Below are 288358 nucleotides of genomic sequence, written 5' to 3' on the forward strand. Positions count from 1 at the left end.
CTAGTATTTTGTTGAGGATTTTTCCATCTATATTCATCAGTGATATTGGTCTGTAATTTTCTTTTTTTGAAGTATCTTTCTCTGGTTTTGATATCAGGCTGATGGTGGCCTCATAGAATGAGTTTGGGAGTGTTCCTTCCTCTGCAATTTTTTGGAAGAGTTTGTGAAGGATGTGTGTTAGCTCTTCTCTAAATGTTTGATAGAATTCACCTGTGAAGCCATCTGGTCCTGGACTTTTGTTTGTTGGAAGATTTTTAATCACAGTTTCAACTTCATTACTTGTGATTGGTCTCTTCATATTTTCTGTTTCTTCCTGGTTCAGTCTTGGAAGGTTATACCTTTCTACGAATTTGTCCATTTCTTCCAGGTTGTCCATTTCATTGGCATAGAGTTGCTTGTAGTAGTCTCTTAGGTTGCTTTGTATTTCTGTGGTGTCTGTTGTAACTTCTCCTTTTGCATTTCTAATTTTATTGATTTGACTCCTCTCCCTCTTTTTCTTGATGAGAGGGGCTAATTGTTTATCAACTTTGTTTATCTTCTCAAAGAACCAGCTTTTAGTTTTATTGATCTTTGCTATTGTTTTCTTTGTTTCTGTTTCATTTATTTCTGCTCTGATCTTTATGACTTCTTTCCTTCTGCTAACTTTGGGTTTTGTTTGTTCTTCTTTCTCTAGTTCCTTTAGGTGTAAGGTTAGATTGTTTATTTGAGATTTTTCTTGTTTCTTGAGGTAGGCTTGTATAGCTATAAACTTCCCTCTTAGAACTGCCTTTGCTGCATCCCATAGGCTTTGGATCGTCGTGTTTTCATTGTCATTTGTCTCTAGGTATTTTTTGATTTCCTCTTTGATTTCTTCAGTGATCGCTTCGTTATTTAGTAACGTGTTGTTTAGCCTCCATGTGTTTGTGTTTTTTACGTTTTTTTCTCTATAGTTGATTTCTAATCTCATAGCATTGTGGTCAGAAAAGATGCTTGATATGATTTCAGTTTTCTTAAATTTACTGAGGCTTGATTTGTGACCCAAGATGTGATCTACCCTGGAGAATGTTCCGTGCACACTTGAGAAGAAAGTGTAATCTGCTGTTTTTGGATGGAATGTCCTATAAATATCAATTAAATCTATCTGTTGTATTGTGTCATTTAAAGCTTGTGTTTCCTTATTAATTTTCTGCTTGGATGATCTGTCCATTGGTGTAAGTGAGGTGTTAAAGTCCCCCACTATTATTGTGTTACTCTCGATTTCCTCTTTTAGAGCTGTTAGCAGTTGCCTTATGTATTGAGGTCCTCCTATGTTGGGTGCATATATATTTATAATTGTTATATCTTCTTCTTGGATTGATCCCTTGATCATTATGTAGTGTCCTTCCTTGTCTCTTGTAACATTCTTTAGTTTAAAGTCTATTTTATCTGATATGAGTATTGCTACTCTAGCTTTCTTTTGATTTCCATTTGCATGGAATATCTTTTTCCATCCCTTCACTTTCAGTCTGCATGTGTCCCTAGGTCTGAAGTGGGTCTCTTGTAGACAGCATATATATGGGTCTTGTTTTTGTATGCATTCAGCAAGCCTGTGTCTTTTGCTTGGAGCATTTAATCCATTCACATTTAAGGTAATGATCGATATGTATGTTCCCATTACCATTTTCTTAATTGTTTTTGGTTTGTTTTTGTAGATCCTTCTCTTCTCGTGTTTCCCACTTAGAGAAGTTCCTTTAGCATTTGTTGTAGAGCTGGTTTGGTGGTGCTGAATTCTCTTAGCTTTTGCTTGTCTGTAAAGCTTTTGATTTCTCCATCGAATCTGAATGAGATACTTGCCAGGTAGAGTAATCTTGGTTGTAGGTTCTTCCTTTTCATCACTTTAAGTATATCATGCCACTCCCTTCTGGTTTGTACAGTTTCTGCTGAGAAATCAGTTGTTAACCTTATGGGAGTTCCCTTGTATGTTATTTGTTGTTTTTCCCTTGTTGCTTTCAATAATTTTTCTTTGTCTTTAATTTTTGCCAATTTGACTACTATGTGTCTCAGTGTGTTTCTCCTTGGGTTTATCTTGTATGGGACTCTCTGCACTTCCTGGACTTGGGTGGCTATTTCCTTTCCCATGTTAGGGAAGTTTACTACTATAATCTCTTCAAATATTTTCTCGGGTTCTTTCTCTCTCTCTTCTCCTTCTGGGACCCCTGTAATGTGAATGTTGTTGCATTTAATGTTGTCCCAGAGGTCTCTTAGGTTGTCTTCATTTCTTTTCATTCTTTTTTTCTTTATTCTGTTCTGCAGCAGTGAATTCTACCATTCTGTCTTCCAGGTCAGTTATCCGTTCTTCTGCCTCAGTTATGCTGCTATTGATTCCTCCTAGTGTATTTTCCATTTCAGTTATTGTATTGTTCATCTCTTGTTTGTTTCTTCTTTAATTTTTCTAGGTCTTCGTTAAACATTTTTGCATCTTCTCGATCTTTGCCTCCATTCTTTTTCCGAGGTCCTGGATCATCTTCACTATCAGTATTCTGAATTCTTTTTCTGGAAGGTTGCCTAGCTCCACTTCATTTAGTTCTTTTTCTGGTGTTTCATCTTGTTCCTTCATCTGATACATAGCCCTCTGCCTTTTCATCTTGTCTATCTTTCTGTGAATGTGGTTTTTGTTCCACAGGCTGCAGGATTGTAGTTCTTCTTGCTTCTGCTGTCTGCCCTCTGGTGGATGAGGCTATCTAAGAGGCTTGTGCAAGTTTCCTGATGGGAGGGACTGGTGGTGGGTAGAGCTGGCTGTTGCTCTGGTGGGCAGAGCTCAGTAAAACTTTAATCCGCTTGACTGTTGATGGGTGGGGCTGGGTTCCCTCCCTGTTGGTTGTTTGGCCTGAGGCGACCCAACACTGGAGCCTACCCGGGCTCTTTGGTGCAGCTAACGGCAGACTCCAGGAGGGCTCACGCCATGGAGTACCTCCCAGAACTTCTGCTGCCAGTGTCCCTGTCCTCACGGTGAGACAGAGCCACCCCCTGCCTCTGCAGGAGACCCTCCAACACCAGCAGGTAGGTTTGGTTCAGTCTCCTATGGGGTCACTGCTCCTTCCCCTGGGTCCCAATGCACACACCACTCTGTGTGTCTCTTTTTTCTTTTTTAATGTAAGCATTTACAGCTATAAATTTTCCTCTTAGCACTACTTTCATTGCATTCCATAAATGTTGCTGTATTTTGTTTTTACATGTGTTCGTCTCAAGATAATTTCTAACTTCCCATGTGATTTCTTCTTTGAACCACTGGTTATTTAATATCCACATATTTGTGGATTTTTCAGTTTTCCTTCTGCTATTAATTTCTTGTTTCATTCCATTGTGATTGGAAAAGATACCCTGTATGATTTCAGTATTTTACAATTTATTAAGACTTGTTTTGTGGCCTAACATATGGTCTATCCTGGAAATTGTTCCATTTGCACTTGAAAAAATTATGTATTCTGCTATTTTTGGCTAGAGTGTACTTTACATGTCTGTTATGTCCAATTGGTCTATAAGTTTGTTTAAGTCCTCTATTTCTATATTGATCTTCGGTCTGGTTGTTCTACCCATTAGTGATAGTGAGATATTTGAGTTTCCTAGTATTACTCTAGGTCTACATATCTCTTCCTTCGTCTGTCAATGTTTTCTTCATATATTTAGGAGTTCTGATGTTTGATGAATATATGTTTATAATTGTAATGTCTTGGTGAATTGACCCTTTTATCATTATATAAAGTCTTTCTTTTTCTCTTGTAATAGACTTAAAGTCTATTTTGTCTGATATTAGTATTGTGAAGTATCCTTTACTTCTGACCTCTCTTGGTTACCACTTGCATGCAACGTTTTTTCCCATCATTTCACTTTCCAACTATGTGTGTCCTGAAATGTAAAGTGAATTTCTTGTAGACAACATATAGTTGAATCCTTTTTAAAAAACTGATTTAGCCAATCTATGTCTTTTCATTGGGGAGTTTATTCCATTTACATTTAAGGCAATTACTTATTTGGAAGGACTTACTATTGCCATTTTCTTAATTGTTTTCTGTATGTCTTGTACCTTTTTGTCCCTCCTTTCGTCTCTTACTACTTTCCTTTGTGTTCCATTGATTTTGTGTGTGTGTGTGGTGACATACTTCTGACTTCCTTTTGTGTATATTCTATAGATATTTTCTTTGTAGATACCATTTCAATTTGATAAAACATATTAAAGTTATATTATTCTAATCTGATCACAACTTAATTTCAATAGCATACAAAAACTCTATTCTTGTAAAGTCCTTCCTTCACTTTATATTATTGATGTCACAAATTACATCTTTATATATTGTTGGGAAAGGCAGTGTCATGCATGCCATCTTTCAATTCCCACTGAGGTTCATAAGAATGGAACACTTCTTCACCAAGAGATAAAGAGCCAATGCTGTCTGCGCTGAACTTCCCATCTTGTGTGGGTCTTCGTGTGGGCCTCTTTGGATCTATCCTGGTTGGAGACTTTGAGTTTCTTGCATAATGTATATGTTGGGCTTCTTGGTAGTGTCCCATAAGTTGCTTAGGTTCTGTTAACTTTTCTTCATTCTTTTTTCTTTTTGCTCCTCTGACTCAATGACTTTAAATGGCTTGTCTTCAATTTCTTTCTTCTGCCTCATCAAGTCAATTGTTGAATCCCTCTAATGAATTCTTTTTAGCTGTTATTTTATTTTTCAGTTCCAGAATCTGTTTGGTTCTTTTTAATAGTGTCTCTATTTTTGTTGGTATTCTCATTTTGTTCATGTATTGTTTACCTGATTTTATTTAATTGTCTGTGTTCTCTTTTGGTTCATTGAGCATCTTTAGCACAGTTATTTTAAGTTGTTAGGTAGCTCATAGATCTGTGTTTCTTTAGGGTCAGTTTCTGGAGTTTTGTTTCTTTGATTTGGCCGTGTTTCCTTTTATCTTTGTGTGCCTTATTTTCTGTTGTTGTTGTTGTTGAGGCTTAGGCATTTGAAGAAACAACCTCCGCTTCCAAACTTCATGGATTGGCTTCATGCAGGGGAAGACTTTCACCAATCAGCTCAGCTAGAGAGTCTAGGATCTCTCAAACCTTTTCTGAGGATGTATCTTCTCTGGGCATGGGCAGAGTCCTCTCAGACTCCCTAGACAGCTTGTCCCTGGTTCTTCTCAGAAGGCTGTAATCTCTTGCTCCCCCTGGCACCTGCCTGCAGAACTGCAGCACTAATGTGTTGCTGTGATTCGATTTGTTTTCCACAGCTTCCAAACGAGGGTGCTGGCGCCATCAGCACTCTGACTCAGGAGAGACGGATACCAGTCCCTCAGACAGCCCCCAGACTAGTCAAAATTTGGCTGCACATTCCCCTGTTTCTGTCCCAAGGAATGATCCCTGGTACGTGAGACACCACACCAGGCCAGATAGAGGGAGGGGCATGAACAAGTTTGTAAAACGCAGGGAACTTTCCTAACTCTTTCACTGGGATCCCTTCTTGGTTTTATGGTGGTCTAGGTGTTGAAACTTCTCAACTGGTCTTTAGAGTTCTGGCAAACATATTCTGGTCTGTATATCATTGTTAACTATGTGTCTCTGTGGAAGAACACGGCTCTGATGCTTCCTTATCAGCCCTCTTGCTGACATCACTCTAAACGTGTGTTATTTTTATAGGAAGAATAAAATACATTTTCTAAAAGAAGCCTTTCCCCATTAAATCTCTCCACCTTTACATGCACTGGGCTTTGATCTTTCCCACAATGTTTATCACATTTTACTTTATAATTATCTTTGATTCAACATATGTTGAATCTCTCCTCTAGGCTAAGGGGTATCCTGAACTCTGTGTGTGTGTGTGTGTGTGTGTGTGTGTTGAAAGTATGTTTTAACTGAGGGGGCAAAAAAAAAAAAAAGAATTGAAATTAACAATGTGAAAGGTCTTCAAATAATAAAAGTCAAGGACAGCAGTGGATTGGGGAAAAGTAGGTACTCCAGGCACACAAAGACCATAAACAAAAGAATAAAGGAGATGGTGATCAGGAATGGGTAAGTCAGAGGGAGCTAGGTGAAGGTGACTGAAGACCCAGAGAAATCTGACAGAGACCCATAAAGGAGCAGGAAAAGAATACCACCTTAATTTGCAACTAACAGAGGCCCATGAGTATTGGAATGCTCATAAATGTTCTCTACACATTTTTATTTTAATTGACATAGAAATATGAGGCCTGCAGTTTTAGAATATCTTAAAAATCAAGTTTATAGCATGCAAATGGTTTGCTTTAAAAAAAAATTCTCACACAGGAAATGTTAAGACACATTGACATAAAAAAATAAACATATTGGATTTGCCCAGATTTACATAAACAATTGCATGCTGACCACCAGTCTGCTGAACGGGAGCCCTGTTTTAGCTCCTGTTTCCTGGTGTTGAGTACTGGGACTCATTTAAAAAATAGGGCAAGTAAGGAGGGAAGGCAAGGAGAAAATACCCAGTGTGACCCTTGCTTGGCTGTCAGGCCTCAGCTGAGGGCTTGTGTCCCGGGATTCGGGATGACAGACAGCACCTGCTGAGCCCCCAGATCCAGTGAAGTTAGGAGGGAACAGAGTCATTCTCTTATTCATCAAAGAACTAGAGATGGAGAAACAATAGTTACTAAGCATCACTGCTGTTTGAGACACATGCAACACGCACACTAACATGTGCTACATGTAAGTCTTCATTCACTTACAGTGAACAAAGCTAACTGATAGGTCAATTCTTTGACTGTTTCCCATAACTACCCCGATGTAGTTATTACCCCAATGTATTACTTAGCCTCACATGGCTGACTTGTAAATCGACGGAGAGGAGTGCGTGTCGGGGGTGTGGTTTCAGTGGCAGTATTAATTTGGTTTGTTTTAACAGTGACCCGTTTTAACATCGATGGTCAGCCCCACCCAGAGGGAAACGGATCATGACACTCCTCTTAAAAGGACCAGAGTTATCAGCCTAATGTATTGAAAAGTGTGATGCACTAGACATGACACATCACAACAATCTCATGAATGCTGACAACACAGGCAGGGAACAAAGAACAGTGCTGTAACATGGACCATATGGCTTAATAACGAATAACACTTCCAAGTGTCTTTATTGTTGTTATTGTTTTAAATCTGGCTAACATTTGGCCTCTCTTATTATAACTGAAATGTTATCTATAGTTGCTATCTCCCCTGTATTTCAAAATGTTGTTTTTAAAGCAAGATAGGAATACATGAGAGACTCTTTCATATCTTACAGAGGGAAAGTTCAAATGTGAGAGTCTCCATAATAAAACCTACCCAGATATAATAAATGGGGCTGTCAGACTGATTCTCACTTGAGACACCAACTGTAGCTAATATTACTCGATATGCAGATGCTTTCTGTCTCTTTCTCTTGGACGAAAAAAAAGAACATTTAAATGGAATAATGATAAATTGGTATTAATATGAAGAGGCTCTGCTACAGTGTGGCAAAGGGCTACACAGGTCAAGAGTCGGAGACACGTGTGAGAGATGGGGCCCTCACCTCTGTGCTGAAGGGTCTCAGGAATTTATTAGCTGAACTATTCACTCCGTCTCAAGACCACACAACACTATTTTTAAAAGCGAAAATAAAACCCTGAACTCTATTAAAGCTTCTGTGGGGTAGAACCAAGGTGCCCCCCACAGGGCCCAGAACACTGCCCTGTGATGTACACAGTAGGTGTTTAGAAATTAAGGGCTTACTGGAGAATAAAAGTACGAACACAATTCTGGCAGAGGGGTAAAAAATAGAAGATCACATCCTGACAATTCTTTATCCCGACATCCGAGCTGATGCTCTTTCTCAGCGGATTCCACTGTCCCTGGACGGGCTGCCTGCCTGCCTGCCTCCTGGGAATTTCATTCCATGGAACCGGCAAACAGTCACCTTCACATTTGTTTCCACTTAACCCACCCCCTTACCCTTGCTCCACTCGCATGCAGGTACCCAACACTGGGGAGGAATGTGAAAAACTTCACTTAGCTTCTTTTCAGAAAAGAGAGAAAGAAAAACTAATGAAAGGAGCAAAGGGCAAAGGGTCTAATGGGGCATCTCCCTGAATGATGAGGCATCTCTTCCTAGAGGACACTTGGGGGACTCTTAGTAGGCGTCTCCCGGCAGTAATCAAACGCTCTCTGAAGTCCTTAGGACCTAGAGTCTGTAAACCTGGAACACAGCCTTTTATTATGCTTCTGAGAGTTTACTTTGGACAAGTTAACTCCATGGGGGGAGGGGGGTTGAATTCACCTGAAAAACACAGTGCTGTAGTATCCAGTCTACACATGACTAAACTGAGCAGAGGTCAGGCATTCCTTCACTCACATATCCGTTATTAACAGAAGTCGGAAACCGGAAGATAGCCATAGAAAGCGAACCAAATATTTATCCATCAGGATTCTCTAAAGGGCTACACACCCAACTGTCAATCTTCCATGGAAATGGTCTGGATGATTCATGACAGTAGCTAGCCTCCAAATTATACCTGGCATATTATAGAATTTATCCCAAAACAGCTTCTCCTTCTCTTTCTCAAGGTTTATCTCCTTAATAAAATTTAGGTCGGCTAATATTAAACACTGTCAAATCTAACCCGCCACCAAATGCTCAGGCTAGGAGGCTAGGAAGGGTAACTGAGAGCTTTACTCTAACAGGGAGGCTGTGTCTGGATTGTGAATTAACAGGGAGACTTCACTGGGTGGTGGTGGGGGGGTCCCCTGCAACTGACCTACCAGATCTGCAGGTTACAGCCCTGCCAAGCTCAGGAAGAGAGTCACTCAGGTGTGCTCGTGGACTCCAGTGTTCCAGAATCCAGCTCCTTTCTAACTCAACGTTCTACCACGATCTTTCCCTCGTCAACTGATCCACCAAGGGGAGGAAAGGGAGCTATGTCCGTCCAAACTAAACCCAAGCTATGGAGTGAAACCACTGATTAAACAGCCTGCCTCGGCACTTTTCCTCAAGTTCATCGTCCCCCATCCCAGGGCACCTCCCCTCCGCTATGCAGCTGTGGACCAGCCTCACTTTGCCCACCCTCTCTTGGGTGGATGGTGTCCTGACTACAAATGCAAGAGCTGTTCTGTCCCCTCCCCACTTCCTCTTCTAATGAACTTTGGATTGATTTCCCCTACACAAGGCAGCTGGCTGCTTGATATAAAACAAAATGCACATGTCATCCTGCACAAAAGGCTGGGGCCCAGGGGTGGGGGGGTGGGGGGAATCAGAGTTCCCTTTTAATATAAGGGCCTCTGAGTTTCCTGAGGTCTGGCCTCTCTATAACACCAGGGTTTCCACAGGACCCAAGTACCCTGAGCCTCAGATCCCTTTGCTGTAAGATGGGAGTGGCAACAACACCATCCCCGCACTGGAGCTGCTTCCAGCACCACTGTGACTGGATTCAACTCCTGGCTGCAACACGGACTAGGTGTCTGACCTTGGACAAGTTGCTCAAGCTTTCCAGTCTTTTCTTTGTCATATGTAAAATGCACGATTATAATACCTGCCTCGCTGGGTTATTGTGAGGATTAAATGACAAGGTTCAATGAAAGCACTTAGGATAGAACTTGTCACAGAGGATGTGCTAAACACATGTTGGTTATTGTGATTTTTCCTTGAAATTTTGTAGAGCTCTAAGAAGATAATATGTGTGAAAGTGCCTTGTGAGCACTGCACAGACGTAGGCCCTTAACATGTGACTGGTCCTCAGGTTCTTGAAAATGCAGGAAGACCCTTATTGTCACTGTTTCACCTGTGACTTGCTTCTCACAAGTGGATACCAAGACAACTTTGAGAGAGAGTTCCCTGGAATAGAGAACAGAAAATGAAGGTCCTTGCTGCCATATGCCATCAACCAAAAGTACCACAGGCCCACCATCTTTGTGATTTCTTACCTGAACAAGAATTACTGCTATTCCCATTTCTTAGATAAAAGTCAAGACACAGAGAATATAGGCCTAAGGTAACCTAGTCACAGGTAAACTAATGATGCAGGTCAAGCATGTCTTCATCAAGCCCCTATTTTTTTTCTCTGGGTGTTAAAAACTTCTTCTTCCACGTTCCCATTCCCTTCCAGGTATCACCGTCACTTCCCTGGCCACAGACTAACTGGGAAAGAATTTAGAATTGAAATACGCCAATTTATACTAAACGGTGAGTGGCTAACTGCATTGCCGTTTTCCAGAAGTATCTGCATCCTAATAAAGGAATGCAGACCAGGACAGTGCTGAACAAACAACCTTCGGCACTCAGAAGCTTTGCTAGTTTGAGGCAGAGGGTACCTTCAGGGCGACCAGCCATCTGAGTTTACAGGGGACTGAGGAGATTCCCAGCACACGGGGCTGTCAACACTGAAACCGGGACGAGTTGGTCCCCCCACTTTCCTGACCGACACTCTGTCCACTGACGAAGCCAGTCGTGCCTGGGTGACCAGCAGAGGTAAAAAAGACCTGCTTCTTTGTGGTCTGGCACTCACACCTGCTGCTGGACCTGCCAGGGACATCTCCACACCCTCCTTCCCACACTACCTTCACCTACTAGTTCCTCCACATTCTCTGGAATACAATTCAGTGATAACTTCCTTGAAGTAACTTTTCCAGCCCACTCCACCCCCAGCGGAATGATTTTCCTTACGATATGTTTTCAGGACTTCCCTGTACTTTTCCTCCCTAACACCTAAACTGTAATAACAGCTTAGAGAAATCAATTTATTTGTTTGTGATTGTTTCGTGTATGGCTTCCCCTCCAGACAATAAGCTCTCAAGAACAGGGACAAAAAGAGTAAGCCCTCGGTCGACTATGGTGTAGGCAGTTGGAGGAATCCGATTCTCTTGCTGACCCACGTCTGCCCAAGCCAAAGTAACGAAAGCAATCACGCTGGGCTTCTTTATGGGGAAGAGTTCCCAAGGTCAGATATGTACAATCTCCAAATCAGTAAATGAGACCATGAACCCCAGGGCTGCCCATGTGCCTCTCATCCCATCTGGGCTCCTGGGTGGCTCTCACCAGGGTGAGCAGAGATTCCAGGTGAACTGACTGCAATCCAGCTCTGCAAGCCTGGGGCTCCTCTGGTCCGAGTCAACCCTGCTCCCCACAGTCGCTCCAGGCTACACACCCAGGCTTTCCATAGGAGTTCATTGCATGGTGGTTGCCCACACCACAAAGGAATGAATGAATGGATAAACTAATATGGAGGGTAGGTGGGTACAAAGAAAAATCTTCCCCTCCACACCCCAGCTTAAATTTCCATCTCCTTTAAAACATACCCTTTGACCTCCTCGCTTCCTTCCTAGGAATCTATTCCAAGAGAGGCAGAGAGAGCAAAGACTTTATTTTGTTTGGGGCTCTATCTCCAGATGCAGGCATCTATTAGCAATTAACTAAATTATTTACACAGTATGATAACAACCTTGGATGAAACCCTTCAATATCTATGCCTAGGGGGAAAAATGAGAACAAAAAGTGTTTACAGATGGTTGTTTGGGGTGGTGAGGCTGGCATAGATGTTTTCTTCTTTATGCTTTTCTCAAATTATCGATAATATGCATGATAGATTCTATTTTTAAAGAATACATGAAGGAATATGAAAACTGTAGAGTCCCTGTTGATGCTTGGTTTTAGGCTATAGCAGTAGATGGATGTCCAGGGCAGCTATAAAAGGGTACAGCTAATGAGAGTCTCAACAGTGACAGCCTTGCAATGTCCCTCAACTGTTGTTCCCCCAAAACCAGCCTCCTGGTGTCTTGCAGCTCAGACACAGCTTATCTCATCCACTGGCACAAGCTCCTTCCTCACCAAATCCCCCCTTCCCCACCCCCTTCCCCACAAACACTTAAAGAAAAAATATACATCTATCCCACAAAAAAAACTGTCCGCTTCACAATTATTGAGGGGATGGGTCTTATCTACATCCAACTTGGCAAAGACGAAAAAGTGGTCATATGGGCGAGAGTGAAAATACAGGAGAAAGTGTTCTTCAAGGTAAGGTCAACACTCCTGCAACTCATTTGTCAAAGGACACATGGTAACTGACTTCAGGAAATACATGAACTGGTTGAAAAGAAGAAAAGACTATTCATTTCCAGATTTTGCTAGGAAAGGTCATTTGAAAACCCATGAGCCAGAAGGAACAGGCGTATGTAAACAAGAGACTGAATTGTATTCTAGATTCATTCATTATTGCTGTTTATCTTAAGAGTAACCCTCAGCCTCCTTGTAGCTCTCAGTATTTGTTTCTGAATATCCCAGGGAACAAAATGAACTAATAGTCTCTTTCTTCATTGCCAGATTAAGAAATCGAAGGGTTTTCTTTTTTTTTTTTTTAATAAAAATCTGTGAGGGCACAGAAAGCTTTGGAAATCTAATTTAAAGCCATTTAGACTTCAGGCTTTATAGCACTTATTTAATTAACATTTATTGGACACCTATTAGGCAGAGGGCACTGTGGAAGGATCAAAAGATGGTTAAGACACAATCCCCACCCTCCAGGAATTTTGCGGTCCAGTAGGGCAACAGTCTGGTAGGGCCACTGGGGCGTAGAGGGAAGAGTGTGGCCCCGTGAGCTTGCAGAGACCCCCATCTCCACATCTGCCCCCCCTCCCACTCACACTGGTCCAGTTCTGTTACCACTCAAGGCCTTGGTTTTGTCAGCTGTAAAACAGAACTGAGAATCTATACCCTACCTCCTTTCATGGGACTGTGATGGGGGGTGGGGGGGCAAATGAGATTCTGAGTCGCCTGAAAAAAGCTTACAGAGCTATACAAATAGAAGACGGTAACATTATCACTGTGAGATTCTTGATACCTCCCACTCTTAAAAAATGTTGTAAAAGGGCTCTTATTTTTATTCTTGTGGACGTCATCTTCCTCTCAGGATGCTTTTGAATGTAAGACTGTGTCGCACCGTGAAGAAGAGAATAAATGACATTTTACCTGTGACTATTTTACCTCCTGAGTAGGTGTTGGTGTGTCCATCACCTTCTCTTTTATGAAAATGCCTTTTATTTTAAGAGTAAAGGAATTTACAAATCATCGACTTTGGTCCCTGGAGAAACTTCAACAAGGTGATTTAAGGAAGAAATTTTTGTGTCAGTTTCTTCTAAATGTCTCTTTCTGAAACTGAAAGGACTCAGTTCAAGGACATAACAGTGAAGTATTGACTGTTTACACAATTCAAAAATTGTTTGAAGATGGAGAAAAGTAGACTTATTAATTCAGTGGCTTATTGAAATTCCTCAAACATTCTATTTCACCTTACCGAAATCTACAAGTTTAACTTTTTTCTTTGGGAACTTTGTGGTTGTTTTTAATAAAAATGTAGGATTGGGCTACATCAAGACAACCCAATTTCAACTTTTGTTTTTGGCTGTTCTGGTTTCCTTGTTTATGACTTGATTAGCATGTGACTTGAGCTGATCAAGAAGAGACATGGCAATGTGAAAGGAAAATAGGGCTTTGGCCAGGTCTTTTTAAGGTTTGTATTCCTTAGCAGGACATTCTAAGCCCCAAACATCAATCGTCAATCCCCCGTATCTCTCCGTCATGGCCCCCATACAAACCCCATCACCAGCACCAACCCACCACTGGTCAGCAAATATGGCAGACGTTTTCTCTACCCCTGTGCATTGGCTTATTCTACCCTCTCTGCTTGTAACACCATTCTCCACCACATTCACCTGTCAAAATCCTGTTGCACGTCAAGGGCCAGCACAAATATCACCTCCCCCATCTGGTCTTCCCAGATTACTCCAGATTATATGCCCTAATCTGTGTTCCCATCGTGCTTTCTCTGTAATTCTCTTATCAGTTATTGCATTCTGCCTAGTCTTAATTATTTTTTAATGTGTATAGCAGAGCGTCCTGCTGAAGATATAACCTATGTTTTGCTTTTCACTACTTTAGCAAGAAGGGACCTAGAGATTATTCCTGCTCATTCTCTGGGGAGTGACTCATCCTGGGATAGGGAAGGCATTTCCCTCAAGTGAAGGGGAGCAGTGGCTTTGTGGTTCTGAGGTCTAGGAACATCTGAGAGGCAAGTCATCGATTAAAGGGCAATGGGGAGTGGATGGAGAGATTAAGAACCTCTCGTGTTTTGGGGGTTGAAAAGAAAAGCAAGTGGCGTGAGCCCCCAGGAGTGGAAAAAGGAAGGGTCTATGAGGCCAGCAGTATCTGAGTCCTGAACTTTCCTGGCAAAGGTCCTCTCAGGTGGGGAGGAGGACCGTGTAAGAAACCCAAAGGCCTGGGCAGTGAGGCCTGTCAGCTAGAAACCCGATGAGGAGAAGAGGCCACAAGACATAACGCTTGAGAAGTGGAATCATCTGGGAATGACCCTCCTGAAAAAAGCCGCTCTGGCCTCTGCCAGCATTCAACAGTGGCACTGTGTGGCAGCGAGGGGCCATGGCAGGGGCAGGAACAGTGGCAGACCACGAACAGACCCGGGGGTCTTAGCTACTACGTGCAGCAGGTGTCAGGAGGGCCTCCTTCGTTGGAGTAGTTTTCGATGCTTTCAGGGGACAGTGGGACCCTTCAGAGGATGATACTGGAGAATGTCAGTGGGGAATGGAGGGAAAGGGCAAGAGACAATTTTAATATAATTGGAGAAATTAACAGATGATGGGAGAGTCTTAAGTCCCCTACTAAACTGCAAGCTCCTTGAGGACAGACACCATTTTCATCTCAGTGCTTTGGGTACCACAAGGCACTGAGTTGAGTACATTAAATAAAAATATGTTTACTTTGCATATATTGGAAGACCAAATAAATGAGACCGTGAACCCCAGAGAGATGAAACAACTGACTTACTTAACCATTTTTAGCATGGGCTCTCCCAAAACTCGTCCACTTGCTTGAAAGTGACTGTTGGGCATCTCCTTGGATGAGCACCAAAAGAAAAAGTGTTTCATCAAAATATTAGCTAGTTGGTCTACACTGATATCTTCCATGATCCTCTAGGATTTAACCTTCATAGAATTCTCTGGTGCTTACCCAGGACATAATTTTCATTTTTTTAAAACCTCCCCTGCAAAGTCATCCCTGACCTAGTAAAGGTATCAAAGCAGAACCCACTCAGACTGCCTCAGGTCACAGGCAAGACAAGTCCCTGGACTTCTGGCACCTGCCATCCCTCACATATACTGTGTCAGACTCAACAGCACTCCCTTCTTCTTTATAAGCTACATCGATACTTACATTGGTACACACGTCCACATTCTTTCAGTTACTTTTCACCCAGGATGGCATCCTTTTAGGTCATAATCCCCTCCCTCACTCTGCACTGCATACCCTCTTCCTCCTTAAATCATGGTCTCAAAACTATTTTCAGGTAGACGAGAGAAGTGGGGCTTGAAATATAGAATAGATCGTCATCTCCTCTCTCATGATAAATAGCTGTTATGATCATTTATTGTTCCCATGTTCCAAAATCTAAAACTGCTTTACAGATGTTCTTTGCCTAGCTTCCCAACATCTGTGTAAGGAAGGCAGGGCGCAGAGTTACCAGCTCCATTTTGCAGATGAGAATAGTTACGGGAGGCCCGAGGGACAACAGCTTGACATTTTTAGGACGCTGTGATTATAGTTTATTAGCTTTCCTCATAACAGGCTGAAACAGCCGGCGAACAGCATGTGTCAATGTCCAGCCCGAGGTCCTTCTATAAAGTCAAAAAGAGCTGGAAACAGAACCCAAGATGTGGGGACTTCCTAGCTCAAGTTGCAGTCGCTATTTTCCTATGTTAAAGAGATATGTATAAATACACACACACAGACCCAGAAACAAGAACACATGTCATTCAGTGCAACAGAGTGATTCACTTTACTTTCAAGAAGCAAAGCAGCCCACTCTACCTCCCTGGCCCCCTTCACGACAGCTGACCTCAATCCAATGGGCCACCCGAAAGACGTGGTCCCTAAGTAGGGACTATTTGTCTTTTGAGCTCCTAACGTCTCTAATGAGTATCAAGTAGGACTGCACTCCTGCTGCCTGTCATTGGAGTCTCTCCAAATAAGAATCAAGAGGAAAAAAAAAAAGGTAATAGAGCATTACGCTGGGATTTCCATATCAACACTTCAGAGATAGTTAGACGTTCTCTCAATTTTTTCCTAAATGAGGTCTATTACCTCGAGGTATTTCCCGAGGTGCCAATATCTATTGCCTATGTGAGTACTGAGTACTTAAAAAAAGCCGGGGTTTGGGTTGCACTGAGCAGCTGGTTGGAAACTGCATTAACCTGTGTCCCAAGGTGAAAACAGCAAAGCTTCCTGGAAGCATTTGGGAAAAAGCCGCATATCCAATGATTTCACCCTTCCTTCCTTGGTGGCGATACTCATACCACACACCGACTTATGAAGCATTTCCAGCGAGGTGTGGCTACTTCTACCCACCCCACGTCCTAAACCTACCCAGGCTGGGACAGTTCTACAGAGCAGGCCCCGACACCCTCGTCTCCACAGGTTAGAGGCAGGGTCCCAGCTGCAGCCTTGAGAAAATGCCCAAGTACTTTATTCCCACCTTATTACTCTAATTTTAGATGTCGTGTTGCTGGTCTTCAGCACGGCAATAAGCTTAAGTTCTGGGTCTATGACATTGCTTCCGAATCATCACTTTGGATTTGGAATTAAAGAAGCTATGTATTTCCTCCTTGATGTATTGCCTGCAGTTAGGGTGTATGCCACCAAGTGAGTGGGGATTCCTTTTGTTACCCCGTAATCTGAATAGCAGACTTACTTTAAGCATGTTACACCCGACATGAAAATATGAACATACAGGTCCACTCAAGGGTCCCACTTTCCAGCTGTTACTAGAGCTCTCCAGTGTAGCCACGCTGAGGAATAATTTGCTTTAAAAAGACTTAAACGCATAAAGTGATAACCACCCAGGTATAATTTGGCTCCTTTTCACACTTCCTTAAGCACTCTTGGTGATTTAATCTAACCTTAATTTATCTTCCGTTTCCATTAAAACGCTTATTTCCTGTCTTACCATAAAATGTTCTCTTCTAATGAAATCATTTCTAGGAAAGGAATGTATCAAGCTATTTGGCATCAAAGCCCTACGTGTTGCATGATGGCTACCGTCCGAGGTGTTCTCTGCCTCACCCACGGTCCCCCCACTACCCGCTCAGCTGTTGGAGAAAGTCAGTTTTGCCTGAGAGTCAGGATGGGCCCTGCCCTTTGTGCCAGGGGAGCTGCCACCTCCTGCAGGTGAGGAAGTAGAAGGACATGACCTTGCCTACATGTGACATTATGAAAGTCTTCCTTTTTTTTTTTTTTTTAATAATCTAAAGGAGGTATTTTTCTGCTCTCAGGTTGAACAGATTTTCTAAGAGAACCCAAAAGCGGTCCCCTGAAGCAAACATTTCAGAAAAGTTCCCTCTGGTTCTTTGTTAGTTGCAAAGCAAACGCCAGAGGTCAACTGCTTCTTCCTCTGGCGACCTCAGCACACAGACGCTCTTGGCCGGCACTTACCCGCAAGGCTTTGGATGCGCGGGAGACTTCTGCGGTGGATCCTGTGAGCAGCCATCTTTGACTTTGCACAGAGGGGTGGTTTAAGAAGATTTCTCTGTTACCTAAAATAAAATTAAAAAAAAAAAAACAGCTTCATAAATCTATTTATCCTTCTGTCGGGGAGAAAAACCTTCTGCTCCACAGCAGTCAGAGAGAAGCCCTATTTCAAGCGTACAGTGGGGACCCAGGAATGTGATGCTGGGTCGGCCCCAGGGACTCCCACGTTCCCACGGTGCCCACACATCATACTCATTCACCCCAATCGTGCACGGCCCGTGGAGCACAGAGGGACGTGTAAGAAATGCTCTCGGTCATGAGGAAAAAATCTGGCACAGGAGAACCCAGTTTTCATACGATACAAATAACTGAGACACAAAATTATGGTGCCGAAATGTCCTTAATCCATTAAGATATTCGGCATCTTGGCAAAATGGCAGGGAGGGAAGGTCTCTAAGTGTCCTTGCTGTGCTGTCTGGTATTCCATTAGAAAGTAAAGATTGATTATAGAGTCCTTTGTGTGAAAGAGATTAACATGGGGGAAAAAATAAAACAAAATAAAAGGGACTTCCCAGGGCCCTGTGATAAAAATGCTGTTGATTCTGTCTGAAAAACTGTTAAACTTAAGAGCTGAAAATGTTTCCCTGTGATTAGAAAAGATAATGTTTCCAGCTCCCTCTTCTGCCTCACCCTATAGCCTCCAGGCAGGGTGGGGATCTGGGGACAACGCGGGGGCCAGGCAGAGCTGGACCTGGGGCTTCAGGAGTCTGTGGAAGGAGATCTGACTTTGTCTTAAAGGGAAAAACTGTCCCACAGAACAAGGTCAAATTCTCCCTGTCGTCCTTAGACATCTGTCCCCTGGACGGATAATGTTCTACCCTCAGGTGTGACCCTAAAGCATCGCTCTGGCCAGAAATGACATGAGAGAAGAGGGAGGGAACGAGACACATGGAAAGCACCAGGGTCTAATCTGAGGACTCACAGATTTCCAAAAATAAATCCACTGTCCACCCCAGATAGTGGAAGGGCTCTCAGTTAGAAAACTGATGCAATTTAGCTACCTCTCACCAAACAGCAGTAATGCACGCACAGAGGTTTGCAAAATAAGCGTGAACAGGCTCCTGGCTTCTTCTCTTGGCAACTTCTCTTTATCCAAGGCAATGCCAAGCACTCCTGAAGGCAGCCTGCTGCTTACCTCCTCTCTTCACGATTCTTTTTCTTTTTCCCTCTCCTTTTTCAGTTTTTCTTCTACTCTTCTCCCAATTCCCCTCTAAGATTTGAGCCTCAGAGCCAGGAGAGAAGTCTGATAAGGTTTGGGAAGAAAACCTTTCCAATCTCTGGTCCTGGCCATGGAGCCTGAAGAATTTTTGAGGCATTAAATCATTAACCTCTCAGCACCTTTGAGTGTTTAGAGACACGTGCTACCGTTATCTCCCATTTTATAGCAGGCACAACAGAGGCAAACCACAGTTTAAAGACTTGCCCAAAATATCGGAGTCAATAAACAAGCGAGAGACGCACACACCCTTCTGCACTCACTACTCCCTTCCAATCGACTCATTTATTGTCAAACGCTCACTGGCTTTTAGTTTTAATCCCCACGCCATTAACATGGGAGCCTGGAACATGCTGACTTTGTAACGGCTTGCAGAACCACGATCATTTAAGATGGAAAGTAAACAGCATCTTATCCTCAGAAGGGGAGACGGGAGGTCAGCGGAGAGGGAAACCGCAGTCGTGAACCGGCCAGCGTGAGGCGGGCTGAATGCAGGGGCTCTCGCCGATGGGGCTGCAGGACACAGTTTAGGGCTCTGGTCTGAGATGCTCTGACTGATCTTTACATTATCTCCATTCTCCAGGTCATCTCCTGGTACCAACGAGGGAGGTGTTGCTCAGATCCCAAGTCTTTAACTGTTCCTCATTTTTGCCATTGGGCAAACTCCCCTATGCCTCCTCTTAAATACCTATCTCCTATATTCCAAATTCTGGCCAAAGCTAACGCTTAATTAGGGGGGGAAAAAAAAAAGAATGCAACCAAGAAAAGATAGGATTTGGAGTCAGGCGGACCTGTCTGCAAATTCTGATTCCACCACTCACTGTAGCTATACAACTAGAGGGCAAGTCACGGGGACTCTCAAAGACTCCCCTCCCTGTCTGCCATGTGGGGATAACGATGCCTAGCACAGAAAACCGCCCTGTAGGAGAAAGGCTGAACGGCGTGTGTATAGGGGCTACCACACACCCGGCACAGTCCAGGGACTCAGAGCTCCTTTTTATTTTCTAGCTTGCATTGAAAAATCAAACATGATTAATTTTATCCAATGTCCCTGGTACTTTATCTTGTTAACAGCTAAGAAACAGTATTCTACAAAAACAAAATTACAGAAAAGGACGGAAGGATGGAAGGAAGGAAAGAAGGAAGGAAGGGAGGAAGAATGGAAGGAAGGAAGGAGGGAAGGAGGGGAGGGAGGGAGGGAAGGAGGGAGGAAAGGGTAAGGAAAGAAGGGAGGGAAGGAGTGAGGAAGGGAAGAAGGAAAGAATGGAGGGAGGGAAGGAGGGAGAAAGCTGCCAACCAGTACAGCCTGGAGCAGCAAAGCATGCTAGGATTGGGTGTGGAGTATGAAAACAGAGCTGGAAATCTTGTTTCCTAACACACAATACCTTGGTGACCTTGGGCAAGGTACTTACCTTCTCTTTGTCTTTCTTCTCTTTAAAATAGGTTTATAATAATAATGCCTACCTCATAAGATTATTTTGAGCATTCAATGTAATAATGAACACGAAGGCATCTAGCACAGTGTCTGGCACTTGACAAATGCATAAAAAAAAAAAAAGTGCTGATTGAATTTAAATGTCAATTCTAAGATTATTCGCATAAGCCCTCCTAGGGAAGATAACTCAGTTTCCTCACCCGAAATAATCAGAAGAGCCGTGCTAGCTCAGAGTGTGTAGTGCAGAATATCCTAGAGGGACATGAAAGCCTCACTGTATAGTTACAATGTTAAGTTGTTCTTATTAAAATAAGCTCACCAGACTGCATGGGGACAGAATCAAATCCAATCCACCTACAGCAGGGCAAGAAGCAATGAGTCTGCTCCCCAGCAAGAAACGATAAATAATTCAACAAGATGGAGATGCTAGGAGTCTTCCAATTTTTCTTCTGCTGGTGACGAATTCTGCTCATATTTCCCCAAACAGTAAATAGAATATAATCCCACAAACTGAGGGGGAAATAAAGCATGCTGGAAATGCAAGGACGTATGACACTTCTTTTCCTAACATCAGTCTTTGGTGATCTTTTCCTTGATTTGAATTCCTTTAGCGTTGGGTTTACAATCTGCACAACATCATTACTGAATGAATTATCAAACGCCTTGGAACGATTCTCTTTCTACCTTGAAATCGTTCTCTTAACAATTATAATGGTTACCATTTATTGAGCACTTACTCTGTGCCAGGCATCATTGTATCATTTCATTGTCACAGCAATCCTCTAAATCAGTGCTATCATTATGCTCATTTCAAGGGTAAGGACCGAGACCCAGAAAGGTTAAGCAGCTTATCCAGCGTCACACGGCTAACAGTGGCACAGTGAAGATTTGAATCCAGACAGTCTGATTCCAGGGCACAGACTCTTCATCCTTGTCTGGTGCATATTCCCAGGGTACAAGCATCTCGAGGACCAAGGGTGCACCTTCCACCAAATTTGCTTCCCCATACTTCCTACAATAGCTCTGAGAATTAAAAGGTGCTGAGTAGGTGACTGGAAAATCGAATTCCAAAAGCACATTCGGAGGCCTCCACCAAAAGACTTCGCATGCGCAAATCACCATCTAGGACCACTGCATACAACTACACTGGCCGTGCCCTGCACAACCCCAGGGGGCACCCTTCACAAAGACTGCAATACAAAGGAGCCTGCAAGAACCAGGAGCCATTTGTCTCTCACCATTTCAAGCCGGAACCATTTCCCAAGCCCTCTTCAGTGCACTCTGGCCCAGACTCATCCCCGCTACCAAACAGGAACATTTAGATTTCTGGAAGTAAGCAGTGGTGTTGTGTATATCTTTTATATCTCAATGCTTTGCACGCAGAAGACACTTGATGAAGATGTACTGCAGAAAACAAAAAACGCGACTTCCCTGGTGGCGCAGTGGTTGGGAATCCGCCTGCCAATGCAGGGGACACGGGTTCGAGCCCCGGTCTGGGAGGATCCCACATGCCACGGAGCAACTGGGCCCGTGAGCCACAATTACTGAGCCTGCGCGTCTGGAGCCTGTGCTCCGCAACAAGAGAGGCTGCGATAGTGAGAGGCCCGCGCACCGCGATGAAGAGTGGCCCCCGCTTGGTGCAGCTAGAGAAAGCCCTCGCACAGAAACGAAGACCCAACACAGCCAAAAATAAATATAAAAATAAATAAATAAAAAGATTACTATTAAAAAAAACCAAAAAAACCCACTGCTCCGTTTTCCTTTTAAAAAATAAAAAATAAAAAAAATAAAAACACAGATGCACATGATAGGAAAATTCTCATCTCCTTGGTTGCCTTTTAATAATTCTGATTAAATCAAGTGGGAAATCTGCTTTTACAACTTCTCCACCACTTGTTAATCAACTTTTTTTAACAAAAAATAAATAAAATAAAAAAACAGCAGGGCTCAACTTTAGAGCTTTCAGCACTCGAGTGAATCTGGCGAGAATGTAATAACATTGTTCTTTTTGTTAACAGTTACCTTCTATGTTGGCCAATGATACTGGTTACCAATATATGGCAGTGCTATACAGCTTTTAAATAAATGTACTTAAGTTTAAAAAATTAGTTGATTTAAAGAAAATATAGCTGTATATAGCTATGGGGAAAAAATGTGAAAGTGGCAAATTAATGAATGAAGATGGGGAATCACAGCCAACAGCTTGTGAAGACAGAAGATGTTAATTCAGGCGACCCAAGGAGCTATGGAGCGTGGAGGAAGAGATAGGGAAGCCAGCGCCCAAGCTTGGAGGATTAGTGACATAAACAATTGCCCTAACCTCCTGCAGGTGAAATCTGGGCTCCTGGGTCAAGTGATTACAAGGAGGGACAACTACAGAGTGTGAGCATTACCTGCAATCCTCGGGGGAGACAAGAGCTTCAGGTGCCCCAAGAGGTGGCAGGGAAGTGGGGGAGAGATCAAATGTCTCGAGAAGTATAAAAACCCGGGGGGCTCAGTTTCAGACAAGCGCGGTGTGAAGGTAATAAACACACAGAGGAAAAGCCCCAGGGCACCATCGCAAGACCACTAAACTGGGAACCAAGAGGACTCGCTTTAGTTCCAACCATGCTGTCTCTAACTGTGTGGCCAAGGCAGACCCCCTTTCTGGGCCTCAGTATCTTCACCTGTGAAACATTCCCACCCCCGCCAGTGTCTCCATCCTCTGGCTCTGTGTCCTTCCATAAGTACATGACCAACATTTCCAATCTGGTATCAGGGGACACCATTTGAGAGAGACAATATATTGGCTTTGAGAATACTCTCTCTTCCCCAACCAACCTCCCCCTGATGCGTGTACACACACACACACACACACACACACACACACACACACAATCACATTTAGAGGTATAATCATTTGACTGTTAATATAATCACTGGCAAATGTCGGTCATAAATACTCAGCGCTAACGGTGTCGGATCCCCTGGTGGGTGGCGGAGGGGAACCACTTTTCCAGGGAAGTTCAGGAGGATTCCCCACCCACCTATACCTCCGTGGCCTTTCAAACAATACCAACACTCTCTTCTGGCCGGACTGGACAAGTCCCACTTTCCTTCAACTGGAATTTACCACTTACTATAGCCTCTTGGCAAAAGTACTCCGACTTGTAATGTTGGGAGGTGCACAAGGCACAAAAAAAATCATAACGCTTCTCTCTTGGGAATTGAGAAAGCAGGAAGGCAAAGGATGGACTTTCGTCTTGGTAAACTGAGGTTTCGATATTGCTCTCATGAGACCCAACCAGAAAAATTCTCCCTCTGTTTATTGCCCACCGCAGGGCTATTGCACTGCCGTAAGGTGTTGAAATGGCAAACTAAAAAGGAAGCAGCATAAAAATAAAATCAAACGACCACAAGCATTTATTACTGGGCATCTACTATCAACTGTGCACAGAGGGAAAAAATACAGTTCCTGGAATCAAGATGCTTGTAACTGGGCCGAAGAGTAAAGGCTAATGAATACAGAACAATGAAAGAGAGAAACGGTTCACAATTGAGCACAAAATCAGGTGACTTCCATTGAAGACAACCTTCGCTTTCACCGCCTGCCCCCTCATCTATTCTCCACATCTCGGGCACAGTCACTGTTCCAAATCCTAAGTCTAACCGTGTTACTTCCTGTTTAAAGCATTTCAACAGCACCTCCTCCAGATGAAGTCCATATTCCTCACCTTGGTTTTAGAGGCCATTCAGGATTGGGCCTCTGCCTACCCTTGAGGTCTCGTTTCTCACCACTCTCCTTCCTCCCTGGTCCTCCATCTGTGCCTGGAAGTTTGCACGGCTCCCAGAACGTTCGGGGATTAGACGTCCCTCCCCATCCTTTGTTCCTTTCCCAGCACGCCTCTCCGCTCACGCTGCTCCCTCTGCCTGGAATATGTACACACACCCCCATCTTGCTGACCACTGCCCGTCCTGCAAGTCTTAGCTCCAACGTCACTTACCCACTGGGGTCCCTCCCACTGTTCCCACAGCCTCCGATCTTCCTACAGCGCGGGATTTAGTGTGCCACGTTGTATTTGTTAAACTGGCTATTGCCACCATTCTGCTTTAAGATCTACAAGGCCAGGAACCGTGATTGTCTTAATCAACACGGTAATCCCTCCTCTTAGCACAACGCACATTTTAGGACTTCCCTGGCGGTCCACTGGTTAAGACTCCGCGCTTCTACTGCAGGGGGTGCGGGTTCAATCGCTGGTCGGGGAACTAAGATCCCACATGCCGCGTGGCACGGCCAAAAAAAAAATAAAAAAGAAAGAATGCACATTTTAAGTGTTCATTCAGTATGTTTGAATGAATGAACGTGTGCCACTGATAGTTAGAGAAAATGAAGATTAATAAGGACCAGAATGCAAAGAAAGGAAGATGGCACGGAAACGGTACTGCTTAACTTGGACCTTATGGGTGCACAGGATTTTGGACAGGGAGAAAGGAGATTAAATTATGGTCAATAGTATAGGTGAACTACTTTGAACTATATCCAACACATGGAGGGTGTTCAACTAATTGTCAACTAATGAGTTAAAAAAATGAGTAAACAAATGGCTGTCTCGATGAAAGGAACAAAAAATAACATGAATTAAAGTGTTTTTCTGAAAACATGAAACTAGTGCCCCTTATCAACATCCCCAAACATACGGTAACAGAGTATGTGAATGGAGGTGGAAGAGTTATCAAGAGGTCACAAATAACCAGCACTTGCCATGTCCCAAGTCATTTTTGACATCCTCCAACCCTACTCCACCTGGATGTTTTGTTATTATTTGTAAGAGGTCCAGGAATCTAGAAAAATGTCTTCCAGTTGCCTTTGGACTTTAACTGCATACGTTCGATGAGTTTTTTTCCACAGTTCTCGCCTTAAAACAAAAAGAAATGCAGTCTTTCTAGCAAAAGTATATCCAGCACAGACTACACTGACAGTTACTTCAAAGCCAATCTCAAGAACATTTGTCAGATGTGATAGGTTCTGAGCTCTACCCTCTTCTCAAATGCTGTGGATTATCCTGGAATTTTTTTATTTGGTTTGCAGTTCTCCTGACTGCAAGTCCTGATTAATAGGGAACATGAAGCCCTGTTTAGAAAAATTCAATACATTATGCTCTAGTCTAATACCTCCTGAGCAACTCTTTTGCAAACCCACATTGTAGTGTTCACGTTGACTCTCTCCTCTGAGGGTTTGAGGGGCCAGGAGGCGGGGGACGTGAAGAGAAAGAAACCAGTTTCTTGGCAGTTTCTCAACAATAGCTCCAGCTCCCCATCCCTTCCAAAAAAAAATCTTTTACATAGTTGCTCTAACCAAGAAAATATGCACAGCTTCCTGACAGATTGGATAATGTGGAGATTTGAGAAAATTGTGCAATTCCCCTTATTTTCATTTCACCCCTAAATGCTTTGGGTGCAAGTACAACTTCCATCCACACATAATAGTAGTTTCATTTTCTTAAACTGACAAGTGGGGTCAGGGAGCAGTAGTCGACCAGGGGCACTTTCTTTAAGGCAGGGGACATCACAGTGACGCCCAATCTTTTTTGGGGCTGCCTCTCTTGGTCACTGCTCAACTGCAGTCCGATCTCGCTCAGCAGGAACACCAGCTGACCCAGCTTCATTGAGATTAGATATTTCTGGACAACACAAGGAAACCTTCCAACTTGCACGTTGGAGAATCAGAAGGAACCAGAATCCTAGCTCATGGTTGCCAAGAAACTCTATATGATGCAGGTGCAAATCATTTTTCCCCCTCTTTTAAATTCAGACTCATTAAAATATGTATTTTGCAAGGGGATTAAATTCAAACATCTGGGAAAGGGGGAAAAGAATATCCACAACTCTTGAAATACTTTTTTAACTTTTTTTTTTTAGATTTTGATTGTCTCGTTTCTTTTAGGTTGTGGCTAAGAGGCTGCTTGCTGGTGGGATGGCAGAAAAGAGCAAGGAGAGAGTTAGAAAATGACTTCGAAGGGCCCCCGACTTCATCAGCAGCCATGATTGTGGGAAAGTAACCCGAAGATGCCAAACAACAGGAAATTACCAGAAGAATCTGTCAGCACAATCAGCTGCTATTTTCATTGTTCTTTGGCAAATTTATACACAGTCGGGAACACCTGGGCTGGCCTGAAGCCCAGGTTTGACTAATTGCCAGGGGAGAGGAGTCGTCATTTGTCTTCAGAGGGATTTCCTCCGTTCGCTCCTCAAAACATGTGGTTTCACTTTTCCCCTCTCTCTGCAGGAAATGGCAGGACAGTGAGACGCAAAATAAATGAGTTCACTTCCAAGAGGTTGCCTCCTAAGAGGCCACTCCAAAAATAACTGTCTTGTGAGAGGTTGTTAATAACCAAGATTCTATATACTGTCCTCAGAAAACAACATTTCAAAGGCACAATGATTTCCACCCCCAGCCCCTTTCCTTCCAAACGCAGTGCACATTAAAAATAAAAGCCATGGGAGACTAGAGAAGTAATCAAGCGCTCCGTCTTCTGGAGTTTGCAAAGCCCCTCTCCTTGGAGTGTAACTGCACCCAAAGCCTCTTCCCTGACAAGTGAAAGGTGAAACTGGAATAGGAAGGGATGTCAGCCTCCCTTGGTCTTCCCTGCTGCTCATGACCCACTTCCCTCTGACACCTGGCATCTCAACCTCCCAGTGGGGACCCAGGGAGATTCCTATAAGGCGTGGACTGAGCCCTGCTCACCTTGGCTGCCCTGTGCCTGGCAAGGGGTTGGTGCTAGGTCGGTATTTGTTGAATGAAGAATACTCAGGGGGTTGCACGAATCACCTGCTTTGTGGCAAGCTTCCTAGGAGTGGGTGTAGCTATTTTTAAATTTCTTGAACTTCCAGAGATCACCTTTTTACGAGAACCACCTGCCAGAGAGACAGCCTTCTCCCCTAACCTCTCTCCATATTTTTATAGGTTAACATACCACTACACACACACACACACACACGCAACTTCTACCTCATACCCCTCACTTTATTACAAGCTCTGGCCAAGATATCCTACTTGGGTAGCAAAGTCATCTTTTATATTCCTTCTTGAAGCCAAGAGAGCTTTCTAACTTAATTGCCTAGTATTTTAAATGTGCTGATTGGGAAATGTCACAGTGACAGTATGTTTCGCATTGAAATGTACATCCGCCTTTGGTATAGTTTCACCTGCGTTGTGTTCAACCTCTCCAGTGATTTAGGGGTTCTGGCATCACGTCAGCAAAGAATCAACTGCTTTTCCTTTCTTCCCTTCTTTCTTTTTTAAGGCATTTAGAGCATGCGGCAGATCATTACTACCCTCAGTGAAGCCAGCAACATTTGGGTTTGATTTGGTTTCAGCCGCAGACCCCTTTCTCAAAGTCGAGCGGCACTGTAATTCTAAACTGACCCACCTTCCCCCTAGCAAAGGTGAAAAAATGTTATGGAGCGTTTTACAACCCACAGCCCATCATTTATGCCGAAACGCTGGGAGAGTTCAGACTTGGCTTATTTTCGCTAACTCAGAGCTGTTTTGACATGTTTATTTGTTTAATTTGTTTATTTTGACTAGCTCTGATTATAATTGGCAGCAGTGTGTAGCATTAACATTAGACAGTGTCTTAGACTTGTCTATTACAATAATGGAGAAAGAATGTGAAGGAAAATCTACCCACTGCATAACAATGGCAGGCATGCAGGAAAACTACAAGAGATTTCTTCCACAAAAAGAAACGCAACCTCAGTTTTCAACGTTGTTTAAAAATTTACACGACTGTGCAAATGATACTTGAACACTAATTATTTCCTTTATTCAATGAATCTGCCCCTCTGCTAAGATACTTGTACAACAGTTACTAAACGTGGAATTTAAAATAATCTAACCTTTGGAATTTATTTTTTGAGATTTTTTAATTCTTCTCTGGGCTCTTTACAAATCAAGGCACAATAATTACTCGGTAACATTGCAGTGATGTTGGGATGTTCACATGGTATCCAATGCAGTTTGTGGTTGAAAACGTACTTTCTGAATTCTTTGACTCAAAATCCCTGAACAGTGAGATCTGCACCGCAAACAGACAAGTTTATCTGAATTAGGTAACTTCCCCTGGATTTCTGTCATGTTTGCCGAAACAATGGTCTATCACCTTAGCTTTCTTCTTGGTGCTTGCAAGGGTCTACGTAAAGTCTGTTTCACAGGGTTGATCCACACTCCATATATATAAAAAATATATAATCCATTTTTAAAGGAAAAAAAAAAATCTGTGTTCATTGTTCAGCCAGACCACACATGCAAGTCCCGGTGTCCTTTACAAGCATTAGTCCTAAGCCAGTTAATGCTGTCCTGTTCCCCCAGCCTCATCCCTTGCCCCGGAGCTGAAAACTGTTTGTGCTCCTAGGTGTGTCTCAAGGGGCATCTGGCCACAGCTCCTTAAACGGGAAAATAAGAAATCAGTTCATCTACATATTCTACTGGCAATTATGCACCGAGCACAAACGTGGTTTGCTCACATTTATTATCCCATAAATATTTTCCCCATGTGCAGTATGGTACATTGCTGTGTGTGATCCTGACGTGGAACGCCACATGTGCTCTGAGATGGGGGCCAAGTTCAGGTTGCCGAGTCTGCACCAAGCAGCCCAGAGGTCTCTGCTATGGAAAATTTGCTCTAAGAAGCCTGGAGTCTCTGGACAATTGATGCCTCAGCTTCTATTTCCCTTTAGCTTAAATCAGACTTCTTTGGAGCAAGGAAACCTACCCTAAGAGCACAGGAACGGCCAGTTACGCCGTGCTTTCCCTGAGGAGTTCCCTGTTGGGCTGTGTTTGAGGAACCAGCTCATGCTGTTGAAGGGAACTGGGAAGTCAGATTTCTCTTAGGAGGCACCAGTGTTCTTTTTAGGAGACTGAAAATGTTATTATTTTTCCCCCCAACTTCAATGACAAATAAAGGAATAGTGCAGGGCACAGGCTATGAGATCAGGCATCAGAATCAGTTTAAAAAATAAAATATGGATATAAACATCCAACTTGCTAAGAGACTAGATCTTAATTCTTCCCACCACAAAAAAGAACTGATAATTATGTGATGTGATAGAGGTGTTAGCTAACGCTCCAACGGCAATCATGCTGCAATACGTGAATGTGTCAAATCAACATGTTGTATGCCCTAAACTTACGCAATGTTGTATGTCAAATATATTTCAATTAGAAAAGAAATGGAGAAAGAGCAAGGCAAAGTTCTGCCTTTCCCGAACTGCATTCTGAGTTTTCGCAAGAGGAGAACAGAGGGGGATACAGGAAGGACAGAAATCCCAGATTTCTGCAGCACCCACCACACTCTCAGACACAGTCCCCAACCCCCATGTGCCTCTTCACTATGCTGAACCCTTGTGGGATGAGGAGTCACCCAGCCAAGCCTCTGGAAGAACTGGATTCAGGGGAAGAGAGAAGAGGGGTCAAGGGACAGGTAAATATCAAACGCACAACGGTTCTCCAACATTTGGTGATGATACAGCCCAGGGGTACATGATGGAGATCAGAACATGGTCGTTCCTGCTTCTCAGGTTTGATGTATTAGCAAGTCTGACAATGAAGAGCCACCGTCTGGACGGAGAACCCTGAGAGCCTGCGTCGTCAAGGGGAGACTCAACCAGGGGCTCCCGGCTTTAGAAGAAGGGATAACAAGCATTGAAAAGGGAAGGGTTTACAACGTAACGTTCACTTAGCTACTTGATTCAAAGAACTAAAACGCCTCACTCCCCACCACTGCCGCCGCCCCAAGTACTGCGTTAACTGGGACTTCACCACATATCATGTTTTGCCCTGTCTGCCAACATCTTAGGAGAAGCAGCCAGGACATAAAGATTTCAACCTCACACCCAGAGGCAGAGGCAAGAGTGGGAGATTCTTCCACATAGATACGGATTTTTAGTCAAGAAAAAAACGAAACGGCCCAAGATTTGTAACAAGGAATAACAAAAGAAAGTCCCCTTCCACTTTTTAAAAATTTACCGTCACCATACTTGTCACCATCGTTAACGGAAGGGTAACAGGCGAGTCAGATATTCTATCTCTGATTTCCACTCTGCCCCCATTTTACTGGGTTATTTAAGACCAAGCACTTGCCTTCCCTGTTCTTTATTTTCTCTGGTAGTTCAGTTGCTCAAATTACTTCAAGCTTCTTGGAACAGAAATGTGTCATGCAGACAAAGTGCTATTCTTATTACCTATCTCAAAGGGAGCACTTAAATTTGTTAATATGAAGTGGGTTGACTTTCTTTTTGGTTAAACTAAGTAATGAAGCATGGGCCATAAGTGTTTTTAAGCTCCTCAGATATAGACGTTATATAAATACAAAGCCAATATTGAAATGAAACTTCCTTAGGGTGTTTGCCAAGGGACCCAGTGTTAGGAATATCTTACAGGAGAAGATTAAATGACGGATAGTGTAATGAAGTCTTACTGCTGGAGGTTCCATTAGGGCCAGTTCCAAATCCCGCTGGATGTCTGGGTGATTTAGAATACAGAGAGCAACCAAAAGTGGCGAACTTGAAGAAGAGTTTTAAAACCATTTCACTGTCTGCCAGTGTAGCTCTATGGCTTGGGAGATTTCCCAAACTCATTACACTGAAAATTATCAAGACGTAATCAAAGAATCCTTCAGAATGATAATACCTTATATGTTTTCCCCTTAAAAAAGTATTCCCTCTTCTAACCATCAGGTAAAAACCTCTTACTAGGAGAAATCAGATTCCTTCGCTTGAGCAGAAGTTCTTTGAGTTCTTGAGTCATTTTAAGATACACAAAAGCTGTATCCAAGAGAAATAAACAATTGTCCTAGTAGAAGGAAAATAGCAAATACACACTGGCAAGGACTGTGAATGTTAAAGGGCTTGTTCCAGAACTGAGAGGATGGAGTCACCCTACAGTTTCCCTTTGCCAAACTCCAGCCCTAAAATCTCTCCCACTCTCTACCTATCCCCTGCCACGCACACAGCCAAGGAAGGTAATGAGACATTATGATGCTTTTTCTTCTCTACTCTCTACCTATCCCCTGCCATGCACACAGCCAAGGAAGGTAATGAGACATTATGATGCTTTTTCTTCTCTACTCTCTACCTATCCCCTGCCACGCACACAGCCAAGGAAGGTAATGAGACATTATGATGCTTTTTCTTCTCTACTCTCTACCTATCCCCTGCCACGCACACAGCCAAGGAAGGTAATGAGACATTATGATGCTTCTTCTGATGTCATATGTTCTGTTGTCGCTTTATAAAGAAAGTTGAGAATAACGATGAAGCTAACAAAGAAACTAAAAATAAAGATATACTTAATAGAGCATCCTATAAATGTAACTATGATATCTTGTAAAATATTTTAAAAGAAAAATAACTGTCAAGCTAAAAAGTAAAACAAACACTAGATTGGGAGACCAGAAACCTGACTTGCACCCCATGCTTTTAGCACCTTACAGGTGGCCATAGATAAGTCACTTAATTCTTTCTGGGCTAAAATATCTGCACCTGGTAGGTTAGGACTACTAATCATGCCCTCCCTACCTCACAATTGCTACGTGGAGCAAAGCAGGTAGTGGACATGACCGTGCTTTGAAATATGTGAAGTCTTGTATGTATATATAGTTTTATTTTTCCCAGGGGTTGAAGCCAACAAAAATAATTCAACAATCAAGTCAGAACTTTCAATTGGTCTGAGAAACTCAGTGTACATCCATACCCTGACCTCAATGTTGCTAGACATGAAATGAAGATGTTTGGCAGCTAAACATTCAGGAAATCTAAAATGCTGCAAACATGATAGATGGGCGTACACAGGCTCTGAAGTAGAAAAATGGTTTCTTGGTTTAGCCAAGAGCAGAACCAAATGCTGTCACCTCTCAAGAGAAGGTCCCTCTCCCCTCTCTCCAATGTCCTGTTAGCCAAGAACCATCCTCTTTTGTATATTATATAAGGCTGTATCAGTGCAACGTAGTGTTATTTGATTCAGTAGGAGATTATATTCAATGTGATTCAACAGATGTCACAGACAAGTCCCAGCCTTGAAGAATCTGGGCATCCCCGCCTAAGGGTCTCCTGAATATTCACACTCCGGTGGTCAGGCAGCCTCCCTTAGCGTCTTCTTTCTCCTTTTCTCTGTCCTTCACACAGGCCTCTTCGGCCACGCTGCCTTCTCCTGCTGGCCCAGCCCCTTGGGAACTTGCACAATCCTGCTCAAGTTCTCCGCTAAACAGACTCTGCCCTGGGGCGTGCTTTCTCTGACTCCCACTCTGAGCCACAGCCCAGGGGATTTGCCAGCTGTGCATCCATCAGCCAGCCAGCCTGTGGCCACCTTGACTTCCCAGGGGTCAGAATCTGGCTCCTGGTGTGGCCCCTACACACGACCTGGGCAGAGAGCCGGGTGAGTGGCTGCTGACCCCAAAGCAGCAAGGCTCTGGGGGTTCCAGCCGGGGTTGTCTTAAACGGCGACCTACATCATGAGAATGTTCCATCATTCTTCCACTCAGTCTTTCTCCCTCTTCTTTCCTGTCTTCTTCTAACTTAATTCTCTTTTCCCTTCTTTCCTTTCCCTAAGTGACAGGCAAGCCAGTGGCACCTACACATAGCCATTGCACTCACAGCCAAAGAGCTTTCTGACTATTTCAAACTTGCTATATGGCTACAGCAAGAAGCTGCTGTTTTCTCTCTTCCCCACACCCCGTTACAACTCCTCCTCGGCAATTTTTTTGTTCTTACAACACCGCCATCGATTAAGTCCCAGGAGCACATCAACCCCCGCAGGCCTTGGTGCTGGCCCTGTATAACCGAGGCTCCGTCTCCCGTGAGCAGGAAGCCCCTTGACCTTCCTCACTCTTCTCTCACACCTCCCACAAAACCTCACACGGCCCCCTTGCTGGTCAAACCAAGCCAGGAGGCAGTGACTTTGCCAAGGCTAGGGGACCAGGTCAAACTGTTGTTTGCAAGTAGGTGGTGAACAATTTCATACCCAGCAAGGCTGGCTACTTAGTTCTTCTCAATTTGAAGCAAACCAACAAAAAAAGACTTTCAAAGAGCAGCAAACCCTCTCACATAAAAGAGGAAGGGGAAAATGTTGCTTGGCAGTCTTCCCCAGAGGCTAAAACATGAGTGACAGTATATACCCAAATCTCTGCTCCTTATAAGGAAAAATACAGTTGGACTTGAAGATATAGGATAAGGGCAAAGGGTGAGAAGGTAGGGTCTAAACAGCCAACAATCAGACAGCTCTTAAGCAAAGTTCTTGGTGTTGTTCCATGCAATAAAGAGAGGGGATTTTAAACTTCAGCAGCATGGAGGTGAAGTTCAGCCAGGAGCCGGGACAAAGGCATAGACGGCTCTCTGTTGCCATCCAGTGGATAAGCCCTGTGTGATCTGGAGACTCCGCTGAACCAGTACAGAAACTTCAGCCTGCGTGAGATCATGTTATCTCCTCCAAAAAATTACTAAAGCTTCCAGAATGTCGCTCTCCTTCCTCCAGTCCTCCCACCTCCCTCATTAGCTGCTTTTGTTTATCTTTGAGATAAAGGGATCTTGGCTGGCCTCTCCTTGTTGACTGAAAAACTCAATACTCAAAAAAAAAAAAAAAAAAAAAAACAGCTTTTGTGGCACTTGAACCAAATCTGCAGTTCCCCTAATTGGTTTAAAAGATGGGAAAGAGGAGTGTGGAGAGAGAATAAATGAGAACCAGGGAGAAAGTGTGAGACTGGCTTCAGCTGAGCGCCAAATGGTACTTAAGCCCTTTTATGGACTCATTTGGTCTCAGCCCTACAAAGGCTTCTAATTGAGGGAGGAAGCAGACAAAAAGGCAGTTTTAAGTGACATTCGATTCTTCCTGAGGAATGCTAAGGTTTGTCATTGATCTGGAGAGAAGATAATAGGGATTCTCAAGTCACCCTTTAAACCCGGAATGAAGTGTTTAGTTCAAATTGTGCTGGAATTTTTGTTTCAAACACATACCTGGTTTTTCCCTCAGTGGGTCTCCCATCCTCCAGTTTATGCTCTGATACAGCTGGTACAAGCCCAGGGGGCAGGGGTGTGTCTTTCTAAACCGACGGGTCCCCTGGAGGCGTGAGAGCCTCAGTATATATTTCAGGTAGTTTCAAACTGCATACCTGAACGCTAGGTTTCACTGGGGTCCCACAAATGTTTGATTCAAGTATCTTTAAAAATTACTTTTACCTAAAAAAAACAGTAAAATACACTGTCAAATGCCTCAATATTAAATGTTAACACATCAGGACACCAATAAGTTAACTTGTGTGTCTGGACTTTTTACAAAACCTAGGCCCATGCGCATCTCCTCATGTACGATTGTGCACAAATGTTCCTTTTGCATGCGTTGGCCGGCTCAGGCCAAGTCGGGCCGGGCTCACGCACATCTGCTGGGAGGATGAGCTTTCCCAGTGTGTGGTCAGTTGTATAGTAACCAGTAAAGAGATGACAAGACGTGATAACAGCACATTACAAACAGTTTCAGCATTTATCCTACATTTTGGATGCTTTTTACTTAACATCTCTTTGTGATAAATGATATTAACAGATGTTAAATATTGGTAGTCATTCAACCTTTTTTTTTTTTTTTTTTTAAAGAATCCAACTATTCCTCTTTTGGGCTTTGAATCAATTTGTTTGAAGAGTATCTAGAGACTGCAGTATGAGCTCATTTTAAACTGTTACCATTTGCAAATACTTATCTGTATGAATTAGAATTTTCCCATTACTGTTCTACCCGAATAAAACAAATATTATATTAATAAAGCCAGGATAACATTTATCAGCAGATTTCATTAACAAATACAACAGTAGACTTCTATTGTCTAAAAAGTGTATACAAAAGAACATAAGCTTTGGAGTCTGTTATGGGCTGAATTATATTCCCCAAAATTTACATGTTGAAGTCATAATACCCAGTAGCTTAGGCTATAACCATATTTGGAGATAAAGTCTCTAAAGGAGTGATTAAATTAAAATGAGATGATTAAGGTGGGTCTTAATCCAATCGGACCTGTGACTCTCTAAGAAGAGGGGATTTGGACACACAAGGAGACACCAGGGATGCGTATGGACAGAGGAGAGTCGGTGTTAAAACAGCCACAGGAGAAAGCAGCCATCTACATGCCAAGGAGAGAGGCCTCAGAAGAAACCAAACCTGCCAACACCTTGATCTCAGACTTCTAACCTCCACATCCGTGAGAAGATAAACACCTATTGTTTAATACCCAGTCTGTGGTATTTTGTTATGGCAGCCCCAGCAAACTAATACAGAGTCTAAAACAATTAGGTCTGAAATTTCCCATTCTACCACATACTACCTGTGTGGTCTTTTAAAAAAAAAAAAAAAACCTTATAGAAATATAATTTACACATCCTAGAATGTGTCTAAGTATACAATTCAATGACCGTTTAGTATATTTACAGAGTTGTGCAACCATCACCACAATACGTGTGTAATCATGAGAAAGAGAGCTAACCTCTCTGGGCCTTAATTTCTTCATCTGTAAAATGGGGCTAATACCTTTTGCATGGCTGTGTTTCAAGAATTTAATGACACAACAAAAACATTGGGCACGTGTGTTTGTTTTCTTCCTTCTTTGATCATTCTTAAGACTTGGTGCCCTTCCACCCTAACCCAACTGAGTCTCAAATCTTTGTTGCCTGCCGGCCCCAACTTTCTTGTCAAGGCTCCAGGACTTGCAAAACTTGGCACATAATACCCCTCACACTTACTTACTTACTACCTCCTACCCTATGGGTATAACAGTTAACTTTGGGTCCCTAAATATAGTCTTCCCCTGTGTGGTAGGCAGGCACTAAGATGGCCACCAATGATCCCCGCCTCCTGGTATTCACGTCCTTGTGCAGTTTCCTCCCCTTGAGTTTTAATGGCCCTAGTGACTCACTCCTAATGAACGGAATACAGCAGAAATGATGGGATGTCACTTCTGAGATGACATGACAAAAAGCCTGTGGCATCCGCTCTGGCTCTCTCGTTTACCCACTCATTCTGAGGGAGGTGAGCTGCCATGTTGAGAACTGCCGAATAGAGACCATGTGACAAGGAACTTGTGCCTCTGGCAGCAGACAGTGGGGACCCGAGCCCTGCCAACAGCCATGGACACGAGCTTGGACGCAGACCCTTCCCCAGGCAAGCCTTGATGACCACAGCCATGACCAACAGATTCACTGCAGCCTTCTGAGAGACCCCGAGTCAGAGGTCCCCAGCTAAGCTGCACCAGGATTCCTGACTCACAGAAACTTCGAGATGATAAATGTTTGATGTTTTAAGCTGCTTACAGGGATAATGTGTTATGCAGCAATAGATAACCAATACACCCATCTTCCAGTACTCCAGAAGAAAGAGAGCCAAGATCAGGCTGACCACTTCGGAAAAGCCCCTCCTCTGCTCAGTGCCCAACACACTGTCAATGGCCAAGTAACTAACAATTAACATCAGCCCACACTTGACCTCTAAAGATTTGCTAAAATGGCAGTTGCTTCTGGCCGTTACCTCTTCTTCCCATGCTCTGCAAAAAGCACAGCAGTTCCTCTGTGCCCTTCCTTCCTGGAAGGGCCTTACTACCCTTCCTACCCTGGAATTCCATTTGGGTTGCCTTGTGACCTTAGCTCTCTCATGGGCTGAAAAAAAAAGTTATGATTTTAGAGGTTACCCAGCTTTTTCCCATTGTTAGGGCAGAAGCAGTGTTCTCTTGTGGTTTTCTACGTCTTGAGTAGAAGTGGAATCCCAGACCGGGTTTGAATTTTGATCTCTCTCTTCCTTTCCTTCTCATCAGATACTGTGACACAGGCTCCAGAAAGCCCACACGACCAAGACAAGGAGGCCTGGATTTATTCTTTGAGTCCCAGGTCTGCAGCTGACTGGACCCACCTATTCCATTAACCCCTAAGAGCAGATATGCCTACTGACCTGGAGGCAAGAGAAGAGGCTGCCCTAGCAATGGGATTTGAAGACCATCAGGGAGGACCTTCATTCATTGCTTGAACTTCCCACCATCAAAACCAGTGATGAGTTTGATAACAAATCTGTTGAAGGTAGGCTAACACAGGAAAAACCAGTAAACCTGGGTGTTCGAGATTTGAGCTTTTTGTCCAGTTATTCACCAACTGGGCAATCTGTCTTGGGCAATTCACTTCAGTTATCTGTGAATCCGTTTTCTTATCTATTAAAGAAGAACCTAAATGATATTCTTACAACAATATAAAAATGAAATTCCAAATGATCAGAAAGAGACTTCTTTTCTCTGATGTGCATTTGTATTACTCTGGGCTTCGTCAGAAGAGCCCACTGTTATGTTGGGCTCTAAGCAAACCAATTAAGCTTTAGGGAAGGTTAAGGAGAACTGCAGTAACTATTATTCTTAGCACGTTTCCCATTCCTTTTTTTTTTTTTTTTTTTTTAATCTTTAATCACATCCCCTAGAGTGGAGACTTCCCGATGAGGGTCAGGATGGTCTTCAGACCACAAGTGACGCCCAGGAGGATGTGTGTGTCCAGGCGACCACCTACCATGACGGTGCGCTCCCGGTGGATGCCGTACTCCTGGGACCCGTAGTGGCGGAAGAAGCGGCCGGGCTTGGTGCTGGGCGGCGTCTCCACGGCTCGGACGAGGCAGCACAGCCGGTACCCGCGAGGAAGCGGCCGTTCTCAAGTGGGAGCCGGTCGTCCATGTCGGTGCTCACGAGCAGGCGGCCGGGCTGCTGCAGGAAGCGTACGACCTTGGGGAGCTTCATGGAGCTGAAGGGCTGGTCGAAGCCCATCTCGACGGCACACACCTTGGGCTCGGGCGGCGCGTACAGCCAGGCAGCGGGGCGGTTCACCCTGCAGCGGCTCGGGCCCCACGCCCTCGGCCTCCAGCTCCGAGCCCAGGGCCGCGCTGCCCAGCATGCAGGCCTTCGTCCCGGCGCGCCGGCCCGGCGCCGGAGCGGGTGGAGCGCGGTGCAGTAGGCCGGGCCGGGGACCTCGCGGCTGGTGCCAGGCCCGCAAGGCGGCCGAAGCCCACGCGCCGCAGCTTCGCGGCGCAGGCCTCGCGGGTCTCGCTGCTGTTGCTGGTGATGAAGCCGAGACGCACGCTCGCCCGCCTGCAGCGCCGTCAGGAGGCTCGGCGGCGCAGGACACCGCAGTCTCGCTGCGCCCGAGCGCGCCGTCGCCGTCGACCAGCAGCGTGTCCACGTCGGCCAGCGGCGCCTCAGCCAGCTCGGCGCTCAGCACCACGCAGCGGGCGTCGCGGCCGCCGGCCTCTGCCTCCTGCTTCCCTGACACACCAGCTGCAGGCGTGGACACGTGACCTAGACCTGGCCGATCTCAGTGCTTTAATCCTCCGAAAACAATCTTTGAGACACAGGAGAGCCCTTCTCTTCGATTATCGTAAAGGTTCTGGAGAAGGTAGTGGTCCTCGGGTTTTGCTCAGCTAGGAGGATGTGCGTTGGGGAATTCTGGCCACCACGTGGAGAAAAGCTTTCTGCAGGATGAAGGCAAGACAAGGAGAGGGGGAAGGGAGAGAGGGCGAGGTCTCTGGGAGGGCCATGTTCCCGTTCCAGTTTCTCAGACTCTGATCCCTGCAGCTGTTCTTTACATTCTGTGAGCAAACCTAGTACCCTTCCCTGGTATGTGAATGCACGAAAAGAGCGGCTTTGAGTTGAGTTTCAATTACCTGCAACTCGAACAATCCTGATAAATACAGGGACGGTGTGGAGGTAATGAAAACAAACCCTACACGACGGGGCACAGAACAAAGGGCTTTGGGCTAAGGTGATGGGACTCTTCAAGGCAGAGAATCCAGGGGACGCAGGTAGAACATCCAACTCGATTCCTTTCCAAGTGTACATGCTGGAGGTTGCCAACTACTCCTTAGAAAGTGGAGAAAGAACGGAGGCTTGTTTTTTGCAAGATCCTAGTCAGACTCTTAGGCAACAGGGTATCCTGGGCATGCTTTCTTTCAAGCTGTATTTGTCTGTGAAAGTCAATTGGTGGCACAACCTGTACCCATTGAAAGGACTAACAGAGCAGCCTATGCTGTCTCTAATGCAGGCAGCCTCTACTTTTTAAGTGCAGTGAGGCTCTGGAGACAATGTCATTGATTAGATTGTCATCTTACAAAATTCCAACTGCCAGTGCCCTCAGAGCAGAGGCATTGTGTTAGAGGGGAAAGCAGGGGCGTTGGAAAAGCATTGAAAGTGGAGTCAGACATCATACTCTCTCACCCAATCCCACTGTGTGCAAGGGTGAAGGGTGTCACCTCGGTTTTGGAGCCATGAGATGCTAACAGCTCCTTTGGGGATAGAGCCAATAGCCTTGGCCTTGGTCTCATTAGTACCAAGCTCTAGCCAGCTGAATTAATCATAGAAACGAACACTTGTCTGTGTAGCACATGTATTCCCAGGGCAATTAAGCTCTGGGTTTAAAGGGAAGTTACATTTATGGTAGCAATACATATTTTGGTGAGTTTTTCCACCCTGCTTGCTGTCATGGAATAGCCAACCCTCCTAACAAGTTCCCCCAAATTACGTCTTGCAACCTCGGGGTTAGGTGGGGAGTCTACAATGCACACACACAAAAAGCCCTGACAATCACAGTATGGTCTCCACTTCCATAATCTTTTTACCATCCTCTCTTTACCATCCTCTCTTTCTCTGCCCCTTTACTGTCACCGAAAAAGGACTGCCATTGTGTCCTTCAGATACCAGCAATGCACCAACACCATATTGCACTGACATAAGGAAAAATTCTCTTCTAATTCTTAATGCCCACCTATAAGAACCACCAGCCACAAGCATTGCACCCTGTGAGCGCACACACACACACACACACACACACACACAACCCTTAGTGACAAGGTCTACCACAATGATCCCAAAGAAATGGTGTGTTATACCCCAAATCTTAAAAGGATGTGTTGTACAAAGCACCCTTTTCCATTCCCATTCTTTTCTTTTCATTTCCCATGGCCCCAGATGTGAATCCAGGATGTCGACAGGGAACCAGCCTCCAAGGCAACTCCCAAGCTATCCTCCAGCCAGAGCCTCCCAGTGCCCAAGCACTTATTCCTGTCATCCAAAGCATCCTGGGGTTCCATAACCAATCCTTGTGCTTCACTTGGATGTTTTGGTTGCATGTGCATAATTTCTACTTCTGTGTCACATAATAGATCATACAGCAGTTGCTGTTGAATCCAGGAATCCTGAGAAGGAAGGCTCGCCCCCCAGCTTCGCCTCAAAGAAGGGGCGTCTCGCTGTAGTGTGCTTCACGGTATAGTGAAGAAGACGAATGTGACCAGGATCATCTGAAAATGACAGGCCGGGATTTATTTTTCTCTCTGTTCCTTGCCTGACATCTTTTTTTTTTTTTTTTAATTTATTTTATATAGCAGGTTCTTATTAGTTATCTATTTTATACATATTAGCGTATATTTGTCAATCCCAATCTCCCAATTCATCTCACCATCCCCCCACCCCCGCTTTCCCCCCTTGGTGTCCATACGTTTGTTCTTTACATCTGTGACTCTATTTCTGCCTTGCAAACCGGTTCATCTGTACCATTTTTCTAGATTCCACATATATGCGTTAATATACGATATGTGTTTTTCTCTTTCTGACTTACTTCACTCTGTATGACAGTCTCTAGGTCCATCCACGTCTCTACAAATGACCCAATTTTGTTCCCTTTTATGGCTGAGTAATATTCCATTGTATATATGTACCACAACTTCTTTATCCATTCGTCTGTCAATGGGCATTTAGGTTGCTTCCATGACCTAGCTATGTAAATAGTGCTGCAGTGAACATTGGGGTACATGTGTCTTCTTGAATTATGGTTTTCTCTGGGTATATGCCCAGTAGTGGGATTGCTGGGTCCTATGGTAATTCTATTTTTAGTTTTTTAAGGAACTTCCATACTGTTCTCCATAGTGTCTGTATCAGTTTACATTCCACCAACAGTGCAAGAGGGTTCCCTTTTCTCCACACCCTCTCCAGCATTTGCCGTTCGTAGATTTTCTGATGATGCCCATTCTAACTGGTGTGAGGTGATACCTCATTGTAGTTTTGATTTGCATTTCTCTAATAATTAGTGATGTTGAGCAGCTTTTCATGTGCCTCTTGGCCATCTGTATGTCTTGGAAAAATGTCTATTTAGGTCTTCTGCCCATTTTTTGATTGGGTTGTTTGTTTTTTTAATATTGAGCTGCATGAGCGGTTTGTATATTTTGGAGATTAATCCTTTGTCCGATGATTCATTTGCAAATATTTTCTCCCATTCTGAGGGTTGTCTTTTCGTCTTGTTTATAGTTTCCTTTGCTGTGCAAAAGCTTTCAAGTTTCATTAGGGCCCATTTGTTTATTTTTGTTTTTATTTCCATTACTCTAGGAGGTAGGTCAAAAAAGATCTTGCTGTGATTTATGTCAAAGAGTGTTCTTCCTATGTTTTCCTCTAAGAGTTTTATAGTGTCCGGTCTTACATTTAGGTCTTTAATCCATTTTGAGTTTATTTTTGTGTATGGTGTTAGGGAGTGTTCTAATTTCATTCTTTTACATGTAGCTGTCCAGTTTTTCCAGCACCACTTTTGAAGAGACTGTCTTTTCTCCATTGTATACCCTTGCCTCCTTTGTCATAGATTAGTTGACCATACCTTGCCTGACATCTTATGGAGAGATGTATGAGCCATTAAAATCGAAAGTCAAACTACAAAACAAAAGAAAGAGAGAGTGAGTTGGGACTCAGACAATCCACCAACTAGGTGAGTCGATCTTCTTTAATCCAGAGTGCTACAAGTTTCCAGACCACGTGGTAACTTTTTAGATTCAAATTCAAATCCTAGGTACCAAGGCCCCCTCGTCTTTCTAATCCTGTGTTAGGGACTTTCTTATGTATTATCCCACTTAATCTCCACGATGAAACTGTGCTAGCTATGATATTTGAAAAAATATATGTACTTTATCTTTTGTTCTCCAAGTAACACATGTTCACTCTAAAAGAAAAAAATCTGATAAAAAGGGACATTTTCAAATCATCCGTAATTCCCATGCCTAAAGAAAAGTATTTTAACATTTTGACATGTATGATATATATTATTCTACCATCTTTCCCTGTGCATATATAACATAATTTATAATATTACAATTTTTACATTTTTTCTGAACAAGATAATAGTGAATTTTATTCCATGACATGAAATGTAATTTTTTTCTACAACATGTTAAAGTTACATAAATTTCCATCATACACCACACACCATGATATATTTAATGGATTCCCTGTTGTTGGAGATTTAAGCTGTTTCCAATTTTTAGTTATCATAAAAATGCTTTGATCAACATTCTAGTAGCAAAATCTTTGCACGTAACCATGATTATTTCTTTTGGATTGGTTCTTACAAGTAGAATTTTGGGGTCATAGCGCATGTCAAATTTTAAAGGTTTGCTTCTGTTGTACCAAATGTCCCTCTAAGTAAGTTAGAGCACTTTAACGGCCACAAGTAGTATAAAAAAGTACTAATTCCCCTGCAGCACTGCCAGCATTTTTACTTTTATCTTTGCTGATTTTTTGGAAGAAAAATTAACTTTCATTTGTTTAAAATGTGCAATTCTTGACATTTACCAGGGAGGCTAAATATATTTTTCATGGGTTTACTGGCCATTTACACTTCTTCTTATGTAAAGTGATGTTCATTTCTTCTGTGTCTTTGAATTTATTTCTCTTTTTTGTGTCGATTTCTAAATGCTTTATTATTAAGTATTCCATAAGCACCATAAATATCTTGTGATTAACTCTTCCATAAGGACCAAAAATAATGTCTCCCAGTTTGCCTTTTAATATATTTAGTATTTGGTATACCTCAGTTTTCATGATAAATTTTTATGGAGTCAAATTATTTCATCTTTTTCTTTATAGTTTTTATATTTTCATGCATTGTTAGAAAGGCTTTCCAAGATTGTTATTTTTTAATTACTTCATTATCTTTTAGAACTATAAAGTTTTGTTTTCACAGGAAAGTCTTTACTTTGGGTGTGGTCTGAAGGAGAAATCTACCTTTATTAAATGGCTAGCCATTAGTAGGTAATCCTTTCTCTTCTGAGTTGAAATGCCAGTCTTATCACATTAAAAAAAAAATCTGTTATTTTGAGTCGATTTCCGTTCCATTTCATTGATTTAGCACAGAGTGACTCTCCTCATTCTGTATCCTGCCTTTTCCATGTATCCTGCTCTACCACTGAGAAACTGATTCCTTTTCTACACAGAATGAACACTAGGCATCTGTTTTTAGACTTCCTTGAAAAGCAAAGAGTGAAAATAATGATTAGCCATGGATAGCTTTAAATCAAAGAGTGTCATTCCAAGGAAATCATTCCTAAAGTAATGGGCTTTACTCCTAGTGTTTTTGTTACTATTAGCCATTAGCAAGTGAAAGAGAAAAAAAAAAAAAAAGTCCTGTTAAAACACTTGTTGCTCCCTTTATTAACCCTTGAATTACATGGGGATCCAGTTAAAGTCAGTTAGGAGTTGGCCAGAGTAGCCGTGCTTTACAGTCCACATATATGAAGTAGAGAGCTGTGGCCCATCCACATGGCCGTTCTCCTCAGCCGCTGCTCCTTTAACATGCTACAGTAAGAAGCCACTTATGATACTGGCTAGTGTAAATAGGCCTTTGACCCCGCGCCAAAGACCTCTATCACTCACTGTTTTGAATCTGTTTCTGGTCAATTCAGTTGGCCCGAACGCAGCTCTAATGAGGCTGAGGTCACGGGTTCAATACCAGTGTGGTCTAATTACCGATAAGTCAACTGTTTCAGCGTCTCAGCTTGTACTTCTAAACCAAGCCAGCCACTTTTGCAGAGTCCCAGGTTTGGACACACAGGGGACAAGGTGAGAGAGCAGAGATAAATCAGAACAAATCTCCCATCATACTGGGACGTGCACTCGATGCCCTGCTGTTGGCAGGTCAGTAGCAGGGTTTTGGAGACAAGCAATTGGAGCGCATTTTTCTATTGGCACCACGGCCGTCAGTAATTGGCATCTAATCCACCCCGCCCCATCCTGCAGAAAGGCTGCCAAACTCCCCTCTCCAAGGACTTACTATTCTAATTTAGAGAATAGAGTTTGGGGAGGTGGCGGTGTGTCCGGCGCTTTAGTGGGATTGTTTGCAGTAACCATGGATGCCTAGGGGAAACTCAGTCGAAAACTAAATGAAGATATAACCTTTCTTTTTAATTTCATTAGGAAGTAAGTAAAACATGTTAAAGATAATTTGGAAAACAAGCAAGGAAGGAAAACATCCAGTCTCGCCAACATAGCACATATACAATTAGAAACTTTAGACCCATTGTTTTACTTTTTCATCACCATTTTAAGGCATTACACAAATAACATTTTATAGGAGGAACAAACATTTTTCGAGAAAATGGAAATTACCTACTATCTGTTAACAAGGTGACTGTTGAAAATTTTCCCGTAGATGCTCAGTCCTCACCCACAGAAGCACTGTGTTTGGAGTGACTTCTCATAAATGCTGAGTCCTCAAAGATGCCGACCCACCAACCCCACAAAAGGCCCATCATTTAAATTTCCCAGGAAATAGAAGATGCCTCAGTAATCTTGATACCACTTATGCTTCAAACACTAAAGAAGTTTCTAATCACAAGTATTCAGCACAGTATCATTTGGAAAACATCAAGAGAGGAGGAAAAAGTCCTCCTACCTAATGTGAATGCAGCAGAATTGGCACTCTCCTTTAGAACGTACTGTAATTTCTCATGGAGACACTTTGTGAAAAGCCAGTCATATATCGTAGCCCCTAAGTATGAAACCACGGGTCCCTCTAACCACACAAAACAGCTGTGCCCTCGGAGGAAAGGTCATCTGCTGCAGTCATGTTTCTTTCTACTTTTAAAGAAATGTCAGACCATGTTTTATGCGGTCCTTATGACAGGGTGCTGTTTATTGTATCACCAAGCTGCCATAACTTCAGGACGAGGAAACTGCCATTATTTGGAGAGTATATATCTTTCTGACTTGCAGGAAAGATGAAAATTAAGAACGGCCCTCTTTTGGAGTGGGTCTAAGTATTCTTTGACAGTCTCCTACAATATTTCAAACGTCTTCGTCAGACCCATAAAACCCAACGCTCACCTCACTTGGCCCAGCTCAAGCTGTGGGGGAGTTAGGACATTTATCGCCAAGTGTGGTGTGAATGCTGCCACTTGGCAGATGTTTCTGACTGAGAACTTGCAACCAGCTTGCTTGGTGCCCCCAAGGACAATGAAATGTACATAAAGAGATTGTACGACAGTAGGAAATAATAATGATAGCTAATGTTGATCAAGTGCCAGGTTTCTGTGCTAAGCCTTCTACACACATGACCTCAATTTGTCCTCATTTCTCTGGGGACACAATGAGAACCCTATGACACAGATAAGAAAACTAAGATAGAAAGAAATCAAGGGACTTGCCTCAAGGTCATACTACTGCAAAGCAAGGGTGCTAGGGTTCAAACCTGGGTCTTGTCACCCAGAGCCACACATGTAATCAACATGCGTTGACCATGTGATGTTTCCCAGGCAGTGTGGTCCCACAGAATAATAAGGACCTTCTTCCCAGTGCTCATACACTCTTATTATGATCTAAGTTGGAACAGAGAGAATAAGTTCCCTCCGCGCGGTAACAACTGTGTGACAGCTTTCACTTGAAATCAGATCTGTATGACCTCCAACTCTATACTCAAGATGCCAAAGTTCTTGACCTGGAGAGTTTTCTAGAGATGAGAAGTAAAGGGGATGTGAAACATTTTCAAAAACCTGCTCCAGGTCTTAATTATCTAGGATCAATAGGGGAGGTGCTTTGATAAAGTTACTCGAATATTCTATTTAAAATCCTCATCAAATTCTGTTTCAAAGTGTGTTTCTGCTCTAGTGTAGGTGAAATTTTAGGAACGCCAAGCTGCTTCAGAAATCAGTTTGGATCTGGACCAAGATTATGAGGGACAAGCGATTAACTAAACTAAGTGCAACCTGAGTAAGTTAGTCAACCAGTACCTCGCTCGGGGTCACCAGCTAGTTGTGGCATTGTACAGTCTAGGCAAGGTCCCTGCTGATTAGAGCTTGCCCTGGGGATGGGGAAACCACGAGGTTCAGACTGAGTAGGTGATGCGGCCAGGAAACTTTTTCTGCTTAAAGAAAGAAAATCACAAGGGAGGCTGACAGCTGATACACAAATTTACTTTCTCTCCTTCCCCCTGGCTTGCTTCCCACCCCGCATTCCCCTCCTTGCTCTTCTCCCTGGGGCTGGGGGAGGGGTGGTCCGAGCCTGCGGTGGGAAATCACGGGATAGGTGGGCTGGCTTCTAGCCCCTGCTCCGACACTCACTAGCTTTGTAACTCTAGACACTTCGCTTAACCTATGTCTTTTGACCTCAATTGCTTCATTTTTTTTTGCAGCAGATTTGTATTAAATGCCAAATGAAATGTCCATATTTCATTGGTGACATGAGGAGCTAGGCTAAATGGACCCTAGATCCTTTTGCATTTTAAAATGCTGTGACTCTCTCCCTCTTACGTGATGCTCCTTTTTTTTACTTACTTCCTTCCCTCCCTACTTCCTTCCTCTGGCACCTGCATTCCAGCCCACCTCTAAGTCTCTCTCTGACCCGGAAGCAGAGAAATAAATATGGAGGAGAGAGATTCGGTAGGTACGTGTGGAATCTTTCTTCCTTTCTTTTTCTTTCTTTCCTCTCTTCTTTCTTTCTCTCACGCTCTCTTTCTTTTCTTTCTTTCCTCCTGACGCCATGGTACCTTTCTTTGACTTTCCAAGAAAATGTTTCAGGGACTAAAGAGACCACTCTTTGTTCATTTCCTCATTCAAGCAAACATTTTGAGTGTCTGCAAGTGCCAGCATTTTGTGGGGCATGATATTACAATGACCCTCAATGGGATCTGGGAAATATTCACTCACATTCATTTGCAAACTGTGGTTCCTTGAAGAGCAAAGGAACTGATGTGCATTGTAATCACTTGCCTTTACAGGAGTGTCTAAACCAAGCACCTAGACTACGTTAAAGGGGCAGCCTCAGGAGTCCACTGCCATAAAGCCCTCTGGACAAGGACAGTCAGTAAGTGCCAACTCTGTCGAATGCATCCAGCCTTGTTGCTTGAGAAGAACTTCAAAGGGCTTGAGGAATAGCTAGACCAGCATTGTCCAAGAGAGCTTTTATGATCAGGGAAATATTCTGTATCTGCACTGTCTGATATGGAAGCCACTAGCCACATGGTTATTGAGCACTGGAAATGTCACTAGTGTGACTGAGGAACTAGATTTTAAATTTTGTTCAATTTTAAGTATTTAAATTTAGATAGCCACATGTGCCTAGTGGTGACCACACGGGGCAGCTCAGATATAGAACATTAGACACATATGAAAGGACATAGGTCTCCTAGACAGGATACAGCAAACTATGTAAAATGGAAGTCAGATAATATTGTATAAGATGATGAGATTAAGGGTAATCAAATCCTGAATCATGGGATTGTTAGGAGGAAAAATGCCAAAACAAGGAGAAGAGAGGGCTCTTACTCTTGGGCAGTTTCAGGTGTCCCTGGTACATAGTAGCTCTCCAAAACTTCATTGGATGGATGAATGGTTCTGGTTAGGCTTGTTTGGTTATTATAAAGAAAAGAGACTCACCCACATTAGCTCAAGCAAATGATGGCAATAACTGTAGAAAAACTGTACTTGTTCTACACAGGGGTTAGGATCTTTCAGACCTCCAAAATCAGGAGCTAAATAGAGCTAGGTCTCATGATGATTGGGTGGCTCTGGAATTTCAACCATTATGAAAAAAAAAAAATAGCATGATGTCAGACACCTATAAATACTGTATAAGCACATTTCTGGGTTTTAGCTCTGTTAAGTGCCAATGATAACAACAACAAAAAAGCCTTTTAAAGAGTATATCAAGAACAAGAAAGATAAGTAAGTCTTCATGCTTGGGACAGAGGTTGCTATTAATTGATCATGGATAGAAATAGAACTACTTGGGTCCAGTTTATTTTTTCCTCCTAGCTTATCTCAAGAAGATTGATCTTCATATTAGAAGAGGTAATGCAAACATTTCAAGAGGGAAACCAGAGTTGGTTATAGTACACCCCATTGCTCTCAGCAAGTTCAGGTCTCCAGATCTGCACAAATTATACCACCAGGGTCTTGTAGAAATAGTGAAAGCTGAAATGCTATGGATACTTTCTGAACAACTACGAAGAATGAGAGAAGTCTCGGTAGGCTGGAGAGGATTGAATGTTTTCCCAGTTTTCAAGAAAGGGAAGAAAAAACGTTCTATAAACTCAAGACCAAATAGACTTGATGATCATCTCGAGAGCAATTTCAAAGTGGGTTTTAACAGAAATGCTTTGTGGACATACTTTGAAAGGATGGCAGTGACCACCAAGAGTCAGTACAGGTTCGCTCAGAATAAATCATGCCAGTCTAACGTTCATTCTGCTTTTGCCACAGAGAACTGCAAGACATATAAATCACACTTCAAGGCATTTGACAGTGTCTCTCATTAGAACCTTATGGAGAAGATGGAGCAATGTCAGCTAAATATTGGAATTGTTAGATAGATTAATAAGCACTTGGATGGTTAGCCTCACAGAGTTGTGGTTACTAGATGGTTGTCACCTGAAGGGAGGTCTTTATACTGTGCCATAGGACTATTTGTCCTTGGCCTGCTCTGCTAAACATTTGCATGACTTAGACGAGGACAGTGATGGTATGTTTATTAAATCAGCAGATGACAGGAAACTAGGAGGGAGAGAGAACAGATTTCAGGCCCCAAATCTTCTCGGTCTGAGACAGACAATGGGCCAACTTTAATAAATTTCCAGTGTGAGGACCTGCCCTAGTTCATTCACACTGACAAACACCCCCTCTGGCTTCCTGAAAGACCAGAAGGGGTGAAGCCATGAAAACCTTGCCTGAGTGATTAAGAACTCAGCTTCCACCATCTTCCATGATCAGACCACCGGAAACAATTTGCCTTCCAGTCTTTTGGTCTGTTTTATTTTGTGGTCAGTATAACAGGCACAACATCTCTTATCTCATCCCTTGGCTCTTGTTAGGACTGATCCCTGGAATGACTCCTCAGTCCCTTGTCTTGGCGCCTTGCTCTCCAGGAAGAAATTTCCAAGTTTCAACCAACAGTTATGGCCCCCAGTGCTTGGTTTCTCTTCCTGGTGAGGAACTTGCAAAGCCAAGTCTTGCAATTTGCCTTGTGATGGGGCTTCTGTCCAGAGAGTGACCATCCTGGGCTTGTTGTGCAAAGCTGCACTATTCTCTGTTTAGAAGGTTCTGCTTGATCTCTGATGTCATCTAAAAGCTCCAGCCAACCCTGCTTTGCCCCCTAACACTTTGGGACTACAGCCACTGTGACATATGATGGACAATTGAAGTTGGTTGTGTTCAAAAACCAGTTTTACAAGGGGCACAGTAGCTTGTGCTCAGTTGATGATGAACCCAAAAGCCAGTGTGATTCCAAGCTCTGCTATCAGAGATAATGAGTCCATCATAAGAGAAGTGAACATCTTTCTCCCCCTTGTGCTAATTAGACCATGATGGGTACCACATGGAGAAACATTAACAAATGGAAACTTCCTTGGAGAAGAATATCTAGCAGAGTTAAGAGGCTTGAAACTGACTAAATAAGACAAAAGTTGAAAACTTTGGATGTTAACTTTGAAAAGACCATAATAGAAGCCAAGTTTTGGGTCTGGCAAGTGAAGAAGGATTGGAGTTATTCTACCAGACAAAGCAAGCATGATAGGTAAAAACTACAGAAAATCAGATTTCTTACAACAATCTCTAACAACTAGAACTGTCCAAGACTGGCCCAGGCTATTTTAGGAAGTTTTGAGTTCCCTGTTGCTAGAAGTGCTCAAAAAGAGACGGTATTGTTGCAGTCAAAATGCATGATCTCGTATGTAGTTAACTAGAAAATATTCAAAGCCCTTTACACCCTAGGTCTATGATTTTATAACTATATATCTGATTTTAACTTGGGCTATTTTTTCCTAATTTTCCTTGTCTACTATTCCAAGAATATATTATAGAGAAGATATATGGCCTCTTTTTTTAAGTTTGCAAGGCCAGGCAGAGGGAAATTGGGGAAGACCAAGATTAATCCTTCTTTGAAGATACAGCTGGTAAATATCTGGTCTCCAAAATTCTCCTCACCATTTGTGACAATCCTTGCCCCCACCCTAGCTCCCTTGGGTCCTTTGAAATATGACTTCAATCCCATCCTGTTATCAGACTCTGGACAGCAGGTCAGTTTCCCTCCCAAGCTTTCCTTGTCACAGATGGGAACCATTCCAGGACACTGTGGCCAAGCTTGGTGGAGGGGGCCTTGCTTACTCAGTCATTGAAACCCACACAATGACCTGATTGGCTCCTTCTCATCCCATGATAAGAAAGGGAACAGAGAAAGGAGGGAGTGATCATGTAGAAGAAGCTGACTAGGCTCATCCATTTTCCTGTGTCAGCCCACGGCCATTCCATTTCTGGGACTCTTTCCATCCTGGACCTGTTTCTCCAGCTAAACAGCCTCAAGGTGACTCCCCAACTCTCTCCCATGCCTCTGGACCACCCTTCCCAGATGAGTGTCCTGTCTGCATCACTACCAGTCTCTGTCCAAACCCACACATCTTTCACATGGAAGAGGAAGGTCTGGCTCAGTTGCCTTCAGACAGGGAAGGTGTAATTATTTTAAGTGTTATTGTTATCATCTCTATTTCCTGAAAACTTACGATGTCAATGCTGGAAGGTACTTCCTTTAACAGATAATGAAACAAGCCAAGATAAAGAATGTTGAATAATTGACTAGTCTCAGAGCATGCTGTAGATGGAACCTAAAACATGTGGATGGGAAGTGAAACGAGGTGACAATAAGATATCTTTTCAAATCTAATTGGAGAGAAAGAAAGAATGAACGAAAGAAAGAAAGAAAGAGGAAGGAGCAAGGGAGGAGGAGGGAGGAAGGAGAAGGGAGGGATGAAGAAGAATGGTAGTGATTGCCAGGGGGTACGGAGTCATGGGGAGTTATTGTTTAATGGGTATAGAGTTTCAGATTGAGAAAATGAAGAGTTCTGCAGATGGATGGGGATGACAGCTGTACAAGAATGTGAGTGTATTTAATAACACTGAACTGTACACTTTAAAATGGTTACCATAGTAAATTTTATGTTAAGTGTATTTTTGCACAAGAAAAAAAATGGGAAAAGATTTTTTTCAAATAGATATGACTGTGATTTTCAATGAGAATGTCTAAGAATCAGCACATAGATAATATGGTAACAGGCTACAGGAATCTGAGGCATGATGCCAAAGTAGGTGAGAAATACATCTAAGCTAGAAAGTCATAGTTCTCATGGACAAGAGAATGTCCTCACTCAGAAATTTACCAACACTGAAGCCTTGGTGTTCTGGATTCTCAGCCAACAATAGATTCTGAGTAGCACATCTGAAGAGAGGAAGATGTGGCAGGGAAGAGATATTAGGGAAAGACACTGAGTCTAGAAAAGATATTGAATAATGATTAAGAGCATATACAAAACTAATAAAAGTCAACAGACTGAGGCCATTTAGTGTTGGAGCAAACAGCTCTTCACAGCTCAGTAGACCCTGAGGGCCTAGAACAGTGACTGATGCACATAGTAAAGACATCAAGGCATCATTATAACAGTTAAATAACATTCAGTGTACTTAGTTAATGAAAGAAGAAAAGTATCAAATACCCTTTAGAAATACAGTCGGCCCTCCATATCTGCGTGTTCTACATCATGCATTCAACCAACTGCAGATGGAAAATATTCAGAAAAAAAATTCCAGAAAGTTCCAAAAAGCAAAACTTGAGTTTGCTGCATACCCAGCAACTATTTACATAGCATTTACATTGTATGAGGTATTAAAAGTAATCTAGAGATGACTTAAAGTATACAGGCGGATACATGCACCCCAGTGTTTATTGCAGCACTGTTTACAATTGCCAAGACATGGAAGCAACCTAAATATCCATCGACAGATGAATGGATAAAGACGATGTGGTACATATATACAATGGAATACTACTCACCCATAAATATCATGCGATAATGCCATTTGCAGCAACATGGATGGACCTAGAGATTATCATAGTAAGTGAAGTAAGTCAGACAGAGAAAGACAAATATCATATGATATCACTTATATGTGGAATCTAAATTATGACACAAATGAACCTATCTATGAGGCAGAAACAGACTCAGAGACATAGAGAACAGATTTGTGGTTGCCAAGGGGGAGGGGGGGTTGGGGAGGAATAGATTGGGAGTTTGGGATTAGCAGATGCAAACTATTATATAGAGAATGGATAAACAACAAGGTCCTACTGTATAGCACAGGGACTATATTCAATATCCTGTGATAAACCATAATGGAAAAGAATATGAAAAAGAATGTATATATATATGTATAACTGAATCATTTTGCTATATAGCAGAAATTAACACAACACAGTAAATCAACTATACTTCAGTAAAATAAATTTTTTTAAAATTAAGTATACAGGAGGATGTGGTAGGCTATATGCAAATACTGTGCCATTTTATATAAGGGACTTGAGCATCTGAAGACTGGGGGGCTGGGGGCCCACTGGAACCAAAACCCCCAGATACTGAAGTATGACTATATTCTCATAAGATGCTTTAAATTTTCCCCCTAAGTTTACATTTAAAATAGAATACATTTAGCTGTCTGGAAGATTCACTGATGCAGAATCCCCATTTTCTAATGATGCCGGATAAATAAGTGTACCAGAGAGCTCCAGAATTTTAAGAATTCTGCCATTTATACTAACTCCTTTTGAGTGGGGAGAAGTAAGCCCCAAGAGGGTTTTTCCTCCTACATATGTTGCCTTACTCTTGCATGTGTGTTCTCAGTTAACCCACATGGGCCACATGGAACCAGAGATCAATGCAAACAACAGGCAACCAACCCATCCTCTAGGCTTGAGGAGAGTCAAGGACCTCTGGGAAGGATTGATAGGTAAACACTGCTCAGTGGGAGTGCTCTCACTTGAGTGGTAGCAACCTGATCCAACCAACACTCTCTCTGGGGAAGAGTAAATGCTATGAAATAAATAAAAAGTGTGCTAATCCAGCTAAGCTCCTTGTTCCAAAGCTGCTATTTCTACTCGATATGTCATTCAGAATGCTTAACAAGACCAACAGCAATTTTTAAGGAGACTATCCATAGTCCTCAAATGATGGAATATGTTCCTTGAGCAAGGGATAGCCTTTAATTGAACCAGAAATAGGCACCTGGTCCAAGGCTGGCCAATCTATTGGCTGATTCCTAATCAGTGAGGTGGTCTGGCATAAAACAATCTACCCAGTAGATAATTAGCTAGATCATCCTTTCTCTTCCATTTGAAAAGGAAAATATGGCAAAATTCAGTCAGTGTGCTTGGGATACATCCCAAGTAAGGAATACTCTCTGCCCACATAGAGCTTACAGAGGACAACCACTGTTCTGCAGGAAAGTAAATGCTATTACCGTAATTGCTATGAAATTGTGTGACACAAACTGAGATAAAGAGAGGGTGCTAGGAAGCCACAAAGCTGGGTTTGAGTTGGGAAAGGCTTTCAAGGGGACAATATCTAAGCTGAAACCTAGAATATGAGTTGAAGGAGGAGAAAAGAGGAAAGAAGGCAGAGCAAATCATATGAGGGTAGCATCAGTGTCAGGAGAGACCTGGTGAGTCAAATAATGTAAAATTAGAATAGCGGAGTACTGAATGCCCAGGGAAAATTAGAAGAAATGAGGCTAGAGAGATAGGAAAGTTTTGTCCACACTGTCAAGCAGTCCAGTCTTTATTATACTGAAGGGAAAAGGAACCATTGAAGAATTTTCAGCAAAGAAGAGATGCGAAATGCTGCATCTCTTATATAGGGGGCATATATCTTTTTGAGTTAGCGTTTTTGTTTCCTTCAGATAAATGCCCAGAAGGGGAACTGCTGGATCATATGGTAGTTCTATTCTTAATTTGTTTGCTATTTTTAGAAAAGCCAGTTAAGTTGCAGAATGGAGAACAGATAGAAGAGAAGCAAACACAGAGGGAGGAAGCATAATTAGAAGATTTGTGCAGCAATATGGGATAGAGATTGGTGGTGACCTGAACAAGAGAGTTGGCACTGGGGCTGGGAAAAGGGAAGCCTAGCTGGCCTGAATTAGGAGCTGGTTTCAAAAGAAGTTAATCATTGACTGGCTGTGAAGCCAGTGAGGAATCGTCAAGGATCAGATTTCTAGATTCAGCAATTAGGTGGATAGTGATACCATTCAATGAGATAAAGAAGATCAACATACATGAAAAGGTACCCAGCATCACTAATCTGTAGGGCAGGCTGTCAGGAAGGGCAGGCTGGAACCTTCAGGTACAAGCTGCAGAGTACAATACCCAAGGAAGACTTGGTTCTGCTCTTAAGGCCTTTTGACTGATTCAATCAGTATCTAAGTATCTAAGGTAATCTCCCTTACTTAAAGTCAGCTGATTATGGGCTTTAATCACATCTACAAAATACCTCCAACACCTAGGTTGGTGTTTGATTGGATAACTGGGAATGATAGCTTAGTCAAGTTGACACATAAACTGACCATCACAGACGGGTTTGAGATTCAGCAAGCAGGCAGATGTGGCTGGACGGACATGAACAAGCAAGAGAGTAGTAGGAGGTGAGTTCAGAGGAATAACGGAGGGCCTGAAATGTAGGGGGCTGAAGGCCATTGAGAAGAATAAAAAGTTTTGAAATCCTTAATTCAGAGAATCAGAGGGCCTACTTAAGGCTGAAGAACATCAGTTCAGAGTACACCAACCTCTAGGATAATGTTATTTTCTGTAGCAATGAAGCAGTTCAGGTTCAGGCAAGTTGAAGTCGGATGCTCAAAATGATCCAGGGTTTTCCAGTGGACATAACAGAAGAAGGAAATGGGGGCAAGAAAGTTAAATGGCGAGAGAAATGTAGAAACCACGAACCATGAAGCCTAAACTGGGTAGGAAAGAAAATGAACACTGGACTGGTTGAGAATCTGCCTGCCAATGCAGGGGACACGGGTTCGAGCCCTGGTCTGGGAAGATCCCACGTGCCGCGGAGCAACTGGGCCCGTGAGCCACAACTACTGAGCCTGCGCGTCTGGAGCCTGTGCTCCGCAACAAGAGAGGCCGCAATAGTGAGAGGCCTGCGCACCGCGATGAAGAGTGGCCCCCACTTGCTGCAACTAGAGAAAGCCCTCGCACAGAAACGAAGACCCAACACAGCCATAAATAAAATAAATAAAATGAAACTTTAAAAAAAAAAAAAAAAAACAAGGCCATGATCCAGCAATCCCACTCCCGCATATTCCCAGAAAAAAACGCTAATTCGAAAAGATACAAGCACCCCTATGTTCACAGCAGCACTATTTACAATAACCAAGACATGGAAACAACCTAAATGTCCATTGACAGATGAAAGGATAAAGAAGATGTGGTATTAGCAGATGCAAACTATTATGTAAAGAATGGATAAACAAGGTCCTACTGTGTAGCACAGGGAACTATATTCAATATCCTATGATAAACCATAATGGAAAAGAATATATATACACATAACTGAGTCACTTTGCTGTACAGCAGAAATTAACACATTATAAATCAACTATACTTCAATAAAATTTTTAAAAACAAAACCAAGACCACATGACCAAGGGACATGTATACTGGGAGTAAGTGCATGAGGGGGCTGTAGAATTATGAGGTCCTGGTCAGCAGTGGAATGTCTACAGTTATCCTTTCAGGGTTATGATAGGGAGCATGGTGTATCTGTGGAAAGGGTGGCTGATGAGGGATAAGGTAAAGGTCACGGGGATGAGTAGGACTTAGAGTGGAGATCAGGAGCGTGAGCCCCACGCAGTGTCTTCACTGAATGAAGGGGATTTGTCAGGAGGACGGCTAGTGCTGTGACCAGAGGTGAGAGCCCTACGGGAAAGTTGGAAGATAACAGGGCTTTTCTTCCACCTTGATGCACCTGCTGAGTCAGAGATGAGAGTTACCCACTTGAGATGCTGCCAAGGGAGGCAATGTCCCGAGGAGACAGCCTGCTTTCAGTCAAGGCATGGGATTAGGGGGAGTCTTTAGTGAGAAGGCGGAGGATGCAGAAAATTTGCTTACTATGTGGCTGTGGAAGGCTCGGAATGGAGAGCAGTGCGAAGGTGAGTGGGGGAGAGGGAGCAGAGAGCTATAAAGACGAGAGAAAGTTAGAGGGTCTTGGATGGTAACCAAGAACAACAGGAGGGGAGGCAGGATGGTGAGTTTTCTAAGAGTTTAGTCACAGCACTCTCCTGGTGGATGAGGAGAGGGACTTTCAGGCCCAGAGTCGTTCAGGGCTTGGATGGATTCCCCTTGCAAGGGAGGCCTAGTCTGCTGGATGAGTAGATTCTGGCCTCCCTGGAAAAGGACAGCAATAGTCAAGACTGACAACATGGGCTCTCGGGAGACACCATATTACTGTCCGGCAGTGGTAGAGTTTGAGAAGATGTGGAACCCTATACACATGGCGGACCACTTGGAAATGATACTGTGAGTCCCTCAGGGATGAAGGTCAATGGAAAGAAAAGGTCAGCAGACAGGTAAACCATAGGACAAAGAGCCACAGTGATAGATACATACATACATTTAAATTTTTCTCATTGAGTACTATCAGTATTAGCATATAAATGAAAATTGAAGCTATGGATATAGAGGAGGAAAAGTGCCATCTAGGGATGCGGTTAACCATCACAGTGACAATAATGATAGCAAACATTTATTGAGCACTTCCTCCATGCCAGCCACTACCCTAGCACATGTCATGTATCAGCTCAGTTAATCGTCTAAACCACCCTATGAGTACGTATTAATATTTTCCCATTCTAAGAGATGATGCCACAAAATTTATAATGATAACACTAGGATTCAAACCTGGAGCCCATACTCTTACTCCCAATCTTATACTATCAGAAAAAGAGAAAAGAACTGAAAGCATCTCCCTGGAGAACATCAATAATTAAGAATATACCATATATAATATAAGCTATTATATATAGAATGGAGAAACAAGGTCCTACTGTAGAGCCCAGGGAACTATATTCAATATCCTGTGATAAACCATCATGGGAAAGAATATACAGAAAAAGAATGTAGAGATATGTATAACTGAATCACTTTGCTGTACAGCAGAAGTTAACACAACATTGTAAAACAACTATATTTCGATTTTAAAAAAAGAATATACTGCAGAGAACATGTAGAAAGTGTATGTGGTTGAGATATGTAAGGGACCCTACATTTGGTATTGAAAGGTGATTTTAGGATAAGTTCCTGACATGACAGCATCATGTTTTCTTTGACTCTTTTTTTCTCGAAAGGGGAATGCGGTGGGGGGGGGGGGGGGGGGAGGGGGAGGGAGGGAAGTGAGTTCAATTTAGTTGAGTTTCAATTAATGAAAGTTTTGTTGTATCTGCTTAGTAGCTTAATAAAAGCAACTTTAGCACTGGGAAAATTTCCTCCGGCCTTCCCGCATTCCCACAAGAAATTTTTATTTAAAAAATAATAATCACCATAATAATAATACTTTTTTCTTGTTTTCTAAAGGGGACTCCTTGGACTCCACGAGCTACAGCAGTTACTGAGGAAGGATCAGGGGTTAATTTTAGTTCTCCTGGGTTATGAACACTGGCATGGGACTTAAGAAAAACCTTCATCCAATTTTTTTCCAAATTAAATCAAGAGCATTGATAATTAGTTTCTATCAAAGACATCTAGTGGGAAATGAAAGAACTGAAAAAGCCATAAGCTGCCTTTACTTCTTCATTAATATTTGCTCCCCAATGCAGGTCAAATAAACCACACTCACAGTTTTAAATGAATTGCTTTAAAGTTGATGAATTATTTTTCTCTTTGGATTTCTACCACCCATCGCGGCTAATTATTCCCACTACATTCCCTTCTCTGACTAGAGGTTTCAGTCGAACAAAGAAAACAAAGCAAGGCTCCCTAGAAATTGAACTCCGTTTTGCTTTAAAAATTTCTTTCACCACACATGCAATCCCACTTATGAATACTGAGAGGATTGTTCTCACAATCAAAACTCCTCCTGGCTCTCACTGAGAGTTTGTGAGGTCAGCTGATTTTATGGCTTTCAGAATCCCCTAAACAGAAACATGATTTAGGAGACTGAAGCCTGCAGGAGGGGCAAGTGTAAATCCCACCAGGACCACCACCACGCCAGTTTTCCTTGGTTGAAGCTTTCTTTCACTCTCCTGTGTCTTCGTTTGCTCATCTCCAAGATAAGGATAAGAACACTGTGGTAGAGACACCAAAATGCATGCTTCCCCTCTCCTTCTGCAGAACTGTTGCCGGGAAGTAATCATTCAGCGGGAGACTGCATCTCCCCAACCCCACTGTATCCAGATGGAGCTGTAGGACCAGTTTTCACCAAGAGAAAGTCTGTGGAGGTGTGTGGGCCTAGGCTTTTAGAGAATGGCACTCTCCCACTTCTGGTAAAGATAGAGTAACGGTGATGAGATTTACCCTCATGCCTGAAACCATGTACAAGCCCCTGTGTCCTTGTCTTTTGAAGTAAAATGCTGACTCGAGTAATGATTGGGAAATGTCAAGATGGAGAAACAGAGAATAGCTGTTGGGTTGGGGAACCGGTAACAATTTAGACTATAATTCTGCCACATCGCAGAATCACCGAACTCCCAGTTCCCTGAAAGATACAGAAAAAGGCCTGACTCACATTCCTAACTTGTTTGTACAGGAAGCCGATCCCACCAGATGAAGACTGCTGACCACAGGAGCATAGACCCCTAGACTGGTTGAAACCAGAAGGTTGATGATGCTTGAAACTTCACCTTGATGCCAACCAGTCCGAGAATGGTCCACGAGCTGACCACACCCTGCTCCTTGAACACTATAAAACTCCTCACTACCCCCTCCAGGTGAGGGGGGGCACAGTTTTTGAAACGCTAGCCTGCTGTGTTCCCTCTTTGCCTGGCAAAGAAATAAATCTAATCTTTCTCTTTCCTCCAAAACTCTGTCTCCATATTTCTATTCAGCACTGGTGTATAGAGGACAAGATTTTGGCAACATGCCTGAAACAATCTATATGAAGCAATGATTCTCAAGACGTAAGACATCAGAAAATAAAGGGCAGAGAACCCTGAGTGATGAGGAACAAATGAGGTGAGCCCACACTTATTGCCTGGAGAGAGCTTCCTGTCTGCAGGACAGGGAGGGGGAATCCAGGCAGAGCCCTGCAGTCTCCCAGAACTGAGGATATGTTGCTGGGTGTCTGGGGAAGCCGAGGTAGCTAGAGTTCACAGGCCAGAGTAGGGGGAACAGAGAGAGGGGACTGCACAGCGAGAGAACCCTGGAGCTCTGCAGAGGGTCTCCACTGATTACCCAGTTCAATATTACTCAGTACCTGTGTGAGTAAACTACCTGAGGCCAGGAAAAGAACCAGTCAAAAAGGATCAGAGGGAACAAGGCCCAGAGCACACACAGGGCTGGAATAGTGCCTGTTCAGCCAGAGTGGAGCCTCTCACAGTACATGAGGCACCAGAGTACCTCACTACTGGAGACCGTTTAATCTTAGAATAAACACTGCTCTGGTCTCACCTAAAAAGGCTTGAAAGCAAGATCCAAAAGGATTGAACCATTTTTTTTTAAAATTTATTTATTTATTTATTTATTTTTGGCTGTGTTGGGTCTTCGTTTCTGTGCGAGGGCTTTCTCTAGTTGTGGCAAGTGGGGGCCACTCCTCATCGCGGTGTGCGGGCCTCTCACTATCGCGGCCTCTCTTGTTGCGGAGCACAGGCTCCAGACGCGCAGGCTCAGTAGTTGTGGCTCACGGGCCTAGTTGCTCCGCGGCACGTGGGATCTTCCCAGACCAGGGCTCGAACCCGTGTCCCCTGCATTGGCAGGCAGATTCTCAACCACTGCGCCACCAGGGAAGCCCTGAACCATTTTTAAGCAATTTAACTGCATCCCAGAACAAAGCTCAAGGCTATCTGTTAGCATACAAAAATATCCAGCTGACCACAAGAACATGTAAAATTCACAATGTCTGGAATAGAACAAAAATTGCCAGGCATACAAAGAAGGAGAAATATACAGCCCATAATGAGAAGAAAAAATCCACTGAAACTGACCCAGAAGTGACACAGATCATAGCATCAGTAGAAAAGGACATGAAAAGTTTTTATAACTGTATTCTACACATTCAAGATGCTAGAGGAAAAACAGAACAAGCTAAACAGACATAGAAGATATTTTAAAAGAACCAAAGTGAGACAGTTATTAGAACAAATGCAAGAAAACTACTAGAACTGATAAGTGATTTGGGCAAGGTTTCAGGATGAAAAATTAATATATAAAAATCAATTGTGTATCTATACAGTAGCATGGGAACAATCAAAAATTGAAATTAAAAACAATACCATTTATAATAGCAACAAGAGATACGCAATACTTAGGGATAAATCTAACAAAATATATGCAAGAATTGTACTATGAAAAGAACTCTCAGAACATACCCATTGGGAATTCCCAGGCGGTCCAGTGGTTAGGACTCCATGCTTCCATTACAGGGGGCATGGGTTTGATCCCTAGTCAGGGAACTAAGATCCCACAAGCTAAAAAAAAAAATACCCAATGACCAACTCAGTCAGCAGAAACATCTCCCCTGGACAATCTCTTTCTCTTTCAATTCCCCCACTACTCCCTAATCTCATTGGGTCTTTGCTCTCCCGCAACCCCCACCTCCTGTCTCCCAGCCTGAAGCCTCAAGGTCCCACCTCCTTTTGAGTCCTCTCCCACCACTGGAGCTAGAGGGGGCCTCTAGCATCCCTCTCTCCCTGAAAACTCATGTCTTCAAAACCCCATCTCCTTTACACCCCAATGCCACCCCCTCTTCCTTTTCCACCCCCGGATCTGTCCACTTGCTGCGTGATTGAAGATAGGAATTTTCACTTTCGGGGGAAACTCAGCCCCCTGGTCTCAAGGTAGCTTACCCTAAATCTCTCCCATCCGTCAGAGCCCAGTAATCCACTGTCAACACGGTGTGCGGGGCTGGATTACTTAGCTTGGAATGACATTCCCGTGGGCCTTCACATGTTGAGTTTTAAGCACCCGGTCTGGTCTCATTTCAGGGTCCCTCTATCAGCTCACCTGGAGCTTGCCCCTGATCTCCTGTGTGAGGAATGGCTTTATCAAGAACCAACAATCATTTTTACCTGAGGACTATCAAAATCCATATAGTGGGGGAAATGTTTCCTAAAAAAGAAAATAATCTGAGGAGGTACAACTTTGCCCACAAAGACATCCTTTTACATTACTCTGCAGAACAGTTTGTTCTCTTTAGAGACTCTAATTTATTTGTAAACGCTCCTTTCCAAGAAGGAAAGGATCTTTTATGTTTGCAAAAGCAAGGTTCCACTGAGCCGGTCTTCCTGCAACCAAGAAGTATTTGTCCTAAAGTTCTTCAGGACCCAATCTTTTAAATATATTTTTTTCCCAAAGTTTCCAAAATCCCAGGACTAATTCTGGCAGGGCTCAAGTTCATAGTATCTGTACTTGTCCTTTCCCAACTGACACCCCAGCAGCTCATGCAAGAAGGAAATATTTCTAAAACAGCAGCCTAAGATGGGAAGCTGGCCACCCACAGCAAACCCCAGGGATCGCAGTCTGTATCTTCTTATAGGACACACACACACACACACACACATAATATAGCAAATATATATATATTACAGATAATATAGGACATAACACCTATGTATTATATTTGTTGACCTACAGCAGCCTATGCCTATGAATGGCTGCTCTTGCCTGTCTCTCTGTACACTCAAGACTTCCCTCCAGAGACTCTGTTCCTAACAGTGAGACAAGGGCCCCTCTCCCCTACATTCATATTAGCAGATAAAATAGGATTTAAACAGTTAGAGGGAAGAGTGAACCTACACCATTTGAATTAAAAGCATCTGTACATCTATCAGCATTGTAACGCAGAAGAATAAGTCATTACCTGCATCCCACGTTGCAAAATATTTTCTGCAGGAAAATTCGTTTTGCATTCTAAACAAGTAAGTTTGAACACAATCCTCTGTACCTTTTCACATGCTTATAATATACTACATCCTGTAACGTTCCAAAAAATATGTTTTCTCTCTATACTTTCCTGTGAAATAAATATTAATAACTAGCAGGCAACTTGCTAGCCCCATTTTACAGAAGGAAAGTTCAGAGGCTAGAGAGCTGATAAAACAAAACAAATCTGCCTGAGTTCCAGAGCATATTTCCCTTCTACTAAGCAAGATTGCTTTGCCACCACAAACCGATCACCCAGATACATAAGTGAAGAACCGGAAAAGATAGAAAGAGGAGAGGAAGAGGGAACCTTGCCCAAAAGACAGCATTTTGTCACCAGAGTTGAGCCCTGCAGGCCTAGGCATCTAAACTTTTTGAAATCTTCTGCTTTGGCCAATTGGAAAACTCAGTTATTATATTACGGCAGAGGAATAAAAACAAACGCAAAACCCAAAGGGATGTTTTGACTGTGCTTTGCTTCTATCCATCAACCAAGAACTCGCTAGCTGGAAACACAGTATCCCAAACCCTAAATTTTCCTTCCTGCCTCCCCACCCTGCCAGCTCTACGGAGAGGCCACCATGTTCCCTGGACGTGTTCCCTCCAGTGTTCTCTCACTGGGTAACATTTAGTTAGAACTCCAAAGAAACTGTTACTTCCACCCAATGGATTCCATTCCATTCTTTCATCATAATGCATCCCAGGCGGTGCATTTCAGGCTAGTATTTACGTGGCTATGCGGGCTATTTCCAGGCTCAGCTATTACCAGTGAATGCGGTGACATTAATATGAGTAAATGCAGGAAAAGGGATGAAATAAAACATATCCTATTGAAGGAAATGAGAGCTCCTTAAGCAAGGAAAACACACATAGGAAAAGACGTGGGCATATCAGAATACAAATAGAGCCCTTGGGACCAGTGGATTCCACAGGCATGATGTTATTGAAGTATTTGATACTGGAGTAAAGCACCTGCAGATATGAATTACATCCTTGTTCAGACCACTAACGTTAGAGTACTGACATCTCCGGAAGCGCTTATGTTATATTTCAAATCCCCCTGCCCGCTGCACAAATATCCAATAAATCAATCACTGATAAAGGACACCAGCTAAAAGGCTTAAAATACTGAACAAGCCACCTCTCCCTCCTCAGAGAGGCTGCCACCTTTAATTTATTGGGGGTTTCCCTAGTCACTCACACCTCAGCCTTGGGACACACGGAGGTGAGATGGGCTATTAACACCTTCAGTGCTGGGACTGGGGAAAAAGCAATGGGCTGGACATCTGGGGATGTTTCCCCGAGGTGGGCATCGTCTGGGAGAGGGCGGCTGGAATTCCCTGATGTCCTTCAGGAATTGCTAACACCTCCCCCTACCCCAGCCCCGCCCCCTTAACTTAGTCTCCAACTTCTCCCACCTTGGGGTGAGACCTAGGGTGGTAGGCCATGCTCATTTTATTTGGTTATCATAACAGTGTCTTTTATATATTCAAGGCAGTTTTTTCTGATAATAACCATTATATAAGTGCAAAACCAGAGGTATGATGGAAATTTTAGATAATTCCCTAAGGAAATTAGAAAAGAGACAACATGAAATCTCTAGTCCAATAGAACAGATGATTAAAAAATTGATCTTTGGTTCATTTACAAAAAAGATTGGAAAGAAACAGGTCAAAACTCTAATAATTGTTATCTTTGGGTGGCAGAATTTGGAGAGGTTTTTTTTTTTTCCTTCTTTCCTGCATTTCCCAAATATTCTATAATACTAATGCAATGGTTGATTTTATGTGTCAACTTGACCAGGTGTTTGGTCAAATATTATTCTGGGTGTGTCTGTGAGGGTGTTTCTGGATGAGATTGATATTTGAATTGGTTGACTGCGTAAAGGAGATTGCCCACCTCAATGTGGGTGGGCCTTGTCCTATCAGGTGAAGGCCTGAATAGGATAACAAGGCTGGTGAGAGAGAGCCTCTCTGTCTTCAAGGTGGGACATTGGTTTTCTCCTGTCTTCAGACATAGACTCAAACTGGAACTACACCACTGGCTGTCCTGGGCCTCCAGCTTGCCAACTGGAGATCATGGGATTTCTCAGTTTCCATAATTGCATGAGCCAATTCCTTATAATAAATCTCTTTATATATATAATATATATATACACATACATACATATATATGATATATCAGTATAATATAATATATATACACATATATCCTATTAGTTATGTTTCTCTAGAGAACTCTAATATAACTAGTTTTGCATTTATACTTTTACTATCTTCTACAATATTATTTCTATAATCAGAAAATAACTTTTAAAAGTTATCTATGCAAATTTCAGAAGAACTGTGTACTGTGCAAAGATAGCCTAACAGAATTAATCCCACCGAGAGCATTAGTATTTCATTTCAGGTTTAATTTTGATATTTATTCTAACCACATACATCTGAAAGCACCTAGAGAGTATTCACCTCAATATTATTTACATAACATTACTCAAAGCCTTTACTGGTTTTGAAAGCATTTTTTGGTGTGTTTAAAATTGTGCATTGGAAATGAAATCAGTTTTAATTATATACCAACAATCCTCTTCTTCAGTGCTTTTAAAATTGGTAATAGCAAAAGTCTTAGCTTTGTTCTTAAAAAAGTCGGCATTCAACAAAAACTTACTTAAGATTGCATAGTGACAAGGCTCTGGGGCAACACAATTAACAATAATGAACATCCTTTTTAAATTTACCAAGTGCTGTGTTAATGATTATTTTCTTTAGTCCTCACAGTGACCCTGTATTTTGGGTACATCAGCCGGCTTTATAGTGGAGGAAAGCGTGGAGGGCAGAGATGCAGTGGTTCACCAAAGGTCACATGAGCTGGCAGGGCGCAGAGCTGGGGCTTGAACCCAGGGATCCTACTTCTAAATTTTATGCCCTTTCCTATGGAGTGTGACACTGTCCCCCTGCTTGAAGAGCTTGCTGTCAAGATGAGATGGATACACAGGAAAAGACATAAGAGTATATAATTAAGCATTAAATCTGAATGGTATGTTCATCAGCTTTCATCAATTATAGCAAGTCTCGCCTGACTTGTTCCATTTTAAAAACTGAAGTTCAAAGTTGGAAAATAATTCACTCACATAGTTAGTGGCAGCTCCAGAAAAAGAATCCTGGAATGATGGCTTATGCTTCAAATGAGGCATAAACATAGACATAACTACAGCCCAAGAAGCAGGGTTTTGAGGAGGCCCAAGTGAAGACAGAACTCCCCTCTGCCCAGATGTTCAGGAACAACAGAATGTAATGATTCAGAGGGGAAAAACTTGTGTTTGATTGTTGACTTTTTGTTAATCCTTTACAAAATCAGCGATTCTCTTCAGGGTCCTCAAAATCATTGATTTCTTCTACACAGAATGCCAAGAACCGGATGTTCTTTCATAATTAACATCTTCCTTCAGATCATCCAGAATAGGTCTGGGGGTGGGGGGGAGGGAGGGAGGAGGAATGGGGAGGGTGTGGGAAGAATGAGGGAAAGAACAGGAAGCGAGAAAACAGCAGAGGAGAGAAAAAAAACAAAAAACAAAAAAATTGGGTTTTTCCTCGCTCAAGTTTATTGTTATAGTCACCATTTTTTGATAATTTTTTAAGGGCCAGCATTCAAACGAGGTGTTGTATTTACATTGTCTCACAAGAACATTTGAAAAGTAGGTATTGCCATCATTTTAGACAATGAATTTGAAATTAACTTGCTCAGGGTCACGTGGAGCTGGGATCTGAATCCAGGTCAATCTGACTCACGAGAGTCTGAGTTCTCAACCTCTCGAAAGAACTGCTTCCCCATTTCCAGGCTCTATCGGCAGAGACCCCAGATATTTCCAGATGCTCTCTTTCAACTTGGCCAAACAATGGCTAACCAGTTGTTCCCAAGCTACTTGGAGTTCTTTGTCTATTAAGGTGCATGGTCTGTGAATTAAGATTTTTTTCCCATTGAATTTTTAATGCAATTGAGAGCCAGGACTGCTGATTAAAGCACAGGATTTTATTTGAAGTAGAATTAATGCTGGTACCAGAAGGGTCCGGTCAGAGTCCCTCAGAACTAAACATCTCTAACGGATACGTCACCCCAGTGGATTGTGTCGTTATTACTGTTCTCTATGTTAAGGCGTAAGAGGGTTGAGCCAGACTGATCAGCTCCATGTCTCTGGGCAGTGAGAGAACAAATCCAGATTTTTTTTTTTTTTTAATTTATTTATTTATTTATTTATTTTTGGCTGTGTTGGGTCTTCGTTTCTGTGCGAGGGCTTTCTCTAGTTGCGGCGAGTGGGGGCCACTCTTCGTCGCGGTGCGCGGGCCTGTCATTATCGCGGCCTCTCTTGTTGCGGAGCACAGGCTCCAGACATGCAGGCTCAGTAGTTGTGGCTCACGGGCCCAGTTGCTCCGCGGCATGTGGGATCTTCCCAGACCAGGGCTCGAACCCGTGTCCCCTGCATTGGCAGGCAGACTCTCAACCACTGCGCCACCAGGGAAGCCCCAAATCCAGATTTTGATTGCTTCTAGAGAGAGTCTCTGACCAGAGCAAAAGGCAAGCCCATAGATACATCTCCAGTTTCTCAAGTCCTATCCACTCAAACACATTAACAATATCATCAGCACTCCCTGGGAAAATAAATTTTCATTTCAGAAATTAACCTTACCAAAGGTATCTGAAGATAAAAGAGTTGGTTCCCAGCAAAACTGTACAAAAGGATTATGACCATTTTGAAATCAAGTTCTGGAGAGTTCATCAGAGTGAGAGAGAACTGTGAAAACAAAACCCCTACAGCTTAGGCCATAGAAGCGTATGACAGCTGAGTGGAGATTAGAATACACACTGACCCAGGGGCCCCGGTAGAGTTGCTTCTTGTTTAATTTTCTCATTTTTATAACAGAATGTGGTCAGCCATCTAGAACAAAAACACCATTTTTTGTTAAGAGTGTTATTTTGGAAAGAACCCAGGACTTAAGATCTGGGTTCAAATCCCAGTTCTACCACTAACTAAGGTCCTTTGAGCAATTTACTAAGCACCTTGATTCTTAGTTACTCACTGGCCCGTTTACTAACTAATAATACCTACTTCACGATGCTGATAAGAGAATTTATTGGAATATTTTTCAAAGCATCCAGCACTATGCCTGGCACATAATCTGTGCTCAGTAAAAGTTGGTTGGATCATGATCTGAATTTGAGTCAGAGAAACACTGTGGAAGTACTTAAAATATTTCCATTACGATATCTTAATAAGTATAGTTGTCCTCCAAATCCTTGGCTCCAGACCGCTCCATGGTTCCAAAATCTGCAGAAGCTCAAGTCCCATATCTGTGATTCTGCATCGGCGGATTCAACCAACCACAAATCTTCCAGTGCTGTAGTTCGTATTTATTGGAAAAAAGTCTGCTTACAAGTGTACCCAGGTAATTCAAACCTATGTTGTTGAACTGTAGTCACTGTGATAAGTTGTTTTGTGTTCTTAGGAAATATACACTGAAGAATTTAGGGGTAAAGAGACATCATATCTGCAACTTTAATTGTGTTGCAGAAAAAAAATTTATATATATATATATATATATAATTTATCTATCTACATAGATATGCCTATATCGATGTATCTCTATGGAGAGAAAGCAAGTAAAATAAAATGCCAACATTAGGGGAATCTTAATGAAGTTATTTGTACTATTGCTGTAACTTTTCTGTAAGTCTGAAATTATGTCAAATCAAAAGTAACACGTGGGGGCTTCCCTGGTGGCGCAGTGGTTAAGAATCCACCTGCCAATGCAGGGGACACGGGTTTGAGCCCTGGTCCGGGAAGAATCCCACATGCCGCGGAGCAACTAAGCCCGTGCGCCACAACTACTGAGCCTGCGCTCTAGAGCCCGCGTGCCACAACTACTGAAGCCCGCGTGCTTAGGGCCCGTGCTCTGCAACAAGAGAAGCCACCCAATGAGAAGCCCTCGCACCGCAAAGAAGAGTAGCCCCTGCTCGCCGCAACTAGAGAAAAAATCCGCATGCAGCAACGAAGACCCAACGCAGCTAAAAACGAAAATAAATAAATTAAAAAAAAAAAAAAAAAAGTAACACGTGGGACTTTGGTGGCGCAGTGGTTAAGTCTCCATGCTCCCAATGCAGGGGGCCCAGGTTCAATCCCTGGTCAGGGAACTAGATCCCACATGCGTGCCGCAACTAAGACCTCACATGCCACAACTAAGGAGTCAGCAAGCCACAACTAAGACCTGGCGCAACCAAATAAATAAACAAATAAATATTTTTTAAAAAGTAACACATAATGTTATCTTGTTGAATCCCAAACACTCAACAGGAACTTTACACACATTATCACTGCCTAATTCAATACCACCTCACACAATTGTAAGAGACAAATACTACTATTATTCTCATTTTACAGACGTGGCAACTGAGAGAGGTTCAGAGAGGTGAAGTAATTTAGCCAACAATGCAGTAATTGGGACACCAAGTTTCAAACTCAAGCCTAACTTCAGATTCTTTGCTCTTGACTCACAGTCATCCCACTGGCTATGGGCATCAAAAGAACTAAGCAATTGATTGGGACTGACATATACACACTATTCTGTATAAAATAGATAACAAATAAGGACCTACTGTATAGCACAGGGAACTCTACTCAATACTCTGTAATGGCCTACATGGGGAAAGAATCTTAAAAAGAGTGGATATATATATATATGTATAACTGATTCACTTTGCTGTACACCTGAAATCAGCACGTTAGTTAGTTTTATTGGAGTATAGTATAGTAACTATACTCCAATAAAAGTTAAAAATTAAAAAAAAAAAAAGAACTAAGCAAAGCTGACAAAAGGATTAGGAAGCAGAGAGTTTTAAATGCTTGGGATTCATGTGTACCCAGGTCTAGGGGCTGCTTGAGGCAGTGGGTCAAAAGAGGCACTGTCTTCAGGTAAAATGCTGACCTCAAAATGGGATAAGATTCTTGTCACCTGCATTTTTAGAAAGCTCCTTGACCAGTTTAAAGGGGATCACACTTCGAGCAATACCAGCATGATTGCCTGAGACTCCTTATCCAGCCCCTCCCCCTGAGTGTCTATCCCAAGGGTGTAGAATGCATTTGGATCATGGGCTTTTCCGATAGAAACAATGGTCACAGCACCTAATGCAGGTATATTACAGCATCGCACAGCTCCCTCATCCCCTCAGCAAGCATTTATTAAATAAGTTCCGTGTCCAGCAATGAGCTGGTTGGTGGTGCTGTTACACAATAAAATGGAGAAGGAAGAGACAGAGGCCCTGTGATCAGAAGACCTGGTCGTAACCTTGCCTTTAGAAGCTGTGTGACCTCAGGCAAGTTACTCCAGCTCCCAGGCTGTCAGTTTCCTCACCTGCAAAGTGAGAAGTTTGGAAAAAATAGTCCCTGACTTTTTTTGTCTTTTATCTCCATCATTTTGTGATTTTATACAATTGCTTTATACAATTGTATATCAAAAGTCTTCCAAATTACAAGTGCCAAATAACATACCCCCAAATTTTATAATTGACATTTTACAGCGTCCATGTCTGTGGCATAGAAACATGTTACAGGTAAAATGGGGTCATCATGACATATAAGATACATCTTTTAGGGAACCCCCTGGTGGTCCAGTGGTTAGGACTTGGCACTTTCATTGCCGGGGGCCCAGGTTCAATCCCTGGTCGGGGAACAAAGATCCCTAAAGCCGCGCGGCACAGCCCAAAACAATGACAACAACAATGTTATATTTTTAAAAAGACCAATTCCCAGTGCTTTTTGCAGAAGCTATTGGGGAGAGTGGGGAAAGTTTCCCCACATTTAGAGGCTAACTTCTTTAGAAGGGAGCTCCCATTCTCACCCCGAAATTTGTTGGTACCACTGTCTGAGCTAGAACCAGGAGCTGGCGGGACCCCTTAACTTCACCCAGCCTCTCAATGCTAGCACACCAACTAAATTTATGCTTGACTTTCTGGTAATTAATTATCATTTAATAAACATTTCTTTTGGCTCACAGAGGACCTGTGCCAGTTCTACCTCCTGGACCTCCAGACAGAAATGGAACAGCCGACCACAGCTCAGATGGATTTCTTCCCAGGCTTGAGGTGCCTGTCAAGACGGAGAGGTGCCTAGCTCGAAATATCCCCAGAATTAGATTTAGGATGGACAAAAAAACCCTGATGGAGACTCTGCTCTTTTGCCAGACTCCCGTGAGAAGATTCTGGTAAGCTTCCCCAGTCCTTGGCTAATGTGTACACTTGACCCCTTGCTGCAAAACCACAGGTGGATACATTTTGGGTGGTGAAAATATCCATGTATTTGATTTCCATGGATAGGAAAACACTAGAGCAAGACTTACAGTTTTGAATCAGATGATATAAAATGTAGGCAAAAGCGAGCGCGCTCAGTACAGGATGGCATCACCCGTCACCGCACTGGTCACACATACGCCCCCATGATTTGTTAGAAATCCAAACTGGGAGGGAGGAGTGTGGTAGGTTGTACTGCGCTGGAGATTTACATACTGATGGGACTGATTTCCTTCTGAAGACAAGCAGGACGAGGCGACAGGCTAAGGACGTTGAAACAAGACTAGAAGTGGGGAGATGCCCCCCAAAATGGAGTAAAGGAGCCGTTGTGTCTTGAATCAGGAGGTAGAGGGCCGTAGCTCTCCATCAAGGGCATTTCTGAGAACAGTGGCAAGTCTCGCACAGAAAAAATCCTCATCTTCCCTGCATAATTTTATTTTCCTCTTTCCACAACCCCCAAATCTTTGCCTCTCTAGTTACAGCATTTTCATCAAAGGAAAATGGACTTTTAGAGTAGGACAGTCTCCTGATTCCAGCTCTACCATGTACCAGCTATCTGTCCTTTTTTTTTTTTTTTTTTTTTAATTTATTTATTTGGCTGTGCCGGGTCTTTAGTTGCAGCATGTGGGCTTTTAGTTGAGGATGCGGGATCTAGTTCCCTGACCAGGGATCAAACCCGGGCCCCCTGCATTGGGATCTTGGAGTCTTAACTGCTGGACCACCAGGGAAGTCCCCCAACTATCTGATCTTGAACGAGTCACATTACCTCTTAAAGGCTCAGCTTCCTTGTCTGTAATATGGGCATAATAATGAGATCACATAAAATGAGGGCACATGGGAAAACGCCTACGACCGTGATTACACTGTAGATAAACGGTACATGAGAAAGGAAATGGGCTTCTGTCACAAAGTGCAGAAGGATGCTGGTCTGTGAAAACAAGAGGCACCACATCTGTATTATCTGATTTTTCATAGCAGCGATACGTAAAGTAGGTATCACTAATATTCTTACTTGACAGACAAGGTAGCTGAGAATCACAGAGACTTTTATTGTTGTTCTAAGCACTTTAGTTTTTTAAACTTTTTATTTTAAAATCATAATAGAGTCACAAGCAATTGCAAAAATAGTAGAGGTGTCCTGGTCCCTTTCACCCAACTTCCCCCATGCTCGCGTTTGACTGACAGTCCGGCAGAGGCTGCTGCCATTTCCCGAGATGCTCACCTCAGAAGTAGAGCTGAACCCTCTGAGGCTGACAGTCGGGGGCATGGTTGGGGCCACTGGAGGGCTTTTCTTGGGATAAGGAATAAGGGACTCGGTTTCAGTGCCCTGGGGAGACTGTACTCATGCTCTGATGGGAGATTTATGAGATGAGACAATAATTGAGGCTCGCTGACGTGGTTAGAACACTTCTGCCTCAGAAATGGAAACTGGCCCTGCCAATCCAGTTGTCAGTAATCCTGCCAGTGGAGACTGCCAACTCACTCCATGGCCCTCTACTTGGTTAACTAGGCCCTGGATACCAACCAGCTGGGCATTGGGTGATGAAACCTTTGCTATTTTATTACCAATTCCTCCGGTTCATCAGTCCTTCCATCCACTCTGCTCACCCTTCCAAGTTTGAAGTGTGAATCCAGCCAACGTATATACTGCCAACGTATATACTGCCGGTTCCACCAGCCCCTTCTCTACTCCAACGTGCGAACTTGGAAAAGAAAATAGCTCCCACGTTTCTTCCTGCACTCTTTATTGGGTGGGAGTTATTTCATCAATCGCTAACATCCTGCTCCGAGAACGGGTTCCCAGGAAAGAGGAAACTGGATGCTTTTCTTCAGCACACATATTGCTTACAGGGGCCACTCTCTCCTCAGGACAGACTGTGATGTCTCCCAAATACTCCACAAGTGTGGCTCTCTGCTCTGTCGGCCACGATGCTCCAAAGGCCAAAAAACCCTTATGGAAAATTAACCACATCGAGCAGTTCCCCCCAACCCGCCTGCCCCCATTCCCACGGCCCACGGGGAGGCCACACTTGTCCACACTGAACGGGGACACGCTTCTGCAGTGGCTTCATCCTAACCTGGTCTGGGGTCTGGGGGCAGCTCGTGAAGCTGAGGAAGTCTGGGTAATGGTAAAAACAAAGAATACTTGTATTCCTTACAAAAATAAAGGAGAAATGTTCTCTCTGACCCCCAGCAAAACAAAAACCTTTGCTGCAAAAAAGCGCCCTGCTCAGCTGCAATAAGGTGAAAGGTTAAATGTGGACAGAGTAGTCATATATAAGCAGTTTCTTAGTTTTCTGGTGGGAATACTTAACAACCTAAGTATGCTTCCCCAGGAGGTAATCTATTATATTTTGTCCAATTTCTTCCTCCAAAAACTGAATCAATTCATGATGTAATGCCCAGGGGAGAACAATCTTCTGGAAACTGAGTATCTTTCTGGGGACAAGGTTGAGGAAAACATCTTAATATTGTTACAGCTTTGGCCTGGCGGTAACAGCTCTTTGCTTGTGGCGATGGCAGGATAAGAACCAGGAAGGCAGCAAAATGTCAAAGGACACACGCCTCCGAACTGTTTGGGATTTGCCTAGAATTGTTTTCCTCTCTTGGAGAAATACAGGCTATAAATCCGTTTGGACATTTACAGGACAGCTGCAGGACCCTGGGCACGCACTTCAGGGCCTGAGTTGAGAACGCTGCTTGTTCAACGTGTTGGCATCTAAATGTAGATGTTGTCCTGATTTCTAGCTTAAGAAGTATTTCTTCTGACTTCTTTCCTGCTCCCAAACCTCTCTCCCCCCAAAAATTAAATTAGAGAAGAAAGGGTAAATCAACACTCATCATTCACTTCGTTTTAAGGAAATAGAGGCAACTTCTATTTGTGAGAGGTTCTGGATGACTTCAAAACCCCAAGTAGCTATTGACTTTAAGGGCTCCTCCAACTAAACTTTTACAAGAACAGCCAACAAACACCCATATGGCCTGGCCTTCTTAGGCACCTCGGTGCTGTAGGGTAGATGGGGGCAGCTGAAGCAAGTGAAATAAACATAAGGCCCCCAGTCTCTTCCAGGCTTTATCGTTGCTGGCTGCCAAGCAGAGAAAATCACTTCCCTCCTGTTCATCTTATTTATAAGATAGAAATAATAGTATGTCTTGCTCTGTATGAGATATATGAGATATACATGACAGAGACATGAAAATACATGACAATAACATAGAAGGGTGTTTTGTATGTTTTCCTATCATGCGGCTTGCCAAGACAAACAAAGCAAAAAATTGGAGGGTCTGGGACTTCCCTGGTGGCGCAGTGGTTAAGAATCCGCCTGCCAATTCAGGGGACATGGGTTCGAGCCCTGGTCCGGGAAGATCCCACATGCCGCAGAGCAAAGAAGCCCCCACGTCACAACTACTGAGCCTGAGCTCTAGAGCCCGCGAGCCACAACTACTGACCCGTGTGCCACAACTACTGAAGCCCGCGCGCCTAGAGCCCATGCTCCGCAACAAGAGAATCCACTGCAATGAGAAGCCCGCGCATCGCAATGAAGAGTAGCCCACGCTCGCCGCAACTAGAGAAAGCCCGCGCGCAGCAACGAAGACCCAACGCAGCCAAAAATAAATAAATAAATAAATAAATTTAAAAAGGAAAAAAAAATTGGAGGGTCCAAGGCTAGATTAAGGGTTATGAGTATAGGTAGGTGGGCCTGGGTTAGCTATTTAAAGGAAAGTTGGGCTGTTGTTTGTCTCTATCTGAGGGGAAAGGCAGACTCACTGGGAATTGAGAGACTCTAATTGGTTTGGGGAAGGTACGTTAGTTTTAAATCTGAAAATAAATTTATTTGGGTAAAAAAAGGAACCCTTCAGCACTCGCACAGGGTTAAAAAAAAAAGGGAAGAATTTAGATAAACCAGAGGGTCCAATAATTCCTACCCTACCCAATGCAAGAAACTCATGCATCTACCACATTTAAGTTTAAATACTAAGAAATTGGAAAACAGCATCTAAAATTGAAAAAATAAGAGCCTGCTTTTTTCCAAGAAGTTTGTTTCCGCCCCCATCTCCCCTCCCCTCTTGAACCTCACATTCACGTTTGCCCCTTGACAGCCTGAGAGCCATGGACCTCAGCAACACCCACCTACTTGCTCACGGAGGTCTTCCTATTTCTCACCATCCAGACAGACTGCAAAAAACGAAGCATCTACTCCTTAAAATGATTTATACGTCCAGGACACGCCAGTCATTCTAGTTGATAGGAGTATAATTGGACCTTGCAACGCTTGGGAAGTAGAAATCTTTGCGGTAATGTGCAATGTTTCTAACTAAAATGCAAGATGCAGGCAGTGTTGTATCTGTAGTGTTTACTATATGAAAGGTTAACAGCCAATGAAATGATCCAGTGGCTCATTTCCGTTCACACGGATGTCTGATATTGCTCAACAGAGCGGTCCATGAAAGTTAGAATTTTTTATTTCGAAAGGAGGACCTAAAATGTGGATTGAAGTCTGTTCTACCATTCTGAGAGGCAGATTGCCTGGCTTAACAATTTACGTTTTCAGTATTTCTCAAGTTAAGGCACAAACCAAGAGCCTGTTGGTCGTAGGTGACCATAAATTTAAAGTTATTAGTGTGACTAGTAAAAAATATATTTTGCCCGGGTCATGAAGCACAATGGCGCATTGCAACATGAATTATCTTGATTGTGCAGTGATCCTCCCCACAGATCCAAAGGGTGGGAATACGTAACAACCTGGACGGCGGTGGCTGGAGCCAGTAAACTGTGTTGCAGGCATCGTCATAAAGGAGTCATTGGTAACACTAGAGTGGGTGCTTTGGGGGCCAGAGAAGGCTGCCATCAAGGGAGTTTTATGGCATATTTGCTGGGTCTGATACTCCTAGAATTCTCAGGTTCTTAGTGGCCTTTCTAGATGTTTAAATACTTAAATTCAAGCATTTATCACTCTTCAGGGACTTCTGTAGAATTTATTTACATTAGGAGTTATTATTATTGAAGAGTTCATTTTAAAAATATTAGCCAAAAAAAGTAGTCCATTTAAAAGTATTACCACAAATGCAATTCTTTAAGACAAATATCTAATGTTTCAGAACAAATGCCACCTGCAAGCTGTAAATATGTGTATTAATTTTTCCCCACAGTATTTGCTTTGGCTGTGACCTCTCCTCACATTCAGTTGAACAAGGGCTAAAAATTGTCAAACCAAATTCTCGTTTGAGAGCTGAGCTCTAACTACTGCCAGTTTGAGAGAAACACACATCCAGGTTCAGGGAATATGTTTTGTTTGTTTTGGCTGTGACATAGGGCAGAACAGTTTCCATCCCATTCGAATGCATTCAAGAGAGTTTGAAATATTGCACAATAAAAGTCATTCATTATATCTGTCTCCTTTCCCTTCCAAAAACAAAAATGGCTGCCCAGTTCCAAGTCTACACAGGGGGCAGGAAGAAGGGGGTCACAGGGTCACTGGAAATCACCCAAGACTAACACCAGGTTTTTCAGGTTTGAGTTAGGGAATCCTTCTGAAATCTTCATTCCCCATGTACACTTCAAATAAGAAAAGACTAGTCACATTGGATTATTGCTTTGTTATGAACAATTGGAAAATGGACACATTGTACGTGTTCTCACATTAGGCATAGCAACATCCAAGAGCCTGGCAGCCAAACTAAACTTACTTGAACTGAAAAATCTTTTTACTCACTTTCTCTAGGAAGTTTCAGCTGTTTGACACCAAATTTATACTCAAAAAAAAAAAAAAATTATTTCACTGTTTGGACCATACATCTGAAAGGACCTAGTTTTGCAAACGTCTCATGCTCCTTAGCAGTTACTTGATGTGTCTAAATAGAGAAAAAATTGACATTTACTTTGTGTTTACCAGCAAGCATCTGGGACATCAGAACACTAGAAATGCAGTTTGTTTTTAAATGTCAAAAATAAAGATGCCACTAACAGATCACTACACTTGACAGGACAAGACACTGCCAAAGTGAATTTTTTTTTAAAAAACAAATTTTAAGTGAGTGAATAAAGCTGTGAGAATAAAGAAACTATTAGATGTAAATGGATGTTAACTGTTATCTTTACATTTTGGAGCTTAAAAAACTCACATGCAAATAGAATTAGAAATTTGGAACTCAGAACAAAATGATAAAATCTGAATTTTCTTGAATTACATCTAAAACCCAAAAGCCAGCTGTTTGCTCCCCAGCAGGCTACTTGTATCATAGAGAAGTCAATTAAACCATTTAGTCAGACAACATTGTGCCATGGACAAATGAGAAAAGGGAAGATTTAAGAAGGCTGCTTTCAAACTGGTCATTGGAAATTTTGGAACTCCCAACCTACTCCTTAGAAAATGCAAACTTGTATTTGTTTTTTAATGTGCATGCTCATTTATTTTTCCTTTTCATATAAGTGATATAATGCTTAAAGTATCAAAAAATAGAAGCAGTTCCAAAAAAATACTTGCTTCCCAATATCTTAAAATTTTCCAAAAACCTTTCTAATAAATCTTAAAATTAAGGTCATAGCCAGGCTAAGTATGATCTTGGTTGAAGATGTGGGACAAAAATATGTATCACGAGAATAGCAGTAATTACTTATCTTCTCACTAAAGCTATTAGGTTATTTGTAGTTCGTATCACGATTTCATAACAGAAAGGCATCAAAGAATGCACAGAATTGAACACACCAGTGAAAAATCATACAAACTTGAAATTGTTAGGCCACAGTACAACGAGTCCTTCTAGAGCCAAGTCAAGGCTCTAAAAATAATCTTCAAATAAATCTAAGACCAAGAAAAAAAAATTCACTATCTTTTTGCATGTGCAATTATTTATCGTAATTTAACTTCATCCCCTAATGTCTGCTCACTTGATCTAAGAATCTAAGTCCAGAGTCAACCTTTCAGACATACTACAAAGAAATCTGGTAGCACAAAAGATAGAAATGCAGAAGGATTTAAGGAGAGAGATTTCTTTAAAACTTTGTTATGGACAATTCACAATCTCTAGTTTTGAATCCATGCTTCATCCGGATGTATTCATAGGTTAGGATATAATGGGAAGAAAAATACTTAAAAATGTGTATGAGATGAAGCCAACTTAACACTGCCTAGTCTCAGTAAATAATAAGGAAAAGACATTTGGAATAGAATGTTGCTTTGGGATCCCCATTTCTCTAAAACTCCTATAAGTGAACTTTGTTCAAGCATCACTTCTTCCAGAAAGAAACAAAACAAACTTACCTGATCTGAACTTGGTGCCACCTTGAGGGCGGACCGGTCCAGGGCATTCCTTTATAATCATACCCTGTATTGTAATTCTGTACTCCCCGCCCCGCCTCCCCAACCCTTTAGAGAAAATTGAGCATCTTTAAGGCAGTGACCACATTTAGAAATTAATGCCTGGCACATGTACTAACGAATCTACGATCTGCTCACCTGGGATGACCTGGTGCAGGGAAGTTTACCCATGTTAAGAAATAATTCTCAAATGCTAAGGCTACTTTCCAAGTAAGGATAGCGACAATTTTTATACTAAACCAAACTATAATAAAAATCTTAATTTATGAGAAGAATTGAATCAGACTTATTAGACAATTTAATTTTTAGCAAACAACTTTGAACGTTATTTTAATTCAACTCATTTCATTTTCTTACTGGTATATATTACACAGTGGTCAAGAGAATTCTTTCTCAATGACTAAATCTTAGCGTCTCAGGGTGACAATTTTAAATCATGAACTGTAGCAAACCCTTTTATATGAGAAGATTGGGCTGAGTGTATAGGTACCCCAAGAAAGTTGGTTTCCTTCCCATATTTCTGATAGCTTATTATTAGTGACTTTTTTGCCCTAAATGATAATGCATGTCTGGGTGTAATTGTAGGCTCCACATAGAATTGGTTGGTCAATCTTTTGCTTCTACTGGCCTCCTCCTTCACAAAAAGAACTTTAAACAAAAACTATGACACAGATTCACAGTAAAGGGGAAGACAAGCTTTCTTAGAGTAATCAAGATGGTGCGATGCTGGTTTAAGAACAGACATAGAGATCAATAGAACAGAATCAAGTCCAGAAATAGACCTACACATATAAGGTCAACTGATTTCAACAGAGGTGCCACTGTAATTCAATAAGGAATGCACAATCTTTTCAACAAATGGTGCTGAATGACTTCCACTAAAAAACCCAAAACAACTTCATCTCATACATTGTACAAAACTTAACTCAGGGGCTTCCCTGGTGGCGCAGTGGTTGAGAATCTGCCTGCTAATGCAGGGGACACGGGTTCGAGCCCTGGTCTGGGAAGATCCCACATGCCACGGAGCAGCTGGGCCCGTGAGCCACAACTACTGAGCCTGCGCGTCTGGAGCCTGTGCCCCGCAACGGGAGGGGCCGCGATAGTGAAGGGCCCGCGCACCGCGATGAAGAGCGGTCCCCGCACCGCGATGAAGAGTGGCCCCCACTTGCCGCAACTAGAGAAAGCCCTCGCACGAACCGAAGACCCAACACAGCCAAAAATAAATAAATAAATAAATAAAGTAGCTATACAATTAAAAAAAAAAAAAAAAAAACTTAACTCAAAGTGGATCTAACACCTGAGAGCTAAAACTCTAAAACTTCTAGAAGAAATTTAGGAGAAAATCTTTGTACCCTAGAGTTAGTCAAAGATTTCTTAGGACAGAAAAGTATGATCCATTTTTAAAAAAATGGATAAATTAGACTACATCAAAATTAAAATCTGCTTTTCAAAAGACACTCTAGGAAAAAACACAAGCCACAGACTGGGAAAAAATATTTGCAAGATACATATCCAATAAAGGACTATATCCAACTATACACAGAACTCTTTCATCTCAAAAACAAGACAACAATATCAACAAAAGGAAACATAGGCAAGAGGTTTAAATGGACGCTTCAATAAAGAGGATATAAGAATGGCAAATAAGCACAGGAAAAAAAAGATGTTCAACTTCATCAGTCATTAGGGAAATACACACCAAAATCACAATGAGATACCACTGCACACCTACTAGAATGCCTATGAGGAACAAGGCTGACAACACCTTGTGATGATGAAATCGTGGAGCAACTGAAACAATATGTTGCAGGTGAGGATACAAACCGGTGCAGCTGCTATGGAAAAGCTTGGCAGTGTCTTCAAAACTTAAACATACCCCAGCCATACGTCCCAGGAATCCCACTTCTAGGTATTTACCCAAGATAAAGGAAAACATGCGTCTATAAAAAAGATCCATATGTGAATGTTTATAGCAGCTTTATTTATAATAGCCCAAAAATAGAAACAACCCAAATATCCATCAACTGGTGAATGGATAAACTGTTGATACATCCATAAAATGGAATACTACTTAGCAACAAACAGGAACCAATTACTTATACAACATGGATGAACCTCAAAAGCATTATGCGAAGTTTAAAAAGGCAGACACAAAAGGATACCCACTGTATGATTCCATTTATATGACATTCTGGAAAAGGCAAGACTATAAGGATAGAACTCAGATGAGTGATTGTGAGGGGCTGGGGTTGGGGGAGAGGGACTGACTGCAAAGAGGCAGGAGGAAACTTCTTTTGGGGTGATGGGGGGGGCGGTCATGGTTACATGATGGCGTGAATTTGCCAAAATTCAAACTGCTAGGCTTAGAAGGGTAAACTTTACTGTAGGTGAATGACACCTCAATAAACCTGACTTTAAAAAGGAAAAGGAAAACAAGAGCTCTTTCAATACAAAGCACAAATCAGGCATTATTAAGTATTTCCTCCTTGTTATGCCAGGTCTACAGCTGAAGTCTGGGCGTTGGGGGGTGGAGGCAATCAGTGAGAGAAAATGGAAGCAACGTGTTTGCCAGGTCAGATCCAGAGAAAAGAACCGAATAACCATTTAATTTTAATTTCAAGGAACTTATCTTACATCGTCACGCAAGCCCAGTGTGGCATAATTTTCAATTACAAAAAACTGGAGGCAACTAGCGTCCTTCAGTAGGGAGATGGCTAACTACATTACAGATACCCAAAGTGTATCATTCTATGCGGGGGTTAAAAAGCCTGCAGTGGCACCAGGGCTCTCCAAAATGGTATTATGTTGAATAAAAATTTTAACTTGCAAAATGGAACATAGAGCCATCCCATTAGAAAACAACAAAACCTATGTTTACACAGGCAGAGGGTCTGGAAGAGGTTTGCCTGCTGTTACTGGTGCTGACACCTAGAAAGGTGGGGAGAGAAAGGTGTAGCTGCAGCATGCTTGCATTAGGTGGGGGGAAGACACTTTTTCATTATGCACAGTTCTCTACTTCTTTCAGTAGACACATAGGACTTTTGTAATAAAAATGAGTGAAAATAAAAGTTAAGGGGAAGCACCCGTAGCAACAGTGAAGAGCTGCCCTGGGTTAAGGTAGTGCACACAGGATGAGAACTTCAGATGTCATGCTGCCATCTTCTGGAACAAGCAAGAATCTATGGGAGCAGGAAAAGATAAACGTAGAAGCCATTCTAAGGCAAAATGTCAAGGGTTACTGCGGTAGAAAAGATAAGGCAAATTTTTGATTTAGCCATTAATGAAAAGAAACAGTTAAAAACACACAAGCATGATGACATACAGAAATCATTAACTTTTCACAAATTTTATAATACAAATGAGATGGTGGATACAATACCTCCAAGTTGTTTTGATTTCTCAAGACTTCTTTTTAGGAAAACAGCCCATTTGTTATTTACAGATAGCAACAAAATATTCATACTGTAATATTTTAAAAGGAATAGAACTTGTAAAGTGTTTATCTTTCTAACTGCAGATGCTTGAAAATGAGAACAATTTTACATTTGAAAAACCAAGCCAAAAAAATCACAACCAAAAAAATCACAGACCAAAATGTCTGCTTCATCCTCACTAGCACTTTTTGGGAAATAAAACCAAGCACGTGAAATTCTGAAAAAAATTCAAATACAATTGAGATCATATATCATACAGTAAAAATGGTAGAAAATAACAGTAATTTTAACCTTCCTATGAACAAAGAACACAAAATTTTTAAAAAACAAAACCCTCTAACGTTGTATGTTTCTGAAAGTTTTTTTTTTTTTTTTAAATGACCAAAACCAAAAAGCTTCATAAGAAGTTTTTTTTTTTTTTGGTTTGTTTTCAGTGGTAGACATTTGCCAACCATACCAAACTATAAATGGGGGGAAAAGCCCATAAATAATTTACGTGTAAAGATAAAAGAATTTTTGAAACAATCCACCCTTTAGCAGGAGAAATTGGGGATCACTTTGAGTGTTAATGTAAAATACATTAGTCTTTAGCAGCAGGAGTTCCAGACCTATTGGTGCCAAGAAGGTAACAAATAGTCTCTATCTAAGGCAGGGGAAATGGGCGCCCAGCAGGAGCTTTCTTCCCTGTTGTGTTATTTATAGAGAGCCCTATTTGTTAACATGTTTCTGCTATCGCAGGAGTAGGAGAGTTTAATGATTTAAAGGATTTCAAAGACAATTGTTTAATGCTACAATGATTTACCTGCATTCACAAATTCTAAAAATATAGCAATTTAGATTTTCAAACTGCTGCCACCAAAATTGTGATAGGATATACTGCTGAAGCTTAACTGGACAAACCAAAACAAGTGCTAGTTCTTGGTATGGTGAAATAAAAAGTCAGAAAGGCTGGAAAATGCCATGTTAAAAAAGAAATCAGCAACCTGCCACCATGCTTCATGTTAGTAAACCAATTTTTTAGGGCCTTTTAAGTGAGTTTCTGGATTTTCTTTTTTTTTTTAATGGAAAACCATGAATTCAATCCCAAATTACCTGTGACTAATCTGAATGATCTGGGAGATGAGTCTTCAACTAGACTGCTTATATTTTCACCAAAAACCAAACCCGTACTTCCTACCCCCCCAAAGCATACAAGAGTGTTGTTTGAAGGTCAAAATGCTTCCATGTTAGTTATTTCTAAATTATATATTCACTTTATAATGACAGATTTGCAATATTCTGGTTATTGAAAGAATTTTCCAAAATCCCATGCTTAAGATTTGATTTTAATCTATTAAAATAAAATTTTTATTTGAGACAAAGTAAATTATTAAAGCTTCTCTTAACTTTAACCCAAAGGGAAAAAACCAAATTTTATCATTCCCATCTTTCCTAATTGTTAAAAGTTTTAACCAGTTTTTTTGGGGCAGCCTTTTAAAATAAAAACATACCTCACCCCACTTTCTTTAACAGTTTCAACCTTATGTTACCTTCAATTTTCATAAAGTTACATTAATTCTATCAATTTGTTAAAGAACAAAACAAAACGCTCTTCTCATCCAGATATAACAAGTCAACTCTAAAAGATGCTTTTTTTCCAACAGAAACTCTAAACCTTCAGTGGTAAATATGTCCTAACATGAAATAAAACTTAAGAGACATGCTTTTAGGTCTAAAAGCAATCCTTTTTAACAGAATACCAATAAAGCATTTATCATTTGGGGGGAGAACATGTTTAATACAATGCTTTCAGTTTGAAAGATGGAGAAATTCACTTATTTCTACTTCAAAGTAGGTTCTACTCAAATAATTTTATTTGAAACTTTTAAAATACGGAGGTTGCACAAAGGATGGGAACTGGGATGAAAGAATCTTTCAGGTATGAATGGCTGGTTACCTTCTCTCTTGCCAAAGCATTCTGCAGGGAATGTCAGTTACTGCTTTAGTTTGCTGATACGTCCGATTCTCTCGAAGTCACTTGGAGAGCTTCCTTCTGGTTGAGAAAGGTGGTTCTTTTGTAGCCTCTCGACTGGGTGGTATTTTTAGGATCTGCAAGTGTAGATGTACAAAAGCTCTTCCTTCTCTTCGCAGGTAAACTGGCAGCAGCAGCAGCAAAGCCCTCACTGCTTTCTTCACCTGATGTGGAGGGCAGCACACAAGGTTTTTGCCTGGAGGACCCGTTCTCAAATCTTCTGCTGTCAAAGGTACCTATTGTTCTCCTCTTGGTTCTTTGGGAAATGCCAGAAGCGGGAGGCAATGGAAGTGAAATCCACACAAGCCCTTCTTCACTTTCCAAACCTTTTTGTAGCCTTGTGCTGCGTCTTACTTTGGTTTCACTCTTTGTTCTCTGAAAGGTTTGCTCAATGGAGTCAGATAAGTCTTTATACAGTTGGGAATTTTCTAAACTAATTTCTACAGGGCTGCTCACACTGTAGGAAAGTTTGGGATTCTCGGTTTTTTCCAAATGTAAACTTTGCCCATCAGAACAAGCCACGGCCTGTCTTCTGTATTTCCTTTCTCTGTAACTCACACCACGACTACTTGCTATGGTGTTTCTTCCCAAATCCTCACCTTGACTTTTACTTTCTTTCATGTGGTCAACTAAGACATCTTCTGAACAATCACATTCTTTTTGTGAGTCGGGCATTAAATGCTTGGTCTGCAGTTTTCCTTCTGGGACAACTAAGAAGTCATCCTGGTTTTCACATTTGATGTTTATATCTTCTGAGATTTTAAAGATTTGAAAAAGGTTTTCCATATTTTGACCAGCGGCAGAAAGTTCTTGGGACTGCATGGTAAAATCAGGTTTTGGATTGTCTGATACAATGGGTGTTTCAGTCACAGAAGGACAAGAAACATGGCTGTTTTCATTCTCAGTCCCAGTTTTTAGTTCGTTTTCACTTTCCAACTTAATTGCTGCTTTTGGAATATTTTTGTTTTCATTAGTTTCTATAGTACTTGTATTTGAACCTTGCTCAAAAGTAGCATTAATAAGTGACGAGGAACTTTTCACGTCAGAGTTGCAGAATTCAGACACATCGTATTTATTAAAGCCTCGAATCATCTGCCAATCCTCTGGGTTCTGAGGCAAAATATTATTTCTCTTCGGAAGCTTCACTTCTTCAAGTTCACCATTTGAGTTGAAATCATCTATGGGCATGTAAGTAAGTTTAAATCGAATTAAAAAGTAAGAGTGGAAATAAACTTTCACAAATCAAACAGGTGTCAAATTGTACTCTGTGTGTCAAGCTTTCAAAACAATCGCAAGACCTACAAATGCTACCCTGTACTTGTCCCCATCTGTCATTGTTCTTTCTCTTTCAGTTCTTCCTCACCCCACAGGTTAAGAAAATATGTACTTAATGCATGAATTAATAAAGCATATAACCTGAGACCATGGAAATGAGAACTGTATCTGAAATTGCTTCCTCTCTTCTAATGTGCTTCCCATTCTACAAGGTCAATTAGCACGAGGCAGACACACTTCCTATCTCCCGAAAAATGAATTACTGAAAATCGGCAACATCATGCTTCTGAAACTTTTCCATCAATGTTCCCCCTTGAAATAGAAGAGAGAAAACTTGGAATTCTGGGGGATTTGAGGACTTAGCTAAAAGGGTACTTCTGAAGACACTCAAGTCTTATGCCCTGTGTTTAAAAAATTAACATTAAACTGCACCAAACTCTCAAATAGAGCCCCTGTTGTTTCAATATTCTAGAAATCTCTCCCCTTCCATGCCAATCTCTGAATATAATTCACCCTCCAGGAAGACACGCCATGTGGGCCCTGCCACGTGTTTCTGGCACACAGTGCCACACCACAGGTGAAAAACACATCATCAAGGTTTTAAAGTCACATAACACAGCCTAAGTGAATCTAGGCTTTATGAGTTCTAAATCTCAGTACTATTAGAAGCCATCTCTCTGGTTATCTCACATAATAAAGTTTTTAATTGGTCAAAGGAGTATAAAAAATGTTTTAAACAAAATAAAAACTGAAAGATAAAACATAAGCTGAGCCAAAAATCTACAAAAAACGTTTCAGGGTGAAAAGGTATATATACATCCGGGATCTGGGTACTTACAATCATGTCACAGAAAGCTAGAGATTAACACAGGGCAGGGGCCCCTTGGTATCAACCAACCAATATGTCAACTGGGCTCTTTATACAACTTTAAAAATGGATATTCGTGTATTTTTCATGAAATTAACATACTAGAAAAGGAAGGTAGGGGAAAGGGATGGAGGGAGGAAGAGAGAGAGAAATAGAGAGGAAAGAAGGGAGAGAGAGAGAGAACGGCTTTAGACCCTCATAGCAGATGAAACCATCGGTTACTGATAAAAAATGCTTCATGTATTTTCGAAAAGAAATTCTCTAATAAGACGCAAGATGGAAAATATACACTAACAGTCATTGTTCAAGTATCTTTGGAAAAAAGGAAACTGTTAGGAACTACCGATATAATGAAAATAAGTCTCAAGGGAAAGGCAACTTGCAGGGGAGGGAGGTGGACAGATCGTTATAAACCAGGTGGTAAAGGTGTAATGTGAACAAAGAGTTTTCCTGGAAAGGCAGCCAGCATGGCTAAATCCTAAAGGCTAAGCAGCATTAGGCCAGATTTAAAAGAGGTGAGGTGGCCGACATCCTGTCCCACGATGCAGCACATAAAGAGGCTAGGGCAGGACAGCACAGCCTCTGCTGGTGCCCCGGGGCCGGAGGATTACGTGTATGTGGCGTGGTTGTGTGTTTGTTTAAACTTTTGGGCTTTCCTGAAATAACAAGTAGGCAGAGGCCAAGAGTCTATAATGGCATGTACCATATTCGTCCTTGAATCTATGATAGATCCTACATGCTATGCTGCAAATGGGACGCAGGCTATAAATATGTGGTGATTGACAAAGGCAGCTATCTTAAGAATGATTACATACAAAATTCACACACGAAATGAACACGTGCTCCAGCTTTTCGGCATGATTTAGTCAATTTAAACTCAAGCGTTACCAACCAGATGCAACCCCAACCCAATTTTTATCGAATCAGGATATCAACAGACTTAATCTTCCTTTTAAACAAAATTTTCCAAGTAATCAAGTTCAATTTATAAATGTTATTTATAGAAGATACTTAACAGTGCCAAGTCTACTGAAACATCAGAGGGCAAGGTTTTTTTGTTTTAATTTTTTATTCTTAATTCATAGAAGATATACCTATTACTGAGCCATCACCTTGTTGACTTTTAGTGATGGATTACAACACCAAACAATTCATTTTACTTTACCGAAACACTTTAAAAAGCAAAAAGAAACAGGGTGGAAGGAAATTCTTTCCCCTAAAATTATATGTAATATTTTGTGCCTGAGTTTTTCTGGGGGGAGGATCCAGAGTGTCCAACAGGTTCTGAAAAGGGTCCAGGTGACCTGAAAGTTACAAACCACGGCTTCTTTAACTTAAAATTCTTGTGGGAATAGGAGGGAAAGTTGCTATTTTAAATTTACGCACTCTTTGCACAATGAATGGGAAGAAGGGGAAAAAAGAGAGGGAAATAGCAACAAAGAGGGAGGAGAGAAGAGATACAATATGGATGACAGGAAAAGGACAGGCTACCTGAACACATCCTCCAGATGCTTGGAACCAGCGGCATCTCAGATACCTCGGGCAGCTCAGGAATAGGGCTCAGGAGCGGCTTCTTAGACGCAATGTCTCTTTCCCCATATAAAGACTTCTGAACACTTTTTTTCTTTCCCTTTGCTTTCTTCCTTCTGCAACTTTTTAAAACCTGAGAAAATGTATTAAAACACTGTAATTGAGAAAGATGTAGCGCCATGTACAATGTTGACTCAAACTAATTTTTACAAAAAAAACTTAAAGACTAGTTATTCCATTCAAAATTGTAGGAATCTCAGTCAGGGCTAAAGGGCTAGGTAGCTTACACAAGGTCAAATAAAATATGAAACAGAACTCAGTTTACAAATTGTAGAGTAATGGTCTATATTTCCACAAAGCATTTGCCAAAATAAGTTCTGGATGAGTGAAAAATAGGTGAGATACTGTAGAACTGGACAGACTTAAGACATGAGGAATTTGTAACTAGGATGTGTTACGATGACTCAGGATTAACCTAGAATGAGTTATCTATTGGAAACTATGGGAGACTGGTTTTCTGTTCCTAGATCTGGATGAAGAAACCACAGGTGTGTACATAAAATTTGAAGATAACACAAAGCTGCTTCAAACAACAGGTGATCTAATCAAGATGAAAATGACTAGGTCAAAATAAGATGGAGTTTAATAAGCACACGTAGAAGAGGAGGGACACAGGTCTGGTAATAACTGATGGAAAACGTAGGTTTCTATAAAAATGAAAACTGTTTTAATAACATCTGGAATGCAGTATTCAATTCTGACTGCATGTCAGCAACTGAGCACTCATGTTCTATGTTAAAAAAAAGTTTCATATGGAGAAGTCTTGAGGGAAACTCAAACACTGTATTGAAATAATAGGTTGTTATGAGCAAAAATGAAATATATTCAACGTCATAATATTGGAAAGAACCAGATTTTAGGTCAACATAAGGAACACACTGGTAACAATTACAGCTTCTGGAAAATGGCATCCATTCAAAGATTTACTGAGAAACTGCTAGGTGCAGGTAATAATTTGCTAGGTATGAGATATAAAAACAAACAGGAAGTGGTCTTTAGGGAACTCTTGGTCTAATTTTAATACATACAGACCAGGACAGGCTCTACAGATTGAGAAGACGGAGACCTGGCCTACGGGAGGTTTTCAAGACAGGCTCCACAGGAAATGGAATGTCTAGGCCAAGTCTTCAACAAGTGAGAATTGTTTCGGTTGAGGATGGGAGTGGCACAGAAGGGCTTTTCAAAGGAAAGAGAATGGCATACGGAACAGGTCTAAGGGAGGCGGCACAGAGCAGAGGGGGAACTGCAATTAGCTGTACGTGGTCAGTGAACCCACAGAGAAGTGGCAGAAGAGGCCAACAAAGCAAGCAGGGCCCTTCTCTGCAATAAGTCTGAGCCTGACAGCCACGAGGGTTCACCACATGGTGATTTAGAGAGTGACATCTGAGTTTGCATTTAAGAAAGATCGTTTGGGTGACAGCACAGAAACTAATGGTGTGGAAGATATTCAAGAGCACAGAAGTGGCACAAAACTATAAGTTCCTTGAGATATCTATAGATATCCTGTAAAAACAAAACAAGAAAAAACATTCCATGGAAAAATAATTTTAGAACTGTACAAGATAAATGTTCCTCTTAGTGATTTACAATATACACTTAACGTTAAATCCTCTAAGAAGCCCTTGGTATAAATAACCTCTATATATGTTAGAAAAATGCTGGGTTAAATATTTTTCCACGAAACATTTTTTTCAGGGAACATCTGTTGACTTCCAAGAAACAGTTGGGAAAATAACAGCATGGACAATGGAAACGGAAGCAAAGAGAAAAATCTTGACTTGGGCTCCACAGATGAATTGCAAGAGAGAAACATTTGGCTTCGTGTTAGTCACCTTTGGTTCAAATCCTGACCCTGCCACTTTACGGCTGTATAATCTTAGGCAAGTTACCTCACCTCTCTGTGCCTCGTTCTTCTCATCTGCAAAATGGGAACCACAAAAGCACACACCACAGAAAGTTGTGGTGACTATTAAATACGTTAATATATGTGAAATGGGTAAAGTATGGCTTGATTCATGGTAAGGGCTATGTGTTAGCTATTCTTTTTCTTTTAAATTCCTTCTTACTATTTTGAGTATTGATATGGAGAAAAATATTTTTAATATTAAATTATGCTCTTAGTATTACTGTGTGACCCAGGCCCTAGTAGGTTGGTTAATATACTATGATCAATGTCATCAGGTTATAACCTCCAGAACAGTTTCTGATTCATAGCTCAGGTAAATCCCCTTTTAGCAGGATTTTGGAAACCTGTTTACATTAACTGCAAAAGCACCTGCAACAGCGCCTGGCACTTAGTGGCTTCTCAACAAACATACATGAACAAATGAATGAATGATTGTGAAACAAAAGGTACAGTTAAACTTCATAAAATTTGCTAACCATGATGAAAGACTAATATTATTTTTTCATGGTCATGGGCCAGGAGGAGGACACCACCCAAAAAGAACGGAGTAAAGATGAATGCACCTGTGGTCTGTCATGAAAATATATCTAGCAACGCTTATCTTATCCATGGGGTTTCATCTGCAAAGGCTAGAATCTTATCAAAATTTGAATTTACTCTAATACAAAAAGCCTTGCTTAGACTGTAATAAACAAGAGAAGCCACATGTGATTGGAATCCTCGGGGAGCCCCGTGATCTAGAAATAATGAGACTGGTTTATGACTTGGAGGAGACAAAGGACAACTGAAGATATTATACCTAAAAGGATTCTATTTACTCCCAAATCACCAGTATTTCTTCTCAGTGAAGGAGGTCATGCAACAGAAGCAAATGCTTACTTCTCGTGTTATTTGCACAACTAAGTCAAACTGTTTTCTAAGAGTAGCTTTAAAATTATTTTAAAATAATTCATGTACATGGCAACACATCAAATTGAACAGGAAACCTTCTGGTGAAAAGCAAACATTTCCCTGTCCCTGCCATTCACTTATTTAATGGTCCATTTTTAGTTCTTGTGGCTGGCTCCATCTCTCTAAATAAGGGTCTGAGATTGCTGTATTTTTTTAAAATATATATATATAAACTTATTTATTTTTGGCTGCATTGGGTCTTCGTTGCTGCGTGCGGGCTTTCTCTAGTTGCGGCGAGCTGGGGCTGCTCTTCGTTGCGGTGCGCGGGCTTCTCATTGCGGCGGCTTCTCTTGTTGTGGAGCACGGGCTCTAGGCGCGCAGGCTTCAGTAGTTGTGGCTCATGGGCTCTAGAGCGCAGGCTCAGTACTTGTGGCGCACGGGCTCAGCTGCTCCGCGGCATGTGGGATCTTCCCAGACCAGGGCTCGAACCCGTGTCCCCTGCATTGGCAGGTGGATTCCCAACCAATGCATCACCAGGGAAGCCCCAGATTGCTGTATTTTTAATGTTTAATAACGGAAAATTTCCAACACCCAAAAAATAGAGAGAATAGTATCTTGAACCCCACGTACCCAACAATTAGCTCTTATAATTACTAACACATGGAAATAGTGATTCATTTACAACCCCCTTCCCTCAGATTATTTTAAAGCAAATCCCAGACATTACATCATCTCATCTGAAGATCCTACAGTATCTCTAAGAGATAAGGACTTCTTTTTTTTTCCACCAAAAAAATGAAACATTACCTGGCATTGTATTTTACTGTTGATTTTTTTCCTCTTTTACAATGGAGTTTTATTTCTTTTCCAGCTTTGAGATATAATTGACATATAACAGCATGTAAGTTTAAGGTATACAAGGTAATGACTTGAGATATATATATATAGTGAAATGATTACTTTTTTCTTTTTATAATAATGACAAATACTAGTCAGCAATAAACCGAACTACTGATACACACAAATCTGGACAAATCTCCAGAGAATGATGCTGAGTGAAAAAAGCCAGTCCCAAAAGGTTACACAGTGTGTGATTCCACTTACAAAATATTCTTGAAATGACAAAATGAAAGAAATGGAGAACAGATTAGTGGTTGCCACGGGTTAAGGTGGGGGGTGACAGTGGGAAGTGGACACAGCTGCAGACCAGAAGAGATCTTTGCAGCGCTGGAAATGTCCTGCATTTCGACTGTATTTTGATATTGTACTACTGTGATACTGTATAATGGTTTTACAAGATGTCACCATTGTGGGGAGCTGGGCAAAGGGTGTCTGGGATCTTTCTGATTCTTCTTGCAATAGCATGCATCTTGAAAACGATCTCAAAATAAAAATTTAGATGCAAAAAAAACGAGAGGCAGTTTTCCCTAATATTTCCTCAGAGTTCAAACTTCTCTAATTGGTCCCTAATTGTCTTTTTACAATTGTTCAAATCAGGATACCAACAAGGTCTCCACACATGCCATTTGGTTGATGGATTTCCTTTGATCTATGGCTCCTTTTTTCCCCCTTGCCATTTACTTGGTGAATGTTCTGAGGCATCTATCCTGTAGTAGCTGCGAAGCTCTGGATTTGGGTAACTGCAATCATGTGTGTTTTTATGTTCCTCCATCCCCTGGCATTTCCTATCCACTGGTCATTAGATCCAGGCTTGATTCGATTCAGCTTTCATCTTTGTTGGAAAGAGCATCTCATGGAAGGTTATTGACGACCTCATTGCACCAGGAGGCTCATATTCTCTCCTTGTGTGGTGTTATGAATGGCCAGTGCTCTCAGGTGTCCCGTCCCATCCATCCATTACCTTTGGCTCCCCCATTGGCTTCTACCTAACATCCAACAGCTTTTGTGAACAGGTCTTTCTGATTAGTGAAAATTCTTCGATAAAGAATCTTCCCTTATCAGTTATTTGTTTACTTGAAATAGAGCTCAAATTTTATTTTCCACTTTCCAAGAAAAACAAAAACCCTGAAAATAAAAAAGAGTTGATGCCCTAGACAGCTTCTAAGGTGGCCTTTAAGTTTTGCTGTTAGTTTTTACTTATGAGGAAATTGTGTTTTCATATTTGATGCCAGTATTTTAATCCATTGCAATCGTTATCTCTGATGGTCACACTGTCCTATCTTTGGTCAGCAGAAGCCCCTTTGAAATGATTTTGTGTCCTTTAACGTGGCTTCCTTGCTTGCACACTGGTCCAGACCTGGGCTCATTTTCTACATTTGCTGTTGTAAATCTGAAAGCAGCCATTTCACTAAGGTAACGCTAATGCCTTTTAGTTGAAATGGTAGAGATGGTAACATAGGTACAAAGGATCCTCAGTGCTTTTATGCCTTACCAACAGACAGAGCTAGAAAATTATTTTAAATGGGTAAAAGCACGTGTTCATGATATTTACAATTCAAGTTTAGCCTAGGGCTTCCCTGGTGGCGCAGTGGCTGAGAATCTGCCTGCCAATGCGGGGGACACGGGTTCGAGCCCTGGTCTGGGAAGATGCCACATGCCGCAGAGCAACTAGGCCAGTGAGCCACAATTACTGAGCCTGCGCGTCTGGAGACTGTGCTCCGCAACAAGAGAGGCCCGCGCACCGCGATGAAGAGTGGCCCCCACTTGCCACAACTAGAGAAAGCCCTCGCACAGAAACGAAGACCCAACACAGCCATAAATAGATAAATAAATAGAAATTAAAAAAAAAAAAATTAGCCTAACAAGGTTTTGAATGATTTCAATTTTATCTTGTCTCTAGTGAAGGGTCTTGATTCCTAATGACAGTAAAAAACATCCCCACAAAACCCTGCTTATTTGCTTCATTCTAGATTGAATTCTTCTATCAGTGAGTATTTCATAACTGTTTAAACTTTTTGTGCAGTTATTTTTGTCCTTAGGATACATCCCATTTGGGCTTTTCAAACTTCTGATTTGAAAAAACTCTTTACGAGTTTAAGCCACCGACTTGATATAGTTACATGTTTCATTTTGTTTTCAATTTTTAAAAATTGAGCTATAATTGTTCCATAGTCACGTAGAACATTTACACAGTTCAAAGTCAAAAGTAAAAAAGACATTCAAGGAAATCTAGCCTTCATTCCTTCCTGTTCCCTCCTCTGTCTCTTCTCCCGAGAGGTAACCAGGTTTTATTTTGTCTTTGGCCTATTCTCCCACCTTTTTTTTGTAGTTGTTTAAGATTATATACATGTGTATTGATATATACATTTTTAAAAATGCTCCCTACTTCCTTAGATAAAAGGTAACATATGAGTTTGCCATATTAGCTGCCATAACAAAACACCAGAGACTGGGTGGCTTAAACAATATTAATTTATCTTCTCACAGTTCTGGAGGCAGTAAGTCCAAGATGGAGGTGCTGACAGGCTTGATCTCCCCTAAGGCCTCTCCCATGCGCATACAGATGGCCACTCTCCTGCTGCCTCTTCTCCCTGTCTGTGCCCCCCGGGGCGTCACTCTTTGTGTCCAAATTTCCTCTTATAAGGACACCAATCAGATTGGACTGGGGCTAGGAACCACCTAAGGGCCTCATTTATTAACCTAATCACCTCTGAAGAGGCCCTGTCTCCAAACACAGTCACATTCTGAGATACAGGGGTGGCAGCTTCCATGTACGCATTCTGAGAGAACACAATTTATCCCACACCAGGTAGCTTACAACTTGTTTTTTTTCACTTAACAGTAAATACATCCTAGCATCACTGCATAGCGGTTTGGATCATTTCTCCGCTATTTTCTACATCTACAAAATACTCATTTTGTGAACACACCAGTTTATTCAACCAGTTGTGTGGACATCTGACGGACATTTGGTTTGTTAATCTTTTGCATTACAGAGTGTCGCAATAACTAACTCTGTACATATGCCTTTTTGTATTTTTTCATTAGATCTTTGTGATAGATTCCTAGAAATGGGATTGCTGGGTCAAAGGGTAAATGAAAATATTTAATTTGGCTTGATATTGCCAAATTGCCCTCCGCAGAGATTCACACTACCAGAAAATGTACGAGCGTGCCTATTTCTCCCCAGCCTCGCCAGCAAAGTACGCTGTCAAACTTTTGGATTTTTGCTAATCAAAAATGGTAAGAAACGGTATCTCAATGCATGTTAGACTCGCAGTTCTCTTATGATGAGTGAGTCTGAACATGTTTTCCATGTTTAAGGGCCCTTTCATTTCAATTTCTTGAACAAAAATCTCTTGGAGATTTTGATACGAATTGCAAAAACTTTTTTCCAAGTTTGTCCTTTGTCTTTTAGATTTTCTTACGGAGCTTTTTCCCCATGCATGCTCCATGCTGTTTGGGTCAAATGGAGCAAAATTTACCAATCTTTGACCTCACTGTTTCTGGTTTTTGAGTCATATTTTGTAAACTTTTTCCATTTCTAGGTTATAAAGGAATTCATGCTTATAAATTCTACTGCTACTTCCAAGTTAGAAATTTTATTTTCAAAACTTTTCCAGCTTTATTAAGGTATGATTGACAAATAAAAATTGTATTTATTTAGGTTTCACATGACTTAAGGTGCACATGATGATTTAATATATTATAAAATGATTATATTATAAAATATTATATTACATTACAAAATGATTATCACAGTCAAGTTAATACACACATCCATCACCTCAGAGTTACCAGTTACTGTTTGTGTGTGTGTGTGTGTGTGTGTGTGGCAAGAACACTTTAAGATCCACTCTCTTAGCACATTTCAGCCTACGATACAGTATAGATCTCTGCTGCCCCCTTACCATAAACCATGAGGCTATCGCTTTCTTAAACTAAACCTTCCTCTTCCCTATGTTAGTTTTGCTTCTTCTCTTGGTTACCTTTGAATTTACATTTCTATTTCTTTTTAACAACTTAAAAAAAGTATATCTTGAACCCCTAATTTGCAAGATGATAATTTTAAAAACAGCCATAGTGCTTACTTACTTACCAGGCATTGTTTTAAGCATTTTATATGTATTAAAACTCGTTTAATATTTCCAGTAAGCTTATAGAATAAGTACCATTGCTACCTCCATTTTAAAACCAATAGAGAAATGAAGAATCCTGCCCACCATTTTACTGCTGGAAGTGGCCAAACTAGGAGTTAGACAGGGTGTCTGGCTCCGGCGCCTGAACTTTTTAAACCACCAAACTATTAGTTGTTAATACCCTCGCCTCTCACATGATTAGGTCCCTGTAAACATTTTTCACTGCTCTGCCAAGGACAGAGCTCTGATTCCTTCTCTTTCCTCTGGCGCCCCCTGTAGATGATTCCTAATACTACAAAATATCCTTTTCCTTATACCCCATTGTTGCTTGAAATCACACTTACTAAAGTTTGCTTCATATTCGCTCCAAAACTCCTGCATGCAGACTTTTCTTTGGAATGGTAGAGAATGACCTTTCTTTTTCTTCTTTTTTTTAAAATTAATTAATTAATTAATTAACTTGGCTGTGTCGGGTCTTAGTTGCAGCACGCGGGATCTTCGTTGCCGCGTGCAGGAACTTTAGTTGCGGCATGCAAACTCTTAGCTGCAGCACGTGGGGTCTAGTGCCCTGACCAGGGGTGGAACCCGGGCCCCCTGCACTGGGAGCGTGGACTCTTAGCAACTGGGCCACCAGGGAAGCCCCTCTTTTTCTCCTCATATGGCACAACTTCCATGTGCTCAATCATACGTCTTTTTGTTTTTCCCTCCAGAGACGACCTCCCTGGAGCACCCTTCTCTTGCTCAAATTTGGCCTGACTGCTCTTCTAGGCTGACTGAACAGCTATAACCAGAGGTTTCCGTGGCACTCCTCTCCTGTGCTATTAGACCCACTGTGTCCTGGGTTCTCAAGCTTACTTCCTCATTTTGCTAGAGTGTTATCTCCCTCCAGTAATATTAAAAAACAAAAAAACACCGGTCTTGAGTGTCTTTCACAGTAACTGAATTTGGCTGGATACAGAATATTGGGCTTAAATTAAGTTTCTTTCGAAGCTTTAAATGTCCTGTTGAATTCTTTCAGCATTCAGACTGCTGTTAAACTTGATACCACTCCGATCCTTGTTTCCTGGTAGGAAAAGTCCACTGTTCTCATTATCCTTATTGTTCAGTGTCACACTGACATGTCGAAGTTGTGGTCTTTTCTCTTGGTTGTAGGCATTCAGTAGGACCTTTCAACTTGAAGACTCTTCTCTTCAGCTCCTCCCTTTTATTCTGATAACTTCTTCCATTCCATTTTCTCGTTCTGAGACTCCTACGAGGTCTCCTAGATTGGTCTTCCATGTCTGTTCTCACTAGTCTGTCGTTCTCTTGTCCTCCCTTAACTTTCCTTAACTTGATTCTCTAGTCCAACTACCAAATTGTATATATTTCTGCAAATCTTTCTTTCTCTGCTCTTTTTTCATAGCATCCCCCGCTTCTTAGTTTTCTGCAGATAATATTTTCTGAAATCTGAGTATATCAGAATATTTACTTTCATAAAGTTTCTTTCCATTTGCTGAATAACCTTTCTCTCTGGGGGTCAGTTTTTCAAACTTACTAACATTGGTCTTTGATGCTCTTGGTTCTACTCAGTTATCTGACTCTTACTTAAGAAGATACTGGCTAAACTGGTAATGGGTTTCCTCTGCTTTCCAGCTCAGCCTCTTTCTTGCATGGAAATTCTACCAGGAACTCTGTGCAATGCAGGGCAGGGCAGATGGAGAGGGTAAACCACAGGCTTTGCTTTAGGGAAACGAGCTGGCTGTCCAGACTGTGGGACCTTCCAAATGCCAGAATGAGAACATTCAGGTGACAGTCCCTGTTCTGAGCTTCAGGATGGGAGAGGGGGTGAGGGGCAAACTGGCGCAAATTGTTTCACATACAGGCCTTCAATTAATCTGTTTCCACTACCACTTCTCACTCTCAGCACCACTGGACCTGCCAATACTGGGCCCAGAGTTCCTCGGGATTCCCATAAGCAGGCTGGCACTCCCTCCCTCCCAGCACATTCTGGGCTGTAAATCTTTCCCCCTCTTTTATCTGTCAACCCGCTCCCATCTGCTTGTCTTCCAGAAATTCACTGAAGGCTGTTGTCGGTTGCTGAATACCCCTCCTCACTCCCTTCCTCTTCTCGCTATTCTATGCCTATTCCTTCTATTACATCAATTATTTTGGCTTAGTGGGGTCCTGGGAGGGGTTGGGGCAAAACTTAATGGTCAACCCTTCTTGAACTTTCTGGCTATTAGTTTCATGTGAAGAAGTAGGTGGACCTTCTTTGTAACAGTGTTTTTTAGAGAGTAGGAAGGAACCCAGTCTCTAATGCCATAATCTAAGATGTATGCATATTTTCAACTGATGTGTATTTTTTTTTCAGCAAGAGGATCTTTCAAAGGAGTGTGTGACCTAAAGAAGAAACTGAACCAGGACAACATCCGGTTTCTTCCGGCTCTGCCGACTTGGGGATGTTTGCACAGTGTTTAAACCAAGTGAGGCAACACTTTTTGGTTCATGGATCAGGAGGGAAATTTACTGTTTTGGGTGAGTGTGTGCTGGGGTGAAATGGGTAAGTTTGGTTTTGGAAATGTTGAGTTTTGAGAATGTTTGCAGGGCGCTTTAAGAAAAGGTGTCTAGTAGGTAGTTGAACCTATGTTAATAGATGGGAAAGATTTGGGAGTCGTCAACCGTGATGCATATGAAACCACCCAGAAAATAAAGCCATTTCGAAAAAAGAGTAGAACTCTGGGCAACATAAACATTTAGGAATGGGCAGAAGAAAACAAACCTTTAACAGAGACCACACAGGACAATTCTCAGTTATGTCAAATGCTGCGAACAAGACCTCTAAGGATGCACTGGATTTAATCACTAGGTTATTAAATGCCTTGGAAAAATAATGAAAGTGAAGTGGCAAAGTGGTGGCGAATGAGGCCAGACTTCTAATAGTATCTGAAACAGTGACTCTGTAGCAGCCTCTGTGGGTCTCTCCAGCAGCAGTGTTGGATGGGAAAGGGGATAATGGTGCATTAATCCAGGGTGGGAGCGGAATGAAAGGGATGAAGACCCAAGATTATGGACAAGAGTGTTGAAAGCAGCTGAGACGGCTTAGGATGAACAAGGAAACACAGGAAGTTAAAGGATCTCTGAAAGCTGAAGAGTTAATATAATACTAGAAGAGGCATGAGTGAGATGGCATGAGAACACTGGATGGATAGGAGGCTGGGGTCAGAGAGTGGGGGGACATATAAATGTGTATTATTAAAAGTGGGAAGGTCTTGGATACCAACAAGCTGTAGGGTATGGCAGGGGAGGGTCCAGCTCAGTGAAGCGGAGGGCAACACCAGGACCTGGGTCAAGGTGCTAGATCTGCTATCCACAAAGAGGTGGTGACGTCATGAGCCGGCACAGGCCTCTGAGTGTGGAGGAAGACAGAGCTAGTTCCTAAATCCTTCCTGCAATACAGGGAGGTCATCCAACCAGCCACTGGCAGTAGCAAAGTCAAACAAGAGGCAGATGGCACACGCATCCCTAAGAAATCAGAGGATTCCCCAAAGAGGGTGAGGTTAGATTAGATCAGATTCAAAGATAAGAATCAATTCCACATTTGAGTACCCGTGATTCCCTGTGCTGGGTGTATGTAACCCAATGAAGAAAATGCAAAAATGGCCCTCGGGTAATTCATAATTGAGTATATAATCTCTTATGGCCCTTCCGATTCTATGATAAGATGATTTTAATACTCTTGGTCCAAAGCCAACTAGGAAAAATTTTGTTTCTGTGTTTTCCTAACCATACAACAAAGAAATGCACCACTTCTACTCTTTATTACATCTTTAAACACACACTCACCTGACTCTTTCTAGGAAGTGCTCTGTCTGCGCGCTTGCTTTCTTGAGACTTCCTCCTATTAATTTTCTTTTCTTTACAAGGCTGAGCTTCTGTATTAAATAAGTTGCAAACACTCTCTTCTGAAAAACTGATCAACTGCTATAAAGAAAATTAAAAGCAGGGCTACCATAAAACACAGTCAGTTAAATTTTCATGAGTGTCTCTCACATTTCTTTTCCCTTCCCTGCGGATTCTATCATTTTACATCCCATTTCTGCTTAATTCACAAATTCCATTAGAAGTATTTTAACCAAGTCACATTCAAAAGAGGGAAACAGTAATTACTGATTTCTGATCAAACACTGACCCGAAGCATACGCACTCTGTCCAACTATTTTATGGAAGAGAAAAAAAACAACTTAAGAATCATTGTTTTAGGTGCAAACTATTATATACAGGATGGATAAACAACAAGGTCCTACTGTATAGCACAGGGAACTATATTCAATATCCTGAGATCAACCATAATGGAAAAGAATATGAAAAAAATATACATATGTATAACTGAATCACTTTGCTGTACCTTGTAAATCAACTATACTTCAATAAAATTTTTGAAAATAAAAAATAAAAATGAATCATTGTCTTATTCATTCATCAAATATTTATTGAACATCTACAATGTAGCACCTAACTACTGATGGGTTATGGGGGGGAAAAATCATGAACCGTCAGATTATCTAAGTTTGACTTCTGGGTTTATCATCAACAGGATCAGTGAAAAACAATATCAGTATGCTATATGTTTATGCACTGTGATGCTATAGATAAAAATCCAAGTTCATCTAATTTAATAAAATTGCAAAAGACATGCATTCGATGGGAGTTATGCTCACACTGAAAACAACTGAAGGTAGTTTTTGAAAAAGTTATATTTATGCCATTTTCTGACTGTTAATACATGCGACTCTAGAGAACAAACGTATGGACACCAACGACTCTAGAGAACAAACGTATGGACACCAAGGGGGGAAAGCTGGGGAGTGGTGGGGGGGGGTGGGATGAACTGGGAGATTGGGATTGACATATATATACTAATATGTATAAAATAGATAACTAATAAGAACCTGCCATATAAAAAAATAAAATTAAATTAAAAAATTAAAAAAAAAAAATGTGGCTCTTCTCCACTTTGCACTTCGAAACAACTCATAAAACCACACAGATCCCAAATAAACTTTCTAAACAGATTACCTTCCACATGAACACACATTCTGAAAGCATCTTGTTTATTGTATTTTTCTTCTAACAGAATTAATTAAAATCAAATCAGGAAAACAGCATTACCCTGCCTTACATGATAGGTAGGATAAGGTATTAGTTCTTAACACATTGATTAAACCAAGATTTAACTGATCATTTGATCATGAAAACAGAAAAAAATCTAGTGCAAGATTTAAAAACAGATACGTTGTGCCAAATACAAACACTTACACTTCTTCTGTTAGAGGTCCGCGTTGCTCTACCAACTTTACAGGAGGCTATTTTCTCGTGGTTATTTGAAGAGGTAAAGGTATCAGTGCCTGATGAGCAAGACACAGCAAAATTAGGGTAGCTAACAAAAAGTTGTAAGATCCATTATCTATTGGACACACTGGATGCACTTTTGGATACCAATTTTGCTTTTAGTATCCCACCATATCTGAACATAAATATTACCAGAAGAAATAAATTTTGAGATTCAAAAACATTTTTAAAAACATGAAAATACTTTAATTTCACCAAGTTCAAAAAATTTTAATTTGATCACTTTTAACAGTATAAATAAAAGGCAGTATAACCTGTCAAAGAGCATAAGCTTTGGAAGATGACAGGCTATGCTTCCAATTTAGCTCTAACTTAACACTCCATGTCTTGCATTCTGTGCTAATGAGCTTGGTTTGTGTCCTAGAGCCAACAGGATGTGTTGGTGATCCATTAAAGGATTTCAACCAGGGGAGAAACGTGAATAATGGTTCCATTGCAAGTGCTTTGCCCATGACATTTGCTGGCCAAGTCCTGGTTTGTCAGGAAAGCACAGAGAGATCTTTGTTGCCTTGTCATGATCATAAAAAAACACTAGAGACCTCAGAAAGTACATATGCACAAAATGCCATGTTGGTGTTGATGAACAATTTTGTGTATTTAAAAATGACCCTTAGGATCCATATCATTTCAATTGTGCAACGTGAAAAGGAGCTTACTGTCAATCCTTAAGTGTTGAGAGGGCAACTCCACTACTTGCAGTGACTTGAAAAATGCGGCTACCCATCGGAGGAAGTTAAATGTGGGTGATTATAAAGTATGGACTTGTAATGGAAAAGGATGGATAAGAGACTTCTTGTAAGCTTTTCTACACGATTTGAGTTTTTGAAAAATCAAGTACGATCATAATAAAAATAAAATTTTAAAAATAAGGAGATTTTCATATATATACATATTTAAAATGACATTTATGATTTTCAGATAAGCCAAAGTTACTACCTGAAAGAGTCTCAGAGATTGAAGACTTACTAAGAGGACTGAGACCTGCAAATGATACCTGAAGAGGTTCTATGTTTTCCTAAACAAAGAAAAAAGTAGAAATTAGATATCTTTAAATCCAGTGGACATAGAAATAATGTGCCCAAAAGAAAATAACACGTATTTATTTTTGTAGGAGGAATTGTAATAAGCATAAAGATGGGAAATAAAAGATTAACCAAAAAAAGTCAGAGCAAAAACAAGATACTGGATATAAAAATAAATGTTTTATAATATTTACCAATCATATTTAAGGAAACCATGCTTACTAACTACAACCCACCAAAATAATAATTTAAAATATAATAATAATTTTTAAAAAGTGAAAGTAGTCATGATGATCCACTAATAAGTTACTTTTTGGTTTATTTAAAATCCCATATCCTAACCCCAATACAGTAAGAAAATTCATTAATAAACACAACCAAACATTACAGTATTATTCAGGAGACCTTAAGGGTAAATATAAATGCAGATGTCAAATATTTTCTTTCCCACAGCCAGTATAATGGTAGCTGTTAATTTTTCATAGATAAAATCTATCAGGTTGAAGAAATTCTTTTTTCTCACCAATTTGCTCAGAGTTTTTATCCGAAATGAATGCTGGATTTTGTCAAATGCTTTTTCTCCATCTGCTGAGATGACCATAGAGTTTTTCTGTTTTACTCTGTTAATATGGTGAACTCCACATATTGTCTTTCAAATAAACCAATCTTGCATTTTGGGGGTAAAATCTCACTTGGTCATAATGTATTCTCTTTTTATATGTTAGTATGTTTGAGGATACTGGACTGTAGTTTTCTTCTCTCATGATGTCTGATTATGGTATCAGGCTACTGCTGACATTGATGAATTGGGAAGCATTCCCAACTCAACTTGTTTGGAAGAATGTATGCAGAATTAGTATTGTATCTTCCTTAAATGTTTGGTAGAATTCATTAGCAAAATCATCTGCACATGCAGTTTTCTTTGTGGGAAGGTTTTAACTACAATTTAAATTTCCTTAGTTGATATAGGGCTAACGAGACCACCTATTTCTTCTTGAGTGAGATTGATAGCTTGTGTCTTTCAAGGAATGTAGCTTAAGTTGTTGAATTTATTGGCATAAAATATAGCTGTTCATAATATTCTTTTATGATCCTTTTAGTATTATTAAGATATGTAATTATGTCACCTCCCTTATTCCTTATATTGCTAATGAGTATCCTCTCCCTTTTTCCTGAACAGTCTGATTAGAAGTTTACTATTATTTTCTGCAGCAAAACCTTCTGATTTCAATGATTTGTCTCTATTGTTTTTCTGTTTTCTATTTCATTGATTTTTACACTTATCTTTATTACTTCCTTTCCACTTCTTAGTTTGGTTTCAATTTGCTTTTCTTTTTCTAGTTTCTTAAAGTGGAAGCTGAGATCATTAATTGGAGACCTCTATTATTTTCAAATACAGGCTTTAATTTTTAAAAATTTTCCTTGAAGCACTGCTTTTACCTGCATCCCATGCATCTTTTGTTACTTTATAGTGGCTTAGGGTTTACAGTACATATCTTTTAACTTATTCCACTTTGTTTATAGCCTAAGAACCCCTCCCAACCTTTATGTTAATTTGGTTGTATATTTTATTTACCTAGGTTATAAACCAAACAAAATATTGTTGTTACTCTTGCTTTGAATAATTATCCTTTACAGAGACTAATTAAAAAGAAGTCTGTTACATTTGCCCACATATTTAGCATTTTCAGTGCTCTTCATTCCTCTGTGTAGATGCAGATTTTCATGCAGAACTATTTTCCTTTTGACTAAAGGGCTTCCTTTTCAACACTTCTTCTAATGCTAACCTGTTATGGTAATGAATTATTTCAACTTTCGTTATGTCTGAAAAAGCCTTTATTTCCACCTTTTGTTTTGAAAGATGGTCTCACTGGATAGAGAGTTCTAGTTTGACAGGTATTTTTGTTTTTTTGCTCTAAGTAGTTAAATACATCTTTAAAAGATGTTGCTGCACTGTCTTCTGGCTCGCATAGTTTCCAACCAGAAATCTGCTGCCTCTCTTATATTTGTTCTTCTTATGTCACGTGTCTTTTTCTCTCTGGCTCCTTTTAGGCCATTCATTGCTGATTTTAAGCTTTGTGTATTTTTCTTTATGTTTCTTGTGCTGGGAATGTGTTGAACTTTAGGATCAATGGGTTAATAATTCTATCAAATTTGGACATTTTTCAGCCACTATTTTGCAAATATTTTTTTCCTGTTCCTTCCAATCTCTCCTCTCCTTTGGGAACCCTAATTACAAGCACTTTATACCACCTGAAGTTGTCCCAGATCACAAATTGTCTGCTCATTCTTGTTCAGTCTTTTTCCTGTGTGTCATTGAGAATAATTTCTATTGCTACATCTTCAAATTCACTAATCTTTTCTCTTGCAGTCTCTAATATGCTATTAACCTCATCCAACATATTTTTATTCCTGGAGATTATAATGTACAGAGTTTGATTTGGGTCTTTTCTTTATCTTCCATGTTCTTAAGAAGCTCAATCTTTTCTCACATTCTTGAACATATATGAAATATAGTTAAAATAACTCTTTCTATGTCTCTCTAGAAATTCTACCATATGTGTCATTTCTGGGTCTATTTCTATTGATTGATTTTTCTCCTCATTATGGGGCATCTTTTCCTACACAACTACTAATTTTTAATTGAATGCCAGACATTTTGAGTTTAACATTATTTGCTGCTAGATTGTTTTGCTTTGGTTTGGTGGGAAGGATAAAACCATTTTATTGAGGGCCTTCAGGGGAGGGTTGAAGGGCTGGGAGGACAATGAGATCTGATGCCTTGACCTCCCTGGGATCTCCCCACCTTCACAGCTGCCAAAAGCAGTTTTGATATTCTTGAGGTTCATTATGCAATGCAGTTACATGGGTATAAGTTAGATCCTTTCAAGACTTGCTTTTAAGCTTTGCCAGGCTTTTAGTTTAATTCTGCTCTATTAATGAAGCAATACCTTCTGAGTACCTGACACCCTCTGAATTACAAGGTTTTTCTACATGAGTTGGTGGGAACACGATTCCTGCCTTGTGTGAGCTCTAGGCATTTCCCTCTGCTCCATTTGGGCAGTTCCTCCCTGGCCTGAGGCAGTTTACTCACAAGGACGTGTTGACCAGCACTCAGCTGGAGACTTGACGAGACCCTTTGCAGATCTCCAGAGTTCTCTCTCTCTGCAGGTCTTTTCTCTCTGGTATTTTACCCTGTGAACTCCAGCCTCCTTCACTTTTCCAGACTCCAAATCCATCTTCTCAACTCATGGAGACCGCCAGGCTCCACCAAGGTAACCCCTCCCTGTGCTGCAGCCTGGAAATTCAGCCCAGGCAGTAAGTTGGGGCTCTCGTAAGGCTTACCTCATTTGTTACCCCCCTCAGAGATTACTGTCTGCGCTTCCGGACAGTCAATGCCGGTGAACCACTGTTTCATATCTTTTTCTCTGGCTTTTTAGTTGTTTCTCATGGGAATGTAAATTAGGTCCCTCTTATTCCATCTTGGCCAAAAGCAGAATATTCTTATTTGAAAGTATAACAGCAAGAGAGAGATTGAATGATGGTCCCAATATAAAAATGGGTAAGTAAAATTAATAGGCGGTTCTCAAGAGAAGAAATTCAAATAGCCTATAAACATGTGAAAACGTTCAAACCTCACTAACAATATTTTCCAGTCATCTTTTTCTCCTATTAAGCTATTTAAAAAAAAAGAAGATGTAGCACATATATACAATGGAATATTACTCATCCATAAAAAGAAACGAAATTGAGTTATTTGTAGTGAGGTGGATGGACCTATAGTCTGTCATAGTCTGTGTCTTCACAGAGTGAAGTAAGTCAGAAAGAGAAAAACAAATACCGTATGCTAACACATATATATGGAATCTAAGAAAAAAAAATGGTCATGAAGAACCTAGGGGCAAGACGGGAATAAAGACACAGACCTACTAGAGAATGGACTTGAGGATATGGGAAGGGGGAAGGGTAAGCTGGGGCAAAGTGAGAGAGTGGCATGGACATATATACACTACCAAACGTAAAATAGTTAGCTAGTGGGAAGCAGCCGCATAGCACAGGGAGATCAGCTCGGTGCTTTGTGACCACCTAGAGGGGTGGGATAGGGAGGGTGGGAGGGAGGGAGACACAAAAGGGAAGAGATATGGGAACATATGTGTATGTATAGCTGATTCACTTTGTTATAAAGCAGAAACTAACACACCACTGTAAAGCAATTATACTCCAATAAAGATGTTAAAAAATAAATAAATAAATAAATAAATAAAAAAAAAGTACCATTAAAACCCAGGGTTTACAAAGGTATAATAAAATAAAATCATCTATAGTGCTGTGAGTTCAAATTAGTACATACTTTGTGAATAATTTAGCAGTATGTATCAAAAAGTTCAAAAAAATGTTCATATTCCTTAATCCAGTAACCGCACCTGTAGAAATTTATCTTCGGAGGAAGAACAACCTACATTAATAATCTATCAATTCTAAGACTGTTGCTCTTCCACCTTTAACACCTCTGAAATCTGAGGACGTGGTGTGTATCACAGCTAACTCTCAGCGCTTTTTCTCCGCGAGAGATTAAACAGTGGCACATCTTAACAGCCAAGAGCAGTTAGGCTCCAGGAAATGTGCTACGTACAAGGAGTCATGGAAGAATTGTTTTTAATAGGAGAAAACTGGTAGTCATCTAGCCAGAAAATGCATTAAGTTATACCATGACACATTGTTCAGTCCATCTCATGATTTCAAAGCACAATTATTGCTCATGCAAAATAGGTGAGGGCTGATGAAAATATAAACAAGATTGTTCCACACTTTTCACACTTACAAGATTCTCTCCCTTGTCATCAAAATTTGGTTGAAGTAACCCCTCAGGAGCTGGGGACTGTTCAAGTAGCAGGGGACTGAGGGTACTTAAATCCTTTTTACAAACCGGTGTTTCTCCTTTACGCAACGGAGTGTTTGCTGGCAAAGATTCATCAAATACTTCAGGGCTTAGGTCCTCTCCGAAAGTAACTCTCTTCCTCTTCCTCATATTTAGAGAGTCTGGTACTTTACAATTTTCTTGACCTTCTATAGATAATAAGTGGGAATATGTTTAAAAATTAAGCTACATTTCTTATCTAAAAGACATATCCTAGACTCTTTTAACATGCTTGGATCTGGCTATTTGTATAACACAAAACATAGTTTGTAGAGAAAAAAAGTTTAAAGTGGAAAAGATAAGCAATATTTCTAATTAAAATATGGTCATGGATTTTAAAGTAAATTCTGCATGCCTGTCTTAAAAGATTACAAAATTGAATATCAATTTCCTTACAAGTTTCACCACTAAGCAAAAAGGGATAGATGACATGGGTAGAACCAATTCTGAAACTTCAACAGAGTCCATCCCTCCCAACTCTTCTTCGTTCCCATGTAACTTCAGAAGCATCAGGCATTAGTAGATCATTGAAAATACTACATACTACCTCAGATTTTTTTAATAACAAGCAAATGATATCTTTAGACTTCAAAATAAATCTGAATTTCTTACCTGCTTTTTGTTCTTTGCAACAGTTTGCAAGATTTAAGATTAAGTTTGGATGAGTCCCACCATCACAGAGGTTGTCACGGCGTTCCTAAATAAAATAAACACTGATGAATGATTTTACGTATATAAATACACACACACAGACACTAAGAAGGACAACTTCCAATTTTTTTCCTGCCAAGGGTAGATACTACATAGTATTGCAGATTACCTTTACTTTCATAGTTGATCTGACTTAAAATATCATGATATTAGCCCACAACGAAAAGCTGGGTTCCCTAGCTATCATAATACTTTAGTAAATAGTTTTAGGCCAAAATTAAAGAACAGAAATCCATAATGTGGGCTAAGTTCATTCCCTCATTTTTGACCTGGCAAATGACTTTAAGGAAAATGTGAATGGCCAGAATTACAGTGTACTCTCTGGATGGTGTCAAATGAGGTAGACTATATAAATGGTCTAAAGTATAAGAATTCCACTAAAACAAGAAAAAACCAAATATGTAAATGGCGTAATAGGGTGTTTTGTCTTTTAGACATGGGAACCACACCTTTTATAAGTGTATAAATCTCAGTCTACGATACTATATTCCTGAGTTAGAACAAGGAGAGAAAGTAGAATTTGTCCTTCTGTGCTTTTCCAGAAGAAGATTATGGAGTAGGCAAGTTGGTGAGGAAGGGACAATGTGAATCCTGAAGAACAGGAAGGGCAAGTCCAAACACAGGGCCACTGGAGCAAAGTGGGCGAAAGCCAGGGCCGTGGGTGGCTGAGAGGCACCTCCAAATCACCATCTGTTTGTCCCGTCTCATCCTAAGCCCTGACCAGCCCTTGTTCTCTAGAGCTGTTCATCTTCTCCAGCACACCCATCCCAAGAGCAGTACCTTCTCTAAGAAACAGTCCTGCTCTAAACAAACCTCCTTCCTCAAGCATCTCCTGAGAGTCAGCTTCATTTTCCTAACCAGGAAAACGCTCACATCAATATTTGTGAAATAAGTGAACTTACAAAACAAAGTTCATGTTAACCTTTAGATTTACTTTTCATTCCCATGAAAGTTATCCAACAACTCAAACAGAATACACTTGCAAGCTTTGGGCAGCTTAGCAAGAAGACCATTAGTTGTGAAAGTCTTAATATGATTTTAGTGGCAGGACTTGATGTTTCTGCTACATAACACTGTTAATTGATAAGAGTTACACAGATCATTGAGATGCTAAGTCTCTTCTTTGAGGAGAAGACAAAACAAATAAAAGATAAAAATGAGCAGTGCTGTATAGAAACCCAAATCAAGCTCTTTAACCAGAAAAATTGTTAAAACATTTAAAAATAACAACTGACCATATATCCATGTAGATAGAAGGTGGTCTAGTTCATTTTGGCTTTAAAGACAGATTTATAGGTATAGTTGTATGGTCAAGTACAAAAAAAAAAAAAAAAATGTGTACTTCTCATTTGCCAGGCACTGGTGCTAACTGCACATTATTATCCTACTTTATGCTCAAATTACCCCGTAAGGAAGTTACTAATATTGTCCTTTTATAGATAAGGAAACCAGGGTACAAAAAGGTTAACTAATCTGCCTAGTTCTTAAACTTCAGCGTCAGCACATGAAACCAGGCCCTGTGACCCCAGAGCCATCCTCTCAACCTCTCAGAGTGTTTACAGCCTGTCATGGATGTTTAACATCAGATTTGTCTGGGTTCACTTAACAACTTCAAGGCTGAGTTTATGTAAAATGGGGCTGATACCTTCCTTGGATACTGCTGCTGCACATACATCATATATCCCAGAACCTTCACTGGAAGTACTCAATAAATGCCAGCTAGTTCCCATCAACCTACGCTCTTCTCATACTAGCTCAACTTAAAGATGCACGCCTATAAGAGGTATCTTGAAGAGCAGATATTTTTGGTGGAAATAATTAACAAACTCACTCATTAATAACTTATGAAACTCTTATAAAATATGGTCTACCTATATTAAATTCAACATACTATATTCCACACTGAGTTTAAAAAAAAAAAGACATTTCCTGTTAGGCCAGTATTACGTAACATTTCAGAGGTATTTCTTTGAAGCAAAATGAATTTTTATTCAACTTGCTTTAGGAAATGTAGCTCTATACTGACCTGCAGGCTGTCTAGACACAGCTTTGCAGAAGGTTTCTTCAGCACAGAACGAAGTACAAAGGTCTCAGAGGATGGAATGTCCCTCTGGCACAGTGGAGTAACCAGTGACCCGGCTTCAGGAGCCATGTCTATACTCACTTCTGTAAATTTGTCAACTGAAACGGCATCACTGGATCTTTCGCCCTCTACAGAGTCAGCAACCTGGATTCCTTCAACATAGAGGTGTAAACATGAGAGGTGGCAGACATCTGAGTCAGTCTGTTCTACACCAAAAGTAGTACGTATTTACAAAAGGAATAACAACCTATTCAGAAATTCAACCCTAAGATATCCTGCTTGAGGAGGAGCATCTGGGATTTCACTTGGAGACATAAAACAAAGAGAAGCGGCACTGGCCACAGCTTTTATTTCAAATCTGACTACTGAGGGCAACAGTAAGTAAGGTGCCTTGGCTCCACGGAATTCTAAGAAGGCACCCACAGCTCAGCTATTAACTGTTAATCTGCTTCCACTCACGACACCTACGGTTTGTACCATGAAACTAACTTGAGCCAGACAATGAATCATGACTGATTTTATTGGTGGAGTCAGAGGCATTTTCAGCCTGCAAGGCTAGTGGGAGGGAAAGGACAGAATGATGAAGAGAACGACTGTCAAATTAAAAAATGAACATATTGTATGTACCCCCAAGCAAGGCAAGGCTCCCCCCTGCAAATTCTCACAAGAGAGCATTGCCTGATGATTGACATTTAACAAATATATACTGGGCACTTAAGATGTGACAGGCACTTTGCGAGAGATATAAACACCACAGATAAAGCCCCCATGGCCTCAGAGGACAAATAGACAACATAAAATATAGTAACTGGGGGGCACAGAAGGAAAGAGGTAGCTATGTGTAAAAGGGTAGCATGAGGGACCATGTGATGGGACTGTGATATATCTTGACTGTAGTGTGGTTATGTGAGTCTACACCTGTGATAAAATCATGGAACTAAAATATACACACAAACGTGTGCATGCAAAAGTGGTGAAATCTAACCAAAAAGGTCAGTGGATTGTATCAGTATTGATTTCCTGGTCATGCACTGTATTACAGCTATGCAAGATGTCACCACTGGGGAAACTGGGGGAAGGGTGGATAGGCTTTCTTCCTATGGATTCATTCTTACACCTGCATGTGAATCTAGTCATCTTAAAATAAAAAGTTAAAGAAATGTATATATAATAACAAGCAGTAACCCATGCCATTAAGGAGAATAATGTAGAGATGGGGTTAGGGTATGGGAGGGGGTGGGGGTGAGTTCAAGGACAGCCTCCCGAGCAGGCATCTGAACACAGTGAGGAAGCGAGCTGCACATGTGTCTAGGGAAGATTATACATATGCTCAAAGCTAAGTGCAAAGACCAGTGACGTATGAGGTGGGGCAAGGCCAGAGTGACTGGAACAGAGCGAACAAGAAGACAGCTAAGCCACAAGCTCAGAGCCAAGGCTAAGGACCAGGCCAGGTGCGGCCTAGTAGGAAGTGGGTGGACTGGATTCTATCCTGAGTATGCTGGGAGGCCAGTGAGAGATTTTGAGGGGAGTGACACAGTGTGACTTGCATTTTATTTATTTTGTTGTTGTTGTTTTTGTTTGAAGGGTAACAGGTTTTTTTATAGCCGTCAGTATTTAGAAGGGTTACTTTTTTTTTGTCCAGTTTTATTGAGATACAAGGTGTACAACATAATGATTTGACTTACTCGCACCATGAAGTGAGGACCACAGTCAGTTTAGTGAATATCCATCACCTCATACAGATACAGCATGAAATAGAAAAAAAATTTTTTCCCTTGTGATGAGAACTCCTAGGATTTGCTCTCTTAACACCTTTCATATATAACATACAGCAGTGTTCATTATATTTATCATGTTGTGCATGACATCCCTACTACTTATTTATTTTATAACTGGAAGTCTTTACCTTTTACCTGCCTCCCTCCAATTCCCCCTTCTCCCTTCCCCCCACCCCCGGCCTCTGGTAGCCAGAAATCTGAGCTCTTTTTCTATGTGTGTGTTTGTTTTTGAAGTATCCCACTTTATAAGACCTCTTCCCTCTTCCTAAAGGTGCACCGTCTGAGATATAATAACCTCTGGGGTGCCACCAGATAACCAGTTTAAAATAAAACACTGGAATCAGCACTAGACTCCTTTAATCAAGGCCCCACCACCTATGGGAGATTTGTCTTTTCCTGTCTTATACAATGTTCCTGCTTAGGGCCTAGAGGGGCGTTAAAATGGGATACGTTGGCCCTCGTTGTGATGTTCCCAAGAAGACAGATTGTACAGGGAGGTGTTAGGTATGATGACAGTTTTTAATGACCATACTTCATACATTCTATAACCACTGTCAAAGAATATGTCACTCCTAAGACAAAGTCCCATGAGAGTAAAGCAAGAGAATTGGTAAGAATTGCTGAAGGCAAAATCATCTTATTTCATCCAGGTAACAAACTCATAACCCTGCTCTCTGCCCCATCTATCCATCCATCCATCTCATGATTAAAATTAAGAAGTCAGAGCAGATGTGCACCACAAGAAATGCTGAAGGAAGTTCTTTTTCAGGTTGAAGGGAAATGATACCAGACAGAAACTTAGATCTTCAGCGAGGAATGAAAAGCACCAGAAATGGTACCTATCTGGGTAACTATAAAAGGCTATTTCCAATGTACACATATTTCCCAATACACATGGTTGTCTAAAGCAAAAAAACCTTATCTTGTGGGGTTTAAAATGAATATAAATATAGTATAGATGACATTTATAGTGTAAAAGGACCATAAAAGACATGGGTGGGAGGAGAGGAAGTAGATCTATACAGTTTGTAAAGTTTCTGTATTTCACCTGAAGTTGTACATTAACTCTAAGAAGGCTGTGAAAATCTAAGGATGTATATACCACAGTCCTTAGAGTAACCATTAAAACAAAAGAAAACAAAACAAAAGATGCAATGAGGTATGGTTTAGAAGGTAATGGATAAATGGATTTCTAAAATTTCAAATAAGCCCAATAGATGAGAGGAGGGAAAACAAAAAATAGAACAGAAAATGTATGAAAGAAATGGCAGATTTAGGGAATTCTCTGGTGGTCCAGTGGTTAGGACTTCGCACTTTCACTGCTGAGGGAGTGGGTTCAATCCCTGGTCAGGGAACGAAGATTCTGCAAGCCGCGTGGATAAAATTTTTTTTTAAACGGCAGATTTAAATAAAACCATTTCAATAATGACTTGAAAGGTTAATGTACCAAATATGCCCATTAAAAGGCAGAAATTCTCAGGATTGACAAAAAAGCAAGGGCCAGCTATACATATACAAGAGTTTTACTTAAAGATAAAGACACAGGTATGTTGAAAGTAAACCTAATACCTTATGGTGACTTCCATTCAATACAAGCATATTGAATGCTGGTTCCTTTTCACATACTTAAAAACCAAAAAAATCACGTGTAGTGTTTTCCCTAACAAAATATACTTGTTAAATGTTTAGAGATCCTATTCTTTCTTTTTATATTGAATATAGTTCCCTGTGCTATACAGTAGGGCCCTGCTGTTTATCTATTTTATATATACTACTGTGTATCTGTTAATCCCAAGCTCCTAATTTATCCCTCCCCCCACCCCTTTATGCTTTGGTAACCATACATTTGTTTTCTATGACTGTGAATCTGTTTCTTTTTTGTTAATAAGTTCATTTGTATCAGTTTTTTAGATACCACATATAAGTGATATTACATAGTATTTGTCTTTCTCTTTCTGACTTTATGATAATCTCTAGGTCCATCCATGTTGCTGCAAATGGCATTATTTCATTCTTTTTTATGGTTGAGTAATATTTCATTGTATACATATACCACGTCTTTATCCATTCATCTGTCGATGGACATTTAGGTTGCTTCCATGTCTTGGCTATTGTAAATAGTGCTGCTATGAACACTGGGGTGCATGTATCTTTTCAAATTACAGTTTTTGTATTTTCTGGATATATGTCCAGGAGTGCAACTGCTGGATCATATGGTAGCTCTATTTTTAGTTTTTTAAGGAACCTCCATACTGTTCTCCATAGCTGCACCAATTTACATTCCCACCAACAATGTAGGAGGGTTCCCTTTTATCCACACCCTCTCCAGCATTTATTGTTTGTAAACTTTTTGATGATGGCCATTCTGACTGGTGTGAGGTGATACCTCATTCTAGTTTTGATTTGCATTTCTCTACTAACTAGCGATGTTGAGCATCTTTTCATGTACCTACTGGCCATCTGTATGTCTTCTTTGGAGAACTGTCTATTTAGGTCTTCTACCCATTTTTTGATAGGGTTGTTGTTTTTTTTTTTGATATTGAGCTGTATGAGCTATTGGTATAATCCTATCCTTTATAATAGATTCTATCAGCTTGGAAATATTTCACTAATTCTTATTGGTAGTAATTCAAAAAAGAAAATGTCATCTCTCACGTAACAAGAATTCTAAAACATTTCTAATATACCATGCGCTCCTAAAATGTAAGGAATGGTTTTAGTTTTCCCAAATGTTAGCACATAGGTAAACCAAGCATAAATGTCTATTGAACAAACATTTCAATGGGTGAATGGGCACATGTACTAAGCAAAAATGAAATACTTACCACTTGAAGCCTCTGTGAGCTCTGAAAGTAGAGGATACTCTCCAACTAAACATCTAGACTGTAGATTTAAACCAGATTCAGAAGATTTCTTGGAGAAAAAAAAAGAGTAAAGAAGTATTAAATTTTACTACTTACAGGATTACTGATATTTTTATAAAGATTTGAGTAAGCATTACAGATTATCTGGAAATCTGATATTAAATCAATCCATCTCCTTCATTATCTAGTTAATTCTTACGGAAGTATATAGGAATCGAACTAAAAACAGAGCATTCATTCTAATTACCTCCAAAACATCCTACCCAACAATTTTCAGTTCCCTAGGAAACGTTGATAGGGCACATTTTTGCTGCCTTATTGTTTTAAGTCTAGAAAACTATGTTAACTGCTTTCTCTTTTTTCTCTTTTTTTTTTTTTTTTTTTTTAAAGGCTAGTCAAGTGAAGCAGTGGGAGTGAAGAAGAAACAAAGAAATCTGTAACTGGCTGTGATCAGTTAATTGTAAACACCACTGCATTCGGACCAGCCAACACTTTCTTTAAAGAGGAAATTCTCAAAATAACGAAAAATATAATTACTAATCAAACAACAGAAGGTATCAATAGCTAGAAAAGGAAAACCATCAACGGCCAGGATAGAAAACACACTCATATTAATGTAAAAACCACTTGTAAATCATGGTGTATGGCCAAAAATTAATGGAAGTTCTGATAAGAAAAATTAGGGTCAGATGATGATTTCATATCTATTAGAATAGAGCAGAGGGAGTGGAGATTATAGGCATCTCTGAGATACACATGAAACCCACGGGGGCCCTGATGGTCAACCCTAATGACCATCAACCATTTATTAAGCCAGTCCAGATAAGGTCAACAGGACATGTACTGGATCTACATGACAGAGAAGGTGCAGGAAAAAAGCTTCCACTCTACCGGCATTAGGTGTCTTCTCTCACTACAAAAACAGAAACCTGCTGTATCAAACCAGAACTAAGGGTCGTGCGAGAACTAGATCCCTGTTTACATTTGTGTGAAGGTCAAGGATCTTCAACAGTATGATGATGATGATTATTATATATATATTTTTGGCCGCTCCATGCAGCACGCGGGATCTTAGTTCCCCAACTAGGGATCGAACCAGCGCGCCCTGCAGTGGAAGCGAGGAGTCTTAACCCCCAGGGAAGTCACTTAACGGCATGATTCAGCTCACGTTGGTGATCATCTTTCGATGATGTTGACAGCCTCTAGGTAGTTATAAACAACAAAAAAATCCCTGCAGCTACTTGAACGAAGTGGGGAGAGCGAGGGAGAAATCGCTAGACGGCACCATGCTTTCCAGCTGGTATTAAACCAGTGAGGGGCAGCAAGGGAGAAATGCCAGACCCCCAGACCTGAGGGGTACAGCCCAAGTATAATCTTCACCTCATTTACCAGTTCTGTGTAAATTAGGTGCTCATATGTCTGTCTCCCCCAGCAGACAAAGAGCTGTTCAAGGGCAGGACCGTGACTTTCTCACCATTGTACCACTGGTACCTACAACAACACCTCAAAAATAGAAGACCACAGGGCTTCACCTTTTCATAAAGCCTTTTTCATATCAAAAGCAACATGTTAATCAAAACCGTCTCTAATAACCAATAAGCCAACCAACCACAAAAAAAATTTAACAAGCAGGAAATCTCTCTCTCTCTCACACACACACACACACACACACACACAATTTAAAACCCAGATAAAATACAGCAATACAATATACATAAGTACTGTAATTGCAAAAGGGCCTTGACAGTCAGTCCTAAAACTGACTAGCCAGAAATCCAAAGCTTCATTTTCCTATGTTTCCAATAAGTGAATTACCTCAGAGAGATCTGCAGAAGTTTCAACAGCACACTGTCTATCTGTATTGGGAAAAGCAGCAACATTGTGTATCTGGAGACCAAAGGCATCAGTTAGATTTCCATCAGAGCTGCTCGGAGAGGATGTTCTCTGTCGCTTGGATGACAAGTTTGCAGGGAACTCACACTGTTGACATTCACCAAGACTCTCCTTTTTGGCTAGGTACACAAAACAAAATAAAAACAAAACAACACAGGCTTCAATATTCTCTTTTACAGCATCATTTGAAAATTGTGTATATCCTAATAATTTTAGTAAAATTTAATGCTTGAGCCTAAATACTTTATCAATGAAAACTCTAGTTGTACATTTTTTATTCAAAAAAGGAAATCTAACTGAAAAGTAAAAGAACATGACTGCTAAAAAGATAAAAATTTAATTATTAGAATTGACTTTTTTCAGACTTTAAAATGTACAAAGATACGTCAAGATACATCTGCATTTTTGATACAGTATCTCATTCTATTTTTAAGTTTAGAATGAAACCTTTTCTTTTGAACATTTTAAAGGATGTGGTTATGTTCTAATATTGGTTCTGCTTTGACTGTGTCTGATTTTATGAAAAATACAGCCACAGTTCCTCCTAGGTACAAAAAGGGAATTTAATTGTCTATAGAACTTTAGTAATGATGTAAATAAAATATTTAAAAGCTCAGATAAAAACTGAAGAATAGGTAAGTTACAAATTACAAATAAAAATGAGTACGTCGGAGCAGGTCACGTACTGCAGAGGTAGACGAACTGGATTTGTCTTGAGTAACAATGCCCTGCACCCAAGGAGGTGTTGAAATGTACTTGCAGATAGTTCAAGAAACCAAACAAAACCATTTGGAACCTTAGGGTTATGGTGGTTACAGCAAGACCAAGATTTTGTTTAGTTCTGGTGTTTGCAATGCTTTGCGACTGGAAAATCAAAAGTGACAGAAAAAGATTACCAAATAAATTACAATCTAAAAGTTATGGTAAAGAATATGGCAGGCTATCAAGATGTCAGACTGAATGTATCTGTTTATAATATCAGGGTTGCGAGTTTGGTATTCATGTAAATGCTTGCCAAACTTAATAATAATCCTCTAAAAAATCAAGCTTTGTGCACTCAAATCTACCACATGCCCTATTCTAAAGATGAAATGAGCCCATTGGCTTCGACATTATAACACTTAGCACTTAATTGTGGCCACGTGGAAATGTTAAGACATAGGCTCAGGAATGCTTGATATCATGTTTTTTCAAGAGAAACCAGAAATCCAGATTTTTGTGTGAAATGTCCTAAATTTTAAATGGTAGGCTCTATTGAAAAATACAGCTCTACTCAGAAAAGACTGCTTTCACACTGTAGAACTAAATCTTCTTTATACTGAGGATGGTCTGAATAAATACTAAAGCCCTTCTTTCTACTCACTCGAGGCTGTGGTCTTGAACTCTCCTTCCGTCTCTGAGAATTCAGGACAGTCAGTCATTTTCTCGTTTTCCTTTATGGAGTGAAAAGCCGACTGGAAGGCAGATATTTGCTCTCTTAAAGAATGAACATTTCGATACAAAACAGGGCTGCCCTGTTAAAATACAGAAGCACAGAGGATATTATAAATCAAACCAAAGATAGGCTGTTCGAAGAACAGAGGTAATAAGTTAATAGAGCAGAGCCTCTCCTCCCGTGAATCACACACTCTTAGTCTGAATATTCGGTGTACGGCCATCATCTTCGTTTCTCCTCTCTCCTCCTTAATCTGAGCAAAGGGCAATAGCTACATGGGAAGTATAAATGTGGAGCTATAGGCTGGCCAGTACTGACACTGACAAGCCCATGGACCAGACAGGAGAAATCTGGAGGAGATGGAAAGCACTTTAAAAAGGCACCCAGACAAAACACATCCCAATTATTTGAGGGCTTAACAATCTTTAAAAGGATTCTTTCTGGGGGCGGGGGGGGGGGGGAAGTGGGAGGGGTGGTTAAGGACCCTCTTTTATAACTGAGAGCCCATAACCTGAGATAGCCTCAGAGAATCAAATGTGAAAGGGAAAGAGGTTCCGCACAAAATGTTTGAGAGGCCAGTTGAAGAGACTATATGGATGTTGAGCTGCATGAGTTGTTTACATCTGTTGGATATTAATCCCTTAAAAAATGGGCAGAAGAACTGAACAGACATTTTTCCAAAGAGGAAATGCAGATGGCCAGTAGGCACATGAAAAGATGCTCAACGTTGCTAATCATCGGGGAAATGCAAATCAAAACCACAATGAGATATCACCTCACAACTGTCAGGATGCTATCACCAAAAAGACCACAAATAGGGACTTCCCTGGTGGTCCAGTGGTTAAGACCCTGGACTTCCAACACAGGGGATGCAGGTTCGATCCCTGATATGGGAACTAAGATCCTGCATGCCCTGTGGCATGGCCAAAAAAAAAAAAAAAAAAAAAAAGACCACAAATAACAAACACTGGCGAGGATGTGGAGAAAAGGGAACCCTTGTACACTGCTGATGGGAATGTAAATTGGTGCAGCCACTGTGGAAAACAGTATGGAGGTTTCTCAAAAAACTAAAAACAGAACTACCACATGACCCGGCAATTCCACTCCTGGATGTACACCTGAAAAAAACAAAAACACTAATTCGAAAAGATACATGCACCCCCAATGTTCATAGCAGCATTATTTACAATTGCCAAGATATGGAAGCAACCTAAGTGTCCATCAACAGATAAAGAAGATGTGGTTTATGTATACAATGGAATACTACTCAGCCATAAAAAAGAATGACATTTTGCCATTCGCAGCAACACAGATGGACTTGGAGGGCATTATGCTAAGTGAAATAAGTCAGACAGAGAAAGACAAATACTGTATAATATCACTTATATGTGGAATCTAAACAATAAACTCGTGAATATAACACAAAAGAAACAGACTCACAGATACAGAGAACAAACTAGCTGTTATGGGGCTGGGGTGGGGCAATATAGGGGTGGGGGAATGGGAGGTACAAACTATTGGATGTAAGACACGTTACAAGGATGTATTGTACAAAACAGGGAATATAGCCAATATTTTGTAATAACTAAATGGAGTGTAACCTTTAAAAATTGTATACAAAATAAAAATTAAAATCAGTAGTAAGAATTTTATGTCTGTACAGTTAGCAGAGAGTTTACCCAATAAGAACAACATAAAAAAAAAAAGAGAGAGAGAGAGAGAGAGAGACAGCCTATATGGAGATCACAAGAAACCATCAAATCCTGGAGACAGGGCTAAGGAAGAAGGGATAGGAAGAACTTGTCTATTTGGAAATTTTACCAAAGTTTCCCAAAAATATCCTTAGAAAATGATCTGCATGGCACCTTTGTCACATGTAGGTCTCAGCATAACTAGTTCCATCCAACCTAGTCTCTATTCATTTCCATCCAGACACACCCTCTCCCCAGGGGCCAGAACAATATACAGACGTTCTGAAGTAGCTTAGACACCCACCCACATATACCCTCTCCCCTCTGGCGCCCCACCAGCTAAATCTTCCTGACGTCATGGGAGCTTACTTCCTTAGAGCTAAAAGCTAGCCATTCACTGAAACTGCAAAGCCAAATAGTTAAAAATGGTCTAAGCACAGGAGCTCTCGGGAGACTCTGCTAACAGGATTTCAACCAAAGAGTCGTCAAATTGGTATTAGCAGGGATAGAAGTGCCAGATAAGTGTAAGCAATATACAATTTAATAGTTCTGTTACCTATAAAATAAATTACTGGTTAGGTTCTCTGGGGTTTTTTTCCCCCTTTTATTATTTAGACTAACATATTTCCACTGATATGGAGCTTATACCAATTTAAAAAATTATGCTAACAGGTGAAAGTAAAGTAAAAAAATTACCTCCCTTTAAGATATCATATGGAGAAAAATCAGTTAAAACCTTGAAGCCATGTTTGACGGTGAATCTGCTCACACATTGGATTCTATTCCCAATTAAATACCTTCATAAAGCAAACTCTGTTGCATAACACAACATTTAAAATTCAAATATGGTTGATGACGTAAACCTTTACGACATAAACAGCACATAACATTTATAAAAAGCTGGTGGTCAACTCTTACCTAACTGAGATATAGAGAAAGAAAGGGTTTATCCCAAAGTCATACAATTTACGTTGAATGTACATTTTTTGTACTTATATTTGAACGTGGGAGGGTTAGGTTTAATGTGCTAGGAGTTGGGAGCATTTTGAAATACTGCTTTAAACAAATTAAAGGTTCCCCAGTCAAAACTGTTGTTTCTCTGTTTCCTGACGGAGAAAGAGAACAATGCTCATGTACAAAAAATAAAGGAAGCATTCAAAACGGACTGCTTTTCTGATGCTTTTGTCTTAGGAATTACATCGGTCAGTCAGCATTCTTTCCATGTACCAGAAACTATTCAAGGGGCTCAGGATACAGGGGGAAACTACATTCTAGAGTGAAACTCTGAAAACATATTAATATAGTTTCAGGTACAAGAGGTGCTATTGAGAAGGTAAAAAAGGAGTGTAATTTAGTAATAACAGTGCTGCTTTACTTGAGTCAGGACAATGCTCTATCAGGAGTAACATCTGAGTTGGAACTGCAACAGAAAGTGGTAGTTAAGGGAAGATACTGGGGAAGGGAGGCATTCTGCAAGAACAAGGTGGAACAAGAGCAAAGGCCCTGAGATGGAAGGAGGATGCAGCAGAAAGAAGGCCAGCGTGCCCAGAAAATGGCAGGAGGTGGGGAGCTGAGAATAGGGGTAGGCAGGGCTCAGATCAGGGAGGGCACTCAAGGCTTCAAGATGGGGTTTGAGTTTAATTCAAGGCATAACAGGAAGCCACGGGAAGGTTTTAAGAGGCAGAGTGAATGATCTGATTCATTCTTTAAAAGTATCTCTTGGACTGCTCTGTGGGATGGTGGATGGACCAGGGAAGGAGGGAAATAAGGAGACCAGTTATGAAGAAGCAGCTGGTGATTCAGGTAGAAATCACATTAGGGTTGTAGCAGTGGAGCTGGGGGACATGAGGAATTACAGATAGGTTTTTGAAATGAAGCCAAAAGGTAATGATGGGTTGGATGTGGGAGATGAAAAGGAAAAAAAAAGGAAGGAACCGAGGAAGATTGGTAGGTCGTTGGCCTGAGCGACTGGATGACAGTGTGTACTGAGATGAGGAAGTGAACCGGAGGATCTCGTGGGGAATGGAAACCTGGAGTTTGGCTGTGGCCGTGTAACACTCGAAATGCTTACTGGAACACCCAAAGGGAGATGTTGAATAGGCAACTGGGTATCTAAGTCTGGAGCTCTACAGAACTCTGGGCCAATGTTAGACATTTGAGTCATCAGCCTATAAATGATGTTCAAAGCCATGGGAAAGGATTAGTTTACCTAAGGAAAGCAAAGAAGAGGGGGCAGAGGAGAGCCCTGGGGGAGCTCAAGCATTTGTGAGGGGAAAACTGGAAGGGGTGGAATAAGCAAATGAAACACAGGAACGGATGACAGTGACACAGGAAGAAAATCAGGTCAGTGTGGTATCCCAGAAACAAAGCAAAGAAAGAGCTTCAAGGAGGGAGTAGCTAAACTCAGTCAAAAGCCGAGGCAAGGTTGCGTAGGATGCAAACTTAGACTTAATCTTTGTCTTGGCCAAGGTGCGGGCCATTTGTGATCAATGGTGACAAGAGTCTTCTCCATGGAGTGGTAGAAACAAAAGTCCAACTGGAGTGGCTACAGTAGAGAGAATGGGAGGGAAGGAAGTGGAGCAAGACAGGACAGATGGCTGTTCAGGGAGCTTTGCTGCGATTGACAGGCACAGGAATGGGACGCCATGGGGGTCCAGGAAGAGTTAAAGGGACAGAGTAAGACAAATGCATGAGGAAAAACAGGGCAGAATAACACACACGGTCATAATAAGGTAAACATTTGAATATTGATGGAACCAATCTATTGGGAAATTATAGAGGATGGGAAGTGCACACGTACATTTACAATAAAAGGTATGAGGAAGAAAGAGGGCTAACTTTCCACTGAACACAATGGGAAGTCAATAACTAATGCCGTCACACTTAAAGATCAAGAAGTAGCAATTAGGCAAAAAAAAAAAAAAAAAAGAAAAAGAAAAGGCATGCAAACTGGAAAGGGAAAAGTAAAACTGTCACTATTTGCAGATACATATTATATATAGAAAACGACTACACCAAAAAACTACGAGAATAAACAAATTCGGTAAAATCGCAGAATACAAAATAAGCATACAAAAATGTTGTGTTTCTACACCCAAATAAAGAACTATCAGAAAGAGAAATTAAGAGAGCAATCCCGTTTACAACTTCATCAAAAAGAATAAAACACTTAGGAATAAATTTAACCAAGGAACTGAAAGACCTGTATCCTGAAAACTATAAGACACTGATGAAAGGAATTGAAAAAGACACAAATAAATGGAAAGATATTTTGTGCTCATGGACTGCAAGAAATAATATTGTTAAAATGTCCATACTACCCAAAGCAATCTACAGAGTCACTGCAATCCCTGTCTAAATTCCAACAGCATTTATCACAGAAATGAAACAAACAATCCTAAAGCTTGTATGGAACCAAAGAAGGCCCTGAAGAGCCAGAGCAATTTTGAGAAAGAACAGAGCCGGAGGCATCATGCACCCTGATTTCAAACTATAATACTATAGTAACCAGAACAGACAAAGACACATAGATCAATGGAACAGAATAGGGAGCCCAGAAATAAGCCAGCCCATATATGGTCAATTAATTTACAACAAAGGAACCAAGAATCTACAGGCATAACTTGGAGGCACTGTGGGTTAGGTTCCAGGTCACCACAATAAAGTGAATATTGCAGTAAAGCAAGTCACAAATATTTCGGCTTCCCAGTGCATATACAAGTTATGTTCACACCAGACTGTATTCCATTAAGTGCGCAACAGCATTATGTCTAACAGCGTACATACCTTAATTAAAAAACTTTATTGCTAAAAAATGCTAACCATCAATCTGAGCTTTCAGTGAGCAGCAATCTTTTTGCCGGTGGAGGGTCTTGCCTCAAAGACTGACCAGGCTGGTGGCTGCTCAAAGTTAGGGTGTCTGTGGCAATTTCCTAAAATAAGACAACAATGAAGTTTGCCACGTAGATTGACTTTCTTTCACAAACGATTTCTCTGTAGCATGCAATGCTGTTGGACACCATTTTACCTGCAGGAGAACTTCTTTCAGAATTAGAGCCAATCCTCTCAAACCCTGCAGCTGATTTATCAACTATGTTTATGCAATATTCTAAATCCCTTGTCAACATTTCAACAGTCTTCAAAGCATCTTTACCAGGAATAGATTTCATCTCAAGAAACCACTTTCTGGGCTTCCCCGGTGGCGCAGTGGTTGAGAGTCTGCCTGCCAATGCTGGGGACACGGGTTCGAGCCCTGGTCTGGGAAGATCCCACATGCCGCGGAACAACTAGGCCCGTGAGCCACAGCTACTGAGCCTGCGCGTCTGGAGCTTGTGCTCCGCAACAAGAGAGGCCGCGATAGTGAGAGGCCCGCGCACCGCGATGAAGAGTGGCCCCCGCTTGCCGCAACTGGAGAAAGCCCTTGCACAGAAACGAAGACCCAACACAGCCAAAAATAAATAAAATAAATAATAAAAATAAAGGAATTCCTTTAAAAAAAAAAAAAGAAACCACTTTCTTTGCTCATCCATAAGAAGCAGCTCCTCATCCATCAAAGTTTTATCGTAAGATGGCAGCAATTCAGTCACATCTTCAGGCTCCACTTCTAATTCTCTATTTCTACCACATCTGCAGTTACTTCCTTGAACCCCTCAAAGTCTTGGGCCCCACAAAGTCATCCATGAGGGTTGGAATCAACTTCTTCCAAACTCTTATTAATGTTGATATTTTGATCTCTGATCCCTTTCCATGAATCATGAATGTCCTTAATGGCATCTAGAACGATGAATCCTTTCTAGAATGTCTTCAATTTACTCTGCCCAGATCCAGAGGAACCACCATATATGGCAGCTATAGGCTTGCAAAATGTATATCTTAAATAATAAGACTTGAAAATCAAAATTATTCCTTGATCCATGGGCTGCAGAATAGATGCTGTGTTACCACGCAAGAAAACAACATGAATCACATTGTACATCTCCATCAAAGCTCTTGGGTGACCAAGTGCACTGTCAATGAGCAGTAATATTTTGAAAGGAATCTTTTTACTGAGCAGTAGGTCTCAATAGAGGGCTTAAAATATTCAGTAAACCATGCTGTAATCAGATATGCTATCATACAGGCTTTGTTGTTCCATTTTTAGAGCACAGGCAGAATAGATTTAGCACAACTCTTAAGGGCCCTAGGATTTTCAGAATGGTAAATAAACTTTGAATTCAACTTCAAGTCACCAGCAGCATTAGCCCTTAACAAGAGAGTCAGCCCGTCCTTGAAGCTTTGAAGCCAGGCATTGACTTCTACTCTTTAGTTATGGAAGCCCTAGATGGCATCTTCTTCCAATGTAAAGCTGTTTCATCTATATTGCAAATCTGTTGTTTAGTGCAGCCACTTTCATTAATTATCTTAGCTAGATCTATCTCCTGGATAACTTGCTGCTTCACCTTGCTTTTATGTTATGGAGACAGCTTCTTCCCTTAAACCTCATGAGCCAACATCTGCTAGCTTCAAACTTTTCTTCTGCAGCTTCCTCACCTCTCTCAGGTTTCATAGAACTGAAGAGAATTAGGGCCATACTCTTGATTAGGCCCTGGCTTAAGTGAATGTTGTGGCTGGTTTGATCTTCTATCCAGACCACTAAAACTTTCTCCATATCTGCAATAAGACCGTTTTGCTCTCTCATCATTTGTGTGTTTACTAGTGTAGAAATTTTAATTTCATCCGAGAACTTTTCCTTTGCATTCACAACTTGGCTAACTGTTTGGCCAAGAGGCCTAGCTTTCAGCCTATCTCAGCTTTTGACATGCCTTCCTCACTAAGCTTAATAATTTCTTGCTTTTGATTTAAAGTGAGAGATGTGCAACTCTTCCTTTCACTTGAACAGTTAAAGGCCTAATTTCAATAGTGTTATTCTCAGGGAATAGGAAGGCCTAAGGAGAGAGAGAGAGAGAGATGGGGGAACGGCAGGTTGGTGGAGCAGTTTGAACACACACACACACACACACACACACACACAAACACACAGCATTTATCGATTAAGTTCGCCATCTTATATGGGTGCAGTTCGTGGCGTCCTAAAACAATTACAATAGTAATATCAAATATCACTGATCACCCTAATAGTAATGATATGATATAATATAATAATAATAAAAGATAATAATGAAAAAGTTTGAAATATTGCAAGAATTACCAAAATGTGACACAGAGATACAAAGTGAGCAAATACTGTTGGAAAAATGGTGCCAGTAGACTTGCTCGACACAGGGTAGCCACAAACCTTCAATTTGTTAAAAAAAAAAAAAAAGAAAAGAAAAAAAAAAAGGGGGCTTCCCTGGTGGCGCAGTGGTTGAGAGTCTGCCTGCCAATGCAGGGGACACGGGTTCGAGCCCTGGTCCAGGAAGATCCCACATGCCGCGGAGCAACTAAGCCCGTGCACCACAACTACTGAGCCTGCGCGTCTAGAGCCCGTGCTCCACGACAAGAGAGGCCACGACAGTGAGGGGCCCGCGCACCAGCGAAGAATGGCCCCCGCCTGCCGCAACTGGAGAAAGCCCGCACACAGAAACGAAGACCCAACGCGGCCAAAAATAAATAAATAAATTTATTTTAAAAAATGCAAAGCACAATAAAGTAAAGCACAATAAAAGGGGGTATGCCTATACAATGAGAAAAGGACAGTCTCTTCTATAAACGGTGTTGGGAAAACTGAACAGATACAAAAAAGAATGAAACTGGACCACTATCTTACACCATACACAAAATGGATTAAAGATTTGAACATAAGACCTGAAACCGTAAACCTCCTAGATGAAAACAGGTGGTAAGCAACTTGACATAAGTCTTGGTAATGATTTTTTGGATTTGACACCAAAAGCAAAGGCACCAAAAGCAAGAACGAACAAGTGGGACTATATCAAACTAAAAAGCTTGTGCACAGCAGAGAATCATCAACAAAATGAAAATGCAACCTACCAAACGGGAGCAAATTTGCAAATCATATGTCTGATAAGGGGTTAATGTCCAAAATATAAAAAGAACTCATTTCAACTCAACAGCAGAAAACCAATCTGATTAAAAAATGGGCAGAGGATCTGAATAGGCATTTTTCCAAAGACATACAGATGGTCAACAGGTACATGAAAAGGTGCTCAGCATTACTAATCATCTGGAAAATGAAAATCAAAACCACAATGACATATCACCTCATACCTGTCAGAATGGCTATTATTGAAAACACAAGAGATAACAAGTGTTGGTGAAGATGTGGAGAAAAGGGAACCCTTGTGCACTGTTGGTCAGAATGCAAATTGGTGCAGTCACTATGGAGAATGGTATGGAGGTTCCTCAAAAAATTAAGAAGTACTATATGATCCAGAAACTCTACTTCTGGGTACTTAATCAAAGGAAAACAGTAACTCAAAAAGATATATGTAAGCCCACATTCAACACAGTATTATTTACAACAGCCAAGATATGGAAACAACCTAATTGTCGCTTGATGAATGAATGGATAAAGAAATTGTGGTATACACACAATGGAATATTATTCGGCCATAAGAATGAAACCTTGCCATTTGCAACAACACATATGGACTTCAAGGGCCTTACACTGTCAGTCAATCAGAGAAAGACAAATACATACGATCTCACTTATCTGTGGAATCTAAGACAAACACACAAAAGAAAACAAAAAAATCAAACCAAGCTCACAGATACAGAGAACAGATTGGTGGCTGGTTGTTGGGAGTGTGTAAAAAATAGGTGAAGGGGGTCAAGAGGTATAAACTTTCAGTTATAAAATAAATAAGTCATGAATATAATGTACAGCATGGTGACTATAATTAATAACACTGTATTGCATATTTGAAAGTTGCTAAAAGAGTAAATCTTAAAAGTTCTCATCACAGGGAAAAAAGAATTTGTAACTATGCGTGGTGATCATTTTGCAATATATACCCCTCATCTTTCCTCCACTACTCTTGTTTTCATTCTTGAATATCTCAATGCTAGATACTACAACTATATATTCCAGCAATTCTTTTAATAAGTACAGTCATATGATATGTGTGGGGATGTGTTTATGTACATATGTGTATGTATATCCTTAAGAAAAAAAAAAAAAGAGAAAAATCAACAGCAGATATGGAATGTCACCAAACAAAAACTGACTTAGTCCAGAGAAAGCTGAAACCGACAGGGGCTCCTTAGGGTGGTTTGATAACAGGAAACAAGCAGACTTGCTAGAGACCCCCAGAAAGGCTCAGGTTATCTAAAGCATCAGATATTCAATATGTCTGAAACAAGGGTCCAGGGCAATGTTGACGCTGTATCAGTAGCACGTGAACCCACAGATCTCTCCACAAATAGGAAAGAACCTTTATGTTTTGGAGGGAACACAGAGATTTAGGACTCTATGAGATCTAAACGGCTAAGGATAGGAGGCCTGTACTGAAAACAGTTTGTCCAAGTCTTCTCAATGACTTCCAGCCACTTTCCACATTTGCCTTCTACGGTTCTAGGGCTCAGGTTTACACCCCCAGGAATTCCCTCAAAGAAAACAGATCTGCCAAAGAGAAAATACCCACAGGATTCTAATATTTGGGAGTTCCTTCACTGAAAAAGTGGCCCTGTTGTCCTACATGGAAATCCACCAGCCAGCAGAGCCAGAACACACACAGTTAGCTCCCAGTCAGTTTTTAAAGTGTCGCACCTTCAAATGTGAACAGAGTCAAGGATCACTAGGCATCTGAAGAAAGATTTGAGCATGAGCCAGAACCTAAAATAATTAGGTAGCAAAATGAGACCCCATGAAATAAGGAAGAAAACTTCAACAAAACTATAATGTCCTCAACAATCCACAGTGAAAGATAGTCCATCATGGTAAATTAAAAGACTAAACCAAAAAAAAAAAAAAGGTACTTATTAATCACAGGAAAAACAAAAGTTATGCAAGAAAGGAAATATGGCCCTAACACACCATATGGCAATTCATGAAAAATATCTATAGGATTAGATAATACATAGTAAACCCTAATTTAAACACAAATTGTAACTGGTTGTACTGGTAGGAAGGCAGGAAGGGGAAAGTGTCAGGACAGCTATGGCTAGGAGATGTGAGAGCAAAATCCTCATTTTTCACAGAAATAACAACAATGATAGCATAAAACATACCATGTTCCAGGCACAGTTGTAAGTATTTCATATCTATTAATTTATTCAACCTCATAAAACCCTTGCTACTATTATCACCCCTGTTTTATACATGAGGAACCTGGACCAGAAAATTCAAGTAATTTGCCAAAAGTCACAATTAACTAATAATAAAGCCTAGAATCAAACACCAACAATACAACTCCACAGGCCATGTTCCCATATACTCTAACACAGTTCTCAATAAGTTTTTACACCCTAAAAAATTATTCAGCACACCAAAGACTCTTAGTTCACGTTCGTTATATCTATCAAGAATATTCCAACAGCTTTTCCAGAATTGTGGATATCCTTTAATGCAACACAAAATTCAATGAAGATTTCTTAAATGTTAGTTGCAATGTCAAATATGAAATCTTATCAATGAACTTTTCATATTCTGTTATGTTAAAATCCATGGGCCTATCCTGCAACTTGAGGGTATAATTTGCATGTACTGGTCACGTAGAAAATACTGGTTCACTCAGTTATGTGTATCTTCCAAATGTTGACATATTTTACTGTGCAATAGCCAAACGTCACATTAATATCCCCACTGATCCATCAGAAAAGTGCAGCCGTTGGGAAGCTGTCAAGTAAGATCACAGTGGTGAATACAAGTTTTCCAAAATTCTAGTTTGCTCTCAAAAACTCGAATTTTTTTCATTGGTATGAAATATCTGGCTTTCCTTGAAGTGGCAGGTTCACTGTTCATTTCTAAGAAAATGCCAGCCACATTCCCAAGTCTGACTAACCATGTCTGTCAGTCATTCTTTCAAATAAACACGATGTTCCATGAAAAAAGTGGCTAGTTCAACTCACAGCTCAAACAATCATATCCATGACTTTTCTGGAAACATCCACCACACTTCGGTATATACTTCGGAAGTGCCTGGTGTCTACTTCCCATTTCATCACACATAATATTCCAGGGTTGAAAATTAATAAAATGTATAATTTTTATTGCTTCATCAAGGATGTTAAGTGAAACTGGCCTTATTATTGTTTTCTGTAAATGATGAACAGGGTTGAAGGTAAAATGACTGCTTGAGGCCATCAGTTTTAACCACCACTGCTCTTACACCATGAGTGCAAACAGCAACACAGTGAAAAAGGGCAAATAACGCCTTAGTGCTGTTTCAACAAATAGTTTGACCTCATGGACCTCTTGGATGGGACTCAGGGATTCCCAGGAATCTGCAGATAATTTCTGAGAAGCCCTGCACTGCATTAAACATCCTCATGTATACACAGGGTCTAAAATGAAAAATAAAGAAGTGCAAATAAAAGTACCTTTTAAAACAGGAAGGCCCATACCAAAAGAGCCAAAAGAGCCAAAGAAGGGCAAGCCTGGGACTGCCTTTCATAGCGAGTCTTGTACTATTTGACTTTTTTAGAAGCATGTATTATTCTGATAAAAATCTGCAAAAATATCTAAATACTTCCCCAGCAACAAACACTTCGCTCCTTTCTACAAGGTTATCCCAAATACATTTTGGTTGGGGTGTGGGGAACTCTTGCCCCTACATGCCAACACACAGTAGTCACAAAAGTATTAGACACTTACAGACAAAATATTAAAAGAAAAAGGTCGGAAAACACTGCCTCACCTCATTAGAGAAAAACAGACATGAACTAGACAAAAATGTGCAAAATAAAACAGAAAGCACCTCCAGAACACCATTTCTATCCAGGATCTCATAACCTTTAATAGATCCATGTTCAACATCAACATTTACACTAAGTGCACAATCTCTGTAAGACACAGAGAAAATATTCTCTCTCCAGATCCAAAACAGATGAGGTGCACTGGACAGTACCAACACTGGACAAAAGCTTTCTAACAGAGCAAAACATCCCCTAGAAGAATTCATGACGGAACTTAAAAAAGAAAACCATACCTGACAAGGGGAATTCTTGGTCAAAGAAGCATTCTTTAAATTCCGCTGCTGGGCAATGAAACGAATTAGATGGTTTGTTTCAGGAGAGCCCCGAACACCAACTGTAGAGCGTCGTCTGGATTTTTTAAGGTAGGATGATGACTTTCCTATAATGAAAACTCTCTTGTAAGTTGGAACAAAACAAGGCAATCAGTAATCATGCCCTGAATACCCATGATCCACCAGCCTGAGAGAGAATATGATGAATGCACGGTACAGAGATCTAAGTGGAAAAGTACAGGCAAAACTGTGCACATATCATCAGATGGGTAGGTACCTTTGTTTTGTCTATTGATTTATTCCGTGCTCCTGGAGCAGTGCTTGGCACATAGGAGGCGTTTATCAAAAAGTTGTGGAACAGGGCTTCCCTGGTGGTGCAGTGGTTTAGAATCCGCCTGCCAATGCAGGGGACATGGGTTCGAGCCCTGGTCCGGGAAGATCCCACATGCCGTGGAGCAAATAAGCCCGTGTGTCACAACTACTGAGACTGTGAGCCACAACTACTGAGCCCGCGAGCCTCAACTACTGAAGCCCGCGCGCCTAGAGCCCGTGCTTCACAACAGGAGAAGCCACCACAATGAGAAGCCCGCACACCGCAACGAAGAGTAGCCCCCACTCGCCACAACTAGATAAAGCCCGCGTGCAGCAACGAAGACCGAACACAGTCAAAAATAAAATAAATAAAATAAATAAATTTATTAAAAAAAGTTGTGGAACAAACGCATGAATATATTTGAATTAACAGGTCTCATTTTTGTTTCTTATTTCCTGCACAGAGTTGGTAATGGATTGCTTTGGACTAAAAACTTCTCTTTTTCTGATCCCCAAGGACGATCTCCCCCCAGGCATACGCTCTCATGTCCTCAATTGTTCAAAATAATTTGTTTCTCTTAGATACCTGTCTACCTTCAGCACACTACCCTGAATTCCAGCCAGTCTAGCTTTTTAAAGGTCTAAGAATGATGTTCTTGAGAAGGGAACACAGGTTGGCATCCACTTCAGTCTTGTCTCCATCAGGTATTACTAGTCTAGTGCCCTCTGACTTTCAAGTACCCCATTACCCTCCATTTCTAAATTCTGTTCTCTAATTCCATTCCCATTATTTGTTTCTTCAGCTAAATCAGACTTCACAGGTGAATTTCATTTCTACTCCATAAAGGAGATAAGCCTGAGTCAATTTTGTTTGCGATTTTGAAAGAGGCATGCCCCAGTCTGTCAATGTCATATTTTAACTGCCCTTCAACTTTCTCTCATTTTTACCATACATGACCATAAAATGTATTACATTTTCGCATACACACTCCTGTATCCCATGTGTCGGGTCAAAAAGCGACTCGCACAACATGTCCTTTTCTAGTTTGGGCCTGGAGCGTAGCTGTGACTTAGGAACACTATCATGCTGGGTGCCCTGGGACCCTGATCTCCCTGATCCAGCAAGTCTGAGAGTCAATCAATTTAGATAAAGTAATAAGATAGACAGGGTAAGTGAACAAAATAGAGTTTAATTTTTCAACTTTTAAAGGCACTGCAATAGAAGAACAACATCTCTTACCTGAAGAGTTCTTTACAAAACTTTCAGGTGTAATTCCCAATTGCTCCACGGTTACTGTGGAAAAGTTCAAAGGTGACTGAAAAGCATCTGACATGCAACGATTAGGAGTCACTTCAGCTGCAGGCTTGGGAGGAGTTACAAGCTTCCCATTTCCCAAAATGAAAGAGGTATTTTCTGAAACAGACAATATGTAGGGTCTAAACATCATTATCAAGATAAACACCTAAACCTTAAATTTCACAAAGAAACAACAGGCCACTACATACCAGCGTTATTAATAGCAGACGCCTTGGTTTCAAGTGGCTTGCTGTCTTTTGAACTATCATCCATCTAAAAAACAGAGAGAAGAAAAAAAAAGAAAAATAACCCCACCTCCAAAATTAATGTGATTTGATCGAGATCCTCTTTCAAGACTGACAAGAGACTACTTTTGGAACTCAAATTAAAGAGAAATGGAGGAAACTGCTGTTCGGAATGAAACAAAGCAGATCCCATACTATAAAGCCAAGGCTTTTCTACCTTTGCGAACATGAGAATCATCTAGGCACCCTGTTGGAGAAGCAGCTTTGCGGATTCCCAAAAATTCTAATTCAGGAGGTCTGGCTGGGCCCCAGAAATCTGCATTTTAAAAAGCACGCGGGTGATCCAGTAGAACAGACTTCTGAGAAACACGTCGAAGAAACAGCTTTGCGGCACTACAGTCTCGGAAATCCCAACCAGGCCGCTTGCCTTACCTCGCTCTCGGGTTTATTTTGAACACTCCGCCGATGAGTGTCGTGGCTGTCGTGCCTTCTAGACCTCGGCTCTCTGGTCCTGATGGGCTCGCTCGAGAAAGTAACTGTCGGCCGCCAAGCCAGCCGCGGGGGCCTACCTGGTCCCCGGCCCCGGACACCCAGACCCCACAGCCGGCGTTACCTACACCCTCCCCTCCGCCCGGCCGCGGCCCGCCGCCCGATTCAAATCGCCGGCCCCGCCTCCTCGGCGTCCCGGCGTTACTCTGCGAATCTCTACGCCCACGCCACTCGCACGTGTGCGCGCGCGCACCGAACTCTCCCAGACCTCTACCTCGCCTTCCCAGGAACAGGAGTGGCTTCGTGGGCTCGGAGAAACACCACCGCTAGCCGCCGTTAACACACTGTCCAGAGAGATCCACTGCTGACCTGTGTCCGCGGGAACTATTTTCCGTGAGAGCCTCGCGGAGGAACCTTTGGTTAGCCGTTTGGCTCCGTCCCAGGCCTTTCGATTGGATGCTGCGAACTTCGAAAAGAATCATTGAACCAATCCTGACAGAACGACGGGCTGGCTCTTACCCAATCAGCCAGTCCCGACCGCAGCCGTTTCCTCGGTGGGTTGAGCGAGTGGGAGGGGTTAAAGTTGGGAGGCTCTGACTGGTTGTGGATCACTTCCAGCGCTCTGCCTCTGCCCTCAAGCCCCGCCTCCGTATGCAGATGAGCTCTACCTGGTGTTGGCTATGCGCCTGCTCAGTAACGCTTTGAGCCGCCGTTCGGCTCCAGGTTCAGCTCTGATTGGCTGATAACCCTTCCCCGTCGGCTAGACTGCAGCCTCTCTTCCCTCCTTCCACCTGGGCTGGGTTAGTTAGAGCCCACCCAGTGCAGGGCGATGATTGGCTAAATTTTGGCCGGCGCTGCCTGATGATTGGCGGAGCTTAGAGTCAGTCTGGGAGAGGTGGGGGAAGGGCCCCAGGCTGATTGAGGAGCCCAGGGGCGGGGTGGGAAGGAGGACCCGCCAACCTTGGGGTGTGGGACGGAGAGTGCGTGCCTGTGTGTGTGCGTGTGCGTGTGCGTGTGCGTGTGTGTGTGTGTCAGTAAGGGAAGGAAGGTGGCGAAGGGAGGAGAGTCCGAGTGGGTGGAGGGAGGGGAAGGGCGGGAAAAGAAAAAGGTGGGAGGAGAGCCAGGTGGGAGGGTGGCGACTCACTCAGGACCCAGTGGGGGCAGCGCGATGAGGCGGGTGACCCTGTTCCTTAACGGCAGCCCCAAGAATGGAAAGGTAAGGGGGTCGGGAGGAGGCGAGGCGGGCCCGGCTGCTGGGGGGCGAGGGCAGCGGAGTGCGGAGCGGGCGCACAGGGCAGAGGGCTGAAGTTGGGGAGAGGGGCTGGGAGCGGGGAGGTGGGCGTGCGCCGGGGTGGGGGGCGTCCAGGAGGAGGCGAACGTCGGGTCCCCGCGGCCTCCTCCCCACCCCCGGGATCCCTAGCCCGAGCCTGCCCTTGGACTCCCCAGCTGCTCTGGGGACCAGCGCGCAGGTCAGCTTGTGCTCAGTCGTTCCTAAGTCCAGGTGTGGGTCCTGGAGAACAGAGGACTCGGAGGGCGTGGGGAGGGCCGCTGTCACCTGATGCTTCTATTCCTCTTCCCACTTCCCCCAAGACCCCGCTGCCCCCCACCCCTGGCTACAGAAGGCGCTGGTTCCCACCTTCGTGCTGAGTAATGGTCTGCTCCAGAAAGTAGCCGTAACGGCTAAGGCGTGTAAGGTTGATCAGGTGAAAAGAATTTCAACTCTTTCTCTCCCTGGATAAGTAAAACACTCTCCCATCCTAGGGCCAATAAGACGGATGGAAAATTGGTGACATTTTCTTGATGGTCCCCCTCCCTCCCCCCCTTTAGAAGCCCCAAGCCCCGCCGCCGCCAAACTTTTGTACTCTCTGTAGTCTTTCGCCGTATTTTAGTTCCTTAGAGGACTAGGGCAATAGAGCAAAGTGGATTGATTGGACATTGCTCTTTGCTGTGTTAGGCCTTTGTTGAGTGTGTGGTGCTAAATATTTTTCCAACGCTGGAGTAAGCCAACATGAATCCTGTTCCTTCTCAGCCTCTTGCCCCACCCAGGAAAGTTCGGCTTCTTTGGAAAATTCGACTGTTCAAGGCAGACGTTTATGGTGTGGCTAAATGACATTTAGAAATAATTAAGCCTTGTGAGTCTGAGATGAAGATAGATTGGGCTCCCTGTTTCATTTGCCAGAATGGTTTGCTTCCTGCATCTTTCGGAAACACAGTACATTTTTAAATAGAGTAATTGTGCCACGGTTTAAAAAAATGGCTTCCCAACTATGCAGTTTTGAGTAAACGTGCTGTAAAAATTTGAACCGCACTGTAGTGTGTTGACTATAATGTTGCATTCTTCTGGCTTTGGAGATTTAATACTCATATAAAAACAGAACTGGCATAAATTCAAGTTCTTGAATTTTCACAAATGCTGCCTCAAAATAGGCTTCCCAAGATTCACATTATTTCTGACCCTTATTAACTTTTTCTGTACCTGTTTTGTCTGTTGATTACTACTGATAATCTAAAACATATATTGTTACAGGAAGAAAGATTTAGTAGATCCAAAGTTACAATTGCAGTACGTTCTCAAAAACAGATCTCTGATTGACCCTTTTATTTAACATCTCTGCTGTGTTATTCCATGGAAAACAAGATGTTTAGACCCAGCCATAAATATTTAACTATTTCTTCTGAAAGTACTGAATTTTGTTCTTGTCAAAAGTTGGCTGGCTTAGTCTTGCCATATTTTCAATAAGGTGGCTTTTTTCTGAAAGCTGCTTACTTTTGACTAGGTTAGGTTTTTGGATTTGATTTTATTTGCTTTAAAAATATTTTGCTAGAGAATCTCAGAGAATTGGAAAAAAACTCATCTCAAATAGCTAAATGTGTTTGTTATAAAGATTATAAAAACCCAAACTGGAGAATACCAGTATGATTCAATATTCAAAATAAGTCATGCCATAATCCTTGCTGCTTAACTGGAAAACATATTCTGTGCCAAACTTGTCAGTGTTTCCTCTCGTCTCCCTTAAGCTGATTTAAAAAATTATACTATAATTACTCTTATTTGACCAAAGAGAGCGGAATAATACAATCACAGCCTGCGTTTTCTGTATAAATAAAGTGACTGTATTTCGTCAGGGTTGGCATAATCTTGACATGATTTTTCGTGGAGCTGAAACAAAGCACTACAAGGAGATAGCCTTTGGTTTCCTATCCACCGGTTGGAATGTCTGTGTCACTTTCATCATCTCCTTGTTTACCTAGCCTCTATTTTTGTTTCCTGGCCATAAGAGTAATGCCTGTCTTTTTCAAATAAGTTTCCCTCCCTTAAGGCTTGTTCAGTGATTGCCAGACCGGGCCTTGAAGCCTGGGGTTAGGAAGACACAGAGTCACCGCAGGGGACTACATCATAGACTTCTGACTTTTCCGTACACTGAGTAAACATAAGTGTGACTACTAAATGTTTTGAAGAGGGGGCTGTGCCTTCTCTAAAACAGTGCTTTCCAGAGTGAGAGGGTCCACCACACGGGGCGTGCAAGAGGATCCAGTAGAGTTTAAGAAGAAATATACCTTTTATTTATATTTTTTACTTAAAGATATAAAATTATATTAAGACTTGGTTTGTCCAATCTGGAAAGACACAGGTGCTTTTAATGACTGAGAATGTCAGCTGGTCTCAGGTCTTCTGAGGAGGCCGGACGTTCACATGGGAAAAGCTGACAGTTGCTTCTTCGCTAGTTGGTTCCCTTTGGCATATTGTGATGTGGTGAAGCTTACATGTGCCAGGTTAAGATGTGTATTATACCGTTTTCACTAAATTAACCCTCACCAAAATGCCAAGTGGCTTGACAAGATTCCTTCAAACAAGATGCAGATCGAAGACAATACTAACTAGGCAAGCACAAGTAAGCCATGAGAAATGGCAGGGCTGCCACTTCTTTTTTTAAAATATTTATTTAATTAAATTAATTTATTTATGGCTGTGTTGGGTCTTCGTTTCTGTGCGAGGGCTCTCTCCCTAGTTGCGGCAAGTGGGGGCCACTCTTCATCGCGGTGCGCGGGCCTCTCACTATCGCGGCCTCTCTTGTTGCGGAGCACAGGCTGCAGACGCGCAGGCTCAGCAGTTGTGGCTCACGGGCCTAGTTTCTCCGCGGCATGTGGGATCCTCCCAGAGGATCCTCCCCAGGGCTGCCACTTCTAATATAAACTATCAGATTTTTTTAAAAAAAGGGACTTCCGTGGTGGCACAAAGGGGTTAAGAATCCGCCTGCCAATGCAGGGGACACGGGTTCGAGCCCTGGGCTGGGAAGATCCCACGTGCCACGGAGCGACTAAGCCTGTGCGCCACAACTACTGAGCCTGCGCTCTAGAGCCCGCGAGCCACAACTACTGAAGCCCACGCACCTAGAGCCCATGCTCCACAACAAGAGAAGCCACTGCAATGAGAAGCCCGTGCTCGCTGCAACTAGAGGAAGCCTGCACACAGCAATGAAGACCCAACGCAACCCAATAAATTAATAAATTAAAAATGCCAATCTTTGGGGCTTCCCTGGTGGCGCAGTGGTTGAGAACCTGCCTGCCAATGCAGGGGACACGGGTTCGAGCCCTGGTCTGGGAAGATCCCACATGCCGCGGAGCAGCTGGGCCCGTGAGCCACAACTGCTGAGCCTGCGCGTCTGGAGCCTGTGCTCCGCAACAAGAGAGGCCGCGACAGTGAGAGGCCCGCGCACTGCGATGAAGAGTGGCCCCCGCTCGCCGCAACTAGAGAAAGCCCTCGCACAGAAACGAAGACCCAGCACAGCCATAAATAATTTAAAAAAAAAATGCCAATCTTTAAAAAAAACAAAACAAACAAAGAAAAAACAATGGATCTCTAGATCGGAGAAGAGGGCAAAAAGCCCCAAATTTTAAAGAAGACTATTTGAAGTCCTATTTAATAACTGCTATTAACAGTAAACTGCTCCCCAAGTGTATGTCGTTCTTTGAGATATTAGCCAATAATAGGATGAGGTCATCCCAATTAGCAAGACATTTCAAAATACTTTCCAGCACACAAAGGCAGTTTCAGATTTTTTTTTTTTCTTTTTCTTTTAATGTATAAAGTCAACCTTGAATTTGGCAGGAGTTCACTAAATTTAATGATAAATATTTACGGGATTTTTACTGGTTGACTCATCGTCTTAAGTCAATAAAAGTCCTCTTATCATTTGGGAAATTATATTCTTCCTGACAGTGGTATATACTTTATAAGTAAGTAAATAAGTATACAAATGTTTGAGCACATGCCCAAAAACGTTTTACTTAAGGGGTACGTAGTGAAAAACATTTGAAGGCCATATTTCTAAACAAATGGGATCTTTACATTTTAGTTTAAGTTGCTCCAGAAGAGTCGGGTTTGAACCTTTTCATCCTCTCTCCATATGCCTCAGAATTCCCGTTGTTCTCCTTTTAATATTCTGTGTAATAGTTGGCATCGAGGAATATGAAGTGAGAACTTAGGTCTCTGAATGTAGTGAGTGGCTTCTGAGCAACCCGATGTAAATTCAAAGTTTCCGTGCATCTTGGACATAAGTTGCTTTTTTTTTAAATTGAGAATATTCAATAATGTGCTGTGCCAGTTGTAGGCCTTTTGTATACCTTATTCATTCATTCAGTCGACACTTAGACTGAGTTCCGTCTTGGAGGAGGAACCATGCCAGGCACTGCAGATATAGTGGGATATGAAATAGATCTTAATTCTGTGCTGATGTTTACAGTCTTGGTCCCGGACCTGTTTTCTTCTGGCTTTGATATTAGGTCAGAAATGTGTTGTTGGTATTAACAGAGTTTCCAGAGTTGAATTCATTGTGTTGAGTTGAAAAGGTGGAAATCTATGTAAAGCTTTGTCTATTGAAATCTAAACATCAATAAGAAACCTGCTCTTCAAGTTTAAACGTTTTTAAAATGTATTTGATACATATAAAAGGATACGATAAAGAATACTAATATGCATGAAAATTAAAAGGAAAATAATATAATGAATATCAGTAAACTTACCACACAGCTCAAGAAATAGCATATTATCAAAACTTAATGTGCTTGTCTACTTTCCTATATTTATCCCATGAAGGCAGCCAATTTCATGAATTCTTTTTCAGTAAATAGTTTTGCCACGTATGTATGTATAAGTAAACTATATGTTTTGTCAGCTTTGGGATATATCACATCCTAAATTGGTATCACATTGTACATAGTCTTTTTGGACGTGAGTTTTTCATTCAGTATAATATTTCTAAGATTTCATCCATTTTGTCCCACATACTGATAGTTTAGTCATTTTCACTGCTTTATAATAATTATACAAAGTATATACAAATACTATCACAATTTATCCATTCTCCTGTCAGTGGACAGTTGGGTTGTTTATTTTCTTTATATTTTGCAATGAAACTGACAGTGCTGCCATGAGTATTACTGTATATCCTGGTGCACACAAGTGCAGGCATCTTTCTAGGGCAGTGGTTTGCAAACTTTAGCATGTGTTGGAAATCACCTGGAGGAATTGAGCAACTATTGCTGGGCCTCATTCCCCAGAGCTTTAGATTCACTAGGTCTGGGGTGAGGCTAGGAGTTTGAATTTCTAATCTACTTCCAGGTGATCCTAATGGTGCTGGTCTAGAGACCCCACTTTTGAGAACCACTGCTCTAGGATATATATGGAAGTTGTAATTATTGGGTATTAAGGTATGTGAATGTTTAATTTTTTTAAATAATGCCAAATTGTTTTTGAAAGTCATTGTGGTAATTTATATCCCACCAGCATTGCATAAACCCTCTCATTGATCCATATCCTCTTCAACATTTGCTGTTGTCAGACTTGAAAATTTTTAAATATTTGTCTTCTTGATGTAGTCATCTTTTTTAGGAATAAAATCATGTTAATTTTTTAAATGTATTAAACTAAAAGTGTAGGCAGAGTAAATTGATTCTACATTTAGTTATTGTGATTGGTGGGTCAGTTGGGTAAATTGGCCTGCATAAATTCAATGATTATTTATTGATTGTGTATTATGTAATAGTTATGGTGGGCATATTAAAAAAACATGTTTTAAATACATGTGCAGGTTTTACTTTTTAAATTTGAATAACATAGATTACAATTTGAAAACAGCGTTTAAAGACAGATTAAAACTTCATTAAACTGATCTGTCCTGGTAGGCACAGTGTACCATTTACTTTCCCAATTGGTGGATAGCTTTCACTTGTCGTGGAATCTGAAATTTAGAAAGAATTAAGTTAAATAGTAGTATAACATAGTGGCCATAAACTTTATGTATTTATTTTTTGGCCATAAACTTTAATAGACATGCTTCTCAGTTTATTCCATAGAATGCTTCCATTCTAAGTATAGTGCTTAGGTTATTAAAATGGATAATCACAGTGGCATGGAAACTTCAAGTCCACACTAGGAAGTAGAACACACGTGAAGCAAATAGCCATTGTAAGCGTGATCATTTTATAAATGCTTGGCCTCTCTGAGGACTTAAAGTAAGCTTAGTAAATAACGGTTAAAGCTCATATCCATGATACACAAGATTTCCAATGTTGCTTTTTCCCAGCAGAGTTGATATATAATGAAGGGTACATGTGCCAGTCTGTTTGAGACTTTCTCACAAACATAAAATCTTTTACAGGTATATCACATTTTAAAATCTGATATTCTCATTGGTTTATATAAAAGAGATTTAAAATATTATGTCTGCAGTCTTATTTGTGAGTTATTTGTTAGTATGCTCCAGAGAGTCAGCTAAAGTGATCTTGTTGAAAACAAATGCTAAAAATGCCTTTCAAACGAAAAGCAAGTATGTTGGCCCAACTTAAGGTAAATTTTCAGATTTTCAGTGCTATAAGATTCTTTGCAGTAATTTCAGTGCTGTTTTCTCTAATTGATGGCCCTTTGGTTATTTCACTTAAAGAAAATTGTCCATTACCAGATTACTTGTCAACTGCTAAAATAATTATTTGTAAATCCAGTATCTAGAGCTATGGAAACCCTAAGTTAAAACTTTTTTCCTTTATTGCATAAATAATAGAAGTTCATTGTAACAAATCTGGAGAACAAAAAAACTCATAAGTGAACCTTAATTCTATCCAAAGATAGCCACTTTCCATACTCATATGAACTGTATGAACATCACTTTAGAATTGCATTTCTACTGTGTACTTTGTTTTTTAACTTAATGTCAGTGGAAAAGACAAATATAACTGACTCACACACAGAAAAGGCATGTCCTCGTTCAACACTCTGAAAGCAATGAAAATTTCATCTGACATTCAAGAAACATTTATCAGAGACCTACTATAAACCAGATACTGTGACACTTAAGAGGATCCGTCTTTTTAAACTGGCTGCAGTTCTTTTCTGGATGTTAGAGATTTGGGTAGTACAGGGATGTACTTCAGTGCTGCCCATCAGCATTACAAGGGATTATTGGTTACCTAAATTCACCGAATGAATAACCACTTTTTACAAATTAAAAATTTATTATTAAACCTTTACAGTCTAGATAGGAAGTCAGGTTAGAAAATATTTGGGGTAATGACAAATTGTGTTCAATACTATGTGAGGGCTTATTTAAGTGATGATTAAATAAAGATGAACTCAATTTGTATCTAGAATATGCTCCTTAGTATTGCAGCCTACAAGGAAGCACCTGTTGTACTTTGATTGCCCTGAAATTGCCAAACTGTGTGATGTGTGACTTTTTGTTTTTAATCTTATAATCAAATTTGACTTCAATGGGGAGAAAAGAAAGATGGTAACTACTCAACCTTCCATACAAAACAACAGGGTTTGGGTTGGACTCTACCACTTGGTTACTGTGAGTTGCTATGGCATGGTCAAGCCTAACAATTAAAATAGTTGTTTCCTTGTTCCTGACTTTATTCTGCTCTTTGAACCAGCAGTGTCCAATAGAACGCTCTGTGAGGAAGGAAATACTCCATATCTGCGCTGTGCAGTATGGTAACCACTAGCCATTGTGGCTATTGAGCAGTTCATATATGACTATTGTAACTGATGAACTGACTTTTATTTTAATTAATAGCAATACATTAACACTTAAATAGCCTCTTGTAGCTAGTGGCTTCCAAATTGGACAGCGCGGCTTTCGAACATGGCAGGTGGCCTGTATTTTCATTAGGAAACAACTCACCTGCAGGAAAAATCAAGTCAATCAAATAACAATTTAATTTGATGTATTTTTGAAAAATAAGTTAGATAAAGTGGTATGCTCTAATAGTTAAATTCAGGAGCATAATATAGAGAGAGATACATTGAATTTCCAACCATTTCATGATGCTTGAGGGAGAGAAGTGAAAAGAAATGGGTGGAGAAAGTTAATGTTAGGGCAAGGAGCGGATAATGTCAGGTGGAAAGAAAACCATGTGAAGCTATACAAGAAGCAAAGAGCCAAGCGACTGACCAAAGCAAATGCAAAACACCTTTTACAGTCTGGGAACCGCGAGGGGAGAGTAAGAAGATCCTCCTTTCTAACAACAGCGTTCTTGTCATAGTTGCTATTATACTAAGAATTTTCTAAGTCTTTCTCCTCTGGAACTCGTGTCTGCAATAACGGTTAGAATTCCAGGCTCTGTTACAAAGGTGAAAAATGATAGGAAATACGGGGGACACATGTTCTTCAAGCTTCAATCATTTATGGTGGTGTCTGCTGGGTGTAAGACACTCGGCCAGGTGCTTTGTGCTGTTATCTTTTTTATCATATGGTAAAATATACACAACATAAAAGTTACCCTTTTAGCCATTTTAAGCGTACATTTCATTGGCATTAAGTACATTCATGTGTGTAACCTCACCACTTTTCATTTCCAAAACTTTTTCATCCTCCCAAACAGGAACTCTACCCGTTAAGCAGTAACTCTCCATTACCCCTTCTGCCCCGGTAACCTTTCTTCTACTTTCTATGAATTTGCCTGTTCTAAGTACCTCATACAAGTGGAATCACATGATATTTGTCCTTTTTTATGTCTGGCTAATTTCACTTAGCATAATGTTTTCAAGATTCATGCATGTTGTAGCATGTGTCAGAATTGTATTCCTTTTTAGAGCTGAATGATATTCCATTGTATGGATATGCCACATTTTGTTTATCCATTCACACATTTATGAGCACTTGGGCTGTGCATTATCTTTAATAATCCACGTAGTTCCCTTTAAACTCTGCTTGCCTACCCCTCTTCCCCAAAATGCCCCAGCTTGCAACACTTCTCGTAGGTCCTGATCCAAGAGAAAAGAGTTGGAATCTCTATACTCTGCTGTTGAAACACTACACACTGCTATTGGCAAACAACTCACTCCACACTTGACTGTTCACTTCATTTACTTAACGAAAAATTCACTGTCTACTGTACTCCAGTGACCACTGAACAAAAGACTAGCCCCGGTTCCATTTCATATGGTACCTTTATCCAGCATCCTGTGGGAAGTCAGCTGGCTGCTCATGCTTTGGGTTCAGCTCCTCACCCGCTTTTTTATTCATAATTTTCAGAGATCTGACTGGTAATGGTACAACTATACACAGTTGCAGTTACGGCTGGAGCAAAATTTCACTACATGTACAGAGTCTCTACCCCCTACCTAAGCAACTGCATGTATGTTGCACAAGTGTCAGACTGTGCCTGATTTAAAGCAGGACGGAGCAATTCATTGTAACCCAGGTCTATGCTGTACTTAGAATGCTAGCCAAAATCTGGCTTTTATACAGTATGTAAATAGTTATTGAAGTTAAATGAGGTGGGAAGTCGTTAACTGTTCATATGGTAGTTGACATGGTAAATGTTATAATAAACAGTAAATTTTTCCTGTTTAAAAAAATAAACCATTCCTTTAAGAAAGGAATAATGTAAAAGCAACATCTTAAAGACTTAATAGGTCTCAGGCACTTTGTGAAGCTCTTATCATGCATTAACTCATTTCATCCTTGTGACAACCTTCTGATACAGGTGTAACTGTTTTCCTCATTTCTAGTTAAAGCCACAGAAGCATAAAGAGGTTAAATAATTTGTCTTGAGCTGACAGAAAATGTCAGAATCTAAATTCAAGTGCGGGTCTCTTATGTCAGAACTGGAGCACTGTTTAACATACTGTAAGATTGTAGTTTGTTTTTAGAGATGATTTCTCTAGTCTTGGATTTCAGCAGTGTTAGGCACTAAGTAAATATTTCAGTCATAAAAGAAAAAGAGAAACTTTTAAGAAGCTCTCAAAATCTCTTTTTATGTGATAATCTGATTTTTTAGATCTGTTTATAGTGTGGTGGTTTTTAATTTGTGAGTGACGAAATTATTATGTAAGTTGTTCAAATTAATCTGGTGTGTTTACAGGTGGTCGCTGTATATGGAACTTTATCTGATTTGCTTTCTGTGGCCAGCAATAAACTCGGCATAAAAGCCACCAGTGTGTATAATGGGAAAGGTGGACTGATTGATGATATTGCTTTGATCAGGTAACCTTCACCTTTTTATAAGCTGTCTACAGTGTGCGCTCAGCTTCTTGGTGCTATGCTGTTTCCCTTAAGCAGTATTTAATCACTGTTAAGAATACAGGATTTTGGCCAATGATTGCCTAGAATTTGCTGTTTGGAATTTAAGTAATTTGCACTTACGATGCATTGATCAGATAGAAAACCCTGAATACATTCCAATATACTCATAGTCTTTCTGCAGAGTTCATATATGGCTATGAGGAATCTCTACGTTACTAGAAACGGATCTAATAAGACATGAATTTTTAATACTAGAAACTTAATTGATCTCTTTTATATGCTACTGCTTATTGTTCAGTTCATTTCCTAAGAATGCTTTGAATTTTATAAGCGTTTACAGAGACCTACTTTGGTGGAAACTTGGCTAAATAAGATAGCATTTTAACTAGAGTTAACTCACCAGTGATCCGCCACAGTAGTGGTTTTGGTTTGTTTGTTTGTTTGGGGTTTTGTTTTTTAAGTATGCCAGGCATATTTTAAAACCAATGTCCAGTTCACCTCATTCCATCCTCGTGGGATCATAGAATTTTGGAGCAGGAGGGGGCTCAAAGACGATGGAATGGGAACACAAACTAAGTACTGACTCTGCGCCAGTTAAGTTGTATTTGCTTTGCCCAAGTTACCTCATTTAATTGGCAAAGCATGGACTTCTTTATTTTTTTGGCCGCAAGGCATGTGGGATCTTAGTTCCCTGACCAGGGATCGAACCCACACCCCCTGCGTTGGAAGTGTGGAGTCTTAACCACTGGACCGCCAGGGAAGTCCCTGCGTGGGTTTTTTAAAATTGATGTTGTGAAGATAATGATGCTCTAAATTATGGTAGTATACAAAGTTTAATATTCACTTAAACCCAGGTCAGAATAACCTTTCAACATAGCATACTGCCTTTAAACACTTCTAGTCGCTTTGTTTTATAAATGAGGAAACTAAACATCTGAGAAGTTAAATGACTTACCCAGGTCATACATTTAATAGTTGATTTTTGTTAATTAGAGGAAAACAAATTTTCATATTAGTCTTAAAAAGTTAACTGGCCTGGTGAACAAGTAGAAAAGATTATAGACTTAAAAGATAAAGATTTTAATTCCAAATAAATTAGAAGAGTTTCTTAGTTTTTCAATATCTATCTCCCAGCTTCTATGTGTTTCTATGGATAATTGAATGATTTACATCAACCTAAATTTCTCCTTAACAAACACAGACTCTGCTTCCAAGAAAAATTCTATGTGTTCCTGTGATGTCTTACAGAAATATAATTTATATTCTTATAAAAATAAAAATTTCTACAACATAGGTCGTAATTGAAGAAGGTCATAACTGAAGCCTTCTGAACTATAAAATATCTACCTATTTAGAACTCAACCTGGTGGTTGCCAGAGGGGAGGAGACTGGCGGGGTTGGGTGAAATAGGTGAAGGGGCTTAAGAGGTACAGACTTCCAGTTATAAAATAGGTAAGTCACAGGAATGTAATTGGCAGCACAAAGAATATAGTCAGTAACACTGTAATAATTTTGTATGGTGACAGACGGTTACTAGACTTATCGTGGTGATCATTTCATGTATTTTGATTGTCAAATCACTATGTTGTACACTTGAAACTAACATAATATTGTGTGTCAACTATACTTCAATTAAAAAAGAGCTAGGACAAGAAATAGTATATATTTATATTATCTACCTGGTTAATAATTTGTGGTTCACAGTACAAGCTCTGATCATTTATATTAACCGTGTGGTGAGGTGGGGCAGGGAAGGAGGATAAACACTGATAATCCCGATTTTTGAATTATGGGTATTCATTTACATTTAGGTGAGTATAGTGGGTGAGTGTTTACAGCAGAGTTATTTCCAATTATATTCTTCGTAGATTTAATATGAAAATTTATTTTCATTTCCAAAGCACAAAGCAGCTGATGATGTGGCAGAAAAACCCTAATAATTTATTTAGGGTTATAGAATTAAAGTGAAAAAAGAAGAGTTGGCTATAGCTTTAATCATATCCTTTGAGCATAACATTCTTCAGTAGTATATTCTCCAATTGATAAGAAAGCTGAATTCACATGATTTGTATAGTGGGTTTCGTTTTGTTTTTTCCATTTCAAAAGTACTTTCATGTAAAGGATCTTCTTTGAATTTAAATCCAGAGGCAGTTAAGTCAGGGGGTTAAGCACTTTGAATTTTATAAACGTCACAGAGACCTACTTTGGTGAAAACTTGCTAAATAAAATAGAATATTTAGAGTTAACTAAATTATACTAAGTTAATAAAATAGAATAAGTAGAGTTAACTCATCAGTGATCCACCACAATAGTGGTTTTGGGTTTTTTTTTTTTTGCTTTTGGTTTTTACATACCCTCGGCAGATTTATCTCTTTAAGACAAGTGTCTAGTTCACCTCATTCCATTCTCATCAGATCATAGAATTTTGGAGCAGGAAGAGGCTTAAACAACCTGGGTTTAAACAAAAAACACTGGAACTTGGTCAACTTCTTTGCCACATAGATAGCAAAACGGATCTTCTACATTATTCTAAGGAGTAGTTCCTCTAGTCAACAGATAATTAATGTGATTTCTGGATTTTGATGGTGGCTTTTTAAATTTTGATTTCCCCAGGGATGATGATGTTTTGTTTGTGTGTGAAGGAGAACCATTTATTGGTAAGTGACTTCCTTAAAAGCCAATTTTGTCTGCTGAAATAAAGATGAAATGGCAAATATTTTACGTGGCTTTACTAAGCTTAACATTACAAGGTGTCTTATAGCAGTATTCAGCTCTTCATACCTTTCTTGATTCTGCATTGGGGGTGTGTGTGCAAGTAAATTTCTAACTTGAATTAGATGATCATATTTTAGTATGGATACCTCATCTTTTACGTGTTGTTAAAAGGCTCTGGATGTGCACATATTCATTAATTATGACGTGATAGGGTGGTTTTGACTTTAGAACTATAACTTTTGTTTTGAAATTTTCTCTTTGATAGTAGTTATCAAAATCTCTGTTATGTTACATATTTTTTAAGCGTATATTGCTTGAAAAAGTAGTGTTTGCCAGTCATTCACAGCAGTTAAATCAGTCATAAATGACTTGGTAGCAACACACACACACACACACACACACACACACACACACACACACACACACACACACACACACACCCTTCAGTTTCGAAGAAAGCTTATACAGTGTATATCTCAAAGGAAAGAGCCTGAGGCTTAAATAAATATTCTTTAACGAATATTTGATATATTTAGTTCCAGATAATCACACCCTGAATATTTAAGTATTTCTTTAAGCCTTCACAATAATTGTATTTGGTGAGTGGAGGTAGTGCGCAAGATCATCACACAGCAACTTAGAAGTAAATGCATATCCTCTGTTTCGGCGTTAAGACTGAATAAAAAATTTTTCTCATCTTTTCTTATCCATTAGCCTAACAGAGTGGGTTGGCAGGCAGTGGTCACTTAATTGGTTCATTGCATACATACAAACAACAAAACAAAAAGTGATTGATTAGTGGGTTTTGTTTTATCGTTACAAACTTTCAGAGTTAAAAATATTTGGTATGTTTTCATCCTCTGCATTTATCGATACCTAGATTATTTTACTTTTGGCCAGTGGAAGTCCCTTCATGCCCTTCTTCTTTTAACACAACCCCATTAGTCTTTTCCTTACTATCTGGAATAACAAAGTGTTCATCTTATACTTCTCTTGTCCTAAACCCAAATCAGTGTTTTTTTCTTGGAAGCCTTGATTTCTTTTAGTGGAAAATGTCATTTCAAGACCCAACCTGGGTGCTGGGGAGGCTCGCTGCTACGGGGTTCGTCATGATTACTAGGCTTTTTGGTGAACAGAGTTGGAAATACATAGCTAGCTAGAGGATAAAATTCATATATAATAAATATTATATGATATAAAGCTTTATATCACATATAACATATAAACAGATAAAATATCTCATGAGTTCATACTAATACTTTGGTTTATATTAGGATTATAAGATTTTTATTTGACATCTTCTATCTTACATCTATGTCTCCTTTCTTGCATATCAGTAATCCTGGTTTCCAAGGACATAGGGAATGATGGAATTGTAATGTCACATAATTACTCATTTCCTTCATCCTACACAAAATACACGTAAAAGTTTCAATAATAATACCAATACTTTTAATACCAATGTGACTACTAAAGACAGTTAAACATTTTTTTTTAATTTTTTTTTTTTATTTTTATTAATAGACTTTTTTACTTTTTTTTTTTTAAAGTATTTTGTTTATTTATGGCTGTGTTGGGTCTTCGTTTCTGTGCGAGGGCCTTCTCTAGTTGTGGCAAGCGGGGGCCACTCTTCATCGCGGTGCGCGGGCCTCTCACTGTCGCGGCCTCTCTTGTTGCGGAGCACAGGCTCCAGACGTGCAGGCTCAGTAGTTGTGGCTCACGGGCCCAGCCGCTCCGTGGCATGTGGGATCCTCCCAGACCACGGCTCGAACCCGTGTCCCCTGCACCAGCAGGCAGACTCTCAACCACAGCGCCACCAGGGAAGCCCAAACATTTTTTTAAATATGCTCCTTCCTTTCTTTCCTTACTTAAAAAATAATCGTATTGTTTATCCATTGTCAAATATTATTATTATATACTATATACATACAGACATACACACACACCATTGTATACTATACTCTCTCCCTTAAAACCATCACTTAGTTTTACTCCTCCAGTCCTTAAACTGGTGCCTCAAGTGGTTGTCTGAAACTTGTTCTCTAGTAGATTCTTTATAAAGAACTTGTGAGAACTATATTCTCTGACATCTTGCATGTGGCTTCTATACCTGAAAGTCAGTTTGATCATAAAATATGTCAGAACTGAACAAATTGCAAACTTTAATGATGTGTAGTTTATTGTATTTCAATTATACTTCAATTAAGTTGTTAAAAAATCCTTGGTTCACATTATTTTTCTTTAAATATCTTAAATATGTTACTGCATTTTTTTCTGACATAGAGTTTTGGTGTCAAAAAAAAATCTGATCTTTCGTAAGTGATTATTTTTCCTAGCTCACCCAAAGGATTATTCTCTTTCTTTAAAGTACAGTAATTTTAGTATACTACTTCTGGGTGTTCTGAGCTGTTCTGGGTTGAATCTCTCAGATATGTGGTGGGCCCTTTCAATATGTAGTTTCACATTTTTTTTTTTTTTAATTTCAGATAAGTTTTCTTGAACTTTATGTATTCATTTTGTTACCATGCTTTGATTTTCTCCTTTCAGGACTCCTATTGTATATGTGTTGGATCTTCTACACTTGTCTTCTATATTTGAAATCTTCTGTTAAATCCTTTTCATCTCTTTCTTCATTTCTTCTTGATTTTTAAAGCTTTCCTCTTTTCAATTTTTATTTTGCTTAAGGCATTATCTGTGGTGTTCTTTCACTCCTGTGTTTCTTCTAGTTTAATCTTCATTTCTGAAATGCTTTTTATTTCTAATTCTCTCCTGAGTTCTCTTGCCTCGTTTCTGAATTTTGTGATTCTGGTTTATGTTGCTTTTCCATACCTTGTATTATATACTTCTTTTAGCATATTTGGAATATTATTGTTTACCTATTTTGTGGCCATTTCTTTCCGGCACATTTTCATTATCTATAGGGATGTAATTCTTCCTATTCTTTTAATAATCTTGTATGGGATTTTCTGTTGCTCAGTTTTACATGAAATTAGTTTTCCTTAACTTGAGAAGGGAGCTGACTTAGGAAAGTTTCTGTAATTTCATGGCTCTAGGTGTCCCTTTTATGTTGTTTTTATGAAGTATTAAAGAATATGGAAGTCACCTTCTAATATATTTTGGTTCTGCTTGACCTTTTTTGACTTTTATCTGGACTCCTTTTCCTTTTGTCTCTGTTGTCTCTGTTCTGTTCCACTTGGATTCTTTTCCCAACATCTTATCCTCAGTGTGGGACTTTGTCCTAGGTGGGAGCTTTGGCTGGGTGGGTTTTGAGAGTTCGTTTTCAGCCTCTTCAGATCTTACTGCAGACTGCTTGAATCACCCATGGTTGGAGTGGGCACACCCCTCCCACTTCCATTCGGCTGTTCTCAAGTAGACTTGCTGAGTTTTGAAGTGAGCATTTATGGGTTACTTTGGAATTCTTAGGATCATCACATACCCTGTTGTTTCCGTCAAGGATACTTCTTCTGTCAAGGATGCTTCTTCTGTCAAGGATGCTTCTTCTGTCAAGGATGCTGATGCCATGCTGCTCTTCTAGTTGTCGGTGTTGGCGGGATACCTTATCACCTAGTTTTGTTTTAGATACTGTCTGTGGGTATAGGGCTTCCTGTCCTAGTAGCTCTGGCATGCTTTTATGTGTGTGTTTTAGTTTAAAAAATTATACTATTGCCATCTTCCCCAAACCCCGCCAACTTAATGTTTATTTTTTCTACATGTCGTCTCTAGACCCTCAGACAGATTCTAAAGTACCGGAAGGGTTGTCAGGATCTCACACAGACTGGCTAACATTAAATGTTGGAGGGCGGTACTTTACAACCACACGGTAGGTGCACGTGTATGTGTGTGTTGAGTGGGTACTATGTACTGTTTGTTATCTCCTTCAGTTTGCTGATTTCCTTAGAAGATATTCCAGTGCTGCTTAAATACACTATGTGATTTGAAGCCAATATTTAGAAAATTTTTTCTAAGAGTAGAAAATGGTTCACAAGTCATTCCAGAGAAAGCATGAAAAGCATGAATTTACTGTTTTTAGAATATGCTTTTAAAATATTGAGTAATATACATGCAACACAAGTAAAAACTTAACAATATTGAAATTTGTAGACTACAACTGCTTATACTAAAGGCATAAGAAAAATGTAAGTTTCGATCAAGAAACTTGTGATACAGTAGCTTGTTAGAAGGATAGATCAGCATTGAAATTAAAGGCAACGAAACCAATATTTAAATCAAAGGAAGTGCCAGATTAGAAGAGATTTTGATAAATGGCAACTTACTGCACATTTTTGTTTCCCAGCATCACTCCTCCCAGGTTATAGCATGCATCTTTTTGAGAGAGCAGCTGGGATCAAGTATACTCTTGACTTAAATATGTTTGTTTATAAAGACAAATGGAGAAATCAATTTTTTTCCCTGAATTCTTAGGAGCACTTTAGTGAATAAAGAACCTGACAGTATGCTGGCCCACATGTTTAAGGACAAAGGTGAGTGCAGTGAGATCACATTTTGTGTGATCTGTTTGTAGTTGTATTGACTTTATAACTCCTGTCCTGTACTTTTTAATGGAATCAGTAATAATTTTTACAAGAGTAAGAACTTACTAGTATGTTACGCAATTTTCCTTCTATAAATTTCTAACTTTGTTTTTTGTTTATGGGGGCTTTCTTCATTTTAATGGTCCCACAGGTGTGTGGGGAAATAAGCAAGATCATAGAGGAGCTTTCTTAATTGACCGAAGTCCTGAGTACTTTGAACCCATTTTGAACTACTTGCGTCATGGACAGCTCATTGTAAACGATGGGATTAATTTGTTGGGTGAGTTTTCAGTGTAATTCCTCACACTTTTTAGGATTTGTATTTTCTTTTCACTTGCTTAGTAATGTATATTTTCATAAAGTACAAGTATCTTTTCCATTTTTAAAACTAAATGTTTTTACATGCATATGAGTGTAAATATACACTCATATATCTACACAGGTAGATAGTCTTTCAGGTATATATCTACCCCATACATTCTGATTTTAGATTCTAAATAGATTTAGATTTCATCAGTAAGGACGCTAAGGGATTTTGTTGTTTGTTTGTTTTTATAATTTTTTAAAAATTTTATTTTATTTATTTATTTATTTTTGGCTACTCTGGGTCTTTGTTGCTGCATGTGGGCCTTCTCTAGTTGCGGCGAGTGGGGGTTACTCTTTGTTGTCGTGCATGGGCTTCTCATTGCGGTGGCTTCTCTTATTGCGGAGCATGGGCTCTAGGTGCGGAGGCTTCAGTAGTTGTGGCGCATGGGCTTAGTTGCTCTGCAGCATGTGGAATCTTCCTGGGCCAGGGTTTGAACCTGTGTCCCCTGCATTGGCAGGCAGATTCTTAACCACTGTGCCACCAGGGAAGCCCCGTTGGAAGATTTTTAATTACAGTTTCATCATTACTTGTGATAGGTCTGTTTATATTTTCTGATTCTTCCTGGTTCAGTCTTAGAAAATTGTACCTTTCCAAGAATTTGTCCATTTCTTTGTGGTTGTCCATTTTGTTGGCATATAATTGTTTGTAGTAGTCTCTTACAATCCTTTGTATTTCTGCGGTGTCAGTTGTGATTTCTCCTTTTTCATTTCTAATTTTACTGATTTGCATCCTCTCCCTTTTTTTCCTTGATGAGTCTGGCTAAGGGTTTATCAATTTTATTTATCTTCTCAAAGAACCAACTTTTAGTTTTATTTATCGTTGCTATTGTTTTCTTTTTTTCTATTTCATTTATTTCTGCTCTGATCTTTATGGTTTCTTTCCTTCTACTGACTTTGGGTTTTCTTTGTTCTTCTTCCTCTAGTTGCTTTAGGTGTAAGGTTAGATAGTTTGTTTGTTTTTTTTTCTTTAGGTGAGATTGAATTGCTATAAACTTCCGTCTTAGAACTGCTTTTGCTGCATCCCATAGGTTTTGGGTCATCATGTTTTTGTTGTCATTTGTTTCTATGCATTTGTTTATTTATTCTTGGATTTCTTCAGTGATCTCTTGGTTATTTAGTAGCACACTGTTTAGTCTCCATGTATTTGTGTTTTTTACAGTTTTTTTCATGTAATTGATTTCCAGTCTCATAGCGTGTGGTCAGAAAAGATGCTTGATATGATTTCAGTTTTCTTAAATTTTCCTAGGCTTGATTTATGACCCAAGGTGTGATCTGTCCTGGAGAATGTTCTGTGTGTGCTTGAGAAGAAACTGTATTCTGCCACTTTCAGGTGGAATGCTCTATAGATATCAATCAAATCTATCCGGTCTGTTGTGTCATTTAAAGCTTGTTTTTCCTTATTTATTTTCATTTGCATTGATCTGTCCATTCGTGAAAGTGAGTGTTAGAAAGTCTCCTACCATTATTGTGTTACTGTCGATTTCCCCTTTTATGGCTGTTAGCATTTGTCTTATGTATTGAGGTGCTCCTATGTTGGGTGCATAAATATTTATAATTGTTTTATCTTCTTCTTGGATTGATCCCTTGATCATTATGTAGTGTCCTTCCTTGTCTCTTGTAACAGTCTTTATTTTAAAGTCTATTATATCTGATAGAAGTATTGCTACTCCGGCTTTCTTTTGATTTCCATTTGCATGGAGTATCTTTTTCCATCCCTTCACTTTCAGTCTGTATGTGTCCCTAGGTCTGAAATGGGTCTCTTTGTAGACAGCATATATATGGGTCTTGTTTTTGTATCCATTCAGCCAGTCTGTGTCTTTTGGTTTGGGCATTTAATCCATTTACATTCAAGGTTATTATCAGTATGTATGTTCCTTTGACCACCATTTTCTTAATTATTTTGGGTTTGTTTTTGTGGGTCTTTTTCTTTTCTTGTGTTTCCACCTAGAGAATTTTCTTTAGCATTTGTTGTAAAGCTGGTTTGGTGGTGCTGAGTTCTCTTAGCTTTTGCTTGTCTGTAAAGCTTTTGATTTCTCCATCAAATCTGAATGAGATGCTTGCTAGGTAGAGGAATCTTGGTTTTAGGTTTTTCTCTTTCATCATTTTAAGTATATCCTGCCACTCCTTCCTGGCCTGCAGAGTTTCTGCTGAAAAATCAGCTGGTAACCTTATGGGGATTCCTTTGCATGTTATTTTTTGTTTTTCCCTTGCAGCTTTTAGTATTTTTTCTTTGAATTTAATTTTTGTTAGTTTGATTAATATGTGTCTTGGTGTGCTTCTCCTCTGGTTTTTCCTGTATGGGAGTCTCTGCACTTCCTGGACTTCGGTGACTATTTCCTTTCCCATGTTAAGGAATTTTTCAACTATAATCTCTTCAGATGTTTTCTCAGACCCTTTCTTTTTCTCTTCTTCATCTGGGAGCCCTATAATTTGAAGGTTGGTGTGTTTAGTCTTGTCCCAGAGGTTTCTGATATTGTCTTCAATTCTTTTCATTCTTTTTTCTTTATTCTGCTCCTCAGCAGTTATTTCCACCATTCCGTCTTCCAGCTCACTCATTCGTTCCTCTGCCTCAGTTATTCTGTTATTGATTCCTTCTAGTGTATTTTTCATTTCAGTTATTGCATGGTTCATCTCTGTTTGTTTGTTCTTTAGTTCTTCTAGATCTTTGTTAAACATTTCTTGTATTTTCTCAATCTGTGCCTCCAATTCTATTTCCGAGATTCTGGATCCTCTTTACTATCATTACTGTGAATTCTTTTTCGGGCAGGTTGCCTATTTCCTCTTCATTTATTTGGTCTTGTAGGTTTTTACCTTGCTTCTTCATCTGTGACATAATTTTTTGTCATCTCATTTTGTTTTTTGGTTTTTTTTGATGGGTGGGAGTGTGTTCCCGTCTTACTGGTTGTTTGGCCTGAGGCTTCCAGCACTGGCATTTGTAGGCTGTTGGGTAAAGCTGAGTCTTGGTTCCGAGATGAGGACCTCTGGGAGACCTCACTCCTATGAATATTCCCTGGGGTCTGAGGTTCTCTGTTAGTCCAGTGGTTCAGACTCGGAGCTCCCACTGCAGGAACTCTGGTCCGACCCCCAGCTCGTGAACCAAGATCTTGCAAGCCGTGCGAGGTGCCAAAAAGACAAAAGAAAAACAGGAGCAGAACAGTGAGAAAGAGTAAATAATAAGATTAGAAAACTAACAGCTATCTTAGAAAGAATAAAAAAATAAAAATATAGATGAAACAACAACTGGAAGGTAAAACAGAACCACAGTAGTAATAAAGAGGAGGGGGGGAAAAAAGCCAGAAAAGGCCTTGGCTGTGGGGGGCGGGGCTTAGGTAGGGGTGGGGTTTAGGTGGTGGATGGGACCTATGCTTAGGACCCACAGGGCCAGAAAAGGCCCTGGGGCAGGGTCTTAGACTCAACACAGCAGGAGGGGCCCAGGAGTGCCTCTGGCCCTGGAGGGCAGACGACCAGGTCCAGGACCCCAGCATGCTCACTGAGCCCAAGTGGGCGGGGGAAGTCCCAGAGGGCCCCTCCCCATTGGCCTCTCTTCTTCTCCCTCCCATGTCCACAGCACCCACGTGGCTAGAGGTGGCCCCAGAAGGCAAGGGACCATACCCGGAAGCCCAACAGGCTTCCTGGAGCTGAGTGGACAGGGGAAACGCCTGGGTTGCTTCCCCTGATCCTCCGGCCCTGGAGGGTCCCCTTGCCCCATCCGCCTCTCCTCCCCTTCCCACCTCCTCCCTCCCTCCGCTCCCAGGACCAGCGTGGCACAGAGGGGGCCTCAGAGGGTGGAGGACCTGGCCTGGGACCCCAGCAGGTCTCCCGGGCTGAGTGGTCTGGGGAAACACCCGCCACACCTCCCCGATCCTCCGGTCCTTGAGGGTTCTCCCCACCACTGTCCGCCTCTCCTTCTCTTTCCCCCTTCTCCCTCCCATGCCCCTAGGACCCATGAGGCCAGAGGGGACCTGGGAGAGAAGGGGGCCCAGGAAAACAGAGGACCAGACCCAACAGCCCAGTAGGCTTCCCAGGCACAAGTGAGTGGGTGAAACAACCTCTGTGCCTCCCCTGGTCCTCCTGTCACAGAGGGCCCCTCCCCCATCCACCTCTCCCCTTCTCCACCACCCCCGCCTCCTTCCTATGCCCCTAGAAACAAAATGGCCCAGAGGGGGCCTTGGAGGGTTGAGGACCCTGCCCAGGAGCCCTGCACGCTTCCTGGCCGATTGGGCAGGGGAAACACCTGATTCTCTGAGCCCCTGATGGTCCCTCCAGGCGTGGGAACCCCTCCTCCCTCCCCCTTCCCAGTCACCCCTCAGGGGCACCGGTCCTGTCTGGCCTCCACTTCTCCTCCCCCCTCACTCCCCCCATGTCCTACCCGGTCACTTGGGGGTTCCTCCTGTCTCCTTGGGCATTGAGGTCCCCCACCAACATCTGGCAGGCACCTTAGTTGTGGGGAGACATGAACTCTGCGTCCTCCCCCACTGCCATCTTCTGTAGGCTCTTATTTTTTTAATCCACTCTGCCACTCTGTGTCTTTTTTTTTTCTTTTTTTTTTTTTTTTTTTTTGTAATTGGGCTGGACTTAGTATGTATTAAATGAATCCTTTTAAAATATATGGATTAATACAAAAATAAATACACTTATCTCAGTCTAGATACATTTTTACCCATGCTCATTTTTCAAGGTCTGGGTTATTGCCCCATTCTCTGGGAACCACATTATTTTTATCCCACCATTAGAAATCATGACTTTCACTTCATATTAATTGTATTATAACATTCTTCATGCCCAGAATCATACTTGAGATATGTATTCAATTCTTTTCTTCACGACATAGTAAGCAAGTTGAAAAAAGAGTAATATTTCATTCATAATTATTTCCAAGTGACTATAACCATATCTATATTATTAGCTCTTAATAAATAATTTTTGAATACTTGATAATGCTAAATTATAACGAATTAAATATGGGATTAAAAATTTAACAAAAGACACTTTGCGATGGGTAGAATTAATTTTAATATTTAACAGCATGTATTATTATATATTTTTGATTCTACTTGTTGTGGAAAATTTGGAAATTATAAACAAAAAAGAAGAAAAAAAATCCATAGTCTTATCATTCAGTTAATCACAGTTAAATTCTGATGGATTGCTTGCACTCTATTTTTATCAGCACTTCCATTTTTTGAAGAACACACATGACATATCTGCATTCCGAATTTTGTTATTACTTCTCACATTTGAAAGTAACAAATACAACTCATACATTTCACCAATAACAACTGAGAAAACCAAAAGCTACCACAACTAATATTTTGTGACCAGAGTGAGCCTTTAGTTTCATCACTGGTGCTCATTTTGTTATTAGAAAACGATTAAATTTTGATGTCTCTTTTTCCCAAAAGCAATTTAGATTTTTTCCATGTACTATGGAAAAATTTTCCATTAGAAAATTACAAAAATAACACAATTTTCTCAAATTATAAAATTAATTAAAATTCTCATACAATTTTCTTAAAACTAGTTTGTGTTATATAAAAATAATTTACTATTTTATATAATGTTGTGAACAATATTGTTTAGTTAAAACTGCCTGTTCACCAAAGGTTTTTGTTTGTTTTTTTGGATAGATTTTGTGAAATGGAATGACTGAGAAAAACATAGAGCCTATATTAATAGTATGTGAATTAAAAGGGAGGGTGGATGTTAATGTGTATTTACAAATAGATATTTCCCTATGGTACCATTCTTTTTTTTTTTTTTTTTTTTTCCACACACACACACTGTATTTTATTTTTACAAGAGATAAATAGACTGACACCAAGCATTGTACATGGATGACCACAACAAAAGCAACAATGATTGCAATTACCAAACATGAAACACACTCATACTATGTCATAATATTGACATTCAGTCCAGTAATCCTCCACTGTAACAGCTCCTTTACTTTGCAGTGAAAATTGATTTGTATATTCTTTGCCTCTGAGTCCTTGTGGGATTTTTTTTTTTTTTAATTCAGACAGAAAGTCACAAAAATTATACTCATCCTCATCAGTTCACTCAGTCCCATGTAATTAATTTTTTTTTTTCATCTTGATCTTTTGTTAGCACTTTTATGAGTTCATCAGTTTTTCATTAGAGTTCTGAAAATGCTTATTCATTCAGTTCAGCAGTACAGTCAGTTACCAGAAACCTGTACTTGTCAGAGTCTTTTCCATGAATTTCTTGAAGATGAAACCCTTTTATAGGAACATATTTGCAAAATCATCAGAGTACACCCAGAACTGTCTGTAAATGACAAAAGACTTAAAAATGACCATGGTTAAAGATTTGATGAAAGTTCATAATAATGCAGTTGACAAGAAAATTAGTTATTTCTGAGATATACATTTTAAAGTAATAACTAGGATTATTACTTATAACATTATACCAGAACATATAAGAATTTTAGAAGTTTCCTGTAATGTCTGAAACATTTATATTAACATATTTCCATACATATTTCCATACAAATACAAATATAAGATTTTTAGAAATTTCATGTAATGTCTGAAACATTTATATTAACATATTTCCATACATATTTCCATACAAATACAAATATAAGATTTTTAGAAATTTCATGTAATGTCTGAAACATTTATATTAACATATTTCCATACAAATAACCCAATGAAAGCTTAGTATTAGTTGTTTTGTTTGTTTTTTTATACTGCAGGTTCTTATTAGGCATCAGTTTTATACACATCAGTGTATACATGTCAATCCCAATCGCCCAATTCAGCACACCACCATCCCCACCTCACTGCAGTTTTCCCCCCTTTGTGTCCATATGTCCATTCTCTACATCTGTGTCTCAACTTCTGCCCTGCAAACTGGCTCATCTGTACCATTTTTCTAGGTTCCACATACATGCATTAATATACGATATTTGTTTTTCTCTTTCTGACTTACTTCACTCTGTATGACAGTCTCTAGATCCATCCACGTCTCAACAAATGACTCAATTTCGTTCCTTTTTATGGCTGAGTAATATTCCATTGTATATATGTACCACATCTTTATCCATTCGTCTGTTGATGGGCATTTAGGTTGCTTCCATGACCTGGCTATTGTAAATAGTGCTGCAATGAACATTCGGGTGCATGTGTCTTTTTGAATTACGGTTTTCTCTGGGTATATGCCCAGTAGTGGGATTGCTGGGTCATATGGTAATTCTATTTTTAGTTTTTTAAGGAACCTCCATATTGTTCTCCATAGTGGCTGTATCAATTTACATTCCCACCAACAGTGCAAGAGGGTTCCCTTTTCTCCACACCCTCTCCAGCATTTGTTGTTTGTAGATTTTCTGATGATGCCCATTCTAACAGGAGTGAGGTGATACCTCATTGTAGTTTTGATTTGCATTTCTCTAATAATTAGTGATGTTGAGCATCTTTTCATGTGCTTCTTGGCCATCTGTATGTCTTCTTTGGAGAAATGTCTATTTAGGTCTTCTGCCCATTTTTGGATTGGGGTGTTTGTTTCTTTGATATTGAGCTGCATGAGCTGTTTATATATTTTGGAGATTAATCCTTTGTCCGTTGATTCATTTGCAAATATTTTCTCCCATTCTGAGGGTTGTCTTTTCGTCTTTTTTTTTTTTTTTTTTTTTTTTTTTTTTTTTTTTTTTTTTTTTTTTAAAAGAGAAATAGCAGAGTTCAAGATTATTTATTTATTTATTTATTTATTTTTGGCTGTGTTGGGTCTTCGGTTCGTGCGAGGGCTTTCTCCAGTTGCGGCAAGCGGGGGCCACTCCTCATCGCGGTGCGGGGACCGCTCTTCATCGCGGTGCGCGGGCCTCTCTCTATCGCGGCCCCTCCCGTCACGGGGCACAGGCTCCAGACGCACAGGCTCAGCAATTGTGGCTCACGGGCCCAGCTGCTCCGTGGCATGTGGGATCCTCCCAGACCAGGGCTCGAACCCGTGTCCCCTGCATTAGCAGGCAGATTCTCAACCACTGCGCCACCAGGGAAGCCCCTGTCTTTTCGTCTTGTTTATGGTTTCCTTTGCTGTGCAAAAGCTTTGAAGTTTCATTAGGTCCCACTTGTTTATTTTTGTTTTTATTTCCATTACTCTAGGAGGTGGATCAAAAAAGATCTTGCTGTGATTTATGTCAAAGAGTGTTCTTCCTATGTTTTCCTCTAAGGGTTTTATAGTGTCCAGTCTTATATTTAGGTCTCTAATCCATTTTGAGTTTATTTTTGTGTATGGTGTTAGGGAGTATTCTAATTTCATTCTTTTACATGTAGCTGTCCAGTTTTCCCAGCACCACTTATTGAAGAGACTGTCTTTTCTCCATTGTATATCTTTGCCTCCTTTGTCATAGATTAGTTGACCATAGGTGCGTGGGTTAATCTCTGGGCTTTCTATCTTGTTCCATTGATCTATGTTTCTGTTTTTGTGCCAGTACCATATTGTCTTGATTACTGTAGCTTTGTAGTATAGTCTGAAGTCAGGGAGTCTGATTCCTCCAGCTCCATTTTTTTGCCTCAAGACTGCTTTGGCTATTCGGGGTCTTTTGTGTCTCCATACAAATTTTAAGATGATTTGTTCTAGCTCCGTAAAAAATGCCATTGGTAATTTGATAGGGATTGCATTGAATCTGTAGATTGCTTTGGGTAGTATAGTCATTTTCACAATGTTGATTCTTCCAATCCAAGAACATGGTATATCTCTCCATCTGTTGGTATCATCTTTAATTTCTTTCATCAGTGTCTTATAGTTTTCTGCATACAGGTCTTTTGTCTCCCTAGGTAGGTTTATTCCTAGGTATTTTATTCTTTTTGTTGCAATGGTAAATGAGAGTGTTTCCATAATTTCTCTTTCAGATTTTTCATCATTAGTGTATAGGAATGCAAGAGATTTCTGTGCATTAATTTTGTATCCTGCAACTTTACCATATTCATTAATTAGCTCTAGCAGTTTTCTGGTGGCAGTTTTAGGATTCTCTATGTATAGTATCATGTCATCCGCAAACAGTGACAGTTTTACTTCTTCTTTTCCAATTTGTATTCCTTTTATTTCTTTTTCTTCTCTGATTGCCGTGGCTAGGACTTCCAGAACTATGTTGAATAATAGTGGTGAGAGTGGACATCCTTGTCTCCACTCTGTGTCTTTTGATTGGAGCATTTAGTCCATTGACATTTAAGGTAACTTTTGATAAGTATTGTTATTGTAGAGCTTGTTTTCCAGTTGATTTTTGTATTTCTTCTTTGTTCTTTTTCTTCTTGTTTTTCCTTTCATCATTTGATGATTTCCTTTTGTGTTATGCTTGTGTTCTCTTCCTTTTGTTTCTGTGCATCTATTGTATGTCTTTGATTTGTGGTCACCCTGTTTTTCAAGTATGTTAACCCCTTCCTATATGTACTTGCTTTAGAATCTATAGTGATATAACCTCAAACACATTCTAAAAGATAACCTACATTTCCTTACTCTCTTCCCCCACGTGTTATGATTCTGACGTCCTCTTTTACGTCTTCACGTTTATCCTTTTGCTGTTCATTGTGGTTATCACTTTCACAAAAAAATTATTTTATTTTATGATTATTATTTTTTTAAAAACTGCATACTGGCTTATTTATGGGATTTACTTTCCAATTGTGATTTTCTCTTTCCTGTAGATTCTTACTTCTTTTCTACTTAGAAAAGACCTTTCAATATTTCTTTTAGGGATAGATTTAGTATTGCTCTATTCCTTTAGTTTTTGCTTGTCTGAGAAATTCTTTCCCTCTCCTTCTATTCTAAGTGTTGATCTAGCTGGGTAGAGTATCCTAGGTTGCAGATTTTTCCTTTTAAGTACTTTGAATATATCTTGCAGCTCCTTTGTGGCCTGCAACATTTCTGTAAAGAAATCAGCTGATAGCCTTAAGGGGGTTCCCTTGTAATTATCCCTTTGTTTTTTCTCTTGCTGCCTTTAGAATCCTCTCTTTAACTTTTACCATTTTAATTATAGTATATCTTGGTATAGATCTGTTTGGGTTCATCTTGTTTGGGACCCTCTGTACTTCCTGTACTTGTGTATCTGTTTCCTTCTTTAAGTTTGGGATGTTTTCAGCCATAATTTCTTCAAATACATTTTCAATCCCCTTTTCTCTTTCTTCTCCTTCTGGGATGCCTGTTATGTGTAGATTGGTACACTTTACATTATCCCATAGGTCTTTTAAATTGCTTTCAATTTTTTTTTTCCATTTGGCTTTCTGTCTGCTGTTCTGACTGGGGGATTTCCATTGTTCCATCTTCCAGATCACTTATTTATTCTTCTGCATTATTCAACCTGTTATTCATTGCCTTTAGTTCAGCTTTCATCTCGGCAAATGAGTTTTCTCATTTTCCTTGGCTCCTCTTTACACTTTCTAGTTCCTTTTTAAGTAATCTACATTTATATTGATAACCTTTCTTAGTTCCTTCAATATTTTCATTATCTTTTTTTTGAACTCGGTGTCTATTAGACTGAGCAGATCTGTTTCATTGTTTGTTCTTTCCAGGGAATTCTCTTGATCTTTTCTGGGAGTGGTTCCTCTGCTTCTTCATTTTACTTATATTTCTCTTACTCTATGAGTTTATGACAATTATCTACTGTGGTCTTGGAGGGCTATTAGTATGTGGAAGTGTCCCTGTGTAGCTTGTGTGGGTTTAAAATTTTTGGTGCAAGGGCTGTTTTCTGGATATATACCTGCCACCTCTTTCCTCAGTGTGTGCTGGCCATTATCCCCTTGATAGGGGGTGTGACTGATGTTGTGGTGACCAAAGGCTACACTGGATGTTGAGTGGGGCCTCCTCTTTGCTCTGTGGTTGTCACAGCCCTCTCAGTGGCAGGGTCTGCTCCCTAGTTACTGCAGTAGAAGCCCCCAGATCCGTTTCTGAGCTGTGGTGTGAGGTAGTCGGGGTTGGAGTATGCCCAGGGAGAGGAGCCCCTGAGTATTCCTCCTCCGGAGCTCTCCACCAGGGAGTGCATTCTGTGCTGTCACCCGTCACCCATCGTATGGGCTCACAAAGTACACTGTTGTTGGCACTGCGCTCAGTCCCACCTCAACCGTGAGAATGCAGGCAGTAAGCCCTGGTGTCCCTCAGGCACTGTGTTCACAAAGTCACCAGCATAGGTCTGCTGGCAATGATCCACTGAAGTGAGGTAGCAGGACCACAGTAGTCACACACCTGAACCCGTTGTTGGAGCTATCGAAGCAGTGTAGACTCCAGCCCAGCCTCTGCGTGCATGCACCCACAAACCACAGAGCTGCTAAGGCCAGACTGGTCCCAGCCACGGGAGCACCTATTGTCCACTTGGATGTCCTGCAGGCGCTGAGTATACAAAGCCAGTGGCTGTGGGGTAGATCTGCACAGCAGCGGGCAGAGGGCTCAGATATCAGCCCCGCCTCTGCATGTGGGCAGCCTGCTGGCACGCTCCCAGAGCTCCTACAGGTAGCGCCGAGTCAGCTGAAAGCGTGTGGAGAAAGAGGCGGCTATGGCAGGCCTGTCCCTCCCTTCCATGCTCCTTAACAAAAGGGCTTTGCTTCTATGCTGGGCCTGGGCTTCTTCTACATACACCCCTGGTTACAGCCCATACCAGTCCCTTCAGGCTTTCTCCAAGCAGCCAACCCTGGTCCTCTCCCTGGGTCTGTCCTCTGAAACCCAAGTTTCAGAACTCAGCTCCCGCCCACACCAGCAGTTGCACATCTCAGGCTGGGGAGCACAGGGCAGTGACCCGGACCATCTGTGCAGGTCTCTCTCTGACCTGCCTGCCATAAGCTAGCTGCTGCACTTTGCTTTGAGCCTCTAAAGCTCCATTTCTGTCCTGGCTAATCTCCCCACCTGTGAAGAGGCTTTCCAGGTTGTGGGAAACTTTCCTCTTTCACAACTCCCTCCCAGATGTGCAAGTCCCATCCCAATGCCTTTTTTTTTTATTCTTGTACTACCTGGTTATGAGGAGATCTTTCATGCAATTTTGGGTGTTTGAGATATTCTGCCAGCGTTCAGAGGGTATTCTGTGAGAATTGTTCCAGATGTAGATGTATATTTGATGTATTTGTGGGAGGAGGTGAGCTCCACATCCTTCTATTCCGCCATCGTGTGTGAGCCCCCTGGAAATCCTTTATTTAAAATTGATTCTCCTATAAGAAAGGTTTCTGAATTATACTGCTGACTTTTGTTTTGAAGCTGTCTTACATTTATTCACTTCTGTAATATTCTGATTCAGTAACTAAAAGATCTCTGACAAACCGATTCAGATCTACTTCATTCAAAAACTCAAGGGGCTTCCCTGGTGGCACAGTGGTTAGGAATCCGCCTGCCAATTCAGGGGACACAGGTTCAAGCCGTGGTCCGGGAAGATCCCACATGCCGCGGAGCAACGAAGCCTGTGCGCCACAACTACTGAGTGCGCTCTACAGCCTGCAAATCACAACTACTGAAGCCCGCGTGCATAGAGCCTGTGCTCCACAACAAGAGAAGCCACCGCAATGAGAAGCCCATGCACCGCAACAAAGAGTAACCCCCACTCGTAGCAACTAGAGAAAGCCTGCACGCAGCAACGAAGATCTATCACAGCCAAAAATTAATTAATTAATTAATTAAATTTATTTTAAAAAAAAAAACCCATGGTACTGTGACTGTGTTAAGTATATATATAAAAAAAAAAAAGTCAATGAAGGTCTTCCCTGTTGGCGCAGTGGTTAAGAATCCGCCTGGCAATGCAGGGGACACGGGTTCAAGCCCTGGTCCGGGAAGATCCCACATGCCATGGAGCAGCTACGCCTGTGCACCGCAACTACTGAGCCTGTGCTCTAGAGCCCACGAGCCACAACTACTGAAGCCCATGTGCCACAACTACTGAGCACTCCTAGAGCCTATGCTCCACAACAAGAGGCCACCAAAATGAGAAGCCAGCGCATCGCAACGAAGAGTAGTCCCTGCTCACCACGACTAGAGAAAGCCTGCATGCAGCAATGAAAACCCAATGCAGCCAAAAATAAATAAATTTTTTTTAAAAAGTCAATGAAATGTTAAGATTAGGTGAATTAATCATTTATTATTGGGCTTACAAATCACTATGTCAGTTATTTTTGGAATGTGTGATGTTAGGATTTTTTTGTCTGTGGCCTATTTAATTTTCAGAAATAATTTTGTAATGTGGAAAGCTTTCATTCTAATTCATTAGTCTTCTTTCTTTTGCTGTATGTAAACTATTTAGAAAAACTTTGTTTACAAATATTTTAAAATATTCTATATATACATATATACATATATATGTTCTAAACATTAGTTATTTTTCTTCTATATTGATGGATAGCCTACTTGTATTTCACTTCTTTTGTGAGAATTTAACTTTATAGAATTTTTTTATAAATGATTCTGTAAATATTAAAATGAATAGCATTCTATAAGAGTCAAATTGTTTTTATTATGATAGGTGTGTTAGAAGAAGCAAGATTTTTTGGTATTGACTCATTGATTGAACACCTAGAAGTGGCAATAAAGGTAAGGCTCTTTTTACATTACCCAAGTATTACATGTATTGTAGCTATCTCCCAAAATGCTCCACTGATCTGTCAATATGCTTTTCAAGAATTCTCAACCACCAGAAGATCATTCACCAATATCTCGAAAGGAATTTGTCCGATTTCTGCTAGCCACTCCAACCAAATCAGAATTGCGTTGCCAGGTAATTAAAGCAGACTTTTACATGAGTTATTCGTGTAGGCAAATCTGTGAGTAAAGTTTTAAATTCTTCTGGGAATTTTTTCTTGCCTTGTTTTCTTTTGTCATGCAAGATATATTTTAGTTATGGGTCATAGCATTGATTTAGTCCCAAAATGGTTAGACAGAAAAAGAGATGTAATAATCTTTTTTATTGTCTAATTATGCCTCATGCAGCAGTTTTTGAGTAATACACAGGAATTGCAGCAATAAAAATAAACTCAGTTGTACAGTTGTTATGTATGGTTAATCAGTGGAACATACTTTTACCTTTATGTATTATAGCACTAATGATTTTAAGAACCACAATACTCACTTTAAAAAAATAAAACGATCTTGAATTATTGAATTAATAAAATAATTTAAGTACAATCAGGTTTAATAAAAAAAATAATACTTATCAACGGGTATGTGGCCAGCAGAGATCTCTCTTTAGAAACTTCTGCACATAAATGAGGCACAGCCAGGATGCATTCTAATGTTATATGTAAGTCGAGTTTCTTTAAGGACCCATTAAGGACACTAATTTTATATATCTAAGTTCCATTTGATCATGTTTTGTAACGAACTCCAAATGACAGAACTGCCAATTACTTCTAAAAAACATGGTGGTTAGCTATTGTAATTGAATTTAATACAACACATGGTTTAAATATCGTGACAGTTTGTTTTTTTAATTTTAGGGTTTAAACTTCAGTGGTGCTGATCTTTCTCGTTTGGACCTTCGATACATTAACTTCAAAATGGCCAATTTAAGCCGCTGCAATCTTGCCCACGCTAATCTATGCTGTGCAAATCTTGAACGAGCTGATCTCTCTGGATCAGTGCTTGACGTAAGAAACATTTTTGGTTACCAAAGAAAATTAAATTTTTAGTCTATTGATCACTCAGAGCAGAAATGATATCTGTCCCTTACTGGAGCTTTTACTTGCAAACAGATAATTTACTAAGTTGATGATAAAACTGAAGGTTCTGAAAGTGAAATGGGTTGGTTTTGCAACTTTGGTATCCTTTATTAAACATAGGTCTGAAAAGTATAACAACTAATAAGAAATTAAATCTTGCAATTAGATCCTGATCTACTCAACACTTTATTTATCAGGACTTCTATTTTCAATGAATTAATAGGGTAAAGCTGGAAAGGACCTTTGAATTTTTCTCTTCAGGTTCTTTTCTGGAATAGGAAAATGTTATTGCTCCAGGGGATATGTGGCAGTTATTTTTAAATAAACATGGTATACAGCAATCTGTGTAAGTTAGCATCTCAGTGGCTCTCCCCCTCAACCTATATTCATATGTGTTTACATACATATACGTGTGTGTGTACATATGTATATGCATGTATTTGTGTAGCAGTTACCTGTGTTAGTTTGAGGTTAGAGGATATATGTAAAACCAGCTGTGAAATCTAATTTCTAAGAACTTTCAGTTCCTTAATATCAAGGACCATGTCTGTGTGCCTTTTGAGTTAATAACACCTAATATAGTACCTTGCCTTTAGTAGTCACTGAATAAATGTTTATTGAATTTTTTTTGGCATTTTAAAAATATTTATTTTATTTATTTATTTTTAACATCTTTATTGGAGTATAATTGCTTTACAATGGTGTGTTACTTTCTGCTTTATAACAAAGTGAATCAGTTATACATATACATATGTTCCCATATCTCTTCCCTCTTGCATCTCCCTCCCTCCCACCCTCCCTATCCCACCCCTCTAGGTGGTCACAAAGCACCGAGCTGATCTCCCTGTGCTATGGGGCTGCTTCCCACCAACTATCTGTTTTACGTTTGGTAGTGTATGTATGTCCATGCCACTCTCTCACTTTGTCACATCCCACCCTTCCCCCTCCCCATATCCTCAAGTCCATTCTCTAGTAGGTCTGTGTCTTTATTCCCGTCTTGCCACTAGGTTCTTCATCACCTTTTTTTTTTTTTCCCCTTAGATTCCATATATATGTGTTAGCATACTGTATTTGTTTTTCTCTTTCTGACTTACTTCACTCTTTATGACAGACTCTAACTCCATCCACCTCACTACAAATAACTCCATTTCGTTTCTTTTTATGGCTGAGTAATATTCCATTGTATATATGTGCCACATCTTCTTTATCCATTCATCCGATGATGGACATTTAGGTTGCTTCCATGTCCTGGCTATTGTAAATAGAGCTGCAGTGAACATTTTGGTACATGACTCTTTTTGAATTATGGTTTTCTCAGGGTATATGCCCACTAGTGGGATTGCTGGGTCATATGGTAGTTCTATTTTGAGTTTTTTAAGGAACCTCCATACTGTTCTCCATAGTAGCTGTATCAATTACCATTCCCACCAACAGTGCAAGAGTGTTCCCTTTTCTCCACACCCTCTCCAGCATTTATTGTTTCTAGATTTTTTGATGATGGCCATTCTGACTGGTGTGAGATGATATCTCATTGTAGTTTTGATTTCTAATCAAAATGTAGTTTTGCATTTCTCTAATGATTAATGATGTTGAGCATTCTTTCATGTGTTTGTTGGCAATCTGTATATCTTCTTTGGAGAAATGTCTGTTTAGGTCTTCAGCCCATTTTTGGATTGGGTTGTTTGTTTTTTTGTTATTGAGCTGCATGAGCTGCTTGTAAATTTTGGAGATTAATCCTTTGTCAGTTGCTTCATTTGCAAATATTTTCTCCCATTCTGAGGGTTGTCTTTTGGTATTGTTTATGGTTTCCTTTGCTGTGCAAAAGGTTTTAAGTTTCACTAAATTCCATTTGTTTATTTTTGTTTTTATTTCCATTTCTCTAGGAGCTGGGTCAAAAAGGATCTTGCTGTGATTTATGTCATAGAGTGTTCTGCCTATGTTTTCCTCTAAGAGTTTGATAGTGTCTGGCCTTACATTTAGGTCTTTAATCCATTTTGAGTTTATTTTTGTGTATGGTGTTAAGGAGTGTTCTAATTTCATACTTTTACATGTAGCTGTCCAGTTTTCCCAGCACCACTTATTGAAGAGGCTGTCTTTTCTCCACTGTATATGCTTGCCTCCTTTATCAAAGATAAGGTGACCATATGTGCGTGGGTTTATCTCTGGGCTTTCTCTCCTATTCCATTGATCTATATTTCTGTTTTTGTGCCAGGACCATACTGTCTTGATTTCTGTAGCTTTGTAGTATAGTCTGAAGTCAGGGAGCCTGATTACTCCAGCTCCATTTTTCGTTCTCAAGATTGCTTTGGCTATTCAGGGTCTTTTGTGTTTCCATACAAATTGTGAAATTTTTTATTGTAGTTCTGTGAAAAATGCCAGTGGTAGTTTGATAGGGATTGCATTGAATCTGTAGATTGCTTTGGGTAGTGGAGTCATTTTCACAATGTTGATTCTTCCAATCCAAGAACATGGTATATCTCTCCATCTATTTGTATCATCTTTAATTTCATCAGTGTCTTATAATTTTCTGCATACAGGTCTTTTGTCTCCTTAGGTAGGTTTATTCCTAGATATTTTATTCTTTTTGTTGCAATGGTAAATGGGAGTGTTTTCTTAATTTCACTTTCAGATTTTTCATCATTAGTGTATAGGAATGCAAGAGATTTCTGTGCATTAATTTTTTTTTTTTTTTTCATATTCTTTTCCATTATGGTTTATTACAGGATATTGAATATATTTCCCTGTTCTGTATAGTAGGACCTTGTTGTTTATCTATTTTATGTATAGTAGTGCGTATCTGTTAATCCCAAACTCCTAATTTATCCTCCCCCCGCCCTTTCCCCTTTGGTAACCGTAAGTTTGTTTTCTATGTCTGTGAGTCTGTTTCCGTTTTGTATATAAGTTCATTTGTATCTTCTTTTTTTTTTTTTTTTTCCTTGTGGGATTTTTTTTTTTTAATTCAGACAGAAAGTCACAAAAATTATACTCATCCTCATCAGTTCACTCAGTCCCATGTAATTAATTTCTTTTTTTTCATCTTGATCTTTTGTTAGCAGTTTTATGAGTTCATCAGTTTTTCATTAGAGTTCTGAAAATGCTTATTCATTCAGTTCAGCAGTACAGTCAGTTACCAGAAACCTGTACTTGTCAGAGTCTTTTCCATGAATTTCTTGAAGATGAAACTCTTTTATAGGAACATATTTGCAAAATCATCAGAGTACACCCAGAACTGTCTGTAAATGACAAAAGACTTAAAAATGACCATGGTTAAAGATTTGATGAAAGTTCATAATAATGCAGTTGACAAGAAAATTAGTTATTTCTGAGATATACATTTTAAAGTAATAACTAGGATTATTACTTATAACATTATACCAGAACATATAAGATTTTTAGACGTTTCCTGTAATGTCTGAAACATTTATATTAACATATTTCCATACATATTTCCATACAAATACAAATATAAGATTTTTAGAAATTTCATGTAATGTCTGAAACATTTATATTAACATATTTCCATACATATTTCCATACAAATACAAGATTTTTAGAAATTTCATGTAATGTCTGAAACATTTATATTAACATATTTCCATACATATTTCCATACAAATACAAATATAAGATTTTTAGAAATTTCATGTAATGTCTGAAACATTTATATTAACATATTTCCATACATATTTCCATACAAATATAAGATTTTTAGAAATTTCATGTAATGTCTGAAACATTTATATTAACATATTTCCATACATATTTCCATACAAATACAAGATTTTTAGAAATTTCATGTAATGTCTGAAACATTTATATTAACATATTTCCATACATATTTCCATACAAATACAAATATAAGATTTTTAGAAATTTCATGTAATGTCTGAAACATTTATATTAACATATTTCCATACATATTTCCATACAAATATAAGATTTTTAGAAATTTCATGTAATGTCTGAAACATTTATGTTAACATATTTCCATACATATTTCCATACAAATACAAGATTTTTAGAAATTTCATGTAATGTCTGAAACATTTATATTAACATATTTCCATACAAATAACCCAATGAAAGTTTAGTATTAGTTGTTTTGTTTGTTTTTTTATACTGCAGGTTCTTATTAGGCATCAGTTTTATACACATCAGTGTATACATGTCAATCCCAATCGCCCAATTCAGCACATCACCATCCCCACCTCATCGCAGTTTTCCCCCCTTGGTGTCCATATGTCCATTCTCTACATCTGTGTCTCAACTTCTGCCCTGCAAACTGGCTCATCTGTACCATTTTTCTACGTTCCACATACATGCATTAACATACGATATTTGTTTTTCTCTTTCTGACTTACTTCACTCTGTATGACAGTCTCTAGATCCATCCACTTCTCAACAAATGACTCAATTTCGTTCCTTTTTATGGCTGAATAATATTCCATCGTATATATGTACCACAACTTCTTTATCCATTCGTCTGTTGATGGGCATTTAGGTTGCTTCCATGACCTGGCTATTGTAAATAGTGCTGCAATGAACATTCGGGTGCACGTGTCTTTTTGAATGACGGTTTTCTCTGGGTATATGCCCAAGTAGTGGGATTGCTGGGTCATATGGTAATTCTATTTTTAGTTTTTTAAGGAACCTCCATATTGTTCTCCATAGTGGCTGTATCAATTTACATTCCCACCAACAGTGCAAGAGGGTTCCCTTTTCTCCACACCCTCTCCAGCATTTGTTGTTTGTAGATTTTCTGATGATGCCCATTCTAACAGGAGTGAGGTGATACCTCATTGTAGTTTTGATTTGCATTTCTCTAATAATTAGTGATGTTGAGCATCTTTTCATGTGCTTCGTGGCCATCTGTATGTCTTCTTTGGAGAAATGTCTATTTAGGTCTTCTGCCCATTTTTGGATTGGGGTGTTTGTTTCTTTGATATTGAGCTGAATGAGCTGTTTATATATTTTGGAGATTAATCCTTTGTCCGTTGATTCATTTGCAAATATTTTCTCCCATTCTGAGGGTTGTCTTTTCGTCTTGTTTATGGTTTCCTTTGCTGTGCAAAAGCTTTGAAGTTTCATTAGGTCCCACTTGTTTATTTTTGTTTTTATTTCCATTACTCTAGGAGGTGGATCGAAAAAGATCTTGCTGTGATTTATGTCAAAGAGTGTTCTTCCTATGTTTTCCTCTAAGAGTTTTATAGTGTCCAGTCTTATATTTAGGTCTCTAATCCATTTTGAGTTTATTTTTGTGTATGGTGTTAGGGAGTATTCTAATTTCATTCTTTTACATGTGGCTGTCCAGTTTTCCCAGCACCACTTATTGAAGAGACTGTCTTTTCTCCATTGTATATCTTTGCCTCCTTTGTCATAGATTAGTTGACCATAGGTGCGTGGGTTAATCTCTGGGCTTTCTATCTTGTTCCATTGATCTATGTTTCTGTTTTTGTGCCAGTACCATATTGTCTTGATTACTGTAGCTTTGTAGTATAGTCTGAAGTCAGGGAGTCTGATTCCTCCAGCTCCATTTTTTTGCCTCAAGACTGCTTTGGCTATTCGGGGTCTTTTGTGTCTCCATACAAATTTTAAGATGATTTGTTCTAGCTCCGTAAAAAATGCCATTGGTAATTTGATAGGGATTGCATTGAATCTGTAGATTGCTTTGGGTAGTATAGTCATTTTCACAATGTTGATTCTTCCAATCCAAGAACATGGTATATCTCTCCATCTGTTGGTATCATCTTTAATTTCTTTCATCAGTGTCTTATAGTTTTCTGCATACAGGTCTTTTGTCTCCCTAGGTAGGTTTATTCCTAGGTATTTTATTCTTTTTGTTGCAATGGTAAATGGGAGTGTTTCCATAATTTCTCTTTCAGATTTTTCATCATTAGTGTATAGGAATGCAAGAGATTTCTGTGCATTAATTTTGTAACCTGCAACTTTACCATATTCATTAATTAGCTCTAGCAGTTTTCTGGTGGCAGTTTTAGGATTCTCTATGTATAGTATCATGTCATCCGCAAACAGTGACAGTTTTACTTCTTCTTTTCCAATTTGTATTCCTTTTATTTCTTTTTCTTCTCTGATTGCCGTGGCTAGGACTTCCAGAACTATGTTGAATAATAGTGGTGAGAGTGGACATCCTTGTCTCGTTCCTGATCTTAGAGGAAATGCTTTCAGTTTTTCACCATTGAGAATGATGTTTGCTGTGGGTTTGTCATATATGGCCTTTATTATGTTGAGGTAGGTTCCCTCTATGCCCACTTTCTGGAGAGTTTTTATCATAAATGGGTGTTGAATTTTGTCAAAAGCTTTTTCTGCATCTATTGAGATGATCATATGGTTTTTATTCTTCAATTTGTTAATATGGTGTATCACATTGATTGATTTTCGTATATTGAAGAATCCTTGCATCCCTGGGATAAATCCCACTTGATCGTGGTGTATGATCCTTTTAATGTGTTGTTGGATTCTGTTTGCTAGTATTTTGTTGAGGATTTTTGCATCTATATTCATCAGTGATATTGGTCTGTAATTTTCTTTTTTTGTAGTGTCTTTGTCTGGTTTTGGTATCAGGGTGATGGTGGCCTCATAGAATGAGTTTGGGAGAGTTCCTTCCTCTGCAATTTTTTGGAAGAGTTTGAGAAGGATGGGTGTTAGCTCTTCTCTAAATGTTTGATAGAATTCACCTGTGAAGCCATCTGGTCCTGGACTTTTGTTTGTTGGAAGATTTTTAATCACAGTTTCAATTTCATTACTTGTGATTGGTCTGTTGATATTTTCTGTTTCTTCCTGATTCAGTCTTGGAAGGTTATACCTTTCTAAGAATTTGTCCATTTCTTCCAGGTTGTCCATTTTATTGGCATAAAGTTGCTTGTAGTAGTCTCTTAGGATGTTTTGTATTTCTGCGGTGTCTGTTGTAACTTCTCCTTTTTCATTTCTGATTTTATTGATTTGAGTCCTCTCCCTCTTTTTCTTGATGAGTCTGGCTAATGGCTTATCAATTTTGTTTATCTTCTCAAAGAACCAACTTTTAGTTTTATTGATCTTTGCTATTGTTTTCTTTGTTTCTATTTCATTTATTTCTGCTCTGATCTTTATGATTTCTTTCCTTCTGCTAACTTTGGGTTTTGTTTGTTCTTCTTTCTCTAGTTTCTTTAGGTGTAAAGTTAGATTGTTTACTTGAGATTTTTCTTGTTTCTTTAGGTAGGCTTGTATAGCTATAAACTTCCCTCTTAGAACCGCTTTTGCTGCATCCCATAGGTTTTGGGTCGTCGTGTTTTCATTGTCATTTGTCTCTAGGTATTTTTTTATTTCCTGTTTGATTCCTTCAGTGATCTCTTGGTTATTTAGTAACGTATTGTTTAGCCTCCATGTGTTTGTCTTTTTTACGTTTTTTTCCCTGTAATTCATTTCTAATCTCATAGCGTTGTGGTCAGAAAAGATGCTTGATATGATTTCAATTTTCTTAAATTTACTGAGGCTTGATTTGTGACCCAAGATGTGATCTATCCTGGAGAATGTTCCGTGTGCACTTGAGAAGAACGTGTAATCTGCCGTTCTTGGATGGAATGTCCTATATATATCAATTAAATCTATCTGGTCTATTGTGTCATTTAAAGCTTCTGTTTCCTTATTTATTTTCATTTTGGATGATCTGTCCATTGGTGTAAGTGAGGTGTTAAAGTCCCCCACTATTATTGTGTTACTGTCGATTTCCTCTTTTATAGCTGTTAGCAGTTGCCTTATGTATTGAGGTGCTCCTATGTTGGGTGCATATATATTTATAATTGTTATATCTTCTTCTTGGATTGATCCCTGGATCATTATGTAGTGTCCTTCCTTGTCTCTTGTAACATTCTTTATTTTAAAGTCTATTTTATCTGATATGAGTATAGCTACTCCAGCTTTCTTTTGATTTCCATTTGCATGGAATATCTTTTTCCATCCCCTCACTTTCAGTCTGTATGTGTCCCTAGGTCTGAAGTGGGTCTCTTGTAGACAGAATATATATGGGTCTTGTTTTTGTATCCATTCAGCCAGTCTATGTCTTTTGGTTGGGGCATTTAATCCATTCACGTTTAAGGTAATTATCGATATGTATGTTCCTATGACCATTTTCTTAATTGTTTTGGGTTTGTTTTTGTAGGTCCTTTTCTTCTCTTGTGTTTCCCACTTAGAGAAGTTCCTTTAGCATTTGTTGTAGAGCTGGTTTGGTGGTGCTGAATTCTCTTAGCTTTTGCTTGTCTGTAAAGCTTTTGATTTCTCCATCAAATCTAAATGAGATCCTTGCTGGGTAGAGTAATCTTGGTTGTAGGTTCTTCCCTTTCATCACTTTAAGTATTTCATGCCACTCCCTTCTGGCTTGCAGAGTTTCTGCTGAGAAATCAGCTGTTAACCTTATGGGGGTTCCCTTGTATGTTATTTGTCGTTTTTCCCTTGCTGCTTTCAATAATTTTTCTTTGTCTTTAATTTCTGCCACTTTGATTACTATGTGTCTCGGCGTGTTTCTCCTTGGGTTTATTCTGTATGGGACTCTCTGCGCTTCCTGGACTTGGGTGGCTATTTCCTTTCCCATGTTAGGGAAGTTTTCGATTATAATCTCTTCAAATATTTTCTCTGGTCCTTTCTCTCTCTCTTCTCCTTCTGGGACCCCTATAATGCGAATGTTGTTGCGTTTAATGTTGTCCCAGAGGTCTCTTAGGCTGTCTTCATTTCTTTTTATTCTTTTTTCTTTAGTCTGTTCCGCAGCAGTGAATTCCACCATTCTGTCTTCCAGGTCACTTATCCGTTCTTCTGCCTCAGTTATTCTGCTATTGATTCCTTCTAGTGTAGTTTTCATTTCAGTTATTGTATTGGTCATCTCTGTTTGTTTGTTCTTTAATTCTTCTAGGTCTTTGTTAATCATTTCTTGCATCTTCTCAATCTTTGCCTCCATTCTTATTCCGAGGTCCTGGATCATCTTCACTATCATTATTCTGAATTCTTTTTCTGGAAGGTTGCCTATCTCCACTTCATTTAGTTGTTTTTCTGGGGTTTTTTCTTGTTCCTTCATCTGGTACATAGCCCTCTGCCTTTTCATCTTCTCTGTCTTTCTGTAACTGTGGTTTTTGGTCCACAGGCTGCAGGATTGTAGTTTTTCTTACTTCTGTTGTCTGCCCTCTGGTGGTTGAGGCTATCTAAGAGGCTTGATGGGAGGCTCTGGTGGTGGGTAGAGCTCTCTGTGCATTAATTTTGTATCCTGCTACTTTACCAAATTCATTGATTAGCTCTACTAGTTTTCTGGTAGCATCTTTAGGATTCTCTATGTATAGTATCATGTCATCTGCAAACAGTGACAGCTTTACTTCTTCTTTTCCGATTTGTATTCCTTTTATTTCTTTTTCTTCTCTGATTGCTGTGGCTAAAGCTTCCAAAACTATGTTTAATAATAGTGGTGAGAGTGGACCACCTTGTCTTGTTCCTGATCTTAATGGAAATGGTTTCAGTTTTTCACCATTGAGGATGAGGTTGGCTGTGCGTTTGTCATATATGGCCTTTATTATGTTGAGGAAAGTTCCCTCTTTGCCTACTTTCTGCAGGGCTTTTATCATAAATGGGTGTTGAATTTTGTCAAAAGCTTTCTCTGTATCTATTGAGATCATCATGTGGTTTTTCTCCTTCAATTTGTTAGTATGGTGTATCACGTTGATTGATTTGCGTATATTGAAGAATCCTTGCATTCCTGGAATAAACCCCACTTGATCATGGTTTATGATCCTTTTAATGTGCTTTTGGATTCTGTTTGCTAGTATGTTTTGAGGATTTTTGCATCTTATGTTCATCAGTGATATTGGCCTGTAGTTTTCTTTCTTTGTGACATCTTTTTTTTTTTTTAATTATTTGACAAACTTCTTTACCACAAGCTATTTATTTATTTATTTATTTATTCCTGGCTGTATTGGGTCTTCGTTTCTGTGCAAGGGCTCTCTCCAGTTGCGGCAAGTGGGGGCCACTCCTCATCACGGTGCGTGGGCCTCTCACCATCATGGCCTCTCCTGTTGTGGAGCACAGGCTCCAGACGCGCAGGCTCAGCAATTGTGGCTCACGGGCCCAGCCGCTCCGTGGCATGCGGGATCCTCCCAGACCAGGGCTCGAACCTGTGTCCCCCACACTGGCAGGCAGACTCCTAACCACTGCGCCACCAGGGAAGCCCTCTTTGTGACATCTTTGTCTGGTTTTGGTATCAGGGTGATGGTGGCCTCGTAGAATGAGTTGGGGAGTGTTCCTCCCTCTGCAATATTTTGGAAGAGTTTGAGAAGGATAGGTGTTAGCTCTTCTCTAAATGTTTGGTAGAATTTGCCTGTGAAGCCATCTGGTCCTGGGCTTTTGTTTGTTGGAAGATTTTTAATCACAGTTTCAATTTCAGTGCTTGTGATTGGTCTGTTCATATTTTCTGTTTCTTCCTGGTTCAGTCTCGGCAGGTTGTGCATTTCTAAGAATTTGTCCATTTCTTCCAGATTGTCCATTTTATTGGCATATAGTTGCTTGTAGTACTCTCTCATGATCGTTTGTATTTCTGCAGTGTCACTTGTTACTGCTCCTTTTTCATTTCTAATTCTATAGATTTGAGTCTTCTCCCTTTTTTTCTTGATGAGTCTGGCTAATGGTTTATCAATTTTGTTTACCTTCTCAAAGAACCAGCTTTTAGTTTTATTGATCTTTGCTATTGTTTCCTTCATTTCTTTTTCATTTATTTCTGATCTGATCTTTATGATTTCTTTCCTTCTGCTAACTTTGGGGTTTTCTTGTTCTTCTTTCTCTAATTGTTTTAGGTGCAAGGTTAGGTTGTTTATTTGAGATGTTTCCTGTTTCTTGAGGTAGGCTTGTATTGCTATAAAATTCCCTCTTAGAACTGCCTTTGCTGCATCCCATAGGTTTTGGGTCGTCATGTCTCCGTTGTCATTTGTTTCTAGGTTTTTTTTTTTTTTTAAACGCATTGTTTACTCTATTTATTTATTTATTTTTGGCTGTGTTGGGTCTTCGTTTCTGTGGGAGGGCTCTCTCTAGTTGTGGCAAGCGGGGGCCACTCTTCATCGCGGTGCGCGGGCCTCTCACTGTCGCGGCCTCTCTTGTTGCGGAGCACAGGCTCCAGACGCGCAGGCTCAGTAGTTGTGGCTCACGGGCTCAGTCGCTCCGCGGTATGTGGGATCTTCCCAGACCAGGGCTCGAACCCGTGTGTCCTGCATTGGCAGGCAGATTCTCAACCATTGCGCCACCAGGGAAGCCCTGTTTCTAGGTATTTTTTGATTTCCCCTTTGATTTCTTCAGTGATCACTTCATTATTAAGTAGTGTATTGTGTACCCTCCACGTGTTTGTATTTTTTACAGATCTTTTCCTGTAATTGATATCTAGTCTCATAGCATTGTGGTCGGAAAAGACACTTGATACGATTTCAATTTTCTTAAATTTACCAAGGCTTGATTTGTGACCCAAGATATGATCTATCCTGCAGAATGTTCCATGAGCACTTGAGAAAAATGTGTATTCTGTTGTTTTTGGGTGGAATGTCCTATAAATATCAGTTAAGTCCATCATGTTTAATGTATCATTTAAAGCTTGTGTTTCCTTATTTATATTCATTTTGGATGATCTGTCCATTGGTGAAAGTGGGGTGTTAAAGTCCCCTACTATGATTGTGTTACTGTCGATTTCCCCTTTTATGGTTGTTAGTATTTGCCTTATATATTGAGGTGCTCCTATATTGGCTGCATAAATATTTACAATTGTTATATCTTCTTGAATCGATCCCTTGATCATTATATAGTGTCCTTCTTTGTCCCTTGTAATAGTCTTTATTTTAAAGTCTATTTTGTCTGATATGAGTATTGCTACTCCAGCTTTTTTTTGATTTCCATTTGCATGGAATATCTTTTTCCATCACCTCACTTTCAATCTGTATGTGTCCCTAGGTCTGAAGTGGGTCTCTTGTAGACAGCATATATACGGATCTTGTTTTTGTATCCATTCAGCCAGTCTGTGTCTTTTGGTGGGAGCATTTAATCCACTTACATTTAAGGTAATTATCGATATGTATGTTCCTATTCCCATTTTCTTAAATGTTTTGTGTTTGTTATTGTAGGTGTTTTCCTTCTCTTGTGTTTCTTGCCTAGAGAAGTTCCTTTAGCATTTGTTATAAAGCTGGTTTGGTGGTGCTGAATTCTCTCAGCTTTTGCTTGTCTGTAAAGGTTTTAATTTCTCCATCACATCTGAATGAGATCCTTGCTGGGTAGAGTAATCTTGGTTGTAGGTTTTTCTCCTTCATCACTTTAAATATGTTCTGCCACTCCCTTCTGGCTTGCAGAGTTTCTGCTGAAAGATCAGCTGTTAACCTTATGGGGATTCCCTTGTGTGTTATTTGTTGTTTTTCCCTTGCTGCTTTTAATATGTTTTCCTTATATTTAATTTTTGATAGTTTAATTAATATGTGTCTTGGCATGTTTCTCTTTGGATTTATCCTGTATGGGACTCTCTGTGCTTCCAGGACTTGATTAACTATTTCCTTTCCCATATTAGGGAAGTTTTCAACTATAATCTCTTCAAATATTTTCTCAGTCCCTTTCTTTTTCTCTTCTTCTTCTGGGACCCCTATAATTCGAACGTTGGTGCATTTAATGTCGCAGAGGTCTCTGAGACTGTCCTCAGTTCTTTTCATTTTTTCTTTATTCTGCTCTGCAGTAGTTATTTCCACTATTTTATCTTCCAGGTCACTTATCCGTTCTTCTGCCTCAGTTATTCTGCTATTGATCCCTTCTAGAGTATTTTTAATTTCATTTATTGTGTTTTTCATCGTTGCTTGGTTCCTCTTTAGTTCTTCTATGTCCTTGTTAAATATTTCATGCATTTTGTCTATTCTATTTCCAAGATTTTGGATCATCTTTACTATCATTATTCTGAATTCTTTTTCAGGTAGACTGCCTATTTCCTCTTCATATGTTAGGTCTGGTGTGGTTTTACCTTGATCCTTCATCTGCTGTGTGTTTTTCTGTCTTCTCATTTTGCTTATCTTACTGTGTTTGGGGTCTCCTTTTCGCAGGCTGCAGGTTCGTACTTCCTGTTGTTTTTGGTATCTGTCCCCAGTGGCTAAGGTTGGTTCAGTAGGGTGTGTAGGCTTCCTGGTGGAGGGGACTAGTGCCTGTGTTCTGCTGGATGAGGCTGGATCTTGTCTTTCTGGTGGGCACGTCCACGTCTGGTGGTGTGTTTTGGGGTGTCTGTGGCCTTATTATGATTTTAGGCAGCCTCTCTGCTGATGGATGGGGCTGTGTTCCTGTCTTGCTAGTTGTTTGGCATAGGGTGTCCAGCACTATAGCTTGCTGGTCGTTGAGTGAAGCTGGGTCTTGGTGTTGAGATGGAGATGTCTGGGAGATTTCGTCGTTCAGTATTACGTGAAACTGGGAGGTCTCTTGTGGACCAGTGTCCGGAAGGTGGCTCTCCCACCTCAGAGGCACAGTCCTGATGCCTGGCTGGAGCACCAATAGCCTTTCATCCACACTGCCCAGAATAAAAGGGAGGAAAAATAGAAAGAATAAAAAAGGAAAGAGGATAAAATAAAATACAGTAATATAAAATAAAATAGTTATTAAAATAAAAAATACGGCTTCCCTGGTGGCGCAGTGGTTGAGAATCTGCCTGCCAATGCAGGGAACACGGGTTCGAGCCCTGGTCTGGGAAGATCCTGCATGACAAGGAGCGGCTGGGCCCGTGAGCCACAGTTACGGAGCCTGTGCGTCTGGAGCCTGTTTCTCTGGAACAAGAGAGGCCGCGATAGTGAGAGGCCTGCGCACCGCGATGAAGAGTTCCCCCCGCTTGCTGCAACTAGAGAAAGCCCTTGCACAGAAACAAAGACCCAACACAGCCATAAAAATAAATAAATAAATTTAAAAATAAATAAATTTAAAAAATAAAAAATAGTTATTAAGAAAAAAAAAACGGACGGACAGAATCTTAGGACAAATGGTGAAAGCAAAGCTATACAGACAAGGGCTTCCCTTGTGGCGCAGTGGTTGAGAGTATGCCTGCCAATGCAGGGGACACAGGTTCGAGCCTTGGTCTGGGAAGATCCCACATGCCGCGGAGCAACTAAGCCCGTGTGCCACAACTACTGAGCCCGCGCGTCTGGAGCCTGTGCTCCACAGCAAGAGAGGCCGCGATAGAGGCCCGCACACCGCGATGAAGAGTGGCCCCTGCTTGCTGCAACTGGAGAAAGCCCTCGCACAGAAACGAAGACCCAACACAGCCAAAAATAAATAAATAAATAAATAGATTAAAAAGTGAAATTCTAAAAAAAAAAAAAAAAAAAAAAAGCCATACAGAGAAAATCTCACACAGAATCATACACATACACACTCACAAAAAGAGGAAAAGGGGAAAAAATAATATATCTTGCTCCCAAAGTCCACCTCTTCAATTTGGGATGATTCATTGTCTATTCAGGTATTCCACAGATGCAGGTACATCAAGTTGTTTGTGGAGATTTAATCCTCTGCTCCTGAGGCTGCTGGGAGAAATTTCCCTTTCTCTTCCTTGTTCGCACAGCTCCTGGGTTTCAGCTTTGGATTTGGACCCGCCTCTGCGAGTAGGTCGCCTGAGGGTGTCTGTTCTTCGCTCAGACAGGACGGGTTTAAAGGAGCAGCTGCTTCAGGGGCTGGCTCACTCAGGCCGGGGGGAGGGAGGGGTACAGAGGAGGCGGGGCGAGCCTGCAGCGGCCGAGGCCGGCGTGACGTTGCACCAGCCTGAGGCGCGCAGTGCATTCTCCCGGGGAAGTTGTCCCTGGATCCCGGGACCCCGGCAGTGGCGGGCTGCACCGGCTCCCGGGAGGGGCGGTGTGGAGAGTGACCTGTGCTCGCACACAGGCTTCTTGGTGGCAGCAGCAGCAGCCTTAGCGTCTCATGCCCGTCTCTGGGGTCTGTGCTGATAGCCGCGGCTTGCACCCGTCTCTGGAGCTCCTTTAAGCAGCGCTCTGAATCCCCTCTCCTCACACAGCAGGAAGCAAAGAGGCAAGAAAAACTCTCTTGCCTGTTCGGCAGCTCCAAACCTTTTCCCAGACTCCCTCCCGGCTAGCTGTGGCGCACTAGCCCCCTTCAGGCTGTGTTCACGCCGCCAACCCCAGTCTTCTCCCTGCGATCCGACCGAAGCCCGAGCCTCAGCTCCCAGCCCCGCCCGCCCCGGCGGGGGAGCAGACAAGCCTCTTGGGCTGGTGAGTGCTGCTCGGCGCCGAGCCTCCGTGTGGGAATCTCTCCGCTTTGCCCTCCGCACCCCTGTGGCTGCGCTCTCCTCCGTGGCTCCGAAGCTTCCCCCTCCGCCACCCGCAGTCTCCGCCTGCAAAGGGGGCTCCTAGTGTGTGGAAACCTTTCCTCCTTCACGGCTCCCTCCCACTGGTGCAGGTCCCGTCCCTATTCTTTTGTCTCTGTTGTTTCTTTTTTCTTTTGCCCTACCCAGGTACATGGGGAGTTTCTTGCCTTTTGGGAGGTCTGACGTCTTCTGCCAGCGTTCAGTGGGTGTTCTGTAGGAGCAGTTCCACGTGTGGATGTATTTCTACTGTATCTGTGGGAAGGAAGGTGATCTCCGCGTCTTACTCTTCCGCCATCTTCTCCTCTCTGTTTATTGAATTTTATAATTTTGGCTTTGTTCCTTAGCTGCAGTGTATTTTTCCATGAAACTTGGATCTAATAACAAAATATGCCAACACATTTCCTTGTTCCATCTTATGATGAAGGATCAAATAAATAACAAAATAAGCAAAACACTAACAGTACAAAGGAAAAATCTAAAGGACCTAATTTTTAAATAGTGAAATGCTGAGAAGCAGCTTGGTTGGTTTCTGTTAAGGAATGAAAAAAAAAAGATATGACAGATTGGATCATTGAATACAACTGGTTTTGAGTTCTATTTAATTATAGCATTACTGTGAGCCTGAACCATAATTTTCTTATCTTTAAATTCTTGTTCTACCCACATTGTATAATTGATGTGAAGGCCAATATGTATAAATAATATATATGTGTATATATTTATATATATATAATTTTTTTATTGATGTGTAGTTGATTTACAATATCATGTTAGTTTCAGGTGTACGGCACAGTGATTCAGTTACATATATGTGTGTGCGTGTGTGTGTATACATATATACATACATATACAGTCTTCTTCAGATTCTCTTCCCTTATATGTTATTACAAAATATTGAGTATAATTCCTTGTGCTATACAGTAGGTCCTCATTGGTTATCTATTTTACATATAGAAATATGTATATGTTAATCCCAACCTCCTAATTTATCCCTCTTCCCATCCCCTTTTCCCCCATTTGGTAACCACACATTTTTTTCCTATGTCTGTGAGTCTCCTCCTGTTTTGGAAATAAGTTCATTTGTATCTTTATGGTTTTTTAGATTCCACATATAAGCAATATCATATATTTATCTTTCTCTGTCTGGCTTACTTCACTTAGTATGATAATCCCTAGATCCACCTATATTGCTGCAAATGGAATTATTTCATTCTTTTTTATGGCTGAATAATATTCCCTTGTGTATATATGTGCCACATCTTCTTTATCCATTAATCTGTCCATGGATATTTAGTTTGCTTCCATGTCTCGGCTGTTGTAAATAGTGCTGCAGTGAACATTGGGGTGCATGTGTCTTTTTGAATTATGGTTTTCTGTGGCTATATGCCCAGCAGTGGAATTGCTGGGTCATATGATAATTCTATTTTTAGTTTTTTAAGGAACCTCCATATTGTTCTCCATAGTGGCTGTATCAATTTACATTCCCACCAACAGTGCAAGAGGGTTCCCTTTTCTCCACACCCTCTCCAGCATTTGTTGCTTGTAGATTTTCTGATGATGCCCATTCTGACTGGTGTGAGGTGATACCTCATTGTAGTTTTGATTTGCATTTCTCTAATAATTAGTGACGTTGAGCAGCTTTTCATGTGCTTCTTGGCCATCTGTATGTCTTCTTTGGAGAAATGTCTATTTAGGTCTTCTGCCCATTTTTGGATTGGGTTGTTTGTTTCTTTAATATTGAGCTGCATGAGCTGTTTATATATTTTGGAGATTAATCCTTTGTCCGTTGATTCGTTTGCAAATATTTTCTCCCATTGTGAGGGTTGTCTTTTCGTCTAGTTTATGGTTTCCTTTGCTGTGCAAAAGCTTTTAAGTTTCATTAGGTCCCATTTGTTTATTTTTGTTTTTATTTCCATTACTCTAGGAGGTGGGTCAAAAAAGATCTTGCTGTGATTTATGTCAAAGAGTGTTCTTCCTATGTTTTCCTCTAAGAGTTTTATACTGTCTGGTCTTACATTTAGGTCTTTAATCCATTTTGAGTTTATTTTTGTGTATGGTGTTAGGGAGTGTTCTAATTTCATTCTTTTACATGTAGCTGTCCAGTTTTCCCAGCACCACTTATTGAAGAGACTGTCTTTTCTCCATTGTATATCCTTACCTCCTTTGTCATAGATTAATTGACCATAGGTGCATGGGTTTATCTCTGGGCTTTGTATCTTGGTCCATTGATCTCTGTTTCTGTTTTTGTGCCAGTACCATATTGTCTTGATTACTGTAGCTTTGTAGTATAGTCTGAAGTCAGGGAGTCTGATTCCTCCAGCTCCGTTTTTTTCCCTCAAGACTGCTTTGGCTATATCGGGGTCTTTTGTGTCTCCACACAAATTTTAAGATTTTTTGTTCTAGTTCTGTAAAAAATGCCATTGGTAATTTGATAGGGATTGCATTGAATCTGTAGGTTGCTTTGGGTAGTATAGTCATTTTCACAGTATTAATTCTTCCAATCCAAGAACATGGTCTGTCTCTCCATCTGTTTGTATCATCTTTAATTTCTTTCATCCCTGTCTTATAGTTTTCTGCATATAGGTCTTTTGTCTCCCTAGGTAGGTTTATTCCTAGGTATTTTATTCTTTTTGTTGCGATGGTAAATGGGAGTGTTTCCTTAATTTCTCTATCAGATTTGTCATCATTAGTGTCAGGAATGCAAGAGGTTTCTGTGCATTAATTTTGTATCTTGCAACTTTACCAAATTCATTGATTAGCTCTAGTAGTTTTCTGGTGGCATCTTTAGGATTCTCTATATGTAGTATCATGTCATCTGCAAACAGTGACAGTTTTACTTCTTCTTTTCCAATTTGTATTCCTTTTATTTCTTTTTCTTCTCTGATTGCCATGGCTAGGACTTCCAAAACTATGTTGAATAATAGTGGTGAGAGTGGACATCCTTGACTTGTTCCTGATCTTAGAGGAAATGCTTTCAGTTTTTCACCACTGAGAATGATGTTTGCTGTGGGTTTGTCATATATGGCCTTTATTATGTTGAGGTAGGTTCCCTCTATGCCCACTTTCTGGAGAGTTTTTATCATAAATGGATGTTGAATTTTGTCAAAAGCTTTCTCTGCATGTATTGACATGATCATATGCTTTTTAATCTTCAATTTGTTAATATGGTGTATCACATTCATTTGCGTATATTGAAGAATCCTTGCATCCCTGGGATAAATCCCACTTGGTCATGGTGTATGATCCTTTTAATGTGTTTTTGGATTCTGTTTGCTAGTATTTTGTTGAGGATTTTTGCATCTATATTCATCAGTGATATTGGTCTGTCATTTTCTTTTTTTGTAGTATCTTTGTCTGGTTTTGGTATCAGGGTGATGGTGGCCTCATAGAATGAGTTTGGGAGTTTTCCTTCCTCTGCAAATTTGTGGAAGAGTTTGAGAAGCATTGGTGTTAGCTCTTCTCTAAATGTTTGATAGAATTCACCTGTGAAGCCATCTGGTCCTGGACCTTTGTTTGTTGGAAGATTTTTAATCACAGTTTCAATTTCATTACTTGTGATTGGTCTGTTCATATTTTCTGTTTCTTCCTGGTTCAATCTTGGGAGGTTATACCTTTCTACAAATTTGTCCATTTCTTCTTGGTTGTCCATTTTATTGGCATAGAGTTGCTTGTGGTCGTCTCTTAGGATGCTTTGTATTTCTGCGGTGTCTGTTGTAACTTCTCCTTTTTCATTTCTAATTTTATTGATTTGAGTCCTCTCCCTCTTTTTCTTGATGAGTCTGGCTAACGGTTTATCAATTTTATCTTCTCAAAAAACCAGCTTTTAGTTTTATTGATCTTTGCTATTGTTTTCTTTGTTTCTGTTTCATTTATTTCTGCTCTGATCTTTATGATTTCTTTCAGTCTGCTAACTTTGGGTTTTGCTTGTTCTTCTTTCTCTAATTGCTTTAGGTGTAACGTTAGATTGTTTATTTGAGATTTTTCTTGTTTCTTGAGGTAGGCTTGTATAGCTATAAACTTCCCTCTTAGAACTGCTTTTGCTGCATCCCATAGGTTTTGGATCGGCGTGTTTTCATTGTCATTTGTCTCTAGGTATTTTTTGATTTCCTCTTTGATTTCTTCAGTGATCGCTTGGTTATTTAGTAACGTATTGTTTAGCCTCCATGTGTTTGTGTTTTTTACATTTTTTCTCTGTAGTTGATTTCTAATCTCATAGCATTGTGGTCAGAAAAGATGCTTGATATGATTTCAATTTTCTTAAATTTACTGAGGCTCGATTTGTGACCCAAGATGTGATCTATCCTAGAGAATGTTCCATGCGCACTTGAGAAGAAAGTGTAATCTGCTATTTTTGAATGGAATGTCCTATAAATATCGATTAAATCTGCCTGGTCTATTGTGTCATTTAAAACTTGTGTTTCCTTATTAATTTTCTGTTTGGATGATCTGTCCATTGGTGTAAGTGAGGTGTTAAAGTCCCCCACTATTATTGTGTTACTCTCAGTTTCCCCTTTCATAGTAGTTAGCAGTTGCCTTATGTATTGAGGTGCTCCTATGTTGGGTGCATATATATTTATAATTGTTATATCTTCTTCTTGGATTGATCCCTTGATCATTATGTAGTGTCCTTCCTTGTCTCTTGTAACATTCTTTATTTTAAAGTCTATTTTATCTGATATGAGTATTGCTACTCCAGCTTTCTTTTGACTTCCATTTGCATGGAATATCTTTTTCCATCCCCTCTCTTTCAGTCTGTATGTGTCCCTAGGTCTGAAGTGGGTCTCTTGTAGACAGCATATATATGGGTCTTGTTTTCATATCCATTCAGCAACCCTGTGTCTTTTGGTTGGAGCATTTAATCCTTTCATGTTTAAGGTAATTATTGATATGTATGTTCCTATTACCATTTTGTTAATCGTTTTGGGTTTGTTTTTGTAGGTCCTTTTCTTCTCTTGTGTTTCCCACTTAGAGGAGTTCCTTTAACATTTGTTGTAGAGCTGGTTTGGTGGTGCTGAATTCTCTTAGCTTTTGCTTGTCTGTAAAGCTTTTGATTTCTCCATCGAATCTGAATGAGATCCTTGCCGGATAGAGTAATCTTGGTTGTAGGTTCTTCCCTTTCCTCACTTTAAGTATATCATGCCACTCCCTCCTGGCTTGTAGAGTTTCTGCTGAGAAAGCAGCTGTTAACCTTATGGGAGTTCCCTTGTATGTTATTTGTTGTTTTTCCCGTGCTGCTTTCAGTAATTTTTCTTTGTCTTTAATTTTTGCCAATTTGATTACTATGTGTCTCAGCGTGTTTCTCCTTGGGTTTATCCTGTATGGGACTCTCTGTGCTTCCTGTACTTGGGTGGCTATTTCCCTTCCCATGTTAGGGAAGTTTTCGACTATAATCTCTTCAAATATTTTTCTATGGTCCTTTCTCTCTCTCTTCTCCTTCTGGGACCCCTATAATGCGAATGTTGTTGCGTTTAATGTTGTCCCAGAGATCTCTTAGGCTGTCTTCATTTCTTTTCATTCTTTTTTCTTCTGTTCTGCAGCAGTGAATTCCACCATTTTGTCTTCCAGGTCACTTATCCGTTCTTCTGCCTCAGTTATTCTGCTATTGATTCCTTCTAGTGTATTTTTCATTTCAATTATTGTATTGTTCATCTCTGTTTGTTTGTTCTTTAATTCTTCTATTTCTTTGTTAAACCTTTCTTGCATCTTCTCGATCTTTGCCTCCATTCTTATTCCGAGATCCTGGATCATCTTCACTATCACTATTCTGAATTCTATCTCCACTTCATTTAGTTGTTTTTCTGGGGTTTTGTCTTGTTCCTTCATCTGGTAAATAGCCCTCTGCCAGTTCATCTTGTCTGTCTTTCTGTGAATGTGGTTTTTGTTCTACAGGCTGCAGGATTGTAGTTCTTGCTTCTGCTGTCTGCCATCTGGTGGATGAGGCTATCTAAGAGGCTTGTGCAAGTTTCCTGATGGGAGGGACTGGTGGTGGGTAGAGCTGGGTGTTGCTCTGGTGGGCAGAGCTCAGTAAAAGTTTAATCTGCTTGTTTGCTGGTGGGTGGGGCTGGGTCCCCTCCCTGTTGGTTGTGTGGCCTGAGGTGACCCAACACTGGAGCCTCAGGCCAAACAACAACAGGGCTGTTTGGTGGGGCTAATGGCAGCCTCTGGGAGGGCTCATGCCAAGGAATACTTCCCAGAACTTCTGCTGCCCGTGTCCTTGTCCTCACAGTGAGACACAGCCACCCCCTGCCTCTGCAGGAGACCCCCCAACACTAGCAGGTAGGTCTGGTTCAGTCTCTATGGGGTCACTGCTCCTTCCCCTGAGTCCCGATGCGCACACTACTTTGTGTGTGCCCTGCAAGAGTGGAGTCTCTGTTTACCTCAGTCCTGTCGAAGTCCTGCTATCAAATCCCACTAGGCTTCAAAGTCTGATTCTTTAGGAATTCGTCCTCCTGTTGCCAGACCCCAGGTTCGGAAGCCTGACATGGGTCTCAGAACCTTCACTCCAGTGAGTGGACTTCTGTGGTGTAAGTGTTCTCCAGTTTGTGAATCACCCACCCAGCAGTTATGGGATTCGATTTTATTGTGATTGCGCCCCTCCTACCGTCTCACTGTGGCGTCTCCTCTGTCTTTGGATGTGGGATATCTTTTTTGGTGAGTTCCAGTGTCTTCCTGTCGATGACTGTTCAGCAGTTAGTTGTGATTCCAGTGTTCTCACAAGAGGGAGTGAGAGCATGTCCTTCTACTCTGCCATCTTGAACCAATCTGGATGTTGAATTTTATGAAAAGCTTTTTCTGCATCTATTTAGATGATAATATGGTTTTTATTCTTCAGTTTGTTAATGGGATGTATCACACTGATCGGTTTGCAGATATTGAAAAATCCTTGCATCCCTGGGATAAATCCCACTTGATTATCGTGTATGATCCTTTTAATGTATTGTTGGCTTTGGTTTGCTAGTATTTTGTTGAGGATTTTTGCCTGATAATCTCCTGTAATTTTCTTTTTTTGTGGTATCTTTGTCTGATTATGGTATCAGGGTGACGGTGGCCTTATAGAGTGAGTTTGGAAGTGCTTCTTCCTGTGCAATTTTTTGGAATAGTTTCAGAAGTGTAGGTGTTAACTATTCTCTAAATGTTTGATAGCATTCACCTATGGAGCGTTCTGGTTCTGGACTTTTGTTTGTTGGGAGTTTTTTAAATCACAGATTCAATTTCAGTACTTGTAATTGGTCTGTTCATATTTTCTATTTCTTCCTGGTTCAGTTTTGCGATATTGTACCTTTCTAAGAATTTGTTCATTTGTTCTAGGTTGCCCATTTTATTGGCATATAGTTGCTTGTAGTAGTCTCTTATGGTCCTTTGTATTTCTATGGTGTTGCTTGTAACTTCTCCGTTTTCATTTCTAATTTTATTGATTTGGGCCCTTCCCTTTAGTTTTCTTTTTCTTCACAGAGAACCAGCTTTTAGTTTCATTGATCTTTGCTGTTGTTTTCTTAGTCTCCATTTCATTTATTTCTGCTCTGATCTTTATGATTTCTTTCTTTCTACTAACTTTGGGTTTTGTTTGTTCTTCTTCCTCTAGTTGCTTTAGGTGTAAGGTTAGGTTGTTTATTTGAGATTTTTCTTGTTTCCTGAAGTAAGCTTTTATCAGTATAAACTTCCCTCTTAGAATTGCTTTTGCTGCATTCCATAGGTTTTGGATCATTGTGTTTTCATCTTCATTTGTCTCTAAGTATTTTTTGTTTTGTTTGTTTGTTTTTTAACATATATATTTATTTAACTGGCTGTGTAGGTCTCAGTTGCAGCATGCGGGATCTTCATTGCAGCATGCGGGATCTTTTGTTGCGGTGCATGGGCTCTTCGTTGCAGCATGTGGGCTTCTCTCTAGATGTGGCGCACAGGCTCCAGAGTGTGCAGTCTCAGTAGTTGTGACGCGCGGGATTAGTTGCCCCGCAGCATGTGGGATCTTAGTTCCCCAACCAGGGATCGAACCCACGTCCCCTGCATTGGAAGGCAGATTCTTAACCACTGGACCACCAGGGAAGTCCCCTCTGGGTATTTTTTGGTTTCCTCTTTGATTTCCATAGTGATCCGTTGGTTGTTTAGTAGCATATTGTTTAGCCTCCACATTTTTGTGTTTTCTGCAGTTTTTTTCTTGTAGTTGATTCCTAATCTCATAATGTTGTGGTTGGAAAAGATGCTTGATACAATTTCAGTTTTCTTAAATTTACCAAGACTTCCTTTGTGGCCCAGCATGTGATCAATCCTGGAGAATGTTCCATGTGCGTTTGAAAAGAACGTGTATTCTGCTGCTTTCGGATGGAATGCTCTATAAATATGAAGTCCATCTGGTCTGATGTTTCATTTAAGGCCTGTGTTTCCTTATTGATTTTCTATCTGGATTTTCTGTCCATTGATGTAAGTGGGGTACTAAAGTCCCCAACTATTATTGTGTTACTCTCAATTTCTTCTTTTATGTCTGTTAACATCTGCCTTATATGTTGAAGAGCTCCTATATTGGGTGCATACGTATTTACAATTGTTATATCTTCTTGGATTAATCCCTTGTTCATTATGTAGTGTCCTTTGTTTCTTGTAACAGTCTTTTATTTTACAGTCAATTTTGTCTGATATGAGTGTTGCTACTCCAGCCTTCTTTTGATTTCTATTTGCATGGAATACCTTTTTCCATCACCTCACTTTCAGTCTGTATGTGTCTCTAGCTCTGAAGTCGGTCTCTTGTAGACAGCATATATATGGGTCCTGTTTTTATATGCAGTCAGTCTATGTCTTTTGGTTGAAGCATTTAATCCATTTATATTTAAGGTAATTATCAATATGTATGTTCTTATTGCCATTTTGTTAATTGTTTTGGATTTGTTTTTGTAGGTCTTTTTTCTTTGTTTCCTCTTTTGTTCTGTTGTGATTTGATGACTATCTTTAGTGTTGTGTTTAGGTTCCTTTTTCTTTTTTGTGTATATATCTATTACAGATTTTTTTGTTTGTAGTTACCATGATGTTTTGATATAGCAGTCTGTATGTATACATTATTGTTTTAAGTTGCTGATCTCTTAATTTCAAATGCATTTTAAATATCCTGCATTTGTACTCTCCTCCTCTCACAGTTACTGGTTTTGGTATCATATTTGTGTGTGGATGATTTCCTGCCTTTACTGTATAGTTGCCTTTACCAGTGAACTTTCCCATTTTATAATTTTCTTGTTTCTAGCTGTGACCTTTTCTTTTCCACTTGGAGAAGTTCCTTTAGCATTTGTTGTAAAACTGGTTTGGTGGTGCTGAATTCTGTTAATTTTTGCTTGTCTGTAAAGCTTTTGATTTCTCCGTTGAATCTGAACGAGAGCATTGCTGGGTAGAGTATTCTTGGCTGGAGGTTTTTCCCTTTCATCACTTTAAATATATCGTGCTACTACTTTCTGGCCTGCAGAGTTTCTGCTAAGAAATCAGCTGATAGTCTTCTGGGGATTTCCTTGTATGTTATTTGTTGCTTTTCCCTTGCTGCTTTTAATATTTTCTCTTTGTCTTTAATTTTTATCGATTTGATTATTATGTGTCTGAGTGCGTTCCTCCTTGGGTTAACCCTGTATGGCACTCTCTGTGCTTCCTGGACTTTGGTGACTATTTCCTTTCCCATGTCAGGGACATTTTTAGCTATTATCTCTTCAAATATTTTCTCAGGCTCTTTCTCTCCCTCGTCTCCTTCTGGGATCCCTTTAATGTGAATGTTGGTATGTTTGACATTTGTCCCAGAGGGCTCTTAAACTCTCCTCATTTCTTTTCATTATTTTTTCTTTATCCTGTTCCATGGCAGTGATTTCCACCACTCTGTCTTCCAGCTCACTGCTTTGTTCTTCTGCCTCATTTATTCTGCTACTGATTGCTTCTAGTGTATTTTTCATTTCAGTTATTGTATTCTTCAACTCTGTTTGTTATTCTTTATATTTTCTAACTCTTTGCTAAAAACCTTCTTGCAACGTCTCTCTCTGTGCATGCATTTTTTCCCCGAGTTCTTGGATCATCTGTACGATCATTACTCTGAACTCTTTCTCAGGTAGATTGCCTGTCTCCACTGCACTTATTTGTTCTGCTTCTGGGGTTTTATCTTGTTCCTTCTTCCAGAACTTATTCCTTTGCCATCTCATTTTGTTTAAGTTACTGTTTTATTTTTATGTATGTAGTGGCTTATGTTTCTTGACCTTGGAGAAGTGGCCCTCATTAGGGGTTGTCCTGTGTGTCCCAGCAGTATACTCCTCTCTCGTTACCCAAGGGCCAGCCTGGTCCTAGGGTACTTTCTGACCTATGTTTGCGGACTTAGTGCTGCAGGATCATAGTTTTCTTGCTTCTGGTGTCTGCCCCCTGCTGTGTGAGGGTTGTTTAGAAGCTTGTGTAGGCTACCTAGCAGAAAGGGCTGGTGCCTGCCCACTGATAGGTGGAGCTGGGTCTTGGCCCTCTGGTGGGTAGGGCTGTGTCCGGGGGCATGTCTAGAGGTGTCTGTAGGCTCAGGAAGTCTTTAGGCAGCCTGTCTGTTGATAGGTGGCTCTGTGTTTCCACGCTGTTAGTTGGTTGGCCTGAGGCATCCCAGCACTGGAGCCTACAGGCTGTTGGTTGGGGCCAGGTCTTGGTGCCTAGGACCCAAAATGTCTGCCTCCAGCCAGAGTTCACGTAGATCCCTGCTATGTCCACCACCAGCTTTTATGATCCCAGAGAGAGCCACAGCTGTCGCCCCCCACACCACCTCCCCAGGAGACCCTCCAAGACCAGCAGCTAGGTCTGTCCCAGGCTCCTATGGAATCATTGCTTTTGCCCTGGGTCCCTGTGCATGCAAGATCTTGTGTGTGCTCTTCAAGAGTGGAGTCTCTGTTTCCCCCAGTCCTGTGGAGCTCCTCCAATCAGGCCCCGCTGGCCTTCAAAGCCAAATGCTCAGGGGGCTCCTCCTCCCGAAGCCGGACCTTTAAGCTGGGGAGCCTGGCGTGGGGCTTAGAGCTGTCACTCCTGTGGGAGAACTTCTGTGATATAACTATTCTCCAGTTTGTGCATCGCCCACCTGGTTGGTATGGGATTTGATTATATTGTGAGTGCACCACTCCTACCATCTCATAGTTTCTTCCTTATGTCTTTGGATTTAGAGTATCTTTTTTTTGGTAGGTTTCAGTCTTTTTTATCACTGGTTGTTCAGCAGTTAGTTGTGATTTTGGTGTTCTCATAAGAGGAGGTGAGCTCAAGGTCCTTTTACTGGTCTCTCAATGGCCTATGTAATTTTATCTGATACATACTGAAGTGCTGTAGAATTGCAAATTTAATTATTGATAAAAAATGGCTCATGTTGAGTTGTTGCCCAGAGTGTGTGGGCTGTGAACGTCAAAACTAATCGCTAATTGTCTTTGGCACTTGAAGATGACCGCTGATGAATGGCCGTATGTATTGCAGTGTCCACAAAATATGATGTGTGCTAAGCACAAGATGCACCTAATGGTTTCACCCTTCTTGTTGAACTTCTCTCCTAATTCATCCCTCCCTCATGGGCTGTGAAACCTTTCCATAGGAACCCTCCAATTCTGCTGTCGAACAAGATGACCTCAGCTGTTATCACAGTTACGTGGTCCATGTCTGAGCTGCACCCTCTGTTCTGTCAGCATCCTTTAGAGTGCTTTTCTTCCATGTGCTCCAATTGCCATTATTGACTTTAGTCTGCTGTGTAAAAGCTGGTATAATAATCCGGCTGGTACGAATCCATTGCACATTCCCAGTGCAAGACTTATAGTATGGTAAGAGCTGGAAGGGACCTTGATGGTTGAGTGTGACCCCTTGTTACACACTAAGAAACTGAAACCTGGAGACTTGCCCAAGCCCCAAAGCCTAGTTTGTCAGCACTGTTAGAAATAGACTCTAAGCTGTGTATTTTCTTTTCCTTATGTCTTTTTTAAATGACTTTTTCCTTTGGAAAATGTCAAACATAAACAAAAATGAGCTAGTATAGTGAATCCTCCTTATATCTCCGTTCCTCAGCTTCAACAATATCAGTGTTTAAACAATTGTGTATTGTCTGTACCTCTCCAAAGATTATTTTACAGCAACTCATAATTTCACTTGTATTTATTTTATCTCTTGAAGATAAGGGTCATTTTAAAAACAATCTTAATATCATTATCGTACTTTAAAGAAACAGTAATAACCTAACTGCTTTCATCAAAACCCATTGCCCCTTGATATAGTAAATAGCCCAATTCTTACAGCTGCAATGCTGGTTTACGTAGTAGCTGAATTCTGAGGTCTCAGTGTTGTTGACCTGCTTTACCATTAGATAAATAGTGGGTGAAATGCTTTCTGTGGTTGAAGACAGAAAACGTCACTTGAATTTCTTATATATTTATTTTTGAGATTCCATAGCATAGCCTTGAGTATAGAGCAGTACTTATATAATTACCTTAGAAACATTTCATAATATTTACAGTCTGTTTTACTTGGGAGCATAACATAGGGAACCAGAGACATTTATTTTCAAGTTATCGGCTTCCTGTCCTGTTATATTTTCAAGTACATAAAATCCAGTCATCTTTGAGTAATGTTGGTCCTTCCAGGTCCTCATTGTCGTACCTGTCAGTCTGAGCTTCTGTACTACCTGGTATTAAAGCACAGGCGTAGAAGGAAATGCACATGTGTTCGTCAGTTATCTGTGATTTGAAATGGCCTATAGCTTGTCTCCCTTTCACTAGAATTGACTGTAGGGTGAATGAAATTACACTTATGAAACAAGGATTTTTCTTGTTAGGTATAGCTATCACATAAATTGATCAGCCTTTGGATTTTAGATTTCTTCAGAAATCTTCTGAAGAAATCTTTAGATTTAAAGATAAAAGATTAAAGATTTAAAGATAAATCTTCTTTAGATCTAATTTATAATAACTACACCTGTCATTTATTTAGTGCCTTACAGTTTTTATTTTTTATTTATTTATTTATTTTAATAAGTCATCAATTTTATACACATCAGTGTATACATGTCAATCCCAATCGCCCAATTCAGCACACCACCATCCCCACCCCACCGCTGTTTTCCCCCCTTGGTGTCCATACTTTGTTCTCTACATCTGTGTCTCAACTTCTGCCCTGCAAACCGGTTCATCTGTACCATTTTTCTAGGTTCCACATACATGTGTTAATATACGATATTTGTTTTTCTCTTTCTGATTTACTTCACTCTATATGACAGTCTCTAGATCCATCCACGTCTCCACAAATAACTCAATTTCGTTCCTTTTTATGGCTGAGTAATATTCCATTGTATATATGTACCACAACTTCTTTATCCATTCGTCTGTCGATGGGCATTTAGGTTGCTTGCATGACCTGGCTATTGGAAATAGTGCTGCAGTGAACATTGGGGTGCATGTGTCTTTTTGAATTACGGTTTTCTCTGGGTATATGCCTAGTAGTGGAATTGCTGGGTCATATAGTAATTCTAATTTTAGTTTTTTAAGGAACCTCCATATTGTTCTCCATAGTGGCTGTATCAATTTACATTCCCACCAACAGTGCAAGAGGGTTCCCTTTTCTCCACACCCTCTACAGCATTTGTTGTTTGTAGATTTTCTGATGATGCCCATTCTAACTGGTGTGAGGTGATACCTCACTGTAGTTTAGATTTGCATTTCTCTAATAATTAGTGATGTTGAGCATCTTTTCATGTGCTTCTTGGCCATCTGTATGTCTTCTTTGGAGAAATGTCTATTTAGGTCTTCTGCCCATTTTTGGATTGGGTTGTTTGTTTCTTTAATATTGAGCTGCATGAGCTGTTTATATATTTTAGAGATTAATCCTTTGTCCGTTGATTCGTTTGCTAATATTTTCTCCCATTCTGAGGGTTGTCTTTTCATCTTGTTTATGGTTTCCTTTGCTGTGCAAAAGCTTTTAAGTTTCATTAGGTCCCATTTGTTTATTTTTGTTTTTATTTCCATTACTCTAGGAGGTGGGTCAAAAAAGATCTTGCTGTGATTTATGTCAAAGAGTGTTCTTCCTATGTTTTCCTCTAAGAGTTTTGTACTGTCTGGTCTTACATTTAGGTCTCGAATCCATTTTGAGTTTATTTTTGTGTATGGTGTTAGGGAGTGTTCTAATTTCATTCTTTTACATGTAGCTGTCCAGTTTTCCCAGCACCACTTATTGAAGAGACTGTCTTTTCTCCATTGTATATCCTTACCTCCTTTGTCATAGATTAGTTGACCATAAGTGCGTGGGTTTATCTCTGCGCTTTCTATCTTGTTCCATTGATCTCTGTTTCTGTTTTTGTGCCAGTACCATATTGTCTTGATTACTGTAGCTTTGTAGTATAGTCTGAAGTCAGGGAGTCTGATTCCTCCAGCTCCGTTTTTTTCCCTCAAGACTGCTTTGGCTATTCGGGGTCTTTTGTGTCTCCATACAAATTTTAAGATGATTTGTTCTAGTTCTGTAAAAAAATGCCATTGGTAATTTGATAGGGATTGCATTGAATCTGTAGATTGCTTTGGGTAGTATAGTCATTTTCACAATGTTGATTCTTCCAATCCAAGAACATGGTATATCTCTCCATCTGTTGGTATCATCTTTAATTTCTTTCATCACTGTCTTATAGTTTTCTGCATACAGGTCTTTTGTCTCCCTAGGTAGGTTTATTCTTAGGTATTTTATTCTTTTTGTTGCAATGGTAAATGGGAGTGTTTCCATAATTTCTCTTTCAGATTTTTCATCATTAGTGTATAGGAATGCAACAGGTTTCTGTGCATTAATTTTGTATCCTGCAACTTTACCAAATTCATTGATCAGCTCTAGTAGTTTTCTGGTGGCATCTTTAGGATTCTCTGTGTATAGTATCATGTCATCCGCAAACAGTGACAGTTTTACTTCTTCCTTTCCAATTTGTATTCCTTTATTTCTTTTTCTTCTTTGATTGCCATGGCTAGGACTTCCAAAACTACGTTGAATAATAGTGGTGAGAGTGGACATCCTTGTCTCGTTCCTGATCTTAGTGGAAATGCTTTCAGTTTTTCACCATTGAGAATGATGTTTGCTGTGGGTTTGTCGTATATGGCCTTTATTATGTTGAGGTAGGTTCCCTCTGTGCCCACTTTCTGGAGAGTTTTTATCATAAATGGGTGTAAATGGGTGTTGAATTTTGTCAGAAACTTTTTCTGCATCTATTGAGATGATCATATTCTTTTTATTCTTCAGTTTGTTAATATGGTGTATCACATTGATTGATTTGAGTATATTGAAGAATCCTTGCATTCCCTGGGATAAATCCCACTTGATCATGGTGTATGATCCTTTTAATGTGTTGTTGGATTCTGTGTGCTAGTATTTTTTTGAGGATTTTTGCATCTATATTCATCAGTGATATTGGTCTGTCATTTTCTTTTTTTGTAGTATTTTGTCTGGTTTTGGTATCAGGGTGATGATGGCCTCATAGAATGAGTTTGGGAGTGTTCCTTCGTCTGCAAGTTTTTGGAAGAGTTTGAGAAGCATGGGTGTTAGCTCTTCTCTAAATGTTTGATAGAATTCACCTGTGAAGCCATCTGGTCCTGGACTTTTGTTTGTTGGAAGATTTTTAATCACAGTTTCAATTTCATTACTTGTGATTGGTCTGTTCATGTTTTCTGTTTCTTCCTGGTTCAGTCTTGGAAGGTTATACCTTTCTAAGAATTTGTCCATTTCTTCCAGGTTGTCCATTTTATTGGCATAGAGTTGCTTGTAGTAGTCTCTTAGGATGCTTTGTATTTCTGTGGTGTCTGTTGTAACGTCTCCTTTTTCATTTCTAATTATATTGATTTGAGTCCTCTTCCTCTTTTTCTTGATGAATCTGGATAATGGCTTATCAATTTTGTTTATCTTCTCAAAGAACCAGCTTTTAATTTTATTGACCTTTCCTATTGTTTTCTTTGTTTCTATTTCATTTATTTGTGCTCTGATCTTTATGATTTCTTTCCTTCTGCTAACTTTGGGTTTTGTTTGTTCTTTCTCTAGTTCCTTTAGGTGTAAGGTTAGATTGTTTACTTGAGATTTTTCTTGTTTCTTTAGGTAGGTTTGTATAGCTATAAACTTCCCTCTTAGAACTGCTTTTGCTGCATCCCATAGGTTTTGGATCGTCGTGTTTTCATTGTCATTTGTCTCTAGGTATTTTTTGATTTCCTCTTTGATTTCTTCAGGGATCTCTTGGTTATTTAGTAACGTATTGTTTAGCCTCCATGTGTTTGTGCTTTTTACGTTTTTTTCCCTCCATTTCTAATCTCATAGCATTGTGGTCAGAAAAGATGCTTGATATGATTTCAATTTTCTTAAGTTTACTGAGTCTTGATTTGTGATCCAAGATGTGATCTATACTGCAGAATGTTCTGTGCGCACTTGAGAAGAAAGTGTAATCTGTTGTTTTGGGATGGAATGTCCTATAAATATCAATTATATATATCTGGTCTATTGTGTCATTTAAAGATTCTGTTTCCTTATTAATTTTCTGTTTGGATGATCTGTCCATTGCTGTAAGTGAGGTATTAAAGTCCCCTACTATTATTGTGTTACTGTCAATTTCCCCTTTCATAGTAGTTAGCAGTTGCCTTATGTATTGAGGTGCTCCTATGTTGGGTGCATATATATTTATAATTGTTATATCTTCTTCTTGGATTGATCCCTTGATCGTTATGTAGCGTCCTTCCTTGTCTCTTGTAACATTCTTTATTTTAAAGTCTATTTTATCCGATATGAGTATTGCTACTCCAGCTTTCTTTTGATTTCCATTTGCATGCAATATCTTTTTCCATCCCCTCACTTTCAGTCTGTATGTGTCCCTAGGTCTGAAGTGGGTCTCTTGTAGACAGCATATATATGGGTCTTGTTTTTGTATGCATTCAGCAAGCCTGTGTCTTTTGGTTGGGGCATTTAATCCATTCACGTTTAAGGTAATTATCGATATGTATGTTCCTATGACCATATTCTTAATTGTTTTGGGTTTGTTTTTGTAGGTCCTTTTCTTCTCTTGTGTTTCCCACTTAGAGAAGTTCCTTTAGCATTTGTTGTAGAGCTGGTTTGGTGGTGCTGAATCCTCTTAGCTTTTGCTTGTCTGTAAAGCTTTTGATTTCTCCATCAAATCTAAATGTGATCCTTGCTGGGTAGAGTAATCTTGGTTTTAGGTTCTTCCCTTTCATCACTTTAAGTATACCATGCCACTCCCTTCTGGCTTGTAGAGTTTCTCCTGATAAATCAGCTGTTAACCTTATGGGAGTTCCCTTGTATGTTATTTGTCATTTTTCCCTTAGTGCTTTCAATAATTTTTCTTTGTCTTTAATTTTTGCCAGTTTGATTACTATGTGTCTCGGCGTGTTTCTTCTTGGGTTTATCCTGTATGGGACTCTCTGTGCTTCCAGGACTTGATTAACTATTTACTTTCCCATATTAGGGAAGTTTTCAACTATAATCTCTTCAAATATTTTCTCAGTCCCTTTCTTTTTCTCTTCTTCTTCTGGGACCCCTGTAATTCGAACATTGGTGCATTTAATGTTGTCGCAGAGTTCTCTGAGACTGTCCTCAGTTCTTTTCATTCTTTTTTCTTTATTCTGCTCTGCAGTAGTTATTTCCACTATTTTATCTTCCAGGTCACTTATCCGTTTTTCTGCCTCAGTTATTCTGCTATTGATCCCTTCTAGAGTATTTTTAATTTCATTTATTGTGTTTTTCATTGTTGCTTGGTTCCTCTTTAGTTCTTCTACGTCCTTGTTAAATGTTTCATGCATTTTGTCTATTCTATTTCCAAGATTTTGGATCATCTTTACTATCATTATTCTGAATTCTTTTTCAGGTAGACTGCCTATTTCCTCTTCATTTGTTAGGTCTGGTGTGTTTTTACCTTGCTCCTTCATCTGCTGTGTGTTTTTCTGTCTTCTCATTTTGCTTATCTTACTGTGTTTGGGGTCTCCTTTTTGCAGGCTGCAGGTTCGTAGTTCCTGTTGTTTTTGGTATCTGTTCCCAGTGGCTAAGGTTGGTTCAGTAGGGTGTGTAGGCTTCCTGGTGGAGGGGACTAGTGCCTGTGTTCTGCTGGATGAGGCTGGATCTTGTCTTTCTGGTGGGCAGGTCCACGTCTGGTGGTGTGTTTTGGGGTGTCTGTGGCCTTATGATTTTAGGCAGCCTCTCTGCTAATGGATGGGGCTGTGTTCCTGTCTTGCTAGTTGTTTGGCATAGGGTGTCCAGCACTATAGCTTGCTGGTCGTTGAGTGAAGCTGGGTCTTGGTGTTGAGATGGAGATGTCTGGTAGATTTTCGTCATTCGGTATTACGTGGAGCTAGGAGGTCTCTTGTGGACCAGTGTCCTGAAGGTGGCTCTCCCACCTCAGAGGCACAGCCCTGATGCCTGGCTGGAGCACCAATAGCCTTTCATCCACACTGCCCAGAATAAAAGGGAGGAAAAATAGAAAGAAAAAAAAAGAGGATAAAATAAAATACAGCAATATAAAATAAAATAGTTATTAAAATAAAAAATACGGCTTCCCTTGTGGCGCAGTGGTTGAGAATCTGCCTGCCAGTGCAGGGAACACGGGTTTGATCCCTGGTCTGGGAAGATCCCACATGCCACGGAGCGGCTGGGCCCGTGAGCCACAGTTACTGAGCCTGCGCGTCTGGAGCCTGTGCTCCGCAACAAGAGAGGCCGCGATAGTGAGAGGCCTGCGCACCGCGATGAAGAGTTCCCCCCGCTTGCTGCAACTAGAGAAAGCCCTCGCACAGAAACGAAGACCCAACACAGCCAAAAATAAATAAATAGATAGATTAAAAAGTGAAATTCTAAAAAAAAAAAAAAAAAAAAAGCTATACAAAGTCACCCACAGAAGCATACACATACACACTCACAAAAAGAGGAAAAGGGGAAAAAATCATATATCTTGCTCCCAAAGTCCACCTTCTCAATTTGGGATGATTCATTGTCTATTCAGGTATTCCACAGATGCAGGTACATCAAGTTGTTTGTGGAGCTTTAATCTGATGCTGCTGGGAGAAATTTCCCTTTCTCTTCCTTGTTCGCACAGCTTCTGGGTTTCAGCTTTGGATTTGGACCCACCTCTGCGAGTAGGTCGCCTGAGGGCGTCTGTTCTTCACTCAGACAGGACGGGGTTAAAGGAGCAGCTGCTTCAGGGGCTCTGGCTCACTCAGGCCGGGGGGAGGGAGGGGCACGGATGCTGGGCGAGCCTGCGGCAGCAGAGGTCAGCATGACATTGCAGCAGCCTGAGGCGCGCCGCCCGTTCTCCCAGGGAAGTTGTCCCCGGATCACGGGACCCTGGCAGTGGCGGGCTGCACAGGCTCCCGGGAGGGGCGGTGTGGAGAGTGACCTGTGCTCGCACACAGGCTTCTTGGTAGCGGCAGCAGCAGCCTTAGCGTCTCATGCCCGTCTCTGGGGTCCCCGCTGTTAGCCGCGGCTCGCGCCCATCTCTGCAGCTCCTTTAAGCAGCGCTCTGAATCCCCTCTCCTCGCGCACCAGGAAACAAAGAGGCAAGAAAAAGTCTCTTGCCTGTTCGGCAGCTCCAAACCTTTTCCCAGACTCCCTCCCGGGTAGCTGTGGTGCGCTAACCCCTTCAGGCTGTGTTCACGCCGCCAACCCCAGTCCTCTCCCTGCGATCCGACCGAAGCCCGAGCCTCAGCTCCCAGCCCCCGCCCGCCCCGGTGGGTGAGCAGACAAGCCTCTTGGGCTGGTGAGTGCTGCTCGGCGCCGAGCCTCTGTGCGGGAATCTCTCCGCTTTGCCCTCCGCACCCCTGTGGCTGCGCTTTCCTCCGTGGCTCTGAAGCTTCCCCCTCCGCCACCCGCAGTCTCCGCCCGAGAAGGGGCTTCCTAGTGTGTGGAAACCTTTCCTCCTTCACAGCTCCCTTCCACTGGTGCAGGTCCCGTCCCTATTCTTTTGTCTCTGTTATTTCTTTTTTCTTTTGCCCTACCCAGGTACATGGGGAGTTTCTTGCCTTTTGGGAGGTCTGACGTCTTCTGCCACCGTTCAGTGGGTGTTCTATAGGAGCAGTTCCACGTGTAGATGTATTTCTGATGTATCTGTGGGGAGGAAGGTGATCTCCACGTATTACTCTTCCGCCATCATCTCCTCTGTGTTTTTTGAATTTTATAATTTTGGCTTTGTTCCTTAGCTGCAGTGTATTTTTCCATGAAACTTGGATCTAATAACAAAATATGCCAACACATTTCCTTGTTCCATCTTATGATGAAGGATCAAATAAATAACAAAATAAGCAAAATACTAACAGTACAAAGGAAAAATCTAAAGGACCTAATTTTTAAATAGTGAAATGCTGAGAGGCAGCTTGGTTGGTTTCTGTTAAGGAATGAAAAAAAAAAAAGATATGACAGATTGGATCATTGAATACAACTGGTTTTGAGTTCTATTTAATTATAGCATTACTGTGAGCCTGAACCATAATTTTCTTATCTTTAAATTCTTGTTCTACCCACATTGTATGATTGATGTGAAGGCCAATATGTATATATAATGTATATGTGTATATATTATATATATATAATTTTTTTATTGATGTATATAGTTGATTTACAATATCATGTTAGTTTCAGGTGTATAGCACAGTGATTCAGTTACATATATATGTGTGTGTGTGTGTGTGTGTGTGTGTATACATATATACATATATATACAGTCTTTTTCAGATTCTCTTCCCTTATAGGTTATTACAAAATATTGAGTATAATTTCCTGTGCTATACAGTAGGTCCTCATTGCTTATCTATTTTACATATAGTAATATGTATATGTTAATCCCAACCTCCTAATTTATCCCTCTTCCCAGCCCCTTTTCCCCCATTTGGTAACCACACATTTTTTTCCTATGTCTGTGAGTCTCCTCCTGTTTTGGAAATAAGTTCATTTGTATCTTTATGTTTTTTTAGATTCCACATATAAGCAATATCATATATTTATCTTTCTCTGTCTGGCTTACTTCACTTAGTATGATAATCCCTAGATCCACCTATATTGCTGCAAATGGAATTATTTCATTCTTTTTTATGGCTGAATAATATTCCCTTGTGTATATATGTGCCACATCTTCTTTATCCATTAATCTGTCCATGGATATTTAGTTCGCTTCCATGTCTCGGCTGTTGTAAATAGTGCTGCAGTGAACATTGGGGTGCGTGTGTCTTTTTGAATTATGGTTTGCTCTGGGTATATGCCTAGTAGTGGAATTGCTGGGTCATATGGTAATTCTACTTTTAGTTTTCTAAGGAACCTCCATACTGTTCTCCATAGTGGCTGTATCAATTTACATTCCCACCAACAGTGCAAGAGGGTTCCCTTTTCTCCACACCTTCTCCAGCATTTGTTGTTTGCAGATTTTCTGATGATGCCCATTCTGACTGGTGTGAGGTGATACCTCACTGTAGTTTTGATTTGCATTTCTCTAATAATTAGTGACGTTGAGCAGCTTTTCATGTGCTTCTTGGCCATCTGTATGTCTTCTTTGGAGAAATGTCTATTTAGGTCTTCTGCCCATTTTTGGATTGGGTTGTTTGTTTCTTTAATATTGAGCTGCATGAGCTGTTTATATATTTTGGAGATTAATCCTTTGTCCGTTGATTCGTTTGCAAATATTTTCTCCCATTGTGAGGGTTGTCTTTTCGTCTAGTTTATGGTTTCCTTTGCTGTGCAAAAGCTTTTAAGTTTCATTAGGTCCCATTTGTTTATTTTTGTTTTTATTTCCATTACTCTAGGAGGTGGGTCAAAAAAGATCTTGCTGTGATTTATGTCAAAGAGTGTTCTTCCTATGTTTTCCTCTAAGAGTTTTATACTGTCTGGTCTTACATTTAGGTCTTTAATCCATTTTGAGTTTATTTTTGTGTATGGTGTTAGGGAGTGTTCTAATTTCATTCTTTTACATGTAGCTGTCCAGTTTTCCCAGCACCACTTATTGAAGAGACTGTCTTTTCTCCATTGTATATCCTTACCTCCTTTGTCATAGATTAATTGACCATAGGTGCATGGGTTTATCTCTGGGCTTTGTATCTTGGTCCATTGATCTCTGTTTCTGTTTTTGTGCCAGTACCATATTGTCTTGATTACTGTAGCTTTGTAGTATAGTCTGAAGTCAGGGAGTCTGATTCCTCCAGCTCCGTTTTTTTCCCTCAAGACTGCTTTGGCTATATCGGGGTCTTTTGTGTCTCCACACAAATTTTAAGATTTTTTGTTCTAGTTCTGTAAAAAATGCCATTGGTAATTTGATAGGGATTGCATTGAATCTGTAGGTTGCTTTGGGTAGTATAGTCATTTTCACAGTATTGATTCTTCCAATCCAAGAACATGGTCTGTCTCTCCATCTGTTTGTATCATCTTTAATTTCTTTCATCCCTGTCTTATAGTTTTCTGCATATAGGTCTTTTGTCTCCCTAGGTAGGTTTATTCCTAGGTATTTTATTCTTTTTGTTGCGATGGTAAATGGGAGTGTTTCCTTAATTTCTCTATCAGATTTGTCATCATTAGTGTCAGGAATGCAAGAGGTTTCTGTGCATTAATTTTGTATCTTGCAACTTTACCAAATTCATTGATTAGCTCTAGTAGTTTTCTGGTGGCATCTTTAGGATTCTCTATATATAGTATCATGTCATCTGCAAACAGTGACAGTTTTACTTCTTCTTTTCCAATTTGTATTCCTTTTATTTCTTTTTCTTCTCTGATTGCCATGGCTAGGACTTCCAAAACTATGTTGAATAATAGTGGTGAGAGTGGACATCCTTGACTTGTTCCTGATCTTAGAGGAAATGCTTTCAGTTTTTCACCACTGAGAACGATGTTTGCTGTGGGTTTGTCATATATGGCCTTTATTATGTTGAGGTAGGTTCCCTCTATGCCCACTTTCTGGAGAGTTTTTATCATAAATGGATGTTGAATTTTGTCAAAAGCTTTCTCTGCATGTATTGACATGATCATATGCTTTTTAATCTTCAATTTGTTAATATGGTGTATCACATTCATTTGCGTATATTGAAGAATCCTTGCATCCCTGGGATAAATCCCACTTGGTCATGGTGTATGATCCTTTTAATGTGTTTTTGGATTCTGTTTGCTAGTATTTTGTTGAGGATTTTTGCATCTATATTCATCAGTGATATTGGTCTGTCATTTTCTTTTTTTGTAGTATCTTTGTCTGGTTTTGGTATCAGGGTGATGGTGGCCTCATAGAATGAGTTTGGGAGTTTTCCTTCCTCTGCAAATTTGTGGAAGAGTTTGAGAAGCATTGGTGTTAGCTCTTCTCTAAATGTTTGATAGAATTCACCTGTGAAGCCATCTGGTCCTGGACCTTTGTTTGTTGGAAGATTTTTAATCACAGTTTCAATTTCATTACTTGTGATTGGTCTGTTCATATTTTCTGTTTCTTCCTGGTTCAATCTTGGGAGGTTATACCTTTCTACGAATTTGTCCATTTCTTCCAGGTTGTCCATTTTATTGGCATAGAGTCGCTTGTGGTCATCTCTTAGGATGCTTTGTATTTCTGTGGTGTCTGTTGTAACTTCTTTTTTTTCATTTCTAATTTTATTTATTTGAGTCCTCTCCCTCTTTTTCTTGATGAGAGGGGCTAATTGTTTATGAACTTTGTTTATCTTCTCAAAGAACCAGCTTTTAGTTTTATTGATCTTTGCTATTGTTTTCTTTGTTTCTGTTTCATTTATTTCTGCTCTGATCTTTATGATTTCTTTCAGTCTGCTAACTTTGGGTTTTGCTTGTTCTTCTTTCTCTAATTGCTTTAGGTGTAACGTTAGATTGTTTATTTGAGATTTTTCTTGTTTCTTGAGGTAGGCTTGTATAGCTATAAACTTCCCTCTTAGAACTGCTTTTGCTGCATCCCATAGGTTTTGGATCGTCGTGTTTTCATTGTCATTTGTCTCTAGGTATTTTTTGATTTCCTCTTTGATTTCTTCAGTGATCGCTTGGTTATTTAGTAACGTATTTTTTAGCCTTCATGTGTTTGTGTTTTTTACGTTTTTTTTCTCTGTAATTGATTTCTAATCTCCTAGCGTTGTGGTCAGAAAAGATGCTTGATATGATTTCAATTTTCTTAAATTTACTGAGGCTCGATTTGTGACCCAAGATGTGATCTATCCTGGAGAATGTTCCATGCGCACTTGAGAAGAAAGTGTAATCTGCTATTTTTGAATGGAATGTCCTATAAATATCGATTAAATCTGCCTGGTCTATTGTGTCATTTAAAACTTGTGTTTCCTTATTAATTTTCTGTTTGGATGATCTGTCCATTGGTGTAAGTAAGGTGTTAAAGTCCCCCACTATTATTGTGTCACTCTCAGTTTCCTCTTTTATAGCTGTTAGCAGTTGCCTTATGTATTGAGGTATTCCTATGTTGGGTGCATATATATTTATAATTGTTATATCTTCTTCTTGGATTGATCCCTTGATCATTATGTAGTGTCCTTTCTTGTCTCTTGTAACATTCTTTATTTTAAAGTCTATTTTACCTGATATGAGTATTGCTACTCCAGCTTTCTTTTGACTTCCATTTGCATGGAATATCTTTTTCCATCCCCTCACTTTTAGTCTGTATGTGTCCCTAGGTCTGAAGTGGGTCTCTTGTAGACAGCATATATATGGGTCTTGTTTTTGTATGCATTCAGCAAGCCTGTGTCTTTTGGTTGGAGCATTTAATCCTTTCACGTTTAAGGTAATGATCGATATGTATGTTCCTATTACCATTTTGTTAATCGTTTTGGGTTTGTTTTTGTAGGTCCTTTTCTTCTCTTGTGTTTCCCACTTAGAGGAGTTCCTTTAACATTTGTTGTAGAGCTGGTTTGGTGGTGCTGAATTCTCTTAGCTCTTGCTTGTCTGTAAAGCTTTTGATTTCTCCATCGAATCTGAATGAGATACTTGCCGGATAGAGTAATCTTGGCTGTAGGTTCTTCCCTTTCATCACTTTAAGTATATCATGCCACTTCCTTCTGGTTTGTAGAGTTTCTGCTGAGAAATCAGCTGTTAACCTTATGGGGGTTCCGTTGTATGTTATTTGTCGTTTTTCCCTTGCTGCTTTCAATAATTTTTCTTTGTCTTTAATTTTTGCCAATTTGATTACTATGTGTCTCAGAGTGTTTCTCCTTGGATTTATCCTGTATGGGACACTCTGTGCTTCCTGGACTTGGGTGGCTATTTCCTTTCCCATGTTAGGGAAGTTTTCGACAATAATCTCTTCAAGTATTTTCTCGGGTCCTTTCTCTCTCTCTTCTCCTTCTGGGACCCCTATAATGCGAATGTTGTTGCGTTTAATGTTGTCCCAGAGGTCTCTTAGGCTGTCTTCATTTCTTTTCATTCTTTTTTCTTTATTCTGTTCTGCAGCAGTGAATTCCACCATTCTGTCTTCCAGGTCACTTATCCGTTCTTCTGCCTCAGTTATTCTGCTATTGATTCCTTCTAGTGTAGTTTTCATTTAAGTTATTGTATTGTTCATCTCTGTTTGTTTGTTCTTTAATTCATTTAGGGCTTTGTTAAACCTTTCTTGCATCTTCTCGATCTTTGCCTCCATTCTTGTTCCGAGGTCCTGGATCATCTTCACTATCATTATTCTGAATTCTTTTTCTGGAACGTTGCCTATCTCCACTTCATTTAGTTGTTTTTCTGGGGTTTTATATTGTTCCTTCATCTGGTATATAGCCCTCTGCTGTTTCATCTTGTCTATCTTTCTCTGAATGTGGTTTTTGTTCCACAGGCTGCAGGATTGTAGTTTTTCTTGCTTCTGCTGTCTGCTGTCTGGTGGTTGAGGCTATTTCGCCTTACAGTTTTTAAAACACCTTTATAGATAGCTTCCTGCCTTACCTAGTAGTTTTTAGAGTTCAGATCTGATGGCATTGAATTCTCCGAGACGAACTAGCATAATTTACCATTCTAACATATATTTTCTGGCATTTTCCTCTTTACATCTTGTACTGTGGCTTGGGTACTCAGGATTGACAATGTGGTGTAGCAACAACATTGCTGGTTGGTACAGAAAGACCCTACAAACAACTTGGTGGTGTTTGTAGCTCGATGATGCCTTTCATTACTGGCCTTAGCAGTCTGCCCTTTGAAAAGAAGGTAGTGGTAGGATTATTGAGCATCAAGAATTTCATTGATTGATTCCTACAATAATAAGGAAGGAGAAAATCCATACCCCTAACAAGTTTCTTCACCCAGACATTTCAACTGTCACATTGTCATGGCCTGGGCTGTTTATAAAAACAGAAATAGGGATGTCATGGTCCAGACTCCTCAGTTTCTTTATCTAAACTCTTAAGTTTCATGTAAAGCAGGAATTTTGTTGTTTATTTGCCTTTTGTTTCTTTTAAAACAACTATTTTTTAAAAACATTTCTCAGTTTTTATTGGGTTCAATTGGAAAAGTCTTTATTGTAAACAGAAACTAATTGATTGTGAGTTTATCAAACTGAGCTTTTTTTTTCCTCCTTTTTTTTGTTTTACTGTTTGAGCCAATTTTTTCTATTCCAAAGAAAATTCTGAACCTTAATACATGGACTTTTCTCTTTTCCTTTGCCAGTGTGCAAATCTCCAGGGAGTCAAGATGCTCTGTTCTAATGCAGAAGGAGCATCCCTGAAACTGTGCAATTTTGAAGATCCTTCTGGTCTTAAAGCCAATTTAGAAGGTGAGATTCTATCTATAATTACCTTCTCTAAGGTAAAAACACACTGTTAAGTAAAAAGCCCTGCAAAATAATTGTTACTGGTAAAACATGATAACCATAGGGAGTTAGATTTCTTCTGTCTTATACCTAGAGAATTTGCAAAGGGATAAGCCATTGCTTGGTCTCAGTCGTGGTAACCAACATGCTGAACTCGGGAAATGTGTCCTCTAATGTTTAAGGAGGCTTCAGTTGGAGAATTAAGTATCAGCGTCTTAAACTTTCAAACAGAACAGCATAGCCTTACACGGACCAAAATTAAGAAATTCAGTTTGCATATAGCCAGGCAGTTTTTTGTCATTTTTGGATATAATGTTTTGTTTATGAATTCCTTATTGCTTTGTTGTGTCCGTGAACTGGTCAGTTCGTTTATTTGTGTATTTAGAAGACCCAGTACTTATCTTCATTGCCATGAACTTTCCAGAGCATATTTAAAAGTGCTAATTATCATAAGACTGAATTTAATTCCTCCATCAAAAATACAGACTAAAACATGAATTCTTAATTCATAGTGTAAGCAAACAAATTGTTAACAAAGAATTCTTTATATATGTATATTGGTTGAGAGACAGATTTATAATTCAGTCATTTCCAAAGGATCCAGAGGTCATCATTCACCTCTATTATAAGTCACCTTGCATCTTTTGAAGATAGATGACTATAAATATTTTCAAGTTCATCTATGCCTAAAATGTATTCCCTTTAGGTGCTAATCTGAAAGGTGTGGATATGGAAGGAAGTCAAATGACAGGAATTAACCTGAGAGTTGCTACCTTAAAAAATGCAAAGTTGAAGAACTGTAACCTCAGAGGAGCGACTCTGGCAGGAACTGATTTGGAGGTGAGTCAGCAAGTTCAAAGAGTTTTTATTAATCTAGAATTACTGAGTAGCTCCTGCAAAATGTATTGAGATCATAAACAAAGTAGTTGGCTGGTCAAAACTGCCAGGTAACATGCCAGCCCAGCTGAAGGGATGCTTTCCTTTCAATTGCTTGTTTAAACAAATTTGAATTCCAGAGTAGGATCCGGTTACCTCAGTTACAGATGCCAGGTTCAGATTTGAAGACTCATCTGGCATTCATTCTGAGCTGATTTCATTTCTCCTCTTTTCCTTGGGTCTCCCTCAAGTAGATACGTCTGATAGATGCTTTTTTAATCCAGTTGATTGTGGTTTCCTTAAATTTTAATTCCAAACAGAATTAAATGGGGCCAGATTATTTCTTGAACTACTTGAGAAACTGAAATGACATCTGTGTTTGAAATCAGGTTCAGGGAAAGCCTGTTCTAAATCGGCATCATATTCTTTTTTTGAATCTCAGCCTGAGATTTTCGTTCTGTCCAGTCCCGTTTTTTCTCAGCATTGTCTTGCACGTATCATCTTGATTGGCAGATGTAGCGTGCAGACTCCATAGCTGTTCACAGGTCTGTGTCGTCGCTCTCTGGTGCTCTTTCTGCGACAGTGGGCGTGTTCTGTGACTCTGCTGTTCAGTCCATCAACCACCAGCCACATACGGCTACTGAGCCTTTAAAACGTGGCCAGTGCCACTGAGGGATGGATTTTTTAAATTGTATTTAATCTTAATTCATTTAAATATAAGCTGCCATATGTGGCTGGGACTATCGTTTTGAACAGTACAGCCCTATACAAGAAAACCTGGCATAGATTGGCTTGTAGAGACTAGCACGTCAACATTTAGCTTGCCGTTGATTTTTTAAAATGTTCTCGCCTTGTTCTCTTGATAGGTCTTAGCAGCGTAGTAGCAGGCCCCATTAACCTTAAAGGCAAAAAGAACCAGCCTAAGACTGAAGGTATAAACCTATTATAAGCACCATTATTTAGTTTTTTATTATGTGTTACTGTCACCTATGATGATGATCGTTTGTCCTTGGTTTGAGTTGGCATGTAGTCAATGCAGTTAAACAGCAAAAAGCTTCTCTTTATCCAGCTGATTGCAAAGACTAATCAGGTTGACTGTTGGGGCAGCTGCTGACAGGTTATGTGTGCAGTCACCCTTCTCTCTAACCATTGTCTCCACCATCCCCAGGGATGTAGGACTTATCCAGAACCCCTGTCTCATCTGTCACTCCCTGATCTCAAGGGAAATTTGAAAGCAGCTCCCACTTATGGTGGTGGTTACACTGCTGTATACATTTGTTAAAACTCATTGAACTGTACACATAATTTGGGGGTTAAAAAGAGGTAATTCCTTGCTCTAAGAATGTTAGGGTTGCAGGGAAATCTATTACGCGATCTAATGAAGTGAAATCCCTTTCTCTCAGTTTTTTTTTTAAACAGTCTCCCCCACCCCCTCGCCTTGCATTATTATTGTTCATGGATTGTTTAGATGCTTTTTACTACATAGGAGTCCATTCTGGATTTTAAATGCCTAAAACACAGAAGGGACATGCTTCGTCATTAACTTCTGTTTATACATATTTGCAGTGGTCAGCCTGAGCGTCAACTAGAGAGAATAAATACAGATAGAAGAAAATATGACTTTCTCCTAAAATTTCTGGAAGTTTTCCAGAAGTAACTGAGTTTTATTATATAGGAACATTTTCCTGATAGGCCCCAGGAATCCCTTTGAGAGGGAACAGATAAGGCCTTAAATCTGTCTATTACTTCCAAGAATACTGTTTTTGTCCTACAGAACTGCGACCTGTCTGGGTGTGACCTTCAAGAAGCCAACCTGAGGGGTTCCAACGTGAAGGGCGCCATCTTTGAAGAGATGCTGACACCACTACATATGTCACAAAGCGTCAGATGAGAATCCTAGGGTTGGAGGAAGGTGCCGAAGATGAGAAATGTTCTCCTTATCACTTTTCTTTCTCCACCCACTCAGCTGTCTGGAAGAAATGACACTGGAAGGGAATTAAAAAAAAAAAAAAACATGTAGAGGATTATGCTTGTTCTCAGAGGTGCATAAGGGAAAAAAGTGACCTTTTTTCCACATTGTGATTTTAACAGAGAAGCACTCATGTAGTAGATGTAGGGAAGCTCGATTAGATTGCTGCCTTTTGAGTGGAGTTAGGGGGATTTGCCTGGCTTTGTGACCAGGAATAGTATCTATTATATTTGCTTTTAAATAGGCATGATGTGGAAATACCATCTTGGTTTGAAATGCATTTGAAGATTTTAATTTATGAAAAGCACAACATATGCAATTATATTTATTGAATCTTTAGATGCAGTATGGATATTTAAATTGTTAACCTTTATGACAATTTTGAAAAGGTTGTTCAGGTTTATAAATATCAGTAGCTTTAGTGATGCCTCCCCTACTTTAAATACCTGTCACACCGTGTGAATATGGTGAGATCAGACTCCTCAAGGCTCCTTTTTCAGGTTCATTTTTATAATTTTATTTTCTTTAAGAATAAAACATTAGCTAAATTAAAGAAATCCTCTGTTACTGATTGAGACAGAGTGGAAGGAAAGAGACATTTTTGTACATCATTGTCAGCTTAAGTAACAGTGGAACTTTCCAGATGGAGGAAGGATTTACGTACAGCTACAACTTTTAAATGAGCATTCCTTAGGATTTCATTCTTAGCAAGTTCCACTCAACGCCAGACCAGGCAATTTTATCTATCTATTTACACTGCTAGCCTAGTTTCCTCCTGTACAGTCAAAACAAGCATAGGAAGATAATTCTGAACCAAAAAACCAAGGTGCATAATTAACGTTCATTTAATTCAAATGCTAAATAGTTTAAACAGGACCAGCTCGGAAATAAATAGGTATTGAATCCCAATCCACTGCAATCAGCTATAAAATATGAATGAATATGGTAAATTCATCTTTTAGAAGTCAACATAATATAATTGCAGCTCAAACCCTACAATGGGGAATGAGGAATTTTAAACTGACAGTTTGACTATAGCTATCAAAAAACTTAAATGAAAATAAAGGCATTTGACTGGTCCAAGATGTAATACCAATAAGTCGGCACCTGTGGTTCTTATATTTCTGGTTTCTTTTGTTTTAATAAATTTAACCTGGCTTTCGTGAGTTATCTCTGCAGCAGCAGGGGCAGGGCCTTTACTTCCTTACCAGTAACTGGTGTCCTTATGTCTACCCCAAGAGCAGGGATGTAAGCTGTGTCCAAATGGGTTCTGAATTCTACAGACTCATCGGTTTGAGGCAAGGAATCATTAAAAACCACTTTGTCTCCTTTGGGAGAATGACATGTCTTCAATATTTACGTAGCTTATTCTTCTATATATACATATGCAAAGCTTTCCTTAACAGTAAAGGGTATATATGCATAGTGGGAGGAGATCAGACCTTTACAGGTGAAGGAAAGCAACTTCAGAAATGAATTATTTTCTTTGCTTTATTATTTTTACCAAGACAGAGAAGTATTGAGAGATATCTATTTTCATAATCAATATGTGCCTAAATTATATTTAAATCATTTCACTCTGTACTATATTTTCAATAATTATAGAATGTGTTGTTCATCCACTTAAGGGTACATCTGTAGACATAACCTAAGACTGCAAAAGAATCTGAAAGATCCAAACACAGTATGCTTAGAAAATGCAGATTTTGGATCTAATGTATACTGCATTAATAAACGACGTGAAATGTTGAAAAGGAGTTTCTTGTCTTGCTTTTGAAAATCAGAACTTTCCAAATTTACTTACATTTCTTCAATATGTGTTGAAGACCAGCCCCGAGGGTCTGGGTGGAAAAGGAAGAAAGTGCCGTTACAGTTATTTCTTTAAGCATGGTTATTTTATGACCCTCCTCTTAAAAGCCACCATTCTAACGACACAAAGACAGTTTCATTAATGCTTAACGAAAGAAAAGACCGTCTTCCAATAATTCAATTTTTGTGTTACTCTTTAGCTGATGAACATTATTACCAGCTAGCCTTTATTAGGATGGTTACATATTGATACATTGCCCCTAAAATGTTCTCGCCCGACAACCAGGAGAAAGAAGTTTAAGGAGGAAGGGACGTTTCAAAATAGTAAAACTTCCATTAACCTGATCAATGAAACATGACTGTACACATAGGTTAAAAACACAATTGTTGGAGGAGGGGTGGGGAAGGGCTAGAAAAGGGTTTAAACCTAAATTAGCTAATTATCTACACTGAGAAAATTCAGAACTCATGTAACTGTTTAGAGCAATACATATTATGCTGTAATATAGTCTAGTCTTTTAACTATAATTTCAAAGCCATTTTAGTAGGAAGTATTGTAAATTCATTTTCTTATGAAGTTTACCATCATAAATCAAGACTTGGGGTGTTTTCTCCAACTGTTCATTTCATGAATTGGAAGTAAATCTACTGCAAGTCAACTTTAAATCATCTTTAATATATGAAAAGCCCTAGAATTTTTTTAAATCTCCAAGGAAGTATTATCATCTTTAAAATGTACAACTCTAAAAGCAGTTACATTACTTTTGGTATAAAGTAGCTTATGCAAGGATTAGTTCTCCAAAACCCTTTCACAACCTTAGATATGTCAGCAGGAGTTCATGAGTCCTTCCTGCTGAGATTTTACATTAGGACAAAGAAGGTTTCCATCTGTCATTCAGCAAGATTACTAAACCATTATTGTTACATTTTAATAATTTTGAGGGTTTTTTTTTTTAATGCTAAAAATGGGGCCATTTTCCCTCTAAAGCCATACTTTAAAATTTAGGAAATTTCTAAATTTAGGGGGAAAAAAAAAGTATGATAACTATAAAATCCAAATATTTAAACCCAATTAACTAAATTCAGCTTCCTGGTAAATCGATCTATCCTTGGAACTGTGAAAAGGATCAAAATTTGTCACCAAACCTCCACATTCCATTAATTGCATATTTGTTTGATATCCTATTTGGTGATGTAGAAAATAAATTTGGCCTTTGCCCTTGAGATCTATGACAATGCTAAGGCAGGCTTCAAGGGCATGAAGCATATTGGATGAATTCACAGATCATGTGGCTGTGTTCATCTAAAAATTTCAAAGCATTTTTCAAAGATTTAATACCAACTAATAGAAATAAGCTACCAGAAATCCAGGGATGCTTAACCAGCGATAAGTGATTAACATGACAATAAGGGTCAGAAGTCTCAACTCCGCTTCCGTTACTCCTAACCAAAGACCACATCTGCTTAAGCAACACTGTTAGAAACATATCTCTTTCAGTAAACATGAAATCAGTTGGACGATTTAAACAAATATCGTTCAAACATAATGGACTCTTGTTGAAAACCAGGCTCTCACTCATTACCTTATCTCATTACCTTTATGGTGAGATAAGATTGCACTCCTCCATGTCAGAATGGCGCTTATTCAGTGTCTAAATGAGATAAAATAATTAAAATGAGATAAAGTCAATCACTTACATTCTATTTTTTAATTCCCCCTCTATGTGCAATTATACTTGAAAGTTTATCCTCTTCCCTACCCTATCACGGATCTGACAACCTCCACAGAGGTGGCTGGGCAAAGCAGGAGTTTATTTGGGTGGAACAACGTTGCTCTTTATGCCAAAATCCTTGCAGATGTAATTATTTCACAGGACACTGGGCAACAACTGACAGGTTTAGCATCTTACTCGAGGAGAAATGCCAATCCCGGCTCTAAAATGAACACATATTCAGTTACTTTTAAACATTTTTCCGCTCAGCAAATGTAACAGGCCTTCCATCCAACTGTACATGAAGGTTTATTCTGTGTCAGATAAAACATATCTTTGGACAGCGTCTGTGCGATTGTCCTGGGAGATGTTTACTAAGACCTTGAAAATAGTAGGGGAAGAGAATTTAATGTCAAACTGGTTTAAAGCCACCCTAGACTTTCTATGGAGTGGGATCTGATGGCGAAGACTTAAATTTTCTGTAATTTAAGAAAGAAGTATTAAAAATTAAAAGTCCACTTCCTTTGGGAAAAAAAACACATATCTTTGATGCAGAAGTAGAGGAAACATTAGGTCTAATCTGGCTAAAAGGTCCTTACCTTTTATTCACTCATTCATACATTCATTCCAATCTATACTTATTGAATGCTGATTGATTAAATGCTGGGGATTATTTATTTGGCTGCGCCAGGTCTTAGCTGCGGCCCGCGGGATCTTCCTTTCCGCGTGCAGGATCTAGTTCCCTCACCAGGGATCGAACCCAGCATGGAGTCTTAACCACTGGACCACAAGGGCAGTCCCTAAACACTGGGGATTTATTAACAGATATTTAAATAAGATGGGATCCTTGACCATCATAAGTTACAGCCCAGGGGTAAATTAGGAAAGACAATCATATATTCAAATAAATGTAATAAACAGTAGTGGATCTCTCTCTTTTTTAAATGCTTGTACTGTGTAAATAAAACGTCCAAGGGGGCTTCCCTGGTGGCACAGTGGTTGAGAATCTGCCTGCCAATGCAGGGGACACGGGTTCGAGCCCTGGTCTGGGAAGATCCCACATGCCGCGGAGCAAGTGGGCCCGTGAGCCACAATTACTGAGCCTGCGCGTCTGGAGCCTGTGCCCCGCAACAAGAGAGGCCGCGACAGTGAGAGGCCCGCGCACCGCGATGAAGAGTGGCCCCCACTTGCCGCAACTAGAGAAAGCCCTCGCACAGAAACGAAGACCCAACACAGCCATAAATAAATAAATAAATAAATAAATATTAAAAAAAAAAAAATCCAAGGGCTCACCGCTGGGGTGAAACATTTCTCTGTAAAATTTGGATCATGATATCCACTTTGCAGGACTGTAATAATGAAGCAGGTTAGTCTCATTCACATGCCAGATTATTCCTCATCTTTGTACTCCCATGACCTTTAGCCCAGGGACTTGCATCTTTTAACTCAATAAGTATCTACTGAAATGAGTTGAACCATGGGCCTAAATCTGCTCTAGATGGTTTTGCATTTGGCGGATTCTAAATACAATGTTTCTCCTTACCTTTCTGATGCTGTATAAGGCTTTCAAGAAAGAAGATGTGGTATATATACACGATGGAATATTACTCAGCCATAACAAAGAATGAAATAATGCCATTTGCAGTAACATGGATGGACCTAGAGATGATCATACTAAGTGAAGTAAGCCAGACATGGAAAGACAAATATCATATGATATTGCTTATATGTGGAATCTAAAAAAAAAAAAAGATACAAATGAACTTATTTACAAAACAGAAATAGAATCACAGACATAGAAAGCAAATTTACAGTTAACAAAAGGGAAAAGGGAGGGGAGGGATAAATTAGAAGTTTGAGATTGGCAGATACACACTACTATATATAAAATAGATAAACAACAAGGTCTTACTGTACAGCGCAGGGAACTATACTCAATATCTTGTAATAGCCTATAAGGGAAAAGATCTGAAAAAGAAGTTACACATATATATATGCGTGTGTGTGTGTGTGTGTGTGTGTGTGTGTGTGTGAATCACTTTGCTGTACACCTGAAACTAACAGAACATTGTAACTCAACTGTACTTCAATTTTAAAAACTAAATAAATTAAATAAATAAAAAATAAGTCAAGGAGGAAACCTAGAGGGTAGCAGACTGGGGAATTTTCAAACTCACACCATCTACTCTAGAGATCTTATATGGGCTTGGAATAGTACCAATAATCACTTATTGCCTATAAATCAGCTCCTTTTAACACACGAGGAATCTAAGAGCTGAGACCAGATCCCAGGCATCCTGACTCAACCTCTACAATTATTGCATGGCCTCCTCCGTGAAAGTTTTTATGTGTGCATTTAACATGACATTCTAAGACAGCTATTTTCCTTGAACTCTTGATAGGTCTGTCAGTTTCCTCAAGGGGATCCTACCTAGCTAGATTTTAATTGCTTTGAATTGTGGCCTCAGCTATAAAAGTCTTAGCTGAGGTTTTAATGGCCAAGATTTAAGTAAATTTAACAGATACACCAGTGGGTGTTCCAATTACATACAGCATTAAGGGCTTTATGTGAGGCTTAAAAAATACTTGCTATTAAAAAAAAAAAAGTCCACGTGCTGTGCAATTAACCAGCAGGGAAGATTTCAGTGTCCTGGAAAAGTTTCATATAAAAAGGAAGCTAGAAAAATGAAAAGTCAGACTCAACACACTCCAAAGGAAGCTTGGGATTTGGGGGGACTCTCTGCTCTCAAACAGGTAAAATGCTTTGTATTTCTAGCACTTTTTTTAGACTGCATGCTATTGTCTGTCTATAGGGCATTTTATAAGAGCTAAGGCCAGGTACGGTGTCTAAAGAAACCTTACCTTCCTGATCCTTGTCACCTCCAGCCACAGAGATCCAGACTTTGGGGAATCGCAGCTGCGCATTAACCAATATTTGCTTTTGTCTTTGGCCTCTTCCCCACCAGTGGAAATTCCTTTGTGATAATTCCACATGTAATTCAATAATTCAAGGCTGCCTTGGCCACGTAGGCAGCTGGTGTGGAACTCCGTGCTTTGAAAAGCAAGGACTCCTCTCTCACACTCACAGATGGTCCAGCCAGCGGCAATGTGTGGAAGACCAGAGGACAGATACTCAGCAAAACGTAATTAGCACCATAGGGTAGCCATTTAATGTCAAGCAACTTATATTAGCTAGAGAATCCTAGTAGGAGCCCCTTTTCAGGGCAGATGGCCCGATTCTCTTTATCTCAGGAATGAAAACCAACCACGGGGCGGGGCTGGGGAATACGAAGGCAAAAAGTGAATTTGATAAAGGAGGAATCCTGAGGTTTGGATAACCAAATAAATAATACACATTAAAATAGTTTAGTTCTAAAAAGCACTCAACATGTGAGTTTAAAGGAGTGATTTTGTCTCCAGTGGCTAGGAAACTCAAGGCAAGCAAGTACCTGCATGTGAAAACCGTAGATGACTCCCACTTCCGTCTTCTGCAGGGTTAGTGACACCAGTGTTAGGCTTTTCACCAAAGGAGTCTTTGCTCGACCCAGTCTGGGTCTATTTTTATGGTTGCATTGATGTTTCTTAGAATGGAGCCGATTCCAAAACTTCTAGCTGGACTTATTCTGCTGACTCTGTGTGTGGTGGGCTGCTCCAGCCAGCACTGGTCCTACGGGTTGCGCCCCGGAGGAAAGAGAAATGCTGAAAATGTGCTTGATTCTTTCCAAGAGGTAAGTTTCTCTCAGCTTCAAAATGAGACATGGCTTATGGGATCCAACTGAACGATGCCAACATCCTACGTGCGCCCAAGGGTGCTACCGATTCTTGGCTCCAACCTAGGTATTCCGGGGGAGATAAGGCGCTTCCAAAGTCAAGTCCCATTCCTGCTTTCAATTCAGACAGGGACTAATGGGACAAAGGGCAGGAATAATTCCTAGATGAACAAGCGCAAAGGGGTGTGTCGTACTCTGAGGATATAGGTTTGCCAAAGGAATTAGAAACAAGTGGATGGAGCCAAGGTCTCTAGTACAAGATGATTCTTTGGGATTTGGAAAGAAAATCTTAGAACTCTGCCTATTTTTTTTTTCTTGTAATTTCATGTTTTAAAAATATCTGTGATATTAGGTCAGCAGTACATTTTTATAACATAAATAAGTATCCTTATCAAGGGTGCATGCTCTACAATTTCTTTTTTTTTTTTAATATTTAGTTTTATTTTTGGCTGCGTTGGGTCTTCGTTGTTGCGTGCGGGCTTTCTCTAGTGGCAGCGAGTGGGGGCTACTCTTTGTTGCGGTGCGTGGGCTTCACAGTTGTGGTGGCTTTTCTTGTTGAGGAGCACTTGCTCTAGGCGCGCGGGCTTCAGTAGTTGTGGCGCACGGGCTTAGTTGCTCCACGGCACGTGGGATCTTCCCGGACCAGGGCTCGAACCCATGTCCCCTGCATTGGCAGGCGGATTCTCAACCACTGCGCCACCAGGGAAGTCCCTACAATTTCTTTTTAATGATATGGGCACTCAAGCAAAGAAGTTGGAGGCCCCTAGGAGGAGAGGAGTTAGCAAGCTCAAGGAGACAAAATACATTCTGGAAAATACACTGGATTTAATTCCACAGAAATTAGTTTTCAGTTCTAGTACCAGAACTAACACAGGTACTTGGGTTTTTTTATCTATAAAATGTGACTTCTTGGGGCCATGTGAGGATTGCATGAGCGAAGCCATATATCTTGGCTGCTTAATCCAAAAAAATGGATTAAGTGGATTAATTGATTAATGGATGGATTAATGGATCCATCCATTAATGGATTAATGAAAGACAGTTGTTATTGTTTTTTAAGTTAATGGGAAACGAACCACACCCTAAAGGATGAATGATTCAGGGCTGGACATTCAATATAGAGCTGAGAATGGGAAACATAGCTAGAGAAACTTAAAACCATTTAGTTTTCATTGAAAAGAAATATCTCATTTGGGAGAAATAATAAAGATAATTTAGTATGAAACAAAGAAGCCCAGAATCTGACATTCCCTCTCCACAGATTATATGTGAAGCAACTCTCTTCTAACTAGGACATATTTAGTAAAAACTAGAAAATAAGATCAACCTTAGTCATAACTATAAGCTCTTGTATTTTTTTGTATACCATCCCGTCATGAGGCTTGAAGTGCTTCATTCTCATCAACTGGAGGGAGAAAAATATTCTCTCTCCTTATTATGGCCCATTTCCTCCAGAACTGCACACCAATCTGTAGATGTGTCTGACAGCATTTCTATGGTCTTTTAAAGTCTCCATCCCAATTCTCAGCTTTCTCAGTCCCACAACTCCCTTGACTTCACTTCCCACACACAGTTTTTGGTGGAAATGGAAAATACCATTTCATTTCTGTATCTCCATCTCCAAGAATCACATTCTTTTTTTTGCAGATAGCCAAAGAGGTTGATCAACCAGCAGAACCTCAGCGCTTTGAGTGCACCATACACCAGCGCCGTTCTCCACTCAGGGACCTGAAAGGAGCTCTGGTGAGTTACAGCGTTAATAACATGGAGCTTTAGAGATGGATGGGCCCTGGGTACCACCACTTTGGTCATCCACTTAGGACAACCATCTCTAGCCACTGCAGGGCTTACCTTCCTGACTGCCTGAATTCCTCCTGTACTGGGCCCTTGCCATTCCATAACACCCTTTTTCAGTGGTTAGACAGTACTAATGATTGGAACCTTTTTTCTTTCTTTCTTAAATTGAAATCTCTTTGCAACCTTTATCTACTAATCTCAGCTCTAGCCTAAGGGATGACTGACAAAACAAATTTCTTCCCACTGCTACATGTCAGTTCTTCAAGTATGTTCATCAAACTCTCTAGACTATTCTTCTCTAGGCTAATCCACTGGATTCTCCACTGGATTCTTCAACAGTTCTTGGTATAACATGGTTCTCCCTGGGAAATGTAGAAATCAAAAATGGTGCTCTAATTAATTTTCTTTCTCTTTGGAATAAAAACTCCCAAACTAGTAAATTTATAATTCAGAGCCACAGATTTGACTTCCAGTTATCTGATTGGACAATACTAATTTTCCAAATTCCCACCCAAAATGGCACTCTACTAACCCAATGTAGGTTTTTGATTTTAAAAAATGTATAAAGAGAATTGAATATAGAAATTGAAACCTGAATTCAATTCTGATGTTCTCTGAGCTCCATGGTCCACTTATTTGCAGCAGTTAGAAGGCATTACAGTTAATTTTCAGTTACGCCCAGGAGCAGAAAAAGCCTGAATACGTCACATATGAAGATGAGCAATAGTTTTTATTTTCTCCATTGACTTCAATTTCTACACCCATAGGACAGAGAAAAAGTGGACAGACATTTATTTCCTTTCTTTTTCTAATCCTATCTCATGATAAAACTAATAGCAAGCAGTGAAATTTTCCAAACATGACATTAGAAAGACAGAATTGAGGCAAAGACTGGATTCATAACAGATGGATGGGGACTTCCCTGGTGGTCCAGTGGTAAAGAATCCGACTTCCAATGCAGGGGATGTGGGTTCAATCCCTGGTTGGGGAACTAAGATCCCACATGCCTCAGGGCAACTAAGCCCACGTGTCACAACTATTGAGCTTGCTCGCCTCAACTAGAGCCCGCGGGTCGCAAACTACAGAGCCCACGTGCTCTGGAGCCTGCACGCCACAACTAGAGAGAAAAAAACTCGCACACCACAACTAGAGAGAAGCCCACGCGCTGCAACGAAGATCCCGTATGGGGCAACTAAGACCCGACGCAGCCATTAAAAAAAAAAAAACACACAGACAAAAGGATCAGACCTTTCTTTCACCTCTGTCCTCACATCCTACCTTTAAACTATTAATGTAGATATTATGTTTATTAAACGACTTATAAAGACATGATCTAGCTCTCTAGCACTATCTAGTGTGCAAAAACAAATGGATCTATTCTTTCTATATCAATATTTTAGAAATTAAAATGTTCAAACATAATGAAACTCAGGTCAGAAAATCAACCTTGATATATTTGCTACTCACATATTTTTCAGGAAACTCTGATCGAAGAGGAAACTGGGCAGAAGATGTAAATCTACTGGACCAGAAAACTTGACAACACAAGTGTAATTCTGACTTTGAAATCTGTGACACATTTAATATCTGTAAATTGTGTGAATTTCAGAAATTCTTATGCCAGGTTGCACATGATGAAGTGCTGTGTTGGGAATAAAGTGGCATAAATGTGAAGTCTTTCTCTAACTCAGAACTCTGGTCAGGGTGGGACATTGTAAGCCCCCAAAGGGGGTCCCCCAAGTGTGTCGACAGGGGGCAGAGGACAGGAGAGACAACACACAGGCACCGTTATTGTTGACTAAAGGAATCTCATGGCTCACTTCCACCACCACCCACCTGCACCCACAGGACAACTGGTCCCTGGCCAATACTGAGTCAGTCCAGTTTTCTATGGGGTGGTAGCTTTCTCTTTGACCATACCCTACAGAAGCAAGATGGGGCCATGGCCAAAGCTTCCCCGCCAGATTGTCTCTAATCTCTTTGAAAGTTAACCGGAACCTGAGAGAGGCCTTGGGGAAAGGAGGCCTCGCTAGCAGAAGCCTAGGTCCAATGCTCCTTCCGGCTCCACGTGGTCCCTCCAAGTTCATCAGAGCGAGCAGTGCCACTGAGGTTTGGACCAAGGCCTAAAAATAATAGCATTCACCTGTCTGAGCTTTTTGGTATTTCCCTTAAGAAACATACGGATTGTAGTCAGTTGAAGACAGGATTCAGGCGTTCCCGTGTCCCCTGATCAAACAGCACGGCCACCGCTCATTCTCCAGAATGGGCTAGATAGATGCATAAATACTTTCATTAACGCTTGTAACGGCCTTGGAAAGTAGATACTGTCTTCCCTCTAAAATGAGGAAACCGGGGCTCCAAGAGTTTACGAGACCCACCGGGTCCTGCTGGGCTCCAAGGTCAGTGCTCCTGTATTGCACCATGATGAGCAGCCAATGAGCTTGGACCTGGAAGCCCAGTTATTTGGTTACTGGGGCTCAGGTGTCAACTTAGTTTTCCTGGTGACCATTTCTCCATGAGGTCCCAGACACTATGATACTAGCTTTCTCATTTATTCTCATAATTCCCCAGTGGCTATGTGGCCATTTGAAAACCCCAAATTTCAGATAACTTGCCTGATGTCACAGCAACAAATTGTGCCTCTATTTGCACGGCAAAGATCTAAGCCTTCTTTCCTCTCTTAATCAGACAGATGGAGGCTTCTTCCACCCCTTCAAAAAAGGGCAGGACTTGTGCTAAGGAATTTGAACAGGCATCAGAAACATTCCACAGGGGAGAAAACCCTTACTTTTTAAAACATATATTTACTACCATACGACACTAGATTTCCCAAGTATCTCCTATTGAGGAATCTCTAAAACTGAATCAAAGAACTACCTCAATTCCATTTTAATAAAATTAGGCAGTGATGTGGTTTACAATCTACCTTATGTTTCTTTATGGAACAAAAGGCAAACCTGCATTATTTCATTAATCAATACTTACAAGGCAGGATAAGGGGCTTAACATCGCCAATCACTCAGGAACTCTTTTTGTTTTTATAAAAACAATCTTTGCGTTAGTTAACACATTGCAAGAGGAAGGCCACACACCCATTTATTTAATACATCCTGTTGGGAACATCAGCTTTCCTTCACCAGAGCACGTCTTCGGGACAATTTCTTCGGAGGTAGCTGCGGGCCTCCCTGACTGGGAGGCAAAGATCGTGCTCATCCAGCTTCCCTGATGCTGAGGTTAGAGGCTTGGGATGAACACGATGAGTATTTGATTCTCAAATGGCTCAAGTGACTATGGGGAAGGAGAGAAAACGACCACTTTATTAAAATTATAAACACTTTCCTGAATCTCAAGAACTTCTAAATAGTCTGAAACCTTTCAAAATAAAAAATGGGGAAACACAGCTTCAAAAAAAGTCTGCAGCCTTTCAAAATAAAGGATGGGGAAACATACCAAATGATACATTTTAATGAGACGAGTTCTCAAACATACAGGGCTTTAAATGATCAAGTAACAGAAAGAACGGCTTGAAGATAGACCATTTTTAGCAAAAGTTTTAGACGTTGTAGTATCCTCAAGGTGACTGGAAAAAAAGCTAAGAATCACCGCGCAAGATAACAGCACGTACACATCTTGACAGTGATGCTCTAAAGTAGTATTTCTCGATGGGGACCCTAGATTCAAAAAGATTCCCCAGGTTTATTGACTCAGAGTCTCTGGGGCCCAAGCCACCTGCATTTTTAATAAGCATTCTGGTGATTCTTATGTACACAGACAGTGAAGCATCATTGCTCTGAAAGGCAATAAACTGCACGTTTTAAAGTACTAGGACACGTTCTTTAAAATAAAAAAAAAATCTATGCATCAACCCAGGACTTAAGACAGTGGCGCTATTCTAACCGGAGTGAGGCTGCCCCCTCTTTCCAATCTGACTCACCACCAGCAGGGAGTTTAAGAAAAGCACCTTGAACACTGATTCACTAAAGCTGTTATTTCCTCTAAGGCAATGGTTCTCAACCTTGGCCTGACATTGGGATACCATGGAGAGATTGAAAAGAAATACTAATGCCTGGGTCCCACTCCCTTCCCTCGGAAATTCTGATCTAATTGGTCTGGGGCGTGACCTCTTCCCGGGTTCAACCTACTTTGTTGAACTTGGTTTGAGAATCCATTCCCATCCTTTCAATGTAAGTTATTTGATATACCTTTTAACCTCTTTATTTCCCTTTACCTCTGCCTAATTATCTGTGGTGAATGAGTGAAGAAATAGGACTTTTATTATACTTACTTATTTAATACTAATTGTATTAAATAAATTGTTGTAAACTGTCAGCTCAGATGCCAAGGGATGAATGGGGTGTGGGTGGAGGTGAACTAAAAACCAAATAGTTTGCAGTTTTTATTGCTTCCAGGCAAACATGACTCTATGATCCCACAGAACAAGTTTAAACAAATAGGACCAGTAATGAAATGAGACCAGAAGAGATGGGTGGGTGTGATGTGTCAATAAGGAAAAGTCCAGGAATGAGTTCATTTCATTAATATAAGGGTAATAGTCAACTAAGTACACAATAAACTTTAAAATTCAGTTCCATTTTTAATTTAAAAAATAAATAACAGCAAATGTGAACAAAATTGTTCTACTTCAACGCACATCTTCTTAACTGTTCATGTTTGAAACCCGACTAGTTTACAAAATCAAGGCAACTGAGTTTTTGACCAAGTTTGGGTGAACAACTCACAAAATTTCACTACTGGGTGAATCTGGGCAGCATATAAAGGAGACGAGCCTTGGCTGGATTGCAGGAATCAGCCTGAAGTCATCAACTTGAAAGGAAAACTTTTTCCTTTTGTAGATTAGAACTGACGGTTCCACTCTCAACCCACCCAAGGAGCAACTTACCTTTTCCAATTTAATTTTACAATCCTACTTAGTCATGGAGTATGGACCTAAAAGCCTTTGAAGAGAAAGTTAGTTTTCTTCTGACTCTCTTTTTCATTCACTTAGAATAAAAGCTAGGGCTGAAAGGATTCTAAAAATCCTGTAACCTCAAATATATATGATTTCATGAGGAAACTGAGGTCCAGGGACTGATTACCAATTGACCTGGCAAAAGGTACACCCTTCACTGTCTTGTTTTGTGTTGATGGTGGGGTTTTTCTCCCCTTTTCATTATAGCTGAGAAGTGAGAGGAAGGGAAGTACATATTGAAGGGCCTTCTAAATACCTTTTATAAAATGAGAGCATGGACACGACGGAAACTTCTGTGGGGTGGGAGTAGCCTGTGCATCTGAGAGGTGGTGACATGGGTAGACACTGCTGTAAAAGTGCATCCACCTGTACACTAAGATTTGTGCCCTTAACTGTATGTAAGTTATGTCTTAATTTTTTTTTGGCTGTGCCGTGTGGCTTGCGGGATCTTAGTTCCCCGACCAGGGATCGAACCTGTGCCCCCTGCAGTGGAAGCACGGAGTCTTAACCACTGGACTGCCAGGGCAGTCCCAGTTATGTCTTAATTTTAAAACAAGAAATCACCCCACGATCTGGGGGCAAGCAGAGGGGCAGGACCCTTGAAGCTTGGGAAGAGTTAGCAGAGAGACTGTCATCTCAGATCCTGCTTTATCGCTGGTTTTGTCTTAGGGATCTGAGGGTGGCAGTTGTTTTTAAGGGGTCTCTCTGACAGGGGAAAATGACTGTAATTCTGGAATCAAGGCGTGAAGGTGGAGGAGGGGGAGGGAACCCATGGCCCAGGAGCCTGATTTAGGGTTTCCCTTTCCTCTAACCCCACTCTCTTGCCAATCCCACTGCACACTGCAGTCCTTATATCGCGGGGCTGTTCCCTTAGAACACACTGGATCGCCACAGCCTGGGGGTCTAGGAAGGTGTCTGGCATTCAGTAAGAGCTTAATATATGTTGAATGAAAACAATTCTTGAAAAAAAAACTCTCAAAGCAAGACAAGTCACCAGGACAGAGAGAGAGGGAAAAAAAGGATTAAAAAAAAAAAATCCCATAAACCAACATCCACAAAGGTTGTGACAATTTGGGGGTTACAAGCAAGGTCTTTCAGTACTTCACAGTTCTTATCAAGGAATATAAAGACCAGTTGTTTATTTTTTTGTGCCCTGCCCATCATCTCTCCTACATTTAAGGTAATCCTAAGGCATTTCTTTGCAGTTTTCCTCTTTGACTTCAGGACAGACATTCCTTAGGATCTTTTGTCAAATATAACTCTTTCTGACCTAATAGTTTCCCAAGGAGATGAACTGTCCAATGCCCCCTGTGACCTACTATTCACAACATTACCTGGAATCCTTTGTATTCAGGCAGGAGAGATCTAGGATTTCCATGGATGTGGAAAGGGAAGCCTACGGGAAAATGTTACGTTAAAAAAGGGAAGATATTTGGGGACCGGTGTATCTGATGTCCCCAGCCTCTGACCAAAGACCAGGCTCACAACTCATCCCTACAGCTCGGAAGGGATAGGCTTCAGGTTTGTTTCTTCTGTGACCTAGTTTACATCCTTCTAGTTTAACGGCAGCCTGGAAAGCAGGGTGAAGCCCACGAATCGCCTCCAGCCAGTCTGCCCAGCAACTTCTCAGAAGCTGCTCCAGGCACCATGTCAGCCCTGCAGACTCTGTCCCTTCCTGCTCTTCTCTTGCCACTTAAAATCCCCTCCAGGTCTTTTTTTGGGGGCGGGGGGGGGGGGCAAGCTGCACGGCATATGGGATCTTAGTTCCCCGACCAGGGATCGAACCCACAACCCCTGCACTGGAAGCATGGAGTCTTAACCACTGGAGTGGCAGGGAAGTCCCCCCCTCCAGGTCTTATTAACACTTTGTCTCTAGTCATACATGATTATATAAGAGGCCACCTTTTGGAAAGGGGCTGTTGTGTACAGAACTAACCTGCACCCACCTTCCAAATTATCTTTGAAAAAAAAAAAAAAAAAAAAGGAACATCAATCATGCTCGCAGAGAGGAGAGTTCCAGATCTTACCCAGGCCCAGCAGAGACAAGAAAGGCACATTTCGTGAGGACTTACTTCACGTATTCGGTCTCACTTGAACCCCAAGGCAGCTTGCATGGTAGGGGTGGTCCCCATTTTGAAAGGTTGAAGACATGAAAACTCAAGACAATTTCAAATAATTTGAGGGAGTTTGCAAAGCTGAGAGAGGACAGAGATGGGTTGATTCAAACCCCAACGGGTTACTTCCAGAGCCTGGGTTTCTTCCCATTTCATCACACTGCAGGTGCTCCTGCGTGGAGCCAAGGAAAGAACGCAGCACTTTTAAATATGCACACTCATTTCTTGAGTAATCCTGGACACATCTCAGAGGTTTGTACTTCCCTGACCCTGTGATGAATTCACATGGCTCTCCTAAAAGAGGTGAAATAGACACACGAAGATGCAGGCAAGCAAACCCAAATTCTCAGAGGTGAAATCTCTCTCTCTTTCTTGTCTACCTCGAAGGAAAGGGGACCTGGCCAGGCTGTGGAAGAGCCCCCGGTGAGCATACCCACAGGTTGACCCAGGGCATCCACAGTCAAAAAGGTTTCTATTTTGCCATAAACACCCAAACAGTATAGGAACATGTGGGACATTTCCACTGTTGTTCCAACTAGGGGTAGGGATTGAAGAATTTGTCAGGGTTGTCTTCTAGAGATGTTATCTGGGTATAACCTCAATGAGCAAGCTGGGTTATTAGAAAGAATCTGTAGTAGGATTTTCTGTGTTTAGCCTCAATTTCCTTATCTACAAAATGGGGGGGGGGAGGGTGTCTGTATGAGCTTTAAGGCCCTTCCAGCTCAAAAGGTCTTTAACTTTGTGTGGCTGTTTGTGTATCTGGTGGTAATATTTGATTCTCTGAAGCACCCCACTTTTTCTTCTGAAAAGAGGATTGACATGAGTACCATGAACATGTCATCAAATTAATTCCACAATCAAGAGGAATAAATAATCAAAGCGAGATATTGCACTGTATTCTCCAGGGTAAAATCAGGTTGCAGACAGGGGCTGCCGAGCCATTCCAATGGGATCTGGAAGAGAAGCAGTTCAATCCGGACTTCTAAGTCCCTTATATCCAGTGATTTGAGCTCAGAGGAGGTAACAGGACAAGAAACTGTGTGCAAAAGACAGCCTCAGGAGTCCATGGTAGGAAGGAGTGACTGCCTTGTAGTTAGGACCATTAGTCGGGAGTGTGAGTGAACTCCTGGCGCGGGGCGGGGGGAAGGAGGGCAGCTTTTCCATGTCACAGGTGGGTGGGGGGACACAGGTGCTCAGGGCTCACGACTGAGTCCATGTTCTTTCGATAATGTTCTTTCGATACTTGAAAGCAGCCAATCTCCATTAAAAAGAGGTTCTTTTCCACAGAGGAGACACAGGAGACCTCAGAAAGATAGATGATTCCGGCCACCAAAGTACTTGATGTTGGTCTCTTCCAATATGTTGTATGGAACAAGGTATGTCCACGTGAGAAAACTACGTCTTAAGCACAGCTTTTCAGAAGCAAAGCAAGAAATTCCTCCAAGGAATAGGTTACTGGGGTTTTCCCACCACCACTGAAGAACTTATCCAGGCTTTCGTGGACCCCAGTGGCACTGTGCTGGAGGCTGAAATGTAATGATGGTGAGGGAGAAACACAGGGCACGGCCGATTCCGGGATTCCTCGTGGACTGGAGGAGATACGGCATGGCCTCGGGCATCGATCAAAGAGAAGCTTTCCAAAGAATGAAACCAGTTTTGAGCTGGTGAACCTCAATCCCAGATGAGGAGAGGCAGGCAGCAGGGGACCAAGGCAATGAGGACACTGCCTCCCCGAGGCCAGCTCCCAGGTACCAGAGTTCCAGAGGGAGGACGAGGTCCTTACTGGGATCCAGGTTCAGAAGAAAGGATGCCCGACTTCCGAGCTTTTGGAGGTGGAGGGGGCGGGGCTTTGGCTTCTCTCCGGACAGGCAGTGGGGCTGCAATCTGGTGGAGCAGACATACGAAAGGAGCGATGAGTCCTACCTTTCTCCCTAATTCTGCCTTCTACTCCACATTTCCGACATTCTGCGTTAGCTTCTCACTGATCTGAGTTTCTCTACACAGCCTTTGCAAGGTGAAAAGGGAAATTAGACTGATTTAATCTCCCCCTTTCCCTTGCATTAATCAGATATACACTAACACTGCCATATCCCCAATACTTGGCGTATATATAGTAGGGACCCAATAAATTTGTGTTGAATGAATGAAGGAAACCCATCGGAGGCCCCTTCCAGAATGACTGTCACTCACTCAGAAGAAGTAAACTCCTCAGGTGTGAAAGAGAACTCACTTCTTTTTCACCCCCCACCCCGGGGCCCAGGGTGAGGTACCTTCAATCTGATGAAAGGTCTCCTTGCATACTGTTCCTTCCCATTGAAAATTCCCCTCTCTTTATGGTTTCAGGAATGAACCAAGAATCGATTAGAGGGACAAATTGATGGGAAAACCTGCCTCTTAAAAATCTTGGGAAATCCAATGCTGCATTCCCATGAGTGCTGGGCTCTCTCTGGCCCCAGCGTCTGCCGTCACCCCCCTACCTCTGTGGAATTCCTCCGGCTGCTCTCGTAGGGCTTGCTTTTGGGGGGAGGGGGAGGTGGGACCGCAGCCATCATCAGCCCGTCTGTCTCCAAAGATGGGGAGCCTGGAAAGGACACAAAGTAGATGAAGGCAGAGAGAAAAATTCACCAAGGGATCTCATGACACTTCTGCTGGCCACGGTAACACCTAAACCCACCTGGTCGAGCAAATCGCTACGGTCACATTCTACAGTTTCTGTGGACAGAATGAAGAAGACCTCCTACGCCTTGGGACAGATGTAGCACCTTTCATTTAACTGAAGGCTTCACAAGAAGTTCTTAAGCAAAAATCTCACTTTTTTTGTTGAAGGTTTTTACTCTTAAGCTGAAGATGAGAATATTTTCTAGAACTTAGGGTATTACTTTGTTCTCTGATATATCTCAAGTGCTTAGAAAAAGCATCTATCACATACTAGGTAGTCAATAAATATTGGTTAAATTGAACTGTCATAGTTTTATCATTTAAAGGGTGCAATATCCACTTCCTCCAGGAAAACTTGTCTCATTATCTCCGACACTCGGCTGACTACTGTCTCCCATTTGATGTGAAGATTTACCCCTCCATCATTCCTTTGTACTAAGCGGTCCTCGTGATTCTTCTCAGGCTCTGTGTATTGCTGAGTCCCCAAGCCTGACTGTAAGTAATATATGGAATGGGTCTATTTCTTGTCCTTATTTTGGACCCTTCTCCATATCAAGTACACAGCTATCTGCCCAACAGTTCCAAAGTTACTCACTTCCTGTCTAGTCCTATTCCAGATCTACCTCATTTATACCATCACAGTTGGAAAAGGGGCAGTGAGACCCTGTGGCTCCCAGCATAGAAAACTTTAATGAGTCTCAGCAACCTAAGGATTCCTTGCCAAACCCTAATCTAATTGCATTACACCCACTACCACTGAATTGAACCCACTTGACGATCATCTCATACACCTTGTGGCTATCTTGGTTAAAAATGGCCCAGATTCATAAACATACACCGTCCTCTAGTAAAATGAATAGAAGGGGTCTCTACAGGAAGACTTACTCAGGGTCCTGGTCGCTTTAGGAGTGAGCGGGGGTGGGCTCAGGGGTGTTGACTGAGGCGGGGAAGAGCCATGAAACGGTGTCAGCCGATTGTCCGACAGCTGGAGACTCTTTGGCCTTTGTGCTTTTCTGATTGGGCTCTAGCAGCGGGGGTGGGGAGAAACACAGCAAAACGTTCTCACAGTGAGGCACGCTGGGCTCATCCATGCTCAGAACAACCTCATCAGCAGAGCAGAAACTGTTAAAGGGCAAAATTCCAGGAGCCCTTTCTAAGCTTACCGCACTGGCACGCTGGGGACACCAGGGCAGAGACACCAACAGGGAATCACCGGACCATAGACTGTTGTCTGGCCGGCCGCAGACTTGATTTTAATCACAGTTGGACAGTGCCATTTAGGTTGGAGATGAGCCACCCTGATTCTCAGGGAGAGCTGGTCCTGCCACACTTAACAACTTGACGTGGCTTACGGAAGAATCAAGAACCTTTTATTTTTTTAAGTTAAAAGAAGGGAAGTGACGATGTTTGGATGGAGTCATGGACCACAGTGGCGAAAACCACAACTCCAACCATTAATCCACATGTTTATACTGTGGGTAAATCTTGCACCATTATGGATTTAGAGACTCCGATCTCTGTATGTGTTTTTCTTAGCACCATCCGAGATCTGACCCTACCCCAGGCTGCTGCGTCCTGGGAAACCCCGCTAGGTTTCTGTCTGCTGACTCACAGCTGTGAAGTACATGGTGAAATGCCTGGCTCCAGGGAAAGCAATGGCAAACTGGCAAATCTATGGTGTTTGTTTGTTTTTACCATCACATCAGGTTCCGATGCTTTCTCTGCGATGACCTGGGACTTGCTGAGACTCCAGTCTTTTCTCTTGAACTTGCTCATCCGGTTCTCACTGTCCTCTTTGAGGGACAGATCTTCCACTCTGGCCCCTGACGAGGCCCTGCGCTCCAAAAGGGGCTCCAGGATGGACCTATCAGGGGTGGGGGAGGGAAGGATTGGGAGTTTGGGGTTAGTAGAGGCAAACTAGTAAATATAGGATAGGTAAACAACAAGGTTCTACTGCAGAGCACAGGGAACTATATTCAATATCCTGGGATAAACCATAATGGAAAAGAATATGAAAAAGAATACATATATGTATACCTGAGTCACTTTGTTATACAGCAGAAATTAACACAACATTGTAAGTCAACTATACTTCAATAAATTTTTTGAAAAAAGGATTGACCTATCAGCCATGAACAAGGACAAAGTCAGAAAACACTGATCACCTGACAGTCAAAACTGATATATGTACAACTGATTCACTTTGCTGTAGACCTGAAACTAACACAACATTGTAAATCAAGTATACCCCAATAAAAATTAAAACAAACAAACAAACAAACAAAAAACTGACTCCAAAAAGACCAGGGGATATGACTCCACAGCCGAACCTTGACCTGTGGCATTGTTCTCAGGTTGTAATCTGAATTTCCAACTGCCAATTGAATATCTCAAGGTCTACATGTACAGAAATGAGGCCGTCCAAGTACGGAAAGAAAATACTAGTGAATATTTATCTTATCTCAGGAAGACAAGGTCTTATTAAACTTAGAGGTAAAGACAGAGTCCACACAGTAAAAGATGAATAGGCAGCTTTATGTAGTGGATAATAGCACATTCTCTGGAGCCCTACAGCCTGGGTTCAAATCCTACTTACACTGACTTGCTGGGTGACCTTGGGCAGATAACCTTTTCATACCTCAGTTTCCTTATATGTGAAATGGGGATAATAATAGTACCTACCTCATAGGGTGATTACAGAATGCTTACAACAGTGCCTAGCATATAAGAGTACTCCTCAAATGTTTTTTAATTACAGTGATAGATTTTCAAGCACCATAGTGAAAATGGATTCATTCAAGAACCATAATTAGATGTTAATACATAGAGGAGAAGAGTTTGATGAGAAACAGGAGAGTCTCAAAGTATCTCCCCATAAATTGCTTATTAATTACAAAGGGAAAAATAGTACTATTTTAAAAATAGAAAAGAAAATGGACCAAATCTTAACCACAGGATCAATTAAATCACTAATAAGGGACAAATGGGTAACGTGCTTCCAGATATGATACCTGAAAAGGACATATCACACAGAAATGTATCACCTGAATCCTAAGCACGAGGAAACATCAGACAAACCCAAACGAAAAAAAATTGTATAAAATAACTGGCCCATAATCTTCAAAAATGTCATTATGAAAGACAAGGAAAGGCTAAGGAAACGATTTCAAATTAAAGAATAGAGAGGGGGCTTCCCTGGTGGCGCAGTGGTTGAGAATCTGCCTGCCAATGCAGGGGACACGGGTTCGAGCCCTGGTCTGGGAAGATCCCACATGCCACGGAGCAGCTGGGCCCGTGTGCCACAACTGCTGAGCCTGCGCGTCGGGAGCCTGTGCCCCAAAACGGGAGGGGCCGCGATAGTGAAAGGCCCATGCACCGCGATGAAGAGCGGTCCCCGCACCGCGATGAAGAGTGGCCCCCACTTGCCGCAACTAGAGAAAGCCCTCGCACAAACTGAAGACCCAACACAGCCAAAAATAAAATAAATAAATAATAAAAAAAAAAAAAAAAAAAAAAGAATAGAGAGACATGGCTAAAACAATATGTGATCCTGATTGGATCCTGTACCAGAAATTGCTATAAGACATTACTGGGACAACTGACAAAACTGGAATATGGGTTGCAGCTTTAAGTATTGGGTCAATGTCACATATCCTGAATGTATAGGCTGTACTGAACGTAGTACGTGGTTACAATATGACAATCTGCTTGCTCCATAGCCATGGTGTATGCAGTCCACTCTCAAATGGTAGACTGGGGGTTGGGGGCAGAGACAGAGAGGAATGAGGTGGCAAAATGTAAAAACAAGGGGGGGAGGGGTTAAAAACCTATCTTTGTGATGTACAGATTGCTTATAGCTTCTAAATGGGTATTTCATCAGTTCTGGTTTAATTAAAAATTGGTAGATTTTACTCCATAAAAATGAAAAGTTTGGAGGGGTAGGTCGGCAGAGCACAGAGGATTTTTAGGGCCGTGAAATTATTCTATATGATACTACAATGGTGAATATATTTATCAAAACTCACAATGTACAACACCACGAGTGAACCCTAACGTAAACTATGGACTTTGGATGATTGTGATGTGTCAATGTAGGTTCATCAAGTGTAACAAATGTATCGCTCTGGTGCTGGATGCTTACGGTAGGGGAGGCTGGGCATGTCCAGGGCAGAGGTACCTGGGAACTCTCTGTACTTTCTGGTCATTCTTGCTGTGAACCTAAAGCTGCTCTAAAAAATAAAGCCTATTTTTATTTTTTTTTTAGAAAAAGCTTTGATATGAAATAAGACAACAAAAAAACAGCTATCAGCTTTTAGTATTTAAAAATTAAAAGCTTCTGTTCAGCAGAAAGCATCATTCGTAAACTAAAACTATTTGTTGTACATACTTTAGACGGCAAATATCATTAATGTATAAGAAACTTTTACAAATCAAAAAGAAAAAAATATGAGTAGCTCAATTTTTACAAACTGTCCAAGGAGATAAACAGGTATTTCACGAAAAAAGAAATCCAAATAATTTTTTAAAAACTTAGTATCACTAATTATTAAATATGTAAATATTAAAATGAGATCACTGGAAGGGGCAGACTTTTTTTTACATTTTATTATGGAAAATTTCGAACATTAAAAAGTGGAGAGAATATAATAAACTTTTTTTTTTTTTTTTGGCTGCGCTGTGTGTCATGCAGGATCTTAGTTCCCCGACCAGGGATCGAACCTGCACCCCTTGCAGTGGAAGCACGGAGTCCTAACCACTGGACCGCCAGGGAAGTCCCCAAGAGAATATAATAAATCTTATGTGTATATTACTCAGCATCAACAGTGATCAACTCATGGCCAATCTTATTTCTTATATCCATCCAGTCATAGCCCTCACCCCTCACTGGGTTATTTGGAAGTAATTCCTAGATATCACATCTCATCTATAAATATTTTGGTGCATATCTCTACAAGGCAAGGATTCGCCTTCGTAACAAAACTACACTCCCATCATCATTCCTAAAAAAGTGAATAATTCTCTAATTTCATCAAACATCCAGTCAGTGTTCAAATTTCCTGTCTCATATTTTTTTTGGCAAGGGATTTGTTTGAATCGGGATCTAAAGAAGATTCACTCATTGTATTTGGCTGATATACTTCTTAAGTCATTTTAAGCTTTTTAATACTTTAGGTCTCACTTTCTACAAAATATTTTGCCCTCTTCAGTGAAGATACAGGATGAGAAAGTACCAGGGAATTCTGGTTAAAGAACCACTGGAGTCACAATGGAAGATGCTTCTACACTACAATTCTTCTTCTTTTTTATTTCAAATTATTCTCTCCTTTTCTGAATCATCTTTTATTATTATTATTATTTTTTAAAGATTACATGCCTGAATTTGCAATTTTTTGGTATTTTCCAATTATTAGTATATTTAAGGGGAAGCCACTCACTATTATTTGTCTTAAATCTGTACTAATTAAAAAAAATCATAGAACTAAATTCCAAAACAGACGCTTATTATTCTTAAAACCAACCAAGCCAAATCAAACAAAAAGAATCACTTCAAACAGTAGTTGGTCAGGGAGGGAAAAAAACCCCCAAAACAACAATCCAGTATTCTACTGGGTCTACTATTACTTTACCTGTGAGATTGAGAATGAAGGTAAGTGTCTGTGGGTCATTAGATCTACAGGCAAAGATCTAGGCCCTAATGTGAGTTTCATTAGGGCCTAATTATGAACCAAACTAAACAGTAAAATAATGATAGTGTAGTCCCACAGTGCCTGTGTTATTTTTTTCTTACACTGACTATTTCAATGATTTTCCTGAAATACCAAAGAGTAATTTTTTTTCTAAAAAATTTTGGTTTGGGGCCCCTACTTGGCTGGAGCTCTGAGCATGTACTGAGTTGACCTGTTGTGCAAGCCCTTCCAGCTTCCCTTAACACGATGCACTGTGTTTCATAAAGTTATTCTCTTTCTGGGCCACAGTCTCCCATGTGCCAAACAGGATGGATACACCCAACCAAGAAAGAAGTGAGCCTTTATAGACTGCACACCCAATAATCACCATGAAAGTTCTAATGAATACTGTGACATAACACTGCTAATAGGAGAACTGAGGTCATTGGGTGTGAATCAGTTTGACCTGCTTTAAAGAAACATCCTGAATAAATGTTAGAAAATGGTATCAATGATGTCATCTTACTGGGCAAATCTGGGCAAGAGCAATAACCCACTTTGCCCGGGGTCATGACATAAAGAGGACCCCAGTCACCTGCTCTCTATTTACTGCCCTAATGGATCAGCAATTACGTTGTCTCTGATTTTCAACAGCTGCCTGAAAACTTTTTTTTTTTTTAATGAGACGGAGTTTATTTAAGAAAAGAGAACAGAACATCTACGCTTGCCACAAAGCAAGCATGCTTTACGGCATGAAAAAAAACATAGATGGGAAAAAAAATAAACAAATGAATCAGGTATTATTTAATATTTTGAAATTCAAAAGATTAAGAATAGTCCAAATACCTAATACGGGTGACTATATTATGAAAAATTATATAGTCACTCATACATTGTATATGGCATTGCATATTGGCATTTGTGATATCAAGAATTGTAAAAAATATTACTCCCTGAATAAGTAATATATGCTTTGGGGAAGTAAAGCCTACACTCCATCTTAACCTAAAGGCTGAGAAGTGATCTGAGACTATATCCTAAATAATCGTAAAGCTATATGGGCACATGATTGTTACAATTCTTAATAGTATAAATGCATTTTATATTGATACAACTTAATTAATTAATTAATTAATTTTTAAAAAATTTTGGCCATACTGAGGGGCTTGCAGGATCTCAGTTCCTCGATCAGGGATTGAACCTCGGCCACAGCAGTGAAAGCACTGAATCCTAACCACTAAGCCACCAGGGTACTCCCTAAATGTCTTTATATTAAATTTATAATGAACTTTTATGATTATCTGTTTAGAAACAGTGACAAAGCTTAAACATTCTATAGTAGGGAGAAGAATTAATTATGGTACATTCATATGATGTAATGGTAGAGAGCCATCAAAAGTGATAATTAAAAACTAATAATAGGGCTTCCCTGGTGGCGCAGTGGTTGAGAATCTGCCTGCCAATGCAGGGGACACGGGTTCGAGCCCTGGTCTGGGAGGATCCCACATGCCGCGGAGCAACTAGGCCCGTGAGCCACAACTACTGAGCCTGCGTGTCTGGAGCTTGTGCTCCGCAACAAGAGAGGCCACGACAGTGAGAGGCCCATGCACCGCGATGAAGAGTGGTCCCCGCTCACCGCAACTAGAGAAAGCCCTCACACAGAAACGAAGACCCAACACAGCCATAAATAAATAAATAAATAAATAAATAAATAAATAAATAAATAAATAATAAAAAAATTATATAGCAATATGGAAAATGCTTATGACAAAAAGACAAAGAGGAAAAGCAAATTACCAAACTAAATCTGTGCTATAACTGTAGCTGTGTAAAGATATCTATGTCAATGGTAAAGGATAGATAAATAATTTAGAAAATAATAAACATTTGAGGGCTTCCCTGGTGGCGCAGTGGTTAAGAATCCGCCTGCCAATGCAGGGGACATGGGTTCAAGCTCTGGTCTGGGAAGATCCCACATGCCACGGAGCAGCTAAGCCCATGCACCACAACTGCTGAGCCTGTGCTCTAGAGCCCATGAGCCACAACTACGGAGCCCGCGTGCCACAACTACTGAAGCTCGCGTGCCTAGAGCCCATGCTCCGTAACAAGAGGAGCCACCGCAATGAGAAGCCCTCACACCTCAACGAAGAGTAGACCCCGCTCTCCGCAACTAGAGAAAGCCTGCATGCAGCAGTGAAGACCCAATGCAGCCAATAAATAAGTAAGTAAGTAAATAAATAAATAAAATATTTGATTGCCAGGTAGAAGGCCATTTGGACAGGCTATTTTTGTGATATGATTATTATAATATGGAATTACAAAATTATAAATAAGTGTTAAGTCAACTGACAACTTATATTCAACATTAAAACACACAGTGATGTTAAATACTCATCATGTACATAAAATTAAGCAATAGGTCACAAAATGGTACATGCCATGCTTTTCCACTTGAACACAATTATGAATTCACTCCTTTAAAATATTTTAAATTTGAACATATGGAAAGGCACTCCATGTTTCTCGCAAGAAGGCTCAACATCAAAAAGCCCTAAATTCAATCCATAAATTTAACATATCCCAATAAAAATAACAGAATTCCAGACAAGTTAATATGAAAATGAGCGATGAGTATAACTAGCCAGACAAATTCTGAAAAAAAACTACTAGAAATTTTAAAACCTTTAAAATCTATAGTAATTAAAACTGCATTAGAACAAGTGCATGAACCACCCAGGTAGATCTAAGAAATGGGGAACAAGTCTACAAACAGACTAAAGAACATATTGGAATTTGATTTTTTTATAAGGCTGACATTTCAAATCGGTAGAGAAAAGATGGTTTGCTCACTAAATGTTATAGGGAGAACTGGGTAGCCAAGAAGGAAAAAAAAATTGGTTCTATACCTTACACTTTATACTAAAATAAATTGCAAAGAAGCACAGATTTTATAATAAATACTGAAAACCTAAAATTAGGCTTTTTGTAGGCTTAAAGTGAGGAAGGCCTTTATGATATAAAATCCAGAAGCCATAAAATCAAATATTAACTTATTTGACTGCATAAAAAAATCAGCATAACTAAATAAAAAATTAGAAGCAAAGTCAGAAGACAAAGGAGAAATTAGAAATATTTCAACTCATATCACAAAGGGTCAATATCCAACAGAAAAATGTACACAAAATATCTGACCACAGTTCACAGAAAATAAAATACATACAAGCTACTAAACAAATGAAAAGATGCTCAACCTCACACAAAACAAGAGGGATGAAAGAAAACCAATATGCAACCAAACAAAAGCCCTAGGCCAAGAAAATATTTTCCACCTATCAGATTGGTAAAAATTAAAAGGCCTGATAATACACAATTTGGTGGCAAGATGTGGGTGAACAGGCACCCTTGTGTGTTGCTGATGGAACTGTAAATGGGTATAATCTCTATGAAAGTCAGTTTAGGAATAATTTTGAAAACTGCAGCTATATATGTTTGACAGAGCAATTTCACTTCTGGACTTTTTCTCATATTGATATACTTGAATATTAACAAAATAATATATTTTTAAGGTTACTCATTGCTATCACTACTGTGATAGTAAAAGGCTGAAATCAACCAAATGTCCATCAGTAGACAATGATGGAGTGTATCATGGGTAGGGAAATCATGAGATGTCTGCAACTCAAAGGAAAGAGGAGGCTCTCGCAGTTCTGAAATGGAATGATTTTCAAGATCTAGTCAGTGAAAAAAGCAAGGCAGGACTTCCCTGGTGGCGCAGTGGTTAAGAATCCGCCTGCCAATGCAGGGGACACAGGTTCGAGCCCTGGTCCAGGAAGAGCCCACATGCCGTGGAGCAACTAAGCCTGTGCGCCACAACTACTGAGCCTGCGCTCTAGGACCCGCGAGCCACAACTACTGAGCCCGCGTGCCACAACTACTGAAGCCCGCATGCCTAGAGCCTGTGCTCTGCAACAAGAGAAGCCACCACAATGAGAAGCCCGTGCACCTCAATGAAGAGTAGCTCCCACTCGCCAACGCAGCCAAAAATAAATAAATAAATAAACTAATTTTTTAAAAAGCAAGGCAAAGAGTATTATATGCTGCCGTTTATAAATAAAAAACGTGTGACGAAGGATATATATTTAGGAACTGCTTCTGTATAGATAAAGAGCTGCTGGAAAGGCACCACGGACATGAACCTGAATGCTAACATCACTGGCCTCTGGAGAGTGGTACTGATGAGCTGGGAGTTGGGCACTGACAGGAGACCTCTCATGATATGTCCTTTTGTACCTTTGAAATTTCATATGTGATTACATTGCCTACTCATAAAATAAACTTAAAAATTATTTTAAAAAACTGAAACAAATAAAGTCAAGCAATAACTACAAATTATTCTGAAACAAACAAAATAGGATATGATTGGCTGGGTCATAGGGGGTGATAGCATTATGGGTGATTTTTTTTTCCATTTTTCATAACTGTTGCTACTATCACGTAAATAATGATATTCCTCATGACGAAGATGATGAGAAAGACCCAAAAACTAATAACCCAGGTACTGTGAATTATTTCCCTTACGAAGATGATGCATCCACACTAACCAAGTCTCACTTTGGGGACCAAAGGCAAACATTAGGAAGGAGTTACCTCACCCCTCCTGGCAATTAAAGATCGAAGCCTTACCCATCAGATCCTGGTCTGGAAGGAGCATTATCAGATGAGTTAGAAGAGCTGGAGATCACAGAGGAAGTCACCGAGGTGATGGACAATCTCCGCAGTGTGGACGACATGATGTAGGGGAGCACCATAGACCCTGTGCGGTTTTGCTTCCTCTCCGTCAAGTTGGGTGGCTAAAGGAGACATGACCCCTCATGGTTAGCTGGCCTGGAATTCAGCCCTTAGGAACTGGTGCAGTCCCCGCTGGTTTGTGGCGAGTGCCCACCTGTATTGGGGTTGGCAATCCATTCTGATGGGTTGGTGCCTGTGTTGCGTCGGTTGTTAAATATTGCAAATACTTGTATTCTTTTTTTGTAGTTTGAAAGATTTTACTGACATTTTGTTTATTATAATATGACATATGAGATATTTTGTAACTGCATATCACAACATCCTGACATTTAAGCATCTAGGTTGTGAGTTCATTTTCTGTATATTAAGCAACTCTCCATTTTTTAAAAATTTGTTTTATTGAAGTATAGTTGATTTACAAGGCTGTTTTAGTTTCTGCTGTACAGCAAAGTGATTCAGTTAAATATATACATATTTTTTCCTTTTCATATTCTTTTCCATAATGGTTTATCACAGGATATTGAATATAGTTCCCTGTGCTATACAGTAGGACCTTGTTGTTTATCCATCCTATATATACTAGTTTACATCTGCTAATCCCAAACTCCCAATCCATCCATGTCCTTCAATCCATCCCATCTCCACCCTCCCTGTCCATCCCTCCCCCACCCCTCTTATATTCTTAGTTATAAACACAACTTCGGTTAAGCCTACCTTGTTTCTAAAACTAGAGAAAAATTCACCCTAACTTTCTGCCAGCCTCATGAGAGAGGGAAACCAAGATGTTCATTACTCATCAATAAAATAGCAAACCCCTCTGTCTGCTTCTCCAGCTTAGCTTCTACCGGCCATTTAAAAAACGGAATACTGGCCTAATAGAAAAGTTTTAGATTGAAACTGGACACCTGATGCTTATCCTGGTGAATCTTAGGAAATAAAGGAATACGGATATACTCTCATAAGAAACGTCTTCAGTAGGTCACCATATCAAATTCAAATGTTAATATTGGCCTGGGTCTAATAAAAACTAAATTCATTGAGTGAGAGCTAAGTCTTTGCCATCTAGGAACTTGTGTAAAAGACAAATGTTCCTAAAAGAAAACTCTTAATTGGCAACAGGTTAGGAGGTAAATTCGTAGGAAGGCATGACTGAACACTTGGGTGACTGAGAGAGATGATCAAAAAGATACTAGGGAGAAAAATGTAGCAGAGATGGAGGTATGGGAATAGGGGACAGGAATACATGAAAAGAAATGCAGAGCTTTGATTTGGAGGAAAGAGGATTTTTGAAAATCTGGGGTTCAGGAATACAACATTTGAAGAGAGCAGGATGAACTCATGTTAAAAAGAGCGGTTAAATGAAGCTGAAACCAAGCATACCATCAACTGTGGGAGAGAAAAGGCTGACCTATGTATCGCTCCACCCAACTTCTTGGGAGGAAAAAAAGAAAACTGTAGCCGTGAGAAATGTTACAACTGTCCAAAAAAATCATGACATCAGCTACATGCATTGTCAAATGTAATTCACAATTCTCTGTCCCCTTCGAAGGTGTGATGAGTATGAACATTTCACCAAAATAAAAAATAAAGATTAGGAAAAACTGTAGGAGTTGGGCTAGACAGCACAGGAATAACCAGTGTCTGGCATTAGGAAACCCCAATCTCTAGTCGTGTGGTTTTCACAGTGTGGTGCCTAGCCCCGCGGCACTACCTGCCGGCATGTTAGAAATGCAAATTCTTGGGCCCCATCCCAGACCAAGTGAATCAGAAACCCTAAGGATGTGGCCCAGCAATCTGTTTTCATGAGCCTTCCAGGTGGGTCTGACGGTCATTCAAGTTTAAGAGCCGCTGTCCAACACAACAACAGTTGAAGGTTATCAAGAGCGGACCATGCCTTCTCCAAACTGCCCCAGTGTTTGCATGCCATTCCTAGGCTACTTTGACTCATTTGGCATCTGAAAAATGGATCAATATCATAAACGGTAGAAGAGACTAGAAAAAGCTCATAGGCTGTTGAGACAAAGCCTACCAGTGTTATAACCCCATAGAGCTTTTCCACTTTCTCCTTGAGTTCCCGGAAGCAAGAAGACAACCGGTCGTGCAGTGGCTTCAGCTGCTCCGTCAGCTTCTCCCCATGGATGCGGATCCCCTCTGTCAGCAGAGGCATCTGGGAAGAAGGGCATGAAAGGAATGGGATATTGTTTAGGAAGAGGGATAGTTCAGATTGGGATGCTGGGGAAAGATGGAAGGTGGGGATGGACAGGTACACCGGTAGACAGAGCACGTTTCAAACGAAAACACTGCTTCTCAGTGTAAAGCTTGGGAACTGGATGCTCTTGGGTCAAAGATGCAGAGGAACCTGCACACTGGGGATACAAGTAACCAGGGGAAGGGCTGACAGGCAAGGCAAATCCACGTGAGCCTGGGGGCCTTTCTATGCAGGAGTAACTGATGCGTTTCACCTTGGACTCAACCGTATGACTGCATTTCCTCCCACTTTTCACAGAAGTAGTGAGAGAGAGAGAGAAACTGAGGCCAACATCTCTCATCTGGAAACACAAACCAGCAAACCAATCTGGGGACTTTAATCTCCCCTCTAAGAAGACCCCTCTCAACACTGTGCAGTCTAATGGAATGTTCTTCCTACGTTGCTTCGCCAAATAAATAGATAGGTTGCGATTCCAAGGGTTAAAAAAAAAAAAAAAAGTAACCCTAAACGTGTGCTTGGAGATGGATGCCCTAGAGAATATCGTGGTGTTGTGTGTGGTGGCCGCCCACAGAGCACGGAGAGCCGCCCAGCCACGCCTCCCCTGTACGTACCTGCAACGCTATTAGTCGCTTTAGCAGCTCGATCTTCTCCTGGTCTTCAGGATGCTCCTGCAAGTACTTTTCTGTAAAAAAAGCCTAAAAGCAAAGCATGGGCAAGTATTGATTAGAACACATTCCTATCTGTGTATTTGACCCTAAGAGGAAGGGGAGGGAAGCCTAGAAGGGTGAAACATGTCTTCTGTTCTGTCTGATGAACCAGGAATGATTAAGTAAACATTCGTTCCTTTCCTGGGAAGCCCTTAAACCACCTGAGTGGACAATTCAAAAAGGAAAGAGTTATTCTGTAGTCTTCCTGGAATCATGCAATTCCTAGCACGAGTACATTCTCAACTGCTACACACACAAATCAAATCAAATCAGCAGCAGCAGCAGCAGAGCAGAATGTCATTCATTAAATAACTTCCCCAAAGAGCTAAGAAAAGGCCAAATGGCAATATCAAAAGGTTACTCATTAGAGTAAGTGCCTAGATCTTATAAAGGAAAGAGCAAAAAATTAATAGCCCGAAGATGTGGCTGAGAGTTTTTCTGCCCAGCATTTTATAGGCTGTATCACAATTCCTGAAGATTCATATTGGCACTTTCTTACTAATCACCTATCCAAAAGGCTACTTTGAGGACAACATGAGAAATGCTACAGATGTGAAAGTCTTTTGAAAATATTAAATGCAGGTTGCATTTATTATGCTATGTCAAGACCATGTCACCCATAACATCAATAAACATTCATGGAAAGGTCCTATAATAGGGACATAAAACTCAAACTCGGGCTTCCCTGGTGGCGCAGTGGTTGGGAATCTGCCTGCCAGTGCAGGGGACACGGGTTCGAGCCCTGGTCTGGGAGGATCCCACATGCCGCGGAGCAACTGGGCCCGTGAGCCACAACTACTGAGCCTGCGCATCTGGAGCCTGTGCTCCGCAACGAGAGAGGCCGCGATAGTGAGAGGCCTGCGCACCGCAATGAAGAGTGGCCCCCACTTGCCACAACTAGAGAAAGCCCTCGCACAGAAACGAAGACCCAACACAGCCAAAAATAAATAAATAAATAAATAAATAAATAAAAACAAAAAACAAAACACTCAAACTCAAACTATAAATACAGGTGTTCCATAGGAGACCATTTTAAAGACAGAATTCATTAGGAAAGAAAAACTAAAGTCTGTAGTGAACATTTGAGCTCCGACAGAGTTCAAAACGGGAGTTATCTATTTTCTCCCTTTACCATAACCAACATTTCTGAGAGTGCTTTTGAAGACCAGCCTTCAAAGTTCCCCTTCACTCTTTTGCTTCACTAGTAGGAAAACCTTCCCATTACATGAAACCCAAGAGTTCCTGAAACTACAGGATACCGTTCTAAAAGGGATCAGCCCATTTTGTGTGGAAAACAGAATATGTGCAAACTCTTTACTTTGTGGGAAGATGTTATGGGTTAAACTGTGTCCCCCCTGCCCCGAATTCATAGGTTGAAGTCCTAAGCCCTGGGACCTCAGAATGTGACCTTAGATGGACACAGACCTATTGCAGAGGTAATTAGTTAAGATGAGGTCGCATGAGAGTAGGATGGACCCCTCATCCAATCTGACCGGTGTCCTTGCAAAAACGGGATATGAGGAGACAGACACATGTACACAGAGAGAACACCATGTAAAGAGCCAAGGAGAAGACAGCCATCTACAAGGCAAGGGGTACCAAAGGCTGCCAGCAGCCCACAGAAGCCAGGAGAGAGGCAGGGGGCAGACTCTCCCTCAGGGGCCTCAGAGGGAATCAACGTTGCTGACACCTTGATTTCAGACTACTGGACCCCAGAACTGTGAGACAATCAATTCCTATTGTTTTAAGCCACGCTGTTTGTGGTACTTTGTTATGGCAGCCCTAGAAAACGAGTACAACAGAGAATATATATATATATGGAATCCATGCATCACACAAAGGAAACAGGACAGCACATTTACAGAGCAGCTCATTCTGGCAGATTCATATTTAGAGGGACTGTCAATATAAATGAAAACATAGGATTGGCTTAAATCTTCAGTCACCTTTACCTTTCAAAATACACGCAGTTTAAATTTGAAAGTTAAAAAAATTTTTTGACCTCTGATAAAACACACTGAAATTCCCAAAGCATCAGTTGAGTCAGGGAACATCAGAGCAGAGTCCCCTGAAATTAGTTTTTCTAGCAGAGTCCTGCCTCCCAACAGAAAAAGCTGATGAATTACCACATGCAACTCCTGTGTTCCCATCACTCAGGCACTGGTTAAAGAGCTGCCTTAAAATAGGTCGCCTGTATCAAGTAGGTAATGATGGATTCCCCACCTGATTGCAATAGTTCAAGGTGATCAATGAGTTTACCTTTTTCTTATGCTTAGAAATGTACAAAGTCATACATATTAATTAAAAGTAAAAACTAATAGTTTTAAAAAGTTGCTGAAATAAATTTGTTTATATATCCTTCCTTTCCTTCCCTTTTTTTTCATTTTAATTAGAAGATGGTCACACTGGAAAAAACTTCATATAAAATTATGTAATAGTCATAGATATCGGCATATATAAATCAGAGTTTAGGAGCATTCTGAAAAAAAAATGAATACTTGGAAAGACACATCAAAATTAGTACCAGATAGCTTACAGGAAAAAACACACACTGACATCATTATAGCATCAAAAAAGTATTGTATTCTGGGCCCTAGTATTGAATTCCATTATAACACTAGAAATTATTACTGAAACCTAACATGGGCAAACCAGAGTTTCTCTGGTGCTTTCCCAGCTGCTGAGAATAAGACTAAAAAAGGTTGAGAGGTTGAAGAGACAACAGAAGAAAGAAGATCACTGTAGCACTGGTAAGCCCCACTTATCAACAACACTCAAACTGGGACATCCCTGGTGGTCCAGTGGTTGAGACTCCGTGCTTCCAAGGCAGGGGGCACGGGTTCGATCCCTGGTTGGGGAACTAAGATCCCTCATGCCAAGAAAAATAAAAAAGAACACTCAAATCACACATTCTGTTCCAAGTAGACAGGAAGAAAACCAACCCTGATCAAGCCACCACTACATGGCAGGCATCGTATGACGTTCCTCATATACAGGAGGTCTCCCTTAAGCCCCACGTCACTCCTGTCAGTTATGTATTTTCCTTACTTTCTTCAAATATGAAAACTGGAGCTCAGAGAGATGAAGTATCTCGCCCAAGAGCACACAGTGGCCAATGGGAAGCCAGAACTGGGTCATAAGAGTGACTGATTCTGAAGCCCCTGCTCTCCCCAGGACATTGTGTACAAATGGAAATAAGAGAATCATCCCAGTTAACCTCTCTCATTTTTCCCATCCATCTCCTTTTCTTCCCACTCACTCTCCATGTTACTCAACAGGGGTGTAACTTGTTTACTTATACTCAAGAAGAGGACCCCCAACTTATTTAGCCACTGAAAACATACCTAGCAATTAAAAATCCTGCTTCTATGGATTATATGTAACCAAATTCTACTGAATGCATTACCTCCACTTTAAGTGATGCTACCTCCAAACCCTATGCAATGGAGTCCCATGTGATGAGCATTCCATTCATGTTTTTCCAGAGTAACAGATACGACACTTAGCTGAATTAATTTAATTGTAGAGCCAGGGCCAGCGTTTGTCCATACAACCAATGGCAACACCATGTCAGGGCTCCAAACAGAGCGTGGCTCTGTGTTTCCCACAGATGCTGCTTCCCTTCCAGGGCATCCTCAGGTCTGGGGTCCACTTGTATGTTTTCTACCTTCCAGGGGAGAGAGGGAGTGGGAAGGGAATTCACAGCTGGTGAATCAACCAGAGGTCTATCAGATTGATCTTTCGGTGACTCTACCAGACAGTAGCCTAACCCTGTCTGGGTGGCTGATGGTCTCTAGCAGGTATGAGGTCAGGGAGAAGCCTGTCCTTAATTTCATTTGCCCATTCACAAAGAGGGGAGAATGAAAATCTCTCAGAGAAGTTGTAAGAAACGAATTCACCAGCTGCCGCTGGAGAAGGCAGGAGAGACACGCCAGACCTGGTGGCCCCGTGGGGTTCCCGGGACGCAGCCCACCTTCTCATAGTTGGAGTAGCCCCCCATGACAGCCGGGTCCACGATGCCACTGAGCAGCATGGAGAGGGGATGCACGGAGAGGGACCGGTCCCAGGCGTGCTGCTGGACACAGTTGCTGATCTTCTCATTGGTGAGCTCCATGGTTTCAATGGCATTCTCCAGAGGACTGATTTCCTCCTGTGACAGAGAGCATGGCAGAGGAGAGACGCTGAGCTCCACAGCCAAGACTGGAAAAAGCCTAGGTCTTCCCCTCAAAAGGCATACAATTCCCACCAAGCTATGGAGGAGTGATGTTTTGCTTGTCAAAGTCATGTTTTTTTTTTCTTTTTGGCTGCACCGAGCGGCACGTGGGATCTTAGTTCCCTGACCGGGGATAGAACCCGTGCCCCCTGCAGTGGAAGCACAGAGTCCTAACCACTGGACCGCCAGGCAAGTCCCGGGGTCATGTTTATTAATAAGGATAGCACACTTATTTGAAATGGTGTTGGTAAGCTGCTAAATAAGCTATTTAAAATCTCAGAAAGTACAAGGATGATTTAAAAATTGGAGCTATGGTAATGATTATTTCTTGGAGCAAAGTGTCTACGGAAATTTTGAGAAGATAAAATTGGAGCTGTAATAATGATTGTTTCTTAGGCAAATCTTCCTTACAGATTTTTGAGAAGACCAATGACAATAGAGGAGCAATATATCTGACCCAAGACACCTCTGCACACCAAAAACGTTCACTGGTAAGAGGTTTGATGCTCCTTCCGTGAGAAAAGGTAAGTGATCTTGGAAGTCACACGTTCAGGCCATTTATTAAGTCTCCTTAGTATGGGTTCTATGGTTTATGGAAGTCAGAAATAATAGGATGTATTAGAATATTCAAGCTGGATTTTGGATGCGAATGAAATAAGATGCAATGCGGATTCAGAGAGAGCTCCTCCTGTGGAAATGTCTTCCAAACCAGATTCAAGAAAAATCTTGTGTCCTTCTTCATTTTACCGTGATCAACCAGCATGATCTCCTACTCCAGACTTGATTCCAAAAGCCTCTGTCCAAAATCATATTCATACTTGAAGAATAATAATTTATCACTAGTGGTATGGAACACATCAAACTTCAGATTTGTTCAAGACATATTTCTTGATTACTTATTTTAGGCACATACTGTGCTATGCACCATTGTTACAAAAGTGATTAAGATATAATTCATGGCTGGGAGGAGCATACGGTTTTCACCGGGTCAGGGTGGGGAGGTTTCAAGATATGTAAGCATGGTAGGTAACTCTTTAGAAATAAGCCAAGGTTGTGACAGGGCACAGAGAAAGGGTATCTAACCCAGCTTGGGAGTTTCAGAGATGGCCTCCTGAAGAAGCTAGTACCTAAACTAAATCTCAACGGGAGTTAGGTTGAGAAGTGGTCAGAGGGCATGCTGGGCAGAGAAAATGACCTAATGTCAGAGAGGGTTGACATAGCATGGAATGAGCAATTTAGTTCCAGTAGATTCCATAGAAGATGAAGTGGAAGAGCTTAGTCACACAGACCCTGTACGCATGTGCTAGGAGCGTGGGCTTTCTAGTCTAGGCATTGGGGAGCCATGGCAAGGTTTTAAGCATGAGAATGATACAGCCAGGTTTTCACGATGGAATTCACACTCTGAGGCAGAGAGGAAAATGGACCTAAGAAGCCAACGCAGGGAGGCCAATCAGGAGGCTTTTTCAATGGCATCAACCAGAGATGAATGACGGACTAGAAACAGGGTACCTCAGTAGGAGGGCTGGGGGAAAAAAAACTAAAACAGATTTAATAAATATTAAAGAGGTAAAACAAACAGCTCTGGGGAGTGATGAAGATGGAAGAGTCTAGGATGAATGGTGATGTGACTAGCTGAAAAGAAGAGGAAATGTTCTTGGAGAGAAGAATGTGATTGATAGGAAACTCAAAGGAGGAATTCCAAAAATGTTTTTGGGCAGTGGCAGGATCCTTGAGGAGACAACACCCATTTGGTCATAAAAGAGCCATTCACTGGGAGCAATCTTTAGGGTTGGTGTTGTAACATTAGTTTTACAAAGGAGTTCTATTCTACAAGCATGTCTTTTATTTCTCTTTTGGAAAATAAAGTGGGCCAGAGGAGCTACTGAGAACTGGAGGGGCGATTTAACAAAGGCTCTCATTCTGTTTGGAGACAGAAAGATTTTTCTGAGTTCCACTTCCAAATGACTTACTGTTGAAATCTGTTTGACTTCAAACCACTTGAGAATCCCAGGGAAGGTATAGGCAGTCGTATACGTGGTCCTTTCAATCCACATGGTCTGGTGGAAAGAAGGAAAGTAGGAAATGTTGGTCAGTTCCCAGGCAAAACAGCAAAACTCCCAGGTTTATGAGATTCTCTTTTTTAAGTTTTTTTTAAATAAATAAAAATTAAAATTATTTCATATCAGAGCGTAGTTGATTGTTAGTTTCAGGTGTACAGCAAAGTGATTCAGTTATACATATACATGTATCTATTCTTTTCCAAATTCTTTTCCCATTTAGGTTATTACAGAATATTGAGCAGAGTTCCCTGTGCTGTACAGTAGGTCCTTGTTGGTTATCTAGAGATTTTATTTTCAATGCCTCCTTAGTGAATGGGTCACACTTTCTCCCAAACTTTAAGGATTCTAAGTGTTTAAAGCGGAAAGGAATTATCTATTGGGGCTCCCTTGCCCTTTTTGATGGGAAATTTGAGGTCCAGAGAGGTGTGACATGCTCAAATCAAGGTCTTGGTGGTGGCAGGCCCAGGAGTGGAGCCCAGTTCCTGAATCACTAGTCTAGAGTTTTCCACTGAGACAATAGTCTGCTGACTAGGTAATAAGCACACGGAAACTCTATCTCCAGGGCTGCCATCATTTCTGCCGTAGATGCTGGTTGAATGGAAGGCCTCCATTTTGGATGTCAATTTCATCTTGTTTTAGAGGATCAACGTGGTGGACTCACAGCAAACTCATTGTCGGGATCCTTTTCTCCTTTCCGGAACGGCCGAGAATAGCTGAACTGCTGTACTTCATTGGCTCTGTAGTAGCTGGGAAAGACACAGCCATATGCTTTCATTTCTTTCTTACAACAAGCACTGCTCCAACAAAACCTGAGACACATCTTACACGGACTGAGCCTTATCCACTAAACTACCTCAAAACTGACATAGCCTCCACAATGAAGGCTGGAGATGATGCAGAATTTGATTTTTTTAAACTTTTTTGGCCATGCCACGTGGCATGCAGGATCTTAGCTCCCCAACCAGGGATTGAACCTGTGGCCCCCTGCAGTGGGAACATGAAGTTTCAACCACTGGACTGGCAGGGAAGTCCCCAGAATTTGATTTTATTGCACATCTTAGTTTTATTATTGATGAATCTATCTCACAGCTCACAATTTTGAAAGGCACATGGATTTATGTCCATGTTTGTGATCTCATTTGTATAGTTTTCTAACAGTCCTATCAACCCTACTAGCATTTTAGCTTCTCAGGAGAAGGAATTCAATCATAGGGGAACTCACTGATTGAAGGCAAGGTGAGGTCAGTCGCTACTGGCCAGTGAATCCTTCTGAGTGGAAAAAAGAACTAGGGGATCTGAAACCTAAGAATGAAATTCTCAATTTCCTTCCCTCTGCTTAAAAAAAAAGGAATCTCCAAATCCCTTCAGTTACCAAGCTCTCATCTTATACTGGAAATGGAAGGGACAGTTGTTATGGTCTGAATATTTGTCCCCCCAAATTCATATATTGAAATCCTAATGCCCAATGTGATGGTGTTAGGAGGTGGGCTTTTTGGGTGGTGATTAGCTCATGATGGTGGAGCCCTCATGAACGTGGTTAGTGCCCTTATTAAAAAAGAGACCCTCACAGAACTCCCTCACCTCTCCCGCCATGTGAGGACACAGTGAGAAGATGACCACCTACGAACCAGGAAGAAGGCCCTCACCAGACACTGAATCTGCCAGTGCCTTGATCTTGGACTTCCCAGCCTCCAAAAATGTGAGAAGTAAATTTCTGTTGTTTATAAGCCACCCAGTCTATGATCTTCTGTTACAGCAGACCAAATGGACGAAGACAACAGGAGCTCTTCCAAACTGTGATGAATTTTGATAGACTTCTATATAAAGAAGTGTGTGAGACACATGGTTTAAAAAACAAACAAAAAAACCCACTTACTTTAAGATCTGCTCTGGAACTGGTTTATCTTTGTAGCTGGGCGGCAGGCTCATCACTGGCTTTACGGTGAAACACTGCATGTCTGAGGAGCTCGTTAAGGAAGGAAAAGGGCTGGGCCACTAAGCTGTCACAGCAAAAAGGACCACCTGTTCCTGCTGCTTTACCAATGGAAATGGTACCCACACCGATCATTCCTTTGAACCAAATGCCAGGACTGCATTGAAAACGGGGTTCCCTCAGATATTACCAAAATGCCTTATTAAGTCATAATCTTGGGACATTTTTTGGTCAGACACATGGCAAACAACCTTGTCTTAGGGAAATTTCAAGAAAACAGGTGACTAGAAATTGTCTTAAATCATTTCTTTTGGACAAGCATCCCTCTGAATTAGCCAGATTCCAGAGCCTGGGCAATAGGAATTTCTTGTTATCTTTGGATACCATTTGTTTATCAAGTACCAGAGCCAGGCACTGTAATAGGTGCTTTGAATATGTTATCTCCAATAAACACAACAATTTCCAGGTGGGTGTTATTAATCCCCTTTACAGATGAAGAATCTGAGGGTCTGAGAAAGCCCAGATCACACAACTGATAAATGAAGTCAGACGTCAAACCCAGCTCAGGGGTAAGGTCTCCCTCTCTAACTTAATGATATGATCTTAGGCATGACTTTTTTTTGCCTTTACCAACAATGCTTCCAAATCTATATCATTGAAACCAGAATTTAAGGCACTGGGTCTAGACCTAACATTCACTCCCAGTATTTCTCAACGTGAAGAGTGCCATCCACTGGCATCAGAATCACCTGAAGATTTACTCAAAATGCAGAATTAGAATTCACAGCTGCTGAATTAGAATCACTCCATGGTGATTCTTAAGTATAATAAAATCTGAGAACCACTGGGCTATGCCTTATGCTATTATAGCTTACAAAACATTTTCACATAAATGATCTTTTTAATTTGATCTTCACAGAAATGCTATTAAATATGTGGGAGAAACAGAGCTCCCCTCACACTTTATAGATGAGAAAACCAAGGCCTGGAGAAATTAAGCAACTTGCCAAGGTAAAATGGCTATGCAGACTTGACTCTGGGCCAAGCTCCAGGACTCCTGTTTCTACATCCAATTCATGAAGACCTCTTTTCATTCCCATCCCAAGGAGGCCCCACAAGCATTTTCTGAACCCCTACAACTGAAACAATTTTCCCCAGGAAACCTTTCTTTTCCAAGCATCCACTGTGTTAAGAGGCCACTACACTCTCCTCTGAAAGGCAGGTCTGCCTACTGATCTATCATTGCTGTGTATCTTTCTATAGCTACTGACCATTCTATAATAATTAATACATATTGAACTTTTATTATGTATTTACCAGGCACTGTTCCTAGTATTTTACAGGTACTCAATCTTTGCAAGAACTCCAAGAGGAAGAATGATCTTCATCCCCACTTTACAGGTGAGAAAACTGAGGCACAGAGAAATTAAGTTGCCCAAAGTGACACAGTAAGTGACAGTGCTGGGACTCGAACCCAGGCAATGTGCTCCGGAGCACTTTTTCTTATTTATCTACCATGCCACACCAGCTCTGTCTTACCAACCTCTTTTAGAATCCTGCTTACTTTTATAACATCTTTATTTTTTAAAAAGCATGCGATTGGTTTTTCGATGACATTATATGTTACCAAAAAAGAGCTACACATCTTTATCCAGGATCCAGAATTCAGAACAGGAAGTCTACTCGCCTCAGGCTCCGCTTGTGGTTATAACACATATCCCTTCATATTCAACATTTGCTTCTCATCTCTCTCCTTTAGTTATGTCATAGCCCTGAGCTAAGGACATTAGGTTCCCGAAGCTTTTACACAGAATGGGACACTGAGTCAGGATGGTTAAACGAGTCTGAGGCCAGGACCTATCGGCATGCAGGGATGGGATGGAACCCTCAGCTTCTCTGGCTGGGCTGGGGCGGCCACAGGTTCAAGAGACCCTGAGCCGTGACCCCAGGACGAGGATACGCTGCTTGGGAGAGGACTTGATGTCCTCTCCTGGGGGCGTGGTGCTGGTCATCTTCTCGGCGTTGGGAAACTGGGTCAGCAGCCGCAGGCTGAAGTCTTCTCGCCTCTCGTACTCCTTCCCCCGGTAGATGAAGATCTTGTTCTGCAGGTCAGGAGAGCAAGGGAAAGAATTAAATATGAAGAGTGAAGGGGTAACTGGGGAGCCTGGTCCCAAGGAAGCTGCTGTCCTCCCCAGACCAAGTGCAATACCTCACCATGTCCTCATTGAGCACCTGCTATGTGCCCCACAGTAACCGTCATATCCAAAAGAGCTCACAGTTTATTTGGGGAGTTAAGTCACAGGCATGAAAATGCTTCATGCAGTGTTTCTCAGAGTATGGCCCAAGGATGACAATTGGTGTGCAAACAGCCTACACTAATCCACAAGGAGATAAGGAGTTTGCACCCTAATGGAAATCCAGGATGTTACCGGGCATGCTGTTTAGTTTAGCTAATACTTTTCATGGCAAGAAATTCTCAATGAAGGAAGGAAGTACATTCATTTACTTTGAGGTGCAAGCTCCTTTCTCATCATGATCCAGTAACCGTTAGGGAACCAGCGCTTTGAGCGGCACTGCCTAGAGAACTCGAAAGTACGAAGCGAATCAACACAACAGGTGAGACAGGAACAGAGAACAGGATTAATCTACAGCCGTCCCAAGCCAATCCTGGAGATCACCGTGGATGGCCACACTGAAAGTCTCATAGAAAATAACTGCCCTCAATATTATTCTCTCCATTCCAAACTGCAGCTTTTTTCTCTTTAATAAAATTAATAAAATTGGATGTTTTGAAAAGAAATTTTCTAGGCCCCAGGCATGGAAGAAATTCACCTCACAGCTGTTGCAAGTTCAAATGTCGCCATGTTTTGAAGGTTCCTGCTCCTCTGATGGTCACTCAGATGAGTACTTAGTATTTAAAGCCCACACGTGATCCATTTTTAACTAAAATCTGGGCCCATATTGTCCTGTAAAATGTTTTTAAAAATCACTTGTCCATTCACACAACCAATATGTATCAAGTGAATGAGATATGCCAGACGCTAGGGACAGAACGGTAACCCTACTCTGGTGGAGAGAAATAGAAAACAAGTAAACAAATAAGTAAGTAGGATAATTTAGATAATTTAAGTACCTTGAAGGCAATATACCTTCTGCGTGCAACACGGAGGGCAGTGAAAATTGCCAGATCTTTTGGAACTGGTTATAAAATGTTTCCAAGCTGGGAAAGATTTATGTGGCTGACGCATGCATTATGCAGTTTCATCATTCAGGCAAAACTGTGCCGGGTTAAGGGATCGGAGTACAAGAAAACACTAAGTGTATGATGTGGACCATAAGTGTGGAAGGAACCAGACAAGCAGAAGGTCAGTACAAAGCAGCTCAACCTGAAGGAAAGGGTTTCGAGACTTGATGGGATGCAGATGGATGGACAGGGTCAGGGGAGGAAAGGAGAGGAGAGGACAGCCACGCACGGAAGTGAAAAGAAGGATAAGGCCCAAGGCAGAAAGTACGGAGTGCAGGTAGAAGAAACATGCTTGGACGAGCTGGAACCTGAAAGGCCTGGAAAGGCAGGTCAATGGTCCAAAGGCCTGGAAATTCACTGGAGGTTCCAGAAGGAGGGAGCAATGTGATGAAGGAGGAAGTGTAGTCACCCTAATCTATCCAACGGTAGGGATCCTTGGCAAAACCCTGTGGGGGAAGGAGGAGCTACAGGGACTGGTGTTTGAGTCTTTGGTGTTTGGTAAAGAGCAAAGGGATGGGAGAGTCGGTGAGGATTCGGAGGTAACGGCCTTGGAGCAGGAAGAACAGGGCTGCCGCTGACAAAAACAGAAGAGACGGAGGCCTGCTTGGGGTCAGGGGAGAGGATATAGTTTTATACTTTCTGAGTTTGGGGAAATAGTCCGTAACATGCAAGGGCATTTAGGTTACATAATTCACGTGGATTCTCTACTTTTCAGTACACGCTGACAACATGTAACATCTACAAACTCCTGTACAGTTTACAAAGCACTCCCATCTGCTATTCATTTCATTCTCAAACAAGCCCTGCAATGTGGGCCTTATTTCCCTAACTTCAAGGTCAGAAAACCAAGACTTGGTGGTCATGTGATTTGGCCAAAATCACAGTCACTCAGCAGATGATTTAGACCCCAATTTTTCAACTTGAAAGTCTAGACTTCTTGTTTTCACTGAACCACTGCTGTCTTCCAGTTCATAACCGTTATTCCATGTGACACAATAATCATATGTAACAAGTGTGGTAGCTATCAATATCTTATCATGAACGATAGCAAATTTAAGACCAGAACCTACTGCAGACCTTCTACTCTTATTACTCCAGTCTCCCTTGGCCACCTAATCTACAACCAGTGTTAACGACACATAAATAACCCAACTTTTATCTCCGGCCTAGAACTTTCCTTTGTGTTCCAGACCCATAGAGCAAATTGTTGACTCACATTTTTTGGATGTTCCAAATCTACCTCACATTGAGTATGTCTAAAACCAAACAACCTATAAAGATCCTAAAGGCCCTCTGCAATCTGGTACCCATAGCTCTCTGAGCCCGTTCTCTACCTGCCCTTTTGTTCATGCATCTCCAGCCTCATGGCTTTTGAACGTGCTGTTCTCACTGTCTGGCCCCCTCTTGAGAGCTGCCTGGCTTATTCCCTCACGTCTTTCAGGGTTTTGCTCAGGTGTCATTTTCTTACCGAAGTCTTTCCTATTCACTCTGTTTCAAACTGCAACTCCATCCTCACCATCTGCCTCTCCATTCACCTCCCCTGACACATTTTTCTCTACGATACTTGCTTAGTGTCTACCCTGTATGAGGTGTTGTTCTAGGCCATCTGACACACTCTATATTTTACTTATTTATCTTAGTATTTATTTATTTGTCTCCCCAAGCCAGAACAGAAGCTCTACAATTTCAGGGATTTGGATTTGTTTTAGACTCTGCCCCCAGGCCTATATTACAGCAAGGTCCATAAATATGGGTCTGCAGTAGGTTCTGGTCTTAAATTTGCTATCGTTCATGATAAGATATTGATAACAGCTCAATAAATATTTATTCAGTGAGTGGATTCATCCTCTCCTCCATGATTCTGTCCTTTCCCAGTGCTGCCATCTTAGTGGATGGCTCCAGTGCCCCACCAATTACGCAGACCAGAGAGCTAGGAATCATTCTTACCACCTCCCTCTTGCTCATTGCCATATCCCATCAATCATCAAATACTGTTACTTCATCTCCATCACACTAATCTTTCCCTTCCTCTCTAAAGCCACCTCCCTAGGCCAACCTGTCATCTCTTCCCTGAACATCTGCCATGGTCTCTACGGGCTTATCTACACGCACGTCCCATCCATTCTCCATACCAAAGCCAGATGACCTTGCCAACACAGAAAAATCTACAATGGCTCCCACTGTTCTCTGGATGCCAACAAAACACGCTACGTGACCCCAAAGCCCCGCACTCTTCTCCCACACTTCCTGCCTCATCTTCCCTGCTCACCCCAGCTCCCTCTCTTCCCACAGCACCTGTCTTTCACTCCCAGCACCTGCCATGCCCTTGCCTGCTGTTTCCTCTGCCTGGAACGCCTTTTCCTATCCCCTTAACCTTCTTGACTCTCCCAGTTCACCTTTCAAATCCCAGCTGAAGCAGAAGTTCCCTGGGAAGTCTTTCCCGATTCTTAAAAAATTCAAGTATAATTGACACATAGTAAAAATCTACCCCTTTTAGTGTGAAATTCTGCAAGTTTTGATAAACATAACCATGGCCACAATTAAGATATAGCACAGTTTCATCACCACTTAAAATCTCCCCATGTCTCTCTGTAGCCCAACCTTCGCCCCACCGGCTCCAATGACCAGATCCAATAACCACTGACCTGCTCTCTGTCCCTATGGTAAGTGTTGGCTTGGCCAGAATGTCATATCAATCAAATCACAGAGTATGTAGCCTTTAAGGTCTAACTGCTTTTACTCAGCACAATACATCTGAGATTCATGCCTGTGGGTATGTGTATCAGGAGTTTATTCCTTTTTTTCCTGAGTAGTTTTCCACTGCGCGGCTGTCCCACACTATGCTGATCGCTTCACCAGCTGAGGGAGATGTGAGCTGTATCCAATCTTTAGTGATTATAAGTAACAGTGCTATAAACAATCACGTACAATTTTTACGTGAACACAGGTTTTTATTTTACTTGGGTCAATACTCCTTGCTTAACCAACTCATCTAGCACAGAATTCCTGTCTTGGTCAGTTTCGATTTTATATTTGTTTGTGCGGTTATTTAATTCACATCTCACCCATTAGGTTGTAAAATCCATGAGAGCAAGGACCACAGCTGATTATAATCAGCACTGTGTCTCTAATGCCTGGCACACAGTAGGCCCTAAGCAAACAGTTACTGAATGAATGAATAAATTACTTCCTTACTATGCGCTGTAAGGAATGTATTTTCCTTTCCACATTTTTCTTTCTTTTTTAATTAGGGGAAGGAAGATGGATAATATATATATTTAAACATAGCTCAGCACTAAAAGAGGCTCCTTTTCTGTGGGAGAAATTAAGAGGGCTTTTTTTTGGGGGGGTTTGCTTTTTCGATTGTAAAATCAGTATCACATTCTAAAAAATTTTGAGAAAGAAGATAAACATGGTCCTTCTCATTATTCCAACAAAGCTGTTTTTGTTTTTGTGAACCTTTTGCAGTCTTGTCCTGGGGATATTTGTTTTCAAACTAGCTCTAGCTGGAAATAAAATAAACAATTAGATACATCAATCCACACTCCACCCCCCACCCCCCCGACCCCCACCACCGGCTGACCCTCAGCAGCAGACCAGCGGAGGGAATGGTTTTGTTTTTCCCTTTTTCATTCCACCTGGGAGAAGTCATTTTACAAAAGAGCTGCCAGAATACCAGAGGTGGCCAGGGGTGAAGAGACCAGCCACTCAGGAAGTGGTTTCCTTCCCTAACCTCCCACCGTGAGAACAGTGGTCTCCAGCTGCTAACACGCTGGACCCATCTGGAAAAGAAATGAAGACCTTCCCTCCTGCAGACTGCAGGGCTTAGTGGCTGGGGAGACCACCCTCAGGCTTCTTACCCGTAGGAAAGAAGGAAAGCCCTGTCCGTAGTAGCCAACAGCAAAGTATTCAGGCTGAGGCCTCATCGCCTTAATGATGTTCTCATAAAATGAGGCTCTTTTCTTCTGGAAAACAAAACAAGACATTCCATAGGGAGGTTACAAGGGCACCGCTGGAAAAAAAAAAAAAAAGCTCAGACTATTTGCTTTGTTGTTTCCCATGTAACAGAGAGAAATGAAAGGTCTTTGTAAAATATCTTTTGGGCCAAAGAATTATCCTTTCCCTGGATCGGCGGTTTTGGACCTGTATCTACATATGGGCCCGGGAGGGTCTGGGAATCCTTGCAGTTATATGTAGAAAGACAGATGTGTGTGCATTCACCTGTGGAGGGAGGGACGGTTTAGCTTTCACCAGTTTCTTGAAGTACGTTCAGGACCCCTAAAAGGTTAAGAAGCACTTTCTGAGATTCGGGTGGGTGGTTGCACTGGAACACAGACATATGAGGAAAGAGAGAACTTTCCAGTTCATGCAGGTGGTTTCGATTCAAGACCTCGGTTCAGCTACAGGTGCCCAGAAGGTGGTGGTGGTGTGTTCTATTTTTCAAATCTGGTACCACCCCTATCTTTTTTTTTTTTTTGTAATTGAATTTTTATTTTATTTATTTATTTTTATACAGCAGGTTCTTATTAGTCAGCCATTTTATACATATTAGTGTATACATGTCAATCCCAATCTCCCAATTCATCCCATCACCACCACCCCCCTCCACTTTCTCCCCTTAGTGTCCATATATTTGTTCTCTACATCTGTGTCTCTATTTCTGCCTTGCAAACCGGTTCATCTGTACCATTTTTCTAGGTTCCACATGTATGCGTTAATATACGATATTTGTTTTCCTCTTTCTGACTTACTTCACTCTGTATGACAGTCTCTAGATCCATCCACGTCTCTACAAATGACCCAATTTCGTTCCTTTTCATGGCTGAGTAATATTCCATTGTATATATTGGTACCACCCCTATCTTTAATTCTTCCTGTGGGGAGAGGTTTCCCAACCAGGTGTAGAGCGTCAGCCTTAAAGGAAGCAAAATAGGTAGCCAGACCTGGGGGGCTTTGACAGCTGTCCCTCCCACAATGGTTAGCGTGAGGGTGATTACTACACTACCTCAGTGAAGGTTTCTATCACAATGTTTTCTTAGAGAGGTAACATTACGTTGCTCACGCCTCAGCTCAATTTAGTCTGTGAAATTCATCTGTGACTTTTTGCATTATGGCAGGAGCTGGTACCATACAGAGGCAAATTCTTTTCAAAGCGATCTTGACAACTATCTCCTCCAATTATTATATGACAGTGGGTGACCTGACCTTTTGTGACTCCTCCACTGAAAATGACCCAATGTAATATTGTGTTGGCCTCCCACTGGGCATGGAAAAAGTTATTTTTGTTCGCTTTACTGTTTTGAAATAGGTGACCTGTGCCAATAGCCAGGTGTAATACACAAGGGCAGGAGGACTGTAAGAGCAGAGAAGTCCAGGGACATTCGGAGCAGGAGGAAGGCAAAATTGAAGAATCAAGATAAAAAACAATAAGAAACAATAAAAAACAAAAAAACAAACTAAGAACAAAAAATTTTTTAAACCAAAAAGAAAGATTTAAAATTAGAAAATAAAGAGAAAAAACAGAGCTCAAAGATGAGCAGTTTATTCATTCAGCAGGGCCCTGAGGATGTGGACCAGAGGACAAGTAATTCTGATGAACAGATGTCAGAAAACATCTGAAACGTGGAAAGGCTTCCTGGAAGGCAGAGTAACTGAGAGGGGAAAGGGGTGCTGGGCCTGGGATATGGAGGGTCCACAGAGGAGCAAAAGGCACAGAGAAGAGAGGGCTGTAGACGGGGATCCTGAGCCCCCTATCAAAGATAATCTGGACAAATGGCGCTAACAGCTTTTAGACCTCATTTCTCTTCATTTTTATTCTAAGCAAGGGGTACTTTTCCATTGTAAAGAACATCAATTATCTTTTTTAAACTTACAAAACCATTTTCACAAACACTACGAAGAGCACCCCTGCCAGAGGCTCGACGTCTTCTGACCCAGACTCACCAGGAGATCACCCAGGCCCTCGTAGTCGAATACTTTGCTCTCATAATTCTCAGCCAACTCTTTGCTCAGCTTGATTGCCTTCTCCCACATCTTCAGAAAAAGAAAAGGAGGGTTACCAGTGGAGAACAAAGCAGTCATTGATCCAGTTGCAAAAGCCACTGGAGAGTCACTGGGCAATGACTAGGGAGTCACGTGGGTTGAGTTTCTGCGGACACTCCCAACGTACCTCACGGCTTGGATCAACTAACCCTGTTTCCTGACATCAGAAATCTACTGTACCTTAGCCGCTATGCCAGGGGGCATTTTCTGTTAATTCTGTTTGTAAGAACATGAAGAACACCATGTGTCCTCAAACAAAGCAATGCTGAGTTTAAAGGGCAATGAACTGAAGACCATTGAAAGTGAAGTGGAACCAGTTCCAAAGACTAGGTCTTGAGAGCATGAAAGTCTCGCTGGAGGGGAAAGGAAATTGGTGTGGGCTCTTGTTCTGGTTTTGAGATGTGTGTGTGTGTTCCTTCTGAGTCAGGTTGTTTGGGAGGAGTGGAGGTATGAAAGAAAGTCTAATCGTACTGTTGTGTGGAATTTGGGAAACTATTTCTCCAAGTTAGGGCACTGATTTCCTATTTCTAACTAAACTATCTACATAGTCAAAGAGAGCTTCAGGAAATGCCTCACAGCATTTATGAACATGTAAATTACAGCCGAAGGCACATATCTGGCATCTGAGGCTAGCATCCCAGACTGATGAAACTCTGTTCATTTTGGTATTTCATAAAATGTCTCTTAGCTGGATACTATTAGTAATGCAACATCTGGAAATTTCCTACTTCAGTCTTGTTAACCACACGCTAAGTTCCACTGTCTCTGGCTGCCGAAGGAACGTGTGTACAGTTCACATACAGTTGTAAAAACATTTTAAAATTAAATCTTCTAATATCATTTGCCAAATTTGTCCCTTCTGAAATTTCTGGGCCTGGATCATGGAAAACTCTTTGAAATGTGCCACATGGGCCTCAGCTGGGCCTGGTGTAGGAGGCCAGTCAACAGCACCATGGGGCCCAGTTCACTCCTCATTCACCAAATGCTAACTCAATGGAAGAGACAGGAAGACAGCCTAGCACAGAGGTTCTCAAAGTGTGGTCCCTGGTCTCTGGGAGTCCCCAGGACCCTTTCAAGGGGTCCATGAGGTCAAAACCATCTTCTTAATGATACTAATATTATTTGCCTTTTTTCAATGCTCATTCTCTCATGAGTCTACAGTGGAGTTTCCCAGGGGCTATAGGATGTGTGATGTCGCAACACATCGGATGTAGAAGTGGATATTCGAACTCTGCTGTTTCTATGGAGCCAGATGATAAAGAGATTTGCAAAAATGTCAAACAATGCCACTCATGTTGCTCACTTTTTGGAAAATACGGTCATTGTTCATAAATAGATATGATTTATATTAACAGGTAATAAGTTTGTTATTGTTAAAAGAACAAGCAAGTAAATATTTTAAAATTTTGTTTTAATTTCTAAGACTAGAAATTAATAGCCATCAATAGACATAATCCATGTGAACAAAAGCTCTTGGGGGTCCTCAATGATTTTTAAGAGAGTAAAGGGATGCAGAGGCTAAAAAGTCTGCAAATATATTTGCTCTCTGGGCCTCAAATTCTTCCTCAGTAAAATAGAGATAATATCTACCTTATAGGGCTATAGGGAGAATTAAATTAGAAAAGCAGCCTGAAAATCACCCAAAACAGTAACTTGCACTAAATCGATGGGAGCTATTTTATCATGATGATCATTTATTTAATCAACAGGTTCCACTGGTAAAACAGGAATGGTGGCTGGAAGTGGCAGGCCCTTGAAAAGAGTCAAATCCGGAATCTGTTTTGTTTCAATAGCACACACTTTTTTTTTTTCTCCCCCTACCCTTTCTATGCTTTTTTTTCAATTTTAAATTTAAAAGTCTTCCAGCTGGACATGCTTTCTGCAGCTCATCACAGATTCCATGACTTGGTGGCCCAGTTTACATGTTTATTTTACTTTCTCTTCCTCATAGGCATTTAAGTTGCTTGTTCCGTACAGCCTAAGGTGTCAGGCAGGCAGCGACCTGGGGATGGGATGTACCCCAGGTGTTAGCTAACAACCTCTAAAGAATGCGCTGAAAAGGATTATACTAGCTCCTGGCCCTTAGCAAAATTTAAAAGGTACAATTACGGTTACAGAGAGTGAGGCCCTGGGCTGCCCACTGTATTCTCCCTTGGGTTATGTGTCCTCAAGATAACTGATCTCTATTTATTGCCTTTCTTACCTTAATGAATCTATTCATTTCCTCTCCCATTAAAAATATCAGAATTCAAAGATACACATGGGAATAGTGAAGCGTAAGTTATGAGTCACTGTTGCATAATAAAGAACTTGTCTGGTCTTTGTCCTGAGCTCCTGGGAGGCAGCTTCTAAACTCTTGGAATTTCCCCAGTGACAGGACTGTCATTGTTATTCATGGTGGACCTCTCAGACCACATGGGAGTTGATACTAACTCTGCCTCTGCCAGAACCTCCAGCCATTTGATTAGAGGGTTGGAGCCTTGAGCTATACAGTATCAGCCAGACCTCCAGGGAGGAGATGGGGGCTGGAGATGGAGTTTATTCATGTGGTTTATGATTCAATCAGTCCAGCCAATATAACGACACCCCAATAAAACCCCTGCACACAGGACTTCCCTGGCGGTCCACTGGTTAAGACTCCACGCTTCCACTGCAAGGGGCGTGGGTTCGATCCCTGGTCGGGGAACTAAGATCCCGCATGCCGAGTGGTGCGGCAAAAAAAATAAAAAATAAAAACCCTGCACACAGAGCTCAAATGAGCTTCCTGGTTGGCGAACACATCAGTTCGCCAGGAGTGTGACGTGCCTGAATCCACGGGGAGAGGACACAGAGGCCATGCACTTGGGACTCTCCTAGACCTTGCCCTGTGTATTTCTTCATCTGGCTGGTTCTGATTTGTATCCTTTATGATAAAACTGTAATCATTAAGAACAGCATTTTACCAAGTTTTGTTGGTTGTTCTAGTATAGTATCAAACCTGAGGGGGGGAACCATAGGCACTCCCTCCTCAAATTTATAGTCAGTTGGTCAGAAGTGTGGGTGGCCTGGGGACCCCTGAACTTGCAGCTGGTGTCTGAAGTTTGGGCTGTCTTGTAGGGATCTCTGCGCTAACTCTGGCTGGTGAAGATCAGAACTGCAGTGTATAAGTATTGCGGTCATTTCCTCCTTTGCCTTCATACAAAAACAAGCCACCCAACACTCACCTTGCCTTTGTCAAAGTACGATATGATTTCTTGATACAGCTTCTCTTTAAGCTCTTGCTGGGTATACACATAGTAAGTGTCCCTCTGAAGCAAGTGGGGTACACAGGGCCTGTCAGACCACTGAAAAACACACAAAAGCAACACAAGAGATTGATGCAACACATCAATTCATTTAAAGGAGATGAATGTAACAAATATTCAGCTGAAAAAATTCACAGAAATATTTGTATATATCTTTGACTCAATCATATATTCTTGATGATTTATTAAACACAAAAATTGCACATGCACATACACATACATGCCAGCTTCAAAACAAGTGCATGCCAAATGGACACTCAAGGCATTCCCGTGAAGGTCAGGAATGAGGTGAGGCTGCCAACCATCATGACTGTTGTACTGGTTACGACTCAGTACAGATAAAAGAGAGAAATCAGAAGCATAAAAATGCAAAAAAGGGGGTAACACTGTCATGTGAAAGCAATGATTGTATTCTTCATAATCAATCCATTCACAAAGGGTGCCAACTGAAAACCTACCACAAATAATGAGAGAATTAAGTAGTGGGATCAAAATTAACATATTTGGAAATAAATCAGAGATAGATTTCATATAAATAATAACCGTGCTGAAGATAACAGAAGAAATGACCCCTGCAAGAATAAACCCAAAATGATCAGATACCGTGGCACAGCAATGTGAATATACTTAATGCCACTAAATTATACACTTACAAATGCCTAGGATGGTAAATTTTATTTTATATGTATTTAACCATAATTAAATTAAAAAGAAAAGATATCTAAGGATCAACGTAGCAAGGAATATTCAAGACTTCTACACAGAAAATGTTCACACACCACAGGAGGGCACAAAAGCAGACCTGAACAAATGGAAAGTCATATCATGCTTTTGGATAAGAAAATGCTATTTTATAAACATGGAAATTCTCCCCTAAATTAATTTTTAAATTTCATGATTCCAAAGTCCATGTGAAAAAATAAACAAAAAGGAATAAGGTGGAAAACTCTGAAAAAGAAGAGGAATGAAGAGAAACTACTAGGTCATAAAACATACTGATAATTGAAACAGTGTGGTCCTGGTGCATGAATTGACAGAGACCCATGCAAAATATGTAAAATCTAGAAAGAGGTTCCCCCCGACCCTCCATATGGTGATTTAGTACATGATCAAGATGGGATCTCATACCAATGATGAAAATGTGGAAATGATGAAAATGTGGACTATACTTAATAAGTAGCATCCCTACTGAGTAGCTCTATGGGGAAAAAGTGGCATCCACACCTCATACCTTATGCCAGGATAGGAGAGCTGAATTTTCTGAGCAGCACAAACAAAAAGACCTACAGTCACTGACACTGTGGTTTCTCTCTGATCATCCCACAGTCAACAAGCCTTCCTCCCTGACCCATATACGATAAGCTTTCTGGTGCCCCAATCTTCAGTATGAACTGTGAATGGCTGCCTTAGGGGAAGTGGTGAAGCAGAGGACTCCCGTTTTTAATTCCAAAGCTTAGAACAATATACATGTATTATTTAGGTATAAAATAAAATTTAAATTATACAAGAAAACTAATTGCTAGGGACAAGAATGGAGGCAGGGAGATGCAGTAGGAGGCTAAAAATGATAACTTGGACCAAGATGGTAGCAATGGAGATAAAGTGGGTAGGGTGAGGCTATCAAAGAGACATCTGCACCCCCGTGTTCACTGCAGCATTATTCACACTAGCCAAGATACAACCTAAGTGTCCATCAATGGATGAACGAATAAAAATGTGGTATATACATACAATGGAATATTATTCAGCCATGAGAAAAGGAAATCCTGCCATCTGCAACACCACGGATGGACCTTAAGGGCATTATTCAAAGTGAAGTAAGTTAGACGAGAGAGACAAACACTGTACGATCTCACTTATATGTGGCACCTGAAAAATCCGGACTTGTGAAAACAGAGTAGAACGGTGGTTACCAGGGGCTGGGGGCTGGGGGAATAGGAGGAAGACTGTTTAAGGGTATAAACTTGAAACTAGTAGATAAATAAGCCCTGGAAGACTTCCCTGGTGGTGCAATGGTTAAGACTCCGCCTGCCAATGCAGGGCACACGGGTCCTGGTCCAGGAAGATCCCACATGCCGTGGAGCAACTAAGCCCATGAGCCACAATTCCTAAGCCTGCGCTCTAGAGCCCGCGAGCCACAACTACTGAGCCTGCCTGCCACAGCTACTGAAGCTCGTGCGCCTAGAGCCTGTGCTCCGCAACAGGAGAAGCCCCCGCTCACCACAACTAGAGAAAGCCTGCGCGCAGCAACGAAGACCCAACGCAGCCCAAAATAAATAAATAAATAAATAAATAAATAAATTCATTTTTTAAAATAAATAAATAAATAAATAAGCCCTGGAGATCTAATACTATAGCACAAACTTGTTCAATTAAAAAAAAGAAAGAAAGAAAAGTGTATAGGGTGAGGGAGGATTTTGGACAGAGGGTCCATGATTCTTGTTTGTGCAGAATGTGGGAGGGGTGAGTAAAAGATGATGATGACCAGTATCTTTTATTAGATGCCAGTGCCCTTTAGTGAAATGGGGAGAAAGGAGAGGAAGGGACAGACCCAGGAGGACAGTGGAGGGAACAGCTTCTGTTACTGACATGCTAAGTTTGAGTTGTCTATTAGTCATTCAGAGATTGATGTTGACAGAAAAGTAAGTTGGAGGAGTCGTCAGAGCTGGAAATAATTATTTGGGATTGATGATGTAGAGTTGTGTTTATATCCATGGCACAATATAATTTCCTCAGTGAGACAGTATAAGTAGGATAGTAATTCTACAATTCTGTATTTACTTACAGCTCACTTCTCTACAGTTTTACACATATTGATTGACGTGTGTTTGTTTTTTCTTTTTTAAATAAATAAATAAATATATTTATTTAATTTTAATTAATTTAATTAATATTTAATTATTTAATTTAATTAATAACAGCTGCATTCGGTCTTCATTTCTGCGCAGGCTTTCTCTAGTTGTGGCGAGCGGGGGCTACTCTTCGTTGAGGTACGCAGGCTTCTCACTGCAGTGGCTTCTCTTGTTGCAGAGTACATGCTCTAGGCTCACTTGTGGGCTTCAGTAGTTGCAGCATGCAAGCTCAGTAGTTGTGGCTCACGGGCTCTAGAGCGCAGGCTCAGTAGTTGTGGCGCACGGGCTTAGTTTTTCCGTGGCATGTGGGATCTTCCCTGACCAGGGCTCGAACCCGTGTCCCATGCATTGGTGCATTCTTAACCACTGCACCACCAGGGAAGCCCCTGTTTTTTCAATTAGAGTGTCAGTATTAGCAGCCTGTAAGTTGTACTCTGCTTCCTCAGGATTTTTAAATAAATGATATGCACCCATATGTTCAAAGCAGCACTATTTACAATAGCCAAGACATGGAAACAACCTAAATGTCCATTGACAGATGAGTGAATAAAGATGTGGTACATATATAGTGGAATATTACTCGGCCATAAAAAAGAATGAAATAATGCCATTTGCAGCAACATGAATGGACATAGAGGTGATCATACTAAGTGAAGTAAGTCAGGAAGAGAAAGACAAATACCATATGACATCACTTACATGTGGAATCTAAAATACGACACAAATGAACATATCTACAAAACAGAAACAGACTCACACAGAGAGAACAGACTTGTGGTTGCCAATGGGAAGAGGGAGGGGGGGATGGATGGATTGGGACTTTGGGATTAGAATGGATAAACAACAAGGTCCTACTGTAGAGCGCAGGGAGCTATATTTAATATCTTGTGGCAAACCATAATGGAAAATATGAAAAAGAATGTATATATATGTACAACTGAATCACTTTGCTGTACAGCAGAAATTAACACAACACTATCAGTCAACTATACTTCAATAAAATAAATTTAAAAGTAAGTAAGTAAATAAGTAAATAAATAAATAATAATGGAAATTTTCCCAACCTCGGTCTAAAAACTAGCCGTGCCTATTTAGAAGGTATGAAAACATTCTTGGATAAAAGGGCCCTCCTTGAGTAGGGAACTTTCCCGTCAGAATCATACAGGATGCGGTCCCAACGGGCTGGGCGGCTGACGTACCGCACACCTGATCGGCTTACCTGCAGGAGTTCAGCATGTAGAAGGAGAGTGTAGGCAGCTTCGGTGTAGTTCTCACAGTCCCGGTGCAAATCCCGCAGCTTGTACAAGTATCTGGTCAGAATGGGAGAAAGGAGGCATTCTGCTGCCAGGGAGTTGATGGGACATTTGGCTCACGCCATAGCCAGGCGGCAGGAATAGTTACTTCCTATTCCTTAAGTCTTTGTGCTGCTTCCAGCCTGTGTGTCTTTCCTACTCTGCCTATGCTACTTTGTACTCTTCGTTTAAGGCAGTGATGTTTAAAAAAATTTTTTTAACGTCACAGACCCCTTTGGGAAGCTCACGAGAGCTAAGGAACGTTTCCCCAGGAAAACGCGCGTAGTTTACATCCAAGTTGGTTTCACGCTCAGGGCTTCCTGCACGCCGGGCTAACAGTCCTTGACAGAGGGTGAATTTCACGTCTTTCCTGTGCTGTTTTCCCTGGTTACCTGGCCAGAGCCCCCTATCCTTTCCTGGAATCCCGACACGATCCTCCCTCTACACTTCCTCGTGTATCTGTCTAAAGTGTTTACCCTCTTAGGAAGAAGGCAGCATATCACATACTTTCTGGTGTCTCTCGAAGCAGCAAGCATGGTGTTGGGGCTTATTGTTTTCATTTATTGGAGAAATAAATCATAAAGCCCTGAGATAAACGGCAAAAGCAGAAATTTCTTTCAGCTTACCTTATGTAGATGTCCTCTCTCTTCTTTTCTTTGTAAAAATTCTACAAAAAAAGTCACAAAATACCAACACAAAGCCATTATTGATGAGCTTGCCACAAAAATGGACAAACCACTATCTGCACTTTTCAAGTGTCACTTTTCCAAAGACTTTCTTCTTTCCCTTTAACAAATACCCCCAACAAAATAAGGAGTAACAATTTATAAAGCAGAAAAGTTGAATTCTTTTAGGACCATGCTTCTGGGAAATGTGAGGGAAACTTCTAGGTGAATAGACAGCTGGGTCATACCCAAGTCACCTGATATTCTGTTTTCTCAGGGAATCAGAGGTGGTAGGTTTTTGATTTGTATGAAGAGGAGCGTATGGCAGCCTAAACCTCTGAGGTCTGTGGTCCCAGTTACAACTGTCTAAGGAAAGGCAAGACCACAGGGCTCTACCACCTAGAGGATTTCATGGACTAATTCTCTACTCATGGTATATTGTTTTCAATGCATTTTCATCTGTGTCGAATAATCCCAACAATAAAGCAACCGCATAAAAACAAGACAGAGAAACAGGCTGAGGATGGCCTTCGGTAAGAGTTGAGTCAAGAGCTTATGTTGCATTTTCCATCCCTGTTTCCACATTTATCCTCAAGGTCTGAGGCAGCTGGCATCTGTGAGTTCAAAGCTGAGCTGGCCATTCCAATTAGACTCAGCAGGACACGGACTCTGGAAAGGTGGTCCCAGGGGACCTTTGTGTCTGCCGGATCTACTTAGAGCTGCGCCATGGGGTGCAGGGGCGGCCGGGCACTGCCCTCTCGCCATCCCAGGGGCGTGGCACGTACCAGCACGTTAACGGTACAGCTCATGCGGTTTTCCTTGCTCTCGTCATGCATGATAATGGTTCTGTAGTCCAAGAGATTCTCTAAGAGGCTGCTGACCAGGAGCGCGAATACTTCTCCGGAGCTGGAGAGGTATTTATGTTTCCGGCAATGTTCTAGAAGCCTGTGGGGCAGAGATAGAGACAAATGCCCGTGTCCCACACGGTCACTCCAGCACCGCCTATGAGCGCTGTCCATGGTCCTGGCAGCAGGTGGCGCCAGACCAGGAGACACACACCCTTCTTGTAACTCCAGTCTATGCTAGCCTGGGTCCTTCACTTACAAGGCTCCTCGCTGTTACTCTAGTTCTATGTTTTCTTTAGGTCTGTAGCTCAAGCCCTATCATCACTGAGGATCCCAGCCCACGATGCCCTTCTTTGAATTTCTATTTGTATTTGTTTTTTGTTTTTGTCTTCTGTCAATACCACAGAAATGAGAACCTTTGCCCAAAAGGTTTGTGTGTGCTATCTGATTGCTCTACTCATTTGAATTCAGGACCATCTTTTCTCCGTCTTTATTCTCCCTAAGGCCTAGCACTTCAGGGCATCCTGAGGGAACTCTGGAGAATCTTGGGCTGATGCCCAGCCTAGAGGAACCTAGGAACCTACTACACTTCTAGACATGTGGCTCTTTGGATAAAAGTGGGAGACGCAAGAGAGAGGAGATATGGGGATATATGTATATGTATAGCTGATTCACTTTGTTATAAAGCAGAAACTAACACACCATTGTAAAGCAGTTATACTCCAATAAAGGTGTTAAAAAGAAAAGTGTTATTTTCAGGAAAAAATGGACAGTTGTAAATAGGTAGATGGAGGTTAAACTTTTGGTCTAAATCCTCTCCCTCTGGACCCAAATAGAGCAAAGCTTCTATAGGCGCTTCTCAGATTAGACAATTAGAAGAAAACTTTGGGAACAGGAGAAAAAATGGGTTCAAAGCATTAGTCCAGACTCTAGAATTATTCTTGAGCACTGGAAATTTGTGCAGTCATATTTTTCTGCATTCGTGATCCAAGAAGAATGAAGGAAAAATAAGATCTGTATGTGAAAAGTCAACTGTAGGATTTTTTTTAAAGTGTAGTTTTATTATCACTTGTAAATGTGTGTGTTTGTATGTGTGTGTAACACCTGCACTTAATTCCCATATGAGATCAGAACTGCAGAAGTGATAAACTGAAAGGTCTGAATCTCAAACAAGCAGACCAAATGGATATAGGATGAAAAGATCAACAAACGATCTTATCATCCATTGCAAACAAAATAAGACGGACTTCTAGTTCTTTAAAATACAGATGAGTCATCAGTTCCATGTCTGAGTACCCCGTGTGCTAGTTCCTTAAAAAAATCTTTCAAAAATGAAAAACAGAGTTGGGAGAGTCCCCGTCCTCAGCTCAGTTTAGTGCCCACCACGTCCATGAAGCAGGTAAATCCCAGAAAGACTTAGGCACGTACCCAATCAACAGGTGACAGAGTTGGCCAATATCATAAAAGTTCAGAGAACACAAGAAATGAACAGTCTAGGGTAGTTACAACCCAGGATGCTGGGAAGATCTGCAGATAGTAACAGTAACGAACACCAGAGCAGCCAACATTTGTTCAGCATGAGCTCTGTGACAGACACTGTGTCAATGCATCATCTCATTTAATCCTCACCAAAATACAGATCTTATTGTTGTAGATGACCAAAAAAAAAAAGAGGCGTTGTATAGGTTAGAGCATCTGTCCAAAGACAAAATCCTAGTATGTGGAGAAAGCAGGATTTGAAGCACAATTTCTCTCTCCAACATCTAAGTGTTTCTAACCACTCTTGTTATACTGTCATTCCATACATGCAAAGGAGAGTAAGAGGGACAGAGGGTGACAGGCAAAGGTCTGTCAGCGTATGGATGGGGAACAGTGGGATAATGTGAGCACAGGGAGGGAACGAATGTGTTGGCTTGGGGTGTGGGGAGGGCAGTGAAAAGGGCTGGAGCTGTACCTGGTGTTCTCAGACATCCTTCACAGGGCATAAGGTATTTTTAAATGCAAAGTGGACCTTGAAATGTTTTTCCCTTCTCCTTTAAATTATTGCTTCGAAGCCATAATTAGAGGTGCTAGCACTTTTGTTAAAGTTCAGCATTTCAAACACTGGGCAAAATGCCACTACTCTGTCCATCTCCCTCTCTCCTCCAGCTGCTCTGTTCTCGAGGGCCGGGCTGGCCAGGAAAACATGAACATTTGACTCACAGCAGATAAACAAATGTCAGCAGTGGATGGTGTAAACTCCATGAACCCCCCCACCCCCCGAGAACCATTCATGGTGGTGACCCCAGGGATGCTGAGACTACTCGATTGGTCTGTAAGGGCAGCAGAAGCCTGTTTTTCTCCATCACTAAATGATGCAATCAACGTGAGATTTTGTTTCTGAAATACTCACAGTTTTTCCAGAAGGACCTTGTATTGTTCATCTCCTCTTCCCCCTTCTACCTCTTGGTCCAGCTTTGTGATCAACTCATTCTCAAACTGAAAGCAGAGGCAGAATTTCACAGGACAATGCCACATTCTCAGAAGACACGAAAGACATCCAGCCAACTTTTCTAGATTTGACCCAACCCCTTTACTGAATCGTAAACTAATTCCAACATACGTAGAGGAAGACCGCGCTTCACATCATCCATTAATATCAAAACTTTCTAAAGCAGCCTTGTGCTGCTCTGTCCTTTGCTTTATATTTACGGAAAAAAATTACCCCAAACATTATTGTCCAATCACAACTATGCATACAAAAATAGCTTAATGATTCTAATTTTCCATTTTATTTTTGGTTCTTGTCGAAGTCTTGACAATGGGATTGCTTTTGCAGAGCTTCATAGCTGCAAAATCTTCCATTCAATACTAATATACTGTATAGATAAGGAAATTGAAGCATAGGAAAAATATATCAGGCAGACTAAGGTCTCAAAGCTAAAGACCCCTGCACCATTCCCTCAATCCACTGCAATATTTGCAAGAGATAGGATTAAACTGCATGAAGTCAAATTTTAATTATCCAGAGATAAGGGTGCTTCTTTAGGAAACACACGCAGCAGAAAAGGCTGCTTCTAGGGCCTTGGTTGGAATATCTGATCCTATGCCTAATTGCTTTACAAAATAAAATGCAAAAAAAGAAGTTTTTAGATCACCTTTGATTTGTTTTATTCAGGCTACTGCTTCTCTATATAGAAAGAAAATAAATAAGAGTTGACTCTATGTGCATTAGTAAGATGACAGGTCCACCACTCCTTACCATATGGAAATTGCCATTTCCACTGAAATTGAACTCACACTGCATCATATCAAAGAAAATGGGGATGGTGGCTTTCCGGAGCTCTACTTCGGGGGTCAGTGTGACCTCCAGAATGGGACCCACCATGGATGGGATGAATTTGATTTTGTGGGGACCTGAAATGAAAGTAAGTGAGGACGTGAAAAAAAATAATTTCACCGGAAGTAAAGTGCTACAATCTTCCTCCACAGGGCCCATAAGAAAAGAAAAAGTTTATGTGGGTAAATCAATTCAGAAGGGAGTGACTGAATATTGTTTTCTGATAACATGTGATGTCGTAAGAGACTGACAAGTCAACTTGCACTTCCAGACACACAGAGAAATCAGTCTCAGGATTCTTGGAATTAAAATGGAAAAGAATTCATCATGGGATGCGTGTTGCCCAGGAGTGGTGTGTGGGCCTGTTTGGGTTATACACTCACCCAGGTTATACCACATGTCCCGGATCCTAAAGCCGATTTCCTTTCTCATGTCCCCGTATCTAGGAAGAAGATCATAAACCAGGAGAAAGATGTGCAGTAGAAACGAGAACACGTAATACAATGATGAGGGAAGTAAAAGAGTCTATGTTCCTCTAGGTCACAATTAAGGTAGGTCTCGAGGCAAAATCACATTAAGAGATGTGGTCAAGGGACTTCCCTGGTGGTCCAGGGGTTAAGACTTGTGCTTCCACTGCAGGTGGTGAGGGTTCGATCCCTGGTCAGGGAACTAAGATCCCACAAGGAGATGTGGTCGATACCTAAAAAAGCCCCCAAGAACTGAGCCACATAGAGGTGGGGGGACTTTCACAGCAGGGGGAAGACCAAAGTAAGTGTCAAAAAATCACTGAGAAAATGAGATTAACAAACTTTATTGAAGAGGGAAGAGTGAGAAACACTCTGGTTGCTCTTAAGCAAAAAAATAAAATAAAACACAACAAACACTAAAGAAAAGGAAGATGAATGAGGGATGACTTACACAGTAATGTGGCTGGCCTTTATATACTTATATTTGAGTAACCCTTATCCCCACCAGGACACTCTTCCAAGCACTCACATTGGGAATCTCTAGACATACATTCTCAGTGGGGGTGACAGTGTCCCTGAAGGGGTGAAAATTGGTCCATGGGGGCAAAAAAAAGCTTCCTGTTTTTATGTATAAAGTACAGATATACATTTAGTACATAAACTGATATATGGTGAATCTGTGGTATTAATGTTTCATGGGGGGGTGTGATTAGAAAAACATTTTCTAAAAAGGTTCCTTACAGGAGTTGACAATGGAGGAAAAAAGAGTAGAGAAGCATTGATCTAGACTGGTTCTTGGGTGGAGGTGAATCACAGTCACCTGAAAATCTCTTAAAGAATACATATGCCTAGGGCTGCCCCACACCATATACCATATCAGAGGCTGGAGGCTTAGAAAATAGAAATAGGGTGGGTCAAAAGTAGATGCTGTAAATGTTCCCAAGGAGTTAGAATATGGACTTATGACCTACCCTGCCAGCACGGTTCTATGTTTTCTACTTATGATACTATTGCACCAAACATTTTTTTTTTTTCAAATTCTTGCTTCGGAAGTATCTTCAGAAGCCAGTATAAAAATCATACTGAAAAATTTTTCTTACTATTCCTATTTAACAAAGGTACCTAAGCTAATTTTATTATTATTATATAAGTATATGTGGTCCATGTCCGGCACATAATAGATAATAAACGATAACTATTCTTATTGCTTATTAATACTACTGTTGATGCTTTTACTAAAAATCAGAGAAGTCTTGAAAAAAAATTCGTTCACATTCCTATAAGCTTAATATAAATGTTTTTATTTCCTAAGGTTTATCTTTGCCCACATGCATATATTTTTACATGGATTGTACTTACAGTCACACTTTCCTTTGACCAAAACCAGAATCATTAATCCTAACTAGCCACTTTATTTATCAGACTTGATGTCAACTCATTTCACTTATGGTTATTTAACCAAAATCAAATACATCCTTGAATGAAGTTATGTCATTTAAGGTATTCTAAACAATAAGATTAAGGTGTCCATCTTAAAAATCAAATATTTCTTGATACCCACCCCACAAGGAAATCTACAAAACAGGTTTTACTTTTATCTTTGAAAGTGCAATCACTAAATCTCAATCACTTAGCCACCAATCTTAGTATTTTAGGGAGGAGCTAGAGGGATGCTAAATAATTTGCCTAGAGTCCCAGACATGCTAACAGGGGAACAGAACTAAAATTCACAGCTTTTAAATGATAAATTTCTCAAGTTCTATTTAATTACACAGCCTTTGAGTTCCCAGGCTCTCAATGAACTTCAAAACAGACTTGAGGTGAAAGCAATGAAAGTCTTCCCTAAATCTCTCATCATTCTTGCACACAGGTCCATTTTGAATTCTGAGCCAGGAATCTGGAGGGTGTTTTTAGGTGATGTGTTACTCTTGGCTTCTCTGCTGAAGTGACTGAAACTGGGAGGTAGACCAATGGTGCCAAAGGAGTCTGCTCTGTGAAGCATGAGACAGAGAGGCACTATGCCTGCAATTTGGACAAGCGGCCAGCAGATGGCAGCTGTTCCTGGTGATGGGAGGACTGGCTGGCTTCAGTGCCTCTTTATGTAGAGATTCTATAATAGAATGTGATGGTTGATTTGAAAATGAATGGGCCCCTGAGAAGAGATGTGAATCTGGGGAAATCTGAGGTCTATTAAATGATTATTTTAAGACCTATCTCACTAACAACACGGGTAACCACTGAAGAGTAATTTCTGTGATACCAAAACTCCTGCTCCAAATAGAAATGGAAGAATCGCCTTCCCAATCATAAGCAAGTTTAAGAGGACACTTACTTTTTTACAATTTTGTTGCGCTTGGCTTGTGAGAAGGTTTCAAGCTGAAGGGACTCATGGGTGAGAAAAGCGACTGCCAAATGGAAGTAATTGTTCCAGAGCTGTTCAAAATTAATGGTGTGGGTGAAAAGAAACAGAAAATAACATTAATATGAGTCATAATAAAACAGTGCCACATGGTACAAATGCACTCGCCAGAAATTAATGGGAAAAAAATCCAAAATAAAATCCACGGGACTTCCTTTTCTCTCCTGTGTTTCAATTATTCATCCCTGAAAGTTTTAATGCTTTATTAATATCAAGCTTTTAAAAATAATCCAAACTATTATATTTGTCTTTACTCCTGGGATAAAAGAAAATTGTTGCCAAGAAGTGTACCTATTTATAGTAAGTAGTTTGGCAATACTTATCAAAAGCCCTGACAATCTGCCAAATTTTTGACTAGTAAATACTTTAGGACTGGGCTTCCCTGGTGGCGCAGTGGTTGAGAATCTGCCTGCCGATACAGGGGACACGGGTTCGAGCCCTGGTCTGGGAAGATCCCACATGCCGCGGAGCAACTGGGCCCGTGAGCCACAAGTACTGAGCCTGCGCGTCTGGAGCCTGTGCTCCGCAACAAGAGAGGCCGTGACAGTGAGAGGCCCGCGCATCGCGATGAAGAGTGGCCCCTGCTTGCCGCAACTGGAGAAAGCCCTCGCTCAGAAAACGAAGACCCAACACAGCCAAAAATAAATAAATAAAAATAAATAATTTAAAAAAAAAAAAAAAAAAAAAAAAACTTTAGGACTTTATCCTGGTAACATATTTATGGGTATTTAAAAAAATATTTAAAACAAGGAAGGCCCTCACACTGCTATTGAACATAATAACAGAAAATGGAAACAATCTAAATGCTCATAAGAAGAATTCGGTTAAATAAACCATGGTCCAGCCATACAATGCACTGTATTCAGCCATTAAAAATACTGTGAAAATATTTATTATCATCGAAAAGATCACAGAAAAAGTAAATAAAGTAGATTAACAGGTTACCAAAGAACTGTACAGCTTGATTCCATTTTGGCATAGGTACTTATGTGTGTGTGTATATAAATACACACACGTATATAACCATTTTGATATATATACACACATACACATATAAACACATATGTATATACACATATAAACATGTATATGCATATGCAATATGTATATATAATCTCCTCTGCTTATGACTCTCTACTTCCAAAGTTCCATAGATACAAACACAGGCCATATCACAGCAAAAGCACATCACCAACAAAATGTACCCTGTAACGGAAGCAGGACCTTGTCTGCCTTCACCAGGGACTAGAATAGTGCCCTGTACATATAACTCTCTAATATTTGTTGGATGAACGAATGAATGAAGATGGAGCTAGTGATCACCAGTTTTGCTATCACTTTGGACTTTCAAACAGGTGTTTATACAAACTGCTCTTTGGACACTAAACCGTTTGTAGGTAGAGGAATACCTGCATGCTTACCTGCAAGCAGGTGTGTTTGTGTGTATTTGTGTTATGATAAAAAATCTGAGGTGATGTTTTCCAAAATGAAACGGTTCTCTTGCTTTGGCTGAGAACTCAAGGAACTCCTAGGTGAGTCGCATGCTTACCTGAAGTTCAAAGCTTGCCTGATCCATGAAGAATCTTGTGAGAACCTCAGCAAACTGATTTATGGCACGGAGGAAAACCCTAGGGGAGGAAAAACACACTGGATAAAGAAGGCAACTTCATGCTCTTTGAAACATTTTTCATCTATGTTAAAAGCCAAAGCAAATCAAACCTGGACTTGGCAATCTAAGACCTTTAGATCTATCAAGGTCCTTAGAGACCAACAACAGCACATTCTACAGAGAAGGTCACTGAAGATCAGTTTCTTGAACTGACTAGTAGCACAGCTCAAGGCTGCATCACAATTTAGCCAGTTCAGGGTACAGCTCAGAGGACAAGCCAGGGCTCCCGAGCCTCAGACCAGGGCTCCTTTTGCTCCATCGTGATGCTAACGTTTTAAAGTCTAGGACTTCGGATGCAATTGTTTCTCTAATCTGTACATAGTTGGGAAGGGTTTTTCTAATCAGGTATCAGGACCACGGAGAGTTAACAATAATGCTTATCATAATGATTTACTTTATTTAGCTCTTTAAAAATCCTGAATCTCTTTTAGTATGTGTATTCAGTCCATTTCACTTTCATTCAACAAGTCTTTGTTGAAGACCAGCAACTGCAAAGCACTGGCTTAGGTTTTGCCTTGAAAGAATGGTTCCTGGTCTTAAGAAATCTACAAACTTGGTGGAGATCATTTGCAACCTGTAAATCGAACCATGACCCAACAAAGAATATGGAAAATTCTAGGAGGGGGTATCAAAGAGGTATGGGGAAATCAAAAGAAGAGAAGATGACATCCAGATCAGAACGACTTCCTCTGGAGATGGCATTTGAGAAGGACCTTAAGGAATGGGAGGCATGTTGATGGCCAGAGACAATGGAGCAGATACTGCAGGTGGAAGCAGCAGCGTAAGCAGAGGCACAGAACATGTTCATGTTCAGGGTCAGGGTCAGGGTCAGGGTCAGGGTCACGGTTAGGGTTAGGAGGGAAGAGGCCAGTTTGATTGGAGGGCAAGTTGTATATAGAGGGAAACAGTGGAAGACAAGGCTAGAAAAGCAGGGTGGGTCGGGATGCAGAGGCCTTGAATGTCAGGATGATGATGGCCATATGGAGACACTGAAAGACACCTTGCAGAGCTGATGCTGACTGACAGTCAACATGAGAGCAATGAGGAGGTTATAGCAGAAAGAGGAGAGGAGAGAGCCCAAGTCGGAGTGACCACAGTAGCCTGCATGGAATCAAGAACAGGAGCACGTAAACCAGGACCACGAAAGCGGGAGGACCCTTACTTTACAGATGGTGGACTTGAAGCAAAGAGATTTAACATGCTTCACAAGGGTCAAAACCTAGTTTCCAGACCCAAGTTTTCAAATGCCTCTGGCCCTGCGACGGTCGGTCTCACCTGCTCTGTGTCATATTCATGACCATCCAGTCTTTGGCGTAGACGTTCTTTCCAATTAGATCCTTAAACATGATAAAAGTTTCCATGAGGAAGTCCTGCAGAAAACAAAGGAGGAATGGTTGGGGGAAAACTGGGTTATACTTCATAAGCCTTTCCTCCAGCACACTGACGTAAAGGAAGGAACACGATGGCCCAGGTCCCATAACAGTCTATCTTTTGAGTAAGGTTTATAGGGATAACAGAGTATTTTTTTAAAATTTTCTTTTATATTGGAGTATAGTTGATTAACAATGTTGTGTTAGTTTCAGGTGTACAGCAAAGTGAATCAGTTATATATATACATGCATCTATTCTCTTTCAAATTCTTTTCCCATTTAGGTTATTATGGAATATTGAGCAGAGTTCCCTGTGCTATACAGTAGTTTCTTGTTGGTCATCTATTTTAAACATAGCAGTGTGTATGCAACAGAGCATTCTTACAGGTATCCTATGATTTGATGTTTACATCATATAATCTGATAAGGAAGAGAAGGATTAAAAAATTGTCTGTATTTTATAAATGATAAAACTGAGACTGTTGAAAAAATTAAACGACTGGCTTAAGGCCATAGAAACCAAGAAGCTGGAGAGTTGGGAAGAGACCTTGGGATTCTGGATCCCAAGTTCAGAGCCATAATATCTTCAGTCCTCGGCTGCCAATGTTGTCTGAATAGATCTACTGTACTTCAAATGAATTCACCAACAATTGTGAGAAAACTGATACCTTTTCTGTTTTTTTAACTTTTTGGTGTCTTTTAAAAATTGAGTTACAATTAACATATTATATTAGTTAATATTAACATAATATTGTATTAGTTTCAGGCGTACAACATAGTGATTCGGTGGTTTTATACATTAGGAAATGATGACCACAATAAGCCCAGTTACCATCTGTCACCATACAAAGTTGTTACAACATTGCTGACTGGATCCCCTATGTGTACATTACGTCCTGGGACTTATTTACTTTACAGCTGGAAGTTAGGATCTCTTAATCCCCTTCACCTCTTTCATCCATCTCTCTACCCTCCTCCCCTCTAGCAACCACCAGTTTGTTCTCTGTATCTGAGTCTGAGAAAACTGATACTTCTAATAACTTTGAGTCCAATTCTCCCTTATTATTATTAGAACAGAACAAAAATGCTATAAATAAGAAGCAGAGTCATGATTCTTCCTCTTCCAGGAACGTTACCATGCGTAGCCTGGGGGGAGGGTCCTAAATGGTCCTTAAAAAGAGATTATAGCAGTGGATCATCATGTCTGTAAAAACTAATAACAAAAGCCCAGTATTGAAAAAACAGCTATTCTACTCGAAACAGGGCTAAGAGGAAAAAGCAACTCAGAACAATTGGGCTAAAAATCAAAGCTAAAAAGTTTGGAAAGCTTTTTAATTTATTAGTTAGTTAAATTTAGACATTTTCCACTCAGAATGCTGAAATGAAAATCCAGTCCAATTTCTCTGGCACTACACCGTGCAGTTCTAGCTCATGAATGACACCATATACAGAAAGAACACGGGGCTTGGGAGGCAGGGGGCCTGGGTTCTATTTCTAACAATATTCCTCTGAGACCCCCGCCCTGTGGGTTAACCAGTACACTTCGGATGCCAAACAGCATAGGAATGGGAGCAATTCCAGCTCTCAAGTCTGTGCTCCTTCCTTCTGGTTCAATGGAGAGTCAAACTTTTCTACCCTCCATTCTGAAATCATAGACATAGTTCACAAGTTTTTCAGTTTTTCATCATCCATTTTAAGTGCATCCATTACTTATTAACTATCCTATTAACTTTTTTCCTCAAGTCAACAGGAGTTGATGGTTTGTGAAACAAGGATGTAGATGCCGGTTGTCTGCTTCTGAAGCCAACTCTATATTCAACTCTAGTGCTCTCAGTGAACTGTAAACAGTGATGACATAATAAAGGCAGTTCACAGATAACCCCAGGCTTCACTTTATCTACCACTTCCCGAAGTCTTTCAAGTGATTTCTTCAGAAGCAGCAGGAGCGAGAGAAAGGACAGTCCACTGGAGGTCAAAGGGCTTAGCTGTACCCTGCAGTTCTGCCACTGATGACTACTGTTCCCTTGGAGACAATAATCCTCTTTTAATTAGATGATGCAGGGGAAGAGCCCACCACTGTCCTGGAAAATAGGAGTTAAATCTGGTTTATTATTCTTTTTCTTCTTTTTGCTTACTTAACGGAGCCAAATTGTCAAGAGTTTGAATTTAGTATAACTTTCTTTATTCTTCCTGCTTTCAGAAGGAAATCTGAAAAAAAGTCACTAAACTATTTTTATATTAATTTTATCTTACATAATAATAATATAATATTATATATGTAATTATAATGTAATATCATTATCATTATTATAAGTAGTTGGTTCTCATAGCTAGTAACACATGCCAGGCACAAAGTGAGGCATTTTCCACATGTCCACTCATCAATACTCACATTAACTACCTCCTGCCCCCAGGTAGGTACCATCCTACAGAGGAGGAAATTGAGGTTTAGTGAGGTTAGACAGCTTGCCCAAAATTTCATAGAGGGAAGCAGAATAGCCAGAATTCAAACCCAGATCCGGGTGTTCTAAAGCCTGTGTTCTTAAACCCACTACGGAAGAGAAACACTGCTACCCTCGGCTTCCACCTCTCCCCACCTCTCCCCTCTTCCTAATTCTCTCGCCCAGATCTCTGCAAGCACAGCTATGGATCGCTACAGATTCCTGTACCACGCTGCCAGCCAGAGCATGGCCTACGTGGAGGTCCACACAGGACTCCAGACTAAGCCCCATTAAGTCCTTTATTGTGGTCCAAGACAGTGCTCTGAGGGTTCATCATTGGATCAATTACAACTAACAATAATAAACAGTACAATTCCTTGTGTGTTTTTCCATCATGTAGACCTCACAGAAAGGAGAGTGACTGACAGAGAAAGAGCTGGATATCCTTGGGTGTACTGGCCACATGCTATCAGTATAATGAAGGCAGAAAGTGGAAAATCTAGAGCATAAAGAAAATTGGAATACGCACGAATGATGCGAAGTTACCCAGAGCAAAGACGAGTGCAATGAGACCTCGCCTATTAATCCAGCTCCCTGTCCAGCCCACTACTTCACAAGATAAGACAATACTTTCAGGGATTTTTTTTTTTTTTGGCCATGCATTTTGTTGTATCTTAGGTCCCCGACAAGGGATTAAACCCAGGCTACGGCAGTGAAAGCACCAAGTCCTAACCACTGGACAGCCAGGGAATTCTCACCTTCAGGGATGTTTAACAGCCACTAACAATTCCCTGAAGGCAAGGATCCTGGGGAAGCAGCCAGAGACCTAACTTAGCCTCTTGGGCCACCTTCGGCTGTATGCTTAATAGTAACTATGAGAACAATTTTTTTGTTTAAAACAGAAGAGAATGGAATATTTTTTTTAAGCTCAATTTTCATTATCAATGCTTTATTATTTTTTTAAATTAATTAATTTTATTTTTTTGCTGTGTTGGGTCTTTGTTGCTGCGCGTGAGTTTTCTCTAGTTGTGGCGAGCAGGGGCTACTCTTCGTTGTGGTGCCCGGGCTTCTCTTGTGGTGGCTTCTCTTTGTTGTGGAGCATGGGCTCTAGGCACACGGGCTTCAGTAGTTGTGGCACATGGGCTCAGTAGTTGTGGCTCGCAGGCTCAGTAGTTGTGGCGCATGGGCTTAGTTGCTCCGCGGCATGTGGGATCTTCCCGGGCCAGGGCTTGAACCCGTGTCCCCTGCATTGGCAGGTGGATTCCTAACCACTGTGCCACCAGGGATGTCCGAGAATGGAATATTTTCAACTGACGATAACTTACAACTGTTACCTGGGGCAGGTATTACCTCTTTTTGTTTCCCTCTCCAGGGAATACTGAAAAGGATGACATCAACCACATCTTAAAAGACCATGAACATCTCTGCCTCCTAAAATCCTTGCCAGGGCATGGGTGACTATTGTCCCTGAAAATGAGACACTGTCCTCTTCTGAGAGCAAAAGAGGTCACCCAAATGTTTCTAAATATGGGATCTCTCTAAATCCAAGAGACTTAGGTGGCTGCATGAGGACCTCCTGGTATATGTACTGTACTCTTCTTCAAATCCTGTGGCAGAGAAAAACTCTCCCTCCTGTAATCACTGTGGAAAGCGACACAGCATTCGGAGGTGTGTGGGAAGAGAACCCTAGACTCATGAGGCTCAGTTCTGCCAAAATATGAGAAGTCTTAAAGTTACCAGGATCCAATGAAGACAACTTACAATAATGTCTTGTCTCGTCTTGAAAGTGCTGATGTAGTGGCTGTAGTGGCTCTCGTCCATCTGCCGCAGGATGGCAATCATGCAAGCAATGAAACTCCCCTGGAAGGAGACCGAAAACACAAATCCCAGCTCCTTAGACCACCAACTGACAAAGCAAGATTTGGGTGCATGTACTTTGGTTTTCCCCACCCAATTAACTATACAAGGACCCCAGCACGCTGGAAACATACTGCATTCTAATGGTCCAAAGGCATGTGCTTTGCGGTTTCTGCTAAAAATAAGCTCCTTCCAGGTTTGAGTGAAGCAGTGTGGAGGGCTTCACTCATCCTATGAATAGCCATGACCTCTGAAATCCTGGAGGTCAGGGGATACTGACTTTAAGATCTCAGCTAGATGACCAGTTAAGCTGTAACAACTTGTAGACCCTGAGTTGCTTGTTGAGACAGAGGTGTAATAGAGACGTCCAGGGAGAAACATCCAAAGTATTTAGATCATTTAAATAAATTAGAGCTTGGAGGAAAGCAAAGAGGAAAAAGAGAAGTCGTAAAACTGAGTGGAAGAGCAGAAGAGAGGCTAGGAGAGCTCCCTGCTGGACCACTTCAATGTCATTCCACCAGCTCTACAATCCTTTGGCCAGTGATTCCTAGCATGTTATGCTGTGTAACTGTGGACCAGGTTTGAAGAAAGGGATCGGATAATTAGATGATTACCATCATTTCCATTTTTGAGGCCAGGAATTACATATTCAACTTGCTTTCCCCTAGTCCAACCATATTTGAGCCACAGACTTAATTTTCTAGCCAGAGGGCAAGTATCTAAGGTAGTATCCTCTTGTATTCATATAGTTATGAAAACAACACAAATTTAAGTGAACTTGGCACAGAGGAGATGAAAATACAGTTGTTCCTGGGATGGAGAGAATAACTTCCTAAACACAAAAACAGTGAAATACTATCCATGTACACCTCTCTCTGAATGAATGTCTGTCTTAGGTCTCTTTTGTTTAAAAATGTTTATTTTTCTAATAATAAAGTGATGTAAATTTATTGTACTAAGGCTTTGATATATATTGCCAAACCAACATATAGTTTGCATTACCATCAGCACCTAACACTATTTGTTTCTCCAGGCCTTTGCCAAGTGTTTGTCCAAATTTTACCCTTTCAGGAAAGCCTGTTTTTTATTCTGGCTGCACCACGCGGCTTGTGGGATTCTAGTTCCCTGACCAGGGATCGAACCTGGGTCCCTGGCAGTGAAAGTGTGGAGTCCTAACCACTGGACTGCCAGGGAAGACCCAGGAAAGCCATTCTTAATCAGCTTACATAAATTGTAACTCTTCTACCCTAACTCCCCTTATCCCACTCATTTTTTTCTCCATAGCACTTATAGCCTTCTAATACTCTGCCATTTATTTTTTTGTTATTGTTCTTGCTAGAATGTAAGCTTCTCTAAGGTAGTGATTTTTGTCTGTTTTGTTTCCTGATATATCCCCAGCATCTAGAACAGTGTCTGGCTTACAGTAGTTTCTTAATACATATTTGTTGAATAAATGGTTTTTATTTACCATAGCAATTTGGGATAGTTCTTTTTCTACGTCCTCTGATTAAAATCTAATCAGAGATTTTAGCATCACAAAAGATGCACCTTTAGTAAAAGATGCTTCATTTTAATGATGATACAACTCAGCCTTTCAACAGTTACCTCTGGTCTCAATCACACTTTTTATCTGACATTTAATAGACATAACAGGAGTAGAATAAGAGGCCAGGGCAACACTGGCATTTCTAACAGCATGCTAATCCCAAGTTCTTTAAATGGTTTTTCCTTGAACCACAAGGGCTGGATGGTACCACAGGGCACCGATTTATAAGCACACTAAATATCACGGGGAATATGATGTGAAGGGGAAAACAATTTATCAGAATTCCTCTCATGGTGACTATAGTGCATAGTTGGGAACATAACTTGGTGAGCTGCTGGGGGTGGGCATGGCTGACAGCATGCAAGGCGCTGCCTCCAGGCTGGTTGCCCAGGGCCAAAGCCCACCTCAATCACCTGGTGGTTGTGTAACCTTGCTCAGGTTTTTGCACGTTTCCTCATTTGCAAAATGGAGCTTGGTGTGACCTTTCAATGAAATGTAAAGTGCTTAAGATAGTTTCCAGCACACACACAAAAATGAGCTAACAGTGACTACTACCATTATCATCATGCTGGCTGGACATACTGATACTATTACTGTTATCATTCTAATGAAGGCGGATCCACACAAAGCATGCATACATTGAGAATTACAACTAAACTGCTTGAGACAATAGAGGAAAAGCTAAATGCAGTCAGCTAAACCCCTAATTTTCTGCTCACAAAGGCTCATATTTTCCTGAAATAAAATATTAAGCAAATATTTAAAGAGCATTAGGTCGAATGGGTCCCAAGTTCTCAGTCCACCTAGGGTGCCTGCGTATCTCAGTGGGCCTCTGCTTTAATATATTATAAGAGGCTTTTGTTTCACCTTCCATATGAGCAAGACTCCTTAAGAATGGATCCGCATGATGTGTATTGGCGAGATCCTTTAAAATTATCCCCCATTCGCCTCCCCTACCTCCCCGGTGGATCATTTTCCCTCAAGAGAAAATCAGCATCAGATTTACTCACAGTTATAACAAAGAGTCACTCATCCAGGGGGGCTGTAAAGTTCTAGACCCCATTCATTTCCCGAGGGAGCTATGCCACCCAGCCCGCAGCGCAGACTGGAAACTGGGATGGGAGGGGCCTACGTGAATTTGGTCTCAAGGCACTGCTCCCCGGAGCCCCCCACTGGGCAGGTGGGGTGGGACACTTAGAGGCCGCGGTGGCTGTGTAGTCCCCTGGGCGACACTCACAATGTGCGGAGACTGTCGGCTCATCCCAATCACGGTCCGGTTGATCCTTCTCAGCAGCCGTTCCATTATCAGCTGTACGTGCAGCGCCGTGGGGCCCTGAGGGGGAAACAAAGGAATGGACACCACTTCTTCTGACTCAGCTTCACTTTTCTTAAAGAAACCTTGGACTGCTAAGAGTTCTCTTTAACTCTCATTCTGGTTCTTCAGTACAAAGCAATCTCTTGTGCAAAAGGGGGAAACACTCACAGAACGATACATAATGTTATTAAGGAATCTGCTGGACATAACTGGTTCTAACATTTAAAAGATGAACGTGGAGATGCAGGGGAAGAAAGCTGCTCTAATGACCCAGGCCATCTGGGCTCGCTGAGAGCTCCCTGTAGCCAGCAACTCAACAGTTTATGGGGATTCCCAGTAGCATGAGGTAGTTGGTCCTGACGCTGAGTAGATCGGGTTACCCGGGACAATTTGGCACATGAGTGGGAAGAAAAAGGGAACAACATGCAGTTCTTGCTACCTCCTCTCTAGGATGTAAAAAAACAAGAAATTCAAGTCAAGGAGATTGTTATGGACTGATCATTTGCATTCAGAATTCCTGTGTTGAAGCTCTAACCCCTAATGTGATGGTATTTGGAGATGGGGCTTTTGGAGATAGATAATCAGGTCATGAAGGCAGGGCCTGGGACGGATAGGTTAGTATCCTTATAAGAAGAGACATCTGAGAGCTTGCCCTACCAAGCAAAGGCCGTGTGAGGACACAACGAGAAGGTGGCCATCTGCAGGACAGGAAGAGGGCCTCACCAGGACCCAACCATGCAGGCACCGTGACCTTGAACTTCCAAGCCCCAAGAACTATGAGAAATAAATTTCTGTTGTTTAATCCACCCAGGCTGCAGTATTTTGTTTCGGCAGCTCGAGCAGACTAAGATGGGGATTTACTATTCTGACTCTGTCATGTGTGACTATGAGCAATTATTTAACTTTGTGGAGCTTCAATTTTCATAGCTGTGAGAAAAAAAAGAAAAGATCCCGTACAGGAATTAGCTGGGCTGGTGCACCCAACAGGGCCTCATGAATGTTCAGTCTTTCTTTTTCCTTCTTTCTTTTCTTGTGGTTTGATGCTATACTCCTTCAGCTCCAACTCATCAATATTCAAGTTGCCTTTTCAAAGCCTTTACCCATTATTGCTTCTTGACAGATATTTGAATCTCCTGCTTAATGCTTCAAACAACTAGATCACTGCTATTTACGTAATTTTATTAAAACACCAAGTATTGTTAGCGTCCCCTCTCTCCCACCCTCCCTTCTTTCCTGGCTTGCTTTTTATTATTTCTCTGCTTGCTTCCTGTTTCTTTAAGTGAAAGTGATTCATAACACCTGCCTCTCTGTAGGAACATGGGTGCCGTGTAGCCATCATGGGGGGGTAGCGACTATGGTTTGTCTTCGACTGAAAACATTCTGCAAAGTTCTCCAGCCTCTTGAGTGGAGGCTATGACAGGTCTATCTCTAGAACATGGAAAATCCAGGCAGTGTGGCCCCAGGTTTTTTGAGGGGGAGGAGATGAGGTGAGATTAAAAAAAAAAAAACAAAACACATCATTTCTACTAGGCTCCAGAAGGAAGGATCAGTTTCAGAGAGAACATAAAATGAGAACTTCTCAGAAGCTCCGGTGTATCTACAATAGTGCTGTCAGGTACCAGAGGTATAAGAGGGTGGAGGTTTCTACCTAACAAGTCTAAACAGGGCTCTGGATCTGAAAAGTCCTCAGCAGGATCTCAGTGACGGGCGAACTGGGCCAATCAGGAAAGTCAGCCAGTAGCAGCCCCAGCAGTAGGTGGATCTCCCTGGACCTAGATTTGCATGACAGATACCAGCCGGGAGAAGCCTCTCTAAACACCTCTAAAGTGGGTGCAGCCTGCCCCAGCGCCCAGGACCTCAACTGCCTGGGACTAGGAGAGCTGTGCAGTTGCTCCTGTCCCGGGCCGTGGACCAGCGTACGCGACGCTCTGCATCAGCGGCTCTTTGACTCACCACATCCTTCCTGTCCAGAACTTCCAGGAGGTAGCTCAGAAGCTGCGAGCTGGCCTCATGGTCAGGCTTGCTGGAGTTGTCGTCCAACTGGCCGCTGAGCTGGTCTATCAGCAGAGGCAACAGCACGTCTCTGCACTCTGAGGGGGGAAATGCAGACCACTCACCAGCTGCAGGAAGGAGCACATCCCCGAACTGCCTGGCTCCTTCCTGCAGCTCCCTCTCTGCCCGCCCCCCCAGCTCCCAGCTCTGGACTCAGCCCTGCAGGGACTCCTCCAGGCCACCGAGGCGCACGCGGTTTTAGGCACGGAACTTCAGCCCTGTACCTTGACCTTAAAAACAAAGAAAA

At 40.7% G+C, this 288358-nt stretch overlaps 4 protein-coding genes, 1 long non-coding RNA gene and 1 pseudogene across 15 annotated transcripts in view; 2 read left to right on the forward strand and 4 right to left on the reverse strand.

Moving 5' to 3' along the window:
• Positions 1-37675: 37675 nt before the first annotated feature.
• On the reverse strand, positions 37676-39084 carry LOC130708389 (glycerol-3-phosphate phosphatase-like; annotated as a pseudogene).
• A 40968-nt stretch (positions 39085-80052) lies between these two features.
• On the reverse strand, positions 80053-132784 carry CDCA2 (cell division cycle associated 2). Of its 9 annotated transcripts, none has more exons than XM_057547894.1 (15): positions 132633-132784; positions 131834-131897; positions 131568-131741; positions 129977-130122; positions 117127-117277; positions 115686-115882; positions 113832-113919; positions 109172-109380; positions 107047-107131; positions 106339-106583; positions 101431-101509; positions 100402-100490; positions 98929-99066; positions 87172-87343; positions 80053-84715 (listed from the first exon to the last, which is right to left on the reverse strand). In XM_057547894.1, exons 2-15 carry the CDS (start codon positions 131895-131897, stop codon positions 83508-83510), a joined length of 3045 nt encoding a protein of 1014 aa, XP_057403877.1. In that variant the 5' UTR covers positions 132633-132784; the 3' UTR covers positions 80053-83507. The 9 variants fall into 9 exon arrangements, with proteins under 9 accessions (XP_057403877.1, XP_057403883.1, XP_057403882.1 ...); XM_057547900.1 differs by lacking the exon at positions 132633-132784 and adding an exon at positions 132302-132508 and having other exon boundaries at positions 109310-109380; XM_057547899.1 differs by lacking the exon at positions 132633-132784 and adding an exon at positions 132302-132508 and having other exon boundaries at positions 101461-101509; positions 106444-106583.
• Positions 132785-133315: 531 nt separating this feature from the next.
• On the forward strand, positions 133316-212185 carry KCTD9 (potassium channel tetramerization domain containing 9). 3 transcript variants are annotated; one of them, XR_009008568.1, is made up of 13 exons: positions 133316-133574; positions 143726-143847; positions 146500-146543; positions 150325-150421; positions 151024-151082; positions 151285-151413; positions 164947-165014; positions 165103-165198; positions 165917-166066; positions 208041-208146; positions 208889-209022; positions 209925-209990; positions 210833-210963. XR_009008568.1 is itself a non-coding variant. In XM_057547905.1 (12 exons), exons 1-12 carry the CDS (start codon positions 133527-133529, stop codon positions 210947-210949), a joined length of 1161 nt encoding a protein of 386 aa, XP_057403888.1. In that variant the 5' UTR covers positions 133319-133526; the 3' UTR covers positions 210950-212185. The 3 variants fall into 3 exon arrangements, 2 of the variants coding, with proteins under 2 accessions (XP_057403888.1, XP_057403887.1); XM_057547905.1 differs by lacking the exon at positions 209925-209990 and having other exon boundaries at positions 133319-133574; positions 164956-165014; positions 210833-212185; XM_057547904.1 differs by lacking the exon at positions 209925-209990 and having other exon boundaries at positions 133320-133574; positions 210833-212185.
• A 1731-nt stretch (positions 212186-213916) lies between these two features.
• On the reverse strand, positions 213917-216301 carry LOC130708348 (uncharacterized). The gene is made up of 3 exons (XR_009008569.1): positions 216092-216301; positions 214597-214771; positions 213917-214488 (listed from the first exon to the last, which is right to left on the reverse strand). It is a non-coding gene; the product is annotated as an uncharacterized LOC130708348 (long non-coding RNA).
• Positions 216302-218123: 1822 nt separating this feature from the next.
• On the forward strand, positions 218124-224178 carry GNRH1 (gonadotropin releasing hormone 1). The gene is made up of 3 exons (XM_057548307.1): positions 218124-218276; positions 219966-220061; positions 224116-224178. The coding sequence occupies exons 1-3, from the start codon at positions 218124-218126 to the stop codon at positions 224176-224178; spliced, it is 312 nt and encodes a 103-aa protein (XP_057404290.1).
• Positions 224179-228065: 3887 nt separating this feature from the next.
• DOCK5 (dedicator of cytokinesis 5) overlaps positions 228066-288358 on the reverse strand; it is a 210948-nt gene continuing 150655 nt past the window's right edge. The window contains exons 26-52 of the mRNA XM_057548308.1: positions 288013-288149; positions 285982-286077; positions 283103-283201; positions 278806-278900; positions 277411-277489; positions 275775-275875; positions 273359-273417; positions 272898-273052; positions 272049-272134; positions 269597-269756; positions 268773-268813; positions 268074-268164; positions 263922-264041; positions 260620-260709; positions 258537-258641; positions 253393-253534; positions 251376-251457; positions 250161-250245; positions 249410-249496; positions 247200-247376; positions 243131-243214; positions 242340-242477; positions 240206-240372; positions 231552-231720; positions 230742-230880; positions 229676-229779; positions 228066-229082 (exon numbers count right to left, since the gene is read on the reverse strand). Coding sequence (XP_057404291.1) covers positions 228978-229082; positions 229676-229779; positions 230742-230880; positions 231552-231720; positions 240206-240372; positions 242340-242477; positions 243131-243214; positions 247200-247376; positions 249410-249496; positions 250161-250245; positions 251376-251457; positions 253393-253534; positions 258537-258641; positions 260620-260709; positions 263922-264041; positions 268074-268164; positions 268773-268813; positions 269597-269756; positions 272049-272134; positions 272898-273052; positions 273359-273417; positions 275775-275875; positions 277411-277489; positions 278806-278900; positions 283103-283201; positions 285982-286077; positions 288013-288149 — 2993 coding nt within the window. The 3' untranslated portion in view covers positions 228066-228977. The remainder of the gene's footprint in view (positions 229083-229675; positions 229780-230741; positions 230881-231551; positions 231721-240205; positions 240373-242339; positions 242478-243130; positions 243215-247199; positions 247377-249409; positions 249497-250160; positions 250246-251375; positions 251458-253392; positions 253535-258536; positions 258642-260619; positions 260710-263921; positions 264042-268073; positions 268165-268772; positions 268814-269596; positions 269757-272048; positions 272135-272897; positions 273053-273358; positions 273418-275774; positions 275876-277410; positions 277490-278805; positions 278901-283102; positions 283202-285981; positions 286078-288012; positions 288150-288358) is intronic.

This window comes from Balaenoptera acutorostrata, chromosome 6, assembly GCF_949987535.1.
Source record: "Balaenoptera acutorostrata chromosome 6, mBalAcu1.1, whole genome shotgun sequence".
NCBI classification, from domain to species: Eukaryota; Metazoa; Chordata; class Mammalia; order Artiodactyla; family Balaenopteridae; genus Balaenoptera; species Balaenoptera acutorostrata.

What these genes read in the sequence shown, in the direction of transcription:
- KCTD9 (XM_057547904.1), top strand. Translation starts at nt 133,527, where the DNA reads ATGAGGCGGGTGACCCTGTTCCTTAACGGCAGCCCCAAGAATGGAAAG. An exon ending in CGATGGGATTAATTTGTTGG is followed by an intron (nt 151,414 to 164,946) that starts GTGAGTTTTCAG and finishes TTATTATGATAG; the next exon opens with GTGTGTTAGAAGAAGCAAGA. An exon ending in ACCTAGAAGTGGCAATAAAG is followed by an intron (nt 165,015 to 165,102) that starts GTAAGGCTCTTT and finishes ATGCTTTTCAAG; the next exon opens with AATTCTCAACCACCAGAAGA.
- GNRH1 (XM_057548307.1), top strand. Translation starts at nt 218,124, where the DNA reads ATGTTTCTTAGAATGGAGCCGATTCCAAAACTTCTAGCTGGACTTATT. An exon ending in TGCTTGATTCTTTCCAAGAG is followed by an intron (nt 218,277 to 219,965) that starts GTAAGTTTCTCT and finishes TTTTTTTTGCAG; the next exon opens with ATAGCCAAAGAGGTTGATCA. An exon ending in GGGACCTGAAAGGAGCTCTG is followed by an intron (nt 220,062 to 224,115) that starts GTGAGTTACAGC and finishes ATTTCCTCTAAG; the next exon opens with GCAATGGTTCTCAACCTTGG.
- CDCA2 (XM_057547894.1), bottom strand. Translation starts at nt 131,897, where the DNA reads ATGGATGATAGTTCAAAAGACAGCAAGCCACTTGAAACCAAGGCGTCT. An exon ending in GTCTGCTATTAATAACGCTG is followed by an intron (nt 131,742 to 131,833) that starts GTATGTAGTGGC and finishes TGTCTGTTTCAG; the next exon opens with AAAATACCTCTTTCATTTTG. An exon ending in CACTTCCTAGAAAGAGTCAG is followed by an intron (nt 87,344 to 98,928) that starts GTGAGTGTGTGT and finishes ACATTTTCTCAG; the next exon opens with GTTTTAAAAAGTTGCAGAAG.